Raw genomic sequence first — 288358 nt, 5'->3', positions numbered from 1 at the left:
AGTCGCACATAAAAATATTTCACAGGTCAAGAATTAGCGTTGCAAATCTGTAGAAACAAAATCCTATAAATATAAGTGTCCAAAAAAAATATTGGTCAGCATTGTGATACAGTCACACATTTCATAACTCTTAAAGTACGATTCTTGGTTTCCAACAACCTTTTCATAAATCAGAGTCCCTAACCCCTACTCCTTATTCCTTACCTTATTACACATATACATATTCATATTCATCAACACGTCTTCAATATTTCATCATAATAGCTACATAGCATAATCAGATTCCTCATATAGCATCAGCTTATTTATCATAAACATACCTCAACAGCATAGTACACATCGTCGTCGTAATAATAACATCATAACACTTCAGTCAAATCTTAAAATCGTCGTAACTTCCTCCAATAATTTCTAAGCCTAAAAAATTCTCTGCTCATGTCAATAGTGTCATCTGCCTGAAACGTACTTTAAAAATCATAATCCCTTTACCAAATACATCATTCAAAGCTCTCATAGTATCACAATGGTTCCAAAAAAATATGAAGAGTTCACACAGTACAGACAAAATACAATTTCGTAAGTGTGAAGTTATCCAACGGTGTAATTACGTAAACATGTGTCACTGATGTAGTAAAAATAAATGTTTGTCTCTCTCAGTTAAATGATCAGATAGCTGTGTAAATTGTGTGTTAGAGAAATATGGTACCGATGTGTAAAGTTGTATAAGCACATACCATATTAGCTAGGGTTCCTTGTGGTTGCCACACACATGGTACACAAAGTAGGCGTATACCCCCCTGAGGATAAACGTAATTATACCCTCAGGTGTTACAAATTACAGCAATGGAATGAAATGTATCACGGAAAACTTTCTTTGTAATTAAAAAATCTTTGAAAATAAGTGTTTTAAGTATAAGATTAATCACTCAAATGCGTGTCCTGTAGCGCTAAATGCGCGTCTTGCTGTAAGATAATTCTGTGGAACTGTCGTAGTTATCGTCCTCTGTAAGCAAAGTTCTGCTAAAGTCAATGTACTTACCTCATGATACACAAAAGTGAAATGCTTTACGTATAGATATCTTAGTTATTACGCTTATTGCCGTGATGAGGAAAGTACTGTACAGTAACGTATTGTTATGCCACGAAAAAGGCTGTCTCATTGTTGCTATACCACAAAAGTTACTACTAAAACATGTTTTTCTTCCTAGAAGAATTCAGAAAACTGTGCAGATATAAAACAGATACACTGCAAAAGCAACATTGTAAATTGTCACTCATTAGTAGCGTCGTGATAAAAATCGTGTAGCTGTCACATAAACTAACCTCTGTGTCATCTGGTATCTCTCAGAAAGTACTTTAAATCCGGAATGTATTTTCAAGTAAACCAAAATGTTGCATTAAAATCTCATTAGCAGTACTGGTAAATGTTCTAATCGTACAACTAACAAGCAAGAATGTACACACACAATTACACTGTGTCGTCTGTTCGCAATAACAATGCATTCGTAATTTCTGTTTAAATAATTTCTCTTGGTTCTTGGCTGGATATTGAACTTCAAACATTGTTGCATGGTAACAGTTTCTAAAGCATACTAGTAACGTGAAGTGAAACGTTTTATGGCAAAGACAAAGTTAAAAAGCAGATTATCTTTCAATAAACGGTTTTACATGTGAAATATGGTGTAAACCTTTACTCTTCCTAGTACGCAGAATTTCAACTTGAATGCAATTATCATGCGGTATTCGCCCGTAAAGAATACTCGAATCTTGCTCAAGGTTAGCGTCAATGTTATTTTTCTCTGAGCCAGCCGGCGCACGCGGCTGCCTGCGGTGTGAGTCATTGTCTGTTTCTTTGTTGGCGCGCGTCGTTATTGGGATTAGGAGACCTAACTTCTACAAATTCGCCTTGCCGAGAGGGCCCTGCTCTGTTTGAATCCCGCCAGTTCTGATGCAATTGACGTCTGTCGTTATGATCATATCGTCTGTCGTCATTTCGGTAGAATCCGTAGTTTCTTCCTTGTCGGTCACGTGGTGGAGAATTTCTCCCTGAATCGTAACTGCGCGCTGAACTGTTGCGTCTGAAATTATTCTGTCTCCCTTGATAGTATTTATTTTGGTTCCCATATTGTCTGTTTCTCTGATTGTCTCTGTGATAGTCATTACCACGGAGAGGTGATCTTTCCCTGTAGTTATTACTACTCTGCCAACGGTTGTCATACGGGTGGTGTCTATTTTGGTCACGATTTGTGTTGTGAGAATAGCCTTGTCGTGTCCAGTTATTACTTCTTTCATCGCGGATTTGCGACGGATGTGACCTGTAATTGTTGTGTTCCTGGTTTCGCGTTCCGCGATTGTCAGTGTCAATTTCTAATTCTTGTAACAGTCCCTGAAAAGCGTCAATGTCGTCTTTGCAACGTCCTGCTAAAATAATATGTCGTAAATGTTCAGGTAATTTGATTAAGCAAATGCGGATGAGTTCTGAAGGGCTGTATGGGTTTGACAGGTACTGATTCTTGTGCAACATGTCTTCAAAATATTTCACAAGACTGGAGAATTCAGATTGTTCGAAATGTTTCATCATTATGATACCATGTTTTACCCGGTCTTGTGTGGCTTGAGACCAATATGCTGAGAGGAAGGCATGGTAAAATTCTCCTTCACTGTGGCAATCGTGAATGACCGATCGCATTCTTACAGCTGGTTCATTCTCTAAGTAGCCACACATAAATTCTAACCTGTGCTCCAATGCCCAGTTGGGAGGGAAACAATGAGAGAATTGATGGAGCCACGCTTGTGGATGAATGTCGTTGGCAGAATTCTTAAACGTTTTGAATTTACGTGTAGTAATGAACAGCTTATAGTCAAAATCATCATGTCGGCGAGTCGCATATCGGTCATTGTTAGGTCGTGTCGGCCGTTCCATCTCAAAATTCGGTGCACATTGCCCATTTCTTTCATAACTTCCGAAATGCCCTGTGTTATTATTTTGCGGCTTTTCCGTGTTTCTAAGTCCCTCTTCCCAAGTTGGGGCACGAGTATCCTCTGAAATGCGTAATTCTTGTATTAACTGTGTCAGCTGATCTTGTACTTCCCGGATTTCTCTTTGGTGTTGCGTATTAATCTGATTCTGATTTTGTTTGAATTTCCTAATTTGTTCGCACTCTTCAGTGTCAGTGAAGGCTACAGGTCTTGTGTCATTCAGATCATCATCTACCTTTGTAGATAAGTTAGTGACCTGATCCGAAAGTTCGGCTACTTTCTCCGATAGTGAACACATTTCCTCAGTGTGTTTTTCTGAACCAAGTTTCAGAGTATCTACTGTGTCCTTTAAGTTTTCCTGAGTTTTTGCAAGTTGCGTAACCGAATCGGTAGATGCAACTGAGTCAATTTTAGCCCACAAGGTCTCATGATTTTCATGAACAATGGCTTGCAGTTCTTTTATGGCTGCTTCGTGATTCTGTAATGCATTTTCATGCCGCGAAAAAATAGGTTGAAAATGCTCACAAATTTGTGTTTTTACGTCATTACAGACTTTTTGACATTTCGATTCAATGTTATGTAACTCAGTGGTTAAATCTTCACGTGTTTGTTCAAGTGTAGTGTCTAACTTTTGAAGATTTTGTTCCATTGTGTCTAACTTTTGAAGCTTTTGCTGTGTTTGTCTCTGATTTTGTTCCATTGTGTCTAACTTTTTGAGATTTTGTTCCACTGTGTCTAACTTTTTAAGATTTTGTCCCATTTGTCTCTGATTTTGTTCCATTTGTTGCATTAATTGCAATAATAATGTATTAGTGTCTGGAATCTGTTTCTCTACGCTTTTCGGCAGTGCATTTGCACCGGCAACATTCACATTTTGACAAGCAGAAAATGCGTCTTGACTTATTTGAGAAAACGGTGATAACCCAAAACCTGAATCTACAGTATTTGCGAAATTGTGTCCTGTCATTTCGGATTCCTGAGGCGAGCTGTTGCCGACCGATCGATCGATAATGCTTCCCTCTTCACTAATTGTTTCACTGTCCGTGCCATTGTTTGCCGCCTGCTCCATTTCCCTATGAACAGTTACCAAATTACTACTTTGAATGTCTGTTAATTCATTACTCTGCGGCGCTAACACACTGCCTTCGTCTTCACTGTCATTTCTCAGTTTACTTTGGAGCCTAGTGTTACGTTTTTCACACGCCATAATTGTCACAATATTTCACACGATAACACAGAAAAACACAATTTGAAGAGCAAAAATAAGAGAACACATTAACATAACACTGAAAATAATATCTAGTTAATTACAGCTGCGAAATACTTGGTGCAAATCTACATGCATGCCACAACTGTTTTACTGTACAACAATGAAAGGCTACAACTACAAAGGAGATTCTCTCTACAATTACGCGCTAGCAATAAACAAAATCTACACTAATTACACAAACTACAAGAAAAAATCAGAAGATTCCAGTGAGGTATCCTAGGCTAAGGGTCGACATATGAAACGTCCCCTTTGAACAATTATGCACGGGACTGTGCTTAAACTGACACACAATATGTTGTTAGTGCAACGCAATCTGACTTTCAATAATTCGTACAAAAGAATGGGCCCTGACAAACATTAAACTATGCCTTTCACAAATCACTTACCTCACAAAAATCTTCGCTGCTCAAGCTACTGCAATACAGCGAGCGCCACTACTGCCAGCTAAATAAAAGATTCAAACTACTGAAGGCACTAACTACTGATAGAGATAGTTAGCAAATGAAAGATATTAATAGAGAACAAACAATGTATTTACCTTGATATCATCATATATAAATATATCAGTTCATGAAAAATTACAAAACTCCGCCATCTCTCTCCCCACATCCACCACTGCTGGCGGCTCACCTCCAACTGCGCAACGCTACGCGTTGTTCACCGCCAGCTGCCTAACACTACAATGGCGAGTATTACAACAATGCAAAGCAGACACAGACTGCCCACAGCACAGCCAGTGATTGTCATACAGAGGTGGCGTTACCAATAAAAAACCTAAACAGCCTACTTACATAGAGAAAACCTAAACAGCCTACTTACATAGAGAAAACATAAACAGCCTACTTACATAGAGAAAACATAAACAGCCTACTTACACAGTCTGACATTGCACATGCAGTTTATTGATTACATGCATGTAGGAAACTTGTTCTGAGTTAAAGCTGTCAAACAATGTTTGAAGAAGAATAAAATGCCACTACCACACGACAGCTAATGTAGAAAATACTTTTCTGACTTAGTTGCTCACAATGCACTCTCCCCATTCATAACACAAAAACTTCAAGATGCACCTGCTGCCTGGCTGTCTATTAAACCTGAAAAGAACAAAATGTCACAGAAGTTAGCCCTTTTTCCACATGTGACTATTTTGGGTTGAGAAGTGAAGGGAATTATGTTCAAAGTTCCATTATATTGGTAACTTCAGCAGACAGCAGAATTGCGTTTTAAAAAAATTTAGCAGTAAATGTATTGGAATTCGCGATATCTTATCTATGTTGCCGACACTTACCATTACGCTACTAGCTGACACACAGCTACAACAGTTCCCGAGCTGAACAACAATTCCTCCAGAATTTCTGCATACCGCGGCGCTGCGAGATAATGCAAATGGCTGCGTCTAGACTGTTGAGAGAAACAGTTACAGCTTTTCTGTTGCGCTGCATGACGATTTTTACAAACAGATAGCGCAATAGAGTAGCTGAAGTGGAAAGGAACACTTCCTATTTAAATTTCTGCATCCTACACTGTTGGAAGTTCTGTGTGGGTGGCAGTTGCGTGATTTTATTTCAGTGATTACAAAATAGAGTCGAATGTATGCACTGGGTATCCGATGCAGCTAGTTCATGGTGATTCGGTCAACCAAGTAAATGAATTTACTGAACATGCTGCAATGTACTACAGGGAGCCTGTGTGTCAGAATTCTCATCCAGTGTGGCGCAACGGCGTTATGATAGAAAAATGAGTTACTGAAAAGAGGGTTTGGTGGTCTATTGGACTGATGGTAATTTCTTATACCTTTGGTCTAGGTTCGATTTCCACTTCTGTCAATGATTTTAGAGAGGGAGAGAAAGATTCGATTCTCTTCTGACTACACCAAGTCAAGAAGATATAATGGCAATGTGGTCTGAAATTCACATTAAAGATGATATTCCTTCTCTGCCAAGTAGACGTTAGGTTGAACCACAATAAAGTCTGGAGTGGCGACATGTAGAAACTCTCCAGTAACCTTTCTTATTCTAGTTATTTATTTCTAGTGACGAAACAAAAGCTATGTAGAGTCACAGGACACTTATTCCATCTTTTATCTGAGCTTCTGTATGTCAATAAAATTGGTTCTGAACTGAGAATGCAACTCAGACCGCCCTTAACGCGGAATTTGATCCCTTCGTGACAATACAGCTCGTCTACAATTTGTTGTTTGTTCAAAACTGCAGATTCCTCAACATCTCCACATATCATGCTTGAATGGGATCGAATCCTGGCCGGGCACTAAAGATTTCATTATGTATTATCAAGCTCTAGCATGAGAACACCTATCTGCTGGTGGATAATAATTTTGATTTTTAATGTTTTTTCATTCGTTCTCAACACTAACGATATCTGACGTTTTTGACTCCCAGTGGGACACAGAACTATTTGCGACATCACTGTAAGTTCAAGATGTTATTCCGAGCTGCTGGTGGAGAAAAATTCGGTAGCTGACGTCTCTTTGGGTGTAGTCAACAACGATATGTGCGGGGCTCTATTCCCAATGAGCACTGAGCTCTTCGACATATTATTTCTAGTTCAAACATGCTCACATGTCGCTGCTTGTGCAACAAACCCATATTTAACGTTCGTCTTCTCTAGAATATAACAGCGAAAGATGTTGGGTTGGAGTCCTGGGAAGGAAAAAATTAATGTTTCGTCTCGTCATTTCAGTTAAAACATATAGCTACTGCCGAGAAAATCCGATATGTCACGGTTGGTTGTGTTTCGATATCAATCTGATTAGGTTCTGGGTTCGAATCCCTGTCCAATACAAAGCTTTACCTCACGGCCTATCATGTAAGTTACTTGTGAAGAAACTTTATTTAACATCGCTCGTAGTTCGTTAGCAGGGACAATAGATGCTGGGTAGGAATTCGCTTCCGTTAAAAATGTTTACGTTATGTAATTTAAAGTTGATATTTTGTAACTGATACTGTCTAAAATCGAGGTATATCTCTCTGTATGCCTAATGAGGAATGACTGTTAGTTTGCATCAGTCACGAAACCATTCCTTAGTCTGCCTGACCTGGGTTTGAATCCATATGCAGAACGAGACGGTTCGTCGTGTCATTTGGTGTTCATACATATTCTCAACTTACTGCTCGTGAATAATTTAAATTTTTAATGTCATTTTGTGTTAAATAATAAGTACTGTATGTTACTTTGAAGAGGAAATCATGAATACGACGAACTTACTACGTGCATTACCTACCTGACGTAATAATGAGAGTGGTAACATTTCAGGTATGTCATTTATTGTAATAAATGTGAGCTTACAAGCCGTAAGGACAGTCTTATCTGTGATAAGGTGTTCCCTGATATTTGTAGAATCGTGGTATTACTTTATATCTTGAGTTACTGCGATACAGAGCAGTGTTTTCTAGTGGTGACATGTTGGGACCATTTTCAATAGTCAAACGACTGTACCAAGGAGCGATTAGAGGACCTGCAAGACAGCCGCGTTATGCCGGTTGCATGCGAATCAGGCGAAATGCAGTTCAGGTCGTTCGGATACTTTTGAGCACGACTGTACCTCGCCATGGACGTCGGGAGTGAAGTTGCGCATCATTCAGCCTATTGAGCACAGCTTGAGTCGTGACACGACGTCCTGTGGCTGCACGGAAAGCATTATTCAAGATGGTGGCGTTGCTGTCTGGTTTCCTCCGTGCTATAATCCTTAGGTAGCGGTCGTCCACTGCAGTAGTAGCCTTTGGGCGGCTTGAGCGAGGCATGTCATCGACAGTTCCTGTCTCTCTCCATCTCTTCCATGTCCGAACAACATCGATTTGGTTCACTCTGAGACGCCTGGACACTTCCCTTGTTGAGAGACCATCCTGGCACAAAGTAACAATGCCGAATCGTGGTATTGAACATCTAGGCATGGTTGAACTACAGACAACCATAGCCATGTATCTCCTTCATGGTGGAATGAGTGGAACTGATCAACTGTCGGACCCCCTCTGTCTAATAGGCGCTGCTCATGCATGGTTATTTACATCTTTGGGCGGGTTTAGTCACATCTCTGAACAGTCAAAGGGACTGTGTCTGTGATAAAATTTCCACAGTGAACGTCTATCTTCAGGAGGAGTTCTGGGAACCAGGCGGATTCAAAACTTTTTTTGATGTGTGTGTGTGTGCTTATCGCTATCCCATGACTTTTTCATCTCATTGAATAGATTTGAACCTTTGGCCGAGAGAAACTGCTATGAACTGTAGCAGTACAACAAATGTTACGGGGCTATTCACAAAGACGTTTAACACGTAAATCTCTCCGATAACTCCACAGTGGATCACGTTGGCGACTATTACTATGAGCATAAAGGAGAGCACTGTGGCCAGAGGCAGTATTAACTTGTGGCCACCACTATGTTCGAATATAATGAATTTCCTTGAGACGGAGAAGTTGCTGTCCATGCATCAGCACGGCTTTAGAAAGCATCGCTCCTGCGAAACGCAACTCGCCCTTTTTTCACATAATATCTTGCGAACCATGGATGAAGGGTATCAGACGGATGCCATATTCCTTGACTTCCGGAAAGCGTTTGACTCGGTGCCCCACTGCAGACTCCTAAGGTACAAGCATATGGGATTGGTTCCCAAATATGTGAGTGGCTTGAAGACTTCTTAAGTAATAGAACCCAGTACGTTGTCCTCGATGGTGAGTGTTCATAAGAGGTGAGGGTAGCATCTGGAGTGCCCCAGGGAAGTGTGGTAGGTCCACTGATGTTTTCTGTCTACATAAATGATCTTTTGGATAGGTTGGATAGCAATGTGCGGCTGGTTGCTGATGATGCTGTGGTATACGGGAAGGTGTCGTCGTTCAGTGACAGTAGGAGGATACAAGATGACTTGGACAGGGTTTGTGATTGGTGTAAAGAATGTCAGCTAACTCTAAATGCAGATAAATGTAAATTAATATAGATGAATAGGAAAAAGAATCCCGTAATGTTTGAATACTCCACTAGTAGTGTAGCGCTTGACACAGTCACGTCGACTAAATATTTGGGCGTAACACTGCAGAGCGATATGAAGTGGGACAAGCATGTAATGGCAGTTGTGGGGAAGGCGGACAGTGGTCTTCGGTTCATTGGTAGAGTTTTGGGAAGATGTGGTTCATTTGAAAAGGAGAATGCTTATAAAACACTAATACGACCTATTCTTGAGTACTGCTCGAACGTTTGGGATCCCTATCAGGTCGGATTGAGGAAGGACATAGAAGCAATTCAGAGACGGTCTGCTAGATTTGTTGCTGGTAGGTTTGATCATCACGCGAGTGTTACGGAAATGCTTCAGGAACTCGGGTGGGAGTCTCTGGAGGAAAGGAGGTGTTCTTTTCGTGAACCGCTACTGAGGAAAATTAAAGAACCGGTATTTGAGGCTGACTGCAGTACAATTGTACTGCCGCCAACTTATATTTCGCGGAAAGACCACAAAGATAAGATAAGAGAGATTAGGGCTCGTACAGAGGCATTGTTGTTGTTGTTGTGGTCTTCAGTCCAGAGACTGGTTTGATGCAGCTCTGCATGCTACCCTATCCTGTGCAAGTTTCTTCAACTCCCAGTACCTACTGCAACCTACATACTGATGAATCTGCTTAGTGTATTCATCTCTTGGTCTCCCTCTATGATTTTTACCCTCCACGCTGCCCTCCAATACTAAATTTGTGATCCCTTGATGCCTCAAAACATGTCCTACCAACCGGTCCCTTCTTCTCGTCAAATTGTGCCACAAATTCCTCTTCTCCCCAATTCTATTCAATACCTCCTCATTAGTTATGTGATCTACCCATCTAATCTTCACCATTCTTCTGCAGCACCACATTTCGAAAGCTTCTATTCTCTTCTTGTCCAAACTATTTATCGTCCATGTTTCACTTCCATACATGGCTACACTCCATACAAATACTTTCAGAAACGACTACATAACACTTAAATCTATACTCGATGTTAACAAATTTCTCTTCTTCAGAAACAGTTTCCTTGCCATTGCCAGTCTACATTTTATATCCTCTCTACTTCGGCCATCATCAGTTATTTTGCTCCCCAAATAGCAAAACTCCTTTACTACTTTAAGTGTCTCATTTCCCAATCTAATTTCCTCAGCATCACCCGATTTAATTCGACTACATTCCATTATCCTCGTTTTGCTTTTGTTGATGTTCATCTTATATCCTCCTCTCAAGACACTGTCCATTCCATTCACCTGCCCTTCCAAGTCCTTTGCTGTCTCTGACAGAATTACAATGTCATGGGCGAACCTCAAAGTTTTTATTCCTTCTCCATGGATTTTAATACCTACTCCGAATTTTTCTTTTGTTTCCTTTACTGCTTGCTCAATATACAGATTGAATAACATCGGGGAGAGGCTACAACCCTGTCTCACTCCCTTCCCAACCACTGCTTCCCTTTCATGCCCCTCGACTCTTATAACTGCCATCTGGTTTCTGTACAAATTGTAGTAGTCTTTCGCTCCCTGTATTTTACCCCTGACACCTTTAGAATCTGGAAGAGAGTATTCCAGTCAACATTGTCAAAAGCTTTCTCTAAGTCTACAAATGCTAGAAACGTAGGTTTGCCTTTCCTTAATCATTCTTCTAAGATAAGTCGTAAGGTCAGTATTGCCTCACGTGTTCCAAACTGATCTTCCCCGATGTCGGCTTCTACCAGTTTTTCCATTCGTCTGTAAAGAATTCGTGTTAGTATTTTGCAGCTGGCATATAGGCAGTCATTTTTCCCTCGTTTGTTTGGGAGCGGAACAGGGAGAGAAGAGGCTAGTTGTGGTACGAGGTACCCTCCGCCACGCACTGATGGTGGATTGCGGAGTATGTATGTAGATGTAGATGTAGACGTTCGGAATATCCCACCGCTACGTCTGATACTTCTGCGTGATCAATGAGGTCCACCACTACGATGACCCAAAAACAGTGAAATGGCACCGCTCTAGTAATGCTCTTCACTGTGAAAACAATTAAATCCGACCAGGAGCTGCGGTTGAAAATGGAGTCATTCATTGTGAGTGGCGTTCCTGCACAGCATTGTAGCCCTGGTAGAGAATCGTCGACAGCGGGACCAGACTGGACGCGGCAGCGAAGGACCCGAAGAGCTGCAGAAACCACCAGGAGCGGCCGCATCGTACCAGCGAGGCGTATGCAGGTCGCAGACGGGTGCTGCAGTGCAGAACGACGAGGTCGTTGTTCTTACTGACACGAAGCTCAACTCTTTCGCTGATTACAGCAAGACAAGCCTCTAGTGCAGTAATTTGATAGAAATTACATTAATTGAGTTACGTACTCTGTCCTTCGCGAGAATTGTTGACTACCTATCACTAACTCATGCCACCATATTTATTTTGTTTTATCTTAATTAAATCGATCGTGGAAATTATTGCTATAGTAACGGCAATACATCGTTTCATTCTTCCGCTATGAGCAGTTTCGGGATGGCACTCTTCTGCGTCATGAATAATCAATGATTACAACCGATACATTTCGTGCTGAATGTAGTGAACACATGTTTCGTGTAAGTGGAGTCACACAGTTCGTAGATATTTAAAGAAAATAATATTTATGTACTACCAAGTGTACCTGATGCTAAAAATTTCGATCGAAACGGTCACCATCAGGAGACATAAAATTATTAAAGCATTTTATAGGGCAGCATATTTCCTGTGGTGTTAATGAAAATAAAGTTATGCAGAGTGTGTAACTGGGTATTTTACAATTATGTAATAATATAACTGCGTTTTCCTCTTGATTACAGTGACACAGCATGTTTTTTTTAATAAAATTACTTCTATTCGCATTGAGTAAGAGTGATGCCAGATAGCCTGCTGTAATTAATTTGTGTTGGCTGATGTTGATGTTCTCTGTAGAAACTGGTAGCGAATAAAGCTTTATTTTATCAGCAGCTATTGACAGACCGTAAATGTCATTTTCTTTAAACAGCAAATATACGTCTTAGACCAGAGTACTCTGCAGCGGAGTGTGCTGTGCTCTGAAACTTCCTGCCTGCTTAAAAGTATATGCCCTGCCTGTACTCGATCCCAGAACCTTGCCTTATGTGGACAGAGCTGGTACCGATCTGGCCAACAAGGGAGAAATACTCGTTCCAGAAACAAAATCCCTAGGTTCTAGCTAAGTCGTGTCTCCCATATATTCTTTCTTCCAGAAGTGCTAGTCTCTCAAAGAATATAGGGAGGCTGTCAGGTTTGAAAATTAGGAAAGTGGCGGTGCCAGATGTGAAGCTGTGATGGTTGGTCATGCATCGCGACTGTATAGTTCAGACGATTGTCCACAAAAGGCAAGGTTATGGGTAGGAAATGCCATGTAGTAACAAAAAAGTGATACATTTGATATGGAGACACGTTTCCATTGACCAACAGCCCAATCTCTGTGACTACATTTCCAATGCAGTCGTCATTCACGATGTAATTGGAACATGTTGCAGTCCTCAGCTGCGGAGCCCCTTGTTCAGCAATGTGAGATGAACAAGGTTTATCAAAACACTTGTGCCCGCAACACCGCTAGATGGTATTAAGTCTCGCAGTGGGCAGTAATCATAACGTTTTTGCTCATTATATACACCGCCTACCCAAAACGTTCTGAGACTAATTTTATTCCTAGGCAGTGCAGTAACTACACTGGCAGATCTAACTAACAACTATAAACAATACACGTGAACTCTGATATAATTAAATTCTCCTTGAGGCAATGGAGCCTCTACGATAACGATAGAAGCTGAAGAAGTGAATTAAAATTGATGTCATGGTTGGGGCCTGACCCCACGTCTCCTTGCTTACTAGGCGGGTGTACTAGGGATGGCATTGGAATAGGGTAGTCTGTGCAGACTTGTTACCTCTACTGCTGTGGTGGTGTAGTGGATACCACTTCTACCTACTAAATAAGGAGACCTGGGTTCAAGTTCTGGCCATGGCACAAATTTTAATTCACTTCTTCAGCTTCTGTCATTATCGTACATGTGCATCTGATCATTCAGTTGTGAATAGTCAGGACTGAGTAGCGCATGTTCAGCCATAGCATGTCAACATCATTGGGACACACATCAGAATGGAGTAACATCTCTAAGTACACTGTTCACTAATGCCTTTATCCTGCATTGTGTGCAGGGTCGGCAGGGCTAAGTACGGATTTGGCATGGTTAATTTTTAAGGGGTGGCCGGATGCCCTTCCTGCCGCCGCTCCATACCCCCCAAGATGAAAGTAGTGTAACCCAGCTGTCTGCGTCTAGTGTAAATCGTGAAATAGTGTGAATGTGTTTCAAATGCCTGTGAGTCGTGTAACTGAGGTGGGACGTGGGGACCAGCCCGGTATTCACCTAGGAGGATGTGGAAAACCGCCTAAAAACAACATCCAGGCTGGCCGGCGCACCGGCCGTCGTCGTTAATCCGCCAGGTGGATTCGACCTGGGGCCGGCGCGCCTACCCGAGTCCAGGAAGCAGCACGTTAGCGCTCTCGGCTATCCTGGCGGGTAAGATCTCTAAGTACACTGGCATCCAAAATTAAAGCAAGAAACCACTATTTCCCCATCGTGTGTCTAATTGACGATATAATTATACAAACTGTCAACAAATGTCCATATGATCGTGTTCTGAAAAGAAGACGACATTCCGGTCCAAGGGCAACTATGCCACAGCTGACGACAGGGCACCTATCAAATGAGGTAGTGTTTGTTGGCTACTCTCATATCCACAATCACTGTGTACACACTCACAGACGGTGCAATCTCTGCAGTGGAGGGCCATGGGAAGAATGGAAGCAGGACATTGGAAACTGATGTGGCCTGATGGCTTAATGTGAATCGTTCTGTTGTTTCTCCGATGTGGCGACAGTTTACAGAGACCGAAACTATATCCTGAAGAGTACTGCACGGCAAATGGCATCTGAGCTCGCAGCATCCACTGGACATATTGCATCAAGGCAAAGGGTGTACAGAAGGCATCGGCAGACAGGCCCTGATTGTCAGAGATATGCTGTATACGTACGTCTGACATGTCTTCGCAGAAGGGAACGTCGTCAATATGCCAACTGGACTGTCGAACAGTGGGCCAATTTTCTTTTCACAGATGAGTCCTGATCTGGTCTGGAGATTGATTCTCGACGGATTCGCATCTGGAAGGAACACGGAATACGATTTTGAGACCCAAACATCTGGCAGGAACATAGAACACGATTTTGGGATCCGAACATTGCGGAAAGGGGCCGACATCGTGGAGGTCCCTAATGGTGCGGGCAGAGAATATGTTGCCCACTCTAATACCTCTTCGTGAAATTGTCCAGATTAATGGTCAAAGTTTAACAGTTGTCAGGTATCGTGAAGAGATCTCGGGACCTCACGTGCGATTGCTGCGAGGTGCTGTGGACCCAGACTTCTTACAGATGGACGATAATGCTCGATCTCATAGAGCAGGGTTGGCTCATGTTTTCTTGGAAACGGGAGATATTGCACACATAGCGTAACCTGCTCGCTCTTCCGATCTGAATACCACCGAGCATGTCTGGGCTCACTAAGGAGACGGGTTCCATCACATCAGCATCCACCAGTCACTCTCTAAGACTTGCGAGCAGCTCTGCAAGAAGAACAGGTGGTGACACACTGAGCACATTAACCAGTTGTCAGAATGAGCGTGCAAAGCCGTTAAGTTGGAAAAAACTAAGAACATTTTTGTCTACCGTTATGAATCTTGCAGTTATTTACGTTCTGTGTTCTTTACATTGTTTCTATTGTATTATCATCCGTGTAAACTGTTTTGTGGAAAAATAAACGCAACCTTGCAAAATTTCCGTTTGTTGCTTTAATTCAAACAGAATGTTTTCAAGCAATCTTACTATAATAACTCACTTAGCAGCTATAACTAACAGAGCTCAAACTCCTTTTTCTTGTTGATTTCCTGGATAATTAAGGATATTAGTTGCCAGTAGGCACTGATTTATAACATAGGGGTAATATGAAAATTTATGCCGGCCGGGGTGGCCGAGCGGTTCTAGGCGCTACATTCTGGAACCGCGCGACCTCTACGGTCCCAGGTTTGAACCCTGCGTCGGGCATGGATGTATGTGATGTCCTTAGGTTAGTTAGGTTTAAGTAGTTCTAAGTTCTAGGGGACTGATGACCTCAGAAGTTAAGTCCCATAGCGCTCAGAGCCATTTGAACCATTTTGAAAATTTATACCAAACCAGGATTCGGACCTGGGTCTCCTGCTTGCTAGGCAGATATGCTGACCACTACACCAGCCAGACACAGTGGTCAACACAAGTGCGTGGAGAATAGTAGCATGCCTCCTGTCAGACCCAGATTCCAACTTATGCGCACACTAAAGATGTAGTGCCTTTTGCTCATTTGCCTCATTACTCGTGTCATTTCGCGAATTCCCGTAGTAATTCGAGCTTGGTGTGTATCTACACTGAATAGATCATTGGCTGTCCTCTCCTTAATGTCATGTCTGTTCTTTTGGACATGTCCGAAAGAACAGACATCGCATGTATAAAATGTTTTCAAGAAGAAAAAAGTGAGGACAAAGTTTTCCAACACACCTTCACTCCTGAATGAAAACATCGATCTGTGAACACCTGGTACAACTTGATTGAGACGTAAAATGCGGACGATTCTTTTCTGGAAAAAGTCATCACAGGTGACGCGACGATGTCTTATAAATATGAACATAGCACAAAACGACAGAGTGTGGATGGTCATTTGAAGGGTCACTGCTTTAACAACATAACCGACATTAAAGCCAATGTGAAACGCGAGTTTAAGAACATTTCAAAGAAGGTTTTTCATGACAGTTTCACTTTGGTGTATGAAAGTTGCGTACATTGCACTCACATTCATGAAAACGAACGGGTCGAAAGTTATAAGCGGAAACCGTTCTGATACCTCTGCCAGTGGAATAAATGTACTGATACTGTTGTTGCTGGGACTGCAGGGTAGGTAGCTTCCAGATGTTGTAGTGTGGATCAAAACAATAAAAAAATATCCAGTAAACATTGAAAGGTGGCGACACTGAGCCACAGCGCCAGAGATTGCGCCAAAGAGTTTTATTCCGCCGCCTCCACTGGCAGTTCTTGTCGAGAAGTCGTGGTGGAGAGTGCTTGTCGAGATGTGGCAGTAGTCAGTGCTTGTTGAGAAGTAGTAGGAGTCAAGTCGTTGTTGAGATGTCGTCGTAGTAAGTGGTTGTGCAGATCTTGCTGAGAGGATATTGATAGCTGTACTATTTGAGGCCATGTTTTATGCAGTTGTTTGATGGGCTAGACAGCAGATGTTGTTCGAATGGAGATATTGTAATGATCAGAGTGCTTTTCGTCAATATATGTTGTTGTTGTTGTGGTCTTCAGTCCTGAGACTGGTTTGATGCAGCTCTCCATGCTACTCTATCCTGTGCAAGCTTTTTCATCTCCCAGTACCTACTGCAACCTACATCCTTCTGAATCTTCTTAGTGTATTCATCTCTTGGTCTCCCTCTACGATTTTTACCCTCCACGCTGCCCTCCAGTACTAAATTGGTGATCCCTTGATGCCTCAGAACATGTCCTACCAACCGATCCCTTCTTCTGGTCAAGTTGTGCCACAAACTTCTCTTCTCCCCAATCCTATTCAATACTTCCTCATTAGTTATGTGATCTACCCATCTAATCTTCAGCATTCTTCTGTAGCACCACATTTCGAAAGCTTCTATTCTCTTCTTGTCCAAACTATTTATCGTCCATGTTTCACTTCCATACATGGCTACACTCCATACGAATACTTTCAGAAATGACTTCCTGACACTTAAATCTATACTGGATGTTAACAAATTTCTCTTCTTCAGAAACGCTTTCCTTGCCATTGCCAGCCTACATTTTATATCCTCTCTACTTCGACCATCATCAGTTATTTTGCTCCCCAAATAGCAAAACTCCTTTACTACTTTAAGTGCCTCATTTCCTAATCTAATTCCCTCAGCATCACCCGAATTAATTAGACTACATTCCATTATCCTTGTTTTGCTTTTGTTGATGTTCATCTTATATCCTCCTTTCAAGACACTGTCCATTCCATTCAACTGCTCTTCCAAGTCCTTTGCTGTCTCTGACAGAATTACAATGTCATCGGCGAACCTCAAAGTTTTTATTTCTTCTCCATGAATTTTAATACCTACTCCGAATTTTTCTTTTGTTTCCTTTACTGCTTGCTCAATATACAGATTGAACAACATCGGGGAGAGGCTACAACCCTGTCTTACTCCCTTCCCAACCACTGCTTCCCTTTCATGTCCCTCGACTCTTATAACTGCCATCTGGTTTCTGTACAAATTGTAAATAGCCTTTCGCTCCCTGTATTTTACCCGTGCCACCTTTAGAATTTGAAAGAGAGTATTCCAGTCAACATTGTCAAAAGCTTTCTCTAAGTCTACAAATGCTAGAAACGTAGGTTTGCCTTTCCTTAATCTTTCTTCTAAGATAAGTCGTAAGGTCAGTATTGCCTCACGTGTTCCAGTGTTTCTACGGAATCCAAACTGATCTTCCCCGAGGTTGGCTTCTACTAGTTTTTCCATTCGTCTGTAAAGAATTCGTGTTAGTATTTTGCAGCTGTGACTTATTAAGGTGATAGTTCGGTAATTTTCACATCTGTCAACACCTGATATCTTTGGGATTGGAATTATTATATTCTTCTTGAAGTCTGAGGGTATTTCGCCTGTTTCATACATCTTGCTCACCAGATGGTAGAGTTTTGTCAGGACTGGCTCTCCCACGGCCGTCAGAAGTTCCAATGGAATATTGTCTACTCCGGGGGCCTTGTTTCGACTCAGGTCTTTCAGTGCTCTGTCAAACTCTTCACGCAGTATCATATCTCCCATTTCATCTTCATCTACATCCTCTTCCATTTCCATAATATTGTCCTCAAGTACATCGCCCTTGTATAGACCCTCTATATACTCCTTCCACCTTTCTGCTTTCCCTTCTTTGCTTAGAACTGGGTTTCCATCTGAGCTCTTGATATTCATACAAGTCGTTCTTATCTCCAAAGGCCTCTTTAATTTTCCTGTAGGCGGTATCTATCTTACCCCTAGTGAGATAGGCCTCTACATCCTTACATTTGTCCTCTAGCCATCCCTGCTTAGCCATTTTACACTTCCTGTCGATCTCATTTTTGAGACGTTTGTATTCCTTTTTGCCTGTTTCACTTACTGCATTTTTATATTTTCTCCTTTCATCAATTAAATTCAATATTTCTTCTGTTACCCAAGGATTTCTACTAGCCCTCGTCTTTTTACCTACTTTATCGTCTGCTGCCTTCACTACTTCATCCCTCAAAGCTACCCATTCTTCTTCTACTGTATTTATTTCCCCCATTCCTGTCAATTGCTCCCTTATGCTCTCCCTGAATCTCTGTACAACCTCTGGTTCTTTTAGTTTATCCAGGTCCCATCTCCTTAAATTCCCACCTTTTTGCAGTTTCTTCAGTTTTAATCTACAGGTCATAACCAATAGATTGTGGTCAGAGTCCACATCTGCCCCTGGAAATGTCTTACAATTTAAAACCTGGTTCCTAAATCTCTGTCTTACCATTATATAATCTATCTGATACCTTTTAGTATCTCCAGGGTTCTTCCATGTATACAACCTTCTTTCATGATTCTTAAACCAAGTGTTAGTTATGATTATGTTGTGCTCTGTGCAAAATTCGACCAGGCGGCTTCCTCTTTCATTTCTGTCCCCCAATCCATATTCACCTACTATGTTTCCTTCTCTCCCTTTTCCTACACTCGAATTCCAGTCACCCATGACTATTAAATTTTCGTCTCCCTTCACAATCTGACGTCAATATATATGAAGGTAAAAAAATTCCCTTTTTTTTCATTATCTCAATGTCTTAAATAATGCGTCATTACAGGTTCAGTCAACAAAGCATCTGGCTTGTGTTCTTGTATTAGAGTGTAATTCTGGTTTCCTTACGCAATTATAGTATTTCTATTTTTTTAATTACTTCAGTATAAATGGTATTTAAAATTTCTTGTCTTATTGAAGAAGAACCGTGCCAGATGTGTACGTTGAATCACACTTCCACACACAGAACAGTTAAACTTGTGCTTTGGTTTCGTACGTTTTATAGTTGCTGGGGACTTAATTAATTAATTGTGTTAACGGAAATTTTCTTTCATTCTTTGTTGTTATTCTATGCAGTCAGATTGCGTACTAAAACTAGTCAGGGCCAACCGTTTACGAGACTTCGTAATCGGACAGACAGCTACTAAAATTTAAAAGTATTTGCATTTCATATTTTAATAATTAAGCCCCCATGCACGTGGCGACCGCTGCTTCGGATCGTCCCTTGGAATTCTTCTGATTGTAAAAATAGTAGACAGTAGTATTGTTGTAGTAATTTGTAGTTTAGTAATTGTAGTCTATATTGCATGTGTAGATTTGGTAATTGTCATTCTTCTAATGGTATTTTTTGCAGAATTTAATTTTTGTTGTCTTGTATACGGGTTTGACAATTTTGTTCAGTTAGGAAGATTTCAATTGTTCGTTAATCGTGTTTGAGGGAAGCATTTCGTGTGAATGATATTGTTGGTGATAAAGTGTCATTGTGTGTAATTTTCATATAGTGACGAGTTTTGTAAATGATTACACGATCGATGAACAAGGCAAAAATGATGAATAGTGAGAATGACGAAATTGTTAACATGGCGAACTCGCCAACACAGGAGAAAAGGATGATGAATAATGGAGTTGAAAACAATTTAATAAGTCGGGAAAATAGTCCGGAACCAATTCAAATTTTTTCACAATCAAAAAATTTTCAGAATACGAGATTAACGACAGAAGATTCTGGAATAGTATCGAACACAGATAGCTTTACTGCTATGACGAAGGAAGTTAGTTTTACGGGAAATGTTAGGGGCGAAAAGAATTTCGAACAAGTTAATATGGAGCAGTTGATGGGTGCTATATTAAATTTGGGATCACAAATAGGAACAATTAAAACAGATATAGGAACAATTAAAACAGATATAGGAACAATTAAAACCGAGATGGAAGCAATGGCAACACGTTTAAGCTCACGAATAGGGACATGTTTCAAAAACATGAAAGAAGAATCAAAGAAAGAAATTAGAGAAGAAGTACAACCGATTTTGAATGCTCACAATAATAGTTGAATTTCAATAGAAATTAGACAAGAGGAACAGGACAGAGAACAGGAAGAAAGAGATCGCGCGATAGTACAAAAATTTTCAGAGTTAAATTTACAATGCGCACACGATAAGGAAGAAATATTTGAAAGAATCGAGGAATCCGTACCAAATGACAGAATAAATAACTTAACACAACAGTATGAACAATTAACTGCTAAATGTGTCAATACTGAAACCCGAGTCGTGACACTTACAGAAGACGTAAATAAACGGAAAGAACAAATAGGTGATTTATCGGAAAGAGTGGAGGAGATTTCAGATAAATTGACAAATCTTAGTTTACATGGGGACAGCGATTCAGATGATACAGCTCCATTACCATTTGCAGAAACCGAAGAGTACCAGAACATAAATAAGCATGTTGAAAATCAGGGAAAATTTAATGAACGCGTTAAAAGGGAATTTGAGGCATTACAAAAGCAAGTCAAACAAATTGAAGGCGAAATCGTAGGAAAAGACAGCAAAAGAAATTTAGAATCACAGATAGCAGAAGGGTTTGAAGAAAGTAATTTGTTTCATTTACGGGATGCAACAAGAGAGCGCCAGGCAAGCAAACTTGACAATAATCGTCATTGGGACTGGGACAGACGCGGTAGGTCTTTGACGCCACGAGGAGAAAACTTTGACTATAAACACTTTTTAACTGTTCGGAAATTTAAGATCTTTCGCAATTCTAAGAATGACATACATCCATGTTCATGGTTAGATCAATTTATGTACGCACTTCCACCAAATTTGCCACTAAGTCACAAACTGGAATTTATGTTCGGCTATTAAAGTCGTCAGGGGATTCACTACTCTAAGTGAACATGTGCCGTAGAGTGCATAGGGCCCCGAGCTGTAGTGGTGCTATTTCCCTTTTAGTTTTCTGCACCGCTGCCTACTCTTTTACTATTCTTTGCATCTGTCAAAACAACTCTTCAACTATCAATCTATCTAGAGAGTAAGTAAACAATAACCGGATATGACTATTTTACCCAAAAGTGATTTCGGAAATTACCGTTTGGACTTTCTGTATCTTCAGTAGCATTCATCCGTAGTTTAAACGAAAATTTACCTGTTTATCTTCGTGACAATATTACTTCATATGTTGACGATATTCTTATTGCTAAACGTTCTTGGAGTGAGCATAACAAAATTTTGGATTCATTATTACGTATTTTTGCAAGAGTTGGCATTACAGTGAACTTGGAAAAATCTGAATTTGGTCGTTCTCAGGTGAAATTTCTCGGTCACATTATTTCTACAGAAGGTATTCTCCATGATCCAGAGAAACTAGATGCTATTCGTAATTATGCTGTTCCTACCACAAAACGTGATGTTTGTAGTTTCCTTGGTGTCTGTAATTTTCTTAGACGCTTTGTTAGATTGGACGATTTGGCCACACCTCGTTTATTGCATTTGGAAGTCGTGTTCTCTCTAAATCCGAAAAGAATTATTCGATTACGGAACTTGAAGCTTTGGCTATTGTTTGGGCTTTCACAAAATTTCGGACATTTTTGTTTGGCAGACATACTAAGATTTACACCGATCATCTAGCTCTGGAATTTCTTATGTCAACAAAATTAACATATGGAAGATTGTCACGATGGGCGTTGTATCTACAGGAATTTGATTTTAGTATTGTTTACATACAGGGTTCTTCAAATATTATTGCTGATGCTTTATCACGTGCACCTATGGGTTTGAAACAAAGTGCTGAAGAGGACTGCAAAGAAAACCATTAATGCTTGATGTATATTCAAGGTGTTGCGTTTGAAAATTTTATTTCGTCTTTGCTCCAGGACATCGCTAAGGAGCAAAATAAGGATCCAATCTGGAAGGACGTTAAGGAGAAGTGGAGGAGAAAGGAAATCGTAGTGATTAGACAGTACTATTTAGTTCGCAATGATATTCTTTTTAAACGAAAATCGGTCGACAACTCAGTTTGGTTAGTTTGTATTCCTGATGAGTGGGTCAATAAATTGATTTGGTACACACATTTCAGTTATGCACACTTTGGTCCCAGAAAATGCTTTCATAAATTACGAGAAAATTGTTACTTCAGTAATATGGAAAAACGTATTCGATCTGTTCTTGCCAAATGCAAATTATGTCAAAAGGCTAAGCCGCCAACTATTTCTCACAGAGCACCGTTGTTTCCTATCATTCCAGCGAAATTAAAGGACATGGCTGCAGTCGATTTGTTCGGTCCAGTGGTTCGTTCTACTAATGGTTTTGCGTACATTTTAGTAGCAGTGGAATTGACATCAAAATATGTGTGTTTTACACCTTTACGCAAAGCAACAGCTCGTTCAGTATCTAACGCTTTCATCAAACATTTTCTTAAAGAAGTGGGTCATGTTGATAAGGTTATATCAGATAATGGATCACAGTTTCGCTCTCAAATTTGGCTTCGTACTCTACGGAGTCGTAAGATTAAACCAATTTTCATTTCACTTTTTCACCCTCAATCTAACGCTTCAGAGAGATTGATGATGGAAATCAATAAATTGTGTCGACTTTATTGTCATCAGAATCACAGAACTTGGGATCAGTATCTTCACATTTTTCTAAACATTCTGAATGAACTCTCTAATGATTCAACTTCTTTACCGCCTATATTGATATTAAAAAACAAAGCACCGACAAATCGCATTTCTGAAATCGTTCCTTTTCCGCCTTCACGGAAACTGCGGCATTCTGAAGTTGTCAACCTGGCTCTGCAAAATGTTGCATCTGCGGCTGCTAGAAGAGAGAAATCAGCTAAACATCCTGGTCGTTTAAAAATCTTGTCAGTTGGTCAGAAGGTGTTAATTAAGTCTCATCGTTTGTCTCGCAAAGGAAAAGGCTTGTGTCGCAAATTTTTTCTGCTTTATAACGATCCATATAGAATTCGCAAAATTATTCATGATAACACTGTCGAAGTAGAAACTCTTAAATCTCGGCGCTCTAAGGGAATACATCATATATCCCACGTTAAAATTTTTGTGGAATGACATACTTTTGAGAAACTAACAGCTAGATGTAAACATGCAGAGAATACAAGGATACCGCGCTGTGTTTTGGCGGCGGCACATACTTAAAGCAACAGTCAAGTCTGCGCGCCGCACAAGGCTGTCGTTGACCACAAACGATCACTTCCCACGTCATGCGCCTACAGCTGATCGAGCTCTCAGTGCGAATGCACTGACAGCCGTAAACAAAATACACAGTTTAATTTCTCTGATTAAATTCAGTATAAAGCTATAGTGACTTGATAAATTATGTTATTAACGTTCAGTATTTTTCAGGATACAGTTGTATAAAATATTTAAGAACTTCAGGTAAATTCTGTGTGTGTCCGATGTTAAGAGGACTTGCTATCGAGAAAATTTCAGGAAGAATGTAATTTCCAAGAAGAAACTAATAAACTAAAAGGGTAACTGTTAATTGAGTTTATTTTTCAGGTAACATATTTCCACTTAGGTACGTACTTTAGACGTAATTTGCTGCTCGCGATTACGTGGTTCAGACTTCGTGCTAAATTTTATGTTGTATGAATTTACTTGTGAAGCGACGTGCTTGCGTACATTAACTGATTTTGACAATGATTGATTAATGAACAGGGTTGTTACTTGTGTATATTATGCATCGCTTGGCTGCACTGCTTTTTCACTGATGTTATATTTTTTTATTATGTGCCAGCTGTGCTTATTTATTTAAATTATAATTGTCGCCTGATTAATTGTGCTGACTGTGGTTATGTATGTAAGTTATATTTTGTGATTTATCTGCTTGCGCCTTCATGTTTACTTATTAAGATTACATGTGAACATTTATTTGCTTATGCTGATATGATGCTAATGACCTGTTTATTATGTAAGATATATATTTGCTGCTTTGCGTATGGATTGCATATTTATACATTTCTGTTTGTTGTCATAACTACTCTTTAATTTGGTATATAGAAATGCTGATAAACTGTGTACAAACATGGAGTTTAGGTCACACTATGGTATTAATTATAGATTGTTTGCTTGGCAGAGCCTCGTTGTAGGAGTTGTGCTGCATCCACTTGTTGACATTATGTTCTCTACTGGTATATTTACCCACTATTGCATGTTTTGCTTACGCTCAGTGCCTTATATTTTTAAGATAAGAAAATGAACTGCTATAATTCGACGAACGACATTAGTACAAGAAACTTCATAGAAGTCACATGAGCTGGAGGTTTTATGGAAGCTGTATAAATTTATGTTAATAGGAAGGAAGCTAACGACATGACATACCAACACTAGGGTTAGACCATTGACAGTTATTACACTGCATTCTTCGTGAGCAATTGAAATAGCAAGTGACACTTGACACAAAAAATACTCCACATGTTTGCTTCTGCCATGATTCTTGAAGTGGTGTACACACTGTGAAATATTATGATCATTCACACTCCATAATCGTACTTAATTACTGAGAGTTATTCGAATTAAAGTCTGTTAGAGGTCATGTATGCATTTCTCTTATTTAATGATGGACAAGGTAACCAAAATGTATTTTATAATTCATAATGAAGATTTGGATCAGATGGATTACACAGAGGTTGTGTGTGGACATTATGTCTTCGGATTGTATGGGATGATGAATTGAAGTTTGCACTAGGATTTTATCTGTACTTGTTCGAGGAGACTGACTAGAGGAAGGAGTTGTTATGGAAGTGAAATGATATTGGCGATAAGGTTTATATGTATCGATGTATTGAAGAGGTATTATTGAGGTATTGAGATTGTGTGAAGTTGATGATTATTGGAGTTTTGGTGGACAAGAGGTAAGGTATATGATATTGATGATAAGGTTTATATGTATCGACGTAAGAGGTATTATTGAAGTATTAAGATTATGTGATACTGATGATTATTGGAGTTTTGGTGGACAAGAGGTAAGGTAAATGATATTGATGATAAGATTTATATGTATCGATGTAAGAGGTACTATTGAAGTATTGAGATTATGTGGAATTTTGGTGGATAAGAGGTGAAGTAAGTGAGGAGATTTTTTTTTTTTTTTTTGGTCTATATGGAACAAGGAGGATGAAGATAGCAGACTAGAACACTCAAGTAGAAGGAAGATTGTCTACGCACATACTTTGTTAAATCACTAAGCAGTATATACTTTTTTTTTGAGAGAGGAAGCATTTGCATATCTTGGCTCACTGACAGTTGTTCAGCAACCGTACATTTGATTTGGCTTGGCAAACATTGGTCTTGACATGATGACTATGACGTTGACTAACTATTATTGACTGTTATACATTGCTGCCACTACTTGATACACATGATGAACATCAAATTTTGACAGAATTGCATCTACACAGTTAACACTATTCAATTACACAGTAGCACTTAATGTGGATGAAAGATGAGTGAGTGTGTTTTGTGTGTTTTCCTTTCCTAATCCCAGATAATTAGTACCGACCTATCTCCTAAATATTATTTTACTTGTTTGTTGTGGCTTGCACTGACACCCACAAATATTATAGGTTTACTGTTAGTTGTGTATTGTAATAGTTAATATGAGAATTATCTGATATCATTTGTGTGTTTATTATAATTTGTATGTTTAGTGTAAGAGCATTGATAATAATTTTGTAAAAGCAATTGTGTGTGCATTCAAACTGTTGTTCACACCTGCACCTGTTCAACATTGATGTGTGACACTTAGAAATGTTTAATTTCTGCTGATGAACTGTGTGATCAGTGATAGTGAATATTATGGACCGTTACTTGCACTTTTTCTACATGATTGGTGCCACTAGGACATGTTTAATTTCTGCTGATAAACTCTGATGAACAGTGTGATTAGTGATAGTGAATATTATGGACTGCTGTCTGCACCTGCTCAACATTGCTGGGTGCCACTGATGAAACTGTTTCTACTGACATAATGTCACTTGTTGCTGTCTGCACCTGCTCAACATTGCTGGGTGCCACAGATGGAACTGCTTCTACTGAAATGATGTCACTTGTTGGTGTCTGCACCTGCTCAACATTGCTGGGTGCCACTGATGAAACTGTTTCTACTGACATAATGTCACTTGTTGGTGTATGCACCTGTTCAACATTGCTGGGTGCCACTGTTGGAACTGCCTCTACTGAAATGATGTCACTTGTTGCTGTTTGCACCTGTTCAACATTGCTGGGTGCCACTAATGGAACTGCTTCTACTGAAATAATGTCACTTGTTGGTGTCTGCACCTGTTCAACAGTGCTGGGTGCCACTAATGGAACTGCTTCTGCTGGTGTCTGCACCTGTTCAACATTGCTGGGTGTCACTAATGGAACTGCTTCTACTGACATAATGTCACTTGTTGGTGTCTGCACCTGTTCAACATTGCTGGGTGCAACTGATGGAACTGCTTCTATTGAAATGATGTCACATGTCGGTGTCTGCACCTACTCAACATTGCTGGGTGCCACTGTTGGAACTGTTTCTACTGAAATGATGTTACTTCTTGCTGTTTGCACCTGTTGACCATTGCTGGGTGCTACTGCTGGAACTATCAACTACTTGTTTTTGAATCATTGAAAGCATTTTATGTGAACATTTGTATAAACTGATTTTTTGTGTATTGTGTAAACTATTATGTAAAGTCACATGTATGAAAGAATTTGTATTGCTTATTGTATTTTATATATTAGGTTATTGAAAGGTCAGTGCAAAGCCAAAATTTTATCTAATTATGTGATATTTACATATTAATATTATCTTTTATTTTTGTCTGTATTTTTGTGGACGAATTTGGTGGTATTTTCACCACCAATGCTGGCACAAATACCATCAAATTCTGGCCCATGGAGGAAGGGCATATGAAAGGTGGCTACACTGAGCCGCAGCGCCAGAGATTGCGCCAAAGAGTTTTATTCCGTCGCCTCCACTGGCAGTTCTTGTCGAGAAGTCGTGGTGGAGAGTGCTTGTCGAGATGTGGCAGTAGTCAGTGCTTGTTGAGAAGTAGTAGGAGTCAAGTCGTTGTTGAGATGTCGTCGTATTGAGTGGTTGTGCAGATCTTGCTGAGGGGATATTGATAGCTGTACTATTTGAGGCCATGTTTTATGGAGTTGTTTGATGGGCTAGACCGCAGATGTTGTTCGAATGGAGATATTGTAATGATCAGAGTGCTTTTCGTCAATATATATGAAGGTAAAAAAATTCCCTTTTTTTTTCATTATCTCAGTGTCTTAAATAATGCGTCATTACAAGTTCAGTCAACAAAGCATCTGGCTTGTGTTCTTGTATTAGAGTGTAATTCTGGTTTCCTTACGCAATTATAGTATTTCTATTTTTTTTATTACTTCAGTATAAATGGTATTTAAAATTTCTTGTCTTATTGAAGAAGAACCGTGCCAGATGTGTACGTTGAATCACACTGCCACACACAGAACAGTTACACTTGTGCTTTGGTTTCGTACGTTTTATAGTTGCTGGGGACTTAATTAATTAATTGTGTTAACGGAAATTTTCTTTCATTCTTTGTTGTTATTCTATGCAGTCAGATTGCGTACTAAAACTAGTCAGGGCCAACCGTTTACGAGACTTCGTAATCAGACAGACAGCTACTAAAATTTAAAAGTATTTGCATTTCTTATTTAAATAATTAAGCCCCTATGCAACATGCGCTCTAAAATGCATACCTAAAAAGCTTGAGCACTTGTTCAATAGAGGAGACGTGTTTCGCAGTAGCGAAGATGAAAGAGTGCTCATAGTTCGTCAGGTATGCATTTTAGACTGCATATTTACTGCGTATGTTTTCTTTTTTGGTCCATACTGCCGCCTCTGAAAGTTGTCTACCCTACAATTTAGCAACAACAGAACCAGTTCATGCATTCCACTGTCGGAGGTATGAGAAGTATTTTCAGTTATAACTTTCTACCCGTTTGTTTCCGGTACCTCAAATTGATAAATTTATCCTTCTCCGTCATCGTACAAAAATCTGTACATCATCACGGAATCGCCGAGTACACACATACATTTAGAGGTTCCGGCGCCTCTAACTTCGACGCTCTGTAGCGTCGTTGGATAACATTTCCAGACATGGGCTCCTATGTAGAGCTTGATCTACTGAGTCCTCTCTACAACGTCTAGACGTGTGTGACATGTATTGTTAAAGGCCCTGTATAACGAAATATTAAAGCTGTACTAGAAGTATTTGAGGAAACACAGTTTATACAATTCTGTACAGTAAATTGCATGACACCACTGATAAGTATAGACCAGGAACAGAAGTCTATTGCCAAGGCAGAATATGCAAAATTTCTGTTTGTGTGGGTTGATGAGAAATTTGAATTGAAAGAAACACATCGATGATCTGCTGAAACGGCTAGGTTCAGCTACTCATGCTATTAAGATTATGGCAAATTTTTGTGATAAACATATCAGTATATTAGCCTACTATGCCTATTTTCATTCATTGCTTTCACATGGCATCATATTTTGGGGCAATTCGTCACTAAGAGAGAAAGTATTCATTGCACAAAAGCGTGTAATCAGAATAATAGTTGGAGCCCACCCAAGATCACCATGCAGACATTTATTTAAGGAACTCGGGATATTCACAGTACCTCGGCACTACATATATTCCTTTATGAAATTTGTCATTAATAATCCAACCCAATTCAAAAATAACAGTGAAGTGCATAGCTACAACACTAGAAGAAAGGATGATCTTCACTATTCTGGATTAAGTCCCACTTTGCACAAGTGTAACTGTTCTGTGTGTGGAAGTGTGATTCAACGTACACATCTGGTACGGTTCTTCTTTAATAAGACAAGAAATTTTAAATACCATTTATACTGAAGTAATAAAAAAAATAGAAATACTATAATTGCGTAAGGAAACCAGAAAGGGGTGTATTATGCTGCCACAAAAATCTTTGGTCATTTGCCAAATTGCATTAAAAGCATGAAAGATAACCAACTAACATTTAAAAGCAGACTAAAAGAATTTCTGAATGACAACTCCTTCTACTCAACAGATGAATTTTTAGATACGAAGTATGAAATGAAACAGCCATTTTTTTGTTTTACATTTCTGCTTTGAAAGTTCTGTGATTCCAATGGTGTCTAATAAGTGATTTCGTGTAATATATTAAATCTCATAAAATTTATGATTCAATTTGTGTACTGGTAGGTCAAGCTTGTCCAATATATGTTCGCAATATTTTGCATTTACAAATGAAGCCACAATTAAGAAAATTTAAGTTAGCATTGTTATCTTTCAGTATTTTACATAATATGATATATGTCCTATGTAAAAGTGTTTTTTTATTGTATACGCCAGTGTCAGCATAAAATAAGCAAGGTTTTGTGGATAGTTACTCATAAAATTGTTAAACTTTTAATTATTAATTTAATAAATTTGCACTGTAGCTTTGTTGACTTGATTGTTAAGAAACATATAAATAGTAGGAGCACAAGGCTCAAGGGAGTCAGTCGGACACAGTTTTGAGACGCAACCACTGTATTGTACGTCTGTGCAATAATCTAATTGTTGTAATACGGTATTGTGACTATGTAGCCTGTTATGTGGAGTAGGCTCCCACTAAGAAGAAGTGGTGCAGTTTATCACAAATAAACCAATTTAAAGCGATTTGGTACCTGTATTATTTCATGGAATTCACACAACTTGATCCATTTAGCAGATGAAATGGACCGCAGCAACAACAGCCGCGGCGGCAGGAAGCAGATTACTCCGAGTTACACCGAACTAATATACGTATAAGAAATCAACTGAACTATATATGTGTCACTGCAGAACTAATTACTGAACTGTAATATTTTGGAAACTGTTCTAGCAGTAAACATTTACATTTGTCTCAAAGTAAGTCTGAGTGGTGGAGGCCAATGTGATCAGTAAGAAACACCCCCATGGTCACACGTTTCTTGAATGTCTATGGCACACAAGAACAATTTTTGAGGTTTTTGTGGTTAAATCAAATAATCTCTTTTCGATGTTAAATTTTCTCCCCAGCAAAATTTCACTGCCTCTCCACGCAACGTAACAAAAGAAAATGGTTCAAATGGCTCTGAGCGCTATGGGACTTAACTTCTAAGGTCATCAGTCCCCTAGAACTTAGAACAACTTAAACCTAACTAACCTAAGGACATCACACACATCCATGCCCGAGGCAGGATCCGAACCTGCGACCGTAGCGGTCGCGCGGTTCCAGACTGTAGTGCCTAGAACCGCTTGGCCATCCCGGCCGGCCGTAACAAAAGAAATTTCGTTCAAATAGTAACTGTAAAAATTAATTAATTAATTATTTTCTGTAAAGGAAACTTATGTTAAAGTGGCACGTTCCACATCATTACGAAATGTCGGATTCATGACCTATGGAACAAGGATAATGCAGGTAATGTATGCATGTATATATATGTAAAACCTTATGTAACAATTCGAGTTGTTAAAAGTCGATCACCACAGCAGCTTGAATGTGAACACTGAACGGGCTTATTACCCGTGATTGCGACCATAGCCTCCGCGACTGTAGCAGAGCAACAATTTGTATGTTAATACAGTCAACAAAAAAAGGAAGCTTAGGCTTAAACGTCTCCTCAATTAACGCCATTATAAATGCAGCAGAATATCGGATTGAGGAAGGATATGGAAAGATATCGATCGTGTCCTGTTCAAAGGAACCAATCTCCCGTTTTTCTTAAGCGATTTGGCGATAACTCTGAACGGCTAACCCGACGGGGAATTAAGTAAATATGATTTATAGTGGCAGAAATAGCAGGCACGTGTCTTTGAATACATTTTTGATGCCTCATTAATAGCTTTACCGGCCCGAAACAGGTCGCACGTAGAAAAAAAAAACAAAACAAAAGAAAGGTGTGATAAATATTGTACTAAAAACTTAAGTAGTTGCGGAGAACATGTGTAGCCTAAGGCATCAAAAACAGTTGGTAAACTGCGATAGTAGGCAATCAACTGATACTCCATTAACGTAATTTTCGTTCACCCGCCTGTCGATAGTAACATCCAGTACATTTTAGAACCACATCGCCTCATTAGCTAATGTGTTTGATGTCCAAGTTGATTACGAAACTGAAGCAGCAAAGGTCACGGTGTGTCAGTCTGCATTCGAACAAGGAGAGCGATGGCGCCTTTTACTCGCCCCCTGAGCCGTGCAGGCGTTGCTAAGGGTCTGCAGCCGGTGCTGCTGCTTTCCGCCGTGTCTGGGGTGACACCCTGTCGCCCACGCTGTTATCTGCTCGCTGTCTGCTCCCGTCTCTACAGGTTCTCTGTCCTAGCAGTAATCCTCTATCTCGGCTATTGTGCGATGGAAGAAGTATATTTCTTAAGAAACAATGAAATGTGGCACCGTTGGTCCTTGCCTGGTTCAGTGGCCTGCTTGTTCATAACCATTACGACACCTGCTGTCATGCTTCACTGCTGGAATAATAGCAAGAAAACATTTGAGGAAATGATTGAACATATTCACGTACCAGACGCACTGTTTGCACGTGATATGAGCCCAGGTGTCGAGAAACTAAGGATCTTCCTGGTTATTGTGTCGTGTTTAATTTTCTTTGTCGCTGTTGTTAGCATCGGCTACTTTTTCACTATTGAACACCCCTTTCTTTTAGCTATCTTGGTTGACAGTTTTGTAACATTTCTGACCGTACTCCAGTTTATGGCGCTTTGTGTGGCAATTTGCCGAAGCTTCAGATCACTCAACTCCGCACTAGCGGCAGACTTCCGTTGCAAATATCTGCCGCATGGGCGGCTGGACGTATCAAGTATTTTGAGACCTGCAGGTCATTCCGTTTCCACAGTGAACCAATTCGATCTGACACAGAGACTCTTACTAGTAACACGTAAACGGCTGCTGGAGATGCAACTTTTCCACATGAAACTAAGCTGTGTGACCTCCTCTTTGAATGACGCCTACACAGTGCTAATCGCTGTGTTTGTAATGCAGGATCTTATAACGACCATAATGTTTATGTACTATTTAATTACGCTGTTTTTGCACAAAGGTGATATCTTGCAGCTTGAAATGATATTTACTATATGCAGCATAGTAACATTAATTCTACAAATAACTTCCTTAGTTGTTACCTGTCAGTTGACGACTTCAGAAGCAAATAAGACAGCCGTATTCGCCGAAGCATTACTAACGTGGAACGTGACAGGTTTGTAGACGTTCACTTTACTATTGTAGCTGCACTGTTGTAAATGTTCTTAATAGTATGGAGATAGAATACAGAAAAGTCTTGATGTTAACATGTTCAGTAGAAAAAGCAGTGGTTGCAAAACTTACTGTTGAATTTAGTCTTTGATTAGTATAAATACTGCTCTCAAAGTGTGACTTTATATCCAAACGAGTAGTATGGCTGTAGTGACTCCAGCGAACATTTTTTGTATTTGTGACATCACATGAACAGATCAGTGCCCTACCATACGTCACAACACACGTCTACTTATCTATGATGTCATCACCTTTATGAATAACGTCATTCCCCTTATCAACGGCGTAATCATACTTCTCAACGACCTCACCATCGTTACGTGACAATCCACGGCCTCCCATCCTCTTATCTTTCTCATCACTCTCCAGCCAATTACATCACAGTATTTTAGTGGGTGTTAAAATGAAGCCGTCAGTCACAATGTAGCTCTCACATTACGTAAGCTTCACTTGAACTATGTGAAAATGGCGCCATGTCCAAAGATGTACAGTATTTCCAAGTAAAAAAATTTCTAGTCTTCACTTGTATTGCATAAAATGGCATCATGTGCAAAGAATTTATGTCAACTCCATTTGAATTGGTGACATGTTCAGAAATTTACATACGCATCTTCACTTGAATTGTGTAAATTTGTGCTATTCATCACAAACACACACACACACACACACACACACACACACACAAACAGATTTCAGTGGAGTTACTGGCAGGATGTCTGAGAGAAATAAACCTTAGGCTAGTGCGAGGGAGAAAGTGAGAACTCCTCACATCAGTGGTGTGGTGTTTGATAACATGCTCCAGCAGTTGCTAACAGGTGATGCATGTTAACTCCATCACAGCTGTGTCGATTTCACCCCGAATCTCTCTCTCTCTGTCTCTTTCTTTCTCTCTCTCTCTCTTTATTGATTACTTGCATGAAGCACAAACAATATATTACAGAGGGAATGGGAAGGAAAACTCGCGAGCACAAATACTGTAGATATAAAAGCATTATAAAAAATGAGTAAATTCCAAAGAAACATTAGAGGCACACTTCCCCGACTGCATACATTTGCATACTCAATTCATCATAGCCTATTACATACACTCTAGCTGTGATAAGGGATATTCAGAGTTTAAACTGTACAATGTTTCTACAAATCACATTCAGCGTTTATGCTTTTTTCGTACATACTCTACATTCAGTTACAATTCATATTTAATATTTTTATATTTCACGAACTGAGCAATTACTATGGCAATGAACTGAGCAATTGGTTCAAATGGCTCTGAGCACTATGCGACTTAACTTCTAAGGTCATCAGTCGCCTAGAACTTAGAACTACTTAAACCTAACTAACCTAAGGACATCACACACATCCACGCCCGAGGCAGGATTCGAACCTGCGACCGGAGCGGTCGCTCTGCTCCAGGCTGTTCAATAATGTTCAATAATGCACCAAGAGAGTAAATTCAATATAAATTTCTGATTTATCGAATTATTAAATTTTTCGCGTCTTTTCTCGAAATCTGTACATCATACAGGAATTCAGATGAACTTAAGATAATGAGAACGTATTTTCCTGATTATTAATCTAGTAAATCATCCACTTGTGTATGTGAATTCACATCAGTTACATATCACATTCACGCTTTGAGGTTTTGGTTATCACTAGCTACAATTACAAATACAATTTTCACTTACAGATTAAAGTTATATTTTTCACACTCACAAAAATTTTACATTTTTTTCATACATACATATTTTTACTTTTGAGGGTATTTACATTATTCACAATAAAATCAGACATTCTGTACTGGTAAACCTAGCCTGTGCCGTTTAGCACTAGAAACTACATGGCACTTTAACTGAATTTCATATCGCACGGTTGTTTTAACTTCAGAATCCAACACACAATGCCTGTAATCATCGATGGTCTACTCCTATCCGCCGGCCGGGGTGGCCGAGCGGTTCTAGGAGCTACAGTCTGGGACTGCGCGACCGCTACGGTCGCAGGTTCGAATCCTGCCCCGGGCATGGATGTGTGTGATGTCACTAGGTTAGTTAGGTTTAAATAGTTCTAAGTTCTAGGGGACTGATGACCTCAGATGTTAAGTCTCATAGTGCTCAGAGCCATTTGAACCATTTTTTCAACTCCTACGGGAACTCTCTTTTACATCCTTTGTACTGTGGATTTTATGCCTCCTGACATGATGTTGAGTGCTTGCAATTTTGCTCATAGACTGACAAATTCAGCGACTGGTTCACCATTCAATTCGTCTTTCATTAAGCCAACTTTTTTTTTATTTACCCGATGGGTATTATATCTATTACTAATACGGAAACACCATTCCTCACATCACAGTAAATGTCTGAAGTTTTACTGTGATAAATTAAGCTATCGATGTCTGTGTAGCACAGTTTTACATACACTCCTGGAAATAGAAAAAAGAACACATTGACACCGGTGTGTCAGACCCACCATACTTGCTCCGGACACTGCGAGAGGGCTGTACAAGCAATGATCACACGCACGGCACAGCGGACACACCAGGAACCGCGGTGTTGGCCGTCGAATGGCGCTAGCTGCGCAGCATTTGTGCACCGCCGCCGTCAGTGTCAGCCAGTTTGCCGTGGCATACGGAGCTCCATCGCAGTCTTTAACACTGGTAGCATGCCGCGACAGCGTGGACGTGAACCGTATGTGCAGTTGACGGACTTTGAGCGAGGGCGTATAGTGGGCATGCGGGAGGCCGGGTGGACGTACCGCCGAATTGCTCAACACGTGGGGCGTGAGGTCTCTACAGTACATCGATGTTGTCGCCAGTGGTCGACGGAAGGTGCACGTGCCCGTCGACCAGGGACCGGACCGCAGCGACGCACGGATGCACGCCAAGACCGTAGGATCCTACGCAGTGCCGTAGGGGACCGCACCGCCACTTCCCAGCAAATTAGGGACACTGTTGCTCCTGGGGTATCGGCGAGGACCATTCGCAACCGTCTCCATGAAGCTGGGCTACGGTCCCGCACACCGTTAGGCCGTCTTCCGCTCACGCCCCAACATCGTGCAGCCCGCCTCCAGTGGTGTCGCGACAGGCGTGAATGGAGGGACGAATGGAGACGTGTCGTCTTCAGCGATGAGAGTCGCTTCTGCCTTGGTGCCAATGATGGTCGTATGCGTGTTTGGCGCCGTGCAGGTGAGCGCCACAATCAGGACTGCATACGACCGAGGCACAAAGGGCCAACACCTGGCATCATGGTGTGGGGAACGATCTCCTACACTGGCCGTACACCACTGGTGATCGTCGAGGGGACACTGAATAGTGCACGGTACATCCAAACCGTCATCGAACCCATCGTTCTACCATTCCTAGACCGGCAAGGGAACTTGCTGTTCCAACAGGACAATGCACGTCCGCATGTATCCCGTGCCACCCAACGTGCTCTAGAAGGTGTAAGTCAACTACCCTGGCCAGCAAGATCTCCGGATCTGTCCCCCATTGAGCATGTTTGGGACTGGATGAAGCGTCGTCTCACGCGGTCTGCACGTCCAGCACGAACGCTGGTCCAACTGAGGCGCCAGGTGGAAATGGCATGGCAAGCCGTTCCACAGGACTACATCCAGCATCTCTACGATCGTCTCCATGGGAGAATAGCAGCCTGCATTGCTGCGAAAGGTGGATATACACTGTACTAGTGCCGACATTGTGCATGCTCTGTTGCCTGTGTCTATGTGCCTGTGGTTCTGTCAGTGTGATCATGTGATGTATCTGACCCCAGGAATGTGTCAATAAAGTTTCTCCTTCCTGGGACAATGAATTCACGGTGTTCTTATTTCAATTTCCAGGAGTGTAATTTCCCAAAATATCTATAAGACACCTTTTTGAAATATCTAAAATAGCCTTTCTACTACAGTAGGTTTATTGAAGACTACATTAAGCCTCTTCAGTTCAGTCCCAACTAAACTTCGTTTAAAAAATACCACCGCTCTGAAAATTTGCTTTAGCAATTCATGCAACTGTTCCAAATCTGCCTTCCCAGGATGCAGGAAGTTTTATGTCCCTCATCTTTCACTCATTTTACACGGTTTTTCTAAGCACATTATTATTCATGAGTTCGCACAAAATTTTCTCGAAATTGTTACTTGCACTTATACAAATGGTTCAAATGGCTCTGAGCACTATGGGACTCAACTGCTGAGGTCATTAGTCCCCTAGAACTTAGAACTAGTTAAACCTAACTAACCTAAGGACATCACAAACACCCATGCCCGAGGCAGGATTCGAACCTGCGACCGTAGCGGTCTTGCGGTTCCAGACTGCAGCGCCTTTAACCGCACGGCCACTTCGGCCGGCTGCACTTATACATTTTTGTTCATTAGTCTCATTGTACGGTTTCATCCAGGGAGCTGTCTCAATGATAAAATTCTTTGATTTTTCTTTAAAACCAGCTGGTATGTTGCAAACATTGTTGCAAATTCATGTAGTGAATAACATAGTTTTTGTCATCATGTAGGACCGAAATTGCTTACTTTGGGGTTTTACTACTTGGTAGTGGTGACATTTTTTCGGGACATAGGAGCAAACATGAATGAAAACCTTAAATACTCTCAGGATGTTTGAGATTACCTTCTAAAATGTATTCACGATGGTATCGTTTGGTGCATTTTCCACATCAAAAGTTTCAACACTCTCTGGAGAAATCCATACAAAACTAAACACTGAAAGATACTGTAACGTTGCTCAGATGTAGAGGCTATTCACGTCAAGATTAGTAAAGTATGATGTTAACGCATTATTCAGTAAATTGGAGTTATTTAATATCGGTAATAACCTGGAGTTCTGCTCTAGAAATTTTCAGCAGAGCATCCAATGCCAAGCAAGATAAAGAAATGAAATGTACAGAATCCAATTCATATATTTTTAAAACACAGAACACAGAAGTTTTTGAACATGTCAGCCAGGACTAGCACATCAGTTTTTAAATATAAATCGGAATAATCTCTAAGTGTTTTACACTTGAATACATTCCATACACTATGGTGCTGTGGTACTCATCTTCCACTATCATTTGACCTGCTAATAAACTTTAATAGTTTTAAATAGGGGATAAAAGATCTTCCAGCAAAAACGATTCATTGCTCACACATTCACATGGAAATGCTCCTTTCTGTTTAACCAAATTAAACTCGCAATCAGCAGGAAAATATGTCATCATTATCTTGAGTTCCATCTGACTTCAAGTGTGGTGCACACTTATCAAGGGAGAATGTCAAAAAATTTAGCACATCGATAATTCGGAAATTTATATTAAATTTCCTCTATTATTCTGACCCTGTAATACTCTTCATAAATAATTTATATTCATCCACACTAGATGGCAGCAGAAAAAAACGACTTGAATTTAGTTTAATTTCTTTGTCACCATCTGTCATCGTTTGTTTGCTTATGTTTATGATCAAGAAATGGCAATTGCAATTGCTCAAATTGTGGAATATGACTGGCACTACATAGTGAGGCAGTGGAGAGATACATTGCACAACTGGGCTAATTCTGCTGTCTTGTATTTTTAAACTTCTGAACACCATCATCTTGCATTTTGTCTGTAAATCTTGCTTCACTGGCATCTTGCATCTTTTAAATTTATTTCCACTGCCGTCTTGGGCTTTTCAGTTTTCCACTATCGCCATCTTGGATTTCTGGTGACTGCAGCGACGACTAGTGGCAGACGCTTGAACTCTGGCCCAAAGAATTGGTAGCTATACGACTCATGTAAATTTATAAAAGATTCCTTAAGAAGCAAAGCTAAGGTCTACCACTAAAATGTATGTAATTGTAGGGAAACACAGGGTTGCTGTCATAGGTCGAAGGTGAATGTTTTGTAGTTGGGATTACCTTTTAAGACGTGCAGGAGATCCACCTTTTAAGACGTGCAGGAGATCCGTTAGTTGCTTTATGTTACTTACTTGTTAGATTATTTTTAAGATTTCAGTCGTATTGACATATCAACTTACAGGATACATATGCATAATATTGCCACTAGCTCTTGTGTGTATAGTGTGGTGAGTGGTTAGCGTCCGGCTTGTGTGCTGCAAACCACCAGTTCAAATCTGACCAACAGAAATTATTTGTCATTTAATATTTATCATTTCTTGAAGGTTCATTAACTATCATACGTTTGTAAAGTTATATTCTGGAACATTTGATGTTTGTATAAATACTAGCGTTCTGGAAAATTCAGTGTTTCTATAAATAGCTACACTAACCATAAAGGTGTACAGTTATGTTCTGGCTGTGCACTGGTGTCAGTAACAAGCGACTTTTCAGATCTACGTATTGAAGGCTACTTCATTGACGATCCTGCCTTTGGATTGTGGTTTGAACGTGACATTGTTTGGTGGAGGCCCCGCATACTCCAAGACATCTACACCACCATGACTCTAATTACGCAATGTAAAAGCCATCGCCTACACAGACAGATACAAGCACAACATCGTTCCTAAGATCCATATATTCGAGTAACAGGTGGATTCTAAAACAGTAACTAGTCAGCTGCACATCAGACATCCATCATTGTTTTCCAGCGACACTGCTCAGGACCGAACGAAATGGGTGAAAGGATTAGACCGAGTCGCCAAGTACAACTGGAGCAATTATCATTGACGTGTTAGACAAACGTATGCTTTTACTTGGATGGCACAACTCATCAATGGTTCGAGAACAACGAAGAGTACCTGAATAGCTGGAACAAATTCCAGGGCGAACTGAACAAAAAATGTTGTGACAATCATCAGGTGACACGACACAGTCATCGACAGGGAATGTTTCGGCCCTTTCCAACATTTTGAATCTGAATATGGCAGAAGCCGACAAAAATCTTTCATTTTACGGAAGCAGCCGCAGAAGTCATGAACGGTAAAGACAACACAAACACACACACACACACACACACACACACACACACACATGCCCGAGGGAGGACTCGAATCTCCACGGAACAGGCACTGCGAGCACCTACACAGTACTAGTGTAGTGGCGGACTCTACGGGCGAGCCGATCGTACTGTCGGATGGCAACGTAAAAGCGGAGAAACGGCGTCCGGGCGCGTCGGCTGTTCCCCCGTCGCAACTCAGAGCTGTTACGTTCTCGGCTGCCATCTGTGCTCTTACGTGACGTGGTCGAGTCAACTTGAGCCAGACGGAAGACCAGAGGTCGGAGGTCCTGAAGAAGGCAACGTGCTCACTCTTCTAGTAAAATATTTCCCAACAACAGAAGAGTTCAAGTGGTGCCAGCGCATCGAGGAATTGCAACAGAAAAAGAGTTGGACGAAGGAGGTACGAACGTCTCCCGACTGCGGTTGCTACGGCAGAACTGGAAGACCACCATGACATCACTTCTCTCATACGCCAGGTTGTAAGGAAAGAGGCACAGCATTTTATGTAGGACTGAGTATACAAGAAATAACAGCCTTGACCATCGACTCCATACGTCAGGAGGTAATAGAGAATCTTGAAGAAAATGTGTATCTACAGCATCGTCTCTTTCACCAGTCGACAACGCAGTGAAGAATAGATTCGGCTAACTGGGACTTACACAGCCTCCGTCAGACGAAAACTTAGCATCCGACCAGCGCAGGTAGAATTTCCTCCTCCACTACGTAAAACATCCTGGAGAAGGACAAGCTCATGGAGATCGGAGGACAAAACTCCGGTCTGTTTTCGCCGTGGGAGCTCTGGACACCTTCTGCGCCACAGCAGAGAGAGAAGGCGAGTTTTTGACGACTATTATGCAGCAAGACGTTTACCGTCACAACAGTCCTAGTTACGCCAGTCAACTGCTGATGGCTATAGCTAAGCTCACCGCCATACCCTAGACGAGGTCGGTGCCCCAGCACCCCGTAGCCGTTTCCCGTCGCTGTACGGAGGTACCGGCCGTTCGCCTAGCGGCCGAGTCTAGGAAAACTAAACGAGGCGATGGTCTATGGAGGTAAAGCCACCATAAATGAAAATCTTCCGTGGAGGACACTTAGCGAGATGACAAGAAAGTTTATCGACGGCCAATCATCGGAGCACTAGCGGACTCAGTGGCTTCTTTTTCTTTGATGTCAAATGCTTAACGTCGCCAGTTAAAGATGTGTATGTTCCATCATATGAAAGCGATTGTGCTGTAGATTGTAAATAGAAAATACTTCGAGCCAACAGAAAAACGTATTGTAAAAATAACTACCTACGAACGAACACCGCCCTTCAGATGTGTCGTTAGTAGTCATTATTTTATTCTCGGGTGGGACGTCTTGCAGGTATGAGAAGAGATAAGAGTTCGTGATTGACGAAGCTATTTAAACAGGCACACATAACAGCTCTGGGCGGTTGTTTGGCGTTAAAGATATTGTTATCCCACAATCAATAACGAGACCAGTAGCAGTCGTCGATCGAGGTGTTCAGTTAAACTATGACGCTTTTGTCGATTACGAATAGCGCTCACGTTCAAAAAAGAAATATACGTGCCAGTGACGATTATAAGCATTGGAGGTGGCAAAGGAGATCTGTGGTTTACTAGCCTTCACGAGCAACCACAACCTACCGCTATACGTATGTGCGTAGAGACAGCAGAACATATCCAGGAGTGGCAAATTAGTGCCATTGACGAAGAATTGTGCTCCACCGCCGCTACAAACAATGCATATGGGGAAACTGTTATCGAACAACCAACAGCATCTGACCTGACAGGGGAAAACGTCAGGGAGTGATAGCTATTCTGCGTCAATTGTCGGATGCTTTCACATCCAGGGCGGAGAAAAGACAGACCAGGTAGCCCATGGTGAAACACCGTATTAACACTGGGGCTCATCCTCCATCTAGCCAGCGCTCATATGCACTGAAGAGCCAAAGAAACTGATACATCTGCCTTGGAGCTAGAGAGCGGCAACACGACATGGTATGGACTCGACTAATGTCTGAGGTAGTGCCGGAGGGAATTGACACCATGTATCCTGCAAGGCTGTCCATAAATCCGTAAGAGGGTGGATAGGGAAGGGTGGATTCAGGACAGGTAGATAAAAGGACAAACTTCATGGTCCAAAAGAGGGAGATAATAGAAATGTCTATGGGAGAAGACATGGAGGGTACACACGAGAAGGATAGATGGGAAGTGTGGATAGAGGTGTGGCAGAACACTAGAATTCGAAAGGAAAGGGGTCACTACAGAATAACTGGAGTCAAGTTTACGGATGGTGTAGGTTATTTGGAAGTATTCAATGTGAGTGAGGAGAAGTGAGAATTTTATGAGTTGCTAAAGGATCCTTGTGGGGGAAGGTAAACAAGATGGAGAGCATGGTGTTTGATTATTTAGAGGGACTTATAGATCTGAAGAGGGGCAGATATCCATATAACATTTGTGTAATAAAAGATGGAGGTGGACCAGGAATTTGTCTGTGTGAAGGACAGTGGAGGAGTGTTAGGGCTGGTCAGTCTGTTGTGGGCTTCCTGCTGGATGATTAGTAGGTGAGCTTTCCATGTTAGTTACATGTTGAGGGTTAGTCCAAGTTATTTTTGTGTGTTAGCTGAATGGGATGGTTGTAAATGGTGACACAGAAGTCATAGAGATGTAAGGGGTAGGTGGAGTGTCCTATAATCTTTGCCTAGTTTTTGGACCATTTAATATTAAGCAGACATTAGTTACACCAGGAGGTAAACTGATTGAGGTAGATTTGGATGGATCATTGGGTTTTCTGAAGCTTAGCATGAAGGGTGAGGAAAATGGTATCATCAGCATCCTGAAGTAGGTGGATAGGAGGAGTGGCTTGGGCATATTGGCAGTGTATAAGAGGTAAAGGAGAGAGGATAGAATGGAACCTTGGTGGACTCCTGCAGTGGCATAAAAGGTACGGGAGTTGGTATTGTTAACAATGTCATAGGATGGGCGATTGGAGAGGAAGAATGCAATCAGGGAGACTTAGTTGACTGAAAGTGCATAAGACTGGATTGTGGAAAGCAGACTGGAACGTCTTTTGCTGTCATACGCTTTTTCTGTGTCAAAAGAGACAAAGATGGCGGATTTACCGTTGTTGAGCTGTTGGGACAGGAGATGGGTGAGGTTCAAGAGTTGATCATCATCAGAGAAGGAGGGATGGAAGCTACACTGGGTAAGAGGAAGCAGGTGGTCTTGATGTCGGTGGCTGTGAATGTGTTGGGAGAGGAAGGATTCCAAGATCTTGCTAAAAATTAATGTGAGGCAGATGGAGCAGTATGAAGAGGTATCAGTGGGTGGGTTTGTTTGAGGAAAAATGGGATTTTCAAGGTTTTTCTCAGGTCAGGACAGTAGCCTGTGGAGAGGATACTGATATAAAGGGTTGCAAGAATGATTGGGGAGGAGATAGGGCATTCTTTGAGGTGGCAAAAAATAATACTATCATGACCAGGGGATGTGATACGTTTTCTGTGAAGTTCTTGTTTTATGTCCTGTACTGTGACAGGGGTGTTTAATTCTGTTTCTGGTATGTTGTTCAAGCTGGAAGCCAGAGATGGGACTGTGGTATCTGGGCGTTCATGGACAGTAGGGAGTTGAGAGCATTCAAAGTAAGGGTTGTCTCACATGAAGAAGGTGTCAGAAAGATAGGATGCAAAGTGTTGGCTTTGCTCGCATCTTCAGGTAAGGGAAGGTTGTTGTGAAGGGTCGTGTAGTGTGAGATGGGATGGGTGCCAGTAAGTTGGTGTAATACTTTCTAGTACTTGGAAGAGTTAACTGGGAGTGTAACATTGAGTCTGTTGCATGTCTGGCGCCACTCCCAGCATTTTCTGGCACTGAGTAAATTTCTAATGTGTCACGGTATTTTCCAGTGGTATGTGGGTGCATCCTGGTCATGAGTCTGGAGGAAGCATCTATAGAAGCAATGGGATTCACGGAAAGGGAGTATGGCTTATGGTGTGAGAGTGGGGCAGTGATGACATATGGGCAAAGATAGCATCTGACAATATCTGTTGCAGGATGGCTGTGGCATGAGATATATAAATGTGTTGCTGCAAGTTTAAGTTTAAGCAATGGCTTCCAATCTGGGTATCTGTGTTTTCCCAGTAGGTATTCCAGTTGGTGTGGGAGTAGTCATGAAGACTTGTGGACAAAAAGTGGGATAGGGTGCATAGGTAGTGTGTAGGATATGATGAGGAGGGTAGCTAAGTGGTCACTTCCAGTTGGATTGGCGACTTCTGCAGGGATATGCCCAAAGAGGTTGGGAGATGCTAGAACAACATTGGGCATTGTGTTGGTTTCACAGTGGGTATGTTGTGGGATGGGGACAATGTCACCTTGGAGGGATCTGGTAAACTGATGCCACTGACAGAGTTCTACAGGAGATTTACTATGGATGTTGAGGTCAGTGGCAATAACATAGGTGGATAAGGTACAGTCACTATGGATGAGGAAATCGTAGGGGATGGGATTGTTAGGTCAGATGTAGATGGTAGTACAGGTAACAATGAGGGTTTTGAAGAAGAGGATAAAGATAAGGTATTCAGTGGGTTTGTTGAGCAAGGATTTTGGCTCAGTTGGGATTTTCCTCTGATGGACAGTTGCCACTGCACCTCGGCCCATGGGAAGAGGGTAGTCAGTGTGGCAGAGGATATAGGGAGAGGTACAGGTGGTTTGGTGTGTTGGAGGCACATTTAATTGAGAATGAAGATATCAATGTAGTGTTAATGGGTACAGAGCAGATGTTGCTATACAGGATGCCACAGTGCTCTCACATCATGATGAGAGATTAAGAAGCAGGCTGGGAGGGGGGGGGGGGGTTAGGGATGGAGAGATTTATATGAGAGTGTGAAGATGACTGAAAATAAAGTGGACCTATTCTTGGGAGTATGTGGCTTGATGTTCAGGTGAAATACTGTGTGGACAGCAGGTGAGATTTGCTGAAGGGTGTGCTGTCACTGGAAGGGGTGGATATTTTGAAGGATGATGTAAGGAAACAGGTGATGTCCTCAGCAGTGGGAGGTGGGTGAAGTTGTTAGTATAGATGAGATGGTCAATAGGTTTGACAGGTGGTCATTTGGCCTTGGGGAGATCTAAGTTTGGACATTGCTTAAGGAAATAGGACTGCTTACATTGGGGGCAGGTGGGAGGATTCTTACAATTATCACTAAGATGGTAGTTATAAAGGAGCCATTTTGTGCAATTGTAGGATTGGGGGGAGGATTCTAGGGTTCAGTCTTGTGACAGTGGTTGCAAATGACAGCTCACTCCATGAAGAGGTGACTGATGGTTGGAGCATACTCTATGAACACTTCCAAGAGGAAGGTGGGATCAATTGTAGATATGGTGGGTGGTGCAGATTTGCATGGATGAATTGTAATTGAGTTCAGCGACCACCTCCTCTGCCCTGATCTCAGGGCCAAGCTACATTGAAGGTGGTTGGACGATGAGGAGGCTGGGATTGTTTTGTTGCGGTGGGGGGGAGGTGGGGGGGGGTGAAAGGATTGAGAGTGGCATGAGGACCAAATGTAACATGGGGGAGTTTGAGGAGAAGGTCTGCGTGGAAGTTGAGATTGGTGCATTTGATGAGGAACACGCCTTTGAAGGGTAATTTGGGTGATAAGAATGTAGGAGACATACTTCCTGAGTTACAGGGTGAGGGATTTTATGTTCATGAATTAAGGGTGAGGAGGGAACAGGAGGAAGGTGTGGACAGTACAGGGAGAGGATGCAGGGGACGGAGCAGTGTCCATGTGTTCAGTGGGGCCTGGGATGGTTTGAGGTTCTTTGGTGGTGTTGCTGGCTGTGGTGGCTGTGTTGGGTTGCTTCTGAGGTTTTGGTGACTGTGGGATGGGGTGAGGATTGAGGAACTGGAGAGGTGGAAGATGGCGCTCGGCAGGTCTTTCCAACGGAGTCAGTGCATCTGCTGGAGGATGGTGTTGCAGTGTATAGTGTGGCGACAGTGGCCGGCGAGATGTTGGAGAGGCAGTGGTGAGTGTTGGGAAGGTTGGGAGTGGAGGATAGGCCAATGAAGAAGAGTTGGGTAGGTGAGGTGTTGTGGCGATGGGAGGGTAGGCAGCTAATGTGACTGCATATTGGGAGGGGTGGGGTGTACACATGGTGATGGTCCAGACGAGGTGCTCCATGTAGTGATGATGGTAGCAGGGGGGGGGGGGGGGCTGTTGTAAATGATGGTGGTGGTTGGAATGTCTACTGAGGGTCAAAGGAAGCAGGTGACTGAAGGACGATGATAATTAGCGGCGGCAGAGCGCCGCCAAGGTGGGTGGAGGGGGCGGATTACGGCTTTGACGTCTGGTGTGATGACAACAGACGAGGACGGCGGCGGCGGCGGCAGTGGCGATGAGGGCGAAAGCGACGGTGACGAAAGAGGCAGAGAGTTGACTGCTGCGGCGGCGGCAGCTGCGACGATGCGAAGACAGCTGAATACGACTGCGGTGGCCACAAGAAAACGACGACACACAAAGAGATGATGTAAAATCACAGAAGACAGTCTCTACGGCACAAACAAACTAAGTAAACAAGCAGAGACGGACGCAACGTTTAGGGGAGTGGCCCTTGCCAGCCTATGCACTAAGAGTAGCAACAAATTAGAGGCAGAAGCATCTAGTCGGTTAATGCTGATGGATCGTTAAAATATTTCTCTTCGATTATCTAAACCTGATGTTTCGTAAGTAAAAAGGAGATCATTTTTGTGATATATTAACTGGGGACGACTTGCATGGCTTACTAACAGAATAAGGCTGTGAAATAAAACGGATGACAAAACCACAGCTATACATTTGGTTCACTGTGTCTAAGCAGCGATCGTCACTATCACCACAGAGGCATCACAGTCTGCAGCACGTAATTTGTGGTACAGGGTGGGGAAAACGAAAGTGGCCCAGACGAATGGATATATGTTAAACTATTTGTGGTAGCATTAACGGAGGAGGAAAAGACCTACAGTTACTTGCAACGTGATGGAGCAACTACCCATACAGCGGGCCGAGCCTTGAAACACATTTACACAATTTTCATGCCTGGCAGAGCTGTTAGCAGAGGTCAGTTGGGTCGGGCCCCAGCTGGGCACCCAGGTCACCTGATCTGTCAGTGTGCGACTACTTTGTGTGGGCAGCCCTCAAGTCTAAGTTGTATCGCAGCAAACATCACAGTCTTAAGGAACTGCTGCAGAGATTGCAGTAATTCCAGTAGTCCAATAGTCGATATGCCTTCAGCAACTTGCCGACCAGGGCCCAAAAGTGCCAAGAGATGAATGATGGTCAGTTTCAACATCTGCAAAAGCCAGGTTATTACTGTATTTCATTTCTCCTGCTGTGTTTGTTTGTACCCTGAATCTCTGTTCTACGGACCACTTTGATTTGCCCCACTCTGTACGTCAAGGAACCAGGCAATGGAACTGTTTATTTAACAACCTGGTTAAATTGTCTTTGCAATAGGTACAAGATCACTTAACCTGTTCGTAATTCATGCAAGTCGCCAGCCACTTAATATACCACAAAAGAGTTCTCACTTTTACTTAGGAATAATCAAGTTTATATAACAGAAGATATATATTGTAACAATGTCTTCCACACAAGTCGGATGATTTTTGACTTGTAAGTAAGAAAACAAATCATATAATCTATACATTAATTATATATTACCGAGCGTGGTGGCTAGCAAACTGGACTGCATTTGAATGGACGACGGCCCAAATCCGCGACCGGGCATTTAGATTTGGTTTTCCGTGCTTTCCCTAACTCGCTTTCGCTAACTCGCTAATGACCTCGGTGTCGACGGGACGTTAAGGCCAATCTTCTTTGCTTCCTTTTTATTATTAATTATACTTTTTGAACTACTTTGTTGTATTTGTATTTTCATTGTGTCTTCATTTATTTCAATCGCAACACTTGAAAATGGCCCAAGGCTGAAAACTAGATCGTGTAATAAAGCATATCATACAGTCACATGACGGCTATACTGTATCTTTCAGTAAATACTATACAAATTATTGATACGCTACACATACTCCTAGTTTATCTTCAAAAATTCGCACACTGGATGGAAAAAGGATAGAGGAAAAGTTATATTGTGTCGTAGCCAGACACAGAGCTCTCATGTCACTGCCGCGAACCTCTAAGCGACTGAAAACCAACATCGAGGCTACGCGGATGGCTGAAAGTGCCTAGGCACCAGAAATTGTGACTGCCAGTAGCGGAACTCAAACCGGTACCGACCAAGGGGGCACATATCCGCGACAAGGGAAGGGGAGGGGGATGGGGGAAGGCTGCGGCTCCCCTCTACTCTTCAAGGAAAGGAAACATAATGTTCGAAATGGTTCAAATGGCTCTGAGCACTATGGGACTTAACATCGGAGGTCATCAGTCCCCTAGAACTTAGAACTACTGAAACCTAACTAACCTAAGGACATCACACACATCCATGCCCGAGGCAGGATTCGAATCTGTGACCGTAGCGGTTGCGCGGTTCCAGACTGAAGCGCCTAGAACCGTTCGGCCACACCGGCCGGCAAAACATACAGTGTAATAAGATGTTTTTCTTTCAAGAAAATGATGGAAAAGTCGGTATTACGCAGTTTTTTTTAACAAGGTCGGAACTGATCTTTTTAATGACTATTTAAAGGACGTCATTCGTTTTCCAAAACATTGAAAACCCAACTATCGTATGGGTGCCCTTCATACTAATGTCCGAAACTACAATGAAGCGCCAGAGAAACTGGTATAGGCGTGTGTATTCAAATACAGAGATATGTAAACAGCCAGACTATAGCACTGTGGACGGCAACGCCTATATGAGACAACAAGTCTGACGCAGTTGTCAGATTGGTTACTGCTGTGACAATGGCAGGCTATCGAGATTTAAGTGAGTCTGAACGTGGCATTATAGTCGGAACACGAGCGATGGGACACAGCATCTCAAATGCTGCGATGAAGTGGGGATTTTCCCGTATGACCATTTCACGAGTGAACCTTGAATATCAGGAATCCGGTAAGACAGAAAATCTTCAACATCACTGCGGCCGTAAAAAGACCCTGCTAGAATGGGAGTAAAGACGACTGAAGAGAATCGTTCAACGTGACAGAAGCACAACCCTTCCGCAGATTAGTGCAGATTTCAATGCTGGGCGATCAAGAAGTGTAGCCGGCCAGAGTGGCCGTGCGGTTCTGGGCGCTACAGTCTGGAACCGAGCGACCGCTACGGCCGCAGGTTCGAATCCTGCCTCGGGCATGGATGTGTGTGATGTCCTTAGGTTAGTTAGGTTTAATTAGTTCTAAGTTCTAGGCGACTGATGACCTCAGAAGTTAAGTCGCATAGTGCTCAGAGCCATTCGAACCATTTGATCAAGAAGTGTCAGCGTGCGAATCAGTCAACGAAACATCATCGATATAGGCTTTCGGAGCCGAAGGCCCACTCGTGTATCCTTGATGACTGAACGACACGCCTCGCACGGGCCCGTCAACACCGGCATTGGACTGTTGATGACTGGAAACATGTTGCCTGATCGGACGAGTCTCGTTTCAAATTGTATCGAGTGGATGGACGTGTGCGGCTATGGAGACAATCTCATGAATCAATGGACCCTGCATGTGAGAGGGGACTGTTCAAGCTGATGTAGGTTCTGCAACGATGTGGGAGGTGTGCAGTTGGAGTGATATGGAACCCCTGATACGTCTAGAGACAACTCTAACAGGTGACACGTACGTAAGCATTCTGTCTGATGACCTGCATCCATTCACATCCATTGTGCATTCCGACGGACTTGGGCAATTCCAGCAGGACAATGCTACACCCCATACGTCCAAAACTGCTACAGAGTGGCTCCAGGAGCACTCTTCTGAGTTTAAACACTTCCACTGGCCATCAAACTACAAAGACATGAACATTACTGAGCATATCTGGGATACCTTGCAGTGTACTGTTCAGAAGAGATCTCCACCCCCTCGTACTCCTACGGATTTATAGACAGCCTTGCAGGATTCATGGTGTCAATTCCCTCCAGCACTAATTCAGACATTAGTCGAGTCCATGCCACGTCGTGTTGCTACACTTCTGCTTGCTCGTGGGGCCCTGCACGATATTAGGCACTTGTACCAATTTTATAGGCTTTTGAGTCTATAGCAACAGTAAGCTAAAAAAAAAAGTTGAAAACTAGAGACCAAGTCCAGAAAGTGGGCGACGTTTGGATAATTAAGGCTCCAGTGACGAGATACGAACTACCGATTGAGCCGTTGGGCCAGTATTTATCCCCTGACGTGAAGTGTCTCACACAACCTCTGAAGGCGTGGTTTCCGAAGTTGCCACAATGTGCCGTACTAACTAATAACGTCACCAATTTCGGGCTCCGTTTCCATGCCGCTGGAGAGCAGGGGCTTAAGAATTTCAGTCCAAATCTTACATTTTGTTTGGTACCTGTCAGACATTTAATTCCAATCGGTACAATCGGTATATGAGTTTACGTTTTGGGGCTTCATATTGAATCAGTCTCAATCCACAGACACCCTTGCGCTGACGTTGAAATAAGCATTCTGCTAACGTCGAATATTTTATCTTTGTCCGTACCAATGAATAAACATGGTTTTCATAATTACACTTTCTGAAAACAGTTTTTGTGTATTTTAGAAGGCAGGGATATACAAACTATATTTGATCGTAGGCATTTACGGTGGCAAGCAACCAGTCATTTCTTCTTCTAGTATTTAGCTACTAACACTGTTATTAACTTTTAATAGTAATCTATTGTTTGTCACTAATTTTCTAAGCGAATTCATATACGAGGGCAGTTCAATAAGTAATGCAACACATTTTTTTTCTGAAACAGGGGTTGTTTTATTCAGCATTGAAATACACCAGGTTATTCCGCAATCTTTTAGCTACACAACACTATTTTTCAAAGTAATCTCCATTCAATGCTACGGCCTTACGCCACCTTGAAATGAGGGCCGGTATGCCTGCGCGGTACCATTCCACTGGTCGATGTCGGAGGCAACGTCGTACTGCATCAATAACTTCTTCATCATCCGCGTAGTGCGTCCTACGGATTGCGTCCTTCATTGGGCCAAACATATGGAAATCCGACGGTGCGAGATCGGGGCTGTAGGGTGCATGAGGAAGAACAGTCCACTGAAGTTTTGTGAGCTCCTCTCGGGTGCGAAGACTTGTGTGAGGTCTTGCGTTGTCATGAAGAAGGAGAAGTTCGTTCTGATTTTTGTGCCTACGAACACGCTGAAGTCGTTTCTTCAATTTCTGAAGAGTAGCAAAATACACTTCAGAGTTGATCGTTTGACCATGGGGAAGGACATCGAACAGAATAACCCCTTCAGCGTCCCAGAAGACTGTAACCATGACTTTACCGGCTGAGGGTATGGCTTTAAACTTTTTCTTGGTAGGGGAATGGGTGTGGCGCCACTCCATTGATTGCCGTTTTGCTTCAGGTTCGAAGTGATGAACCCATGTTTCATCGCCTGTAACAATCTTTGACAAGAAATTGTCACCTTCAGCCACATGACGAGCAAGCAATTCCGCACAGATGGTTCTCCTTTGCTCTTTATGGTGTTCGGTTAGACAACGAGGGACCCAGCGGGAACAAACCTATGAATATCCCAACTGGTGAACAATTGTGACAGCACTACCAACAGAGATGTCAAGTTGAGCACTGAGTTGTTTGATGGTGATCCGTCGATCATCTCGAACGAGTGTGTTCGCACGCTCCGCCATTGCAGGAGTCACAGCTGTGCACGGCCGGCCCGCACGTGGGAGATCAGACAGTCTTGCTTGACCTTGCGGCGATGATGACACACGCTTTGCCCAACGACTCACCGTGCTTTTGTCCACTGCCAGATCACCGTAGACATTCTGCAAGCGCCTATGAATATCTGAGATGCCCTGGTTTTGCGCCAAAAGAAACTCGATCACTGCCCGTTGTTTGCAACGCACATCCGTTACAGACGCCATTTTAACAGCTCCGTACAGCGGTGCCACCTGTCGGAAGTCAATGAAACTATACGAGACGAAGTGGGAATGTTTGAAAATATTTCACAAGAAATTTCCGGTTTTTTCAACCAAAATTGGCCGAGAAAAAAAATGTGTTGCATTACTTATTGAACTGCCCTCGTATTTTGAAGATGAATTTAAAATGCATAATCCGGGGAAGAACCTTATAAAATGTGACTGTGGCTGAATACCACATATTACTGTTATTGAACCCTTTTGCACTAAAATACTTACCTGCTACAGTCTCTCCTCAAGTTATTTTAAAGCACTTCCTGTTGGTCGGGATTAGGGATGGTGGTTGTCGCTGAAGGTGCTTTTCTCGAAAATTGATAAGGGACTGAAAGATACAAAAAAACCAGTATTCTCCTATTGAATCCAACATTTTTTAAAACTCGGCTCAAAAATAATGTTCCAATCGAGGATCATACCACTATTTGGGCACTACGAACAGTTATTGCTAAACGGCGAAAACTTAGGTAGAAGAATTCTATTTTTCGTGTTAAGTTGTCTGTTACCAAGGCTACAAGCAGATAAAGGAGTGTTTCGTAGATACAGGCAGTAGATAATCTACTTCATTTTTATTATAATTTATGAATGAACTATTAAGTTTTAATTTTCTCCTTATGCGATGCCGTGACGAGAGCGAAAAATTACCGAATAGATTAGGTGGGGCCATCTTGCACACTGAACGTCATATACAGCTACACTGACGGAAAAAAAAATCGCAACAGCAAGAAGAAGTTGTACGACATAACGAAAATTGGTAGGCGTGTTTCTACATCTGAAAAATGATGTCAATTCAAATTTATCACCAATAGTATAGGAATGGCGCTAGTAACACCACTATGAGGATACAAATCGCGTTTGCATTACATAGACGCCGTAAGAACGATAGTTACCTTCGAGTTTGGACGTGGTGAATTGATGTTAGTCAAGAATACTTTTAATGCGACAAAGACGCCATTATCAACACCTCACTGAATTTGTACGAAGACGTGTAATAGGGCTACGAGAAGCTGGATGTTTCTTCTGTGATATTGCAGAAAGACTGGGCAGGAATATAGCCACTGTACGCGATTGCTGTCAGCGGTGGTCTCGAGAATGTACAGTCGCAAGAAGACAGGACTCTGGCACTACCGAGAGGGAAGACCATCGTGTTCGGCGTATGGCTCTGACACATTGTACTGAGTCTGCAGCATCAATTTGAGCAGCAATTGGCACACTTAGTTCAAAGATAGCTCCGAGCCACATGCCCTGTAGCGTGCATTCCACTGACCCCAAACCACTGCAATTCGCGGCTTCAGTGGTGTCAAGCGAGAATTCATTGGAGGGCAGATTGGAGGTCTGTTTGTTTTCTGACGTAAGCTGGTTCCGCCTCGAAGCCAGATATGGCCGTATGTTGGTTAGGAGCCCAGTTGAGCGCTTTCAACCACCCTGCCTGTATGCTACCACCATGGACCTACAACTAGGGTTATGGTCTAAGGTGTGATTTCTTACGAGGACTCTAGAGGTGATCCTACACACCCTGACTGCAAATTTGCACATCAGTCTGGTAATTCGAGCAGTTGTGCTGCCATTCCTGAACAGCATTCCCAGGGTGTGTTTTCCAACAGGATAACGTTCGTCCACATACCGCTGTTGTAACCTAACATGCTGTACATAACGCTTACATGTTGCCTTGGCCTGCACGATCCCTAGATCTGTCTCCAACTGAGCACATATGGGATATCATCGGACGACAACTCCAGCGTCCACAAACAGTGTCGACCGTTCCTCTATTGACCAACCAAGTGCAACAGGCATGGAACTGCATCGCACAAATTGACATCCGGCACCTGTACAACACAGGGCATGCATGTTTGCATAGTTGCATTCAACATTCTGGTATTTACAACATTGTTAATGTACCAGCATTTCACATTTTAATTGGCTCATCTCGCGCTTACATTAACCTGTGGTCTTGGAATGTCAGTCACTTAAATGCAGTACGTTACCCAGAAAAATGTATTCCCGAAATTTGATTACACTATATTAATTAATTTTTGCTGTTGAGATTTTTTCCGCCAGTGTATTTAAACGCGAACAGTTATAAGGTGTTTTAGTTCAAATTTGGTTTTCGTCACGATAACGCTCTTCTTGCCGAGGTGACACATAGATGACGTCAGTCAATGGCGGCAGGCTAAGTGATACTAGCCACCTACACAGTTTTGTTGCATGACAACGTTCGGTGTTCGATCAGCCATACTTTTGCATGACTGTGAGATGTATTCCTTGTACCTTTCCAGAACCAGTATAGTTACTCTTACGAAAATGTTCTGTGTCCCACATTTGTTTTTAAATAGATGTGAAGAATTTGTGTGTGGCGTACAATTTAGTTTTGCATCAGTTTATTTATTTCTTGATGTGCTGTATGTTCTCGAAAAAAATATTTCGATGGTTTGTAGAATAGTACTCTTTTGAATACTTGTACCATATCTACCATTTTTATTAGTTGTGTTCATTTCCGCTTGTAGTATTTGAGTAGTGATGGTACAAAGTGTTGGGGCCGAGGTGTTTTATTGGAGAACGATTCGGCAATTCTAACTTGTCTCATAATTATCTTGATACATTACTCTGAAATACTGGTAGCTGTTACATCTGTTCCTTAGATTTTACAATACATTAGCTACCTATGTTTCTGAATCCAGGTATCCCTCGATTTATTTGTGTCTATGTTCCCTTGAATATTTCTGGTATCTCAACTGCAGATTTTTTAGCGTTCATTTAACTTTAGGACTCTGTATCTCAGAATGAACAAAAGTGGACTTGTACCACTATTGAAATAAGCCCTTCAAATATAGCTACCTATAGCAACAGTTCTGCGAGCGCCAGCAAAATAATGTACCTGCTAGTGTCGGATGAAGACAGAGTTAACAAACTACACTCATGAGCAGTAGATCTAGAGGTAGGTGAGTTACCGAACATTCTGGAGTACAGCGTAGGTCTCAACATTTCATGATTAAATCTTGATCACAGTTGAGGTAGCATGTGTCATCCATGACGGTTAAGTAAAAATAGCCACAGATACGTTTGTCCTGTATGAATAGATTTTCAGGCAACAAGAAAAGGTTTCCCTTCACTTTTGTGCACTAAGAATATAAAACTAAATGCAATATGCATTACTAAACGTCAAACTACAGATCTAATCTCGATTGAAATCCTGTTATAATGATACAAGAAACAAACTACATTTCTCGGTAATGGCTTTTATCACAAACACAAATTCCTCGTAAAAAGGGTAGCATCATCTGTACATTTGCGAAAGCGTGCGGTCTTAGATTCGTGTGGTGCAGAAATTGAAAGAATTAGTCTTATTGTAAAATGAAGTAATTTCACTGTAAAATAAAAAGAAAGCAACGGTCAAAATAAAAGCCGTCTTTTTGCTATCAGACCTGTGTGACAACAAAATCTGTTACTGGGTAGCATTCCATACCATGATGCTCCATCCCGTGCATTGCACCATGCCTGTATTCTCCTTGGCACATGGTGGTTGACGTTGTTGTTCAAGCGTGTCCCATTCTTCGAAGTGGGCCTCCCGGAGGTATGTATCTGAATTGGACCTAAAACTAAACATTGCAGTCTTCAACTGCTCCCACGCATTTTCAGTCGTGTTCATGTCAGCAGATATTGCAGACCAATCCACTCGATCGATTTAGGTCTCCGAAAGACAGGTGTTCTCAAGGTGGCGCAGTGCGATCTTGGATTGTCTTCTTCAAAACTAACCCAAATACAGGACTGGACAATAGATAGGCCATACTCCATAACCATCAAATTACCCCCAATACCAATTAGAGATATCCGGCATCTGCACATTATTCCCGCGCAAAGCATGAGTAACCCAACCCACTGTCGGATCGCAGAGGTACTTGGTTGACTGTACGCTATCCTCTTCCGTAGGAGCGATCGCTAATGCACTCTTGTACAATGGTGCTCGACTTTTTGGTAGCTGGTTCGAATCCTTCTGACGGAAAAGAATCCTGGAGATGGAAGAGATTTTCTACACTAGTATCTGACCAGGAGAGGACTGTGGTTCCTAATCATCACACTTATTGCGAATTTTTTGGACTAAACTCAGACCTCTCTGCAATATCTTACGTAGTGAGGACATGTGACACTGTTGATGGTGACCATTAGTCGCCTAGAGTCGTCAAGCCTGGCGATCACATTGGTGGTATCCCAGAGGTGGGGGCTGTGTACCAGCACTTGCTTCTATCCTCCCTCTCATCGTAACTCAAGACAAACGTGATACGACTGGTCACACACTCCCATTAACAGTCACCTATTCTCAGCAGATATACTTACGAAACCTATACATCACAATGAAAGGAGCCATTTTGAGTGGATGAAGAAAATCTTTTCCATCTAGGTGACAGAGGTCTCACAGTCAACAGTACCTCTTTCTTTGTCAGATAACCCAGCCTCAGTCATCCAGATTCCATTCCAGGTGTTTGCTTGCCCTGCTTCTCGCACACCACAGTGCTTGAGGCTGTAGCAACCCTCTGGCCCCTGCTTGCCAACCCTATAACTAACTAGAGATGTCATTATAAAATCCACTAACACACTGCTCTTGACAAAAAGGACCGTATTCATGTTCAATAAATGATTTCTCTATTTCAGTATTCCAAATCACGAATTCATGTACGAATTGGTGTGCGTTACTATTTGCGTTTGGTCTACTATACATGGAGTTCGGAAATACTTCTTGCATACTTCTAGGACTTGTAGCGGGGAGCGAGTACATAATATTTCGAATAGAAACCCATGTCCGGAAACGGTATTGCTAGGTAGGTATGCAACAAGGTAGTCATGGTGACGGGTGGTTACGTGGGATCGGCTGCTATCGTTTGACGTGTGTCCGGTTCGAGTCTCATCCACGTGTCTGTGAGTGTTAGAGCAACATGGTTGACTACACCTTTGTAGAATACACCGACATGACCTTTCTGAATGGCGGAGGTCACGGTAATGGAAAAGCTGCTCTTCCCCTTCATCAAGATCGTTCTGCACAACGCCAGAATCCATCGCATACCCTTTCTACCACAATTACGAACGGCTTCATGAACGGGTTCCTCCAGAGTCAACAGTCGTGACTGTGATACTCCAAGGAGACGCCGCACTCACAAGCTGGAAGAGGCCATACTGCATCTTGTTGAAGAAAACTCATCAGCGGATACATGAGCAATTGATTTTAGCTACTAATGAATGGAACTGTAAGACAAGTGATGTACTTGATCACGCCTAATCAGTTACTTGTAAATATGGTCGAGTCATCAACATGTCTTGAAAGGATTGTAGCACGGAAATGGTACGTTCCCGGACATGGGTTCCAATTCAAAATGTTATGTACTCATTTCCCTTTGCAAGTCCTAGAAGTTTGTAACGGAAATTTCCGAACACCCAGTATAAGCAGTTTTTGGCGATTTCTACTGTATTATAAATCTTCAAACGATCGTGTGTATTCTCACCATTTTAAAATGGTATTCGAGTCGTCAGTTATCATTACTACTTTTTCTTGGGATAAAATATTTAATTCCGCTAAGTAAAATATTTAGAAGTTCAGGTAAATCTCCCGCTTTTGCTGACACACGGCAATAGGACAAAGACTTAACTTCTTCCAAGTGATAATTTCGTATAATTATTTGTCTCCCTTTCCTCAAGGTTTCCGTTTAAAAGTTTTATGGCTTTTGTACTTTTTGTTTGAAAAAGAATTCCTGTTATTTATGATTACTATGCCTCTGATCCCTCTTTGTTTTCTTTTCTTTACTTTTCTTTCACATTAACTCGTCTTTCCTTTTGAAGATAAGACAAAACTGTTACCAAATGAAGTGGATCTTATTTAAATATTATTTTCATTAGACTCAACATCTAAAAAAATAATAACTAGTCTCTTTCTTTTCTTATAGCAATACACTCTATGAAATTTGTTAGCCTTTTTGTCATTGTATATGCTGATTTCCAGTTTACTATACTCTTAGCATACCACAACAAGGTCTACCCTAAAAAAAAAAAAAAAAGAAAAAAAAAGCAAGTTAGATATTCATCACCACTTTAACTCTGCCCATTATTAAAATCTTAGAAAATGTCAACTTCCTCAGGAGTTGTCTCCTTTCTATTCTACTGTCCCCAGTGATTTAGTACACGGTTACACGATAAATCAGTCTAATCTAAAAGCCGTAAATTCAACTAAATATCTAGGTATTACAATTACGACCAACTTAAATTGGAAGGAACACATAGAAAATGTTGTGGGGACGCTAACCAAAGACTGCGTTTTATTGGCAGGACACTTAGAAAATGTAACAGACCTACTAAGGAGACTGCCTACACTACGCTTGTCCGTCATTTTTTAGAATACTGCTGCGCGGTGTGGGATCCTTATCAGATAGGAGTGACGGAGTACATCGAAAAAGTTCAAAGAAGGGCAGCACGTTTTGTATTATCGCGAAATATGGGAGAGAGTGTCACAGAAATGCTACAGGATTTGGGCTAGGCATCATTAAAAGAAAGGCGTTTTTCGTTGCGACGGAATCTTCTCACGAAATTCCAGTCACCAACTTTCTCCTCCGAATGCGAAAATATTTTATTGAGACCGACCTACATAGGGAGGAACGATCACCACGATAAAATAAGGGAAATCAGAGCTCGTACGGAAAGGTATAGGTGTTCATTCTTTCCGCGCGCTATACGAGATTGGAATAATAGAGAATTGTGAAGGTGGTTCGATGAACCCTCTGCCAGGCACTTAAATGTGATTTGCAGAGTATCCATGTAGGTGTAGATGTAGATGAATACAACAGATTGTGGTAACTCGATCGAGCTTCCTTATAAAGCAACTAAAAACGATTTTTTCCAGTAGACGATGGTTTCTTAAATTCACAGACAGGATCACAAAATCACCTGTAAGGTTTCATATAACCCTCAGAATTTGACTCCCACTTTAGGTCTTCGTGGCATATATCAGATACGATTCAGTTTATCGATTTAGCTATGATCAAATGATCAACTTCATTGCTGGGAGTCTCATGATATAACGTTCTGTCACCATTTTCCATCGACGAAATAAAGGTGTTTTTAATATTTGTAACAGTGGTTTAGTTTTTTTATGTGTCTATCACTGTATTTCAGGGTACCCCTGCTCTTCATGATTTTTTTACTCAGATGTTGCTCATCGGTTCCTGCCTTCCAGCCTATTTCTCCTTTTGTTAAGACAACAGCAACACATTTTCTTTACAAGATTTAGGTATGAAAAAAGCAAAATAGATAAACAAATAATCACGCCGGCAAAAAATATCAATCAGTTCCTATGAGTCTGTAATTGAGGAAGTGCGGCGATCTCTCTCGTGATTAACGCTTACGCTGCTGGGCCTGTCACAAGGTTTTGTACTGTTGATGGTAACGCGCCACCAGAGGCTATTGATCGTGTGAAGACGATTAGACAGCATTTGGGTCGATACAGGCCTCGAAGCTGCCTCCTGAAAACGCGACGTTCTGCTACACTTTCCCAGTGTTAACCAAAAAAATGGCTCTGAGCACTACGGGTCTTAACATCTGTGGTCATCAGTCGCCTAGAACTTAGAACTACTTAAACCTAACTAACCTAAGGACATCACACACATCCATGCCCGAGGCAGGATTCGAACCTGCGACCGTAGCAGTCGCGCGGTTCCGCCTAGAACCGCTAGACCACCGCGGCCGGCTGTTAACCAAAAGCCCTAATTTGTAAGTAGTGGTAATTTGCTGACTGACCAGTACGAAGCCAATTTCAGCAATTTGTGTCTGACAATAGCAACTGAAAATCCCAAGCGTGTCACTCTGGAGTCCATCAGTTCGCTGGGCCACTTCAGATGCTCACAACTCTTCACACCGCGAAGTCATAATGTATGCACACTCTACTCTAAATCTGAAAAGACCTTTCAAAGCGCATTGGAAGAAAGAACAATGTGCCCAAGCCACATTCAACAGTTCAGAATTGGAGACTGTGCGCTGTAGTGAACTATGCAGATAATGTGAGTTTAATTTTATCTTCATTGATTACCAGTAATCGAAGTCGTGTTGAGTGAGAGGTGTCCAGTTTTAAAAGAAATATGAAAGACGTGACACAAGCTGCCAGCTGTGATTTTAGTGTTTGGTAGCGTGCAGTAATATATATTTCTGGCTGAAAATAGGCAGAACTGTGACAGTAATCCCTTAATCACTGATTCATAAAGTTATTTTAAAACACCCGCCGATGATGATGTCATATCCTATATGTAGAATGGTCACATTGTATTTAATTAAAGTAGGAGGGATGCCCTGAAAACATGTAAAACAATTTATTGAATGGAACGCAACGGAAAACAAGCACCATAGTATGGACTTACGGAGACAAACACAATGTGTAGCTGTATCTAATATATTTCTAACTCTATTGCCTGGTAAGTCTGACTATGATCTGGAGCCCTCGAGGCTTAAGGCTGAATTCTAATCTGTGGATGTACTAACAGGCACATTTATATGGAGTAAATTTGAATTGCGTAAAAGGCAGTTTTCTTAAGTGCAACTATTCCTTATGAAATGATGACTTCACAGTAACTTAGAGGGCGAAATGATCAGCATGGAGTGTGCCTCTGTGCGCAAAAGGGAAAGGATTTTATAAGCTTTTATGTGATCCAACACGCTGCAGTAAAGATAAGCACTGATGAGGGCAAAGAGCAAAAGACAAAGTTGCTATTACTAATTCACAGAGATTCGCGGGACTGATACACTTACTATTTAGTTAACCATTTTTGCAAGGGGCAAAAACAGAGCGAAAGGATAGAAATGACGGAGAGGCTTCATCCCGCAGTAGCCCTCAGTGGTTCACAGCCCCACAACAGGCCATAGCAGTCCACCCACCTCATTGCCACCACACACTGAACCCAAGGTTATTGTGCGGTCACCCCCCAGTGGACCTCCCCAGGAACGTCACATATCAAAATGGTTCAAATGGCTCTGAGCACTATGGGATTTAACATCTGAGGTCATCAGTCCCCTAGAACTTAGAACTACTTAAACCTAACTAACCTAAGGACATGACACACATCCATGCCCGAGCCAGGATTCGAACCTGCGACCGTAGTGGTCGCACGGTTCCAGACTGAAGAGCCTAGAATCGCTCGGCCACACCAGCCGGCGAACGTCTCATATCAGACAAGTGTAACCCCAAATGTTTGTGTGGTAGAATGGTTATGGTGTACGCGTACATAGAAAAGGTGTTTACACAGTAATCGCCCACACAGTGTAGCTGAGACAGAATAAGGGGAACTAGCCCGCATTCGCCGGGGTAGATGGAAAACCGCCTGAAAAACCATCCACAGGCTGCCCGGCACACCGGACCGCGAATCTAATCTGCTGGACAGATTCGTGCCGGGGACCGGCACGCCTTCCTGCTCGGGAAGCAGCGCGTCAGATAGCGCGGCTAGCCAGGCAGGCAAATTGATTATGACTTACAGTCATTAACACAAGAGAACGAACATACTGGTCAATCTAAAACAGGGCGGTCTAATGAATTTAGTTTATCACACACATGGCAAAGATTCCAGCAATTTTGGTATAAAGAACTGTGACTATGAACAAGCTCTGGTCGTGACCTAACTAGCAGTATGGCTGAAAGCAATTACATTGCATGTCACCGTCATTGCCTCGTGGTGCAACTGCACAGCGCGTCCCCACGAACCAACAGCGTCTCCAACACGTCCAGACTGCAGCTCGCCCCGTCTTCAGCTGCCCACCATTCGTTCCTCAACACCCCCAAGTGGAATACACTTTAAGGCACTCATTCCGACCAATGACAGGCATAGCTTGCAAGAGCAACACAACAGCCCAGTCGGCACGTATTAAAAAACACACCCTACGGATCCCCTGATAGTTTTAAATGACGTATTTTCTAGAAAGAACTAGAAGCTTCTACTGCGAATTTACAGCAACCAATAGAAACTTTCGCCCACGTATTCGGCGGGAAAGATCGTTCCACATACGTGCTCCTAGTCGCATACGCAAAGACAGAGAGGGCTGAGGTCCTCTGCCACCATTTCTCACCCTCTCCTATTGTCCTCCACATTCCAACGGTTCAGCCTTCCGTTTCTAAAACCTAGTTTACACGACGACATTGGGTTACGCCACTCGTTGCGTGGAATGAGTTGCACGCAAGTGGTTTCATATATGACTGTAGACATGGCGACACCAGTATACACTTCAGTTTCGTCGTTTTGTGGGTCCCTGAGTCGTGTCTGAAATGAGACTTTTGGCAGCTGCACGTCGCACGAATTGTGATGGAGTTAAAGCTTGTTGTGTGGAATCGCTGCATAAGAAAAAAACCAGAAACGTGTTTCTATTCGTGACTCGATCGAGAAAAGACGTGAACTCGGTTGCTCAGCATCCTTGCTGAAATAACTTATAACGGAAGATCCAAGAAGTTCTTTTAATTATCTTAGAATGTCACCAGAACTGTTCACGTTTCTTCTAAATAGAGTTAACAATGCGATAAGGAATAAAGGTACTGTAATACATGAAGCACTGTAACCAGAACTGAAATTACATGTCATATTGCGTGCATTACAATCGGGAACACTTGGCATGCTATAAGATACGGTTTTAGTTGGTGATGACGCTATTTCATTAACACCAATAATTATTAACATTAACAGTAACAATTATTAACATTAGCAACAACAATTACTCGAAGCAGACCGCATTAAGAAGAGAATGGTTTGCAAACTACTCTCTTGAAGATAGATCCTTACAGTGGCAATATTTCAAAATTTAACATATGTGAATGGGGAGCACTGCATTGACGTTTTAAATAGATGAATATTGAATGAAGAATGCAGCTTCTTGAATTTGTATAGCCTTCCCTAATGTCAACAATACTCCTCGTCTTGTAGATGAGAACACTGCCAAAGCTAGAATTACACTTGCTTGTATTTTTCTTAATTCAGTTGTATATGTGCTTCTAACTCAATAAATTTTGCCCTGCAGCTCAGATATTGTCAAACCATCTATGTTATGATCGCACATGACGGTCTCGGCGACAGCAATATGTTGCTTATTTTTATAATATGCATCACTGAAATCCCCAAATACCTATGTAAAGCATAGATATCCAAAAAGCGAACATTGTTCTCCGTTCCCCACTTCATATTTCAGTTTGTCTACACTCTATGAACACACATAACCTCAAAACTCATGCAACTAGTGTCGCCAAAGTTGGAACACGTCAAAAGTGTTTAGTTTCACCAACGAGTTGCGCAAACGCGCGGAGCACATGCGCAGTGGCCGGTAGCGCAGTTGTTTGCAACCTAGTGTCGTCGTGTAAACTAGGCATAAGCTCGGAGAGAGCAGAAAATTGGCTTTAACGCACAGCCAAACTAACAGAATAGATTTCTTGCAAGACATGGAGTGTTCATGAAATAGAGGCAGCTGATCATAAAGGGAGAGTTAGGATCAAATGAAACACATACCCACAGACAGTGGCGAAGCGTCCATGAAGGCTCTAAGGCGGGGCCTACCCAAAAAATTCCAAAATAATTCGTCCAAACTGAATTTAATCCGATCTGACCACGTACTCCCGTAAACGTTTTCAAATGGTTTACTTTTGAACTTCGCATATGCACCCGCCTGTATATCGCATCACTCCTCTAGCTTTGTAACCAATGGCAGCTTGGAATTCCGTGCTTGTTACGAGCATTCGCAGTAAGTACGTTTCTTCCACATGGCGGACTGGCGTTTCTACAATGTGGATACTTTTTTTAAAGATTGCGTTTGATTTGCTTCTACTTCTCGCCAGTAGATGGATACATGCCTAAGTTTAATGACAAGTCCTTCAGCAATTGCTTAACAAATAGCTCAAATGGCTCTGAGCACTATGGGACTTAACATCCTAGTCATCAGTCCCCTAGAACTTAGAACTAAATAAACCTAACTAACCTAAGGACATGACACACATCCACGCCCGAGGCAGGATTCGAACCTGCGACCGTAGTAGTCTTGCGGTTCCAGACTGAAGCGCCTAGAACCGCTCGGCCGCAGCGGCCGGCAATTGCTTAACAGATAGATAGCACTACTGCGCATCGTCTGGCACAGTAGCAGCAAGCCGGGCAGAAGAAGGAACCATTAACTCTTAATTTAAGTATTTATTTAAAACGCAAAGAACAAGAAGACATTCATAATTCATAGAAAATAAATGTGAATGCATCATTGAATATTGTTGCACGATGACAGGAAAGAGCCTATGTATTTTCATTGTTCCTCAGATTAAAATTTAGTAGCATTACTTATTTCAAAACTTAGTTCTGTAGCGTGCTTGTACGATTTCATATCAACAGTACTAGACGTGCTTATGGTGCTACCTCGAACATGAATTTTGTAGTTAAAATGTATGGTGCAACCTCGAACTTGAATTTTGTAGTTAAAATGAGGTAGGCAGTGGTAGTGATTAAGTGATTAATGAAGTATATTTCAGTGTTCCCTGTCTCATGTGAGGTTTCATCGTCAATCTGTCTTATCATTGTGTTGTCGAAACAAACACTGTAAGTTGTCTAACATTTAAATCTTTATGTTGTGAAGTGTGGAACTGTTGACTAGCTCGAAGTCCCATGGAAGCGTTTATTTCATCACAAGACGCACTAAATCTTTTAATTGAAAACCCTGCACTCTTCTCTCGTCTTTCTTTGGAAGATAGACTGCTAGTGGAAGAACGAAAGCCGTGGAAGAACGAAAGCCGACGCCAAGTACGTCTATTAAAAAATCTTATGGAAAATTTGTAAGATGTTTTCAAACACAGTAGTGCAATTCAAAACCATGGTTAACTTGCAGCGTTGTAAGGGACAAACTTTTTTTGTTTGTTTGTATATGTATTATTTGGAATGGGCAATGACGGTTTTGAATGGCATACGTGGGGAGTAGGCGAAGACAGTCTTCAAAATTTTCTTTGAAAGTTAAAAAGCGTGAATGTTCCGTTTTACCTCGTATCACAGCAGGTGTTAAATACAGTCAGTTATGCACAATAAAAACTGATCATGCTCTTTCGGAAGCAACACGCATGGAAGCTTTGAAACGCAATGAGAAGGTTGATCGAAACAGAAGTATAATGAAGAGATTTCGACAAACTGCTTTTTAGCACTGCAAGAGTTAGTTCTTCGAGATCATGACGAATCCCAGGTTCAGTAAACGAAGGAAATTATTTAGAACTTTTGGATTTCTTGGCAGAAGAAGAACCATACATGAATGGTCATTTAGCATCCGACGGAGTATTTAAAGCCACTTCCTGTGACACACAGAATGATTTAATAGCATGTATTACGGATGTTGTTACAGAAAAAAATACAAATGAAGTTAAAAATAGTCCTTTTATATCAGTACAAGCTGACGAAACAAAGGATGACTCAACTAGAAGTCAAATGAGTATAATTTTTCGTTTTGTAAATAACGCATCACGATAAATACAACAGAGATTCGTAGGGTTATATGACGTATCCATAGACCGGAGTACATAAGGCATAGCCACTGTTTTGTTGCAAACGCTAAGGAGTTGGAATGTTGCTAAAAACAAATTAGTATCGCAAAAATACGATGGAAAAATTACGGTGTCCATTCAATTGTGAAACAATGCCTGTGCCAGGCACTTAAATGTGATTTTCAGAGTATCCACGTAGCTGTAGATGTATCCTCATGCTCTCTTTATCCACTGCTGTGCACTTAATTTGAACCTAGTCCTTGTCTATGCTTGTAAAAAAAAAAAAAAAAAAAAAAAATACGCCGTTAAAAATTTTTGTGGCAAATCTATCAGGATTTCACGCGTTTTTTAACCGTTCCTGTTAAAGAAGTGAACTTCTGAGGGAAAGCGAATATAAACTACCAGGTCCTTTTGAAACAAGGTGGAATTTTCATTCAAGGACAGTAAAAACCATTATTTTTCACTATATAGGACCGAGAGCAGCGCCTCGTGAGATGATAAACAATGAAGGGTGGTTCAAAATGGTTCAAATGTCTCTGAGCACTAAGGGACTTAACATCTGTGGTCATCAGGGCCCTATAACTTAGAACTACTTAAACCTAACTAACCTAAGGACATCACACACATCCATGCCCGTGGCAGGATTCGAACCTGCGACCGTAGCAGTCGCGCAGTTCCGGACTGAGCGCCTAGAACCGCGAGACCACCGCGGCCGGCAATGAAGGGTGGGATGATAATTCTATAAAACAGGCAATTGGGCTAAGTAGTATCCTGGATGACCAGACCTTTCTCTTTCCACTGCAGCTGTAAATTGGATTTTCCAGCATATACACGTCAGACGCTGTAAGCTTGAACCTGAAAACTGCGTTAAGGCTGTTGAAATAAGATGTAAGGAAATTATTATGAAATGCATAGTGGAAGCTAGGAACCTTATAAATTCAGCAGGAGTATCTGAAATTTAACGAAACATAGGTAAGTGTTCAGAAATTGAGAAGGCTAGTACTCGAAATAACTGATACAGTAGTGGTAAACATCGAAACCAGATTCCAGGACTCCCATAAAACAGATTTTACACAACTTGCAAATGAGAAAAAGTTTTCAGATTACAGTACGAGTAGGCCAAACAGTTTCCTTATACGTGAAGTTGAAAAACTACTTAAAATATATCCTTTACCGACAATGAAAAATTGAAAAGAGAGCTTACGTTTATTTACAGCAGTGAGGATAAATGTTCAAAGCTTCAGAACCTCCTTAAATCCATTATAAGCAATGGATAAAGAGACATGCTTTCTCTATGTGTGAAATTACTGTCGTCGGTTCTTGCAACTCCAACCACCACTGCGACTTGCAAAAGAAGCATGAGTACATCAGAACGCGTTAAAGCGTACCTTCGCAACACAATGACAAATGACAGACTGTCTAACTTGACGATTTTGAAATCTTCAACCAAGCGGCAGGATTTCATGTCTCGTGTCTTTGATGTTTACGTTCACAAAACGACAGCAGGCTAGAATAAATTTATAAGAAGATGTAACGGTGCATTACTACGTTACATTTCTTACTGTTTGATATGGTTATGCATTTATTTATCAGTGTCTGTAGAACTTTCAGTCTTCGTAGAAATATGTAACTAATTTACTTTTGCAGTGTTTCTGTTATAAAAGATTTGTTTTAAGATTTTTTTCGAAATTCGTGATTCTTAGCGTAACCTATAAAAATGCCATGCTTTGCCACTGCCCACAGACTACTTCCTATAAGAATTAGCCCGAGTAAAATATGATAAAGATGGCATATAAAAATGATAAAAGATTCTACCTAGTTGATAACATCAACTCTAGTGAAAGATTCACTAAAATACACTAAAGAGCCAAAGCAACTGGTACACCTGCCTAATATCGTGTAGGGCCCCCACGAGCAAGCAGAAGTGCAGCAGCACGACGTGCCATGGACTCAACTAATGTCTGAAGTAGGGCTGGAGGGAATTGACACCATGAATCCTGCAAGGGTGTCCATAAATCCGTAAGAGGACGAGGGGGTGGAAATCTCTTCTGAACAGCACTTTGCAAGGCATCCCAGAAATGCCCAGTAATGTTCATGTCTGAGGAGTTTGGTGGCCAGCGGAAGTGTTTAAACTCAGAAATGTGTTCCTGGAGCCACTCTGTAGCAATTCTGGACGTGTGGGGTGTCTCATTGTTCTGCTGGAACTGCCCAAGTCCGTCGGAATGCACAGTGGACATGAACAGATGCAGGTGATCAGACAGGATGTTTACGTACGTGTCACCAATCAGAGGCTTATCTATGCGTACCAGTGGTCCTGTATTACTCCAACTGCACACGCTCCACACCATTACAGAGCCTCCACCAGCTTGAACAGGTTCTCTGCTGACATGCAGGGCCCATTGACTTACGAGGTTGTCTCCATACTTGTACACGTCCATCTGCTCGATACAATTTGTAAAGAGACTCGTCCGACCAGGGAACATGTTTCCAGTCATCAACAGTCCAGTCCAAAGGAGAACTTTGGTGTACTAACCTTCACGAGCAACCACAACCTACCAGTTTACGCATGTGCGGAGAGAAAGCAGAACAAATCCAGGAGTGGCAGATTAGTACCATTGACAAAGAATCATGCTCCACTACCGCTACAAACAATGCATGTGGGGAAACTGTTAGCGAACAACCAACAGCATCTGACCTGACTGAGGAAAAGCGTCAGGGAGTGATAGTTATTCTGCGTCAATTGTCAGATGCTTTCACATCCAGAGCGGAGAAAAGACAGACCAAGCGACCCATGGTGAAACACTGTATTAACACTGGGGATCATCCTCCATCTAGCCAGCGCTCATATACACTGAAGAGCCAAAGAAACCGATACACCTGCCTTGGAGCTAGCAGTGCAGCAACACGACGTGGTATGGAGTCGACTAATGTCTGAGGTAGTGCCGGAGGGAATTGACACCATGATCCTGCAAGACTGTCCATAAATCCGTAAGAGTTCAGGTGGCGGAGATCTCTTCTGAACAGCACGTTGCAAGGCACCCCAGAAATGCTCAATAATGTTCATGTCTTGGGTATTTGGAGGCCAGCAGAAGTGTTTAAACTCAGAAGAGTGTTCCTGGAGACACTGTGTAGCAGTTCTGGATATGTGAGGTGTCGGATTGTCCTGCTGAAATTACCGAAGTCCGTCGGAATGCACAATGGACATGAATCGATGTAGGTGATGAGGAAGGATGCTTACCTACGTGTCACCTATCAGAGTCGTATGTAGACGTATCAGGGGTCCCATATCACTCCAACTGCACACGCCCCAAATCGTTGCAGAATCTACACTAGCTTGAACAGTCCCCTGTCACATGCAGGGTCCACGGATTCATGAGGCTGTCTCCATACCTGTACACGTCCACCACTCGATACAATTTGAAACGAGATTCGTCCGACCAGGCAACATGTTTCCAGTCATCAATAGTCCAATGTCGGTGTTGACGGCCCCAGGCGAGGCATAAAGCTTTGTGTCGTGCAGCCATCAAGGGTACAATAGTGGGCCTCCGGCTCCGAAAGCCCATATCGATTATGTTTCGTTGAATGGTTCGCATGCTGATACTTGCTGATGGCGTAGTACAGAAATCTGCAGCAATTTGCGGAAGGGTTGCACTTTTGTCACGTTGAACGTTTTTCTTCACTCGTCATTGCTCCCATTCTTGCAGGATCTTTTTCCAGCTGCAATGATGTCGGAGATTTCATGTTTTACCGTATTCCTGGTATTCACAGTACACTCGTGAAATGGTCGTATGGAAATTCCTAGCTTCGTTGCTACCTTGGAGATGCGGTGTCCCACCGCACCTGCGCCTACTGTAGCACCAAGATCAAACTCACTTAAATCTTGATAACCTGCCATTGTAGCAGCAGTAAACGATCTAACAACTGCACCAGACACTTGTTGTCTTATATAGGTGTTGCCGACCGCAGCACTATATTCTGCCCAGTTACTTATCTCTGTATTTGTATACGCACGCCTATGCCAGTTTGTTTGGGGCTTCAGTGTAGATGTGCGTCTTTCAGCGAGAGTAGTATGAAAGTTGTTTCGAGTAGTATACAATCTACTCGCCACTATGTGTGACACATTTTTTACAGGTGGCGGCCGCGAAGAAATCTCTCAGCAGCTACGCCGTCTGTCGCAGCAGGTGCGTCACAGCCCCGTCACGTTCAGCGCGTGTTCCCTGTTCAGCGTGGACGGCCGGCTGCTGACGGGATACGTGGCCGCAGTCGTCACATACGCCATCATACTCATGCAGTTCGCCATAGGCAGCTGATAACACTGTCCTCATTCAAGGCCACGGTGTTTGTATAACAGAAACTCATGTGGATGTAAAACGCATGGATTTTGTGAAACCAGAACGCCAAGTAGATAGATTGCTAGTATACATTCCAACTCAAAGCTAGTTGTACCTATTAAGAAAATGGCTATAAGTTAGTGTAGTATCATCAGCTAGTTCAATAACTTAGCCTAATCATACGACTTAAACATCGAACTTTTATTCTGGACATTTAAATTCTTTGAGATTTCTGTTATTAGGCTCAGGGACAGTCTGCTATGGTTCCTTAACCGGGCTATGACCATTGCTTCCTCCAAATATTTCCAACGAAATTAGTTTTAAGTTCCTAATGACATGAATGCCTGCATATCATTAAGCTCTTCTGTCCAAAATAACAATATGATTTATTAAGACTAAACACAAAATAATAAACAAAAACACATGAAACATTTATAATACATCAAATTGGCTCAAATTGGATACTCAAACAAACGCTGTGAAGGTGAAGTTGTCCCTAAACTAGATTGTGAGGCTTATGACGAAGTGGTATGTGGAGCCAATTCCTTGCCACTCAAATCTTAAGAGAGACACACAGCAAACCCAACATTAATTGCTGCTACTCAAGACAGAACAAAGTTAGAAAAAGACGAACAGGCACGCTCTGCTGAGCTCTGATTATCACCTAGGAAAATCCCTATCTGCCGGTGCTACGGACATACATTACCAAACTGTCTTCTTAACTGCCAGAACACGATCTGGCGTACCGGAGGCGATGGCTGGTTGCTTCAACGTCCTCGACCGAAAGGCGAGAGCCGACTACCTAGAGCACCCGTACAGGCCGAACACACCACATTCCCGCCCCCACGACAGTGGCCGTGGTTAAACGTTCCAATCAGCAACTCGAAAACCGGCGGAAAATTCCACTCCATTGCCGGAGCACTACCATTCCACCAATGGAGATTCTTGGCGCCAATTTCTGCGCTGATTTTGCTACGTCACGGAGCTATGCCCTGAGTAAGCCAATCACAGTTACTATTTTGCAGAAAGCGCGGGAATTTTCCCGCCACAACTGCCTGGTTACACAAGTCATTCTCACACCTCGCTGGTAGCCCGCCAGAAACTGTTTTCGCAAAGATTCTGCGAAGTAACGGAACCTCTAGCCCAGCCGCTACTTCAGACCCCTCCGGGCATGTCTTTTGACAATGTCGGCGTCTGCAAAGCATTCACTCGTCTTCCTCACACGCGTTGGCTTATCTTTTTCCAGATCAACTGAGCCCGCCTGTCACCGGACCACCCGGGTGACGAGAGACGCTGTGTGGGAAGTCCGCGTGTGAAGGAATAGCGACTTTTCACTGCATGCAATTAGAGAGGAGAATCGTAAGATAGAAATATGAAAGGGGGCTCATGCCACCTCTCATTGCCCCTACACCATTTTAGATTGTAATTGGTGAGCGGTTGGCTCACTTAGGAGCAAGGTAGTGAGTCAATCGCCCAAGAACAATCTTGCAAACTGACTCCACATGCCGCACTCTATAAAGAAAATCACTACAACTGAAAAATGCAGCCCATAGAGGGAGGATTATTTATGGTGTAGCCAACCTCACCTTCTTAATATGGAACTCTAACACTCACATCACACGTCTATACCCAGGGAGCCCCTTCCAAACACCGATTCACACAGACTTTCACGCTCTAAATATGGCCCGGGCATGTGAGCCAAATATGGAGCAGTTTATTCTTTACAATCAGAGTTGGAGTGCTCTGCAATTAAATGCCCAAGATGTTACAACAATTTGTATCATTAAACTAACCTGAACTCACTCACACATGATGCTATTTAAGTTAACAATCTCTTTGTGAGCTTTCAGAATCTAATTACAACCTCCGATTCATTCTGTCTCCCTGCAGCAAGAATAACCTTTACAAAATGTTCCCTGAACTGATGGTCCATTCACAATGACAGTGGTGGTACCTGCTTCAGTTTATGGGGACTTCAGGCACACTGTTTGCATACACACAACAATAAATACAAAAATACCAAAAAAAACATGGTGTGGAGAACAATACAGTAATTTGTAATTTGTGCGCCCTACTCTATCACTTACATAAGAATTACAGTGTAAAACACAAACACATATAAGGTATAACATACATTACAAAAACAACACTAGAGAAAGAAATTTAAGAAAAAAACAAGGTTCATGGGGCATCAAGTTGTGCATGCACATTGCACAGTGTTCACGACTGTGCTGAGAATGAGGCACTAAATCACATTGTTAGAAATATTCGAAGCACTTCACAAATTCCACAGTACTGACATCACATAGGGCTAAACGCCGGGTGTTGTTGCTACATTGTTGCAACAGCAATAGGGTGTGCTGGAGCATCTGCAGTACTCTGTTGAGATTGCAGCAAGACCCACGGATACGATCACGGCAGTACGGTAGGAAGACACAGTAATAGGCTCTCCTCACGTTGATTAATTGTCTCTGAGGTCTACTTGTTGGGATACATCACTAGTCTAGGTCTCTTCTCTCGCTGGACAGTACTTTACGTTTCCCAATATTGCAGTTCGACAAGGGATGATGGCATGTGGAGTGACTCCACAAGTGTGTGAGGTCATCCATACAGGATCGAACTAGTAGCGACGAGTGCTATAACTGCTCTCTAATAGAGAGGAGAAGTTAGAAATGAGACAATTCATTTGTTAGAGTTTGTGGCACGATACTGCTTTGTGTATGCAGATCGGCCAATGCTAGTGAGTTGTATAAACCCAAACAGGTGAGTATATAGCGTCCCTTTCTGTCCTGAGGCACATGAGACGCCGGTTATGACACCATATGTTATCTTCTTCGTGTACTCACGACAACGTGGTCTGCCGCAGGGAATCCCTCCAAACGGCTGCCGCGTCCGGAGAGCTAGCTGGCTGTCGTGTGTGGGTCGCATGTCAGTGTCAACGGCCAGCCTCACTTTCGCTTGTGGCCCGGCGAGGGCTGTCTGCCACCTAATCCCTCAGGTATACGGCCCGGTGACTGTCAGCTTGTAGGACCGGATGCTCTCGCGCCCTTCACGTCAGGTGGCGCGCTGACGCTCTCCTTGCAGGTAGCCGATGACCTCTTGTTTTTGCTCTGGCTGGCCTCTGCATTGCCACGATTCCCGTCATATAATTCCTGTTACGTTGAGATGTCTCGCTGTTCGCCGCTATTGACGACATTGATGTGCGCGCCGTACGACATGACCTCCGAGTTTTCATTACACCTCACTGAAACTCCAGAGACTGGGTTAGCCATGGCTATACACGACAATAAATTTATAGTTGCAACTTCCTTCTCTATGTGATGCGGTATTCGCGATCAAAGCACACCTTTCCAGAGGCAATGTAATATGACCAAGCCATGACTGGTTCCTGTTCAGGATTCAGCCGCCCAACACACGCCAGCTACACAGTATGTCACGAATATCCAAGTATAAGTCCCTGGTTATTCATCTGTGACAGTCACGAGCAGCACACTAAATCCCCAACCAGCACATTGGCATGGTAGGCTTTATGCCCGCATTTCTCTCGTCTAGGGCACCATTGGAGTCAAACGCTCACAGGTTCACCCCGACTTGCAAGACAACGATGCTGGCGCAGCTCTGCAAAAAACTATACTGCCCATATTCATCCTCGAAATCACGCAATATACCACAATCTTGCAGTGCACTGACGCGTGCCTGCAAGCATTGGTATGAACGTCTCACGAACTGGTTGTGGCCGCTATGGAGCGTATCACGACTTCTCAGAACGTTTCTAAGAGCACATTCTTGTATGCGCCCGTTTGTGCGACATCTCGTCACTCATCTTTATCCCTTAACATGGACACCAGATAGGAAAGGACAACAACATTGCTCATGGAAAGGTAGTGCCTCTTATCGCAACGACAGAGGAGATCCCGAACATAGACAAAAAAAGTTAACAGCAGTAAATTCTTATGCGAGAAAACGCAGCGTGTTAATACTTTAACAATCTTAATCTATTAATGCAACGATTATTGTTCCCCGAAGAAAGGTTCATATATTTGCCTATTCTACTATGTACACCACTTAAACTACTATAATTCCACGAACTTCTTTGTGTGAGAGATGGTGGAGTCCTATGGACTAGCGCCAATCCCTTGTCAGACTCCCCCTCCTCTGACGTGCATTAGGATTTGCAGGTCTAATTTCAATCCCCTGGTTCTCCTGTTGTCCTTGGTTTCGCTCTCTCCAATTACGGTCGCTTTGCCGTTCGTTATTCCTCCTCTCCCAGATTCCTTGTCTAGCATGACCTTGTTCCCTGACGTTCTGGTTTCCGTGTCTCTGGTTTCCATAACCTTGAATAGCGTAACCTTGATTTCCGTAACCCTGGTTTCCTAACTGACGAGCGTGATTATGCGATCTGTTGTCGTCTGCCCTTGCTGGCCCGTGGTATTTGTTATTTTGCGCCTTCTTCCTGTCCTTTGCGTCTTGTTTATCGAAGACTACTTCGAGTTCGCGCAATAGACTCTTGAATGCTTTTATGTCAGATCCACACTTGCCGACAAGTGTCTGTTGATACCTAACAGGCAATTTGGAAAAACAAAATTTGATGATTTCTCCCTTGCTATATGGACTATCTAAAAATTGATTCTTCTTGAGTAAATCATCAAAAAAATTGGTTGCGCTCCTTTGCCCGGACACTTCCAGTTTGGGACAAAATATTATTTCCTCTTTAATCCTGTCTTGCGTTTCCTTTGACCAGTAGATCCCCAGGAACGCATCAACAAATTCCTGATAAGTCTGACACGTCGCTGCCACACCCCGCATCTTTTCCGCGGCTTGGCCTTCGATGTGTCCACACATGAATTCTAATTTTGCCAGGGTTGGTCATGATGACGGTAATGAATTTGTAAACTGCATCACCCAGCTCTTGGGATGCATCGACCCTCCATTATCTCTGAACTTTTGGAATTTTAGTATCGACAGGAAGTGATTGTGATCAAGATCCTGTCCGATGCTCGCACTGGTGCTGTCACTCGTTTCTGATACTTGCACGTCTGCTGAGTGTCCTGATCTATATTGCTGATAATTGTGATGTGCTACATCTGTATCACAGTGGAAGTGGCACTTCGAATTCACTCTCCTAAGTGGGCTACAATTATTGGAGCTATTACTAGGTGTTTCTGCGTGTGCCTTGTTAGTTCTGCACTCTGTCACTGGGCTAGAGCACGGCGGTCTTTTCCTCGGAGACACAATTCTGTGTACTCCATCATTGGTATCCGAACGCGCAGTGCTCATGTGCTCGTTTCGCTCTAGTTTTGCTATCCGACTCTCTACTTCTTTCATTCGTTTCGTGATGTTCGTAACCGCAATATTACCTTGAGTTTCTAAGAAAGCTAGGGATTTTGCGTGGGCTTGTGTCGCACGTCGCAAGCTACCTGCAAGTTGAGAAGTTACTTTTGCGATTTTCATTGCCCCTGTTGCTGCCGTTTTGGCTAGGCCTGCTACTTTTTGTGCTACCATTGACATTTGTTTTGCTTCTCCACATTCTTTCTTTATTGTTAGTGATTCCCCACGAATTTCCCCTATATGCGAAATTATTTCCTCTGTGTCCTTCTTACGCTGTTTCTCATCTTCTTCCTTCTCCTTCTTACGTTGTTTCTCATCTTCTTCCTTCTCCTTCTTACGTTGTTTTTCATCTTCTTCCTTCTCCTTCTTACGCTGTTCGTCAGCTTCTTCCTTCTCCTTCTTACGCTGTTTCTCATCTTCTTCCTTCTCGTTCTTGCGTTGTTTCTCATCTTCTTCCTTCTCCTTCTTACGCTGTTTCTCATCTTCTTCCTTCTCCTTCTTGCGTTGTTTCTCATCTTCTTCCTTCTCCTTCTTACGCTGTTCGTCAGCTTCTTCTTTCATTGATCGTAGGAAGCTCAGTATTGGGTTAATGTCATCATTTTGATCCTCGTCACACATGGGTGATGTAACTCTGGACACCTGGGCGCTAGAGCTCTGACGTGACCGAGCTGGCCCCTGTCTGCTCTCGTTCGTTTGATTGTAAACTTCTGCTACCGTCTCGACCTGTGTGCCTGTCTCTGTTCCATCCTCCACTTCACTATCATAATCACGGTCGCCACGTTGCTCTAAGATCGCGTCCAAATCACCTTCCTCATCAATGACCCTGTCGTCCTGTGCTGCTAAAAATGTGCCCATCTCATCTCCGAACCTATCCTCGTCAGTAACCTGCCTCTTACCCATTATGCTATCCTCTTTTGTTTTAGTTTCGCTCGATAATAGTCGTGCCTTACTTCTCGTGATCATTCATGAAAAAAAAACAAATTTATCTAAAATTCACAATAAAAATCATCTACTCCCAATATTTTTCCACATAGACATAAAATTTCAACAACGCCGTTCCAACACTGTAACTACAAGCACGATTTGTTGTGGTACAGAAACTGCACACAAACCCGACAAAGTGTGATGAGGTACGGACACCACATCAAAGAAACACAAGAAAACAATCACTGAAAACAAAAACTGTAATCATGCGCCGCTACTTAAAACTAAACGCACAACTACCAGGAAAAAAACTTGGGTATTAATCAATAAAAAATTAAGAAAAAAAAAATTCTGAGTGTCCCTACTACTAATAATACTTGCTTATCAGCGATTCACAGGAAAGATCCGAGGCTAAGGGTCGCCATTTTATGCGAGGTGCCGGGGCTAGCAGTGTATTTAACACTAAATTCTAGAATCTACATATGTAAATGATGCTCTAAGCCCCCCCTATTCTAACTCCGACTTTTGCTGTTGCACAAGGATTAAAAAATATAGGCGAACTGACTGTAATCAACCCTGCAAGTGGAGTAGAAAAGAGTTTGGCACCTGCAATAATTTAATTTGATAAATAAGTTAAATAAAGGAAGGTTTCATTAACGTAGTGAGAAATGATGGGTTGCTCTACCGATTAACAGAATGAAAGTTCTGTCCAAAATAACAATATGATTTATTAAGACTAAACACAAAATAATAAACAAAGGAAAATCCCTATCTGCCGGTGCTACGGACATACATTACCAAACTGTCTTCTTAACTGCCAGAACACGATCTGGCGTACCGGAGGCGATGGCTGGTTGCTTCAACGTCCTCGACCGAAAGGCGAGAGCCGACTACCTAGAGCACCCGTACAGGCCGAACACACCACATTCCAGCCCCCATGACAGTGGCCGTGGTTAAACGTTCCAATCAGCAACTCGAAAACCGGCGGAAAATTCCACTCCATTGCCGGAGCACTACCATTCCACCAATGGAGATTCTTGGCGCCAATTTCTGCGCTGATTTTGCTACGTCACGGAGCTATGCACTGAGCAAGCCAATCACAGTTACTATTTCGCAGAAAGCGCGGGAATTTTCCCGCCACAACTGCCTGGTTACACAAGTCATTCCCACGCCTCGCTGGTAGCCCGCCAGAAAGTGTTTTCGCTAAGATTCTGCGAAGTAACGGAACCTCTAGCCCAGCCGCTACTTCAGACACCTCCGGGCGTGTCTTTTGACAATGTCGGTGTCTGCAAAGCATTCACTCGACTTCCTCACACCCGTTGGCTTAACCTTTTCCAGATCAACAGAGCCCGCCTGTCACCGGACCAACCGGGTGACGAGAGACGCTGCGTGGGAAGTCCGCGTGTGAAGGAATAGCGACTTTTCACTGCATGCAATTAGAGAGGAGAATCGTAAGATAGAAATATGAGAGGGGGCTCATGCCACCTCTCATTATATTCTGGTTTCAGTCCCTATAGCCGTATGAATTTTTTTTATTTATTTATTTATTACTATTATTTCTTTGTTAAGCGGGAAGCCAGTGCATCGCAGGTATTCGTAGGCGCTTCCGGAATGTCAACAAAAACTTGGCAGTGAAGACAATCATTGTGAATCGTCGTCATCGGAACGACGTTGCACAAACCTGTCCGATACTCCACGTGTCGGCTGGTCAGAAACAGCTGTGCTGGAACGTGCGTACACTCTCATCCCAAGTGATCAATGGATCGCAATCAAACACCGCACTGCTCAACTGGACGTCTCTGTTGGTAGTGCTGACACACTCGTCCACCAGTTGGGGTACTCAGAGGTGTGTGTCTCACTGCCACACAGAAGACCATAAAGAGCAATGAAGGACTATCTGTGAAGAATTGATTGCGTATTACAATTTTTTGTCGCACATCCTCACTGGCGATGGTACATGGATTCACCACTTCTAACTGGAAACAAAAACGGCAATCCATGGAGTTGCACCACGCCACTCTGCACCTTCCGACTTCCATCTCTTTGGCCCATTGAAAGAGGCACTTCGCAGGAAGCAGTAAATGGATGATAGAGTGGTTATTGATGCAACAAGACGTTGCCTCACGTCGACCAGTGGAGTGGTACAATATGGGGATACAGGCCCTTCAAGTAAGATGGCATAAGACCGTCTTCTTGGACGGATATTATGTTGAAAAATAGGGTTTGTAGCCAAAAGAATGGGGAATAATAAATTATGATGTAACGGAATCCTGAATAAAACGAATCTGCTTTCAGAAAATAATTTGTTGCATTATTTATCGAACGTCCCTCGTAATCCGTGGTCTCGTTATGTTTTTTGTGCATAACATGGCACATGGAAGACCAAGCTAGAGATTTCGTTCTCTTCTCGTGGTGGAGAATTTTGTAGTGCTGTTACTTGTAGGTGTTTGAAAGTGTATGCTGAAATGAAAATTGTGGAAGCAAACATAAAGATAACTTCAGCGAAAGGATTTTGTTATGGCTGAATGTCAAATGCGTAAAAGCAACAGCATTACGAATATGCTCAATGTGTTAGTTTTGTTGGTCGATTTTGAAATAACTGTGCTGCGAGGCAGCCCAACAGCTAACACAAAGAGTATGAAATTTACATATGAGAGATAATTACTAATTGCAGTACTAGTATGAATTCTTGTTGAAACTAAATTTGGTGTCATGAATGGTCTTCCTCGCAACGTAAGGAAAACACAATGTTACTTATCAATACTGAAGTCACACAAACCATATTTTGCAGCAGACTAGGTGCTTAACAAAATCCAGTTGTTCCATTATTACACACACACACACACACACACACACACACACACACACACACACACACACACACACAAAACACACACACACACACTATATATATATATATATATATATATATATATATATATATATATATATATATATATATATATATATAAGTCATTATTAAGTTAGACCGATATTGTTTTACCTATAATTTTTCTGTGATTGCTGATGATACAGTCCGTCCACTAAATCTTGATGATTAGCGTATATACAGGGTGATTCATGAAGATATGCAAGTATTTTAGTATGTTGTTCTACAAGTAAAACTAAAGAAAAAAGTTCATATAAACATAGGTCCGCAAATGTTTAGTTACGAAGTTATGGCAAATAAAGGTTTTGCCCGAAATTTAGCAACCATGAAGCCATCGCAAAACTGTACGAGGTTAAAGTAAATCACAATTTTCATTTATTTTGTTGTTATTGGTCTGGTGAATCTATTAAAACATCTCACAGCCGTGAATCTGCAGTAATTTTCCAGAAATTGAGAACAACCCTGTGAAACTGAAACAAGCAACAAAATCCGTTCATACACTTGCTGCTAAATGCATTGAACTCGGTGGAGACATTTTTGAACATTTATTGTGAATGTATTGTGATATTGTATGTACACGAACAACTTCCTTAACATTGAGCTTTGTTTTTCCGGTTTAACATGACTTCACATGTGCTATGGAATTAATAAAAGCCCATTAACTGACACATTCATACAGTTTCAGTTAACGTTATTACCATGATTTTTCCAAAATTAAATTTTCTACAACTTCTGTTGAAAACTTTGTGCAATTGTCTGGAATTTAAAAAACAAATTGGGCCACGTAGTTTATAAATTAAAAATTTTACGAAATTATTTCTTTGCTTCTCTGGATCTTCTGGAAAACTACTGCACACGCGCGTTTGGGATATATTTCATTAGATTCACCAGATCAATAACAACGACTTAAATGGAAATCGTACTTTACTTTAATCTCGTACAGTTTTGCTATGGCTTCATACTAGTAAAGTTGCTGAATGTTGGGCAAAATCTTTTATCAGCCGTAACTCCGTAACTAAACATTTGCGGACGTATGTTTATATGAACTTTTTTCTTTAGTTTTACTTGTAGAACAATATAGTAAAATATTTGCGTATCTTAGTGAATTATCCTGTTTATATTTTAAGAGGTCTTGCAGGATGGAAGAAATTACTGCCTCTTCTTATGATTGCAGGTGAAAGTCATTCTTATAGGTAAGAAATATTTTTGCGTCTATGATCACTCTTAATATGTATATATTTTTGCATATTTTGTCATACATGGCAGTCACTACACTCATTGTCGACGCAGCCGTAAAAACTACACGTCCTTCTTGCGTGAGACCTAAAACGTACGTACTCTCAAGCGAAATTGAAAACAAAAGTTGTTAAAAAATTGACTATTCTCCTGACGTTGCTCTTTTGATACAAAGATAATTTTAAAAGTCTATCTGCCGTCTTGTGCTGCGATGTACCAATTTCTTGTTTCTAATGAGGAAAAGAAAACATTTATACAAATTGATAATGGGAGAAAAAATAAAAGGATATTACACATCAATAGCCTTCAGCGACAGATGATACAAGAGAGGTGTTGTAAATTGTGGAGAAGCTTACATATTAAATTCTGTGATTGTACATTAAAAGAAAAGTCGAGAAGGATATTACTTCCTCTCACAAAGATCTTAACAAACGATCGTGGCAGAAAATGAAGCAAAAAAAAGGAATATCTGAGACTTGTATTTTGATGGAATGAATAACACTGAGAGAACTATGAAGAAACGAGGACATTTTCAACTTTGTATGAGGTGTGAGTCTCCACACAGTTACAGCTGGAAAAAAATAATTGCAGTAAATAATTGACAATGGATACGTCACTGTGATCACTATGACCAGCACTCAACAATTATTTTATTACTGGTTATTTCCTGGGTCTAGCGATAAAGCGAGTGACTTGCACCAAGAGGTCGTGGGCTCGAACCCTGGCCAGACCTCGGAAATATTCAGGCTGCCTTTAATCTAATCTTCATTTCTCAACGACGTGACGAGCCACCAGGCTCAACACATTGCTCAGATTCCACATTGAACTGTAGATCCCCTGTCCTCAGTTGGATTATTGGAAGCAGAAGTCGCCTAAGTGACGTATAATCGAAAGACTTGTACCCAGCCGTGGAGTCTCACTGATAGTGTTAATCGAAAAAGCGAACCGAATACCTGGCGGGGGTGACAGCACCGTCGTGTTTACTCCCGAGAATCCGGGAGAGGTGGCAGTAGCAGAGTACACTCTGGAATCCTTACAAATGGAGTACTGCCACACATAGCACGTCTGTACGCCAGCCCCTGTGTTACGCATCAAATAAACCTTGAACGGCACTGTTATCTGATAATACTACTCACACATTATCACTCTAATAGCAATTATTGATAATGTAATGAGTTTTGCCCACTTTAATTCTAATGCTTAACCATCATCACAGTAGTAATTACAGTTTTATGCACAAAGTCTGAGCAGTAAAAGAAAATGCAAATGGAAGTAGTGGATTTCCATGCAGTGTTGAAGAAGTAGTGTTGTCCTTCCAACGGAAAGACAGTTCTGACTCTTGACATGCAGACAGGTAATAGGCCACAACAGAGCAAACCCACAGCAGAATCAGTCGAAGTTTTGAAGAATATCGGTAGATAGGTCATCACAGAGCAGACCCACAGTATTTCTTGTAGAGATAGTGGCATTGGTGGGCCACCAAAGGTGCAGACCCACTGTAGTCCTTGTAGAGATGGCCAACAGCCATCCGTTGTGACTGTGTGGTTGCACAACCACCATCGAAGAGCCTTGATACTATAGCAAGTCCATGAAACACCACTTGTGCACCCAAAAAAAAAATAAATTGAAATGTCCTTAGAACCAGCAGTGCTGTTAACAAGTCCCTTGCTGAATTATCAACACACATGCGAGCACTAACAGTCCTTTTTTTAACTTTTCACATATTGTGAATATACTATGGCCAATAGAAATGTGTGCAGTGAAATGAAACCCTACTACATACTTAATTCGGAGAACTGGTGTCTAATTTTATGACATTGGAATACAATTACAAAGGTACAAAAAACATCGTTAAAAATATAATGTAACCTTAGTAGTAATCCAGGTGTTACAAAAGAGTAGAAATAAACATATACATGAGTATATGGGAACTGTGACGTAAGTAAATAAACAAAAAATGAGAATATTAACTAGCACATCAAATTGATACGTGGGCATAAAAAGGAACATAACAGAATAAGCAATATCTAAACATGTTTGTTTTTCAAACCAAAGAACAGGTTGTATCTGAGGATAACAGTACCCCTCATCATAGTAAATGCATCTTAGTATTAGAAAAATTCTACAACATAACTGTTCTCAGATAAACACATAAAAATAGGAAGAACAAAGACACACAAGGGAACACGTAAACACACAGTGGAATAACACAAAAGGGAAGGACAGGGTTTGTTACAGCATAACATTTGTATTTATCGTATTTCATTTGCAAACAAAACTTTCTTTACTTCTCGGAGATCTCCCTTAGTTCATCAATATTCCAAAAAAGTCCTACCTATGCGTGCTTTCTGTATGAGTATTTTCACATATTCTTTACTACCTTATTTGTTTTCAAGAAAATCCTACCTAATTCTGTTGTCCCTAAGCCCTACTTGTGTATTCATATCCTCTTTCAAAATAGTTATTTCTCATTATACACTACTCATTTTGGCCCAAATCTTTTTCATATAACTTCTCAATGCATTCTAACCCTATTCTTCATACTGAGTTTCGTATATAGTATCCCCCCTCTTAAGCTAACTTAAATCTACTAGCAGATGCATAAACTAAGGGACAAGGCAATGCAGCAGCATTAACATTAACACAAACAAGAACGAGAAAAAAATGCAAAGTGGCAAAGCAAGCAGCAATAAATGTAAATTAGCAAAGCAAATGCAACATCACAACTAAAATGAGCTAATGTGCAGCAATAACAAAAATAAATCAGTAGTAAAACTGGCTTAACAGAGTACTACAAAGCGAAATTCAGTAGGACAATGCCTGACAAACAGCAGCAGCAAAAGCAAGAAACTATAACTAAACATGACAAAGCTCAAGTTGGAAAAATATTACCGTAAAGAAATGTCTAATACCTATGTCACATCTTAACACTAGCGTGATGCATCACAATAACTTACTCTAACAAACAAGTTACCCAGTCCTTAAAAAAAATTATGTATGCAGTTCCTGAGAATCGAAATGTCTATTTACATCCTGATGTCTGTATCAGTTCTCCTTCCCGCACTTCTTTCGTTTCCTAGTGCTCCCCCCTTTTTTTAAAGAAAGTAGATCATAAAATTATTATTTAATAGATCTATAGAAAGAAAATATTTACATTAATACATGTAATAAATTTTATTTTAACCAATGCTGCAGCTAGAAACTAGGTATCAAATAAAATAAGCAAGTATACAGGGTGGTCCATTGATCATGACCGGGCCAAATATCTCACGAAATAACTACCAAACGAAAAAACTATAAAGACGAAACTTGTCTAGCTTGAAGGGGAAAATCAGATGCCGCTATGGTTGGTCCGCTAGATGGCGCTGCCATAGTTCAAATGGATATCAGCTGCGTTTTTTAAAATAGGAACCCCCATTTTTATTACATATTCGTGTAGTACGTAAAGAAATATGAATGTTTTAGTTGGACCACTTTTTTCGCTTTGTCATAGATAGCGCTGTAATAGTCACAAACATATGGCTCACCATTTTACAGGAACAGGTGGTAACAGGTAATTTTTTAAATTAAAATACAGAACATAGGTACGTTTGAACATTTCATTTCGGTTGTTCCAATGTGATACATGTACCTTTGTGAACTTATCATTTCTGAGAACGCTTGCTGTTACAGTGTGATTACCCGCAAATACCACAATAATGCAATAAATGCTCAAAATGATGTCCATCAACCTCAATGCATTTGACAATACGTGTAATGACATTCCTCTCAACAGTGAGTAGTTCGCCTTCTGTAATGTTCGCACATGCATTGACAATGCTGTGAGGCGTGTGTTGATGCGTTGTCGGTGGATCACAATAGCAAATATCCTTCAACTTTCCCTACAGAAAGAAATACGGGGGCGTCAGATCCAGTGAACTTGCGAGCCATGGTATGGTGCTTTGACGGCCAGTCCACCTGTCTTGAAATATGCTATTCAATACCACTTCAACCGCACGCGAGCTATGTGTCGGACATCCATCATGTTGGAACTACATCGCCATTCCGTCATGCAGTGAAACATCTTGTAGTAACATCGGTAGAACATCACGTAGGAAATCAGCGTACATTGCACCATTTAGATTGCCATTGATAAAGTGGGGGCCAATTATCCTTCTTTCCGTAGTTCCGCACCATACATTAACCAGCCAAGCTCGCTGATGTTCCACTTGTCGCAGCCATCATGGATTTTCCGCTGCCCAATAGTGCATATTATGCCGATTTACGTTACCGCTGTTGGTGAATGACGCTTTGTCGCTAAATAGTATGGGTGCAAAAAATCTGTCACTGTCCCATAATTTTTCTTGTGCCCAGTGGCAGAACTGTACATGACATTCAAAGCCGTCGCCATGCAATTCCTGGTGCATAGAAATATGGTACGGGTGCCATCAATGTTGATGTAGCCTTCTCAACACTGACGTTTTTGAGATTCTCGATTCTCGCGCAATTTGTCTGCTACTGATGTGCGGATTAGCCGTGACAACAGCTAAAACACCTACTTGGGCATCAGCATTTATTGCAGGTTGTGGTTGACGTTTCACGTGTGTTTGCTTAAATAAGTAACTATCCAGCAAATGGATGATGTCGTCTAGGATGCCGAGCAGCGTACGCCCGTTGCGCATTTCGATCACAATAGCCATACATCAACAAGATATCGACCTTTTCTGCAATTGGTAAATGGTCCATTTTAACATGGGTAATGTATCACGAAGCAAATACTGTCCACACTGGCGGAATATTACGTGATACCACGTACTTATACGTTTGTGGCTATTACAGCATCATCTATCACAAAGCGAAAAAAGTGGTCCAACTAAAAATTCATATTTCTTTATGTACTACACAAATATGTAATAAAAAATGGGGGTTCCTATTTTAAAAAACGCAGTTGATAGCCGTTTGACCTATGGCAGCGCCATCTAGCGAGCCAAACATAGCGCAATCTGGTTTCCCCCTTCAAGCTAGACGAGTTTCGTTCTTTGTAGTTTTTTCGTTTGATGCTTATTTCGTGAGATATTTGGCCCGGTCACTATCAATGGACCACCCTGTATACAAGGCAAAGCATAAAGATGTCATTCACTAGCCATATGGCATTTCATAAGGCAGTAAAAAAAATCTCTCAACTAGAAAGACTGTATTCATAATCAGGTGTATAGACGTAAAATATTTCTCATCATTTTATAGGCATTTCGGTAAATATCAGAAAGTACGAGCTCCACACTGTAATCATATGTTTTCAAATATGATCGTGTCATTTTTGTGATGCTTTCAACAAAGAATTGTCAATAGCAAGGTTAATTGCCTCTTTTTCTACATCTGTGCCTCCAAATGGCACACACTAATGGTTTTTTTCCAGGCGACTGTCGCACAGCTGGGCGCCCACAATGCATTATGTCAAGGTCACTTACCTTCTTTACCAAAATATTTACAACAGCCGTTTCCACTACAGTGACAGTCTCATATAAATAAAAAAAATTGCAGGTTGAAAATTTATGTTAGAAATGTGTAGAAACAAAATCTCATATATGACTGTCTCCAAAAATTTTCCGGCGGCATTGTGAAACTCACAGTCAGGCATGTACATACATTTCATAACTCTTAAAGTCCAGTTCTTGTTTTCCAACATCCTTTTCACAAACCAGAGTCCCTAACCACTACTCATTATTCCTTACCTTATTACACATATACATATTCGTCGACAATTCTTCAATATTTCATCATAATTAATATGTAGCATAATCAAATTCCTCATATAGCATCACCTCATTGATCATAAACATACCTCAACAGCATAATACAAATCTTCATCGTAATAACATCATCATAACAGATCAATCACATCTTAAAACCGTCATAACTTCTTTCAAAAAATATGAACAGTTCACAAAGTAGAGACAAAATACAATTTCATAAGTCTCAAGTTATCCAGCTGTGTAACTGGGTAAACATGTGTCACTGACCTAGCAAAAATTGTTTTTCTCACTGTTAAATAATCAGATATCTGTGTAATTCTGTGTTAGAGAAGAACTATAGTGATGTGTAAAGCTGAATAAGCAAATACCATGTTAATTAGAGGTCCTTGCGCTTGCCACACGCTTAGTACACAAAGTAAACATGTACCCCCTAAGGGTTAATGTAATTATACCCTCAGATGTTACAGATTACAGCAATGGAATGAAATGTATCACCAAAAACCTTTTTTGTATCTTTGTAATTCAAAAATCTTTCAGCAAAAATGTTTTAAGTACAAAAATTAATCACTCAAATGCATGTCCTGTAGCGCTTAACTGTGCTTCTTGCTGTGAGATAATTTCTGTCATTACTTAATGATTAAAAGGTGCCAAGTGTCGTAGTTATCATCGTCTGTAAGCAAAGATCTATAGAAGCCAATGTACTTACCTTGTCATAAACAAAAGTGTAATGTCATGCGTTTAGATGTCGTAGTTATTACGTACATTACCGTGACCAAAAAAGTACTGTACTGTAACGTATTGTTGTGTTGCAAAAAAGCTGTCTCATTGTAGCTATGCCACAAAGATTACTACTAAAACATATTTTACTTTCCAGAAGAATGTAGAAAAACTGTCAGATATATAACAGATACAGCGCAAAAACAATAATGTAAATTGTGTTACTCATTAATAGCGATGTGATATAATCGTATAGCTGTCAAATAAACTAACCACTGTGTCATCTGTTATCTCTCAGAAAGTATTTTAAATCCAGAATGTCTTTTCAAGTAAACCAAAATGTTGCATTAAAATCTCATTAGCAATATATATTCTAAGTATGTAGGCCTTATAGTCGTTACGTAATCGTGCAACGAACAAGCAAAAATGTACACACGATAACACTGTGTCGTCTGTTCACTACAAAAATGCATTCGTAATTACTGTCTAAATAAGTTCCCTACGTTCTGGACTGTATAGTTAACTTCAAAACATTGTTACACGTTAACAGTTTCTAAGTGTGACAAATCGTACTAGTAACATGAAGTGAAAAATTTTATGGCAAAGACGAATTTAAAAAGCAGATTCTCTCTCAATAAACGTTTTACATGTGAAACATGGTGTAATTCTTTACCTTTAATAGTCTGCAGAGTTTCAACTTGAATGCAATTATCATGCGGTGTACATCGGTAAAGAATACTGAAATTTTTCTCAAGGTTATCTTACGCTATTTTTCTGAAACCCAGCCGGCGCACGTGGCCGCCTGCAGTGCAAGTCATTGTCTGTTACCTCTTTGTTGTCGCGAGTCGTTATTGGGATTTGGGGTCTAACCTCTACAATTTCACCTTGTCGAGAGGCCCCTGCCCTGTTTGAATCACGCCAATTTTGGTTAAAGTCTGGTCTGTCGTCATGATTATATCGTCTGTCGTCATGTCTGTAGTTTCTCTCTTGCTGGTTAAGTGGTGGAGAATTTCTCCCCGAATCGTAACAGCATGGTGAACCATTGCGTCTGAAGTTATTCTGTCTCCCTTGATAATAGTTATTCTGGTTCCCATATTGTCTGTTTCTATAATTATCTCTGTCATAATCATTACCACAGAGAGGTGATCTTTCCCTGTAGCTAATGTTACTCTGCCAACAGTTGTCATACGGGTGGTGTCTGTTTTGGCCACGATTTGCGTTATGAAAGTACTCTTGTCGTGTCCAGTTATTATTTCTGTCATCATGAAATTGTGACGAATATGACCTGTAATTGTTGTGTTCCTGTTTTTGCATTCCGCGACTGTCAGTGTCTATTTCCAATACTGGAAACAGTCTCTGAAAAGCTTCGATGTCGTCTTTGCAATGTCCTGCCAAAATAATATGTCGTAAATGTTCAGGCAATTTAATTAAGCAAGTCGGGATGAGTTCCGAGGGACTGTACGGATTTGTCAAATATTGATTTTTGTGCAACATGTCTTCAAAATATTTTACCAGACTGGAAAATTCAGACTGTTCAAAATGCTTCATCATGATGATGCTAGGTTTTACTTGATCTTGAGAAGCTTGAGACCAATATGCTGAGAAGAAGGCATGATAATATTCTCCTTCACTGTGACAATCGCGAATGACCGAACGCATTCTTCCAGCTGGTTCATTCTGTAAGTAGCCACACACAAATTCTAATCTGTGCTCTGATGACCAGTTGGGAGGAAAATAATGAGAGAATTGATGAAGCCATGCTTGTGGATGAATGTCGTTGCCAGAATTCTTAAATGTTTTGAATTTACGTGTAGTAATGAGCAGCTTATAGTCAAAGTCATCATGAAGGCGAGTCGCATATCGATCATTGTTACATCGTGTCGATGGTTTCATCTAAATATTTGGTGCACCTTGCCAATTTCTTTCAAATTTTCCAAAATACCCTGTGTTGTTACTTTGTGACTTTTCCTTATTTCTGAATCCCTCTTCCCGTGTCGGGAAGTACGTTTGTCAACTGATCTTGTACTTCCCGCATTTCTCTTTTGTGCTGTGTATTGATTTGATTCTGATTTTGTTTAAATTTCTTAATTTGTTCATACTCTTCTGCGTCAGTAAAGGCAACCGGTCTTGTGTCATTCAGATCATCATCTACCTTTGTAGATAAGTTAGTGAACTGATCCGAAAGTTCGGCTACTTTCTCCGATAATGAACTGATTTCCTCCGTGTGTTTTTCTGAACCATGTTTCAGAGTGTTCGTTTGTGTCGAAAGAGTTATCTACTGTGTCCTTTAAATTTTCCTGAGTTTTTGCAAGTTGCATAAACGAATCGGTAGATGCAACTAGGCCTGAGTCAGTTTTAGCCTGCAAGGTGTCGTGATTTTCATGAACAATAGTTTGCAGTTCTTTTATGCCTGCTTCGTGATTCTGTAATGCATTTCATGACGCAAAAAAATAGGTTGAAAATGGTCACAAATTTATGTTTTTTCGTTTTTACAAACTCTTTGACATTTAGCTTCGATGTTTTGTAACTCAGTAGTTAACTCTTCACGTATTTGTTGAAGCGTTTGTTCCTTTGTGTCTAACTTTTACAGCTGTTGCATAATTTGCAATAACAGTGTATTAGTGTCTGGAACTTGTTCCTTTGTGCTTATCGGCAGTGCATTTTCACCGGCAACATTCGCATTTTGAAAAGCAGAAAATAATGTCTTGAGTCGATTGAGAAAAGGATAATGACACAAAACCTGAATCTACAGTATATGCAAGATTTTGTCCTGTCATTTCGGACTCCTGATGCGAGCTATAGCAGGCCGATCGATCGACAATACTAACCTGTTCACTAGCTGTTTTACTGTCTACACCGTTATTTATTGCGTGGTCCATTTCCCTATGCACAATTACCAAATTACTATTTTGAATATCTGTTAATTCATTACACGGTGGTAATGATAAGCTACGCTCGTCGTCACTACCATTTCTCAATTTACTTTGTAACCTAGTGTTACGTTTTTCACACGCCATAATTGTCACATATATCACACGATAACACAGGAAAGCACAATTTGAAGAGCAAAATCAGAAAACACATTAAAATAGCACTGAACATAATATCTTATTAACTGCAAGCGCGGCTGCGAAATACTTGGTGCGGCTCTACCTGTGCATGCCACACCTATTTTACTGTACAACAATGAAAAACTACAACTACAAAGGAAATTCTGTCTACAATTACGCACTAGCAACAACAATAACTACACGAATTACTCAAACTACAAGAAAAAATCAGAAGATTCCAGTGAGATATCCTCGGCTATGGGTAACTTCCCCTTTGAGTGTAAAGAAAGACTGTGCTGGTAGACTTATACGTTATTTGATACAGAAACAGATGAGTAAAACTGAACACCTTGGACAGTTTTCTCTTTACTTACTCTGATCATTTCTAAACTGGCACACGATATTTTAGCGCAACGCAATCTGACTTTTAATAATCTCTACAAAAGAATAGCCCTGACTAACAATAACCTATACCGTTCATGAATCACTTACCTCACAATAATCTTCGTTACTCAAACTACTGCAATACAACAAGCGCCAATAATGCCAGCTAAATAAAAGATTCTAACTATTGAAGGCACTAACTACTGATAGGCATATAGTTAGCAAATGAAAGATTTTGACAGAGAACAAACAATGTATTTATCTTAATAGTGTTCAAAAGTCATAAATTATTGACATCTATTTTGACAAATTTCCTTTTCCTGACGGACACAAGTCCAGATCGTCCGCTCATATTAAGATCTCAAAACTCTGGCATCTCTCTCCCCACATCCACCACTGCTGGCGGATCACCTCAAACCGCCCAACGCTACACGCTGTTCACATCCAACTGACCAACACTACACTATCGAATAATCCAACAATGAGTCAAACCAGCCACAGACTGCACGCAGCGCAGTCAGCGATTTTAATACAGAACGCCACGTGGCGTCACCAACATAAAAACCAAACAGCCTACTTACACATGGCGTAGTGTTTACATCAGGTTTATTCTTAAGATGAACAGAGTATAGGATGCTTGGACTGCTGACGAATGGCGTCACATTGTGTTCAGTGTTGAATCACGGTTCAGCACTACGCTGGTTGACCACCATCAGCACGTATGACTGCGACCTGGGGAGAGGTCTCATTCTTCCAATGTTTTGGAGGAGCGCAGCGGTGTTACTCCTGGGATCATAGTCTGGAAACCCATCAGGTATGACTTGAGGTCACAGCTAATAGTGAGTGAGGGAAATCTGATGGCAAACAGGTACATTACCGATTCCTATATCCTTGTGTTACATCTCAGGCGACTGGATTGTCGTGCCACTATTCAACAGGACAATGCTGTGCGGATTGAAGCCTAGCTGCAGGAAAATACTACCCCCCAGGATACAAGAAGCCTATTTGCTACTACCTTCCAATCACCAACGAGAGATTGCCTACCAATCACTTAACAGAGTGGCACAAGTAGCAGCTGCGATACGTTATTCTCTACCAATCACCTATCAGAGTGGCCTTCCAATCAGCCACCAGGGTAGCACAAGAATAGCGTACCGTACAGCCATCTTCTCAACAACAACCTCTTCAAATTGTCCAGTGACATCTCAGATATGTGACGTGGGTAGACGCCAGATAACCGAAAACGACAGTACATAAAGAAAGACATTGACTAGTACACAGCAGTGAAACGCCCTGGGGAGGACCGCAGCAAGTCGGTCGGAACGTCGACAATTTAGTTGTTTACAGCGACGATACCCAAAATTATTTTGCCCTAAATAATAATTTTGGCTGTTGGAACACATCACTGTAAACAACTAAATTGCCGGCGGTGGAAGCCAACAAACTTATGTTTGTCATCCGTTGAGTTTTGTACGACTCACAAAAGAGTTTTGTAACGCGATCACAGAAGCTGTGGTACCCAAACTGTAAGGTCATGATCTCTGCAACACACGCCGAGATGAAATTTCCTGGCAGATTAAAACTGTGTGCCAGACTCGAACTCGGGACCTTTGCCTTTCGCGATCAAGTGCTCTACCATCTGAGCTATCCAAGCACGACTCACGCCTCCTCCTCACAGCTTTACTTCTGCGAGTACCTCGTCTCCTACCTTCCAAACTTTACAGAGGCTCTCCGGCACACAGTTTTAATCTGCCAGGGAGTTACATATCAGCGCACACTGCGCTGCAGAGTGAAAATCTCATTCTAGAAACATCCCCTAGGCTGTGGCTAAGCCATGTCTCCACTATACCCTTTCTTTCAGGAGTGCCAGATTTGCAGGTTCGCAGGAGAGCTTCTGTAAAGTTTGGAAGGTAGGAGACGACGTACTGGCAGAAGTAAAGCTGTGAGTACCGGGCGTGAGTCGTGCTTGGGTAGCTCAGATGGTGCCGGCACAGTAGCTCAGCGTGTTCGGTCAGAGGGTTAGCTGCCCTCTGTAATAGAAAAAACTGAGTTAATGGGTCAACGACGAACTTAAACGGATGTCTTACAACGTCCGCGCTGAACATCAGCAATGAACGAAAACGAACAAAATGAGAAAAAAAATTAAAAAAAAGAAGGTAGAGCACTTGCCCGCCAAAGGCAAAGGTCTCGAGTTCGAGTCTCGGTCCGGCACACAGTTTTAATCTGAAAGGGAGTTTCATATCAGCGCTCACTCCGCTGCAGAGTGTAAATCTCATTCTGGTCACTCCGAGATAACTGCAGAAAGGCGACCGACACTTGAGGTATCGTGTAACACCGGTTCTCACTCATTTTTGTGTCAGCTCTCTACACCAATTCGTTTCTCACTGCACACTGAAGGCCACTTATCTTATCTACAATTGTAACATCCCTCTCCCCCCGCCACCCCCACCCCCCTCGGGGCACTACACGAGCGCGCGCGCACACACACACACACACACACACACACACACACACACACACACATTCGGCCATTACCAAACTGACAATTCCTTCTTCCCATAACATGTGTCCTGTCAACCAATCCCTACTTTTAGTCAAGTCGTGCCATAAATCTTTGGTCTCCCAGTTCGCTTCAGCATCTCTTTATTAGTTATCCAAACTACCCATTTTGTCTTCAGCATTCTTGTATAGTGCCACATTCCAAAAACTTCTATAACCTTCTTGGCTGAACTGTTTAACGTCCACATTTCTTTCTAGACTACGATCCAAGCTACAGTCCAGACAAAAACCTTCAAAGAAAACTTGCTAACATTTAACATTACATTAGATGTCAACAAATTTCTCTTTTTCAGTAATGCTTTGCTTGCCATTGCCAGTCTGCATTCTACATTCCCTCTGTTTCCAGTATCGTCAGTTATTTCCTGTTCAAAGAGGGAAATTCATCTACTATTTTTGGTATTTCATTTGCTTATGTAATTCCCTCAGCATCGCCTGATTTGATTCGTCTACACTCAAATACAGTTGTCGTAATTTTGTTGATATGCATCTTACGATCTCTTTTCAAGATATACAGCACGAACTTTGCGATTATATGGTTTATATGGCTCTAAGCACTATGGTACGTAACATCTGAGGTCATCAGTCCCCTAGACTTAGAACTACTTAAACCTAACTAACCTAAGGACATCACACAGATCCATGCCCGTGGCAGGATTCGAACCTGCTACCGTAGCAGCAGCGCGGGTCCGGACTGTAGCGCCTAGAACCGCTCAGCCACAACGGCCGGCTGAACTTTGCCACTAAAAACCATATTACAGAATGAATTTCATATTTGGCGGAATTTTTAATTGCGTCACTTATCCACTTCGTCTTGAATGTTAATAAAGGGCTGTCGCATCTGTAAGCACAATGACCTACAGCCCAAGTCAGAGGATCGACTGTTCAGTTCCCTCTATCAGTCCTCACCTTTCATGAAAACGGAGATTACTTTCCGGGCAGCACTCCTACTTTGCACATAGGAGTGGTTGACGTAAATGATAAACGAATAACACAGTAAATACAAACTTCGGGAAACTGAAAAAGTATGCACACATAAGCGCAATTATACTGTTGGCTATTAAAATCGATATGAGGCGTACTACATGCTCGAATATGCAAATGAGTGGCGTTCCAGTGCAAGCGCACGAAGTGGATAAGAGTACCAGCGTCAACATTCTGTATATAAAAAACATCACGCAGCGTTTTCGTCTCTCAGAAATCCCATTTGAATGTCGTTTCCGTGTGAGACGCTCCTGTTATGCCTCGGATAAGAATCAGGAACATCTACCAGTATGTGTCGGAATTCTGCGGCGGCAGGACCGTGGCCTATCGAGAATTAAGTTTACCGCTCTGCGATATTGCTGCTCGCATTATTGGGGTACTATGATTGTCATGTGAAATTGCAATTGATGGGTTCAGGAGGACCATCGGAAACTCCATGTAGCGTCTGTACGACCACACACGACCAGAGCGTAAGTTAGGGATGGCGGTTATAGCTGAAACAACCGGCCTTCGGTCATATCGGTTTTTTTTCACGCCATTGTAACCTGACTTAAAACCGCTCAAAAGAACTAGTTTCTGAAATAACAGATTATCCGTTTTTTATTCAAAGTTAATATAACGCATAACAACAGTAATAATAATATCGGGAGCTAAATTAACGACTCATAAACGATGTAGCCCATACAGTAGCGATTTGGTTAGAATAACGTTTATTCAGAAAGCAAACTAATAGCGAAGGAAAATAAAAGAAAACTTAACCAGTCCACCGTCACTGCTTTTCTCGAGAACTGATAAGTAGTTGAATACCGCAAAAAGTCACCAGGTTTCTCCTATTCATTCCAATTTTTTGAAACTCTGGTCAAAAATCAAAGTTGTAAATGGGGATCATACCACTGTTTGGGCATTACAGTCTGTGAGTTAACGAGCATTTCGCTGTCATTTAAGTATATGACCGAAAGAGTGAGCGTTCTGGAATTGAGAAACGAACCCTGTCATCCAGGACCATATGTCACAAAGACCGCAGATTCGCCACGAGATGGGAAAATTCGCAGTCGTCTATTGTGCTGTATAAGGCCTAGGCGCTGTAGTGTGCGAGTGAGACAGACGAGAACCTACGTCATAGGGAAACTCCGTAGAAGCCGTTTGTGGCCAGGAAGACATAGCAGTGTTAAATATGGTGGACCTAAGATCGGCCGTAAAGGGAAACATTTATGAAAACTATTTAATTATGCAGTAATTCAGGGAATGAAGCCACAGTAATTTTAATCTACCATATATCATAAAATTTCATGGCGATCCCAATAAAACTTGAATAGTGAACACATCTATAATAGTTCAGGATTTACTGTTAAAGTGAAATTAACATGTTTTGTAGCAAAGACCTGAATGATAAAATCTGAACGCTTTGGTCGATTTTAACAATCGACATTTCATATAGAAGCACATCATTAAAATGCCAAATGTTGTAAATATCAACTCTGTAACTTTATTTGTTTAAAAGATATAGTAAATTTCCTCCACACAAAACACATTGAACGTTGACAGCATGACACTTTATTGAATCATTAGGTAATAGAATATTTGTTGTAAAGTTTATTGCATAACAGTAGCTTTTGTTCTTTATTTATTTATCAGAAAGCACATTGGGGCAAGGCTACTGGGCATGACATTCGAAGTTAAGAAGGAAATTGTATTGGTTTAATGTAGAAGAATTTGTGTTCTTGTTGTTGTTGTTGTGGTCTTCAGTCCTGAGACTGGTTTGATGCAGCTCTCCATGCTACTCTACCTGTGCAAGCTTCTTCGTCTCCCAGTACCTACAGCAGCCTACATCCTTCTGAATCTGCTTAGTGTATTCATCTCTAGGTCTCCCTCTACGATTTTTACCCTCCACGCTGCCCTCCAATACTAAATTGGTGATCCTTCGATGTCTCAGAACATGTCCTACCAACCGATCCCTTCTTCTAGTCAAGTTGTGCCACAAACTCCTCTTCTCCCCAGTTCTATTCAATACCTCCTCATTAGTTATGTGATCTTCCCATCTAATCTTCAGTATTCTCCTGTAGCACCACATTACGAAAGCTTCTATTCCCTTCTTGTCTAAGCTATTTATCGTCCACGTTTCACTTCCATACATGGCTACACTCCATACGAATACTTTCAGAAATGACTTCCTGACATTTAAATCTATACTCAATGTTAACAAATTTCTCTTCTTCAGAAACGCTTTCCTTGCCATTTCCAGTCTTCCTTTTTATATCCTCTCTACTTCGACCATAATCAGTTATTTTGCTCCCCAAATAGCAAAACTCCTTTACTAGACTACATTCCATTATCCTCGTTTTGCTTTTGTTGATGTTCATCTTATACCCTCCTTTCAGGACACTGTCCATTCCGTTCAACTGTTCTTCCAAGTCCTTTGCTGTCTCTGACAGAATTACAATGTCATCGGCGAACCTCAAAGTTTTTATTTCTTCTCCATGAATTTTAATACCTACTCCGAACTTTTCTTTTGTTCCCTTTATTGCTTGCTCAATATACAGATTGAATAACATTGGGGATATGCTACAACCCTGTCTCACTCCCTTCCCAACCACTGCTTCCCTTTCATACCCCTCGACTATTATAACTGCCATCTGGTTTCTGTACAAATTGAATAGCCTTTCGCTCTCAGTTTTTTACCCCTGCCACCTTCAGAATTTGAAAGAGAGTATTCCAATCAACATTGTCAAAAGGTTTCTCTAAGTCTACAAATGCTAGAGTCGTAGGTTTGCCTTTCCTTAATCTTTCTTCTAAGATAAGTCGTAGGGTCAGTATTGCCTCACGTGTTCCAACATTGTATTCCTTTTTGCCTGCTTCATTTACAGCCTTTCCTTAATCTTTCTTCTAAGATAAGTCGTATGGTCAGTATTGCCTCACGTGTTCCAACATTGTATTCCTTTTTGCCTGCTTCATTTACTGCATTTTTATATTTTCACCTTTCATCAATTAAATCCAATATTTCTTCTGTTACCCAAGGATTTCTACTAACCCTCATCTTTTTACCTATTTGATCCTCTGCTGCCTTCACTATTTCATCCCTCAAAGCCACCCATTCTTCTTCTACTGTATTTCTTTCCCCGATTCCTGTCAATTGTTCCCTTATGCTCTCCCTGAAACTCTGTACAACTCCTGGTTCTTTCAGTTTATCCAGGTCCATCTCCTTAAATTCTCACCTTTTTGCAGATTCTTCAGTTTTAATCTACAGTTCATAACCAATAGATTGTGGTCAGAGTCCACATCTGCCCCTGGAAATGTCTTACAATTTAAAACCTGGTTCCTAAATCTCTGTCTTACCATTATATAATCTATCTGATACCTTTTAGTATCTCCAGGGTTCTTCCATGTATACAACCTTCTTTCATGATTCTTAAACCAAGTGTTAGCTATGATTGAGTTATTCTGTGCTCTAAATTCTACCAGGCTGCTTCCTCTTTCATTTCTTAGCCCCAATCGATATTCACCTTCTATGTTTCCTTCTATTCCTTTTCTTACTCTTGAATTCCAGTCACGCATGACTATTAAATTTTCGTCTCCCTTCACTACCTGAATAATTTCTTTTATCTCATCATACATTTCATCAATTTCTTCGTCATCTGCAGAGCTAGTTGGCATATAAACTTGTACTAGTGTAGTAGGCGTGGGCTTCGTGTCTATCTTGGCCACAATAATGCGTTCACTATGCTGTTTGTAGTAGCTTACCTGTACACCTATTTTTTTATTCATTATTAAACCTACTCCTGCATTACCCCTATTTGATTTTGTATTTATAACTCTGTATTCATCTGACCAAAAGTCTTGTTCCTCCTGCCACCGACCTTCACTAACTCCCACTATATCTAATTTTAACCTATCCATTCCCCATTTTAAATTTTCTAACCTACCTGCCCGATTAAGGGATCTGACATTCCACGCCCCAATCCATAAAACATCAGTTTTCTTTCTCCTGATAACAACGTCCTCTTGAGTAGTCCCCGCCCGGAGATCTGAATGGGGGACTATTTTACCTTCGGAATATTTTACCGAAGAGGACGCCATCATCATTTAATCATACAGTAAAGCTGCATGCCCTTGGGAAAAATTACGGCTGTAGTTTCCCCTTGCTTTCAGCCATTTGCAGTACCAGAACAGCAAGGCCATTTTGGTTAGTGTTACAAGGCCACATCAGTCAGTCATCCAGACTGTTGGCCCTGCAACTACTGAAAAGGCTGCTGCCCCTCTTCAGGAACCACAAGTTTGTCTGGTCTCTCAACAGATAGTCCTCCGTTGTGGTTGCACCTACGGTACAGCTATCTGTATCGTTGCGACACGCAAGCCTCCCCACCAATGGCAAGCTCCATGGTTCATTTAACGTTTATTATTTAATGGAGATTATTGTTAGTTTATTTGGAACATGAAAGTGGCCAAGCTTTGATTATTTAAATATGTTAAAATGTAAAATAATATAGAATACAGCAAATCAGATGGACAGCTTCAGGAAAGGAGACTGTCTTACTGTCCAGTTGAGCGTGCGGGAAACGTGGCCGGGGACGGGCAGAGGGACAGTGCCGGTGCAGATGCGAAAGCGCACAGTTCTGGTCCAGACACCAAAGGGGACAGTTCGGATTGAGATGCGAAAGCGGACAGTCGGTGTGTAGATAGGTATAAAGTGAAACGACTTAGAAAATTTTGCGTTGTGTGGTGTCGCGGGGCTGAAGTCTCCGACCGGTGAGCAGCCACGTGCCTTGTGTGAACTCCAACTTTTCGTGTAAATAACGAGGTGGAGTAATGGACTTGTGTTTCGTGATGAGATTGTGGATGATCGAACTGTGTCAAATGGATATGTGCTCGAGTGTAACAGTAACTCTAAAAAAGACCACTTTCGCTATTAGTTTCTTTCAGAATAAACGTTATTCTAACCAAATCGCAACTGTGTGCCCTACATCGTTTATGGGTCGTTAATTTAGCTCCCGATATTATTATTACTGTCGTTATATGTTATATTAACTTTTGAATGGTTCATACAATTTCGCAAACTTGCCATCAACCAGACAATTTAACCAAAGGGCCACAAGTGTCTAATTTAGGGCGTGTAATGCGACGCGTGCGGTTCAACCCCTAGACGAGTTTGAGCCAAGACATTTCGACGAAGAGGAACCGCACGTGAGCCTGAACATCTTTAGAATGTTAGCTCGCAAGATAGTCAGTGCTAAACTGTGAAATGTGAGGTTGTAGAGCTCTGTTTTTCGCGTTAATATGTCCGTTTCGGGGAAGGATAGAAGCAGATAAATGTATATTATTTAGACACAGTCAGCAGATCGGCTACTTTTTATTCTTTTGTATAACATGAATGAACTGTTGTTACGTTTTGAATTTGTACTGTTGTACTATTAATTTCCTTCGAGGCTGACAGCTCTGCGCCAGGTGTGACACACCGTATTTTTGCACTCACGTAACGACAAGTTTTTTTAGATTGAAATAACAGTTAATTTAGCTGACAGCAGCTTAGTACGCTGCTCTACAGCCTACAGACTTTTTTAAAAACGGAAGAAGAAAGAAACAAGAAAAACAGGCGATAAAACGGTGACTTAAAGTGTAAAATGGCGGAAAAATGCCTAAAGTTAAAATAGAAAGCAAAAGGGGTTGGCAATGTTAATAAAATAAACAGGAATCAGACAAGTAACATAGTAGACACACAATTAAAAAACATGGCGACAGTCTGGTTTCTGTTCGCAAGAGATAAAAAATCACACCCAGCGACAGTATGATGGCCGTTCGCTACACTTCCCAAAAGACACAGCACGGAACACTCACTGTAAAACACTGCACAAAAATGGCGGCACAAAGATAACACTCCCGAGCCACAGGCAGTTGGGGGGGGGGGGGCTGGAGGAGGGGGAAAATCAAGGTGGGAGGAGAGGAAAAAACGAAAAAGGGGGGGGGGAACCAATGAGGGAGAGGACTCATAAGGGGGGAGAGGGGCAGGGCAGACGCGAGAGGGAATGAGAAGAGGCAGAGGAGGGAAATGCAAAATGACTCGGGGGATGCTAAGTTTTTGTTACAAGCGGAAACAAATAACTTTTAATGTTGCATCATACACCTTAAGCGCTAACCTGTAGGCCTAATTTTTGCTGCTCAAAAGTAACGAAAATTCGTGTAGTGTAAAATGTGTTAACTGATTTAATTATGTTTTTAAGCGTGTTATGTGCGTTGCAATGCGTGATAAGTGTGAATGTCGCAGGAATGTGTTTTCATTTGTATGCACTTTACGAGAGATACTGTGGCTGTGCTCCATTCAAAGATATGCTTTGGCTTTCTCTAAGGCATCGATAGATGCCTCTGACAGCTGCAGCAACTTCAGCATACGAATTGAAAAGCGTAAGCAGTTTACATGTTCAGCTGATTAGTATTTGGAAACTATTGGTGTCTTTTTTTTCTTTGAAAGTGAGAAGCTGCCCACTTCATACTATTTATTTATGCAGTGATATGTAGTATGATATGTACTTAAACAGCTCCCCCAATGCTAAATAAATGTGCTGGTTGTGTGCAATATGTTCTAATTTGTGCTCCAAATTACAACAATTGCTGCATTTTCTTTCTTTGAAAGTGTGAACCTGTCAACTACATACTAGTTATTTACATAGTAGTATGTATCACAAAACGTACTTAAAAAGAAGCGCAGAACATCTAAATAAATGAGCTGGTTGTGCGAAGTTTGCTCTAATTTGTGCGAAAGACTACTGCAATGAAAGTAAATTCTTCCTTTGCTCCAGAAAGTAAATGAAACAACGAGAAAAAATAGCAGCAGGAATATGCCGACACGTGTATGAGAAAGTATTTCGTCTGGATATTTGCTTTATTTGAAGACGTTCTTGCTGGGAAGAGATCTCCTCAAATAGCTAGCTTATGAATTTTGTTTTATTCTTTATAGGCGGCTGACAGTAAAACTACGTCACCTTTTAATTTTTTCTCACATGTGTCCGTCCCTTTTTTTTTTTGTTCTGACAATGAGTGGTAGACTGTTTTTATCAATTAATCAACGTGTTTTGAACATTCGCTCGCACCTCTGTGTTTCATGCTTAATTTGTAAATTACTGACAATTACAAGTGCAAGAACATCTCGGAAATGTGAAGATAAGTAATAAAATTTCTGCCGATGGCAGGACTCGAACCAAAATTATACTCATAGCCATTCCATTTCTTCATTTTCCACTCTCATGACATGACCCATTTTTTTTATCCCCACACTCCTGATAGCGTCTAAAGCTACAAAAAAAAAAAAAAAAAAAAAGAAGGAAACCTAGTACCACCGCAACTTTTGCCCTAAATGTTTAAGAATAAATCAGAAAGGAAAAGCTCCACCACTTCAGGCTTTGGCCCTATCACGAAAGACCTCAATATCCTCCACCAAAAAAACAAAAAAACAGGAAAGGAGGATACAAGGAAGGTACTTTTTTAACGTTTTTTATTTTTATTTTCTTCATTTTTTTATCATGAACGAATCTATCTTCGTCGCACAAGCACGTCCTCGCAAAGACTGGCGATCGCCTTCGACATCAGAGCGTAAGATAATCCCGTGTGGTGGCGACACAGCAACAGATCATCGATGCACGTCTGCTTGGAATTGAGTGTGATTAACTGTTGAGGGGATCGAATCTACAAATGGAAGAAGGGACTTACGTCAGCTGCTTGCATGGATGATCTAGCTGCGAGGGGTAGTTGTGGAAAACGCTCCGGAGGATGTTCGAGAAATATTGTTGGTTTTTTTGGGTTCTTGACAATTGCACAATGTCGGTCGTTACTGTATTGCCAGAAATCGAGGGCTGATTTGGCACCATCAACACCAAATAGGTAGTGGACTGTGTGCCCGCTAATCCAAGTCACCAAGTAGGTCTTTGCATGCGGAAAGTAGTTCATTCCCGGGAAGAGAATCATTTGTTGGGTGATGCTGTCAGGAGTCGTGCGTCTGTCCAGCATCTGGCGGACCAGGACCAAACATTACTCGATCGCCGCACGCAAGTCGATGGTTATCGTCGTGCACGCCACACGTGGTACATAATGGTGATGGCGGCAGGTGGAAACGGTGGAGACGCGATTGGCTTCCCATTAACCGTCATATACCAGGTGGACTGGATGGCAGACGCAAGAGTGGCAGCGTGCACTGCCCGCCACAAGGCATTCCACCGGACGAGGGGAAGTTTTTCTTCCATCACATTCGGCGGAAGCCGCGATTGCAGCGAGGCATAGACTATCTTGGCCGTCATGCAGGGAGAAACACTGTCTTGATGTAGCTCTATTCAAGGAAGAAATAGCTCAAGTAGACAAAGGGCGCTGGGGCATCTGTCAGCGGCACTGGCGCAATGAGTGCGCTCCGGGTAAGGGCCTTCATCAGTAAGCTGGTGAGGCATGTTGGAGTGCGTCCCCACATCTTGATATACTTGCTTACAAAGAGGGCTGCTGCTCGATGGTGGATATGACAGAGATTGAGGCCTCCTTTGTCCTTCGGGAGGGTGAAGGTCTCATAGCTGACTTTAAATAGCAAGCCTTGACTCACTAAGAGACCAACACAGCCAACATGCACCTGACCGTGATGACGGGATGGGAAAAGTCTGGGCCACGTGCGGGATTCGCGACGCGGCATAAACATTAGCAAAGCGGGTTCTCTGCAGCATGTCCAGGGTTCGAAGTCGATGGTCACAGAGCTCTGCTCGAATCCGGCGTAATAAGCGCCTACTGTTCAGGGCCACTCATCGCAGCAGGTCGGTTGTATAATCAATACCCAGACATCGTATCAAGTCGCAGATCCGCAGGGGAGAGACGCATTCACCGTGAGGCCCACGGTCTATAGGCAACGTGCGAGATTTGCGAACATTAGGGACGCTACCCGAAGCAGCGCTGTAGAACTCCACCCACTCTTGCGCTGCCTAACATCGTTGTTGTTGTGCAGGAAGAGTACCAGGTCGTCCGCGTAGGCCGTGCAACAAAGCGTGTGTCCGCCAGGAGCCATCCCGGTGTGGCGTTGGTACAGGCCGCAAAGTAACGGCTACATGCCGACAGTGTACAGGGTCGCAGGAAGATGGCATCCTTGCCGCACCGATCGTTGTACCAGGATGCGCGGCGTAAGACGACCACGGCACAGGATCCTAGAAGTGGCGCCCCACACTAGATCCTTTATGACCTCCACAAAGTTGTCTGGGAATCCCATATTCCACATCACCGCTGTTAGGTAAGAGTTACCAACGCTATCGAAGGCGTGACTGAAATCAAGGGAGGCCAGGACCTCTGTGATGTGCTGCGCCCGTGCAAGCGGTATCATGTCACTGTATTGACATAAGACAGTCCGCCTCCTAAAAAGGCCTGATCGTGGGACACCACACATCGAGCGACTCTCTTAAGACGTGCTGCCTAAAGTCGGGTAAGGATTTCATGTCACAATTTAGGAGCGTTGGGGGGCGATCGTGTCTGATGGAGGTTCCACCATTTGCTTTATGGACAGGAACGAGCAATTCTTCCAGGAAGATACGCCACAGTGATGTCGAACAGAATGTAACTTTATCCCGTGTCATATGCCTTCTGAAACTTTCACACGCCGATAACTCATTATCTGACATTTAAAACCAATCAACTTCGAGATATCCACAGTGTGCTAGTCTATTGGAATAGCATTTATTTATAGGAGTAAGTTATGATGTGCTTATAATATAAAACACACCAAATACGAGCTTGATGAAATCCAGTATGGCCTCTGCCAGGTACTTCAACCAAAGTATGTCTTTAAAGGGAACGCAGCCACAGTAGCTCTCGTAACGTATGTGCAAATAAAGGCGCGTGCCGTAAGATAGTAAAGAGTGAGTGGTACTTGTCGACTGGGTTGGAATTTCACTGGAGCGACTGTAGTGGGGAAATAAATGGGTGACTCAACGAGGCTCTCCCATGGAACTGTAAGCTTTGCAAAAAATACAAGAGAACCACTGAGCAAGAGGCAAAGATTTGTGTCCTTCAGGCTGAAATAGATGAGGCGAAATTTGAACCAGGTAGGTTGAAAGGGGAAAAAGATATAGGAAACTGGGTAAAGGTAGCAAGCAATCAGCGAAAGGGGAACAGTTTTTAAATTTTCTTTTTATTATTAATTCTGATGGGCTAGTGCATGGATAATTGCTTGGGAGTAAGTCATACTTATTAAAATAATTGAGTAATTTCTTAAGTGAATAATATTTGTAAATACATCACCTTTGTTAGGCGCACTTGACAATGACTTTCTGTATAATGTCTGTTCTGATTCTTTTACTCGACCATGGATATCTCTTGAAATGAAAACTTCTTTCATCGGACTTCCAAAACTTATTCTGTGTCTATTTGTGAGCCAGTGCTCAGCAACTGCTGATTTCTCAAATTCTCGATTGTATGAGTTGACTGATTTCAATTGTGAATCGTTGATGCTGTAGTCGTAAGATACTATTATTCTGCGTCGTATGAAATGTCAGCTTTTCATTTCTGAACATCTGAAAAAAGTCGCCAATATTTGCACCGATTTGGTGTCTTATCATGGCGTGCCTGAATACTTGTAAACTTTTCTTCAGATAGTACTTCGTTATAGATACCTGCATCATACAGAAAGTCGGCAGTTACCAATAACATCAACAAAAAGGTCCTAACACACTTCCCTAGGGCATACTTGAAGTTACTTTTACAGATGTTGATAACTTCTAATCCATTGTAAAATGAAGCCAGCAACTGGAATGGTTAGTGTCTCTCAGATGGCGATTCTAGCAACTGCAGCACGTGTTGTGGATGGTGCCGTAATCCAGATGCCTTGGTCGATTTTGTTGCGTAGTCTGGCCACAGAAAAGAATTTCAGTCTGTGGCAGAGCGTCCTGATTCCCACTGTCGATATAGCAATGAAATTTTGGTAAATGGGACGCCTTCTGTGAAGCGATCCCCTTGTTCTCGTAAATTTAATTCCTCGTTAAATTTAACTCCTCCTGTAGGGGCAGAGGCAATATTAGAGAGCGTAAAGGAAGACAAACTACATGTGGTCGATACTAGTGGCTCTTCACAACTAAATATAAGTACCATCAGACCGGTGGTAAATACTACATACAGAGATACGAATGACGTTCAACCATTCTCTCTGTCGTTTCAGCGGCGAAGGAATAGTCTCCTACACAGAAATTAAGTATATCCCCCAATCTTGTTTCTAGGAAACCATTTTAAATTAAAATCAAAACTTAAAGACTGAAAGAAAAAAATGATTCAAATGGCTCTGAGCACTATGGGACTTAACTACTGAGGTCATCAGTCCCCTAGAACTTAGAACTACTTAAACCTAACTAACCTAAGGACATCACACACATCCATGCCCAAGGCAGGATTCGAACCTGCGACCGTAGCGGTCGTGCGGTTCCAGACTGTAGCGCCTAGAACTGCTCGGCCACCTCGGCCGGCAGACCGAAAGAAATTCCTCATGACACTGGCACAATGGTTAGCTGTGCAGACCAAAATCTTCACGCTGATGTTCTCCATGCAGTGGCCAGTAATGAGGCTGTCCTCCAGAGCTACAGATTTGTTGGGTTCTTATTGACATGTTGTGACCTTTATATTGAATATAATGATTGTCGACGGTGCTGGTGTACTGGCCAATACAGAGCCTGACAATAAAAGTGATGTATCCAGAAGGGAGTAGGAAACGAAAAGAAACTACATAGGTTGAGAGGGTATGTGTGTTATTTCAGTGATGATATAACAGAGTCAGATTTATAAGATAAGCCCACTGATGAGAATGACTTTGTCCGCTCCCACTCCTCTAGCATGGTTGCACACACTGATTCGGTTGGGAAGCGTGCCGTAAAGCCATTGTATCCTCTACTGAGGCAAGCTGCCCCACAGCTTTTGTAACTAGCTCTTGATATCTTGGCTTGGATAGTGGCACTGGTAGAGTGTTGACGTCAGAGTTGGTCCCACACGAGTTCTATCAGGGTCTGATCTTTGAATCTTGCTGACTACCACAGTATCTCAACATCATGCGGGCAGTTCATGGAGACACATGCTATTTGAGGAACATTTTCCTGTTGAAAATGGCACTGCAGTATAGTCGCATGAGACATAATACACGAGGAACCAGATTGTCCGTGACGTACCATTATGTCGTCAGAGTTCCTTCAGTCACTACCAGCTGTGACCGGTTGATCCACACACTGTGGTACCAAGAGTATCAGCACTGTGCCATTTCAAAATATGGAGGCATCTCCTAAGGCTACCAGAAGGCTAATTCACTGCTGAATACAATGTGACACCACTCATTAGAAGTCCACGATTCCCAGTCACAGTACGACACCAAGTACAGCCGGCTGTACTGAAGTATTACGGCAGCCTTTGCATAGGACTGTAAACCCCTAGCCCAGTTGCTACTAGTTATAGGATAAACTGTGTGTGTTGTCATAGAATGTTGCAGCGCGTTCATTACTTGTTTTCGGATGGCAGATGCAGATATTAAGGTGTTATGATGTGCTTGGAGCACAATACGGTGATCCTTGCATCTGGCAATCACACGTGGTTAACAGAAAACATGACGAAGTGTGTCCCTGTTTTTTTTTTTAAATTTTATTTGATTAGGGCCTACACGTCAAGTTCCGTAGGACAAGATTGAGGAGCAAATCTTCAACGTCATGGAAAGTGTCAGTACATGGAATTACAACATAAAAGTAATAACAGATAAAAATAAAATATTTATGAACCCGAAAAAAGTAAATCCATAAGTTAAAGTAAACGCAATCAACAATACAACAACAATCAGTTTAATTTTTCAAGCAACTCCTTGACAGAATAGAAGGAGTGATCCATGAGGAAACTCTTCAGTTTCGATTTGAAAGTGCGTATATTACTGCTAAGATTTTTGAATTCGAGTGGTAGCTTATTGAAAATGAATGCAAGAGTATACTTCACACCTTTCTGCACAAGAGTCAAGAAGTCCGATCCAAATGCAGGTTTAACAGCCCGTTTCTGAGTCAAAAATATTCTTGTAGAATGAGAAGAGTTACCCCAAAATAAAATACCATACGACATAAGCGAATGAAAATATGCAAAATAGACTAATTTTCGTATCGAACGATCACTCACTTCAGATACCTTTCGAATAGTAAAAATGGCAGCATTAAGTTAAAAGAGGTCGGGAATATCAGGACCTCCCCTTTCATCACATAACGTAGATTTTGCTCATAGCTGCCATATCAGTGTGACTTTCCCTTATCTAGAAGGGAGAACTGGGGTTGAATTTCATACAGATAAACACACAAAAGAGTCGCCGGGTCATCAGAAAGGATTAGGGCCTGGCGAGAGAGAGAGAGAGAGAGAGAGAGAAAACACGATGAAACAAAAACTACTCATTGAATTTACAATTAATTTTACCTTCTCGAAAGGAGCATTTTCAACGGGGGGCTTTGCAATGCTAGTATTTCATTGACATCTCTATAAATGGGGTTAAGAATTTTCATTGAAAGTCGGATTAGAAGCACAACAATTTATCATAAATCGAAATTACACTTTTACAAGCGAAATACAATTATTGAGTATACATATTTTGTTATACACTCCTGGAAATTGAAATAAGAACACCGTGAATTCATTGTCCCAGGAAGGGGAAACTTTATTTACACATTCCTGGGGTCAGATACATCACATGATCACACTGACAGAACCACAGGCACATAGACACAGGCAACAGAGCATGCACAATGTCGGCACTAGTACAGTGTATATCCACCTTTCGCAGCAATGCAGGCTGCTATTCTCCCATGGAGACGATCGTAGAGATGCTGGATGTAGTCCTGTGGAACGGCTTGCCATGCCATTTCCACCTGGCGTCTCAGTTGGACCAGCGTTCGTGCTGGACGTGCAGACCGCGTGAGACGACGCTTCATCCAGTCCCAAACATGCTCAATGGGGGACAGATCCGGAGATCTTGCTGGCCAGGGTAGTTGACTTACACCTTCTAGAGCACGTTGGGTGGCACAGGATACATGCGGACGTGCAGTGTCCTGTTGGAACAGCAAGTTCCCTTGCCGGTCTAGGAATGGTAGAACGATGGGTTCGATGACGGTTTGGATGTACCGTGCAGTATTCAGTGTCCCCTCGACGATCACCAGTGGTGTACGGCCAGTGTAGGAGATCGCTCCCCACACCATGATGCCGGGTGTTGGCCCTGTGTGCCTCGGTCGTATGCAGTCCTGATTGTGGCGCTCACCTGCACGGCGCCAAACACGCATACGACCATCATTGGCACCAAGGCAGAAGCGACTCTCATCGCTGAACACGACACGTCTCCATTTGTCCCTCTATTCACGCCTGTCGCGACACCACTGGAGGCGGGCTGCACGATGTTGGGGCGTGAGCGGAAGACGGCCTAACGGTGTGCGGGACCGTAGCCCAGCTTCATGGAGACGGTTGCGAATGGTCCTCGCTGATACCCCAGGAGCAACAGTGTCCCTAATTTGCTGGGAAGTGGCGGTGCGGTCCCCTACGGCACTGCGTAGGATCCTACGGTCTTGGCGTGCATCCGTGCGTCGCTGCGGTCCGGTCCCAGGTCGACGGGCACGTGCACCTTCCACCGACCACTGGCGACAACATCGATGTACTGTGGAGACCTCACGCCCCACGTGTTGAGCAATTCGGCGGTACGTCCACCCGGCCTCCCGCATGCCCACTATACGCCCTCGCTCAAAGTCCGTCAACTGCACATACGGTTCACGTCCACACTGTCGCGGCATGCTACCAGTGTTAAAGACTGCGATGGAGCTCCGTATGCCACGGCAAACTGGCTGACACTGACGGCGGCGGTGCACAAATGCTGCGCAGCTAGCGCCATTCGACGGCCAACACCGCGGTTCCTGGTGTGTCCGCTGTGCCGTGCGTGTGATCATTGCTTGTACAGCCCTCTCGCAGTGTCCGGAGCAAGTATGGTGGGTCTGACACACCGGTGTCAATGTGTTCTTTTTTCCATTTCCAGGAGTGTATATGGATGTTAATACAAGATTGGGGGCCATGGATATGGCCTAAATTCAGCAGTCACCCACAATAATAGCGTTCGAAATGGACAAGGAAAGGTGGGAGCTGACCATCCAGAAAACAATTTACTCTAATAATTAGTGAAAGGTAAGAGATGGGATACAATAGCTAATACGTAAATATATTGAAAAGGCAAACTATGAACTACTTGTGGGTGCACGTTATTAAAGCGGCCTCGGTTCGTAAACTAATAAAATTCATGAAGCTCATTCTGCAACACCCTGATTTACGAATACGAATAGCAAGAAACGCGGGCCATGCTACTTCTGGTTCAATTTAGATATCGTGTAAGTGGCAGCGCGCAAACCATTCAACGAAACATCATCACTATGGGCTTTCGGAGCTGAAGGCCCACTCGTGTATTCTTGATGACTGCACGACACAAAGCTTTACGCCTCACCTGGGCCCGTCAACACCGACACTAGGTCTGTTGATGACTGGAAACATATTGTCTGGTCGGACGAGTCTCAAAAATCGTTCAAATGGCTCTAAGCATTATGGGACTTAACATCTGAGGTCATCAGTCCCCTAGACTTAGAACTACTTAAACCTAACTAACCTAAGGACATCACACACATCCATGCCCGAGACGGGATTCGAATCTGCGACCGTAGCAGCAGCGCGGTTCTGGACTGACGCGCCTAGAACCGCTCGGCCACAGCGGCCGTCGGACGAGTCTCGTTTTAAATTGCATGCAGCGGATGGACGTTTACGGGTATGGAGACAACCTCATGAATCCATGGACCCTGCATCTTAGTAGGGGACTGTTCAAGCTGATGGAGGCTCTGTAATGGTGTGCGGCGTATGCAGATGGAGTGATATGGGACCCCCGATAAGTCTAGATACGACTCTGACAGGTGACACGTACGGAAGCATCCTGTCTGATCACCTGCATCCATTCATGTCCATTGTGCATCCCGACGGAGTTGGGCAACTCCGGCAGGACAATGCGACACCCCACACGTCCAGCATTGCTACAGAGTGGCTCCAGGAACACTCTTCTGGCTTTAAACCCTTCCACTGACCACCAAACTCTCAGACATGAACATTATTGAGCATATCTGGGATGCCCTGCAACCTGTTGTTCAGAAGAGATCTCCATCCCCTCGTACTCTTACGGATTTATGGACAGTCCTGCAGGATTCATGGTGTCGGTTCCCTCCAGTACTACTTCAGACGTTAGTCGAGTCAATGCCACGTCGTGTTACGGCACTTCTGCGTGCTCGCAGGAGCCCTACACGATAGCAGGCAGTGTACCAGTTTCTTTGATTCTTCAGTGTATATTGATATCTAACACCTCAAAAGCTTATAAAAACAGAAGAATGCATACAAACCAATACTGTTGGAATTAAATTAGAACCAGCAAATGGTTACCAGTTAGGCAATGCAGTTTAATTTACTGCAGATCGAAAGTGGAAGATATTTAAACTTAGAACACTCAAAAAACCGGAGGAGTCACATATATATCTAGAGACACTATCATAATTTACATATATTTCTAAAGAACACATTACAAAATTTTAATGATTGTTTAGTTCTTTGCCCCAAATTAACTTGTCATCAATTTTCTTCCTCGATAAAATCGACAAATTTTTTGGCATAGACTGTCACTACCAAGAAATATCTCGTCTATTCCATCCTCTAATAGCACGTGTGAAAAATGAACTATGCGCTATTCAAGGATGGAAGGGTCGAAAATAATTTGAAAGTGGTGCTGTGAACTGATTGCCCAACACTGATGTGTGCATTTCAGAGTAATTATGTTGATATACGAGGGTCTGCCAAAAAGAAACCGAACTGGTTTTTTATGGGCAGAGCTTTTGTAGTACCGCGTTTTCCTGCTAGTACCACATAGAACGAACATTCCAGAGTCAGCAAGCCGAGTGCCGTAGCTGAAGAAGGTCAGGACTAGTTTCGTCAGTGTTTATAGTGACATGTTTTGTGTGATTGTCGTTGTCGTCATGGCTGATTTTCGTGAACGCCGAGCGGCGGTGAAATTCTGCTTTTTGCTCGGAAAAAGTGGAACAGAAACTCTTGAAATTTTAAAAACGGCGTACAAGGACAATGCTACGTGGAAAACTCAAGTGTGAGTGGATTTCCCGTTTCAAAAATAATGAAATATCAATTGATGACACACCTCGTTCTGGTTATCCTTCCACGGACCAAACACATTAAAATGTTGAAAACATTCTTGCAGTCATCAACGGAGATCGGCGGCGGACCATTGAAGAATTTGTGAAGCTCTCGGAAATGACTTGGAGTTTAGTGCTGTGAATTGTTACAGAAGATTTGGAAATGAAAAGGGTGGCTGCCAATTTCGGGCCACGACTGCTGACTTTCGAACAAAAACAAGGTCGCGTGTAAACATGCTGTGCCTTGGAGGAAGAGTCCCAAAATGATCCATACTTTTTTTCGAAAATTACCACAGGCGACGAATCTTGGTGCTCTGCTTACGATCCTGAATCAAAGGAACAATCAAGTCATCGGAAAACTTCAAATTTGCATCGCCCCAAAAATGGTTCAAATGGCTCTGAGCACTATATGACTAAACATCTGAGGTCATCAGTCCCCTAGAACTTAGAACTACTTAAACCTAACTAACCTAAGGACATCACACACATCCATGCCCGAGGCAGGATTCGAACCTGCGACCGTAGCAGTTGCGCAGTTCCGGACTGAAGCGCCTAGAACCGCTCGGCCACCGCGGCCGGCTGCCTCGCCGCAAGAGAGCTTGTCAGATGAAATCGAACATTAAGACTGTCGATTTTTTTTATGTGAATGGATTCGTCCATTTAGAATTTGTTCTGCAGGGTCAGACAATCACCCACGCTTTCTACTTGGAAGTTTTGAAAAGACTGCGCAATAGTGTGAGGCGGAAGTTGCCTGATTTGTGACAGTAGGGTGACTGATTTCTCCATCGTGACAATGCCCCTGCTCACACAGCCCTGTCTATACGACAGTTCTTGACCATAAATGGTACCCCTTTTCCTAAACCACGTACTCACACGACCTTGCACCGTGCGACATTTTTGTTTTATTTTGTTTTCTAGAATGAAAAGAGACACGGAAGGAAAGCGTTTTGCCGATGTTGCTGAGGAAAGACGACTAAGGCGCTGTCATGCATCACGAAAGATGAATTTAAACAATGTTTTAAAAATGGAATTAAAGGAATTGCTGATTTCTGGCTTACACTGGCCTTCGATTAGGTCGTCTGTGGATAGATTGGTGTCCCCACAAGCATAAGCCAGATTCACTGTGAATACCACAGAATTGCACTCAGTGTCTCGGTTAACTCTGGCTGCACATCATGCAGGTGAATGTTGTCTGTGGTGCGGTGTCTGCTGTAAACGACGCATGGAAAATCGAAATCACAACTCAATTTCCGGTAATTAAATGATGCACGGAAGTTCGAGATCACAGTTCAGCTTCATGTAATCTGTTTCCGACCATTCGTAGTGTTACTCTGTCTGTAACCTTTGCCTGGATTTCAGCTGTTATTTGTCAGAGCAAGATGAAAAATCCTACTACTTTCTCGTGGTGTAGTATTTCACTCTTCTTTCCACATTGTTGTACTGAGCCCATCTAGCCACCAATCATTGCACCACAACCAATTGTCTGTGCGACCTGTCGTATAATACCTCAGTGTTCCTTATGCTAATGATTCAACCTTTCCCCAAGTTTGAAAGATGGTGATATGCTGGACGTGCACATCCTCTCAGTATGCTGTGTTGCTGTCTCCATTTGAAGAGTTCCAGTAACGTTAGAAACGCCTAGCAACCAACATGTACTCATACTGTTCTCAAACTATAGGAATGGCTTTTTTGTACAATGATAATCTCTAATAAGGATGAAATTTTAATCAGCATATCCTACAGGCCTAGAAATATTGGAGCATCAGTTTGGCAGTGTGCGGAAAAGGTGCTCATGGTGTAACACAGGGGTCTCCAAACTACGGCCCGCGGGCCAATACCGGCCCGCGAACACCATCAATCCGGCCCGCGGTAATGGACCAGACATGCGTGGTACCCGGCCCGTCGTATTTTATTTTTTTATTACCTTCGAACGTTGCTTATCGAGCACATCCCATAACGAGTGATTAGCGCAACGAGCAGAAAAACGTAAGAAACTAACCTGCTTAACGAACGTTATTTCGCGTAAAAAATCTGTTTAGTGCTATTTTTTCAGTCTTGAATAATCATTTCAAAAACAATTTCCTGGCATATGCGTGTTGGAACATTACTTAGGAACAAGTGCAAATAAGACAGGTTAGTGAAACATGTCATGTACATAAAAGCATTTAAGTAAATAAAAGAATCAAAAAATTTCAAGTTAAACAGCACATTTAAATTTAACATAAAATAAAAAGTGTGGATATCATAGTATTTGTTAATGGTTGATGAGATACAATTACAGACGTGAGTACACCGTGGTATTGATACATATGGCTGTAATCTTGGTGCTATAAATCTTATTTACATGTTATAGTAGAGACATCGTATTTATATGACGTAAAAATGACATAGTAATGTTAACAACTGGATCAGCTACCACATATGAAAGCCATCTTAGGCAGTTTGTAACACTTGTAAGTAAACATTACAAATATGGATTGTTATACGATTATATCACTTGTTATGTATTTCACTGTTATTGTCAAACCTGCTTTCAGAAAACACTTGATAATGGCACTTTGAATCCGAAATCATGATTGTGTAAGTGTAAATGTAACACTGTAAATAAACAACAGTCTAATGGCGGTACTGACTTTAAAGAAATATATTGTGATGTGGCCCCGCATTATGAAAAAATTATATAGTATTTCTTTGTACCAATGTAACTGAACTGAAATTAAGTACACAGCTAAAGGTCAAACAAAAAACAGTTCACTGCTTAATGCCTACTGCAGTGCCAGTCAGTAAAGAATGGCAACAGCGGTAAGCACCACAAAAACTTCTGAACTGTACCGAGAAGTTCCCAGCGGTACTGAGGTATCAGGCCACAAGAAAGCTTTGACAAACTGCAGGTAGGTCGCGGGCCTTGGTGCTCGGTGGAAAACCGAGTGCGGCCCTTAGGCTAAAATGTTTGGAGACCCCTGGTGTAACATTTTCTATTACAGTCAGTGCCTGCGGCAAGCGATTTAGCGCAGGCGTTAAGTCCCTGGGTACATATTCGCATGGAATAGGCTTCAGTCCCCCCCCCCCCCCCCCCCCCAAGGCCATCCTGAATTTTTTAGGCTTTCCGTTGCTTCCCTCAAATGCATGAGGCTAACACTGGAATAACACTGGAATAGTTGCTTCTTTATCATCCACCAACTCGAAGATGCTTTCTACCTCCAATGACACCATCTTTCATGGGACATGAAACACTTATTTCCTTTCTTCTTTTGACTTTTGTTAATTTGAGATAATTTTGTTAACACAAGAAAATAGGTTATCATGTTACAATGAAATGAATTCACCGTTCAGAGTGTCATGTGTGTTAAAGTGCCACTTCTGGTACGGGGCGGCCCCAGATCGGATCCACCCAATGGATTAAGGAGGGGGGTCGGTGGGCCGACCAGCCTGGATTTGGTTCTCAGGCGGTGTCCCACATCCCACTAGGTGAATACTGGGCTGGCACTCAAGTCCTGCCTCATTTGCATGATTCACAAACATTTAGAAAACTTTCACTCACTTTCACATGAATAACAGTACTCACAGACATATGGGCTATACACATTTCGTCCAGGAGGCAGGGAGGGTAACGATGTGGCGACAGGAAAGGCACCTGGCCACCACACAAATTAACCATGTCACCTCCATTAATAACAATACCGACCCTGCGCCGTTGCAGGACAATGGCACAAGTAAAAAAAGGTGTTACAATAAAAAGAAGAGTTAAGTGAGTGAAAGTTCTAACGATGACATCCTTGTATAAAATATTCTCTGTTTTCTTGCCTCATAAATCCCAAGTAAAATTTCGAGCTTACAACAAAATCATCTATCGCCTGGGTCCGGAGCAACTGGCTGTCACGGCTGTTGTGATAATCCTTTATAACCCGTAGGTGACCTGTTATGGACCTGGCTGGCGCCGGTTTAAATGAAACTGATGTGGAATGATGACTGCGAATCGGAAGCGTAATTAATTAAATTGTTTGCTGTTGATTCCCAGTTAGCTGGATTAATTAGTCTCTCCTGCCAATCTTATTCTCACCCTCCATAGTGGCACAGGAATCTATCTCGTGTACCATGGGTTTCTACGAGCAAAATAAAAATTTAGACATGAGGCCATAGAAGAATGGTGTAGACCAGAAGACTGATAGATCTGGTAAAAATTCAGATGTATTGACCATAAAACATATGAAAAGGGTGGTAGTTTTTTATATTCTATTTAGACCTAATCCATACATAATTTAAGCAACAACGTGGCACAGAACGTCTTGCTGCAGTTAAAGACAAAATAATGGGAATCACTGAACTCATGAAACAGAGTATAAATAACTCTTCCCGTCACATTTTAGTGTGTGTGCGTGTGCGTGTGTGTGTGTGTGTGTGTGTGTGTGTGTGTGCGCGCGCGCGTGAGAGAGAGAGAGAGATTGGTTCAAATGGTTCTAAGCACTATGGGACTTAACATTTCAGGTCATCAGACCCCTAGACTTAGAAACTACTTACACCTAACTAACCTAAGGGCTTCACACACATCCATGCCCGAGGCAGGATTCGAACCTGCAACCGTAGCAGCAGCACGGTTCCGGACTGAAGCGCCTACAACCTCTCGGCCACAACGGCAGGCGCAGAGAGAGAGAGAGAGAGAGAGAGAGAGAGAGAGAGAGAGTACAAAGTGATAACCACGTTGGAAATAAGTAATAGCCAAGAGATCTGCAATGATTGATGTGCAGGCAGGTACGCACAAACTAACCTATCCCAGATGTATGGATAACTTCGTCGTGCCTACCGATCGGGATAATGGTGGAAGCATCACCAGTAAAGGATGACCGAAACAGCTGCGAACGTTTTACCGAGCGACGATAGTACAAACACGAGCTGTTCGGTCCATGGATGCTGCCAAGTATAGGAAGCATGCACAGTTATCATCGTGCTGTGTTTCTACTCCACAAATCGGAAGTGCTGCGCTGTGGTGAACCTGCTGTTCGATGTTGATTCTGCTGCGCTCTAGACTTAGAATCCGAATGTTATGCTAGAACTTGGACTTCAGTGTTCACTAGGCTTAGTATGTCAACGGTATTCTTCGTAGAACAGTGATATATTTATTGCGTTATTCCTAGGTACACTACTGGCAATTAAAATTTCTACACCACGAAGATGACGTGCTACAGACGCGAAATTTAACCGACAGGAAGAAGATGCTGTGATATGCAAACGATTAGCTTTTCAGAGCATTCACACAAGGTTGGCGCCGGTGGCGACACCTACAACGTGCTGACATGAGGAAAGTTTCCAACCGATTTCTCATACACAAACAGCAGTTGACCGGCGTTGCCTAGTGAAACGTTGTTGTGATGCCTCGTGTAAGGAGGAGAAATGCGTACCATCACGTTTCCGACTTATATAAAGGTCGGATTGTAGCCTATCGCGATTGCGGTTTATCGTATCGGGACATTGCTGCTCACTCTGGTCGAGGTCCAATGGGTGTTAGCAGAATATGGAATCGGTGGGTTCAGGAGGGTAATGCGGAACGCCGTGCTGGATCCCAACGGCCTCGTATCACTAGCAGTCGAGATGACAGGCATCTTATCCACATGGCTGTAACGGATCGTGCAGCCACGTCTCGATGCCTGAGTCAACAGATGGGGACGTTTGCAAGACAACAACCATCTGCACGAACAGTTCGACGACGTTTGCAGCAGCATGGACTATCAGCTCGGAGACCGTGGCTGCGGTTCCCTTGACGCTGCATCACAGACAGGAGCGCCTGCGATGGTGTACTCAATGACGAACCTGGGTGCACGAATGGCAAAACGTCATTTTTTCGGATGAATCCAGGTTCTGTTTACAGTATCATGATGGTCGCATCCGTGTTTGGCGACATCGCAGTGAACGCACATTGTAAGCGTGTATTCGTCATCGCCATACTGGCGTATCACCCGGCGTGATGGTATGGGGTGCCATTGGTTACAGGTCTCGGTCACCTCTTGTTCGCATTGACGGCACTTTGAACAATGGACGTTACATTTCAGATGTTTTACGACCCGTGGCTCTACCCTTCATTCGATCCCTGCGAAACCCTACATTTCAGCAAGATAATGCATGACCGCATGTTGCAGGTCCTGCACGGGCCTTTCTGGATACAGCAAATGTTCGACTGCTGCCCTGGCCAGCACATTCTCCAGATCTCTCACCAATTGAAAACTTCTGGTCAATGGCGGGCGAGCAACTGGCTCGTCACAATACGCCAGTCATTACTCTTGATGATCTGTGGTATCGTGTTGAAGCAGCATGGACAGCTGTACCTGTACACGCCATCCAAGCTCTGTTTAACTCAATGCTCAGGCGTATCAAGGCCGTTATTACGGCCAGAGGTGGTTGTTCTGGGTACTGATTTCTCAGGATCTATGCACCCAAATTGCGTGAAAATGTAATCACATATCGGTTCTAGTATAATATATTTGGCCATTGAATACCCGTTTATCATCTGCATTTCTTCTTGGTGTAGCAATTTTAATGGCCAGTAGTGTATAACAGAGACGTAGTAACATTCAAAATGAACTAGATTAGTGTGACAAGCGTATCATTCATGACATAATAAGAGACTTTTATGCGATGCAGAAAGTTGTTCACAGCGTAACGAAACTGCTGCCAGTTTTGAGATCAAAGGTATCAAAGCCGTTAGGGAGGCAGAATCCGAAATATTCTATCTAGACGAATCTTGGCTCGATAACAATCTTACTTGCGGCAAATGATGTCAGAGCGGAGATATAGTTAGTGTGACAGCTTGGGAAAGAGCCTCCAAAAGATTAGTAGTAGCAACTGTTGGTTCCAAGAACAGTTTTGTGAGGGCAGCTGAGCTCAAGTTCTTTGCCAGATCGAGCCAAGGAGATTACCATGGCCAGATGAACTCTTATAACTTTGAAAGGTGGTCTGAAGAAATGGCATTAACAAATCTTCCCCCTAACTCAGTTATTGTGTTGGACAGTGCGCCCTATCACAGTAGGCAGCTGGACAAACCTCCCACACATTACGATTTAAAGACGGAAATGCTCGAAAACATCGAGTGCGACGAGACCATGAGAAAGGAAGCTCTTTGATCGTTAATTCGGCTATATAAGCCTGCCGAAAAGTGCTATGCTGTCGACATGTTGGCCATAAGCAAAGGTCACAGATTAATACGCTTGCTGCCCTACAACTGACCCTAGATGCAGTCGAGCTTTCGTGGTTGAAAGTAAAATGTCACTGGAGACATGTCTGCGGAAAATCTTCGTGAACTTGTGGACGATTTCCTTATGTCAGTCACTCGAGGTGACTGGGCAGGTTACTGTCGTAAGGTGGAATGATTGGGGAAGGAGTACTAGACGAAAGATGGTATAATGGAAGTTGTTGTTGATAACATCAATTTTATTTTTGGCACAGGTGACTCCAATGATTCGTCAGAATCCAGTTCATATAAAGCTGACGATGTTATTGGAGTGTCTGAACTTGAATGTCTTTATACAGAGTTCATTTTTTATTTCATTTGCACGTTGTATTCTTCTTTCGCTTACGTCATAGTCCCGCAGCGATCGCAGGGTCGGCGTGGTGAGAACGGATTTGGCAAGGTTAATTGTAGGGGTGGCCATATGCCCTTCCTGCCGCCACCCTGTACCCCCTGGAGTGGAATCAGTCCACCCCAGCAATCTGCATATAGTGTAAATCGTGAAATAGTGCGGACATGTTTCAAATGTCTGCGACACGTGTCTCTGAGGCGGAACGTGGGGACCAGCCCGGTATTCACCTAGCGGGATGCGGAAAACCACCTAAAAACCACATCCAGGCTGGCCGGCACACCGGCTCTAGTCGTTAATCCTCCAGGCGGATTCGATCCGCGGCGCGCCTAGCCGAGTCTAGGAAGCAGCGCGTTAGCGCTCTTGGCTACCCTGGCGGGTCTCATTTTCACGTTGTATATTGTGTATATATGAAGAATATAAGTAAAAAATTACTAGTAAACTTTTATTTCAGGTATCACATCCGCCTAAATACCTTTTATATTGAGATTTCATAGCTATTACACTACGTAATTTGTAGCAATGCGATTTGTCAGTAAGTTAGACTTCTTCAGTCCTAATTATTACACATAACACCGGAATTATATCTATAATGCTTTCTGCTGCGAGCTCAGAATAGGTTGGCAGCGAGGGAAAGCTGTCACTGACGATCAAATGCATTCGATTTGTATCGAATCAACCATCTCACAAGTCAGCTCACCGAGTGTCAACCTTGCCGGATAAAGGGGGGGGGGGGGGGGGGGAAGGGGAATGTTACAGACGTCATTTTGAAAACTACGTTTAGCACAGCCATCTATCGGAACTTCATGAAACTACAGGCGCTGAAACGGGAATATTCCTCAATATCCCACAGGAAATTCCACATTTTTTCAGCCGAAATTAGCCAAGAAAAAAATGTGTTGCATTACTTCTTGAACGCCACTCGTACCAACATCCTGAGAAGGGAATGACGTTCATTTAATATCTCCGTCGTTTCACCAGTGAGAAAACGGTATCTTACACAGAACTTACCTAAACTCCTTTAGTCCTGTTTGTAGCGAGTTGGTGCAGTCGTTAGCACACTGGACTCGCACTCGGGAGGACGACGGTTCAATCCCGCGTCTGGCCATCCTGGTTCAAATGGCTCTGAGCACTATGGGACTTAACTTCTGAGGTCATCAGTCCCCTAGAACTTAGAACTACTTAAACCTAACTAACCTAAGGACATCACACACATCCATGCCCGAGGCAGGATTCGTACCTGCGACCGTAGCGGTCGCGCGGTTCCAGACTGTAGCGCCCTGAACAGCTTGGCCACCCCTGCCTGCCGGCCATCCTGACTTACGTTTACCACGATTTCCCTAAATCACTCCAGGCAGATGCCGGGATGGTTCCTTCCATCCCCGTCCCTCCCTAATCCGATGAGACCGATGACCTCGCTGTTTGTTCTCTTCCCCCAAACAACCCAACTCCTGTTTGTAAGAAGGAACACTAAATTAAAATCAGAATTAATGTACCGAAGGGAATTCCTTGGAACACGTTGATGTTCTCCATGCAATGATGGTCTAAATCTTCCCGCGGGAGCTCTGAGTTCCGTTATTTTATCACGCTGATTGTTTCTTCCTTTATAGTTAGGAGTCGACGAAACATTTTGGCATTTGGGGGAGACAGTTATGGACTGTGCGGCTGATCCCGGCGGAGGTTCGAGTCCTCCCTCGGGCATGGGTGTGTGTGTTTGTCCTTAGGATAATTTAGGTTAAGTAGTGTGTAAGCTTAGGGGCTAATGACCTTAGCAGTTAAGTCCCATAAGATTTCACACACATTTGAACTTTTTTGGAGACAGTTGATGATTGTTAATCTGTGAAAAGATGTTATCACAACGGAAAACTTTTTTCTTAATGATTGCTACACCAACTCACTTATCACGTCACTCTCATTGTCTCCACTATTTCGTCATATTAAAAATGGAATTGCCCTTCTCCAAACTTTTTGATGTCCTTCGTGAATTCCAACTTTGTTTCTTTTCAACTTCTCCGTCTCGACAAGCTTGTAACTATCGCTTTTGAATAAGACGTATTTCTAGACCCCACATTGCGGGCTCGTCATTTACGCCACTGGATACGGTAAATTACCACCATGTACTTTCTCTCCGTGCCTCACAGCTTCAGACAGCTGTATCCAGTAAATTAGTGATCATAGAGCATTTATTTATATGAAGCGTTCCTCTTTCGTTCCAAAACACGTCGCACAATTTGAGACATGTAGGAGAACGATGTGTATTGATTCACAGAGAACTTGCAGCTAATGCTCACTGTAGATTGTGTGCGCATTGCGCACCAATCAGCGAACATTTAACATGTGCGTAGAAATGTAGCTTATTAAAATACACATCGGTAATCTTGCGTGCTGTTTTGTATCCATCAACACTGTCCCTTAAATTGCTATAAAGTTGGAACTTAATCTGCTCTGACAAATGTACTACCGCACTGTCGTTTGGGTTTTTTTTAATAAATGAAAACACGAATTTACGAAAAATGTTTACTTTCTTATTGGCTCCTCTTTTCTAGCAAAGCTGAGAGTCCTTTAGGCAGCAATATTTCGATCGTGAATTACGAAGTAGGTCGGATGTCACACAGCAGATAATTGTCATCAGCTTTTTTTAAACTGTAGGCTGCAATGCATGTTCGATACTCATCGTTGAGAGAGACGCTAAAGGTGCGTATTATGAGTAAATTGTGTGTATTATGTGCATTCGTTCACTGCATTGGAGACTGCTAGTTTATGTACTTACTGGTCTATGGCCTGTCTTGCACAGAAATGAAAACTGCGAAGTGGTTACATGCACTATGGCACGCGTTTGGACTCGCATCCGCAGAAGAAAATAACGGTCCAAAAATGTCAAGTTTGCAACGCAAAAGGCACCCATGGAAGAACGTATTTAGCACTGCTGGCTTTTGGTTTGTGTTGTTTTCCGTTGTTCTAATCCTGAAATTGTTCATTTATCCTCGTTCTTTTCCTCACAACTCTACATTTGGATTCCTGGCTCATGCTCTTGCTTTTACGACTATAAGAATAAAAATAGTATTTACGCTTGCAGAAAGAACTTTGTTTGAACGTGAGTTCTCTACATTATTTTTTCTAGCTCTGAAAAAATTTGATGTTATTCTACAAAGAAAACCAGTTGAAAACGTTGGGATAGCAAGAATAATCATAGCTGTCATAACTGTCTTTGTACTTGCTACCGGACTTTTGGTTTCTCATATTCGCTTTCAAAATGAGTCTGTTTACAACTACATCTTTGGGTTTAGTACGTACTTTTACATTCTTTTTATGGATTTCATGATAACGATGAAGTACATCATCTGTGTACTGCAACTGAAGGCCAGGCTTAAGAAACTGAACCAAGTTCTTTTTGAAGTAGCTATGCCAGCGAATCACCTTGCTGCAATAATGGGGTACGGGCATCAGCCACACCCTTACACAAGAAGAAATATTCATCGCATGCAAAAGGCACATCTCTTCTTGCATGAGGCGGCGGAATTATTGGATAAAGAATTTGGGCTCATAATATTCTTCGATATTGCGTTGTCCATTAGTGGCACTATATACGTTTCAGCTGGCATATTCACACTCATTATTTGTGACAGTGGAGAAGAGCATTTCTTGTTTACGTGGCCCATGTGTGTCTCCCTCTTCTGGCTGCTGTACCATACCGGGAAGCTAATAGTGCTGGTGCTGAGCTGTTCAGTGACATCACACGAGGCAGAAGTCCCTTGCGTCATCCTGATCAGAGCCGCAGCACTCCGAGGTTGGCAATCCGCTCTGCTGGAAACGTTCCTGGAGCAGGTCGCTTTCACGCCGAGCTTACAGTTCACTGCTGGTGGGTTCCTTACAGTCGACCGGCAACTTCTCGTCTCTGCACTCACTGCAACTGCCACCTACCTTGTTATTCTCACACAGTTCAATATCAGTGCATAAACATACAAAGAAGTGGTCTAATACACTGGGATGTGGCATGTTCCCAAATTTAACAACAAATTTACATCTGTAGAGCATTGCACAGACTATTACAAAACTGCTTGTTCAGGTACCAGGACGAACATATTTAGGACTGGAAAAGGTGGTCGCTGATGTCAGCTGTTGGAGGTGACACGCTTGTTGCACTTTGCTGTTTTGTTGGGGAGACTTCTAAACAAGAGATATGTTACCTGTTCTGCACATCCGAAGTTTCTTATGAGCCCGTGCTAATTTTCAATATGACTTGCAAGGGATATATATCAAACGTGTGAGACCTCCTCCATGTCAAGACATTGATTCCTTGATAAGATTAATTTGCCAGAAACAGGGATCTTTTGCTAATACAGGAAAGACTTGAAAACTCTGATTACTATCGCCTTTGGAGAAGAGATCCTGTGAAGAAGAGATTCTGCAAAGAAGAGATTCTGGGAAGAAGAGATTCTGTGAAGAAGAAATTTTGCGACAGAGTGAAGACAACCCGTCCTGGAGTAGATGATGTATCCATGTATATTCAGTGTTGAGTGCTGGAGACTACTGCATGAGCAGCAGTTTCATCTTTTCCTTGTATCACTCGTTGCAACATTGTGAATTGGTGATCATAACCCACTCCTGGAGCTCGTGCATTGCTTCCTTCACCAGAATTTTCTGAAGTCCTATCCAGTCTGCATTTTCTTTTTACATAGGTTAGTGTTGCTTCTGTCGAGGAGGCTTCACTACATTCAAAGTGCAATTTTGGGCAGTACCTAATGCATGTGGTACAAGATACCATGTGCATCAATACCGATCCGAGGTCAAAGTCATTGTTCCAGGATGATTCAAGTCATGCTCACCAATTACAGAACTGTAATTAACCCAAATGATTGTTGCATAGAAATTTACCTTGAGGTTAACGTAACTGTTCCAAGCGCTAGTTCAGCAAAATGTTCAAACAGATGGTCTCCAAAATCTTCAGAATTCTGAGTAAGTATCATGAGAGATTCTGTTTCTCACACTGAATTAAGCCTCACCTCCTGAATACACACGGAGATTGACTTCATTTAACTGATGCAATCCATATAAATGGTGATTGCATTTCACGCAACAAACATCCGACAGTAGGAAATACATAGAAGAGGTCTCACTAGTTAAAAATAAATAAAATGTTATTTAGGAGCTTTATATCAACAGCACTAAAGAATATGCTGAAGGTCATTTTTGACGAAACCCGCTTGCATTTATTTTGTTTATTCAAACTTAAATTAATACAGGCAGCTTTTGTGCACTTATGTGTCAAAAGTGGTCAACATATACGTTGAAGTTGTACAGCACAGCACCTATGACCGAAAGTTTTTTTCAGTTAAATAATAATTTGATCCACTATTAGTCATAACATAAGAATTTTCCTAAATATTAAAATAGTTCAAATAAAAAAGATCAAAGAAACTACTCATTTGTATTTTTGTATCTGTTTGGAATATTTCCTCTCTCTCTCTCTCTGTCTCTCTCCCCACCCACCTCTTTCCATCACCATTGTATCAGTGGTAATAGGCACCCTGTTGAGTAGAGATAACCAGAAGAGGAAGCGTAATGACAAAAACCAAGAAGATTGTGACCACACAATTTTGAGTAAAAAAGTTGTATTTTTACTAGTTGTTTCATTTTGTTTTGTTTTGTAACATACCTGTGACACTGTTTTAATATATCATTGCTTATACTTATGTAACACTGTGTTTTAATGCTGAAAGCTAGTATTTACCTGTGTAAAAGTAGTTCTTTCAAATCGTTAGAAGTTCGTTTATTTTGTGTTCCTATATTGGGGTTATCTGTAGAATTATTAACATATTTTGATTAAATCTGAATAATCATACTATGTCTAACATCAATGTATGGATCCATGTAATACACAATAAAAAAATAAATAAAATCTGAAAACTGTGTACATCATTCAGTGAAACAAACAACTAAAGATTGATTGACTGAAATGATTATACCATTTGAATACAATCAATGTCAGTGCTCTGACAGCATTATCAGATATTTGTCAGAGGCTACAGATGATTTTGGCCACATTGCATACACAGAGGTCATCAGCACATTTATTGTTAATGTTAAAATCTGTGCTGTTTTTCCTTCTTATCTTTGAGTAGGCTTACCATAAGGCAAGAAAATCTTCAGAAACCATAACCATAGTTTACTTGAATGTTAGACATGAGCTATTCATCTGCCTGATAAGCATTACTTGCAAGCTAGGTTTGATGGCAGTAGGACACTTGTAAGTGTAAGAATCTAATAAAATCAAACAATGAAAACTCCAGGTTGGAATCTGAACAATATAGGAAAAAATAGATTGCTATGTGCTGAATACATGGCATGTCAAGTTGGGGACCGGTACAATTAGAAGACACTTACACAGAGGCTTTCAGACACAGCCTTTGTCAGAACAAAAAAGAGAAACACATACCATTAATTCAAAGAAACAAGCACACTCATACGTACCTGAGTTGTGCTCATTTAATGGTGTGTGTTTTCTTCCCTGTCCTGATGAAGACTGTGGCTGAAAGCTTATTTGTAAGTGTCTTTTAACTGTGCCTGTTTGCCACTTAACTTGTCATCTTTATGATAAGTAGCAAGACCCTAAACTTACACACTACTTAATCTAACTTTAACTTACGCTAAAGACAACACACACACCCATGCCTGAGGGAGGATTCAATCCTCCAACGGAGGAGCAGTTTGGACCGTGACAAGACACCTCAGACTGGCCGGCTACCCCGCGTGGCGATATGTAGCAATCTACATTTTGCTACATTGTTAGAATCTGATAAAAATTCTTTATCAACACAGTTTCCTAAAGAGATTATAAATGTCATTTGTTTTTTCCATGACAGCTGTAGGTATAAGCTGCTCTGGGTTTCATATTGCATCTATAGTGTTGTAAAATAAGATTCTGATGAGATAAACAGGGATATCATTGGCAACCACATTGGTTATATAACTGAAACCACTGTCTCCTAGGCTTTATAATTTAAACTAAAACCTACAAAAATTGCTAGTATGCATTACTATACTATCAAAGTAGGATTTAATGCACTAAAATAAACGTTCCTCACATTTTAAATTGTGCTACTAAAATATAAGCTAGTCTGCTACCTGTTACTAGAAAGGGGAAGTACGTTACTACTGATGTCCTTGAAATTGTTAATCAAGTGCAACTGCAAAAACAAGAACATAGTACCTCCAGTATTGAGAGATTCAAGTAAATCTTTTGATTAGAACTCTTGTTATATACAACTTGAAATGTTACATACAACTTGAAATGTTACTGACTGTTTGATGCCTTATAAGTCTTGTAGACATTCTTCTTCAGTCTTCCTCCCTTGATTATTTGTTGTGGTGAACAGTCAATGAATAAATGTGCACAATGCTAAACTTTACATTTTCTCTCTCTTCCAATTTATTGTCACTAAATTCAGTTTCAAAGATCAGCTAGCTTGAATGTATTAACATCAATTTTGTAACATTGATAAGCTACACCAACTGTGAGAGGCTTTACAGAGTTAACAAGTGGCAATGACTGACAGGAATTACATTATGCTTGCTGAATACAGACTGCCTCTGGTTTTGAGTGCCATTCCTATATAAGGATGTATGTAGTATGGGTATTAAAAAACAATAAAGTACTAACCTATTACATTTTAGATCTTAATATAATAAACAGTAAAAGTAAAACATACCAAACTGCTTTAGGTAGTGAATTTATCTCGTTTGACTATTAGCTGTAGAATCAGAAATTGGCAAAATTGTAGGTAGTGTTTTATCATGGGTAACACTAGGATTTTCAAAGCTTGCCAAGAAGTTCCTAGAAAGTTTGTGTACATAAGGTGTATATTTCATAAGCCAACCTATTTTTTAGTGAAAGTACCAATTTTTTGAAACAGAAAAATTGGTGCTACGAAACTGTAACACTTGATTTTGGAAACAGTTATATTTCAAGGCCTAAACGTTCCAGAAAAATTATGAAAATGAGTAACTTCTTAAATATTAAGTTTTCAGGAAAAGTAAAACGTTTGCTTGAAAAATGGAAATGAGAGCTTTCAAATAAGTCAGGTCAATCATAAAACAAACAGTCATTAGTTGGCTTGAATTACAAAGTGTGTGTGATTTACAGGTTTTGTAAATTTATAATATGCCATCAAAGAAAATATATCTACATAAACTATTTAAACTATTGTCATCGACAGACTGCTTATTATACTGTGACTAATAAGGTGTAGTAGAATAAAGTGTAGATAAGAATTAGGCAATTTTGTGTACACATTATGCATTACATCTAGGGCAGAGTGTTGTGCAATAGAACACGTCAGACTTTCACTTTCATCTACCTCTGTAATAGAAATATTATACAGTTTATGATACTATTTTTAAACGATAACATTCGCTTTATGTGCGCTGCAGTCTTTTACAGAAATTACAAAAATTACTCCATAAAAGTAAAGTTTTTCCTAATATTATGAATACTGTACTTAAGATTCTTTCTGTTACATTACTACTCTACTAAGTAACAGTAGTAATACATGAAATCAAATTAACTAGAAGTATTATCAAAACTCAGGTACGAGTTCAATGCATTTTGAAATAGCAGCTATTGGAAACTAACACACATTTCAGTTCTATATGCAGAATTTTTCTCACCATAAAATTCTGTAACTGACAAACTAACAATATATTCCAAATACCTTTGGTCTGTTACACAAACTTGAATGAATAGAATTCAAACTATTTACAAATGCTGCACAAAAGGCAATTTCATCTCTCACAACAACAAAAACAGAAGAAAACATCATAAACTGCTTATGGCAGTCTTTGGTGCACATTCTGTCATCTGTTTTGAAAATTGCTCACTAGATTAAAACACTGGCCAGGAATCAGCATGTGTTCCTAGGTACACTATCCTCAAGGTATAACACTATCCCCTATAATAAAAACAAAACAAAAATATTTGTATAAGTATTATGTAACAGACCAGGATGGGACCATCCTACTTGTTCTTATACCACTCCTGACATTAATATTATTTGCTTTTTCCTTTTATATCTCATTTTGTTAATAATAAATTACAATAGTTACTCAGAGTATCTAGTTTCTTATTCAAACAGAAATGCATAAACATTTATTATTCATAGTTTAATTACCCAATTACAATGCTTTATTTCAAGAAATATTTGTGATTTATTATAGACCTATATACAAACTATGGGAAGGTCAAATTTTTGATGAGCTAGAAGTAATTTGTTTCTAGAGTTTTACAATGCATTTGAAATACAACATTCTTCTCTTTTCTACAAATGTTCCACTTTTTCCAGAAACTTCATAGTTTAAAAACGATCATTTAAAAAATTTTTCTCTTTCAGAATGTTTCAAGCTTAAAATGTAATTACTTTAAAATCAGTGCCATAGTTTTGTAGTCTGGATTTTTTTATTTCCAAAAGGGGAAATTTTCACAAAAATAACTTGTTATTCTGTTATTTTTTCAAATTATAAATTTTTGTTTTCTTAAGAATTTTTAACAAACTTCGGGTATCTTCTTCCACAGTTAATGCTTTCCTGTAAACTAGTGTTGATAACTTTGCCATTTTCTAATAATACAGCTAGTGCTTAAACAAACTCACCTAATTGGCTATTGTAGTGTGCCTCTTTTAATTTTTCTTGTTTTTTATATTAATATCTAAGATTTAATAAGCTTGTATTTTACATTTTTGATCCCTGTAATATGCCTATCTACAAACAGGCAATGTGAACAGTGCCTAAGTGAGAAGCTAGCAGTCACTACCCAAACAATATACGCTTCATCATGTAATTTTTAGTTCAGGTAACATTATTTAATCCAACCATAAACATCATGTTTTTAAGCAGTTTGTGTAACAATCTATGTGTATCATATGAGGGTGAACAGTACAAGTGTACAGTTACTGTGTGTCAGTCAGTTAATGCCACAATGGAAAAATGTGAAGCTACTATATCATTCAGAGTCATGCAAAGTAATATATTAGTTTACCACCAGTGAACTTTGTGAAGTATGGTTAACTGTGTAGCTTACACATCTGTATTAAATACTGAGGCAGCCACATTTTACAAAGCTGATTTTAAAAAAGAAAACATAGTGGCAATAAATATAAAGGGATCAAAATTCAGATTCTGCAGTGTTGTGTGCTTTATTTAACAAATGTTCGTCAGATTCAGTAATAACAAGCGAATGATGAAATAAAATATGAGACTTCAGAGAAATAATTTCAAATCAATAAAGCCACAAGTAGAATTGTAGCAAGTAGAGCTAATCTGCCTTGCTGCATCACAAGCTTGCAGAGCTTGAATACCATGAAGTAATTAACTCACTATTATCTTGATTCATATTTGAGCGACAGCAGACAATTTGATTCAGTTAAAACAGACACTCCCCTGTGAAGAAAGTAAGGAATGCGCCACACAGGTAGTACTGGTACCACTATTTCTAGAATTGTATGAGAATCCTGTGAAGAATAAAATCTATATACTCCAAATTTGGAAAGGAGAGGGCAAATGTCCCTTTGCAGGTACCCATATATCTGTTATTCAGATTTTACAACATTGGTTAATATGCATCATGGTGGTATAGTATTTCATCACACTATGTAATGAACCCTAGGCTCGACACTGAATTGGCCGCATATTCAAAGCTAATTCTAATTACTACATTCACTTTGGACAGTTTATGTGCAAAAGGGACACTAAAACTATTTAGTCTAGATGCTCTAATGATCTACCTCAATATCTACACATGCTTGGGCTAGGGGAGAAATAGTTTGAATTTGAAATGTAACAAAGTGGAGTTAATCCACCTCCTATTATTTTACTCCCCTGAAGTAACTTTTTTTCTTATCTTTTTTTCAAATTAGTTATACACACTAGTGTCTAGTCAATGTGTAGACATTGTTAATCTATAAATGCCAAAAAAACTGTCAATACAGTGTTTCACATAATTGTATTATCCCTAATTTACTGTTGGTTGGTTACAGTAGTGTATTTTGTTTTGTTTGGAACCATATTAAGAGAAATTGGTAACTGAAATTGTTATTTCAGTATGTAATGGTAAAATTTGTGTGAGATAATCAATAATACCCTGCAATATCTTTGAGAGGATAAACACCACTCACGAGAAAGTCATGATTTTATTTCTTCTAGTAATATGTTTCAGCTTTCCAAAAACTAATCAACTTGAAAGGTATTAGTAATTAAAGGTCTGTCACACTCACAATCACTTTTGACATTTAAGCCATTATGCTTCTTAGATTCCAGGATTTGACATTATACTTTTACTAGCGAACATGGCAATGCTTCGCAATTACTCAGTATGTTAGTGAATTTGATACATATCCTATACATTTCTCCCTCCCGCCCACTGCCTTTGTAAATCTATGGTTTCTCCCCCTCTCTGTGTCTATTTCCATCTACCCTTGACCTCTCACCCCTCTATCGGACTGTGAGGCTTGTTTACTGTTATTGTAAACTGAAACTTGATTGGAAATGAAGTCACTTAAACTGTATGGGTAAATTGGTTGGGATCATTGGTATACAAGGTATTGTTGTATCTGTAAAGACAATAGCTTCAGTGGCAGAATTTCATATAGTTTTAATCTGTGAATGGGTAGGATTACAAAGTATTTGGCGATTCAGATTCCATAGTAGTATTCTAATCATCAACCAATAAGCCATAAATACTCATTTCCTGTTCTTTGTAAAACTGGTGGTATGGAAGAAAGCAAATCAACACATTGTTTTGCATATAATATTTGTTGGTAAATATACATAAGAAGCAAAAATGTATATGAGAGAAACAGTTTACCTGTTTCAAAAATTTGAAGTAAATTGATCAAGAACTTCCTGAAATTTGTGATAACAGTGTTTTTCCTTTATATATTATATACATAAAATAAGAAAAGTGACAGAGTATCATGTAAAACTTCTAAGTAAATCGGCCAAGAACATTTCAAAATTTTTGGTAATGCAGCCAACTATTTTTTGGGATTTTGGCAACAATGTTAAATAATGACTTATCCTTATGTTATAGCTGTATAATTGTCCTCATTTTTTTGAATCAGATAACACCCTTCATTCTGCAGTTAGGCCTTTAATTAAGAATTTACTGAAATTAGCAAAAATTCAAACATGCCAATTTTACAAGTAAGTTGGTAATCTACCACATAGGTGTAAAGTTTGCTAATTAAACAGTACTGTGAACTTTTACAGTTTTCTGCCTAGCTACCATTTAGTTAAACCAAATTATTGTTGAAACTTATGTGTCATTACTATAATAAATTTTCATCCTGTAATTTTAGAAGTTATAATGTAATTAGTGAAATTGCAAAATATCATTACACCAGTCTTTTTACACCATCTGACCCCAAAAACCTACAGTCTGCATACCACAAACACTGTTCTAATACCTCCATGTCACTCACTTATCTAAGAAAGTACCTTGCACACTTGGTAACTATAAATATACATTTGCATTTTAAAACTTGTGGGCAGTTTTGAACATGTGAACGTCTCCATGTAAAGAGTTTGCAATTATCTGTTGGAATACACTTTTATATTGTGAATAACAGGACATGTATGCACCTGAAACTGTGATCTGTTGGGTCAGCAATGCTGAACAATGTTTTGTATGATAATTGTGCTAACTGTCATTAAGTATGTTAATTCAATTAGTGGACCATTGCTTAGACTATGTTGAAAGTGAGTTCAGTGAATTATAAAGTAATGTTATGTATATATAAATCTAATAAAAACAACAGTAATGAACCATTTACATGAGCTACACAGAATGTGACTTTTGTTTTAGACATTACTATATGTGAAATGATAAGGAAAGTATTGTTAATTGATAAGTAGTGCTCATCAGTCAATAGTGCGTTCAGGAAAATAAATGCACCTACCACTGAATCTAAAAATCCATGGTGTTGTTTTTGTTATTGTTGACTGTAGTTAGAATAACCATACAGTTTTTCAGTTTGAGGCTATGAACTTCTCGTGCTACCAAGAAAAGAAGAACCAGGTAAGTTCACTTATAAGGTCTAGTTATCCAGAAGCATTCTATTAAGCAGTGTTGGTTACGTTTCTGATGATCAATTTGTTTCATATTGGTTCCTTTGGCACAGAGATACCACTGGTGTAGATGGATAGGAGGTTCATGTGCTTCAACATTAATCCATTTCCAGGGATGGATATGAATGGTCCAAAACAAGGTCTCAGCACTTTTCATTGGCTTTAATTAATTCTATTGAGGCTTACTTGAGTTTTGCTCAGTCACATATATCCTATTTATCTGTTGTTAAGGTGTCACTGTTGCAAAGCTGGTCCCAAGAAACATCCCTCCCCCCTTTCTCAATTAAAATTATAATCATCTGAATTTATACTGCACTGCTTTGTGTTAAGAGAGTAACCTGAACCATTTTGACAACAGAGAGCATATCAATCCACCATAGTACCAGATGCAAAGTAAGCACTGAAGGTCCGAAAGTGTCACAACTTTCTGTGTAATTACGACCATTCTGGCCTAACAATCCAGTGCTGTGCTTTTCATAGGTGGCAGGTAGTTTTCATTACAAAGGAATAAACACAGGTTCTACAAATAAGTGCTCTAGTAGACAATCACACTGACAACCACTCTGCAGCTGAAGTTGAAGACATAATCACAGTACCTCCTGCAGAAGATTCATATGATAAACTGAAAGCAGAGTAGATCAGTTGAGTCTTCATCACAAGAGAAGCACATGCATCAAATGTTAACACCAGAAGACTGAAGAAAGGAAGTCATTGCTGTACCTCATGTGCCCGTACAGTAAAATCTATGAGAACTGTATCCAACACATTACTTCATACTCTCTAGAGTAGCTGTCTTCTGGCTAAGGTTACAGCCAGACAGAAAAGTAGCAACTCAGGCAGAAATGCTCTTTGACTCATCACAGATATGACTAACATGATTCAGGATGCAATAATACTGCCATCAACTGTACTCTAGAGGCACTGTGTAACAGTACCTCACCATAGACAGATGGTGATTGGCTGCAGACAAGGGGGACACTCTGCTAGTCAAATTAGTGAATTGCTGGCTTGACACAGTTACAACAGGGATAGAGATTGTTTACCGCAGAACGTCACACAGACATTCTGAAACAAAACTTGGGAGTTCTAAGTGGCGCAGAAAAGTCACCTGCGGTGTTTTGGTATCGTGAAATTTGGGGATCAGGTGTGCAAGTGCACCTAACCTTGCACCTACCCAAATGACAGTGGCAGTCAGACATGGGTGCAAGTGATTATGGGACAGTCTCTTAGGATCTCTATATTAGTGGTCAGAAGACCAGATGGAAATTCCTTTTGGATACAGCCTTGGATTTGTGCATTTTCCCCACAGATTTTTCTGTATAACTGCTGCCTACCAACTTTGCTCGTCTTCCTGCTGCTAACAACTGAAATGGCTACCTACATTAATATGTTGAGCTGGGCTTGGGGCTGTGTCATGCCTTCATCTGAGATTTTGCTGTTGCAGATGTCATGGAGCCTATAATCAGGACTGACTTCATGATATATTACTGTCTGCTACCTGATGTAGAAAATGTATGGCACACTGATGGTATCACCAGCCTTCCTACTGCTGTATTCTGTCATAGTACAGTAATTCACAATGCCAAGCTAGTACAGGCAGATTCGTTGAGTTGCATGACCAGTTTCCAGCCGTAACCCAACCACCCATCTTGCTGAGGGAATACATTACAACACTATGCGTTCTACCAAAACTATCAAATGGTTCAAATGGCTCTGAGCACTATGGGACTTAACAGCTGTGGTCATCAGTCCCCTAGAACTTAGAACTACTTAAACCTATCTAACCTAAGGACATCACACACATCCATGCCCGAGGCAGGATTCGAACCTGCGACTGTAGTGGTCACACGGTTCCAGACTGAAGTGCCTAGAACCGCACGGCCACACCAGCCGGCAAAACTATCAATGGCCCACCAGTTTCACGTTGTCACAGATATTTAGCTCCCAATTGTCTTGCGATTGCAAAGTCAGAGGTTAACCTAACACTCTGGTAAGTTATTATTCATTCTTCTTGTAGTCCTTGGTCTTCAGTCTTCCATTTGGAACCCAAAAAGGACGCCATGTGGCACCTGTGTGGTGAGTATCATGTGCTGAATACAAGAAGAGTTCTGGACAGAGATCCATTGGCATCGTCAAGGGACTACAATTATGCTCTCAGTGGTGCAACTATGTTTAATGTACTGGAAAATGCAAAGGCTTTATCACAAATTCCTGTGGTGAATGAAGACATTCCAAAGACTTCTATAATTATTCCATTTCGCTTATTTGGCCATCTTTATACGACGTTTGCTTTGCACACCACTTCTATTAACAGTTGATGCTAATCAGGCAGCTAATGGTGCAATGTGGTAGCAGCGACTCAGTGGTAGTTAGCAATCACTTGACTTTTTCTCAAATAAGCATTCCACTTCTCAACGGAAATTCAGCGCTCAGGATCATGAGCTTCTGTGTGTGTACAAAGTAATCATGAACTTTTGACCACAATCGAAGGCCAGTGAATTTACAATAGTTCCCAGTCTTAAGCCACTTATCTATGCCTTCAGACAGAACGTTGTTGCAACACAGTCACCTAGAATTTATAGTACAATTCAACACTGATATCAGCCACATTTACATTATAAATGATGTGGTCACTGCCTGTCTGTCGCTGTTAACAGTGTAACAAATTTTATTGCTTTTGTTCAGCTCACAAAGGCACATGAATCTAATAACTAACTCTAGAAGTAACTGTGTGACGTGTCACCCAACCTTCAATTACAACTTGCTGATGTTCCTCTTTCTGACATCAAACTACATTTTGATATCTCAAGTGAACGGTTTTGCTCATTTCTGCCACCTGCTTTCTGTAGATGTGCTTTTTACAGCTGCCATCCTGGTGTTAGAGCATCGACCCACCTGGAATCAAAACACTTTATCTGGCCTGGACTGTAAAATTGTTATGAATGGGCTTGTGCATGTACAGTAAAATAACGTGTCATATGCACGTACCCAATGAAGAATTTCCAGAGGGAACAATGCACTTTGTAAATGTGTATGTTGATGTTGTGGGTCCACTGCCTCCTACCAATGGCCAACATTATCTATTGTCTGCCACTGGTCATTTTACCAGTTGGCTGGAAGCTATACCAGCGGACAATGTATAGGTTGAGACTATTGCCTTTGCCTTAATTTCAAACTGGGTTCCTTGCTTCGTTTGTCCACTGGTTACTACGGATAGTGGATGTTAATCTGAGTCGTAGCTATCTAACCAACTCAGCAAAGTCTGTAGCTCTTCCCATCAGCAGACAACCAGTTACTACCCAGTAAGCAATGGCATGGTTGAATGATGGTATTTATTCCAACTCCAAGCACATTAGGAAATGCAGTTATAAGAAACCAACAAAATTTATTTCAATCATGGTGTGAGAGCATAACAAAGACAGAACATAATTGTTTAGTAACTTGTACAAGAGAGACTGGCTGGACCCAGTGCACCATCATTCATGGTTGGCAGCCTGTGGTGGCAATGCCCGGAGCCGGAGCTGCTGAATGGTGTGCTACATGAATGAGATGTGCGCCGTGGCTGTAGTGGGAGAGGTGCAATAACGAGTGGCTTACAGTACCGTTCTCTAAAGAAAGCAATAATGTGCTTTTTATTTTTATTTATTATTTATTTAGTCCTTCAAATCCTATATGTATAAAATATATACAAGGATATTGGACATGGTTAGGTATTTACAAGATAAAATACAGTTTGTATTGCAATCCTAAGGACTAGATATTGAAGTAATTTAGCACAGATTCATAAATACAACAAACATTACAGGCAACATACAAAGTAGAATATTAATAATGCATCTTTATTTTTGTTGTTTGGGTTTTATATATTCTGTCAGACCGTAAAAGCAATGATCGATTAAATATGCCTTTACTTCAGCCTTAAAACTACAGAGTTTACCTATTGATTTAATATGTTTAGGTAGATTATTGAAAATCTTTATCCCAGTATGTAGTGTGCCTTTTTGGCACAATGATGTTCTCACCTGTTTCATATGAAGGTCAGATTTTTGCCTTGTATTGTGTGCATGTATATCTTCATTTTTTAATAAGATATCTGGGTGTCTATCGATATATTGTTTGCTGAAAACTGCTGTTTCGTAGATAAAAATGCAAGGAAGAGGAAGAACTGACAGTTTTTTTGAATATGGGTCTGCACGATTTCGTATTGTTTACCCCTTCAATAATTCTTAGTATTCTCTTTTGCATCCTGAAAAGTTTAATATTTGTTGTTGTATTGTCCCAGAAGATCATGCCATATTTAATTACAGAATGCACATAGGAGTAGTATACATTTAACAGGCTGGCTTTGCTGCAACAAGTTTTTAAGATCCGTATCATATAACAGGTTTTGCTTAGTTTCCTTTGCAAATATTCAATGTGTACCTCCCATTTTGCGTTGTTCTGGAGCCAGACTCCCAGAAATTTAGTGCTGTCAACACTTTCAAGAACTCTGTCCCTAAGTTCTATTTCTATGTTTGGGTGGTGTCTTCCTTTTACATTATAGAAGTTCAGTGCTACTGTCTTTTCTTTGTTTATAATTAGCTTGTTGTAGCTGAACCACTGTTATGCAGTGTTCTTTGTTTGGATAGCAGAGTCTTTTAGTTTTTCTTCTGTTTTGCCACTAATAAGGGAGCTTGTATCGTCTGCAAATTGGAGGGTAGTTTGGCAATACTTGTTGTACTAAGATCATTAACATAGAGAAGACACAGAATGGGTCCTAATACTGATCCTTGAGGGACACCATATTTCACATTTTCATATCCTGAATACAAGTAGCTGATTTTGTCATGGTCAGTATATGTGCCATCTCACCAGCAGGACAACTGCATTACCTATGGTCTTACTTGCCCTTCACACTGCTTTACCAACCAGACTTAAATTGTTGGAGCTCATATCTGCTGAAACACTTTCACTGCATGGCGAATTCATCGATCTGAGGTCTGTACCGCTGCTGGATCATGACCCATCACATTTCATTTGTTGCCTTAAGAACAGCATTGCATGCATTCACCCATACAAATCCCTTTGACATGGAATGGCACCTACCTACATAGATCATGTCCTGCAAACATGCAGGTATATTACGTAACATACAGACAGTGTCATACCATCTCTACATACTCTGTGCACATTCCCAAAGGGTGATCAAAAGAGAGGCATGAACATCAATGAATATTTTATTAAATGTTGAAACTACTATTATCTCAATTGACACAGTAAAACTGACATATTTATTTCCAGAAATTCCACCTACACTTGTACATCAAAATTGGCCTCAGCCTGAAACGCAAGTACTACGATCCAGAACAGACTCATGGTCTAGTGAAGCAGGGGATACAACCCGTCGGCTTTGACCAATGATGTCAGCGTTGGCCAGAGAGCACTTATTACACAGATGAAAGAGTTGACAAGAATGTTCAGAAACAAAGGAATATGAGAGGCGAAAAATATAGTTGACACATATAAATGCCAGTAGTATTTTCACGTTAAGGATATCGCGTGTTTGTATCGTATTATTTCTCTGGTAAATGAAAGGGAAAAATGGATGGAAAATATTCGTAGCATAGAATACATCACGTCACATACACTACTGGCCATTAAAATTGCTACACCAAGAAAAAATGCAGATGATAAAAGGGTATTCATTGGACAAATATACTATACTAGAACTGTGATTAGATTTTCACGCAGTTTGGGTGCATAGATCCTGAGAAATCAGTACCCAGAACAACCACCTCTGGCCGTAATAACGGCCTTGGTATGCCTGGGCATTGAGTCAAACAGAGCTTGGATGGCGTGTACAGGTACAGCTGCCCATGCAGCTTCAACACGATACCACAGTTCATCAAGAGTAGTGACAGGCATATTGTGACGAGCCAGTTGCTCAGTCACCATTGACCAGAAGTTTTCAATTGGTGAGAGATCTGGAGAATGTGCTGGCCAGGGCAGCAGTCGAACATTTGCTGTATCCAGAAAGGCCCGTGCAGGATCTGCAACATGCGGTCGTGCATTATCCTGCTAAAATGTAGGGTTTCGCGGGGATCGAATGGAGGGTAGAGCCATGGGACGTAACACATCTGAAATGTAACGTCCACTGTTCAAAGTGCCGTCAATGTGAACAAGAGGTGACCGAGACGTGTAACGAATGGAACCCCATACCATCACGCCGGCTTATACGCCAGTATGGCGATGATGAATACACGCTCCCAGTGTGCGTTCACCGCGATGTTGCCAAATACGGATGCAACCATCATGATGCTGTAAACAGAACATGGATTCATCCGAAAAAATGACGTTTTGCCATTCGTGCACCCAGGTTCGTCATTGAGTACACCATCGCAGGCGCTCCTGTCTGTGATGCAGCGTCAAGGGTAACCGCAGCCACGGTCTCCGAGCTGATAGTCCATGCTGCTGCAAACGTCGTCGAACTGTTCGTGCAGATGGTTGTTGTCTTGCAAACGTCCCCATCTGTTGACTCAGGCATCGAGACGTGGCTGCATGATCCGTTACAGCCATGTGGATAAGATGCCTGTCATCTCGACTGCTAGTGATACGAGGCCGTTGGGATCCAGCACGGCGTTCCGCATTACCCTCCTGAACCCACCGATTCCATATTCTGCTAACACCCATTGGACCTCGACCAGAGCGAGCAGCAATGTCCCGATACGATAAACCGCAATCGCGATGGGCTACAATCCGACCTTTATGTAAGTCGGAAACGTGATGGTACGCATTTCTCCTCCTTACACGAGGCATCACAACAACGTTTCACCAGGCAACGCCAGTCAACTGCTGTTTGTGTATGAGAAATCGGTTGGAAGCTTTCCTCATGTCAGCACGTTGTAGGTGTCGCCACCGGCGCCAACCTTGTGTGAATGCTCTGAAAAGCTAATAATTTGCATATCACAGCATCTTCTTCATGTCGGTTAAATTTCGCGTCTGTAGCACGTCATTTTCGTGATGTAGCAATTTTAATGGCCAGTAGTGTATATACGAGTTGTATCTCGAACCTCATTCGAACTGTATTGCTTAAGTGCAGCACGGGATACAAGTTTGGCGGACGTCGATTTCTTCGTTTCCAATGGCATTAGTGTTCTGTTGTTCAGCTGAACTATGTATCCCCTGCTTCACTAAACCCTAAATGAAGCACGGGATACAAATTTTACAGCTGCTGTTTATTTCGCTTCTGCTGCCTCTAACAGTCTGTTCTTAACGTAGATGTTAGTACGCCCACTACCGATGGCAGGAGGAGCTACGTACATAATATTTGCATCCCATACTTCCGCTGACCTCTATATATGTACACTGCTAACGAAAACGTGGAAATGGACGTACGTTACATTTGTAACCTGTACCTCAGTTGAACTGCATGACGAGGCAACAAGACGACATATATAGAATTTGTATCCCATACTTCACTATGGGGTACAGTTCTTTTCTTTTTTTTCGCCTTCTACACTGATAGTATCCCATTCTTTACTTGAGCTATATAGCTATACACAACATTTGTATCCTCCTCTCTAGTTGACATATATTGGTAAATCTCATCAATGTTACATATGTCGTTCTTTTCGAATACATAGTGTCAGTTTAAAGGTCAACTGAAGGACGGGGTACAAATTTCAATTGTGTCGGCAGTTTCGCCTTCAATATTGTTAATACAGATTCGAAAAAAACCCTACTGATACTAGTGCTGAGAAACGAAAGAAGAACGACAGCTGCGAAATTTCTGTTACGTACTGGACTACACGAAAACATACGTATTGGTGTGATACAACAATGAAATACGTCAAAATAGTCAAATGCAGTAAAAGAAGAAAATGGAAAAGTGAACTTGCCGGACAGGAACTTCCTAAAAAAACTGAAGCTCACCTATAAAGACATCAACAAAAATCACATACCCACATACACAACATTACGAAACACACACACACACACACATACACGCACAGACACACACTTCACCCCCCCCCCCCAATCCTAATGTGAAATTAGGTAACATATTTCGGACTGGACATTTGCCCAACAAGTTTAATAAAACATTTAAACGGGCAATATGTTTAGGAAATACTATGTCTCCATGAATATTCGTCTAGCAGACTTTGAAGTGTGGAAATCTGGCGTTTCCATATCCCTACAAGAGTTTTCACAGCTGACCAATAACCCTCTATACATTTGTGCTAGCCCATGTGGATATTGTGAGACCTGAGTTTCTCCTGGCGTATACAACTTTCAAATAACTTCCGGGAATTCAGCCAGGTAACACTTTCAGCGACCGCCGATATTTCGGCGGGAGAACACCCCGCCATTTTCAAGGCAAACTGCAACGGACAGGCGGCGTACATGCAAATTTAATACCTCGGTCCTCGGACCCAAGCAGGAAAGATAACACACACACACTGAACACTAGTGCCACCAAAGATGGCCAAAGTCAGAGCTATCGATAGTGAGACTATGAATTCGCCGGTGAGGTAGCATTGAGTCTGTCCCTCTGTTTCTTGACAAGGGAGAGAGCCGGATTCCAAACAGAGTTTAAACAGAAACCTCCATCCCTGTTAACAAGGTTGCTCGCTAATTTAATCTCAACTGCCTCCCGAATCACACTGTCCCAATAGCTGGACGTGCATGCCAATATCTCGGTGTTATTATATAACATGGGGTGACCAGTATCCAAGCAATGTTCGGCAATAGCAGATCTATTTGGCTGCTGTAATCGTGTGTGCTGTTTATGCTCAGTACATCTGTCCTCCACGGTCCTGATAGTTTGACCAATATATGCCATGCCGCAGCTACAAGGAATACGATATACACCCGCCTTACGCAGTCCAAGATCATCCTTAACGGAACTCAAAAGTGCTCTAATTTTAGATGGAGGTCGGAAAACACATTTCACATCGTATTTCCGTAAAATACGACCAATCTTATTGGATGTGTTTCCTACGTAAGGCAAAAAGGCAGTAGACTTAGGTGTTGACTCAGAATTATCATCAATCACCCGATGTACAGTTGGTCGATAGCGCAACGCACGTTCAATCTGTCTATCTCTATAACCATTTTGACGAAATGTAACTTCAAGATGGGACAGCTCAGCTGGCAAAGTCTCAGCGTCAGAAACGACATGTGCCCTGTTTTACGGAAATACGATGTGAAATGTGTTTTCCGACCTCCATCTAAAATTAGAGCACTTTTGAGTTCCGTTAAGGATGATCTTGGACTGCGTAAGGCGGGTGTATATCGTATTCCTTGTAGCTGCGGCATGGCATATATTGGTCAAAATATCAGGACCGTGGAGGACAGATGTACTGAGCACAAACGGCACACACGATTACAGCAGCCAAATAGATCTGCTATTGCCGAACATTGCTTGGATACTGGTCACCCCATGTTATATAATAACACCGAGATATTGGCATGCACGTCCAGCTGTTGGGACAGTGTCATTAGGGAGGCAGTTGAGATTAAATTAGCGAGCAACCTCGTTAACAGGGATGGAGGTTTCTGTTTAAACTCTGTTTGGAATCCGGCTCTCTCCCTTGTCAAAAAACAGAGGAACAGAGTCAATGCTGCCTCACCTGCGAATTCATAGTCTCACTATCGATAGCTCTGACTTTGGTCATCTTTGGTGGCACTAGTGTCCAGTGTGTGTGTGTGTGTGTGTGTTATCTTTCCTGCTTCTGTCCGAGAACCGAGGTATTAAATTTGCATGTGCGCCACCTGTCCGTTGCAGTTTGCCTTGAAAATGGTGGGGTGTTCTCCCGCCGAAATATCGGCGGTCGCTGAAAGTGTTACCTGGCTGAATTCCCGGAAGTTATTTGAAACATGTGGATATTGATCTGAACTCAATATTGTGATTTACTATGAGATGCAGACAACCCCTTTTCCTTAAATCCCTGTATGAAGAAAACCCATCTGAAATTACAGTGGAACCATCTGCAACGTGATCTTCAATTAAGCTGACCGAAACTTCTTTCCTTCGACTGGGTACTACTTTGAACACTACATCGTCACCCTCCTGACCTGAAACTACAGCTCCCCCCCCCCCCCCCTACCCCTGTTGTACTTCCTTTTGTCAAAATGTGATTCGTCAATTTTCACCATAAGAGTCGCCCCCGCCCCCCCCCCCCTCAATGGCCCCCTATATTTCATGTATTCCACGCAAACTTCCCCACAAAATGAGTACCAATCCACAACTGGACGCTTACTCACACGACATTCATGGGCACACAGTCACACAGGATATCTCAAACACCAACAGTAAGTGATTTTCATAATGTCTCTCAAGGCGAGCTTAGATTTTTCGAACCACGTCCCTCTACTAATGGATCGCCACAACCTATCTCTGCTGCAGCGCCATAAGAATAAGTCGTGAGTATGGCGACGAGATACACTTGTGAGGCGCACATGTTCGCCGCATTCACGACATCGAACATACTCAACAATGAGACCAGACATTTGCAAAAAACAAATCGTGGCCAACACGTCCTCGCCCATAGCCTCTCGTAAATCATCAGATAAATCCATGCCTACAAACGAAAATGAGATACTAAAAATTGTTCTAAAATAAGAAACTAATAGTCCAAATTACCTCAATATCACTAAGAATGAAATTAAGTACCGAATGAATTAGAAACAAACAATTTATTTAATAAATGCACACGAAGAATATTTTCAGCAATATGTAGCGATCTTTTTTAAAATCAGATTCAGTTATTTCAGTGTACAATGATACCGCTTATCCGGAACACAGAACTGTTTTATTATCTATGGCTCGAAGTGAAGACATTACTATCTATGTGTAATGTATGACGTCATTGGTCAACGGGTTGTATCCCCTGCTTCACTAGACCCAAGACCCATAACCCAACTGATGAACCTGCTCTGGATGTCAAGTTCGTTTTCCAGAAAGATCTTTGGAAGTCACTCAGTTTCTCCCTAAGGGGCTGATATAATGAATAAAACCTTCACCTGCTGCGTTTCACAGTTGTCAGTGAGTTCACAGGCCAGCCACCAGAAGTGCTCTTAACTTGGCGTAGGCAGTAGTTTTGTTTCACCATGATGCAAGAAAGTACACAATGAGTACTTCTTTGTTTATTAGAGACACATTGTGCTTAGCATTAATTTACTTCAATTTGTAAGCTTCAAAGTCTTGTTTATTTGCAACATATATGTGTTAAAATATTCATTGTTCAGATTTATGAGTGCCAATAAACTGTATCCTGAACACATATATAAGTAGAATACGATATTGCAGAGTATGTGTTATTCTGATAACGATGCAAAGCTCCTTTGTAACCACCCTGTTAAATTGTTAAAAACTTGATGAGCCAGTGTCGTAATTTTGAAATGAGAGTTAGTATGATGTCGCGTAATAAATATCTGCGACAGAGGCAATGGTCAAGTGCGGAAGCTAAGCCACTGAATATTAAAAGCAACGTTATTAAGGAATGCACCCTACTGACTACACAAAATAAGAGAGACCATATATTCGTGAGTGAGTGGTTCAAAATAAAATACTGTAATGGAAATGGGTCATATGTATAGTTACGTCGGTAAACACACAGTTATATGCGAACTTACGATCGGGATAAAGGCACGTACGTTCTATCATTTCCTGTGGCCTGAGTAAAAAGAATTGTGGCAAAAATGCATTTATTCGTCAAAGAAATAAAAACAATCGGACTTCTTAATTAAATGAAAAGAGAGGTTGCAGGTTCTGAATGTAGCGGCAAAAACGATCTAAATAAGGAAATTGGGATTGGCGGCCACGAAGGGAAAGAGATGAACACAAATGGTTCAAATGGCTCTGAGCACTATGGGACTTATCATCTGAGGTCATCAGTCCCCTAGAACTTAGAACTACTTAAACGTAACTAACCTAGGACATCACACACATCCATGCCCGAGGCAGGATTCGAACCTGCGACCGAAGCGGCCGCGCGGGTCCAGACATGATACGCCTAGAGCCGCTCGGTCACTCCGGCCGGCTGATGAACACATTCACGTACCTCTATTGTTGAGCAGTGCCGGCGTGAACAACGTCGCCTCTATGTAAATTCTCAATACAAAACTGAAAGAATAATAATCTTCCAGATTTATACCATGTTATCTAAAGAGAAAATAGTATTGTTTCAGAATTTGCTGTCATTATTTAGCACAATTTCACTTGAAATTACAGAGCATTCGTTTATACGTCTTATCACCAGGACATGAGAACAACGAAATGTAAATATTACTAAAACAAATGAATCTTTGGCATGAGCGTCCAATAATTATCTATACATTTATCAATAAGAAATAATTATTGTTTCTTTACACTGCCCCCTTTGGCGAATTGTCCGAAGAACTGTCAAATTACGGGCAATGAGCCAATCCACTTTACACACTGGTAGTTCTTTCACTCCTTTACACACGTATTTGAATTGCAATGTTCGTGTCTTTTAAGGGATTTCTCATCACCAATTTGCTTACATAGTTCTGGTGCGGGACCTGGCACTTAGTTAATCACTTGTTGTAGCATTTGTTTCACTCGTATACTGCACATTTATAGTTCTTTTAGCAATGAAAACATATACGCTAGGATACACAAAAAATACATTAACTTACATACTACATACAAAAATTACTGCATCGTCCTTTACATAAAATACACGAATATTACATTAAGTTTTATACATATCCATAGTTTAGATCTTTATGATTTGTTTGTAGCGTCATTGTTCCTGCGTACAAATAACATTTTCAGTAGCACGCTGACAACAAAATTACATTTCACAAGTCTTTTCTGTTATTCTACAATTACATTTTTTCGTAAAAACGAAAATAAAAAAAAATTCCAAAGAACGTAGTATATTTTGGTGTGCTGATCCAAGCTGTAGGGTTAGCAAGGGTGTTTGGAGTGATAAATTGATAAATTCTTCATTATAGTTGCTTACGCTCTCCACTGCCTCCCTGTTTTATACCAGGATCTATTTGATAATGTCCCAGTATATCTCCTTTTTTTTTTTTATATGTGTCTCATCACGGGCAAGATAAACATGTAACAAACAAAATTCACAGACATTAGAACTTAGTCTAACTTAACTCTAACATATACATAAATATAGGTGCTGATCAATGAATATAGGTGTTGTTTTTCTTTCGTAACGTGGGACGCAAATCATGAGCTGTACTGGTAAGACTTTATTTAGTGGGTCAGGAAATCGTGTCTCTACATCTCTGTGCATTATGGTGGGCGTCCATTTGACGGCAGATTTTGCTTTCCATTCAAATTGTCCTCCTGCATCACGCCGTCGGTCAATAATGCGTCGGTTACAAGTAATCACACACGCAACAATTAGTCTGGGAGCAATTGTCTCCAAATGACGCAAAATCTGTGCCGTAAATACCTGCGAGTTACTGTGGGGGGAAGAATCTCACGTGTACGTCACCCAAACCTACGTAGCAACACATGATACAAGCACCACATGATACACAAATAGAACAAATCTCAATACCTGACATCACATATAAATACAAAACAGACAAGAATAACCCGACAAGTAATACGAATAACATTTGTAATAATGAAGCTTGGTCACTGTGCATTAGACTGTTTGTGAGTGCGTGTCAGTTACCGTACATGTCTCGTGTTTGCTTCTTGCTTCACTCGTATGTGCATGTATTAATAAGCATCGTGACCTCTGTCACCTCTCAACTCTCATCACACATAAAATATCTCCCACCTATGTTGATTTAAATATAATAAATATGAGAAAATTTCAAAGAATGTACATATTTTTTCAGTAGTATTCATATCATGTTTTGATGACGTAAAACTCATGTTTCCCCTGGCGTCACTGAGCGGTATGTTGTGTGCAGCCAGTGCTCGTGATAAACTTTACAGCATTGCCTGAAATAATTGTGACGTCTGTACAACTTTACTGCTTTTTATCGCCGAATGAAGTCTTGTAGAATTTCGATGGGTGCCACCCGTAAATAATTGTGTATGACTCGGTGTTAGCTAGTATCTCCCCCCCCCCCCCCCCCCGCAAAAAAATAAATAAATTGTAAATTATCTTGTACTTACTTGTAGACGGTGTCGTATTTACCTTATTTCACGTTAACAGATCGTACATAATTAGCGTACTTATCCCATCACATATACAGATAAAGATAAATGTATCATTGCCAGTTCACACTAATTCTCTATCATAAGTATTATCTCTTGATGCACATAACTTAGGCTAGGTTGCAGAGCAAATAGTAGATTATACGAGAGACTTTCTTCAGCAGCACGAAATCAATTCATCCTCATAAAATGTACTGTAATCAATTCTGTTCTAATCGAAGTTGCGTCGAAATTGCGTTGTGGAGTGGATACGTCGTTAAAGTTACTACGATATGCACAATGACCTGTGTAACCATATACTAATACCGTGCCTTAGGGAGTCCGAATTTTTTGCATAACTTACCCAGATCATTATTATCCTGATACAGAAATGACGAAAAAAACTTACAACTACTTTATTTTAATACCAGGCTTATTCTTCACTCCAGGTACCTGTATTCATTAACTTAAAACTAAAACCACCATTATAAAAATATTATTCAATCAAAAACGTACAAGTACATTCTGTGCTTATTTCACTAGTCACTAATTTCTGTCTGTGTGTCCTAGTGTAATTACGTATCATGTCCACATTCACTTGCGGTGAAAACAAAATAGCATTACTCTGACAGTTCGCTTTGGTGCATGGTATAAACATAAATTACCTTGGCCAGATTTTCTTTCTGTTATTGTTGTTGTTGTTGTTGTGGTCTTCAGCCCTGAGACTGGTTTGATGCAGCTCTCCATGCTACTCTATCCTGTGCAAGCTTCTTCATCTCCCAGTACCTACTGCAACCTACATCCTTCTGAATCTGCTTAGTGTATTCATCTCTTGGTCTCCCTCTACGATTTTTACCCACCACGCTGCCCTCCAATGCTAAATTTGTGATCCCTTGATGCCTCAAAACATGTCCTACCAACCGATCCCTTCTTCTAGTCAAGTTGTGCCACAAACTTCTCTTCTCCCCAATCTTATTCAATACCTCCTCATTAGTTACGTGATCTACCTACCTTATCTCTTATTATAAAGTACATAGTGTATGTATGTGCATAAACAAGAGTAACGTGTGATTCTAAACATGGTAAAAGTTCTTTAAGTCTCGGTGTGCGTAAAGTCCTTTGACTTTGCCGTTGTGAGGGTATGCGATTAGGTAATATCCGTCGTGTGAGGAATATGTACAATGGCGTAAGGGCCAGCATATTTAATTTGCCACTTAGCGTTTCTTTTTGGTAATAAAGATGATTTAACGTGAGTTTTAAGCAAGATCTTTTCTCTAATAACAAATCTGGTTACAGCATGTAATTTCCTGTCTAAATTTTTCTTTCCATGATTGGCATTCTCTGTAATAGAAACTAGCGATTGTCTCACCAATCATCTAAATTTACTTTTTCTCTTGGAACAGACAGGGTCGGATTTACCCACTCATAGTCCTCCTTCTTCTTATGAATTAGATCCGACGGTGTATCTGTTGTGTCGTAAATCGGTAGATTGTTTACCACCTGTTCAAAGACAGTTAAGTTCTCAATCCATTTTGATTGCTTACCGGCTACATACGTTCTCATGACTCTATTTAGCTCACGTAACATTCTTCCGATGGGGTTCGATTGAGGGCTATACTTGGATATCAAAATTTGCTGGAGCTGCGCTCCATTAAAAATTGTTTCCAAGCCTGGAAGGTAAAATTAGTTGCATTGTCAGATAAAATCACTTGAGGTTCCCCAGCAGAGGGGAAGTAGTCGTTTAGCATGCGTTTGACGATAGGATTAGCTACTTTAGATTTTGTGTTGGAAAATACATGATGTATGCCTATTACGAACTTACCACCACTTCGAGCAAAGCGCAGGGGTACTGTAGCATCAATACTAGTTCTAGTATATTCTTTGTCAGTATAGGATGTAATAATATTTCACAGTTCTGGGTTCTAAAACTTGCTGGTGTGTCTATTAGGAAAATAGCAGTAAGCATTTAACCTCTTACACCACTTGCGGGCACCTTGGCGTCCCAAGCGAAATAAGTGTGCCAAATTAAATTCTCTTCACACACTTTGGGAATACAAACACACCACATATCGCTGTCTGGGTTTCACCTATAAAGTAACACATCGTGATACAGTTGGTAATGCTGCTGCACATGTTCCTGTGGATTATTGCTTAACTGAAACCTTACTTTTTTCCACCACCGATACTCCTCTTGCAGATTAGCCATGTTATTACACATATCCAAGGGCGTACCGATGATCTGAACTAGGCGGGGGCAGGTCATACTAGTCTCGGGAAGTAAGGACTCGGCACAACATACAGCACTTCTTATTAAATAAAACAGTAAACCAGTGAAAAACTGCTTTTAATTAACATTTTAAATACAAGATGCACTTGTACAATCCGAGAAAACATGCAGCATTTCTTATTAAATAAAACAGTAAACTAGTGAAAAACTGCGAATATCTTCTTGGGGGGGGGGGGGGGGGGCAGCTGCCCCCCACCCCTGCCCCTCGCTGGGTACACCCACGCACATATTCAAAAATTATTTTCTAAACTCAGTGTCCTGTATAAGCATAATCCTAAACTCAGTATCCTGTTCGGACCAATTCCTCGAATTCAGGTAAACCTTGAGGCAATCGTGATAAGACGTCAGCACTTATAATTTCAAAATCGTAGGCTTGTAAGAACAGTGTCCACTTTGCAAGTTGATTGTTTAACAATCTACAAGTGAGTAGAAACTTAGTGCTTGATGATCTCTGTATACTCGCACATGCTTACCAGACAGATAAAAATGGAATTTCTTAAATGCCCACACAATAGAGAGAGCCTCCAACTCTCTTGGTGAGTACCTGCGTTCACATTCAGTAAGTGTCCTGCAAGCGAAACTGATCTCTTTCAAATCTTCGGTGATCCCACCTTCGGTCGTCTAAAAGAGGCAGGCGCCTAAACCTAGTTTACCAGAGCATGGCCGGCCGGTGTGACCGAGCGGTTCTAGGCCCTACAGTCTGGAACCGCGCGACCGCTACGGTAGCAGGTTCGAATCCTGCCTCGGGCATGGATGTGTGTGACGTGCTTAGGTTAGTTAGGTTTAAGTAGTTCTAAGTTCTAGGGGACTGATGACCTCAGCAGTTAAGTCCCATAGTGCTCAGAGCCATTTGAACCATTTGAACCAGAGCATGTTTTATTTCCTCAAAGTCGGCTTGGCACTGTTGTGTCCAAATCCACTGCCTGCCTATTTAGCAGTTGATTAGGTACAAAACGGCGGAAGAAGAACACAAACCCATGAACGCTTTTAGCTGCCGTTTTGTGCAAGGTACAGGGAAATTCTTAATCGCCAGTAATATTTTAGGGTCAGGCTTTATTCCAGCGGGTGAAATTATGTGACCTAAAAATTTAATGTTTTTCCTAACAAACTTTGGTTTCCTAAGATTCGCCGATATTCCGGTTGTCGAAAATCTCTGTAACATTCTCTGTAATAGTTCTAAAAACGCTCATCCCAGGTAGATGTTGAGCTTAATATATCATCAATGTACACAGTGAGCTTGTCTAGATCAGGCCCTAATACAGTATCAAGTGCAGTTACAAAGATTTGATTTGATTTGATTTATTGGGCACCTGTTTTATCATGTACAATGATACGTGATTTGTCAAGTGTTACATACAGAAAAAATATGAATAACAACATATTATGTAAAAAATATCACTGAAAAAATCTGAAATAAATATATAGGCAAAAATAATTATAGCTTACATAACATAAATTTGTAACAATATAGGACACAAATAAGTTACATATATTCTGTGTATAATGGACAGCAACAAGAAACAATTATTATAACACTCTATATTGACAAATTAATTAATTTTTGTGTGTACATAAAAGAGTCTACCCCATGACACAAGTTTGTATATGAATGAATTATAAGATATGTGAAGGCATGCTATCTTTCTGAAGAATTCATGTATTCACTAACACTGTAAAAACTATTTCTAATTAAGATTGTTTTGAGTTCACTTTTAAAACTGCTCAGCTTCTGAATCCTTTTAATTTTTAAGGGAAGAGCACTATAGAGAATTTTCGGGTGGCATATTGCACTCTTGTTGTACTGGGCTTTCTTATGCACTTCTCTGTGAAAGTCATTACTCTGTCCTGTTGTATAATCATGGAACTCGCTGTTTAAAGAAGAAAACTGGGGGTGAGACTTCAGAAAGCATATACTTTCATAATGTAAATGGATAGAAGAGTCATGATTTTATATTCCTTGAAAAATTCCCAACATGGATCTCTAGGTGCAGCTCCTTTTATGATCGTTATCGCTCGATTTTGAATAATGAAAGAGCGTTTTGCCTGACTTGAATTACCCCAAAATATGACACCATATCGCAAAAGACTATGCATAAATGCATAATATGTACACAATACTGTTTGATCACTGCAGCAATTTTTGAGCATTCTAAATACATAGCAACATTTACTTAATTTTTTATTGAGCACATCTATATGCTTGTCCCACTTTAAATGCTCATCTAACCAAATTCCTAAGAATTTTGTATTTGGCGTTTGTGGTATATTCTGTTGGCCTAGCTTCACAGTTATATTGGGCTTGACATTATTTGAGACATGTCTGTAATTCATCCACAATGTTTTTCTCTCATTCACAAATAAACTGTTGCCCCTGAACCATTTACTTGCTTCAACTATTGTTGTTTCAGTTTTACTGTTAAGGTCAGTCTCATTCTGAGCTTTAATAAAGAGACTTTTATCATCAGCAAAAAGTACACAATCAGCTTGTGTCAAATAATTTGGCAAGTCATTTATAAAGATGAAGAACAACAGGGGTCCCAACACCGAACCTTGTGGCACCCCATAACTAACTTCCTTATAACCAGAAAAGTATGACTTTCCATCATGAACTATTTCTACTTTCTGGCATCTGCCAGATAAGTATGACTTAAACCATGCATGAGCAGTACCAAGGACTCCATAGCAACTAAGTTTTTCGAGCAGTAGTTTATGATCAATAACGTCAAAGGCCTTTGATAAATCTAAAAAGACCCCACAATTTACTTCATTATTATCAATGGAATTTAGGACAAGTTTTAGAAAGTTGTATATAGCTGTTTCAGTTGATCTATTCTTTCGACAGCCATTTTCTTCATTGACCAATATTCCACTTTTTTTTAGGAAAGTAGAGAGTCTTCCATACATTACTGTTTCTATAATTTATATATAATATAAAATTACAGCACTAACGTTCAACCCAAAGGGTAAAACGCATTACTGGTAGGATCTGCCTGCAAAAATAAAGACTGTATACTTTCTGCCTTCAGATAACAGTGGGGTCTGCCAGTAAGAGCTCCGGAGATCAACACTGGACAGATACTGCACACCATGAAAACGTTGTTAAGTGTTCCTCTAAATTTTCAACCAGGTGGTTACTGGGACAATAATTTTGTTAATTTCCTGGGCGAGCCTCACTGTGTTATCTGCCATTTTTACACCGAATAGCGGGCTGCAGCATGGTGATAATGATGTCTCAATAATATTCCAAAACAACATTCTTTTTATCTCATGAGCTACCGCCTCTCCTTGCGACCTTAGCATGGAATACGTGTTCTTGAAAAACGTGTCATGGGGCCGAATATCCATGTGGTACTGATACGTTCTAATAACTCCGGGTCTTTTATGGAACACACATGCATAATTAAACAATAAACTTTTAAGTTCTTCTTTTTGTTGCGGATAAATCTCTAAGCTCTCTTCTACCTTATTTTCGGTTTCATCAAGCTCCACTTGTTGTCACCACTGTTCTGGGAGTCGTGGTAGTGAAACACGTTGACCTTCAAGATTTGAATGTGTATGTTTGTACAAGGCTTACCAATCCTACCTTTAACCCTTATTAAATTTATTACACAGTTCTGACCATTGATAAACAGATGACATTCCACAGTTTCTAAATGAATTTTAGCACACTTTTCCCTCAGGAAATTCAGTACGAAAATACATCGTGCTGTCAACCCTTCGATCATCAGGAAAATCGACTGGAATACGATCTACTCACTCTACACTTCGATCATGGTTTGTACTTTCATCAGCTTGGATTTACCGCATATGGCACCTAGTATCCTTCAGTTTAGTGCAGGGTAGGTTGGTAGGGCCTTGTGGCTGTCAATCTCTTTGGCTCTGAGCACTATGGGACTTAACTTCTGAGGTCATCAGTTCCCTAGAACTTAAAACTACTTAAACCTAACTAACCTAAGGACATCACGCACATCAATGCCCGGCAGGATTCGAACATGCGATCGTAGCGGTCGCGCGGTTCCAGACTGTAGTGCCTAGAACCGCTCGGCCACCCCGGTCGGCAACTGTTGGTTGGTTTGAGCATACTGCCATTGCATAATTCTGGGATTGACTAAGTTTTTATTGCTATTTTGCTGTGGTTGACACTGGTTATAAGCGTTTCCCCACTGATTTCTTCTACCATCCTGCAGAATAATTCCTATCACCATTCTTCCTCTTTCTTTTAAAGCATTGGTTGTAATTAGAATTGTAATTGGAATTAAAATTGGCTCCCGAATTCGGGTTTTGCATTTGCGCTGCAGAGGCTGGATCGACAAAAGCCGGTCGTGGCTCAGTCGCGCGCTCAACATTGTTGACTCACAAGAGGAGGCCGCCAATTGTGAAATTCAGATTCGATTCATACTGCGCATAACTAAAGCTCATGGCCAGAGGTGTAATGTGGCAAAGCACCAAGATGCACTTCTCAGCCGTTGTCGAGAAAATCGACAGTTAAAAGAAACCGTTGCGTTGAAATACTCTCTACGATTAGTAATTTTCTACAGCGTGGTGGTGCAACGGTAAGCGCTCGGGTTCGTAATCCGAAGGTCACCGGATCGAATCTCGCTCCATGCAACTTTTTTTTTTGGTATTTGTATTTTGTATTCATATATATATATATATATATATATATATATATATATATATATATATATATATATATATATACATCTTTGCGCAAACAAAGTTGTATTTCACACATGTTATTAATTGTCTTCATAATGTTAACCACGTATAGTTAACGGAAGACGTAGAAACGAATACGTATAGTGTAAGTCAAACGTTCAAATTAGAATAGAGACCCCACGAACACAAACTTGCTGTGGCAGGTATGAAATATAAACTCCGTTACTCGCTCGTTACAGTTGAAGGACAGATGTTGAATGGGCCGAAACGAGCCGCCCCATAACAGCGTAGTTGCCTGCTAACTTCGAAAGAAGGTAGATGCGGTCCCTAGCGCAACTTATAACATCGTCGAAAATCAGTGCGGACGGGACAGCTTTGGTACACCCTGTTAAACAAACGGAAAAATGGAGGCGGTGCAATTGGAGAGCGATCCTCCTTCACCAACATGCATAAGCAATTCATTAATAGTATATATATATATATATATATATATATATATATATATATATATATATTTGAATTGCAAAGAACTAAAAATAAAAAAATATTGCATGGCGCGAGATTCGATCCGGCGACATTCAGATTACTAACCCCAGCGCTTACCGCTGCGCTATGACGCTGTAGAAGATCATTAATAGTAGAGAGTATTTCACGGCAACGGTTTCTTTTAACTGTCGATTTTCTCGACAACGGCTGAGAAGTGCATCTTGGTGCTTTGCCACATTACACCTCTGGCCATGAACTTTTATTATGAGCAGTATGAATCGAATCTGAATTTCACAATTGGCGGCCTCCCCTTGTCAGTATTCCCTTGGTGCGTCAGAGACTGATTTCCGCTACCGTTATGATAACTACACTCCTGGAAATGGAAAAAAGAACACATTGACACCGGTGTGTCAGACCCACCATACTTGCTCCGGACACTGCGAGAGGGCTGTACAAGCAATGATCACACGCACGGCACAGCGGACACACCAGGAACCGCGGTGTTGGCCGTCGAATGGCGCTAGCTGAGCAGCATTTGTGCACCGCCGCCGTCAGTGTCAGCCAGTTTGCCGTGGCATACGGAGCTCCATCGCAGTCTTTAACACTGGTAGCATGCCGCGACAGCGTGGACGTGAACCATATGTGCAGTTGACGGACTTTGAGCGAGGGCGTATAGTGGGCATGCGGGAGGCCGGGTGGACGTACCGCCGAATTGCTCAACACGTGGGGCGTGAGGTCTCCACAGTACATCGATGTTGTCGCCAGTGGTCGGCGGAAGGTGCACGTGCCTGTCGACCTGGGACCGGACCGCAGCGACGCACGGATGCACGCCAAGACCGTAGGATCCTACGCAGTGCCGTAGGGGACCGCACCGCCACTTCCCAGCAAATTAGGGACACTGTTGCTCCTGGGGTATCGGCGAGGACCATTCGCAACCGTCTCCATGAAGCTGGGCTACGGTCCCGCACACCGTTAGGCCGTCTTCCGCTCACGCCCCAACATCGTGCAGCCCGCCTCCAGTGGTGTCGCGACAGGCGTGAATGGAGGGACGAATGGAGACGTGTAGTCTTCAGCGATGAGAGTCGCTTCTGCCTTGGTGCCAATGATGGTCGTATGCGTGTTTGGCGCCGTGCAGGTGAGCGCCACAATCAGGACTGCATACGACCGAGGCACACAGGGCCAACACCCGGCATCATGGCGTGGGGAGCGATCTCCTACACTGGCCGTACACCACTGGTGATCGTCGAGGGGACACTGAATAGTGCACGGTACATCCAAACCGTCAACCGTCATCGAACCCATCGTTCTACCATTCCTAGACCGGCAAGGGAACTTGCTGTTCCAACAGGACAATGCACGTCCGCATGTATCCCGTGCCACCCAACGTGCTCTAGAAGGTGTAAGTCAACTACCCTGGCCAGCAAGATCTCCGGATCTGTCCCCCATTGAGCATGTTTGGGACTGGATGAAGCGTCGTCTCACGCGGTCTGCACGTCCAGCACGAACGCTGGTCCAACTGAGGCGCCAGGTGGAAATGGCATGGCAAGCCGTTCCACAGGACTACATCCAGCATCTCTACGATCGTCTCCATGGGAGAATAGCAGCCTGCATTGCTGCGAAAGGTGGATATACACTGTACTAGTGCCGACATTGTGCATGCTCTGTTACCTGTGTCTATGTGCCTGTGGTTCTGTCAGTGTGATCATGTGATGTATCTGACCCCAGGAATGTGTCAATAAAGTTTCCCCTTCCTGGGACAATGAATTCACGGTGTTCTTATTTCAATTTCCAGGAGTGTATTTTGGCTGTTAGGTCTACCGCTGTGCCTCGCGTCTTTATAAATAAAATCTATGGAATCTTAGATCGATAAGAAATACTTCAAATTGCTCTTAGGCACCTGTACAACTTCTACATCGATGTTAATGGGCAATTTGGCTTTCAAAATCTGTATAACATCAGTATGTGAAACTGGTTCATTCCAGAAACACGATTTGTTTAGATACTTTTCGAAGTAGTTTCGTAAAGATCCAAACTTTATTGTATTGTTCCGGAGCGAACAGCGATTTCCTCAATCGTTCCTGCATACAATGTGACCATTACTTAGAAAGAAGAGGATTTTCAAATTGCTCTAATGCTTGGCAAGTTTCAGACATTTCGGTCGCCAACAGCGCACCATTGCCTGCGATGTATCCGGTAACATACTGAATCTTTTGCTGTTCGGACCATGGCATGGGCAACACATTCCTGAATGAGTTGATAAAAATAACAGGATGTACTCATTTGCGTTCAGAGATAAACATCTGAAATTACCGATGTTTTATAGGAGTCACTTCAAGCCATACAATCGACAAAGTTGGTTGTACTGTTTTATGTTTCCCGTTCACATTCTGGTGTCGTTGACTGCCATACCCCTCGTAGTTAGGCGAGTACATATTAACTTTGGTACTGAGATAGTCACTACGTGCGCTGCCGTCCTTACCTGTATGCATCTTTTCACGTTCTTCCTCTTCTGCGTCTCTATGTTGCGCCTTAATGTCATGAGCTTGCCTGTTAATTTGCTCTTTGTCCGTCTGTTATTTTGTAACAGATGTGTTCCGTTTGGTGTAAATTGTTCCGTTGTGTTATTTATAGCTTTCTGTAATTCTTTTTCTAAAGTGCGGTTGATATGAATATCTTTCTCTTGCAAAAATTTATCAAACTGCCCCTTCTGTTTTTTAGTTACCTCTTTAACTTGCGTGAAAGCTTGCTCCATTCTTGTGTTAAGTGTTGTTTGTTGTAAGTGCATAGCATTAAAGTCTTCAGTTAGTTTTCTTATTTGGTCAGGTATATGTTTTACTGTTGATTTTCATTTGTCTACATCCTGATTCATATTATTTAAATCTTCCCACATTACTTCAATCACCTGATCTGCCACTTCGGGTGTTAACTGTGTTATCTGTTTTGTCAGGTTGTTTTGAATTTCTGTTAGATACTTTACATCAGTTTCTAAATTGCTCATCTGTGTAGTCATTTGTGTGGTTACCTGATTTCTAAACTGTGTCAACAGATCAGTTTGCATAGCTTCGAACAATTTTAATAAGTTTGGCTCTGCTGGAACCTGCGTTAAGTGCAGAGCCTAGTATGGTTTCTAGTGTAGGCATGTAATCGCCTGCCACTTGCAAAACAGTACCACTAGCCGCTGCGACCGTGGTATCACTATCGTGTACATTTTCTACCTCAGGATTTATTAAAGCTGAGCAACAGATTCGTTGTCCGATGAGCTAACCATCGTGTTAGTTCGAGACCTAAGTTCCACAGTCGTTATTTGTACACGTTAGTCAATGTACAACCAAGCTTCACTATTGCAGTAATTCGAATCACACATATACAAATCACAGATGACGTAGTGATGTCTGTTTAAATTAATGCAGTAAAATATCTCTCTGCTCAAACAACAGACTGACGATCCAGAATCCCGCACGCAACTAATAAAAATTTTCCGCCATCTTGTGATACATTCACGTATAATACATTAACAAAAACCTACAAAAATATCTAAAAAAGAAATTAAAAAAAAATGCATGCTATGCTGTGGGTCTCGCAATAAGGCAATTCTATCCCACGTTTACGATCAATCAAAAGCATAGTAGTGCTGTTGCTCTTACCGTACGTGTATTCTTTTGGCGGTCGGGTTTCTTGGTAGTAGGTTTAATGTTTCAAAACTTCCTTCTTTTCCAAATTTTTGGGATAAATAATTGTCATTTTTTTGAGCTCATTTCGGTAATAAATTTTTTGTCTCGTACGCAGTTGGCGTAAAATGTAACAAACAATTGATTATAGTCACAAGCTGGAAAAAATTACTTAAATATTTCAACTTAAAATTTGTACTAATTTTTTCTGAAACAAAAGTATGGCACTCAGTCGCCATTGTAACCGCCTCGTTAAATTGTTGAAAACTTGGTCATCCACCGTCATAATTTTGAAATGAGAGATAGTATGAATGTCGCGAAATAAATGTTTCGCGTGAAGCGCCGTTACGACAGAGGCAAAGGTCAATTGTGGAAACTAAGCCACTGAATGTTAAAAGTAACGTTATTAAGGAATGCACCCAACTGACTACACAAAATAAGAGCGACCGTACATTTGCGAGTGAGTGGTTAAAAATAAGAATTAATACCATACTGTCAGGGAAATGGGCACAAGTATAGTTACATTGGTAAATGCTCAGTTGTTTGCAAACTTACGTTTGGGATAGAGGCATGTACGTTCAAAGTACTGTCATTCCCCATGGCCTGGGTAAAAATAATTATGGTTAAAATGCATTTATTCATCTGAGAAAGAAAATAGTCGGACTTCGTAATTAAGTGAAATGAAAGATTGCAGGTTCTGAATGTCGCTGCAAGTATGACCTAAATATTTAAACTGACTGGCGACCATGAAGGGAAAGAGATGAACAGATTCACGTACCTCTGTTCTGGAGCAGCGCCGTCGTGAAGATCGTTGCCTCCATCTAAATTCTCAATACAAAATTAAAATCATAATAATCTTCCAGAGTTACAGGAGCTCGGATCCCTGGTATCGTAAATGAGAAAATCATATTGTTTCAGAAGTTGCCGTCATTATTCAGCACAATTTCTCTTGAAATTACAGAGCACTTCGTTTATACGTCTTATCACCTGGACAAGAGAACAACGAAAGGTAACTATTACTATAACTAATAAACGAAGAGCGTAAATCTTCTTTTGCCCATCAGTGTTAAATACTTTTCAGCTGCATCTTTGGTATGAGAGTCGATTAATTATCTACACATGTATCAATAAGAAAAGATTATTAAATTTCTTTACACTTTGGACATGTATGCATGTGCAAAAAGCACTGCGGCAACGACAGCCCTTACGTAACACATCAAATGAATTCGCAATTATGAATAAGGACTACCATCAGCTGTAGAGTGGGATGACGACAATGAAATTTGTGCTGGACAGGGACCCAAAGCCAAATATCCCGCTTTGCTATCGGTTGCCTCACAATTTGGCTATCCGTGCACGACTCACAGCCAGACCCATGCTTGACAATATATGGAAGGTTGGGCGTGGCTGTGAGTCATGCACAGTTAACCAAATGGTAAGATGACTGCTTGTGAAAAGTGCGAAATCTGGGTTCGAGTCCCACAAGAAAAAAAGTTTCATCGTCGTTATTCCGTTCTACAGCTGATGGTAGTCCTTATTCACAATTGTGAATTCATTTGACATGAATACATAGTTCAGATGAATATTGCCAAAGCCGCTACAACAGCACTTTTAAAGCTATGGACCATTGCTGGTAACTGAAACAACAATTCTATGAATTCCATGCTACGAGCAATATTGACCTTTTGCTTAAAAATACTTTGTAAAAGTTGCCTATATATATATATATATATATATATATATATATATATATATATATATTGTATGAATCCTGTCGGGGAGAAGAAAAAGCTTGTTTAATGCCAGAGAGTCTATTCCACTCTGTGTATTCAATGGCAAATCAAGTTCAACATAAATATGGTGCATACTTTTGGTGGACAGAGGCCTGGAAGAGTCTGTATATATGTGTGTGTGGGGAGGGGGGGGGTTGTGTGGGTGAAGCAATTTAGTTGTCAGTTTCTTCATTTCTTCAGTCTCATCCTGATATTTTAATTTGTGTTCAAAGGTAGTTTCATAAAATACTCATATTGTTATAATGGTTCAAAGCTTTAATCATTTACTTCTATCATCACTTGCCACAAGAACAATGTATTTTCTGTTCAGCAGATGATCCCTTCAGAGTACTGCAATTTTTTGCCTAGCAACATGACATCATACGAAAAAATGCTTCATTTAGAGAACATATTTTCATCCTAAATTTGTAACATAGTGGAGCATCTTAAATATCTCAGAGTTTAGAGTAATATTTATAGCATTTAAAAAACAGAATTCAAGAATTTTTAAATTTATTGTATACAATAATTTCTGAAATAATAGAGTTGCAAGTAATGGTAGTTTTTTTTGAGAATGAAATAAAGTAACTACAGAAAATATCATGCCATGCCTATGTAATATACTTCTAGGAGAGACAAACAAAGCAACAATGCCAGTAAACTTCCATAGGATCTTGATCCAGCAGCTTCTTCATGGTAAGTCCACTTCCAGTTTCCACACTGAGGAAAATCTGATGGAATTGATACCATCTCATCATGCCCACCAACTTTCAGTACTACACCCATACCAAGTTCTGCATGATTTGATATATGACAGTGAAAGAACCAGTATCCTGAAAACAAAAATAAGGAAAGATAAAGTTTCTGTGCTACAACATTTGAATATCCAAAAATCACGCCAGTTCGGAAGTTCATCCCTCTTTCTGCAGAATAGTGTACTAAATATTAATCGCAGAGTATTTCCTCTCGCTTACAGCATGCATTTACTTGCTGTGCTTCACTGTAAACACTCTGTATGACACAACACTTTGTGACTAATATTATATTCTGAAGGTGGCTTACAACATAACAATCATCAGAGTAACATACAAAGAAGCAGCTGTACAATCAAAAGAGCATCGGGTATGACCATCACTGTAACTGGAACTTTGTTTTGGGTCATCAGTCTTCTGGATGCTTTGATACGGCCTGCCACGAATTCCTCTCCTGTGCCAACCTCTTCATCTCAGAGTAACACTCACAACCTACATTCTCAATCATTTGCTGAATGTATTCCAATCTCTGTCTTCCTCTACAGTTTTTGCACCCTTCAGCTGCCTCTAGCATGATGGAAATCATTCCCTGATGTCTTAACAGATCATCCTGTCCCTTCTCCTTGTCAGTGTTTTCCAAACATTCCTTTTCTCTCTGATTCTGCGCAAAATTTCCTCATTCCTTACCTTATCAGTCCACTTAATTTTCAACATTCGTCTGTAGCACCACATCTCAAATGCTTCAATCCTCTTCTGTTCCGGTTTTCCCACAGTCCATGTTTCACTACCATACAATGCTGTTTATTTATTTATTTATTTCTGTGCTCTAGACGTGCATTCCTAGAAATTTCTTCCTCGAGCTAAGGCCTATGTTTGATATTAGTAGACTTCTCTTGGCCAGGAATGCGCTTTTTGCCATTGCTAGTGTGCTTTTAATGTCCTCCTTGCTCTGTGCATCATTGGTTATTTTACTGCTGAAGTAGCGGAATTTCGTTACTTCATCTACTTTATTACCATCAATCTTTGTGTTATGTTTCTCGCTGTTCTCATTTCTGGTACTTCTCGTTACTTTTGTCTTTATTTGATTTACTCTCAACCCATATCCTGTACTCATTAGATTGATCAGTTGATTCAGCATATCATGTAATTCTTCTTCAATTTCACTAAGGATAGCAATGTCATCAGCAAATCGTATCATTGGTATCCTTTCACCTTAAATTTTAATTCCACTACCGAACCTTTTTTTTATTTTGTCCATCATTGCTTCTTTGATGTACATATTGAACAGTAGAGGTGAAAGACTACATCCCTGTCTTACATCCTTTTTAATCCAAGCACTTCATTCTCGATCGTCCACTCTTATTATTCCCTCTTGGCTCTTGTACATATTTTTATTACCCATCTCTCCTTATAGCTTACCCCTGTTTTTCTCAGAATTTCGAACATCTTGCACCATTTTAGATTGTCAAATGCTTTTTCCAGGATGACTAATCCTATGAACATGTCTGGATTTTTCTTTAGTCTTGCTTCCATTATCAACTGCAATGTCAGAATTGCCTCTCTGCTGCCTTTACCTGTTCTAAAGCCACCATCTAGCACATCCTCAGTTTTCTTTTCCATTCTTCTGTATATTATTCTTGTCAGCAACTTGGATGCTTGAGCTGTTAAGCTAATAGTGCGATAATTCTGCACTTGCCACCTCTTGCAGTCTTCAGAATTGTGTGGACAATATTTTTCCAAAAGTCAGATGGTATGTTGCCAGACATACATTCTACACACCAATGCAAATAGTCGTTTTGTTGACCCCCCCCCCCCCCCCCCAATAATTTTAGAAATTCTGATGGAATGTTATCTATCCCTTTTGCCTTATTTGATGTTAAGTCCTCCAAAACTCTTTTGAATTCTAATACTGCATCCCTTATCTCTTCTAAATCGATTTCTATTTCTTCTTCCATCACATCAGACAAATCTTCCCCCTTATAGACACTTTCAATGTATTCTTTCCACCTATCTGCTCTCTCCACTGCATTTAGCAGTGGAATTCCTGTTGCACTCATAATGTTACCAACCTTTGTTTTAATGTCACCAAAGGCTGTTTTTACGTTGCTGTATGCTCAGTCTGTCCTTCTGATCATCATTTCTTACTTGATTTCTTCACATTTTTCATGCAGCCATTTCATCATAGGTTCCCTGCACTCCCTATTTATCCATTCCTCAGCGACTTGTATTTCTGTATTCCCGAGTTTGCCAGAACATTTTTGTACTTCCTCCTTCCATTGATCAGCTGAAATATTTCTTCTGTTACCCATGGTTTCTTCGCAGTTATCTTCTTTGTACCTATGTTTTTCTTTCCAACTTCTGTGATGGCCCTTTTTAGAGATCATTCCTCTTCAACTGTACTGCCTACTGAGCTATTCCTTACTGCTGTATCTAAAGCATTAGAGAACTTCAAGCATATCTTGTCATTCCTTAGTACTTTCATATCCCACTTCTTTGCATATTGATTCTTCCTGACTAATGTCTTAAACTTCAGACTACTCTTCTTCACTACTATATTGTGATCTGAGTACGCCTTAAAATCCAGTATCTGATTTCGAAATTTCGTCTGACCATGATGTAATCTAACTGAAATTTTTCTTTGTCACGTGGCCTTTCCCAAGTATACTTCCTCCTCTTGTGATTCTTGAAGAGAGTATTCACTATTACTAATTGAAATTTGTTACAGAACTCAATTAGCCTTTCTCCTCTCTCATTCCTTGTCCCAAGCCCATATTCTCCTGTAACATTTTCTTCTAATCCTTCCCCTACAACTGCATTCCAGTCCCCCATGACTATTAGATTTTCATCTCCCTTTACATACTGTATTAAAATTTCAACATTCTCCTCATATACTTTCTCTATCTCTTCATCTTCAGCTTGCAATGTCGACATGTATAACTGAAATATCATTGTCGGCATTGGTTTGCTGTCGATTCTGATAAGAACAACCCTGATGCCTTTATGATGTCATAAACCTACTCTCAGAGCAACACTAGTAATCCTAAAAGAAATATTTATTTATTTCATGTTCCGTAGATCTCGTATTGTGAGCACGTCACATGAGATGTGGATCGAGTCAAACATACAAAACAACAAACATACAAAAAGTTACAAAACAGTCTTCATTAAATTTATAAAAACTGTTCTACACAACTGCATATAGTTAACGCAAAGTTTAGAGGAAAAACAGATATTGTACATATAACAGCATATTTCTTTGAGTGTAAATACAAAATTTCATGTTTTAATTTGGAGAAAAATTGCAAGCACATTTCTTTGTTAACAAGATGGAGAATTCTATCTCAATGCTATTTCCCTTTTTGCATCATAAAACTCTTCTAATGTATAAACAGACATATTTAACAAATATTCCTTTAGTTTTGCTTTTAAAAAGAGATTCATTTTCTCTTAAACAGGTCAGGGAGAACAACTGTCAGGTTCTTAAGTTCACAATGAGGACTTTCTTTCCCTCTTGTATTATATTTGTGATAGTTCCTATTTGATGGAAATTGTGCAGGGTTCTTAATTACAAACACATCAGCGAATACATGTACTGGGATACAGTGGTCATTATTTGCAGCTTTTTCAAAAGGTTACGGCATGATGTCCTAGAGGGTACTCTGCACATAATTCTAATAGCCCTTTTATGGGCCACAAAAATTTTCTTTGCCAAAGCTAAATTTCCCCAGAAGATAATTCCGTAACACACAATGGAGTGAAAATACTCATAGTATGTGGACTTAATAGTCGTTAAATCTCCAATGGAAGACATCATTCTGATAGCATACATAGCCGAGCTAAATTTTTTTAGGGTCTGTTGTATATGGAAGGACCATTTCATTTTGCTATCAATATGTACTCCAAGAAATTTAAACACACCCATTCTTTCTATTGGTTGATTTCCACATGTTACATTTATTTCTCTCACTTTTTTTGTTTTTGTATGGAACTGGATAAAATTTGTCTTACTTGAGTTTAGAGAGAGACCATTAACACTGAACCAGTTAATCACTTCAGAGAGTATGTTTTTAACTCATCATCATCATCATCATTTAAGACTGATTATGCCTTTCAGCGTTCAGTCTAGAGCATAGCCCCCCTTATACAGTTCCTCCATCATCCCCTATTCAGTGCTAACATTGGTGCCTCTTCTAATGTTAAACCTATTACTTCAAAATCATTCTTAACCGAATCCAGGTACCTTCTCCTCGGTCTGCCCCGACTCCTCCTACCCTCTACTGCTGAATCCATGAGTCTCTTGGGTAACCTTGCTTCCCCCATGCATGTAACATGACCCCACCATCTAAGCCTGTTCGCCCTGACTGCTACATCTATAGAGTTCATTCCCAGTTTTTCTTTGATTTCCTCATTGTGGACACCCTCCTGCCATTGTTCCCATCTACTAGTACCTGCAATCATCCTAGCTACTTTCATATCCGTAACCTCAACCTTGTTGATAAGGTAACCTGAATCCACCCAGCTTTCGCTCCCGTACAACAAAGTTGGTTGAAAGATTGAACGGTGCACAGATAACTTGGTCTTGGTACTGACTTCCTTGTTGTAGAAGAGAGTAGATCGTAGCTGAGCGCTCACTGCATTAGCTTTGCTACACCTCGCTTCCAGTTCTTTCACTATGTTGCCATCCTGTGAGAATATGCATCCTAAGTACTTGAAACCATCCACCTGTTCTAACTTTGTTCCTCCTATTTGGCACTCAATCCGTTTATATTTCTTTCCCACTGACATTACTTTCGTTTTGGAGATGCTAATTTTCATACCATAGTCCTTACATTTCTGATCTAGCTCCTCTGAAATATTATTTTACAAACTTTCAATCGAATCTGCCATCACAACTAAGTCATCCGCATATGCAAGACTGCTTATTTTGTGTTCACATATCTTAATCTCACCCAGACAGTCTATTGTTTTCAACATATGATCCATAAATAATATGAACAACAGTGGAGACAGGTTGCAGCCTTGTCTTACCCCTGAAACTACTCTGAACCATGGTCTCAATTTACTGTCAACTCTAACTGCTGCCTGACTATCCATGTAAAGACCTTTAATTGCTTGCAAAAGTTTGCCTCCTATTCCATAATCTTGTAGAACAGACAATAACTTCCTCCTAGGAACCTGGTCATATGCCTTTTCTAGATCTATAAAGCATAGATACAATTCCCTGTTCCACTCATAACACTTCTCCATTATTTGCCATAAGCTAAAGATCTGGTCCTGACAACCTCTAAGAGGCCTAAACCCACACTGATTTTCATCCAATTGGTCCTCAACTAATACTCGCACTTTCCTTTCAACAATACCTGAGAAGATTTTACCCACAACGCTGATTAAAGAGATACCTCTATAGTTGTTACAATCTTTTCTGTTTCCATGTTTTAAGATTGGTGTGATTACTGCTTTTGTCCAGTCTGATGGAACCTGTCCCGACTCCCAGGCCATTTCAATTATCCTGTGTAGCCATTTAAGACCTCACATTCCACTGTATTTCATGAGTTCCGACTTAATTTCATCCACCCCAGCCGCTTTATTGCACTGCAATCTATTGACCATTTTTTCCACTTCCTCAAATGTGATCCTATTTCCATCATCATTCCTATCCCATTCTACCTCGAAATCTGAAACATTACTGATCGCATTTTCACCTACATTGAGCAACTCTTCAAAATATTCCCTCAATCTGCCCAAGGCATCCACAGGATTCACCAGCAGTTTTCCTGACCTGTCCAAAATACTTGTCATTTCCTTCTTACCTCCCTTTCGAAGACTGATAATTACACTCCAGAATGGTTTTCCAGCAGCTTGACCCATAGTCTCCAACCTGTTTCCAAAGTCTTCCCACGATTTCTTCTTGGATGCTGCAATTATCTGTTTGGCTTTGTTTCTTTCTTCAACATAACTTTCTCTGTCTACCTGGGTTCTGGTTTGTAGCCATTTTTGATATGTCTTCTTTTTCCTTTTACAGGCTGCCTTGACTGTATCATTCCACCAAGCTGTTTGCTTCACCCTACTTTTACACACTACTGTTCCAAGACATTCTGTAGCCACTTCTAGTACTGTGTCCCTGTACCTTGTCCATTCCTTTTCCAATGACTGTAATTGACTACATTCAACTAACTGGTACCTTTCTGAGATCGCTGTTATGTAATTGTGCCTGATTTCCTTATCCTGAAGTTTCTCCACTCTTATCCTCCTGACTTTAACTGACTCCTCGAAATTAAAATCTGATTTTCCACTCATGAAGATGGTGGTATCGTCAGCAAAAAGAGTAAATTTGCAAGGCAGGCTTGCACACAATGGTAAATCATTTATAAACATCAGAAACAACAGTGGCCCCAGAATTGAGCCTTGAGGCACACCACAACTAATAGAAGTCCATTCAGACTGAGCGGAGGTATCCGTTGACTCATCTGAGCTGTTTAAAATTACTTTCTGTTTTCTTTCCTGAAGATAAGATTGCAGCCAGTTGCCTGAGACACCCCTTATTTCAAGTAGTTTGGCTTTCTGCCTGAGAATGTGGTGATCTACACAATCAAATGCCTTTGATAAGTCACAGAAAACACCAATTCCTATCATTTTTTTCATTTAGACATTCAAGTACTTCATTTGTAAGTGCATACACTGCATCCTCAGTTGAACAGCCCCTCTGAAAGCCAAACTGGCTCTTGTTGATAAGTCTGTTCATTATGAGGTGTTCAGTAATTTTATTGTGCATTAATTTTTCTAGAATATTAGAGAAGGCTGTTAACAGTGAAATAGGGTGGTAGTTAGTGAGCTCATATCACCCTTCTTGTGTAGGGGCTTCACAATGGCACACTTGAGTCTTTCAGGAAAAATGCCTTGTTGAAATGATGCATCAAAAATATGGCACAGAATATCACTAATCCATATACATGAAAATTTCAGTAAACTATTGGATATATTATCTACTCCTGCAGAGTTCTTACACTTTAAAGACCAGATGACTGTTTGAATTTCCTCTACAGTGATAGGATTAATGTACATTTCTGGTATTATGTTGGAGTATGCATCCTGACATAAAGTCATAGCTTCCTCAACAGACGGCCTACAGCCAATTTGTTGGGTTACTAACAGGAAATGTTTGGTAAAAATTTCAGCCACACTTTTTTGATTTTCTATTAAGTTAGCCCCATGCTTGATTTTTAGGTCATCTGTGTCACTTGTTTTTGTCTTTGTCTCACTTTTTATAATGTTTCAAATTGTTTTCATTTTATTATTAGTCTCTGTACCATAGCTTACACAAATCTTTTCTAGTGGCAATTTCAACACAGCCCTCCTGCTCTCAAGTGGAGTCCCCAGAATGTGTAGGTATTTGAAATACTCTCATTGCCCTGCCCTGGCGGGATTTGCTGGAGTCCCCGGTGTCTTGTCTGGAGTGGCATTAGCTGTGTTTCCCCTGCTTGCTTATCTTCTGCGCCCTGTACTGATGCTCCCTGTACTGATGTAGCAGGTGCCGGTTCTGTCTGATCCTGTGTCCATCCCATCGTCTGATGTGAGGATATAAGCCAGTTTCCCTCATTTGAATGACACTGCCTCTACTTACCATCACATTTCATGCACAATGTAGGCTCATCTCATTGTGACACTTTGTGTGGCCCAGTGCGTGTTGGTTGCGAAGGGGGCGTACACACCTGCCCACAGAATTACATGTGAGCATGTTTGCAATTCTTTGTGGGTGAAAATATCATTATCTCCATGCCATGATGCTGGAAGGGTTGTAACTTTGCAATTCGGGTCTACACTTGTCGAAGCAAATATGGTAAATTTGTAGCTTCCAGTCCAGGCCATGAAAAAAAAACTACTCTGTTGGTAAATGTAAAGCCTCTCCCTACAACATCTCCACTGTGGAGCATCTCCACATGCAGTTCATAGGCTCCACAAAATCATAGGCAGTGTGGAGGTCCATCTGTTTTTATGGTACATGAGTGCAGCCTTTAATGTTCTGCACCACCATTTCACAATCCCATTACTCAAATACATGGTAACTGGTGGTTCAATGATACCAAAATCCGCACAGATTGTATAACTCATGGAACAGGCTGAGTCAAATTGCAGTCCATGGTCCATGGTGACATGTGACAGGTACCCGAACCACGGTATTTGTGCAGATGAAAAGCCTTTGTCTACCATTTCTGCAGTTATGTCTGCAACTGGTGCTGCTTCATCTCACTGAGCATACCTTTCAATGTCAGTCAGTAAGCAGTGATATCTTTCAGAGAGGGGCAGTGGTCATGTGATATCTAGATGTATGTGTGAGAATCGGTCTGGTGTGTTCGGAAACTGTCTGACCTACTTCTGCACATGGGTACCCGTGTCCCATTGCTGGCACAATATGTTCTCCCTTGCCCATTTGTGGCAATCCTTTTTTAATGCTGGGCCAAATGAATTTATCAATTTTACGCTCATATACATGGGGCAGGGTGGGTCAATTTATGCACACTATTAGACAACATCTTGTGAAGGCCGTCAGGTGTAAAAGGGGTTGGTCTGGCTTGACACACATCACAGCAAATCAGAACTTTTGCCCCTGCTGACCATATGTGCTAAATTTGCAGTCCTGTAGAGCTGTTTTGCAAATAGTCCTGCAATCGGCTGTGGGTAGCGTGTGCTTTGGTGAGTTGCTCATAATCCACAGTATGTTTGATGGCTCCAATGCCAAAAAAATAAATAAGTAAATATTGGCTGCTATGTTCATAGCTCCTCTAATGTACCTCAAACCTGTTGTGAATTGTCTGATGAGCTCCAGCTGTTGGGACTGAATTGCTGTCTTTGTATGTACTAAAAGCAAAAGTTATTGGTTTATGATCTGTATGTATAGAGTATGGTTTTGCTTTCACATACAAATATGTTAATATTATTGCAGCTGCAGATACACTAAAATTAAACTTCTGTAGCTATTAAATTGTAAACTATTAATGTAGCTAATTAAAACAACACTTAAATAATAATGACCTTTACATATTACTTTTTACCTACTTTTGTTTTTGTCTACTACATTATTTCCTTGGATGGAATTTTATTTTTTGCTTCTAAAAATTTTTCCCAAATAAGCGCTTTTCTTCTAAATTTTTTATCATTGAATGTTAAGTTCTGACACAATGTTTCTGTTTTTATCCTCTTGTTTTCCTTTTGATATAATTTTTATTGTGTCTCTTTTTTCATATGGTATCTATTCTAATAGTAACCCACTGTTGTTTATATTACATACTATGATTCCCTGTTTCCCCTCTTCTGTTACTACCTCATACACCGTCCAAAATGTGGTAGCATTTCACTAATGTAAGAAGCCCTTGAATTTCATATGTTGTACTCTTTTATTAGCTAACACACTACCTGTATGTGACCACTTTGATTAGTTTTTTATTTTTTTAAAAGGGAAAAGGTGGTATCCTTCCACTTTTTGTCCTTTTTTTCTTTGCATCCAGAAGATAAATTTCACTCTAAAGACTCGTGAGAAAGTTTTCTGACTTTCTTATTAATTAATATTCATTCATCTGTAGTCAGTGTTAAGCTCCATTTTAGTGCCTCTTTCATTGGATGAGTAATGGCAATGCAAGAACTGCGACAGCAAATATTTGATTTAATGTTTGCAGCTAAATAAATATTCAGTAACCTGTCTCAGTATTAAATCCTATGGTCTCAGAAGCCTATCTGCCCTTTATTTGCTCTTTACTATGACATGTAGGTTTATAGGTGACACACCTCTTCCTTTGATAGATGTCCATTATAACACATTTCGTTATCCTTCCAAAAATTTATGCTTGTCGGCATTAATAGTTCGGTCTCGATTATTAGAAACCCAAGATTTCATCAAATTCCACATGATTTGATGCTTATTTATGGCTGCCCTGTCAACAAGAATATTGTTTTCACTTTGACAACTTATGTTGCATTCCACAAGACATCTCTGTGTAACTTGTACAAACAGGAATGTTTAATAACTGGAACACTGGAAGAGCATTATTTATAAATAATTGAAATAGGAACAACTATAGAATGCTAGTGGGCAGACATGGTTAAAAATTTTAGAAAACTTCAAATTCAGGAATTTTTGTAAAAAAAACTGTCACCTCAAAAGACAGACAGGAAAGAGGAACAAGATAAATTATGGTACACATTTAAGAATGAAGAGGAAAATAAATTCTTTATGACTGAACTCTCTCCCTTTTTCTTATGTGTCAATCCTAGGTGAAAAAGCTATTAAATGTATAAAATGCAGATTATGAATAATTAGTATTTTTTATTTATTTATTTATCTCTTGTTCTGGTGATCCATGTGTGACACTATCACAGGATATGGAACGTGTCAATTTGACAAGCTTATGGCCAGAATTTATGGTAATACAAAAAACAAAATAAACACAGTAAACAGTAACTTAGGTCCCACTACAAAAAAATACATTTTAGAGATAGATAGAGATTACAAAACAAAAAACAGTAAACAGTAACTTAGGTCCCACTATAAACATACATTTTAGAGATAGATAAAGATTACAAAATAATAAGTGTTACAGAGAAATAAATATTGCAAAATATATGTTTACAATAAAAATATTCAGTATTACAAATACAAATTTGGGCATACAATTGCAATTTACAATACAAGAAATTTTAAACACTGTAGTTCAGGAACTCTTCTAATGTATAAAATGATCCTTGCAATAGGAACTGCCTTAAGGTTTTTTTAAACAGGAGATCATCATCTACCAAACACTTAATTCTTGAAAGAAGGGCATTAAAAATCTTACAGCCACTGAAATGGACTCCATTCTGCACCATACTTAGATTTGGCTGTTCATAGTGGATATCATGTTTCCTTCTAGTATTGTGACTGTGATATGCACTATTTAGCTTAAAGATGGATTTTTCTTTCCTTATGAAGCACATCAACGAGAATAATTGTGCAGTGGACGTAAGTATTTCAAGCTTCTTAAAAAGATTCCTGCATGTGGCTCTAGGATGGACTCCACACATGATCCTTATGGCTCTTTTTTGTACACACAGTACTTTTTTAGCCAGTGGCTGATTTCCCCAAAATATAATTCCAAATGCATGAAAGTAACCATAATACGCTGACTTCATGGTTTCCATGTTTCTATAAGAAGAAACAATGCGCAACGCGTATGTTGCTGAATTTAATAGAGACAGAAGATGGGGTTCATCATACATGATGTGACTGATGTGAAGGCTGTACTTTTCACTCAGTTGCATCACATGTAATACAGCATGTCTCTGAATATCTGTCTTTAGAGGTTACATGTATGTCTTTTTGCCAATAGCATTCACAGGGACCAGAGCACAGTGTGTTTTATCTCTGAGATTTCAAGAGTCCATTGTAACTCTTCTCATGTAAATGTTTCTGGAATACAGAGCCATAATATAATCATAGTTAAGTACTAGCAAAGAGAAATACAACTTGGGCATGAAAATCGTGATATTTTTTCACAAAACATGAGAAGAACCTTTAAATCAGAATCAAGAATCTTTACTGCTAGTACACAAAGCTGATTGACCAAAAGGTATATGTTATGTATTATGTTAATGAGAACATCATCTGGAGTTTACAGAAGTTATCCTCGAGGTTACAGACTTGTGTAATATTATTATAGAGCTAGTAAAAGGTAATACAAGCTGATGCCAATCAGCTATACTCACAAGAAGCAAAGTCATGTTTAAGATGACAGATGTTAATGTTTACTGCATTCAACAGCTCTTTCAGTCCTGTGGCACATTAGAGCACACGGGAACACAATACATTGTAGGATTAATTGTATAAAAACTGTCATCAGTGGATTATTTTAACACAGTAGAAACAGATTACGACAGTGTTAAAATAAGTGGCTAGAGGACAAATGTAAGTCTATAAAAGTATGTATAACTATGGAAAAATAGATACCACCTATAGGAACATTAAAGAGGGCTTTGGAAAAAAAGAGAAGCAGCTATATGAATATCAAGAACTCATGAAAAAGTGCAAGTGATGTGTTATAATAAATGTGGGTGAAAAAACATTGGAAATCAGCCAGCTGGAGCATGAGGACTGAATGAACACATCTCTAGTACCACACATATGGACTAACAACACTGCAAATCATAAGTAACACCAAACAATAATTTTAACATCACTATATTTGTGCTACAAAAGTTTCTAATCTAAAAAACATGAGAAGAACATGACAGAATGTAGCATAGTAACATACTGTAACTACCACATAATACATTTATCATATATCTAAAAAGAAATATGTATTACAGGCTACTGAAGATGCTTTACAAGTAAAAGAAGCAAAACACGTATGGCAAAATGCAAACTGCCTTTCATTTAGTGGCATAGACAGAACACATCTCCATAAATTCTGCAGCAACTAAGTAATGATGGAAAACAAAAAAATGATGATTAAAAACTTAGAAAAACCAGTACTAAGCAAATAAGGGAAAGCTGAAAGACAGAATGAGTGTATAGAGGAGCTATAAAAGGGAAAAGAACTTGAAGGCAATATTACAGAAATGGAAGAGGAAGTAGTTGAAGATGAGATGGGAGACATGATACTGTGGGAAGAATTTGACAGAGCAGTGAAAGACCTAAACTGCAGCAAATCCCTCAAGTTGACAGTGTTCCCTTACTGCTGGTATCTTGGCGAGAGCCAGCCATAGCAGAACTATTTCACCCAGTCTGCAAGATATATGTGACAAGGGAAAGACAAAGAATTAATAATTCCAATTCCAAAGAAAGCAGGTGCTGACAGGTGTTAATAATACAGAACTATCAGTTTAATAGGTCAGGTTGCAAAATACTGACATGAATTATTTACATAAGTACAGAAAAACTCTTGGAAGTCAACCTTAGGGAACATTAGTTTTAGTTTTGGAGAAATGTTGGAACACATGAGGCAGTACTGGTACTATGACAGATCTCAGATTATACAGTAAGGAAAGAGAAATCTACACTTGTAGCATTTGTAAATTGCAAAAAGCTTTTGACAATGTTGGCTGGAATACACTCTTCAAATTTCTGAAGCCAGCAGGTTTAAAATACAGGGAGAAAAGGCTATTTACAAGCAGATGGCAGTTATGAGAGTCAAAGGATGTGAAAGGGAAGCAGTGGTTGAGGAGGGAGTGACACAGTGTTGTAGCCTGTCCCCAATGTTATTCAGTCTGTACATTGAGCAAGCTATGAAGGGAAGCAAGGAGAAATTTGGAAAGTAAATTAAAGTTCAGGGAGAAGAAATTAAAACTTTGCATTTGTTGATGACATGGTTATTCTGTCAGAGACAGCAAAGGACTTAGAAGTGCATTTGAATGGACTGGACAGTGTCTTGAATGGAGGCTGTAAGATGAACATTAACAAAAGCAAAACAAGGCTAATGGAATCTAGTCTAAGTAAATAATGTGATGCTGAGGGAATTAGATTAGAAAGTGAGAACTAAAAGAAGTAGATGAGAACTGGTGTATGGGCAGTAAAATAACCGATGATGGCCAAAGTAGAGAGAATATAAAATGTAGACAGACAATGGCAAAAAAAGCATTTCTGAAGTACAGAAACTTGTTACCATTGAGTGTAAATTTAAATGTTAGGAAATCTTTTCTGGAGGTATTTGCCTGAAATCTAGCCTTGTACAGAAGTGAAATATGGATGATAAGCAGTTCAGACAAGAAGAAAATATATGCTTCAGAAATGTGTTGCTACAGAAGAAGGCTGGAAATGAAGTGGGCAGATCATGCATGTTTGAGGTACTGAGCAGAATTGGGGAGAAAAAATAATCTGCAGCATATTTGCCAGAGGAATGACACTTAAAGAACTTTTAATTCATAGAGACTGGTCATCATTTGAATGAAAATGTCTAATATGAATAAATGTGAAATTGTTTAAAATTTAACACAAGGGAATTGAATTCATCATTAGACTGAATAACTGCCAATAAAAGTAATTTCAGATTATGAAACTGCCATTCTGTGTGTGCTCCTGAGGAACTTCAAACAACTAAGTAACTCAATGATACAAGGGATGTGAGCAATGTGGCAAGGGGCTGGAAGTGGGAGTGGCTTAGGTATGACCTGAAATACTTTGTAGGCTGGATGGGTGGCAGAATACCACTTCATGAGGTGTAGGAAGGATTATGGACAGGATATCCACTATTTTCAGGACAGTCTAACCCCAAGCAATAGACATCAGTCAGTTGCCCCAGTCTGGAATGACACTGGGTCACTTTTATTTTTGGGGGGGGGGGGGGGGGGGAGGGGGTGATCCTTCTCAGCTGCTTCTTGAGATTGATGGCAGGATTTGGGATGTGTGAGGATATGGCAGGGTAAATCTGTCAGCGGACTGTATTTGGGAGATAATACCTGTCTGTGAAGGCATTCAGCATACTGGGCAGGGCAATAATCATCACTGCAGTTGCATGCTCAACGGGTAACCAGCCCATATGGTGAGATTTGTTTATATATCTTCCCCTCAAAGGAAAAGTAATTTTGTGTGAGTATGTTATTAGTTAGATATATAAGGAATGAGACAGTGGTCTTGGAGTTGGAAGGACATCAAGACAATAGTGTTCAATAGCAGCAAGGTCATGGGCATTGGGGGTGTTGATGTATATGGAGGTGATGTCAATAGTGATGACCAGTGATCTAAGTGGTAATGGGTGAGGATGGATGAGAACTAGTGAAATAAGTGGCTCTTATCTTTGATATGATAGGCTATGCTACAAACAGTTTTAAAATGTTTTACCATCCTTCAATGTACTGTCCACATCATTGTCATTGTGTGTTGCACGAAATCACTGGCTGCAGTTCCCTCATGTCGCATTCCTATCCTAACCACCTGCTGCTTCTCTCTCCCACATTCCTATCTTGTACACTAGTAGCCTCCCTCCAACCTGTGAGACACACTTTTCCAAACCCCCTTTCACTTCCTGCCTCCTTTCTCCCCTTGCCCACTCCACCCAGCACAACCCCTCATCACAATCAACCTGCCGTAATGCAGTCCTGGCATTATATATTCAGCCAGCACAATGTAGTTCTGTGTGTGTGTGTGTGTGTGTGTGTGTGTGTGTGTGTGTGTGTGTGTGTGAGGGGGAGAGAGAGAGAGAGAGAGAGAGAGAGAGAGAGAGAGAGAGAGAGAGAGAGAGTGAGAGAGTGAGAGAGAGAGAGAGAGAGAGAGAGAGGGAGACAGAGAGAGAGAGAGAGAGAGAGAGAGGGGGGGGGGGGGTGCACATGATTTGAAAGCCAGTGAAGTCTTCATTCTTTTCTGTGAGGCTGTCAATGAATTATTGCATTTACTCCTAACTATTCACTCTAGGAATGGGCTTTTCAGCCAAGATAAAGTTCCCTTATTGTGTAGTGTCACATAAAGAACTTGTCATTCAAAATTATGTAGAATAATAATATTCATTAAGAACATTATGTGTTACTCAAAAGAAATGGGATGAATTTTATTGGATAATCTTACTGTTAACAGCCTATGTGTCACAAGACTTATATAATATATGCATACTGTTTTAGGGAAAAAAAGGAAAAAAGTGGTCTTACCTGGATTGTCTGCTATGAATCTAATGACTGTATAACCTCTCATTGGAACAGATATAGTATCTTTAAGAGGTGCTGTTTCAAGATTCTTGTGTATTGCGCCATTGTCATTCATTTCTTTTACTCGACCAACTGTCACAGGTCCTTCTTCTTCTTCTTCTAGAGGTTCCATAGCAACCACATGGAAATGATAACCGTGCATGTGAAATGGATGGTCTTGATCTCTGATGACGCCTTTAAAAAGAGGAAAGGAAATGGTAACAATCCAGCCAGTTCCAAAAAAGATCTGCCTGACAGCAAAAGTAACTCTAATAATGAAATATCAGGCAGATTAATTAATACAATAACTTTGATAGGGAATACATTATTTAAGCCCAAATTTAGAGGATGCTAAACTTTAATAATAAATTTTGCCGACATAGTCTATGGAGGACACTGACCTGTTGTTATATTTATATTAAAATGAACAGTCAAGATCACAATAATATTTCTTTATTGACCGGTTTTGGCTTACACAAGCCATCTTCAGATATTTGTGTGTGTGTGTGTGTGTGTGTGTGTGTGTGCATGCATACGAGCAAGCGCTGACTGCCCTCGGATGACGTACAGTCATGGTACCAGAGATCCAAGGAGCTGTCAGCACCTGCCATAACTGAAGATGACTTGTATATAAGCTGAAACCGCTCAATAAAGAAATATTATTGTCATCTCAAATGTTCATTTTATCATAAACTTGAATAATATCAATAACATTTTCAAGCAAGTGATGCAACAAAGGTACCAAAATCATAGAGTATGACAGCATCTAATTCAATATTGTACTTTTAAGGAAGATACATGAGTGGTGAATACAATCAAACTGCCGAAGCAGTTTCCAAAAACGAGTGACTATTAGAAGTGATGGGAAGGTATCCATTACCAGTACAAACTTGGTATTGTCACAATTATCAATAGAGTTGCAAATCAGTTTCTTGGCTGCATACATTTGTATATTTTTTTCCCTTAACTGTCATTGTCTCTTAGGAGAATGAATTCAGAGAAATATAGTCTCCCATAAATGTAATTCCATAGTCTACCTGCTTGCAGCTGCAACTGATGAAAATGCATTTAAGGAGAGCCAGAGGTGCCTATGCTGCCCACGTTAAAATCACTAAGTTTGAGGAACATTTATGAATAAAGTACCAAATAGAAAAATTTGAATTTTTTTTTTTACGTATAGAGTGGTTTAGTACTGCAGTTATGACAGAGGGATTTTGGAGTATCTTTTCTAGTTTCCTTCCAATTATTTTTTTTTTATTAATGACCCAATTTTTTTTTACAAATAATTGCTTTATAATTAAACTGAAACGAAAATACTGAACATATTGCCAAATGGCTGTGTTACAATGTAAGGTTGATCACTAGGAGTGCTGCGTAAAAATTTCATCTCTCTAGCTTGAGTGGATTTTGAGAAAATGTTCCTTATATTCGAAAAATTCTAATTTATGGGAAATGGCTATCAAAGTTTCTCAATACATTCCTGCACTATAGGATGGATTATCAGGGTCTTCTTCTTCATCCTCCAAACGCTTCCTCTTCTGTCTTCTTTTCTGTCCTGTTGTTCCATCATACTTCATATGCCTTTCTCTTCTTTCTGCTCCTCTTATCCTTTCTCTGTCAATATTTCTTAGTGCTCGTACAGTGTTCACCCCAGCTGTAAATCCTAGTGCCTTCAGAACTTCACACTTCACACTGTTCCCTTGGTTGTAGGTTGCTATTGCATCATAAATGCCAAAGTGCAGTGTTTTTATGCTTACAAACACCCTTTTAGCAATCACTTTCCAAATCAAATTGTTTATGCTCTCATTAGGATTCTGCGTCTTTCTGTGTAGACATTTGTGTAACAATTCTGGCTGCGCTAAGTCATGAAAAATTGGTTTTATTGCATTTATCACAGCTGCTGGCAAACCATGTTTGTGATCATAGTCCTTTTTTGCATTATATTTGCACCAGGAATCTTTTGGGCACAGGCTGTGTAGAGGGTATTCATTGGAAGAGGCAGTATGAAGGAACAATGCCCACACTGCTTTTCGCATGTCACTAACATTACTAGTATTTTGCCATATAGCATACCCATAGTATCTCTGTAGACGTTCAATCACCTCATCAGTAAGCCTGCCTCTCCCTCCTATTGTCTTTCCATCACTGAACTTACTTGAACCCAAAGTTTGTTTGAGCCTTCGAAGCCGTGCACCCATACGCTTTTGCACATGCCCAATGCATTCCAACTTTTCAACTACAAATTCATTTCCATATGGTTTCAGTTCCTCTGTAGTCTTGAAACCTTTGAAGTCACCATCCCCAAGGTAGTATTTGTACCTAACGTTGTATCTGGGAACTGAACGTACAAAAATTTGTTTCACTCCATCCACTTCCATTGCTCCACTTGATCCACTAAAATATGTCTCACAGGTTCCACTGTGCTCTCCTTTGATTTTATTTTTGCACCTACAATGTTTTGATAATATTGCAACATCTATCACGTTTGCACTATCACCACAAGTAGCAGTTACAACCCCATTCAGAGATTTATGACCCCTCTTTTGCCAGGAACCATCTAATGCCACTACCAAATCCCGAGAACCACCGTTCATTTCTACAGATTCCTCCACTGCTTCCTTCATGGTTTTCGAAGCCACATCTTCAACAGAGGATCCCACCAGTTCACAGTAGTACCCAAATTTGCTTGGAGGCAATTGCAAGTTCATAATACCACAAAACAGTTTACCAGCAGCAGACCCTTTTCCAATGGATCGAAGGCCATACACAAGTCAAACATTCACATCAAACACTCTAGATCGTCCATTTTCACCAAAGAGACTGGCATGTGAATTGTAGAAAGTCACTTGATACTTGCAACATGCACAGATTATCTTCATCTCACAAGCTAAACCATAGTGCTTTGTTATCCCTAGTCCCACTCCTACACTTGAACACATTTTGCACAGAATACTTTCTTTCAGCACAGAAGATAATAATCCAATATTCAGTACCTCGTTAATATCTTCCCACCCTTCTCGAATCTGATGGGACCAATGACCTCGCTGTTTGGTCCCCTCCCCCATATCAACAACGAACCAAGAATTCATCCATATGTCACGCGTAGAGTTTGCTTTACAAGCTTTAGTCTTCTTTCAGCAACATTTTTGTGTAGGCTGCATAGATCACTTCATCTCACACTTTCATCAGTTTAAATGCTGTCACAATAACTGATTTTCAAAGTTTGCTTCAAGAATTGTTGGTGAAAAACAATGAGCTTGTGTGCTGATTTTAGTGACATTTTCTAGGTCTCATAAGCATACACTATCAGATTACAGGTATTTGGACACCTACTAGTGGACGTTAATGTAGGATATGTCCACCCTTTGCCTTTATAATGGCCTGAACTCTTTTGGGGAAACTTTCAGTGACATGTCTGAATCTGAGGAGGAGTGGCAGCCCATTCTGCCTCAAGAGCTGGATCCAGAGAAGGTAGTGATGCTGGGTGGTGGAGAGAATTTGACAGTCTAACTCATCTGAAAGGTGTTTCATTGGGGTCATGTTTGGCCTCTGGGCAAGCCAGTCCATTACATGAATGTTATTGTCCACAAACCATTGCCCCACAGATGCTGCTCTATGACGTGTTGCAATCTCATGCTGATACAGTCACCATCCCCAAACTGTTTCTCTACTACATAAAGTATTCAGTGCTGTAAAATGTCTTCATATCCTTCTGCATTTAGTGTTTTCTTAAGTGCAATAACGAGACCACACTCTAACCACGAAAAATACCCCATACTGTAAGACCCCTCTTCCACACCTCACTATTGGCACTACACATGATGGTAGGTAAAGTTCTTCAGGCATTCACCAAATCCAAACCCTTCCACCAGATTGATACAAGGCATAGTGTGATTCATTACCCCAGGTAATTCATTCCAGTCATTCACTGTCCACAGATAACACTCTTTACACTATGTCAAGCAATGCTTAGCATTGGCTGCAGCAATGTTTGGTGTTTAGGGATCTGCTTGATCATTGTACCCAATTCTTTTAAGTCTCCTCACACAGTTATTGTGGTAGTTACACTGCTAGTAGCACTCTGAAACTCAAAAGTGAATCCTTCTTCCGATTTCACGAGATTTTCTACAATCACTCATGATCCTTGACAGTCCCTGTCCATCAGCACATGAGGTCTGCCTGGTCTTGGTTTAGCTATGGTTGCTCCTTTGCTTTTCCACATCACATCATATCATGAACAGTCAACATTGGCTGTCCTGGATGGATTTGTTGCTCAGGTAACATTCAAACACTAGTACACATTTGAGTTAGTGAGCTCTTCTGACCAATCCATTCTGCTGTTATTGTTTCTCTACTGCTGGGTCTGTGTCTTGTAGCACCAAGTGGTCAATTCTGCATTACATAGGAGTGACTGGATACCTTTGATCAGATAGTGTATATGGCCATCAGTAAGTTGGAGTACAGTCAAAGCTTTATGGATATACTTGGAGAGTAATTCCCATAAAAACATCTTTTCCATTTCGCTGGCTGACTGGCACAGAATCTGTTACAAGCTACTTCTAAAACAAAACATTCTTGACAGGAAAATAATGATTATTTAATAATGTGTTTCACTCTCTTGGAGTATCAGTAGATTATCTGCAATGAATGGTAAAAAGGAAGATATTAATAATGAATGGAGCATCATCCTATCATGCACCTCTACTATCTATCTACCTAATTATCGCTTGAGCCTTGTCCCATGGTTATGCAGGCTCGGCCATGGTTAATTGGATTTAGCATGTTAATGTTAAGGGGTGGCCGGATGCCCTTCCTGCCACCACCGCGTACTCCCTGGTACGGAAGTATTGTACCCCAACTGTCTGCGTCTAGTGTAATTCGTGGAATAGTGCGAATGTGTTCAGATGTCAGCGAGCCATGTAACTGAGGCAGAATGTGGGGACCAGCCTGGTATTCACCTAGTAGGTTGTGGAAAACTGCCTAAAAACCACATTGAGGCTAGCCGGCACACCGGCCCTTATCGTCCACCGGGCAGATTTGATCTGGGGCCAGTGCACCTACCCGAGTCCAGGAAGCACTGCAGGTATCATGCACCTCTGCAAGGAGGAAATAAGTAATTGAAATAAATGTTGTAAAGGAAAATTTAGGTAGTATTCTGCAAATAAGCATCCATGCAAGATAGGGCATGGACCTGTGGGATGAATGTAGTAGTAAGAAAGTGTGAAAGTAATAGGTAAAATGGGCAAAGAGCACAAAGAGGCCAGAGCACCAACTGTAAACTTTACTTTAAATACACCAGTAGCCACAGATGTAGAACTGCAGAAATAGGACCATGCTTACGTATCTGTACAAATGTGGCATCATCTGTATACAGATTAGTAGTTTCATCTAAGCAGACATGTAAACATATCCACTGAACTGGAGGAGAGACTGTACACCATGTGAAGTTTAGTAAGGGAAAACTTCACTTAGGTGGCACAGATATATGTAACATAGAAATTACAGCTTTTAAGATACAATCAACCGTTATAATAAGGAACAACAATGAAAATCATAAATTTTTAAAAGAATTTTCTAACAATTTAAAGGAATTACAAATATACTGAAGGGCAATTTGGATACATAGAAAGAGTGTTGATGTAGGATTAGTAATGGACAGTGCATGTACTGACATGAACCATCAGATAAGATAGGTATAATTATCTGGTAGGAAAATAATTGTAATTAGGATTACAGTAAATAAAAAAAAGTGCAAAATTCAGAATTAAAATACAAAGCCCACAACATGGGTGGACAAGTAAGCAAGAAAACAGCACTCAGCCAAGTTGCTAATAATATAAATCCGTACCACTTCAGGCAGGGGAGTTACCTTCATAGTCTTGGATGTCATTGAATTTATAGCATATGTTTAGCATAAGTTAAAATTCAGTAATAAGTAAGAAACACTTATTGTTTTGTTTTATCAAAAAAAAAAAAAAAAAAAAAAAAAATTGTCCCGAGGCATAGGCCTCCAAATATGACATTGTGAATGCCATTTTGATGATGCAAATTTTGGAAAATTTTTAAAAATGATGTATCTCTGGAACAGTTCTAGGTATTTTGTTGGTTTTTTTTATCTGAAAGATAGTTGCTTTATGATTACAAAGAAATCCTCCATTTGAACTTATCCATTAAAGTCCTTTTACCATAGCAATCTGAACTTTTTTTTATAATTTATGGAATTTTCTTTTCTTTTTTTTAAAAAAATACCTATCCATAAAATTTGGATTTTTTTTCTGTTGATTAATACCATATAGTTCCACATTCCCTGAAAAGGAGAGCTTCCACTTTTAAGTTGGACTGGTTTTATTTTAAAAGTAATTTTTTTAACTCTCAAGGGTAATGTATGTCTTCACTGAAGTTGTTTCGTACTAATTTCTTTGTTATAATGTGTATCCTATTGTCTTTGTTGCAGTTGTTTTTTTTTTCACTTTCATTGTTGTAGATATTTCGTACACTTTGATGTAGTTTCTTGGTAGTTTCTTTGTCGTGGTTGTTCATTGCAGGTTTCTGTATTGTAGTTGTTCAGTGCTAATTTGTTTACTGAAGAGGCTTCTAAGAAATCTGAGACCATCCAGGGAGTTCTGTGTTTTCATGAGAAATTTGCCAGTTGACACAGGTGTAGTGTGTTTTGCAAGAAGATCTATTTGAAATGTCTTCTGACTGGGGCCACAGGAGAGTGAAACATGCTGACTATTTGCATATCCAAAAAAGAGTGATATATAAGACAAACAAAAAAACAGACTTCGTACATGTTGGGAGTAAGTGTTCCCATTTGAAGACTCTGTTTGAAAGTGAAGATGTTTCCAATGACGACTTTTTGTGTTTTGATACAATAACAACAATGATAGTATCTGAACAAGGTGAGGCCTCCCATGGTGCAGATAATGCAGATTTTGCATCAATAGAGGAAAAATTAAATACCCTGAATCAGCCAACTACTGGGGTAGGCGTTGGTCCTGTTAAGAAACCATGGTCAGTGAAGTCGAGTCATAAGCTCTATGCATCAAGAAAGCACAGAGAAATTGCTAAAGCTATGGATGAATACACTACAGAAAAACTGATCACACTATTCAAAGTAGAAATTCCATCTTCAGAAGAAAATGTACCAAAGCACTCTTGCACCTCTTGCCAGGAATTTTTCACAGATATCAATTCAGATGTTTAATATTGTACATCCTACAGCGAAAATGTGCAAGTTTTAACTACTATTCAAGAGACATTTTCAAAGAAAACAATTTTGAACCATTTTCCATCAGTGTCAAAGTACATGGTAGACAAATCAAGAAATGTGAGGTCTGTAAAAGGACTCTTTAGAAGACCAGATCCCTATTATGGCCATGATGTAGAAGCAGCTCAAGTTCAAATTGTGCAGTCATTTTATCTAGAAGATAAATGGGACTGTTCTTGCCAGAGTGCCAGCAAAAAAGACACTATAACTGTAATAGTTGAATGTCAAAAGTTGTGAAAGTGAAGAGGTACACGAATCGCAGTATCAATGAAATTTTTGCAATTTATAAGAGCAACTATACAACTTCACATATTGGAAAATCAAAATTTTATGCACTACGAACTAAGTGGGTAGCTTCACACCCACCTAGAGATGTCTGTTTATGTGTGTACTGTGCGAATTTTGAACATTGTGTGGTAACTCTGAAGAACTTATTGGAGCACGTGACATATGACACCTTGGTTGGGCATCTGAAGTCGTTAGTAGTCTGTGACATAAAGCAAGAGACTTGTTTGTCTCAAGAATGTGGTGACTGCCCAGGAAAGGGAGGACTGTCTTTACAGACACTTGGCCTGGAAGACATAGCAGATAACTCTGCAGAAATTACATATGTGACATGGAAGGAAAATAAACTAATTAAGAAAATTGTTGTCATTGACAGCTTCCTTAATGAACTTGGTAAATGGTCGGTGAAAGCAGTAACACACCAGCATCTGAAGAAATTGCAACAGCAACACATTGCAGAAGTGAAATGTTGTGTACAGGCTGAAGAACTATGTTTAGTGTTTCACTGTGATTTTGCTGAGAACTGCTCTGTAATTCTCCCACAAGAAGGAGAAGGGCATCATTGGAGTAATGACCAGGCTTCAATTTTTACAGGTGTGGCATATTTTCAAATCAAGACCATAAGTGCTGCAGTTATAAGTGATTACACAGGGCATGACCCAGCACATGCTTTGCTAGCAATGCGCAAAATTCTTCAACTGCAAACAAGGACAGAGAAGGTCATCATTATTTCTGATAGTGCTCCTAGTCATTTTAAAAATCGTTACCAGCTGTTTGAATTGAGTAAGTTGCTTGTGCCAACTGACTGGGCATACAGCGTTACTGATCACGGGAAGCGACCTTGTGATGATGTAGGTGGGCTGCTGAAGCACCATGCTATAAAACATAATCTTTCCAGACCAAAAACAGCTGCAATTCAGAATGCTGAGGATTTTATGAGAGTTGTGAAATCTTACACATCCACAGCCCTCATTCTTTTGTCCAAAGAGGAAATCGAAGAATTCCATGAGCAAGAAAAAGAAGAATGGTCCAAACAAACTACTCCTGTTAATGGATTTCAGAAGACACATTTTTTGACTCAGAGTGATGGGTGATCTCATATTGCATGCACTTTAAAGAGCAAGAAAGAAGAAATTTCATTTGTTCGGCCAACACCTCAGAAACAACAGGATAATATTCAGATTCACAGCCTGAGAAGGGGGATGTTTGTGGTTTGTGTGTATGACTGTGACTGGTGGATTGCTGAGGTTATAACACCAGTTATGAGTTAAACGAAATATTAGTGAACTTTATGCTACCACATGGACCAGCTGCTGGATATAAATTTCTGGCTGAAGGACAGAAACAACATCATCAGTGCTCACTTCCTGTTCATAATGTTTTGAAGATTGTGCTCCAGTTCCTATTGGTTCAACAGGAAGGCATCACTCTATATCAAAGGAAGATAATGAAGCAGTGGAACAAATTTTTAGTTCACTAACTGGCTAATTTCAGTACAAAACAGAGTGCACAGAAGTTTTATAAATGGAAAACTTTAAGTCTTTGGACCTTTCATATACATTTTGGAACCATTTAAAATGCTTGAAAAATGAGTTTCTTACTCATCTTGCAAAACTAAAATTATGTTAAGTAAGTCTAAGTTTTGATTTTCGTTAGGCTGTTATGTGATAATGTGGTAATAAAACAGTTTTTATGTATGGCAAAAATTTCAATTGTTTATAAAACCTGTTTAACCTAAAAGTGGAAGCCCTCCTTTCCAGGTAATGTAGAACTATAGGTTGCCAATCAGTAGAAAAAAAAAATCAAAATTTTATGGATTGGCATTTTTGCAAAAAAAATTTTTTCCATACATTATAAAAAAATTCTGAACGCTATAGTAAAAGAACTTCGACAGGCAAGTCCAAATGTAGGATTTCTTTGTAATCATAAAGCAACTATCTTTCAAATAAAAATACCCCAAAAAATCTAGAACTGTTCCAGAGATACAGCATTTTAAAATTTTTTTCAAAATTCGCATCTTCAAAATGTTATGGGCAGTCATCTTTGGAGGGCTATATCTCAGAACAGAAATTATTTTAGAGAAAACAAAAAGATACGTGTTCCTTACTTAGTCCTTGATTTTAACATATGCTAAATTCAATAACATCCGAGACTATGAAGGTACGATTTTTTTCCTAGCCTGCCTGAATAGATGAGTACTATGCCTATACTAAACGAAAAATTTAAGAAAAACAACAGTAAAAAACAGAAGTTCATTGTGGCAATCAAAGAGTAGTCAAAAGCCATAAAATAAAAGGAAGGCAAATGTAGCTAAGTGAACATTTTAAAAACTGACAATATTGAGTGATGGTGGGATTCACTTTTCCTGATCAACTGATTGTTGAAAAGCAGTTCTTTTATGGTATGTGAATGTTTAACTACTTTAATTTCTTCAAGGAAACTTAGTTTTTTGTCTTTATGAGTGTAGTGTAAGATCCACAGATTGTCAAGTGTAATAGGTTAATGCCCATCAATCTTGAGGTGCTCAGCAAAAGCAAACTGCCATTGGACCTGAGCTATCCTTGTTAGTAAATGTTCATAAAACCTAGTTCTGAATATTCTACTGGTTTGTTCATATGAGTCATTTGACCATCATTACATCCTAATTTATAGACACCAGGACACACATGTTCCCGTGTCTGAGAAAGACATTCCCAAGATGGCAATAATTACACCTTTTGGCAATAATTACACCTTTTGGTTTATGTGAGAGACCTTTGATCTCAGGAATTCTGCACAAACCTGGCAGAGATTCACTGATGCTGTACTATGAGGATTGCCACATTGCTTCACTTACCTTGATGGTATCCTCATCTTCTCAGAAATGCCAGTATTACACCAGTAGCACCTTACTCAGGTTTTTGAACATCTTGCTACTTATGGCATCATCCTAAACATGTCAAAGGACATGTCTGGACAACTGGAGGTGACTTTCTTGTAAGACATCACATTTCATTAGAAGGCTCTTGCCCACTACTGAAGAAAGCTGAGGCCATGTTAAACATCTCATGATCAGCTACAGCAAAAGAGTTCTGCAGATTCCTTCACATGCTCAATTTTTATTGATGCCATCCACAACATGCCGCTGAAGTTCAGGAACAACTTACAGCTGTGCTGTCAGGTCCCAAGCTGAAGGGCAAAGCATTACTGCAAAGGACCCCAACAATGAGAAACACATCTGAGGAAGCCAAGAAGACTCTTGCCGATGCTGCACTCCTCACACACACTACCACATATGTGCCCCTGGCATTAGTTGTAGACGCCAGTCAAACAGAAATAGGAGCAGCACTTCAGCAAGATGCCAGTGACAAATGGCAACCTCTTGCCTTCTTTATGCATAAACTGGCACCAGCACAGCGAAGATAGAGTGTATATAATTGTGAGCTGTTAACCGTGTATGCAACAGTAAGGGACTTCCACACTCAATTGGAAGCAAGAACCTTCACCATGTACAGGGTGTTACAAAAAGGTATGGCCAAACTTTCCGGAAACATTCCTCACACACAAAGAAAGAAAATATGTTATGTGGACATGTGTCCGGAAACGCTTACTTTCCATGTTAGAGCTCCTTTTATTACTTCTCTTCAAATCACATTAATCATGGAATGGAAACACACAGCAACAGAATGTACCAGCGTGACTTCAAACACTTTGTTAAAGGAAATGTTCAAAATGTCCTCCGTTAGCGAGGATACATGCATCCACCCTCCGTCGCATGGAATCCCTGATGCGCTGATGCAGCCCTGGAGAATGGCGTACTGTGTCGCAGCCATCCACAATACGAGTACAAAGAGTCTCTACATTTGGTACCGGGGTTGCGTAGACAAGAGCTTTCAAATGCCCCCATAAATGAAAGTCAAGAGGGTTGAGGTCAGGAGAGCGTGGAGGTCATGGAATTGGTCCGCCTCTACCAATCCATCGGCCACCGAATCTGTTGTTGAGAAGCGTACGAACACTTTGACTGAAATGTGCAGGAACTCCATTGCGCATGAACCACATGTTGTGTTGTACTTGTAAAGGCACATGTTCCAGCAGCACAGGTAGAGTATCCCGTATCAAATCATGGCAGTGAATCGAGGAAGTACAGTACATATTGACGAAACTAAAATGAGCTCTAACATGGAAATTAAGCGTTTCCAGACACATGTCCATGCAACATCTTTTCTTTATTTGTGTGTGAGGAATGTTTCCTGAAAGTTTGGCCGTACCTTTTTGTAACACCCTGTATACTAATCAGAAGCTGCTCACATATGCCTTCTGGCAACACAATGACAAGTGTTCACCAAGGCAATTTAGCCAGCTGGAATACGTAACACAATTCTTGACCAACATGCAATATGTCACAGGCCTCAATAATGTGGTGACTGACTCCTTGAACAGGTTAATGCAGTCACAGAGACTGTTGATCTTTCACACCTATGCGACATTCAACATACCGATCAGGAGCTCTGTAAGCTTCTGCATGTTTCATAGACTGGCCTGGAGCTCAAACTTGTCACTGTACCTGAAGCAAACAAGAGACTATTGTGAGACTTCTGTGGGAAGGAACCACCCATATGTGCCAGCGGGACAACACAAATTGATTCTCCATGGCCTACACGGCCTCTGCCACCCAGGCATCAGAGCATCGATGAAACTCATTGCCTCCTGTTAAGTTTGGCCAGGTATCCAAATGGACTGACAGCAGTGGGCCTGCTCTCGCATGGCATGCCAATGAAGCAAGGTTGTTACACGTCACATGCATGTGCCCTTTGGCAACTTTGTGTAGGTCACTGAGAGATTTGCGCACATTCAGTTGGACGTTGTGGGACCCCTGCCACCATAAGGAGGACAGTGATACCTATTAACAATTACTGATAAACTTGCGCATGGGCCTGAAGCAATCTTGGTTAATAGTACCTCTGCTGAGACACTGGCAGCAGCATTTATGGCACAATGAGTTGCACAATTTGATTGTCCACTACACATAATAAGTGATAGAGGGCAATAGTTTGAATCTGAACTTTTTGAGCAGGTAGGCAAATTATGTGATGCAAGACAGCATCTGACTACAAGCTAGCACCCAATGAGCAATGGGATGGTGGAGCACTGGCACTGCTCCTTCAAAGCAGCACTCATGTGCTAGGATATGAATTGGACCACAACCTTACCCTTTGTACTTCTCGGCCTACGAACAATACACAAGCCAGAACTGGATGCATCACTGGTGGAGCTTGGTTATGGAGAGACATTGTGTCTATCAGGGGAAATTGTTGAGCCAAGAGCATCGTCAGGAGACCTTTTCCATCAACCAGAATTAATAACTCGACTCAGAGAATGCGACCTCAACCAGCATCACACCATGAGTCACGTCCTCTATTTGTGCATGAAGAATTAACAGACAGCACTCACGTCATACTTCGACAAGATGGAGTTGAAGCACATCTCGCACTGCCATATACCAGACCTCATCATGTACCTCCCTCTACAGCTAAAACAATGGACATCCTTCTAAAGAACAAATGTAGTGCCATCTCCATTGATAGTGTCAAGCCCGTATTCGTGTTTGATGACTCTTTTGACACAGCTGTGCCTTCTACAACCAGCCAACCACCTTCCTTGTCTTCTACGATCAAACCACAATCTGTTGAACCACCAGTGCCTCAGCTGTCTCGCCACATGTGGTCGGGCCAGCACATCAATTTTTCATCGAGATTTCTTGACAGTATCGGGGCTGATGGAGGCAGACTATGCCCTGCTTCTGTGAAGGGGGCTGATGTGGTGATGATGGAGATCACATGTTCTGCAGTGCGATCAGCTGATCACCAAATTACGTCAAAGAAGTTGCCATGCTCACTGCCTGGGGTACTGATGTGTGTGCTTATTCCATGCCCAAGAAGAGAGACTATTGAACTTTTTTATACTATTATTCCATTGTTATCTGTGTTAGTGACAAGGTTACTTATCCTTTCCTTATCAGTTCCAATAACTGTTCCTGTTCTCAACGTAGCGACTTTCTTTTACGTAGTTGAGAGTGGAGAGTTTTTTAAACATGGAAGAAAGAATAACGTGCCCATTTGCTGTGTGCTATACCATGGCATCTTGTAGCCCTACAAGATAAGCTTCAGGTATTATTCCATTGATATTTAAGCAGTATAATGCTCCTCCTTTTATGCTCCAGTTGTTTACAGTGATGGAGAATTGCAGAGCAAACCCGTTCATTGCTCAAATTAGGTTTGTGTCTTCATTTTTACTAAGAAATGAGTTGTAGTAGCAGTGAAGCAGGAAGCATTGGAAGCGTACAGATCAATCCTATGTGTTGTTCTGTCCCATTTCACAGAACAAATATTTGTTCAATGCAGGATTTTCCATTTTGGAAGCCAGCCTGTTCTTCTCATAGCCAACAGTCTGCTGCTTCTTATATCCTTTTAAGAATAACAAGGCAAAATACCTTGTCTGACACTGAGAGAAGCATGATACCTCTCCAGTTTGTACATTTGGTTATATTTCCTTTCCTTGGTAGTTTAACAATGATACCATGTCTCCAGTCTTCTGAAACTTCCCTTGTTCGCCAACACATATTGCTCAGCTTAGTAAAAAGGTGATGAATTAAGTCCGGATCTCAATGTTTCAGAATTTTGGTTGAGATTTCATCCAAACCAGGCTACTTAATTATTTTAAGTGTTATGATTGCTGTGCCCGTTGCTGCTTTTGCGATATGACCTGTTTTTATGATAGCTTTTGTGTTTTTGGCTCTCTTGTTGTAAGCATTGTGTGGGTTGAGCAGGTTTAAGGTTTCTTTAAAGTACATCAGGTAACTTGTTCATCTCTTTTTGTGAGCAAAAGTGTACCATTTTTATCCTTCATGAGGCCTTAAGAAAAACTAGTTCTCAAACAACATGGTATAATTTCATAGTGTTATTTTGAGAGACAGCATTGTGCAGCTCTCTGGTAGAACTGTTGTACTCTGTATTTCAAGTGAGTAGGTTCCAAAATGTGCTTCACTCATCATTTAAATGTAAAAATCAGCATAAATGTGCACTTTTACTGTATATGTGGATTTTAGCTACTGATAAGCATCAAAGGAGTGCTACATATGTAGACATCTAAAATACCACAAAGTGCAGCTTAGATGTGCACATTTTTACTTGGAACAAACCTGTTTGTAATTTTATTTTTGGCAAACCTGTGTGGAATGCACATCATACTCTCCACTAAGATGTTAACATGGGATAAGTAATAAATACACAATGGAACTTGATATACAACCAAAAAAGTTTTCAAAGATTTGAAGAAGATAGTCTTATCTGTTGAAATCAGTCAATAAAAACAATTTTGGACACAATCTTGGATATAAAAATTTCTTTAGAGAAAATAGATAAAAGCTGATTGAAATAAATTTTTTTTCATAAAAGATGAGTAGAAATGGAGTGCTACATTCTTTAACCAACAATTTGTAGTGTTTATCATTGACATCTAAAAAGCATTAGCATAATCATACCTTCTTTCATAAGGAAAAAAATGGATACTGTACTCACTTGTGTCTACAAGCACAATTTCCACAAGGTCACCCAAATCAAATTCGATAACATATGGGCAGTTACAGAATTCATCATAACAGTCACTACTCTCAGCTTGTATATTTGGGCAGAACATTTCAGAAGATATCAAGTTTCTCTGGGTCAGCAAAGGCACTGATGGATATTTGAATGTAACGTTGTTTACTTGAGGATATGGGCCTGGTATCTCCAGTGAATCTGTAAAATTAAGTAATATAAATAATGGCAATTCCATGGCACAAAATATACATTTACATAATACATCCACAGTTTAATGAGGTGGATTTAAGTTGCTCAACAGTCAACAGAAGCATAATACCTTATGCCCACAAGTGTAAAGTAGGCAACAGTGAGTAAGTTTCATAATGGATTTGAAGTTTTAGGCAACCAAAGCACAAAAAGTAGAATTATTATTACCTCAAAATTAAATAATAAGTATAATGTTACATTATTTATATTTTGATTAATAACAATATAATAATTTCAGTACTAAATATGAAAACATGTATATTCCAGTTGGTTGATCCAGCTTCCCCAGTCAGTGACATAAGGCAAAATAATTTCTTAATATGTGATCCACTGTTCAGTTTCCCTCAGATATTTTGTAAATCCTGTCTCTGTTTATCAGACTAGTACTCTGTCATTCATTGATTATTGGCATGGTGCTCCTGTGAGAGAGATACCAGAGCATGTTTTTAATACTTATAAATTAAAAGATCAATGTAGAACAATAATGGGAATTCCTGGAAATATTCGAAAGAGGGTGTTGCCGCAAGTGCAGGGAGTAGCACAGCACTACGTAGTGTGGTGGGAATATTAAGGAATAAGGAATGGACAATGGGTTCTAGATAAGTAAAAAGAGACCAAAAGTAAAAGGGTATGGGAGACCCAAAATATTGAAAAAGGAGGTGTCGCTGCAAGAGCAGGAAAATGTAGCGCAGCCCTGTTTAGTGTGTTGGACCATTACAACAGCTGATATTCAAATTGCACAAGGATCAATATAGATTGTAATGATCCTGATCCATTTGAGAAGTGAAGAATATTTTTCTTAATTTTGTATGTATGATGAACGATTGCACCATATGGTGATACTAAGGCTAATCTTTGTTGTGACAGTGGAAAGCCAAAGAGGGAAAACATTTTGAGGAAGCCCAATGATTGGTGCAAGTGGTGAATAGGGGAACTCAAGCTTTAGAAGTCAAGTTCACAGAAATTACAAAAAGGGTATGAAAGAATCAAACCAAAAAGACATTTAGAAAGATATAGTAAAATTAGCCCAAATAAGTGTTTGTAAAGAGATTTCAACAGTACAGAACAAAATCTATAGAAGGAAAGCTACAGAATAGAGACAGGGCCACAGAATTCAACAGCCAAAAGACAGATGCCATGTGATGTCGTTAATGCAAGCAGTTACATGCTCAACAGAGAGATGAGGATGGCACACAGTGAGGGTCAGACTTGCATAAATTGGCGCTGGTGTTTAGACTTTGGTAAATTCTATCGAATACCAAAGAACAAAGTGATACATCTGCAATAATTCTTGGAAATGTTGGCAACAATCTTTCTTAAACCTGTGACAAATTGCTATGCCGTGAAGCATGAATGACAAGCAACGAGTTGGGGCTGTGTATGCTGATGCAGAGTGGCAAAAGCGAAAATGATGACTATCTTGATCAAGAACAAATTTGAGTGATTTCAACATTGACTGTGGTTAGTACTCCAACTGTGATTAATAGCAAATATTCATGAAAACACATGCACTGGAAACAATACGGAGCTTGCAACATTATGTCTGTCATTCAACAGAGATTGGTTCTGTATTGATGGTAAACAGTGCCAAGCCAGCTTGCTCCATCATGTAATTTGATCTCTGTTCTGTATTGATGGTAAACTGTACCAAGAAATCAGTATAATTGATTCAAGATGTTTAAACTGTGTCTTTGTTGCCATAAACGTTAGTCCAGTGTTGTTCAAGAATATTCAAAGGTTTTTCAATCCCCAAAACTGCTAAGAACCCTTTCTAATACACAGATCAGCAATGAAAGCTACAAATTCTGAGTGATGCCAACTGCTGTCACTGTCAACACAGTGTGATGCTGACTGTGATATCTTAAAGCTGCGATTACCTACTAAATGAATGTCCAGTGCCAGTGAGACTATACTGAGAACATTAGCTTCTGGAGGAGGAATAGTAAAAACTAATTAACTTAACATTCACAACTGCAGGTAGTTTAACAAACCAGTAGTCACTGAACTTCATACAGTGTCTAATATAAAAGCCATCTCTAATTCTGCTACTTTTGAAAGCCCCTGACCACTGTGACATCCTGCAGTTTGTTTTAACATAAACATTGTAATATAGTTGTGCACCTATGGGCCCAAACTCTCTGAGCTTGGGAATTGAAATTTTGGCATTGGGAATGCTAAGGTGAATGCAGACACAAAGTAGAGCATGGTGACAGTGCTGTTTGACTACTGGAGTTACTAACTTTTTGATGGTCAAAATATCCCAGAGAGTTCGCTGGACTCACACGTGATGTGTGTATTGGAGTTAGGTAAGGGCTCATGGAGAAGGAAAATTAAATTGGAGCCATAAACACTCAGGCAAGAGATATACCCACAACAGGGGCTGGCCTGGGCAAGGGTGACCACACTGATGGAACAAACACAGAGTCATATGTTCATGCAAAAAGAATCAACACAAGTGACAACATATCAATTACTTGATTGATTCATTTCGTAGCATTTTCTAGTTAGTTCAGAATGTGGTGCATTGCAGATTATGTGATCTGACAGGACAAAATGTTTGTCTCTTGCTCATCTTGGTTTTCACTGAATGAAGTATGATACACAAGGAATAATTAGTGTACAGCCACAGGAGGTGTTACAAGTAACGACTTATGCAGCACGAGGGTCTAGTAGTTATGCGGCTTATGTGCATCAACATTTTCAGATTAAAACATATCTATAGATAGGAGGCCAATGTAAATACTAAACAGCAGAAATCTATTGATCATAGGGCTGTAAGTGAAGAACAAGGGGCAGATGATTCAGTACAAACAAAAGACGAATCTACAGGGTGGAGAAAAGTCGTGTCACAAAATTTTAACCCTGGATAGCTGATGCCATTAGGAACCAAAATTACCAATGTTTTGTAGGTTGACAAAGCACCATTTTTTAACTATGGAAACTTTGCACCACACGCTCCAGTTGCCTGTGGGATTGCCCTGTTGCCATTTGGTGGCTGACGGGCAGCGCTATGGTTGGCGGTTCACACATACAAATGTCCCTCACCCCACCACAGCCCCAATGTGATACGAACACATGTCGAATAGGTTTTGCTGTTAGTCACCAGCTCACATAATAGGTATTCACATGTAAGCTTTGCTTAGGAGCACACACACATCACCTGCAATTTAGTTATACAGTAAGCATGGCTGTGCAGTATTCATTTGAAGAACAATGAGATATGGTTTTTGTTTATGGACTAGCCAACGGTAATGCTCATGAAGCTTGAGGGTTGTAAGAGGAATGGTACCCAACAAGATACCACCCACACCCATAAACATTTACAGTAACTGAACCCAAAACTTGGTGAAACAGTCTTGTTAGTGGGTTATCATGGGGATGCTGGAAGACCTCGAGCATGACGGGATGCTGCATATGAAGAGGGTGTTCTTGAGCGCTTGAAGGAAGCACCTACGGCAAGTACTTGAGCGATTGGACATGACATGTGGGTCACTCATCAGTTAGTCTGGGAGGCTTTGGGGAATGAAGGCCAGCATCCACTTAGTTTCCACCCTGTCCGAGACCTAAATCCTGTGGCGGATATGAGTACAGGCTAGGGTTTTGCCTGTGGTTTTTATGACATGTTGCATGAAATCCTGACTTCTCTGCCTTTGCATTGTTTACTGACAAGTGCACCTTCCACCAGGATGACCTTTACAATGCTCGAAATGTTCATTACTGGACAAGGGGAAATCCTCACATTACTCTACCCGGCTTGCTGTAAGATGTTCCCCTGGACATATGGCTATGCATGTGGTTGCAGCATGATGGGGCACCTGCACATAGCAGTCATGCTGCATGCGGATATTTAAATGAACTCTTCGACAGCTGGGTAATTGGCAGAGGTGCTCATAGGACATGGCCCCCGTGATCACCAGACCTCATGCTGCCGGACTTTTTCCTGTGCGGACTCTTTAAGGTTCTAGTTCACCTACCTGCATGCAAACCACCCATAAATGAAGATGAACTAATGGATCACATTCAGCATGCCACCAGTCACATCAGGGCAATGCCAGGAATCTTTCAAAGAGTTCTGCAAAACACTGTTTGACATCACAAAGCTTGTGTCGTGTCAGAGGGTTGCCAGTTCAAGCACCTGCTTTAAGTAAAAATGTGCTAGTTATAAAAAAAGGCCCTTTTCAGGGCTGACACAATCTGTAAAAGACTAACAGCTGTTGATGGGTTTGTTCCCGGTACATCTTATCATGAAACTACAATGGATGTGTCGGGACCCCAGCGGATTCGCCTCCAGACCCCCAGAGTGGAAGACTGGCGTGCTACCAGTGAGTGTGCTGGCCGCCAAGGATACATCATGATCCCTGGCAGGCAAAGCATTCACAGTCATGCATTATCCAGAGCATCCAGCAACAGGGCAATCCCGCAGCCAATCAGAGCACATGGTGCAGCCAATCAGAGCACATGGTGCCAAGTTTCAGTCTCAAGCAACTGAAACAAGTAGCAGTGGCAGTGTGGTTTCAGTTGCCTGAGCCTGCAGTCATGTGTGAGTTGCGTTTGCATAAGTGTGTCTTTGTGTTTGTGTGGCTATTGTTGACAAAGGCCATTGGCCGAAATCTTTAAGTGCGAAAATCCTTTTGTTGTGTCTATCTGCGACTCAGCATCTTTGCTATATGGTGAGTAGAAACTTTCCTTCTCATGATATTGTTACATTACATCCTGGATTTTCCATTGTTCAATGTTAATAATTTTGATTCCTACTAGCATCAGCTATCCAGGGTTAAAATTTCATGACTCAATTTTTCTCCACTCTGTGTACTAGGATACAAAGACAATTCATTTTTTAACATTGTTACCAAAAACCTCAAAAAGTTCTTGACTGAGTTACATCAGTTTTTTTCATGGTATGGTCATAAATGTTTGGATGGACATAGTCTCCACATTTCCTTAATGTATACAGTATATAAATATAAATAAACTATGTGGAGGGGAAAGACTGTTAGCAAAAAATATCAGAAAGTTCTTGGCCAATTTACTTCAGATGTGTACACGATACTCTAATAAATTCTCAGACAGACATATGCTAAACACTTCCTTAATGTATATGGTGTATAAATATGTATGTACTATATAAAGAGGAAATGTTGTTAGCAAAAATCTCAGAAAGTTCTAGGCTGAGCTACAACAAATTTTTAGACAATACTCCAATAAACATTTGGACAGTCATAGACTATATATTTCTTTAACATATGTGATGCATAAATACACTCCTGGAAATTGAAATAAGAACACCGTGAATTCATTGTCCCAGGAAGGGGAAACTTTATTGACACATTCCTGGGGTCAGATACATCACATGATCACACTGACAGAACCACAGGCACATAGACACAGGTAACAGAGCATGCACAATGTCGGCACTAGTACAGTGTATATCCACCTTTCGCAGCAATGCAGGCTGCTATTCTCCCATGGAGACGATCGTAGAGATGCTGGATGTAGTCCTGTGGAACGGCTTGCCATGCCATTTCCACCTGGCGCCTCAGTTGGACCAGCGTTCGTGCTGGACGTGCAGACCGCGTGAGACGACGCTTCATCCAGTCCCAAACATGCTCAATGGGGGACAGATCCGGAGATCTTGCTGGCCAGGGTAGTTGACTTACACCTTCTAGAGCACGTTGGGTGGCACGGGATACATGCGGACGTGCATTGTCCTGTTGGAACAGCAAGTTCCCTTGCCGGTCTAGGAATGGTAGAACGATGGGTTCGATGACGGTTGACGGTTTGGATGTACCGTGCACTATTCAGTGTCCCCTCGACGATCACCAGTGGTGTACGGCCAGTGTAGGAGATCGCTCCCCACGCCATGATGCCGGGTGTTGGCCCTGTGTGCCTCGGTCGTATGCAGTCCTGATTGTGGCGCTCACCTGCACGGCGCCAAACACGCATACGACCATCATTGGCACCAAGGCAGAAGCGACTCTCATCGCTGAAGACTACACGTCTCCATTCATCCCTCCATTCACGCCTGTCGCGACACCACTGGAGGCGGGCTGCACGATGTTGGGGCGTGAGCGGAAGACGGCCTAACGGTGTGCGGGACCGTAGCCCAGCTTCATGGAGACGGTTGCGAATGGTCCTCGCCGATACCCCAGGAGCAACAGTGTCCCTAATTTGCTGGGAAGTGGCGGTGCGGTCCCCTACGGCACTGCGTAGGATCCTACGGTCTTGGCGTGCATCCGTGCGTCGCTGCGGTCCGGTCCCAGGTCGACAGGCACGTGCACCTTCCGCCGACCACTGGCGACAACATCGATGTACTGTGGAGACCTCACGCCCCACGTGTTGAGCAATTCGGCGGTACGTCCACCGGCCTCCCGCATGCCCACTATACGCCCTCGCTCAAAGTCCGTCAACTGCACATATGGTTCACGTCCACGCTGTCGCGGCATGCTACCAGTGTTAAAGACTGCGATGGAGCTCCGTATGCCACGGCAAACTGGCTGACACTGACGGCGGCGGTGCACAAATGCTGCTCAGCTAGCGCCATTCGACGGCCAACACCGCGGTTCCTGGTGTGTCCGCTGTGCCGTGCGTGTGATCATTGCTTGTACAGCCCTCTCGCAGTGTCCGGAGCAAGTATGGTGGGTCTGACACACCGGTGTCAATGTGTTCTTTTTTCCATTTCCAGGAGTGTATGTATACATCATATAAAAGGAAAATGTTGTTAGTAAAAATCTCATAAAGTTCTTGAGTGATTTACTTCAAATATTCACATGATACTCCAACAAAAATTCAGACATACAAGGGCTATGAACGCCTTTAGAACACCTTCATATGGTATATAAATATGTATCTACCATGTACAGTGGCTATGCTTCTCCAAAAATTTCAAAAGTTCTTGACACATTTACATTAAATTTTTACATGACACTCTAATAAAATTTCAGATAAGCACAGGCTACAATTTTTGCTGTGCACAGTTTTTTATTTTGCTGTGCTGTAAAAATGCATGGTTTCATCTTTTTTCCCACAGTCAATTTTAACTACAAAAGCAGCATCATTGAACATTAGACATATTTTTGTCCAGTACATATTTTTATTTTTATATACAATTTTAAACATAAATTGTACACACAATGTGCTGTTTTGTTGTCTTCTTTTCATAATCTGCTTCAATAGGAGAGAGAAAAGTTGTATTTATGGCTTATTGGTTTACATCTAGAATACTGAATCTAAATCATCAGAAAATTTGTAATCCTACCAATTCACATGTTACAACTATGCGATATAATATCATTGAAACTACTATCCCCACAGATGAAGAAGCAAGGGAGGTCTTTTATATCCCATATACAATTTACCCATTGATTTTAAGTGACTTGAATTCCAAATCAAGTGCATCCTTGCTATAACAATAAACAAAGCTCACAGTCAGAGAGAGAGGAGAAGATGAAATGGACAGAGAGAGAGGGAAAAGGAGATAAGGATATACAGGGTGAGTCACCTAACATTACTGCAGGATGTATTTCGTAAACCACATCAAATACTGACGAATCGATTCCACAGACCGAACGTGAGGAGAGGGGCTAGTGTAATTGGTTAATACAAACCATAAAAAAATGCACAGAAGTATGTTTTTTAACACAAACCTACATTTTTTAAAATGGAACCCTGTTAGTTTTGTTAGCACATCTGAACATATAAACAAATACGTAATCAGTGCCGTTTTTTGCATTGTAAAATGTTAATTACATCCGGAGATATTGTAACCTAAAGTTGACGCTTGAGTACCACTCCTCCGCTGTTCGATCATGTGAATTGGAGAGCACTGAATTACGTAGGGATCCAAAGGGAACGGTGATGGACCTTAGGTACAGAAGAGACTGGAACAGCACATTACGTCCACATGCTAACACCTTTGTATTGGTCTTTTTCACTGACGCACATGTACATTACCATGAGGGGTATTTCATAGGACGTGGAGGATGCATAAATTGGCCAGCCCATTCTCCTGATCTTACACCTCTGGACTTCTTTCTGTGGGGTACGTTAAAGGAGAATGTGTACCGTGATGTGCCTACAACCCCAGAGGATATGAAACAACGTATTGTGGCAGCCTGCGGCGACATTACACCAGATGTACTGCGGCGTGTACGACATTCATTACGCCAGAGATTGCAATTGTGTGCAGTAAATGATGGCCACCACATTGAACATCTATTGGCCTGACATGTCGGGACACACTCTATTCCACTCCGTAACTGAAAATGGAAACCACGTGTGTACGTGTACCTCACCCCTCATGGTAATGTACATGTGCGTCAGTGAAAAAGACCAATAAAAAGGTGTTAGCATGTGGACGTAATGTGCTGTTCCAGTCTCTTCTGTAGCTAAGGTCCATCACCGTTCCCTTTGAATCCCTACGTAATTCGGTGCTCTCCGATACATACGATCAAACAGCGGAGGAGTGGTACTCAAGCGTCAACTTTAGGTTACAATATCTCCGGATGTAATTAACATTTTACAATGCAACAAACGGCACTGATTACGTATTTGTTTATATGTTCAGGTGTGCTAACAAAACTAACGGGGTCCCATTTAAAAAAAACGTAGGTTTGTGTTAAAAAACATACTTCTGTGCATTTTTTTATGGTTTGTATTAACCAATTGCACTAGCCCCTCTCCTCACGTTCCGTCTGAGGAATCGATTCGCCAGTATTTGATGTGGTTTACGAAATATATCCATCGGTAACGTTAGGTGACTCACCCATTATATACAATTCCCAATTCTCACACATATTTATCAGATGTGAAACATTGATGGATTTGCTAGTAGGATTATATGGATGAAAGCCAGGGGGAAATAGCAGGAGAATCTGGCAAAACAGAAAAGAAACTAGATGAGGGAAGAGAATTTTAGTATGCTAACCCAAGAAGGAAGGTAAGTAGAAAAACAGGCATGTTGACGTTATTTCAATGCTTTACACAGCTGAAATCAGAAATAAGTCCATAGACATGATACTCAGATTCTCTGAGATCACAAATGATAATCATCTCAGAATCTCTTAAATCAGAAATAGGTTTGTTGCAAGCAAGCTGAGAATCCTTGGGCATCAAAACTGCAAATAAAGACAGAATCTTTGAAATTAGAAATGATGTTCTAAATACTGGCTTATATTCCCTGAAGAAGGACCCATGAGCCAAGCAAACAGATTTGGATTCTGAAATAATGTTAATTGTGAAGGAAATTAATCCTAATGTGGGGGAGACGGATTAATGTATCAGTTCATTAGTAACTGAAACAAACAAAGTTAGAAAATGACTATCAAGAGCAAGTGGTAGAAAAGGAACATGAATACTATGCCATAATAGTACAGGAAACTGGCAAGAACAGAATGAGATAGACAGTGATTATGACACTCGAAATGAGTCAGATGAGATAGACTCAGATGAGAATTCTAATGATGATTATGGGAAGAGTATAGTATTGTTGGGAATGCAGCAAATGAAGAAGTACCAATATTAAACAGCAAAATGGGAAAGAAAAAAAAAAAAAAAAGAAAGAAAGTGCAATAACAGAGATCATTAGTTCAAATGAGGAAGATAAGATTAATATCCTTTATAAAAGGTAGGATATAGTGGTGTATAGCAAGACTTCAATAACAATATGGGGATAAAGAGTCTTTGAGAATATTATCAAGAACAGAAACGTGCTAAATTAATTGTTATGAAGGGAAGGATGCCACAAAGTAAAGAGTTAACAATGATGTTAGTGGTTGATCCCAATAAGCATAAAGGACGATGATGATGATGATGATATGATGAAGTTTGGTTTGTGGGGCACTCAATTGCGCAGTCATCAGCACCTGCACAAAGTCCCATGTTTTACACAATCCAATCTAGCCACTCTCAGAAATGGTGATGACGATGATGGTGATGATAAAATGATGAGGACAACACAAACACCCAGTCCCCAGGCAGAGAAAATCCCCAACTCAGCCGGGAATCAAACCCGGGACACAATAATCCAGAGGCAGCAATGTTAGTCACTAGACCAAGAGCTGCGGACGAGTATAAAGGAAAACAGCCCTGTGAGTTCACTGCTTAAGTGAACATGTATGTGGTATACACGGCTTCCCAAGGAGATTGCAGTTTTATTTCATCTTGGTTATCTGAACAGCAAGCTCTTTTCTTTCACTGTAGAATCTATCTCTAAAAATGACATATGAGCAACCGAGAGGAGAGTAACAGCAATCAAGAAAATCTAATGGGTCTTAACAGAGGGAGGAGAAGACAAAAAAGGTGGTTTGGTTAAAGAGCTAAAGTTTGCAACATCTGGAATAGAAGAGGAAGAAGTTGAGACAGAAAGGGTAAGGTTTAATAGTTATGTTAGAAAATTGCTGCATAAACAAAGAAAGCTTCATCACAGTCAAGGGAAGTCATAACCTAGCAGACAAGCAAAAGATAAACAAAACAAAAGTGAATGCAAGAAGAGCAATGATAGAAATAGAAGAGTACAGTTACCTTCAAAGTAAATTTTGTCAACTAATCTAACTAAAAACCCTAAGAGGTTTTTGTTTTATGTAAAATCAGTAGGTGTTCAAAATCATCTATTCATTCACTCAGTGAGCATACAGGTACCCAAATCGAAGATAACAGAGATATGGCAAAAATACAGTATTCAGTCCTTTGCATATGTTTCCTTGTGAAACTCAGCTCACTTTGTTCCCCCATGAGATCCATAGCACTGTAGACAACAGTGCCCAGTTTGATGCCATGCTCCTTGACTTCAGGAAGGCATCTGAAAGCACCCTGCACTGTCTTTTAGTGAAAAAATATGAGCTTACTGAGTATTGTATCTGATTTGTGGCTAGATTCAAGACATCCTTGCAGATATAACTCAACACGTCACTCTAAATGGAATAAAACTGACAGTTGTAAAGGTAATTTCTTGAGTACCAAAGGAAGTGTGATAGTACTGTTACTGTTTACAATGTATATAATGATCTAATAGAAAGCACTGGAAGCTCTTTAAGACTGTTTGCAGATGATGTAGTTGCCTCTAAGAAAGTAGCAATTCCAGAAGATAGTATGATTTGCAGAATGACCTACAGAGGAGTGACAAGTGGTGCAAGCTCTGTCAGTTAACCCTGAATGTAAACATATGTAACATACTGCACATACATAGAAAATAATCTACTACCGCAAAGTATACTGTTGATGACAAATTACTGGAAACAGTATCTACCACAAAATATCTAGAAGTAACTATCCAGAGTGACCTTCAGTGGAATGACCTTGTAAAACAAATAATAGGGAAAGCAGATACCAGACTGAGAGCCATAGGAAGAATCTTAAGAAAATGTAACTCATCCATGAAAGAAATGGCCTATAATCCATACCAATTCTTGAGTATTGTTCAGCAATTTATGACCTTGCACAGGTAGAACTGATAGAAGGGATAGAGAAGATCCAACGAAGTGCCATGCATTTCACCATGGGATCTAGTCAGCACAAGAGTGTTACAGATGCTCAATCAACTCCACTGGCAGACACAAAAACAGAGGCAGTGTCTTTCACGGAGAGATTTACTTTTGAAATTTTAAGCTGGTACCTTCAGGAAGGCCAGACAACATGTAACTTCCTCTCACATACATTTCTTGAATGAACACAATGAGAACATTTGAGAAATTAGAGCTGATACAGAGGCTTGCTGACAGTCATTCTTCCCAAGCACTGTTTGCATGTGGATCAGAAAAGATGGGATCAGTTAGTGGTATCAGAGGTACCCTCTGCCACACACCATGAGGTGTTCTGGAGTACTGATGTAGAAGTAGATGTGGAAAATGATCACATAATGACTAGGTGGTTTCAAGTGAGAAAAGAAATAATTAAACATCAATAAAAAGGAGAGAAGATTAGAATTTAACATCCTATCGACAGCCTGGACACTAGAGGTTGAGCATGAAAGGATAGAGAAGGAAATCAGCCATAACCTTTTTAAAGAGACCATTCCAGCATTTGCTTGGAGAAATTTAGGGAAATCATGAGAAACCTAAAACTGGATGGCTGGCCTGGAATTTGAAGCATTATCCTCCTGAACGAAAGTCCAGAGTGCTAATCATTGCACCACCTCACTCAGTGACATCAGTAAGAAAAGGAAATGGTATTTTTATGTTATGAAAGGATAAAAGAGAAACCTTATTAATAAATGAGATCTCAAAGAATATTAGAAATGAAATATGTGGATTAATGTCAATATTAAGATGGAGAAAAAAAAAATGCACTGGGAAAAGACAGAGGAACTTAAGAAATAAAGATATAATAATGAAGTGTAAAAGGAAGCTATAGAGGAGAATAATGTAGCAAAATGATGAAACAAAGGAACAGATGAAGTCTGAAGAATAAAGAAGAGTTAAAAGAGTAAGTTCACAGCTAAAAAAGGAATAGGGAATTGTGTAGTAATGACGATGGCATCCATGAAGATGTCAGAAAATAATCACAGAAAAGAACTAACATGCATAGAAAAAAGAGGGAAGGAATAATAGAGGTTCAACAAATGAAAAGAAGGGAGAGTTGTAAGGAGAACCTTTCGGGATGTGGGTACAAAGGGAAGTACAAAATGGGAACCATGGAGGGGATCATTATGGAGAGCAGCCGTTGGGTACAGCATAATAAGGATAACAGGTAGAAATAGAAAGTTAACTGAAATACAGAAAACCAAAGTAACAGAAAGTAAAGAATGAAGGCTAACCCATAGTGCAGACTGACAGCATGACCAGGTTAAATTACATTAAATGACAGTTAATATCCAAAAGTAAGTGAGCCCCTATCAACCGAAAGTAGCATAACATTCAAAGAATATGAACAGGATCAGTAGAGTAAGTATAATTGCATAGTGGAGGGCTAAAAATAGCAGTTTAGTGGGAGAATATATGTTGTAAGTAACTGTGGTGAAAATTCCATTCTGTTAACGGCAGGATTATTGGTCATTACATGAAATGATGACTTTAGGCAAGAGAAGTACAACTTCAATGAACTCATTTGCTTCTTCTGTTCAAGAATGTGTGTTTTGGGTTTAATTAGTACATTGTTACTGTTTATCTGGGTCTAATTAATATCTATCCTTTTCTATTTTTTCTTGTTGTTGTTGTGGTCTTCAGTCCTGAGACTGGTTTGATGCAGCTCTCCATGCTACTCTATCCTGCGCAAGCTTCTTCATCTTCCAGTACATACTGCAACCCACATCCTTCTGAATCTGCTTGGTGTATTCATTTCTTTTTCTCCCTTTACGATTTTTACCCTCCACGCTGCCCTCCAATACTAAATTGGTGATCCCTTGATGCCTCAGAACATGTCCTACTAATCGATCTCTTCTTCTAGTCAAGTTGTGCCACAAACTCCTCTTCTCCCCAATCCTATACAATACCTTGTCATTAGTTATGTGCTCTACCCACCTAATCTTCAGCATTCTTCTGTAGCACCACATTTCGAAAACTTCTATTCTCTTCTTGTCTAAACTATTTATCGTCCATGTTTCACTTCCATACATGGCTGCACTCCATACAAATACTTTCAGAAACGACTTCCTGACACTTAAATCTATACTTGATGTTAACAAATTTCTCTTCATCAGAAACGCTTTCCTTGCCATTGCCAGTCCACATTTTATATCCTCTCTACTTTGACCATCATCAGTTATTTTGCTCCCCAAATAGCAAAACTCCTTTACTACTTTAAGTGTCTCATTTCCTAATCTAATTCCCTCAGCAACGCCCAAGTTAATTCGACTACATTCCATTATCCTCGTTTTGCTTTTGTTGATGTTCATCTTATATGCTCCCTTCAAGACACTGTCCATTCCGTTCAACTGCTCTTCCAAGTCCTTTGCTGTCTCTGACAGGATTACAATGTCATCGGCGAACCTCAAAGTTTTTATTTCTTCTCCATGGATTTTAATACCTACTACGAATTTTTCTTTTGTTTCCTTTGCTACTTGCTCAATATACAGATTGAATAACATCGGGGAGAGGCTACAACCCTGCCTCACTCCCTTCCCAACCACTGCTTCCCTTTCATGTCCCTCGACTCTTATAACTGCCATCTGGTTTCTATACAAATTGTAAATAGCCTTTCGCTCCCTGTATTTTACCCCTGCCACCTTCAGAATTTGAAAGAGATTATTCCAGTCAACATTGTCAATAGCTTTCTCCAAGTCTACAAATGCTAGAAATGTAGGTTTGCCTTTTATTAATGTAGCTTCTAAGATAAGTCGTAGGGTCAGTATTGCCTCGTGTGTTCCCTTATTTCTACGGAATCCAAACTGATCTTCCCCGATGTCGGCTTCTACCAGTTTTTCCATTTGTCTGTACAGAATTTGCGTTAGTATTTTGCAGCCGTGACTTATTAAACTGACAGTTTGGTAATTTTCACATCTGTCAACGCCTGCTTTCTTTGGGATTGGAATTATTATATTCTTCTTGAAGTCTGAGGGTATTTCGCCTGTCTCATACATTTTGCTCAGCAGATGGTAGAGTTTTGTCAGGACTGGCTCTCCCAAGGCTGTCAGTAGTTCTAATGGAATGTTGTCTACTCCTGGGGCCTTGTTTCAACTTAGGTCTTTCAGTGCTCTATCAAATTCTTCATGCAGTATCATATCTCCCATTTCATCTTCATCTACATCCTCTTCCATTTCCATAATATTGTCCTCAAGAACATTGCCCTTGTATAGTCCCTCTATATACTCCTTCCACCTTTCTGCTTTCCCTCCTTTGCTTAGAACTGGGTTTTTCATCTGAGCCCTTGATATTCATACAGGTGGTTCTCTTCTCTCCAAAGGTCTCTTTAATTTTCCTGTAGGCAGTATCTATCTTACCCCTAGTGAGGTAAGCATCTACATCCTTACATTTGTTCTCTAGTCATCTCTGTTTAGCCATTTTGCTCTTCCTGTCGATCTCATTTTTGAGACGTTTGTATTCCTTTTTGCCTGCTTCATTTACTGCATTTTTATATTTTCTCCTTTCATCAGTTAAATTCAATATTTCTTCTGTCACCTAAGGATTTCTACTAGCCCTCGTATTTTTACCTACTTGATCCTCTGCTGCCTTCACCACTTCATCCCTCAAAGCTATCCATTCTTCTTCTGCTGTATTTCTTTCCCCCATTCTTGTCAATTGTTCCTTTATGCTCTTCCTGAAACTCTCTACAATCTCTGGTTCTTTTGGTTTATCCAGGTCCCATCTCCTCAAATTCCCACCTTTTTGCAGTTTCTTCAGTTTTAATCTACATTTCATAACCAATAGTTTGTGGTCAGAGTCCACATCTGCCCCTGGAAATGTCTTACAATTTAAAACCTGGTTCCTAAATCTCTGTCTTACCATTATATAATCTATCTGATATCTTCTAGTATCTCCATGGTTCTTCCATGTATACAATCTTATTTCATGATTCTTGAACCAAGTGTTAGCTATGATTAAGTTATGCCCCGCGCAAAATTCTAACAGGCAGCTTCCTCTTTCATTTCTTACCCCCAATCCACATTCACCTACTATGTTTCCTTCTCTCCCTTTTCCTACTACCTAATTCCAATCACCCATGACTATTAAATTTTCATCTCCCTTCACCACCTGAATAATTTCTTTTATCTCATCATACATTTCATCAATTTCTTTGTCATCTGCAGAGCTAGTTGGCATATAGACTTGTATTAGTGTTGTAGGCATGGGCTTCATGTCTATCTTGGCCACAATAATGCATTCACTATGTTGTTTGTAGTAGCTTACCCGAACTCCTATTTTTTTATTCATTATTAAACCTACTCCTGCATTACCCCTATTTTATTTTGTATTTATAACCCTGTATTCACCTGACCAAATGTCTTGTTCCTCCTGCCACCAAACTTCGCTAATTCCCACTATATCTAACTTTAACCTATACATTTCTCTTTTTAAATTTCCTAATCTACCTGCCCGATTAAGGGATCTGACATTCCACGCTCCGATCCATAGAACGCCAGTTTTGTTTGTCCTGATAACGACGTCCCCCTGAGTAGTCCCCGCCCGGAGATCCGAATGTGGGACTATTTTACCTCTGGAATATTTTACCCAAGAGGGCACCATCATCATTTATCCATACAGTAAAGCTGCATGCCCTCGGGAAAAATTACGGCTGTAGTTTCCCCTTGCTTTCAGCCGTTCTCAGTACCAGCACAGCAAGGCCGTTTTGGATAATGTTACAATGCCAGATCAGTCAATCATCCAGACTGTTGCCCCTGCAACTACTGAAAAGGCTGCTGCCCCTCTTCAGGAATCATACGTTTGTCTGGCCTCTCAACAGATACCCCTCCGTTGCGGTAGCACCTACGGTACGGTTATCTGTGTCGCTGAGGCACGCAAGCCTCCCCTCCAATGGCAAGGTCTATGGTTCATGGGGGGAATTTTCCTGTAGGCAGTATCTATCTTACCGCTAGTGAGGTAAGCCTCTACATCCTTACATTTGTTCTCTAGCCATCTCTGCTTAGCAATTTTGCACTTCCTGTCAATCTCATTTTTGAGACGTTTGTATTCCTTTCTGCCTGCTTCATTTACTGCATTTTTATATTTTCTCCTTTCATCAATTAAATTCAGTATTTCTTCTGTTACCCAAGGATTTCTACTAGCCCTCATCTTTTTACCTACTTGATCCTCTGCTGCCTTCACTACTTCATCCCTCAAAGCTACCCATTCTTCTTCTACTGTATTTCTTTCCCCCATTCCTGTCAATTGTTCCTTTATGCTCTCCCTCAAACTCTGTACAACCTCTGGTTTAGTCAGTTTTCCAGGTCCCATCTCCTTAAATTCCCACCTTTTTGCAGTTTATTCAGTTTTAATCTACAGTTCGTAACCAATAGATTGTGGTCAGAGTCCACATCTGCCCTTGGAAATGTCTTACAATTTAAAATCTGGTTCCTAAATCTCTGTCTTACCATTATATAATCTATCTGAAACCTGTCAGTATCTCCAGGCTTCTTTTATGATTCTTGAACCAAGTGTTAGCTATGATTAAGTTGTGCTCTGTGCAAAATTCTACCAGGCGGCTTCCTCTTTCATTTCTTACCCCCAATCCATATTCACCTACTACATTTCCTTCTCTCCCTTTTCCTACTACCTAATTCCAGTCACCCATGACTATTAAATTTTCGTCTCCCTTCACTATCTGAATAATTTCTTTTATTTCATCATACATTTTTTCAATTTCTTCATCACCTGCTGAGCTAGTTGGCCTGTAAACTTGTACGACTGTAGCAGGAGTGGGCTTCGTGTCTATCTTGGCCACAATAATGCGTTCACCATGCAGTTTGTAGTAGCTTACCTGCATTCCTATTTTTTTATTCATTATTAAACCTACTCCTGCATTACCCCTATTTGACTTTGTATTTATAACCCTGTATTCGCCTGACCAAAAGTGTTGTTCCTCCTGCCACCGAACTTCACTAATTCCCACTATATCTAACTTTGACCTATCCATTTCCCTTTTTAAATTTTCTAACCTACCTGCCCGATTAAGGGATCTGACATTCCACGCTCTGATCCATAGAATGCCAGTTTTCTTTCTCCTGATAACAACATCCTCCTGAGTAGTCCCCGCCCGCCCTGAGATCCGAATGGGGGACTTTTTTACCCTCGGAATATTTTACTCAAGAGGACACGATCATCATTAACCATACAGTAAAGCTGCATGCCCTCGGGAAAAATTATGGCTGTAGTTTCCCCTTGCTTTCAACCGTTTCTATTTTTTATCAGATGTAATTAATACCTAGGTTTTGTCAGTGCTTTTGTGTTTATAGTAAAAGCAGACCGTCAATAGCTTGTGGGTTTCATTAACACCCATCTTGATAGTTTTTCTTGAATCTAATCAATACCTGTTGTATTTTATGTCTACATTGTATTGAGTCTAATTAACACCCAGCTTTAGAATTTTTGGGCAATGGCCTTGCCACAGTGGATACACCGGTTCCCATCAGATTACCGAAGTTAAGCGCTGTCGGGTGTGGCTGACACTTAGATGGGTGACCATCTGGACTGCCCAGCGCTGTTGCCGTTTTCTGGGTGCACTCATACTCGTGATACCAATTGAGGAGCTACTTGACCGAATAGTAGTGGCTCTGGTCACAGAAAACCATTGTATCGACTGGGAGAGTGGTGTGCTGACCACACACCCCTCCTACCTGCATCATTAGCTGAGGATGACATAGCGTTCAGATGGTTCCGATGGGCCACTTGTGGCCTGAAGATGGAGTGCTTTTAGACATTTTTGGGTTTAATTAATACCTGATTTTTTTTCAAATAACTTGTATCGGAAGTTTAAGTAATAATCAGAAATTAATAGTGTGATTTTAGGTGATCTGTCGATTTGTTGTTTCCATTTTTTGCACAATATTTCAATGACCAACCCAGCTATCTTCTTCAGGTGCTGCAAGTTTCACTGTTATGTATACTCACAGCATCTGTAAAAGAAAGCTGGGTCAGTCAGTGAAGTATTGTACAGAAAATAGAAACAACTTGGCAGAACATCCAGAACCACACAATCAATCATGCCAAGTAAACTTGAGAGTTCAAGTAGTTAGAAAGTTCAAAATTTTGGAAGGACTTCTAAATCAAGAAGATTAGCCTAAATGTATTATACTGTTGGAAACTGAGTTTTCTGAATATTACTTTGAGAGAGTGTCTTAAGGCAGATAAGTAAGACAGTTTGATGGCTTAATGTTTATTGTTTTGTTGAAACCAGGAAGGACAGGCTGTATAAATTAACCTAAATACATTACCTCTTGTTATTATGAGAAATAATTAAATGAAGAAATGTGGGGCCATATGCAACAATGATGCTTCATTTGAGAGGTTACAAAAATTCTTAATTTTATGTGAATGAGGAATGATTGCTCCATACGATGGCATAGAGGCCAATCTTTGTTGTGGCTTCAGTGGAAAGCTCAAGTTGGACAACATTTTGAGGAATCCAACTGACTGGTAGAGATCAGTTCAAAATGTAAAAGTGAAGTTCACATAAATTATAAAAATGGCATAAGAAATCAAACCAAAATAGCAGTTATGAAGAGATGGTAAAATTAGATTACAAGTACAAAGTGCAAAGAAGGTTCTGGACAGTACAGATGAAAATCTATTGAAGAAAATGCGTAGAAACAAGTAACAGCCACAGAATTGAATAGTCAAAAGCCAGGTGCCATATGGTGTTGCAAACAGGAGTGGTGACATAGGTCTCAACACAGGCAATGACAGGACATTGTGAGTGTCAGACGTGTTGCCTCATGAGTGCAAAAACTAGTTCTGTAACATAATATTTAGTAAATTCTACTGAATACTGATGTATGAAGTAATACAAGTGCAGTAATAATTACAAGTGTACATAACAAACTTTCTTTAACTTGCAAAATCACTGTAAGCCGCAAAGTATGGATGACAAACAGTAAATCAGCAATGAACACATTTGACATGGAGCAGTAAAAATGAGAATAATTAATATCCTCACTGAGATCAATTTTGAGAGATTTCAACATTAACTGGGCTGGCATCGCAACTGTGGCCAATAGAAAACATTGACGTTGGGATGTATTGAGAACAATCTGCTCACATTGGTCAGGATCACATGACTGTCACACAAGTACAGAACTTATGAGTTCAGGAGTGCTATATTCAGTGGCTCACAGGACATCAGTGACCCCATGTACAAGCACTCAAAGAAACAGACGTATTGTTAACTTGACTACACAGACTCATACAGCTATATTACTTAGCTTAAATTAGGAAACAGGCTTCTTTGCCACAATACAGGTGTTTACATAGACAATGCAACAGGAACTGGACCGCCACTATCAACAGGACAACCATTTTTAAGACTCTCTTGGCATGGAGACAGAGAGAGAAGTGTTGAAAGTGGTATACGTAACAACAACATTAGACACAGGACTGGCACAATATCACTTTTTCCATATGATTCCACATTTTGCATACAGCATCAAGATGGAAACATATGTGTGTGGAGGCTCTGAGGAGAATGAATGTTGCCAAATTACATTCATCTGCATATAGGTTCAGCACATGGTTTGGTGGTGTGAGAAGCCACTGGTAACCCATCACAGTCACCTATGGTTTACATACCAAATAACTTGGAAAGCACCCATTTTTCATGAGTTAATGCACATGGTTGTGCCACATTTTCTAGATCCTCCTGATGCTATCTTTCAACAAGATAATGAAAGCCAACATGCTGGGCATGCTGTTCTGATCTACCAGAATACAGAGGGTGTTTGACTATTTGTGCTGACCAGTGTGTTCTCTAGATATCTTACCCACTAAAAATATCTGGTCATGGGTTCCTAAGAGACTAGCAATTTGCCACTTACCAAATACAGTGATCAAATTTGGAATACATTTGAACCAGCATGGAATGACATACATGTATGAGGGCTATTCAGAAAGTAGGGAACATTTTGGCATTAAAAAAAACTAAATACAAGGAATACATTTTATTATATACATCTGAAAGAGCAACTGACATACTACTTTTCTACATAGTCACCAAACACATTGAGGTGCTTATCATAGCGGTGGACAAGCTTTGAAAGACCTTTGTCGTAAAATTCTGCTGCCTGAGACTTCAGACAGTGAGTCACACCCACCTGGAGTTCTGCGTCATCATCAAAGTGCTGCATTGCAACCCAGTTCTTCATCTTGGGAAACAAGTGGAAGTTGCTTGCTGTAAGATCAGGGCTGTAGGGCGGATGAAGGAAAATTTCCCATCTGAATGAATTAAGGAGTTCTTCAGTGTGGTTTGCCATGTGAGGTCGAGCATTGTAGTGCAAAAACAAAATTTTGGATTTCAGCTTTCCTTGGTGTTTATTTTGAACTGCTCTTCTAAGGCTGTGTAAAGTCTGACAGTACTGGGGAGAATGTATGGTTGCTCCATATTTGAGAAAATTAATGAGAAGCATACCTTGCCTATCCAAAAACACTGTTGTCACCAGCTTCCTTGCTGACAAGGTTTGCAAACATTTTCTTGGTTTTTGGGGGGACCTTGTGTGCCTCCACTTCGTGGACTATAAGTTTTTCTTGCAATTAATGTGTTTCACCCAAGTCTCATCACCGGTTATGATTTGATCCAGTAATGAATCACCATGTTTGTGGTAGGTCTGCAGAAATGACAAAGTTGCCCCCATTCACTGTTCTTTATGGTGCTCTGTAAGCATTTTGGGCATCCATTGCGCACAAAATTTGTGGTAGCCTAGCTTTTGAGTGATGGTTGTGAAGGGACGGTTTTCAGGAATTGTTTCATCAACTTTAGCGACAAGATAATCAGTCACAAATCTTGAGGGTCCACTTTTCTCTTCATCATGAATGTTGGTTTGGCCATTTTAAAACCGAATGCACCATTTCTGGACAGAACATTCACTCAATACAGTGTTTCTGTACACTTCGCACAGTTCACAATTAATTTCTATAGGTTTTAGGTGTTTTGTCAAGAAATACCTCATCACAGACTGCACCTCACAACTGGTGGTATTCTAGATTGCAGCGCACATTTTGAATTTGAATATCGAAAAAACCAGATGCACAGAGACATTCCCGCTGTCACGGATGGATGCCGACTGAGCTGCTGAGCACGCACATACACCAAAATATACGCAATAGGTGTGCTCCTAGTAGTGTCAGATGGAAATGTTTCCTACTTTCTGAATAGCCCTTGTATCTGTCATCCAAGTGCAGTTTGACTAGATGCTCAGCTGGGCTAGAGCTGTTGTTGCTGCCAGCAGTATGGACTAAATTTCACATTCTGTAGACACCCAAATAACCTAAACATTTATTAATATATTTTCTGACTATACTGTAAATGCAAAATAAGTAAAATTTTGTTATTTGTTATCCTTTCCAGTGTTTCAGTTTTAGTAGACAGCAGTGTAAATGTTTTACTGAACAATTGAATGTGTATGGAATAGCTTGAGAGATTACATGATGGCGTCAGCAGGGTAAGCAAAGTTTTTTTGCTGTAAAACAACTGCCAAGATATTGTAATGGTTGGTTCAAAAGTGTGATGTTCAATTTTTGATTAACTGAAAGTAGTGCAGATTTATGTCTGTGTTATACATTACCAATGGTGACTGATTTGTTACTGGAAACAAGAAGAGCTTCATCAATGATTTTTCAAACCATGCTGCAGATGGAACTAAAACAGAGGTTCTCACATACCTTGTAAATATTGATAAAATATGATTAAAATGCTTGTTTTAGCAGTCACAATGCTTATGCAGAAGGTATTTTCCATCAATTTAATAAGGCAGAAGCAAATTCTGCCTAAACATCAATTAAGAAGCACGTGCAGGTGGAAAATTTAAGCTCACTATTGAGAAGCAGTGGGATGCTTGATGTGTTTGGCACTAGCACACATTCAAACATTGGTAAAAGTTACACACTGGACATCCCCTTGCATTTTTCAATATGATGTGGACATAAACATTAGGCTTCACTACTGGTAAATTTGTTACCACAACCAGATTTTCTGCTTTCAAATTCGTTTGCTTCACTAACAATCAAATTGTCATCTTCTAACCTAACCATGGCCTCAGACAGCGCTAAGATCAGTCTTTCACCACAACCAAGATTTCAGTGTGTGTCCATTATGTAACTTAGCCCAAACATCCATCTTTCTGTAAATTATGTTTAAGTAAAAACCAGAAGACACTCACTGGTTAATGGTTAAAAATATTTTTAAATATGTCAAATGGATGTTGTAACCTGGACTTAGGTAGAGAGCTGCTGAACTGTCAAGAGAGCTCAAAGTATTTATTAGTGCTAATTATGTCACTGAATCACCCACTTGCCATCCAGTCAGTGGAATTCTCTTCACAAACAGCTCTGGAACAGAAAGCTGGACCAGTAGGCAACAAGACTCTGTGTCCCAATTAAAATTGAAGCTGAGTTTCTTGCTTTCAGTGAAGCTGTAAAAGAAGTCATATGGCTAGATCATCTTCTCAGTGAATTTTCAAAATTGAAAACTGTGTCCATACTTTGAATGCACAAAGAAAGTGCAAGTCAGTTGGCCATAAATAGTAAGTTTCACAGATACTCAAAGCATATAGATGTATGTTTCCACTGTATATGAGATATATTTCAGAAAGGTAAATTGCACACTGAACCAAATGAACACTGAGCATCACACATTATTACAAATCCATTCAAGTGTGTGACTTATCAACATTTACAAAAAGGATCGTTGCTACTCACCATATAACGGAGATGCCGAGTCACAGGTAGGCAAAACAAAAAGACAGTCAAAAAGTGGTCTTTTGCCAACAAGGCTTTTGTCGAATAGAGACATCATACACAAACACTAATCCAAACGCAACTCACACACGCATGATACAGTCTCTGGCAGCTAAAGCCAGACTGCAAGCAGCAGCACCTGATGGCAGAGGTAACCAGGTGGGGGTAGGGAGGAGGCTGGGGCATGGAGGGGGGAGGGATAGCAGGGTGTGTGTGGGGGGGGGGGAGGGGGGGTTACAGTAAAGTGCTGCTAGCGGGAGTGTGCAGGGACAAGGTTGCGAGAGGGTAGGGCTGTTAGGTGCAGTTGGGAGATTAGGTGGAGGGCGCGGTTGGAGGGGGGGGGGGGGGGGGCAGAAAAGGAGAGAAGTAAAAGGAGTTGGTGTGTTGGTGGAACACAGGGCTGTGGAGTGCTGGAATGGGAACAATGAAAGGGACAGATGTGTAAAGGTTCAGACCAAGATGGTTATAGGAACGTAGGATATAGTGTAGGGAGTATTCCCACCTGCGCATTTCAGTAAAATGGTGTTGGTGGGAAGGATCCAGATGGCACAGGCTGTGAAGTAGTGATTGAAATGAAGAATGTCATGTTGGGCAGCATGCTCAGCTACAGGGTGGTCTATTTGTTTCTTGGATGGAGTTTGTCAGTGACCATTCAGATGGACAGACAGTTTGTTGGCTGTCACGCCCATGTAGAATGCAGCACAGTGGTTGCAGCTTAGCTTGTAAATCACATGGCTGGTTTCATAGGTAGCCCTGCCTTTGATTGTATAGGTGATGTTTGTAACCAGACTGAAGTAGGTGGTGTTGGAAAGATGTGTGGGACATGTCTTGCATCTAGGTCTATTACAGGTATATGAGCCATGAGGCAACGGGTTGGGATCAGGGGTTGTGTAGGGATGGACTTATCTAGGTTTGGTGGGCATTGGAATACCACTGTGGGAGGGTACCTCCCAACCTTCTCCAAAAACAGCTCCCACCAACTGGCCACAGAGGATCATTCCCCTCATGACTCAGTACCACCCAGGACTGGAGCAACTGAATTGCATTCTCCACCAGGGTTTCAACTATGACCTAAAATGAGAAATGCCCTGCCCACTCTCGTTCCCATCCCACAGTGGTATTCTGCCATCCACCAAACCTACACAATATCCTCATCCATCCCTATGTGATCCCTGCTCCAAACCCCTTGCCTCATGGCTCATATTCCTATATTAGAACCTTGGTGTAAAGGTAGCACCTTTGAGTAGTAATCAAAATGCCATCAGCTTAAATTTTGATTAATAATCAGCATTGGAGACTGAAGACTTCCCGCATAAGAAGCCACCCTTATTCTGGCAATGGCATTGTCAAAGAGGGTGGAGCAGCGGATAGAGGTTCAGGGCATTCTCTTGTCCTTGGCATGGGAAATTTCCCCTAAAGGTGGAAGAGTCCGTAACGATCAATGGTATGAGGATGCAGAAGACAACGGAAACCACTGCATTAAAGATACATAACACATATCCACAGGACATGTGGCCAGTAACTGAAGAAGTGTCATGATGATCTCTGCATTGCCAAAAGATACCAGAATAGTCCCCCATTCGGATGTCCGGGAGGGGACTGCCAATGGGGAGGTGATGATGAGTAAAAGATTGAATAACCAATGAAAGGATAATGTTCTACAAGTAGGGTCATGGAATCTCAGAAGCTTGAACATGTTAAGGAAGTTACGAGATCTGAAAAGGGAAATTCAAAGGCTCAAGCTAGATATAGTAGGGTTCAGTGAAGTGGAATGGAAAGAAGGAAAGGATTTCTAGTCTGACAAGTATAGGGTGATATCAACAGCAGCAGAAAATGGTATAATGGGAGTTGTTGTTGTTGTTGTGGTCTTCAGTCCTGAGACTGGTTTGATGCAGCTCTCCATGCTACTCTATCCTGTGCAAGCTTCTTCATCTCCCAGTACCTACTGCAGCCTACATCCTTCTGAATTTGCTTAGTGTATTCATCTCTTGGTCTCCCTCTACGATTTCTACCCTCCACGCTGCCCTCCAGTGCTAAATTTGTGATCCCTTGATGTCTCAAAACATGTCCTACCAACTGATCCCTTCTTCTAGTCAAGTTGTGCCACAAACTTCTCTTCTCCCCAATCCTATTCAATACTTCCTCATTAGTTATGTGATCTACCCACCTTATCTTCAGCATTCTTCTGTAGCACCACATTTCGAAAGCTTCTATTCTCTTCTTGTCCAAACTAGTTATCGTCGATGTTTCACTTCCATACATGGCTACACTCCATACAAATACTTTCAGAAACGACTTCCTGACACTTAAATCTATACTCGATGTTAACAAATTTCTCTTCTTCAGAAACGATTTCCTTGCCATTGCCAGTCTACATTTTATATCCTCTCTACTTCGACCATCATCAGTTATTTTACTCCCTAAATAGCAAAACTCCTTTGCTACTTTAAGTGTCTCATTTCCTAATCTAATCCCCTCAGCATCACCCGATTTAATTTGACTACATTCCATTATCCTTGTTTTGCTTTTGTTGATGTTCATCTTATATCCTCCTTTCAAGACACTGTCCATTCTGTTCAACTGCTCTTCCAAGTCCTTTGCTGTCTCTGACAGAATTACAATGTCATCGGCGAACCTCAAAGTTTTTATTTCTTCTCCATGGATTTTAATACCTACTCCGAATTTTTCTTTTGTTTCTTTTACTGCTTGCTCAATATACAGATTGAATAACATCGGGGAGAGGCTACAACCCTGTCTCACTCCTTTCCCAACCACTGCTTCCCTTTCATGCCCCTCGACTCTTATAACTGCAAGCTGGTTTCTGTACAAATTGTAAATAGCCTTTCGCTCCCTGTATTTTACCCCTGCCACCTTCAGAATTTGAAAGAGATTATTCCAGTCAACATTGTCAAAAGCTTTCTCCAAGTCTACAAATGCTAGAAATGTAGGTTTGCCTTTTATTAATGTAGCTTCTAAGATAAGTCGTAGGGTCAGTATTGCCTCGTGTGTTCCCTTATTTCTACGGAATCCAAACTGATCTTCCCCGAGGTCCGTTTCTACCAGTTTTTCCATTCGTCTGTAAAGAATTCGCGTTAGTATTTTGCAGCTGTGACTTATTAAACTGATAGTTCGGTAATTTTCACATCTGTCAACACCTGCTTTCTTTGGGATTGGAATTATTATAATAATGGGAGTAGGATTTATTATTAGCAGGAAGGTAAGGCATAGAGTGTGTTACTGTGAACAGTTCAATGATAAGGTCATTCTTATCAGAATCTACAGCAAATGAAAACTGACAATGATAGTTCAGGTATACATGCAGATGTTGCAAGATAAGGTTGAGGAGGTAGAGAAAGCATATAAGGATATTGAAAGGGTAGTACAGTATGTAATGGGAGATGAAAATCTAATAGTCAATGGGGGACTGGAATGCAGTTGTAGGGGAAGGAGTAGAAGAAAAGTTTACAGGAGAATATGGACTTGGGACAAGGAAGGAGAGAGGAGAAAGACTAATTGAGTTATGTAATAAATTTCATCAAGTAATAGTGAATACACTGTTCAAGAATCACAAGAGGAGGAGGTATACTTGGAAAAGGCCAGGTGCTACAGAAAGGTTTCAGTTAGATTACATCGTGGTCCGACAGAGATTCCAAAATAAGATGCTGGATTGTAAGGCTTACCTAGGAGCAGATATAGACTCAGATCACAATGTAGTAGTGATGAAGAGAGGGCTGAAGTTTAAGAGATTAGTCTGCGAGAACCAACATGCAAAGAAGTGGGATATGGAAGTACTAAGGAATGATGAGATATAGTTGAAGTTCTCTAAGACTGTAGATACAGCAATAAGAAATAGCACAGTACGCAATACAGTTGAAAAGGAATGGACATCTCTAAAAAGGGCAATCACAGAAGTTGGAAAGAAAAACGTAGGTACAAAGAAGGTAACTGCAAAGAAACCATGGGTAACAGAAGAAATACTTTAGTTGATCAATGAAAGAAGGAACTACAGAAATGTTCAGGGGAATTCAAGAATACAGAAATACAAGTTGACAAGGAATGAAATAAATAGGAAGTGGAAGGAAGACAAAATGTAATGGCTGCATTAAAAATGTGAGTAAATAATAAAAGAAATGGTTGTGGGAAGGACTGACTCAGCATATATGAAAGTCAAAACAACCTTTGATGAGATTAAAATGAAGTGTGGTAACATTAAGAGTGCAACGGGAATTCCACTGTTAAATGCAGAGCAGAGAGTGGATAGGTGGAAAGAGTACATTGAAGGCCTCTATGAGGGAGAAGATTTGTCTGATGTGGTAGAAGAAGAAACAGGAGTCGATTGAGAAGAGATGAGGGATCCAGTATTAGAATCAGAATATAAGAGAGCTTTGGAGGACTTAAGATCAAATAAGACAGAAGGGCCAGATAACATTCCATCAGAATTTCTAACATCTTTGGGGAAAGTGGCAAGAAACCAACTATTCAAGTGTAAAATGTATGAGTCTGGCAACATACCGTCTGGCTTTTGAAGAAATATCATCCCCACAATTCTGAAGATTGCAAGATCTGGCAAGTGTGAGAACTATCACACAATCAGCTTAACAGCCCATGTATTGAAGTTGCCGACAAGAATAATATACAGAGGAATGGAAAAGAAAATTGAGAATGTGTTACATGATGATCAATTTGGCCTTCGGAAAGATAAAGGTATGAGAGAGAATTCTGACTTTATGGTTGATAATGGAAGCAAGACTAAAGAAAATTCACAGGATTTGTTGATCTGGAAAAGGCATTTGACGATGTAAAATGGAGCAAGATGTTCGAAATTCTGAGAAAATAGGGGTAAGCTATAGGGAGAGATAGGTAATATGCAATATGTACAAGAGCCAAGAGGGAATAATAAGAGTGGATGACCAAGAATGAAGTGCTCAGATTACAAATGGTGTAAGACAGTGATGTAGTCTTTTGCCTCTACTGCTCAATCTGTACTCTGAAGAAGCAATGATGGCAATGAAAGGAAGGTTCATGAGTGGAAATAAATTAAAGGAGAAAGGATAGCAATGATACAATTCACTGATGACATTGCTATGCTGAGTGAAAGTGAAGAATTACATGATCTGCTGAATGGAATGAACAGTCCAATGAGTACAGAACGTGGATTGAGAGTAAATTGGAGAAAGATGAAAGTACTGAGAAGTAGCAGAAATGTGAGCAGCAAGAAATGTCACATCAGGATTGATGTTCATGAAGTAGATTAAGATAAAGAATTGTATCTAGGCAGCAAAATAATCAATGAGAGATGGAGCAAGGAGGACATTGAAAGCAAAATGGTTCAAATGGCTCTGAGCACTATGGGACTTAACATCTGTGGTCATCAGTCCATTGAAAGCAGACTAGCCGTGGCAACAAGGGCATTCCTGGTTGGGAAAAGTCTACTAGTATCAACATGGCCCTTGATTTCAGGAATAAATGCCTGAAAATGTACATTTGGAGCACAGCATTGTATGGCAGTGGCCGGCTGGAGTGGCCGAGCGGTTCTAGGCGCTACAGTCTGGAACCGCGAGACCGCTATGGTTGCAGTTTCGAACCCTGCCTCGGGTATGGATGCGTGTGATGTCCTTAGGTTAGTTAGGTTTAAGTAGTTCTAAGTTCTAGGGGGCTGATGACCTCAGAAGTTGAGTCCCATAGTGCTCAGAGCCATTTGAACCATTTGTATGGCAGTGAAACGTGGACTCTGGAAAACCAGAACAGAAGAGAATCGAAGCATTTGAGATGTGGTTCTACAGACAAATGTTGAAAATTAGGTGGGCTGATAAGGTAAGGAATGAGGAGGTTCTGCACAGAATGCGGGAAACACTGGCAAGGAGAAGGGACATGATGATAGGACATCTGTTAAGACATCAGGGAATGGCTTCCATGGTACTAGATGGAGCTGAAGAGTGCAAAAGCTCTAGAGGAAAACGGAGATTGGAATAAATTCAGGAAATAACTGAGGATGCAGGTCCAGTCTGGTCACAAACATCACCTATCCTACCAAAGCCAGGGCTACCTGTGAAACCAGTCATGTGATGTACAAGCTAAACTGCAACCACTGTGCTGCATTCTACGTGGGCATGACAACCAATAAGCTATCTGTCCCTATGAATGGCCACTGATGAACTGTGGCCAAGAAACAACTGGACCATTCTGTTGCTGAGCATGCTGCTCAACATGAGGTTCTTCTTTTCAATGACTGCTTCACAGCCTGTGCCATCTGGATCCTTCCCAACAAAATCAGTTTTTCTGAATTGCAAAGGTGGGAACTCTCCATGCAGTGTATTCTATGTTCCTGTAAACCTCCTGGCCTTGACCTCCATTAGCCATTGTCCTTACCCATCTAGCCCCTTCCCTATTCCCATTCCAGCATTTCGCAGCCCTCTATTCCATCATCACATCCAGTCTTCTTACTTCTGTCCTTCTCCTCTATTCCCTCTCCTCCACACTCTTGTCTAACCTCCCAACTGCACCTAGCTGCCTTACCCTCTCGCCACCTAATCTTACTGCCCCCTTCCCACCTGGCCTATCCTGCTACCCTTCCCTCTCCACACTCCATCCTCCTCCTTACCCACACCCGGTTGCCTCTCCCATCCTGCATTGCTGCTTGCAGTCTGGCTTCAGCTGGCAGAGACTGTGATCATGTTTGTGTGAGTTGCATTTTCATGTGTGTGTGTGTGTGTGTGTGTGTGTGTGTGTGTGTGTGTGTGTGTGTTGCCTATTTTCGACAACTGTCTTGTTGGCCTAAAGCTCATTTTCTGACAGTCTTTTGTTGTGTCCGTCTCTACTATATGCTGAGTAGCAGCTATCCTTTTCATAATATTGTTACATTCCATCCTGGATTTTCCATTGTTTGACTTATGAACATTTACATTATTTACTCAGCTTGGTATAGCATGGTATAGGGTCAAACATTTGTGGTACCAATAGTCAGAAGTTTTAGGCAAAGTGTTAAGAGTACCATTTGTATGCATCAAAAGGAAATTTATCTTGAGAAAACTGTAAAACTGTGAGACAGAATTACTGGTCAGTATTTACCTTCAAAACAAATGTCAGTAATGCTGATAGACACATGTAAAATTACATACATTGCCCTAGTTTCCTTCCTTGGGAAGAAGAGAGGGACAGGTTGGGGAAGGTTAATAAAGAAAGGCTGGTCACTCAGACCCTGCAATTAGAGGAAGCCACCTTCGTGGGACTCTCTCAATATGGGTCATGATTGGCCTGTATTTCCTTTCTAACCTTCTCCAATCCATCCTTGTTCTTCCCCTGGGAAAGGAACTACAGTACCTTATCAAAAATATCTTGACACATCTATATAATGTGGAATTGACCACTAGATGATATGAGAAGAGGATCCACTGGTACAAAAGTAGGTAGAAAGCAGGCAGAAAGTATTGTGTTGTCAGTAGTGATGCATCAACAGCAAGAATGGGTTGGTCAGGACAGCTCAGTGTCTTCGAACCTTGTCTAGTCACTGGATTCCATCTGAGTAATAAATTTATAAGTGACATTTCAGCTCTTCTAAAACTGCCCTATTTGAGTGCTGATGAAATGTAAATGTAAAGGGATGACCACACTACTCAAGACCAGGCAGATCTTATGTATTGATGGACAGGGACTGTGAAGCACTGTAGAGGGTGGGTGAAAACAGTCACATGAAATCAGTGGAAGGAATCACTCATGAGTTCGACAATGATAACAGCAATCCAGCTAGCACAATGACTGTGCGTAGGAAATTACAAAGAATGGGGTACAATGGGTGAGCAACTCCTCATAAGCCACATGTTTCTGTAGTCAGTACTAAAGCAACATTTGAGGTGGTGTAAAGTGCAATGCCACTGAATAGTGGATGACTGGAAACAAGTGATTTGGAGTAAAAAATCATGCTGTACCCTGTGACAGTCCAATGGAAGGGTTTTGATTTGGCAAATGCCTGGAGAACATTATGTGCTGTCATGTGTAGTGCTGACAGTGAAGTATCAGGGGGGAGGTGTTATGGTAAAGAGGTGTTATCATGATTAGGGTGTGGTACTTTTATTGCACTTAAGTAAACACTACATCTGGAAGGATGTAAACACATTTTACAGCACTGTCTACCGAATTACAGTAGAGGAACAGCTCGGGGTCAATGATTATCTCTATCAACATGATAGTACATCCTATCATAGAGTAACACCTGTGAGGCAATGGTTTGTGGACAGTAACATTCCTGGAATGGACTTGTGTGCCCAGAGTTCCAACCTGAATCCAGTGGACCACCTTGTGGTGAGTTACAATGTTGAATTCTCCAGACTCAAGCATCCAAAATCACGCCCATCTCTGGTTTTGGTTCTTGAGGAATAATGGGCTGTATCACAGATCGTTAACATAAATCAGTCTCCATATGCTGATTTTTTCCACTATATACTAGTAATCAGCTGAAGTCTGCCATCTGCTCTACCTATATCTGAACCTATGTGACTGTTCCATTTCATATCCCTGACAATTATTACACTCACACATTTGTACAACTTAATCATTTCCAGTCGTGACTCATTGATACCCAGTCATCGGATATTAAATCTTTTTGTTTTGTGAAGTGCAAAATTTTAAATCTTTTAACATTTAAAGCAAATTGCCAATTATTGTACCACTTTGAAATATTATCAAGACTTGACTGCACATTCATACACTTTTTTTTCAGATAGTACTTTATTTTAGGTAACTACATCATCTGTTAAGACTTTGAGATTACTATTAGTATTGTCAGCTGAGTCACTAATATACAGCATGAACAGAAATGGTCCAACACTCTTCACTGGAGAATGTGTGAAGTAACATCTATATCTACTGAGAAATCTCTGTCAAAGATAACATGCTGTGTCCTCCCTAACAAGAAATCCTCAACTCAGCCACATATTTTGTTTGATGTCCACATGGCACAGTTTCATTAATGCATAGTGGTGTGGTACTGAGTCAAATGCTTTTTGAAAATAAATAAATACTGCATCCACCTGGTTGCCTTCAGCCACAACTTTCAGCATTTCCTGTGAAGAAAATGTGGTTGTTGTTTTAATCAATGGGCGGAACACAGTAACACATAACAGAAAACAGCATTCACGCTAGCTTTCAAGCACACCAGCTCTTTTCATATTTATAGTACACACATTCACAAGTTCAACCAGACAGCTGCACAAATGTTGACTCTTATGGCTACAGCAAGACTAATTACTGATACTCATCTGCTGAAATGGGAGGTGTGGAGAGGGTAGGAAAGGATACAAGAATGTGACAGTGGGAAAGGTCTTTGGACAGATGACTTCATGGCTGTACAACATGTCAAAAAGAACATGTGTAGGAAGAGGGAGAGGGGGAAAATTGAGGGGGGGGGGGAGGGAGGATAGAAAGTTGCAGATGAAGAGGGGGGAAAGGGAGGAGAGACAGAAGAGAGAGGGGTTGAAAAAGGGGAGAAGAGAGAGGGGGGAAGGAGATGGAGAATGTCTGCATGGAGGGAGGGGGGGGGGGGGTAAGAGTGGCAGGAGAAGGCAGAGCATTATCTGAATAGAGAAGGAGTGGTGTGGATAGAATAGAGAAGGGAAAAGGCAAGGTGAGGCAGTGGGAACAGGGTAGTGGAAATTTATGCTCAGGGCATTGCGAGAGCACAGGATGTATTGGACAGACAATTCCCATCTGCAAGGTTCAGAGAAATCTGTGTTTGAAGGGAGCATAAAAATGGCCCACATAGTGAGTGAATCAGCTGTTGATGTCACTTGTGTTGTGGCATGCAGCATGTTTTGCAACTGGATGGTCAAGTTTGTGATTGCCGCAGTTTGGTGGTGGCCATTCATGCAAGAAGACAGTTGGTTACTAGTCATGCCCATATAGAATGCTTTACAGTGATTGCACCATAGCTGATATATACCATGGCTGCTTTCATACATGGCCCTGCCTGTTATTTGGTAGGAAATGCTTGTGACTGGACAGTTGTGGAAGGTGGTGAATGGGTGTATGGGCAGGTCTTGCACCTCGGCCAATCACAAGGGAATGATCCATAACGTGCACGATTGGGAGTAACTGGAAAAGGAATGGATAAGAATATTCTGTAGGTAGGATGGGTGGGCTAGTGAGTAGGATTTTGGGTGGATATCCCTCATCCCAGGACATGCCAGAAAGTAGTTGAAGCCCTGATGGAGGATGCAATTGATCTTTTCAAGCCCCAGGTGATCAGAAGAGTGCTGATTAGTGGTTGGTTAACAGGTTTACTGTTGTCAGAGGAGCATATTGCGTGGGAGACTTGTTTATAGATGAGCTGGATAGGATACTGTCCATCAGTAAAGGCTCTGGTAAGATTATTGGTATATTTCAACATATCCTGCTTTTCACTGCAGATGTGGCATGCATGCATGACAAGGTTATAAGTAAAGACTTTTTGACATGGAATGGGTGACAGCTGTCAGAGTTTTGGTACTGTTGGTGGTTGATGTTCTTGATATGGACAGATGTATTTACGGAGCCATCTGAGAGGTGGAGATCAACATCCAGGGTGGTGGCTCAGTGAGTTGAGAAGGACCAGTTGAAACAGATTTGAGGATAGGTGATGAGGTTACAGAGGAAAGACCAAAGGTTGTCCTCATTTTTTTGAGCTCAGACCATGAAAATGTCATCAATGAATCTGAACCAGACAGAGGTTTGAGGTGTTAGCTGGACAAGAAGGATAATTTCATATGGCCCATAAATAAGTTAGCATAGAATGGTGCCATGTTAGCACCCATGGAAGTATCATAGATTTGTTGGTAGATCTGGCATTCAAAAGTGAAATTATTTTGAGTCAGGATGTGGTTGGCATGAGGATTTGAAAGAAATGGTGAGTCTGATAACAAGAGGATGTTAGGAAAGGTAGTGTTCCATGGCCACAAGGCCTTGGGCAAGGGGGATGATATCACATACACAGTGACGAAGTTGAATGTGACATCCTTGTACACCAACAGCCCCCGTGCCCCTGGTCTTACCGTCATGAGCCACTACGTTTCCCAACGTCCTCTTGATACCAAACTCAACACCAGTTTCAATTGATAAGCCATATGATCATACATTAATAAGCATTGGTATTTTACTGAGTCAAATGCTTTTCAGAAGTCAAGAAATAATGCTCCTACCTATTTACCTCACTCCATGGCTTTCAGGATGTTACGTGAGAAAAGTGCAAGTCGGGTTTCCCATAACCTATGTGTTTGGAATCCATAATGGTTGGCATGAAGGGAGTGATTCTGATCGAAATACCTCATTGCATTTGAGTTCAGAATATGTTTCAAGACTTCACAATGGGTGGATATCAAAGAGATGGTATTTGTCTTGCATCACTTGTGCTACCCTTCTTAACTACTAGATATAGTTTTTCTTTGTGTGTGTTATAGAAACCTATGATATAATATGGTTAAATGCGGAGCAAACTCAGCCACAAATTCTGTATAGAATGTGGTATGAATTATCAGGTCCTGGAGTTCTGTTCAATTTTAGCAATTTCAGCTGTTTCTCAATGCCATTCAGCTAATATTTACATCAGTCACCATTGTATAGTGGAAGATTTAAACTGAGGCACTACTCATGGACTATGCATCATAAGGACTCTCAATTTGGGGTATAAAGATTTTTAAATAATAACCTACATGAACAAATAAATATCATGAATTTTATTTCATATTTTACATTGTAATAACATAATAGCAGCAACAACAATAAAAATGGAAATCACAGTCACTTTAATAACATAATACAATGCTCAAGTGCCCATTATCTGCCACAATACACATTGCTGTCACTTGTACAAGGGCATATAGGCAGAAAACTGTGACAACAATGCAATCTTTTAATGGTTTGGAGTCTGCAGAAACTGTGCATAGAGTTTATCTTTGAAATTATTCCAGTGAAAAGAATTCCAATCAGGTTAACTTTGGCAAATATGTAACATACTTTACAATGTTACAGATGGTGGCCACAGTAAATGTTCACAATGTGCCATTGCAAAAAATTGTGTATTGGGCAGTGAAAAAGCATATGTGTACAAAGTGTAAAGATGAAATTATGAAGCTAAAAGAATGTTTTCAAGTATGTAATGTGTTATTGGTGAATGAAAAATGGGTATCTCAAAACTCCAGGAAGAAAAAATTTTGTTGCTATCAAAGCAAGACTCAGCAAATTTTCTGCAAAATAGTTCAAACAAGTGAGAATGGTGGACAAAAGTGTCGTATAAAAACAACAGGCACAAAGTAAAAACTGTTAAAGACAGTGTAGTACATAAAAATTTAGTGAATCCCAGTCACTTTCAAATAATTTCTAATATGGACTGCACAAAGCTGTGAATAGTCTGTCACCACTTGGCAAGATTGAAGATGGTGCAAAACAACATAAGATAGGAAAGCACTTTACTATGGAAAAATAACCAACGTAACATGAATGTGAACGGTATTCATTTACTGACTATTAGAAATTTTCCTCAGGTATCATCATCTCTTGTTGATGAAAATAATGACTTAGGAAATGTGGAACAATACACCACTGGTACCTGTAGTGATTACAGACCAAATAATAGAGAACTTCCTGTAACAAGTTAATATAAAATTAAAAGTTATGCTGATAGTCGAGGGTGAGTAATTGCTCTGAATTGCGAAGTATATGCAGACATGAGATCAACAGCATGATAAAACCAGGTCCAAATTTATGGCAGCAACTGCAGTCAGTCACGAAAAAATTTCAGGTCCAAACAGTTTTGATATTTCCATCTTTCTTGTTGGGGCAAACAATGCAGCAAAGAGGAATGCAAAATATTTCATGCTTTCCCTTAAACAGAGGTTTCACAAATTCCGAAATACGAATTTGATCATTTTCTCTGTACACCATCATCATGACCTACATAACTAGTCCTCTGTGAATAAAGAATTAGAAAAGAAGAGTAAGACTGTGCAAAATTTATGGAAGGAATTTAAAAATGAAACAAATGTTGATATAAGCACACTAGGGATATGATTTCATACAGCACAGGGTTTCCACATCAACAGACTGGGAAATGCTATTTGTTAGTTGCAATTCTCAGATAAAGTTTATATGAAATTAAACATGAAGTGGGGTGTTAAGCAAGTTATACCTTTGAAAGACAAAAGTGATGTGTGTCTAGAATTTAGCTTGCAATATGATGAAACAGTAGTGTTTTTTTTTTTTTTTTTAGCAGAAGCGAACATTCCAGTAGTTCCAGCTTAGACAATTACAGTGTGTGTAATTTTTATAAGACTATGCCACATGCAGATGAGTACTTGCTTGAGAAAAAAAAAACAGTGATAAAATATTTACATTGCTGCAAGTCAGTGCTGTTGTATAAGAAATAAACTATTAGAATTGGATTATTTTTGTAGAATTAAGTATTTAGATGTAATATGTGTGTTGAAATACTGGATAACAGAAAATCAAATTGATAGTTTTGTTCCTAAAGGATATGTTGTAGCTGACATAATATATAGGGACAAAAGAAAAAAATGTGGTGCTGGAATTTATGGCAAACACAGTCAAAAATTTTCAAAATTATGACTGCACCATATTGTTCAGAAATAAATGCTGAGTTCAGTTGTCAAAGATCGACTGAAGAAAATATAATAGGTCTCCAAATGGAGATATGAATGTATTTTTTGAACAGTTAGTGGTTATGAGATTTATTAAGTTTAAAACAAAAGTTGTTATCTATGGATATTTTAATATTGAAATGGGAACTTCAAAACAACAGGACTTCAGAACATTCTTTTAATATTTTAAGATCCTTAAACTTAAATTTCATGAATAAGTGTCCTAATAATAATGCATGTCTAGGCAATGTTATTGTTAATTTACACGAAGAGGAATCTATGGCTAACCTGGCTGACGAAGTTTTTTCAGGTTGTGTTCCATTGCTTTTAACACTTTATCATAAGCAACCAGTCTATCTCAATGAAATTAGTGTGGCATTGGTTAGAAGTCAGAGGTGAGCACATCATGTTATTTACTGAACGCAAATTGGGAGTCTGTACATGAGGTCCTTTTTTTAAAAAAAGTAAAAAGAAGAGCTGAAAGCAATTTTGGTGATTTTTTTTGAAATATGGAAGCTTATGGTATTCACATCCCTAATTAATATAAGTTAGCTCCTTCAGTAAATATAAAAATACAAAAAATTACTGGTATAGAAAAGAATTGAGAGAAATTAGAGAAAACATCCTCATACCATAGGGAACGTACGCACTGATGCAATGAAAGTCATGGGACAGTGATATGCATATATACAGTTGGTGGTAGTGTCACATACATGAGATATAAAAGGGCAATGCATTGGTGGAGCTGCATTTGTACTCGCGTGATTCATGTGAAAAAGTTTCTGACATGGTTATGGCCACACAAAGGGAATTAACAGACTTGGAATGTGGAGTCAGATATTCAATTATGAAAATCATAAAATCATTAGGGAATTCAATATTCCAAGATCCACATTGTCAAGAGTGTGCCAAGAATACCAGATTTCACACATTTCTTCTCACCATGGACAACGCAGTGGCCAATGGCCTCCACTTGACAACCAAGAGCAGCGGTGTTTGTGTAGGATTGACAGTGCTAACAGACAAGCAACAGTGTGTGAAATAGCAGCAGAATTCAATGTGGGATGTACAACGAACATATCCATTAGGACAGTGTAGTGAAATATGGTGTTAACGGGCTACGGCAGCAGACGACCAATGCGAGTGCATTTGCTAACAGCACAACATTACCTGCAGTGCCTCTCTGGGCTTGTGACCATATTGTTTGGACTATTTATGACTGGAAACCCATGGCCTGGCCAGATGAGTCCCAGAATTCAGTCTGTAAGAGCTACTTGTAGGTTTTGAGTGTGATGCAGATCTTAGGAAGCCATGGACCCAAACCGTCAACTAGGCACAGTGCAAACTGTGTGAGCAGTGTTCACATGGAATGGACTGGATCATCTGGTCCAAGTGAACTAATCATTGATGGAAATGATTATGTTTGGCTACTTGAAGACCATTTGCAGCCGTTCATGAACTTCTTGTCCCCAAACAATGATGGAATTTTTATGGATCACAATTCACCCTACCATGGGGCCAAAATTGTTCGCGATTAGTTTGAAAACCATTCAGGACAACTCAAGTGAATGATTTGGCTACCCATATTGTTCAACATGAATCCCATTGAACATTTATAGGACATAATCAAGAGGTCACTTCATGCACAAAATCATGCACCGGTAACACTTTTGCAGTTATAGACAACTGTAGAGGCAGTGTGGCTCAATATTCCTGCAAGGGCTTCCAATTACTTGTTGAGTCCATGCCACATCAAGTTTATTTGTAATAAATGTATAGAGCGTAGAGTTTCTCCAGATTTCCTCACAAGTTATCCCTGTATTCCAAAAAGATGATAAACAGCTCTCCCAGAACTACTACCATGTTTCTGTTGTGGCAATAGTAGCAAAAATATTTGAATAATTCATATACTTATAAATAAATAATTATTTTGAAAACCGTGACCTCCTTGGCAACAATCAGTATGGATTTTGGCCAGGTAAAAATATTGTTGCAGCTGTTCTGAAAATTGTTGATCAGACTTTAATAGCTTTCAAAAATAAGAAGATGTAATCACTTGGATTATGTGATTTAAGTAAAGCATTTGACTGCATCCCTTTTAACATATTACCAATAAAACTGGAATATTATGATGTACACAAATCTACATTGAAACTTCCTGGCAGATTAAAACTGTGTGCCGGACCGAGACTCAAACTTGGGATCTTTGCCTTTCGCGGGCAAGTGCTCTACCATCTGAGCTATCCTAGCATGACTCATGACCCATCCTCACAGCTTCAGTTCTGCCAGTGTCTTGTCTCCTACCTTCCAAACTTCACAGAAGCTCTTCTACAAATCTACATTATCAGTAATTGCTTCCTAGCTGAACAACAGAAGACAGTTTGTTTCAATTAGAAACAGACATTCCTCCTCAGTAGAAACTGGTAGATGTGTTCCACACGACTCTGCTCTTGGCTCTTCTTTTTTGTTGTGGCTATCAATGACCTGCCCCACTGTGTATCACAGTCTGTGATCTGCCATGCTGATGATACATGTTTAGTTACTTTGCAACACAGCATTCCAACTCTTGATAATTTTACCCAAGAAACTCTTGACCCTGTGTTAAATTAGTTTGCAGCCAATAAACTTGTTTGGAATTCAGACAAAACCCAAAATCTTACGTTAGTGTTGTTAAAGAGTGTAAAAAATAAACATGCCAAACTCCTAGGAATACATACTGATGCCAAACTCAGTTGGGAAGAGCATATCAGGCAAGTCTGTAAAGATATATCACCTGGAAACTGTGAGATATGGTCAGTAATAATTGTCCCAACATGGGATATTTCACACTCCTTCAATTGCATATTGTATGGCCTGCTCATATGGGGACATTCTTCTCAAATCAGTAACATATTTTGAGTACAAAAAAACACTATCTGTATAATATGAGAAGCTGGTCCTGTAGACTGTAACAAAGCTGGTGGATCCTTTCCAGGTGTGTGTGTGTTTGGGGGGGGGGGGGGTGGCGGCTGGGTGGGTGTGTGGCTGGGTGGGTGTGTGGGTGTTCATTTATATGACATGTATACAGCACCTAAAAATTTTGAATACTGACTTAGGGTTTGTCCAACTTACATTTATTACATATTACCTTTTGTTATCAGGAGATAATGAGCTAGCTAGTGTGTCTAGAAACTGTGGTAATTACAAAATATCATTGTTCAAATGCAAACATGTAGCTGATTTCCAAACTTTTGATAACATAGATGACAAAGCTATGTAAATAACTATATACAACCAATGATGAAAATATGATAGAAATGTTTGCACTCATTTAGTTTTAGAATAATTAAGACACTTAGTAGGAACATTGTTACTGAAATGGAATCCCATACTTAGACAAACTAGCCAGCATAATTCAACAGAAATTATTGTTTTATCTTATTGTCATTGTCAAAATTAATATTCCTCCAGTGTTTAGTAATTCAGAAACGTATAGTTTTAATTGAAATTTATGAAAATATAGTAAATACCAATAGCTAACTGCAGTTTTAATTGTTGCAAAATTATAGAAGAAAGTTGTTGTGGGCCATTTTAAGTCAGTCTTCATTGAGTTTATAAGGAGCAAGACCTATGCTCTTAAATGTGGGACAATGTACTGCAGAAAATGTAGAGTACATTACAAGTAAGAAAATGTACTTTATGTTATATCTAAAGTTTGTACCCATGAGTTTAATCCCTGATTCAGGACTGTTTTTAATGGTTGACTGTGAACTTGAAATTAGTTTCATCTACAGCATAAAACTTCAACAATAGTTAATGCAGATGGTAACATTAAGATAAAACTGTGAACTATGTTTTTTTTTATTTTTTTATTTTTATTTTTATTTTTTTTATTAAAATGATAATTCCTGTACACATTATCCCCATACTACTTGAATGTTGGTTCTAAAAGACAGTGATTTAATAATTTTAATTTGTGACTGTGAATTATTTCTTTGCCTCACACAAACTTTTGTGAATAATTACTTCAGTATTAGGTTACTGCACTCAAAAAACAGTAGTTTGTCCAATGTCTAAGTGCAAGTAAAGGATCTGAATTGCAAATTTTCTGTGTGGACTACATTACTAGTTGTATATTGTCCTCACCACCAGTGTTTCACAAAGTTTCAATGGATGTGTATCTAGTGAGGACATCCTTGTACAGGTAATGGATAGACTACAAGAGTACTCTCACCCTGTTTTTACTAAGCTTAGGATACTAACAATTGTGAATCTGTATATCTGTGAGTTTGTACTCTTTGTCAGGAAGCATTAAAGAATGTGTTAGCAGGGAAACAATTCACAAACATGATACTCAGATTAAGGTGCAAATTAACACGCCAAAGCACAGGCAAGCATTAACAGGAAATTTCCATAAAGTGAATGTCCACAAAATTTTTCATAAGGTTTCTCTTGTTGTTATTTAAAACATTCAAAATAAAACTATATGACCGGTTGACAAAAAAAACAATGTTAGAATATAAAAGAGTTCCAGGATATGGATGATACTGACATTAATATTTAAGATTATAGCTGTATACAAGAAATTTTAATTGTACATGTAACGTGAACATCAATTTTAATATCCAGATTACGACTTTAAGTTTCTATCACTGAGAAGGCCTATTCCACTGTATTTCATCAATGACAAACAAATAATCTGAATGCCTCCTTATCCTATCCAGAGAGTAGCACAGTGCTAGATGAGCAGTGAACTGGGCACCCAGTGTACTAGTATCACATACATCTTTATACACTGAAGTACCAAAGAAACTGGTATAGGCATGCATATTCAAATACAGAGATATGTAAACATTCAGAATACAGTGCTGTGGTTGGGAACACTATATAAGACAACAAGTTTTCTAGTGCAGTTGTTAGATCAGTTACTGCTGCTACAATGGCAGGTTATCAAGATTTAAGTGAGTTTGAACATAGTGTTATAGTTGGTGCATGAGCAATGGAACATAGCATCTTCGAGGTAGTGATGAAGTTGGGATTTTTGATATGACCACTTCACAAGTGTACAGTGAATATCAGGAATCCAATAAAACATCAAATCTTCAACATCACTGTTGCCAGAAAAAGATCCTACAAGAACAGGACCAATGACGACTGAAGAGAACCATTCAGCATGACAGAAGTGCAACCCTTCTGCAAATTGCTGCAGATTTCAATACTGGGCCATCAGCAAGTGTCAGCATGTGAACCATTCAACGAAATGTCATCGACATTGGCTTTTGGAGCTGAAGGCCCACACACGTATCCTTGATGACTGCATGACACAAAGCATTATGCCTTTCCTGGGCCCCTCAACACCGACATTGTGCTATTGATGACTGGAAACATGTTGCCTGGTCAGACGAGTCTCATTTCAAATTGTATTGAGCAGGTGGACATGTATGGGTATGGAGACAACTGTATAAATCCATGGACCCTGCATGTCAGTAGGGGACTATTCAAGCTGGTGGAGGATTTGTAATGATGTGTGGCATGTGCAGTGGGAGTGATATGGGACCCCTGATACATCTAGATGTGACTCTGAGAGGTAACACATATGTAAGCATCCTGTCTGATCAGCTGCATCCATTCATGTCCATTGTGCATTCTGATGGACTTGGGCAAGTCCAGCAGGACAATGCAACACCCCACTCGCCCAGAATTGTTACAAAATGCCTCCAGGAACACTCTTCTGAGTTTCTACACTTCCGATGGCCACCAAACTCTCCAGACATGAACATTATTGAGCTTATCTGGGATGCCTTGTAATGTGATGTTGAGATCTCCACCCCCTCATACTCTTACAGATTTGTGGACAGCCCTGCATGATTCATGGGGTCCATTCCCTCCAGCACTACTTCTGACATTAGTTGAGTCCATAGCATGTCATGTTGTGGCAGTGTTTGTGCTTGCAGGGGCCCTTCAAAATATCAGGAAGGTGTACCAGTTTCTTTGGCTCTTCTGTGTATTTCAAGTGGTACCATCTCTAGGGAAGTAAGTACTGTTCTGGTAAGAAATTGTGTACATCTGTTAATGCTGAGTTTGCCTCATTGAAGTGAAACCCAACTGCATAGTCTAATATTCCACTGAAAATGTTCACACTAAACAGCCTCTGATGTTTAACCTGACTCAGCCAGTGCAGTGACATATGATAAGGATGGAATTTGTTTGTCAACGAAATGTGGATGAGACTTATTTCAGAATATCTCACAACTTCTCTGGAACTAGTGCGTGGATTTAGAGAAAACACAGCTATAATATCTACTTGCTTTATTTTGCTCATTGCAGAATTCTTCTGACAAGTTGTTGTTTGTGACAATAATTCAGACTGCCATCCAGGTTCCTCTCACCAATACCAGTTTTTCTCAATTGCACAGGTAGGAACTCTCCCTGCAACACATCCTTCCATCCAGTAACCTTCCCCATGTCAACTTTCACTATTGGCTATTCACCACATTCCTCTTACCTTCACTGCTCCCACTCCAGCCCTGATAGTCATTTCCCCTTCTCTACTTTTGGCCCCTTCTCTCTGCACCTAGTGGCCTATTATCCCATCTGCACACACTCCCTCTTCCCTGCCCCACACCTCTTCTCTATCCCACTACACATTCCAGTTAAAATCACTGATCACCTCAGACACAGTTGCAGTCAGATGTTAGCACCTGAAGATGACTATGGCCATGTGTGTGTAAGTTGCAGTTGTGGTTGCACTTTGTTTTGCCTACATCTGATGAAGGACTTTGTCCAATAGCTAAATATTATCTAGAAATCTTTTTTCAGTGTGCCTGTCTGTCATTCAGTGCTTCCTGTATATGGTCAGTAGCCATCTGCCCTTTTACATTGTGATAAATATTCATCTAAAGCATTTCAGGAAATCAGATGTCAAAAGCTTTCACTAGCCTACATCAGAAATGAATCCAACACAGATTCCTTTAATTCATGACTGTGAAAGAGTCTAAATGAGAAGATATGATTAGAATTATTTTGGATTTCTGACAAAATATGGCACTCTTCATATCTACATTGCTGTAATAGAAATAGATAACTGAAACTCACCATAAGATTTGAAGTCAAAGCCCAAGTATACTGTTTTATCTGGATCTCCACTAACATTCATTGCAGAATCAGTATCAATGTTTGTAAGATCAGAAACTCTAATAATAGTTCTGTTTGCAAGGTAATCAGGCTTAGTTTCCTGAACTGGGTTGAAAAGCTGAAAAATTTAAAATAAATAAGTCTTGATCCTTAAGGAGTTACTTAAATATTATTCATAAGGATGCCATATGAAATTGTTTTTTAGTTCACTATGGAGATTTAGACTCAACCATATCTATTAAAATATGTTACTATAGACTGAAACATGGTAGTATATTGATTTAGACAAATAAAAGCCTAACATTTAACTGTGTAATTATGGATTTAAATGAGCTACATGTAAAATCAAATTTTGAGTCTTTAGCTGTACTGTAGTTGTGATTCTTCAAGTTTTTCTGGCTTAATAAGTATTGCATGAGGTTTAAGGACTGCAGCCAGATTATATTAACATCTTGCATAATGTAGGTGTCATCTGCCTGCAGTCCTAAACTCTTATGATGTACTGCATTTTCACTCATTATTGCCTTCTCAACAGTAATAAACATTTGTTCATTTAGGCCCTGACAAACGTGTAATGTTCTTTTCGTAGATAACAACACCTTGCTAATAATGTACGAGGGTCAGTCAAAAAGTAATGCCTCCTATTTTTTTTCTACGTTTAATTGTCAGGAAATTTAAATGCAATTACATAGGTTGAAAACCACAACATTGAGGATCATTTTGTCATTTTTCAATGTAATCTCCGCCCATCTCTACAGTTTTGGTCCATCTTTGAACAAGGGCATGTATCCCAGCACGGTAAAAATCACAGCTCTGCTTCCTAAGCCATTGACGCACGGATGTTTTGACGGCCTCCTCATCTTCAAAATGAATCCCACGATGAGCTTCTTTTAGTGGCCCGAACAGATGGAAGTCTGATGGTGCCAGGTCAGGGCTGTATGGGGGATGAGGCAAAACTTCCCATCCAATTTTGACAATCTCGTCAGAGGTGTGACGACTGGTGTGTGGTCATGCATTGTCATGCAAAAGAAGAACATCTGCCATTGATTTTGTTGGGCGAACTCGCTGAAGACGTGCTTTAAGTTTGTTGAGGGTTGTGACGTATTGAACAGAATTTATTGTGCATCCCTGCTCCAAAAAATCAACCAGAATCACACCCTCTGTATCCCAGAAAACTGTTGCCATAACTTTCCCTGCCGATCGCACAGTTTTGAATTTTTTCTTCCTCGGCGAGCTTGTGTGACGCCACTCCATTGACTGCCTCTTTGATTCGGGTTCAAAAAAATGCACCCATGTTTCGTCCCCGGTCACAATTTTTTTCAGAAACTCATCTCCCTCCAAACGGAAGCGCTGCAAGTGTTGGGAGGCTATTGTTTTCCTTGCCTCTTTATTCTGATCGGCTAACATTCTTGGAACCCACCGTGCACAAACTTTTGAGTACCCCAATTGTTTAATAATCGTGATCACACTGCCTTTACTAAGAGAAATAATGCAACACACTTCATCTGCAGTCACCCGACGGTCACCACAAATGATGTCATCAACTTGCTGAATGTTGTGTGGAGTCACTGCACTCACCGGCCTGCCGCTCCGTTTTTCGTCAGTCAACGGTGTTTGCCCTTCAGCTTCCTTACAACGACAAACCCATCGTCTAACAGTGCTGACATCCACTGTCACAACACCATACACCTTCTTCAGTCTTTCATGAATGCGTATGGGCATTTCACCTTCTGCATTCAAGAATTCAATCACACAACGCTGTCTCAAACGAACATCGATGTCGGCCATCTTACAAACTTCTGCTGTGCTGCCACCTGTTGACACAGAAAGTTACTACTGCAGTGGATTGCAGAAGAAGGTTTGAGGAATGGCGCCAAATTCAAATTTTTCACTTAACTTAATTTCTTTAAGTAGAAAAAAAATGGGAGGCATTACTTTTTGACCGACCCTCGTATGTTAATCTAATGTTCACTGCACAGCAGTATAATAGAAAATGAAACTTTTAGGTAAACATAAGACAATCTTACAGAGTTAAACTAGTATTTTTGATCACAAAGAGCTGTTTTTCAGGACACCTCTAAACAATAAGACAGAAACTGAGTAATTTAGCTGATCAGGGAAGAGTTACTTGGTTCACTAATGAACAAAAGCTAAACCAACTAAAATCCAGATTAAACTAATAGACTGAAATGAATCAGTCACACATGCTGTGACAGCTAATTAGTCAACCCATCAATTCTTAAATGTGCTAACTGAAATCTTTGGAAAAATATGTCATAAATGCTATAAGAAATACAGCAATCAGAACCCTTCTTCCACATCAGAAAGTCTAAAATTCACGCACTTGCTGCAGATAAAAATACACACATCAAAATAAGTTTTGCATCACCCTAGTTCCCAGAACTCCTGAAAACAGACATTGACTGTAGATATTGTATCACAGACGCAGTGCCTTTGACTGTTCAGCAATGTCACTAAACCCACCCAAAAGATGGATACAACTATGCATGAGCAGCACCTATTAGATGGAGGGGGGCCGACAGCCAATCAGTTCCAGTCATTCCACCAGGAAGGAGGTACATGCCTCATGTTGTCTGGTAGTACAACCATGCCTAGATGATCAATACCATGATTCGATAGCATCCACATTGTTACTTTCTGCCAGGAAGGGCTCTCAACAAGGGAAGTGAGATGTCTCAGAGCAAACCAAAGTGGTGTTTCCAGCATGAGATTTGGACTCTACAGCAGAGTGTGCACTGATGTGAAACTTCCTGGCAGATTAAAACTGTGTGCTGGACCGAGACTTGAACTCGGGACCTTTGCCTTTCACGGGCAAGTGCTCTACCAGTTTGAGTCTCGGTCCGACAAACAGTTTTAATCTGCCAGGAAGTTTCACACCAGCGCACACTCTGTTGCAGAATGAAAATCTCATTCTGGAAACATTCCCCAGGCTGTGGCTAAGCCATGTCTCCGCAATATTGTTTCTTTCAGGAGTGCTAATTCTGCAAGGTTCACAGGAGAGCTTCTGTAAAGTTTGGAAGGTAGGAGACAAGATACTGGCAGAAGTAAAGCTGTGAGGATGGGGCATGAGTTGTGCTTGGGTAGCTCAGATGGTAGAGCACTTGCCCATGAAAGGCAAAGATCCCGTGTTCGAGTCTCGGTCTGGCACACAGTTTTAATCTGCCAGGAAGTTTCAAAGTGATGTTGTTCAAACATGGAGGAGATACAGAGAGACTGGAACTGTCGATGACATGCCTCGCTCAGGGTGCCCAAGGGCTATTACTGCAGTGGATGACCACTACCTACGGAACCCCGACAGCAATGCCACCATGTTGAATAATGCTTTTCATGCAGCTACAGGACGTCGTGTTATGACTCAAACTGTGTGCAATAGGCTGCATGATAAGCATCTTCACTCCCGACGTCCATGGCAAGGTCCATCTGTGCAACCACGACACCATGCAGCACAACACCGATGGGCCCAACGACATGCCAAATGGTTCGCTCAGGATTCGCATCACATTCTCTTCACTGATGAGTGTCACATATGCCTTCAACCAGACAATCTTCAGAGATGTGTTTGGAGGCAACCCGGCCAGGCTAAACACTTTAGACACACTATCCAGCAAGTGCAGCAAGGTGGAGTTTCCCTGCTGTTTTGTGGTGGCATTATGTGGGGCCAATGTATACCGCTGGTGGTCATGGAAGGTGCCATAATGACTGTATGATATGTGAATGCCATCCTCTGACCGACAGTGCAACCATATTGGCAGCATATTGGCGAGGCATTTCTCTTCATGAATGACAATTCACACCCCCGTCATGCACATCTTCTAAATGACTTCCTTCGGAATAACTTCATCGCTTCACTAGAGTGCCAGCATGTTCTCCAGACATGAACCCTATCGAACATTCCTGGGATAGATTGAAAAGGGCTGTTTATGGATGACGTGACCCATCAACCACTCTGAGGGATCTACGCTAAATCGCCATTGAGGAGTAAGACAATCTGGACCAACAATGCCTTGATGAACTTGCGGATAATATGCCATGACAAATACAGGTATGCATCAATGCAAGAGGACATGCTACTGGGTATTATAGGTACCGGTGTGTACAGCAATCTGGACCACCACCTCTGGAGCTCTCTCTGTATGGCGGTACAACATGCAATGTGTGGTTTTCATGAGCAATAAAAAGGATGGAAATGGTGTTTATGTTGATCTCTATTCCAATTTTTTGTACAAGTTTTGGAACTTAGGTGATGCAAAACTTTTTTTGATGTGTGTAGTACAGGAATCTTAACCCTCATATAGTGTGATAGGCTACATCATGGTTAAGTGGATAAAGACATTCACATACTTTTTAAAAATAATTATAAATTTGCAATTAAGAAAGCTAAGTGCATATCTGATGTCGAATACATTCTTAATTTGTTAAATAAATATAAAACAGCATGGGAAATCATCAGAACAGAGATAAATTACTGGCATATTGTAAGGGAAATTCTGGGAGAAGGTAAATACACTCCTGGAAATTGAAATAAGAACACCGTGAATTCATTGTCCCAGGAAGGGGAAACTTTATTGACACATTCCTGGGGTCAGATACATCACATGATCACACTGACAGAACCACAGGCACATAGGCACAGGCAACAGAGCATGCACAATGTCGGCACTAGTACAGTGTATATCCACCTTTCGCAGCAATGCAGGCTGCTATTCTCCCATGGAGATGATCGTAGAGATGCTGGATCTAGTCCTGTGGAACGGCTTGCCATGCCATTTCCACCTGGCGCCTCAGTTGGACCAGCGTTCGTGCTGGACGTGCAGACCGCGTGAGACGACGCTTCATCCAGTCCCAAACATGCTCAATGGGGGACAGATCCGGAGATCTTGCTGGCCAGGGTAGTTGACTTACACCTTATAGAGCACGTTGGGTGGCACGGGATACATGCGGACGTGCATTGTCCTGTTGGAACAGCAAGTTCCCTTGCCGGTCTAGGAATGGTAGAACGATGGGTTCGATGACGGTTTGGATGTACCGTGCACTATTCAGTGTCCCCTCGACGATCACCAGTGGTGTACGGCCAGTGTAGGAGATCGCTCCCCACACCATGATGCCGGGTGTTGGCCCTGTGTGCCTCGGTCGTATGCAGTCCTGATTGTGGCGCTCACCTGCACGGCGCCAAACACGCATACGACCATCATTGGCACCAAGGCAGAAGCGACTCTCATCGCTGAAGACGACACGTCTTCATTCGTCCCTCGATTCACGCCTGTTGCGACACCACTGGAGGCGGGCTGCACGATGTTGGGGCGTGAGCGGAAGACGGCCTAACGGTGTGCGGGACCGTAGCCCAGCTTCATGGAGACGGTTGCGAATGGTCCTCGCCGATACCCCAGGAGCAACAGTGTCCCTAATTTGCTGGGAAGTGGCGGTGCGGTCCCCTACGGCACTGCGTAGGATCCTACGGTCTTGGCGTGCATCCGTGCTTCGCTGCGGTCCGGTCCCAGGTCGACGGGCACGTGCACCTTCCGCCGACCACTGGCGACAACATCGATGTACTGTGGAGACCTCACGCCCCACGTGTTGAGCAATTCGGCGGTACGTCCACCCGGCCTCCCGCATGCCCACTATACGCCCTCGCTCAAAGTCCGTCAACTGCACATACGGTTCACGTCCACGCTGTCGCGGCATGCTACCAGTGTTAAAGACTGCGATGGAGCTCCGTATGCCACGGCAAACTGGCTGACACTGACGGCGGCGGTGCACAAATGCTGCGCAGCTAGCGCCATTCGCCGGCCAACACCGCGGTTCCTGGTGTGTCCGCTGTGCCGTGCGTGTGATCATTGCTTGTACAGCCCTCTCGCAGTGTCCGGAGCAAGTATGGTGGGTCTGACACACCGGTGTCAATGTGTTCTTTTTTCCATTTCCAGGAGTGTAATTTAGGAGTAACGGAGACTGCTCATCGTGTAGCATAAACATTGAGTCATCAACACTTTTGCGCAAAAGAGAAAGAAGGCAGGAGGTTTTATGATAAGAAATGCAGGAAGAAGTAGTGGTAGGTGCACAGGCTAGGCACATGACATGTAGATAGTGGAGCTGGTGAGGAGCAGCACACAATCATGTTACTGTGGAGGCATGGATTGGGAGAGTGTGACAAGGCATAGGAAGGGGAAACTGATGCACAGAGGGTGTGGGGACAGTAGAGTAGTGGAGGCTGAGGCCAGGATGACTGGGGGAGCAAAGCACTAGTTCAAAGGATCCCTCTCATCTGTGTGCTTCAGAAAAGCTGGTGCCAAAGGGAAACACCAGATGGCATGGGTTGGGAAGCAGCCATTGAACTTGAGCATGTTCAGCTGAAGAACTCCTAAAGAAGAAGCTGATGGTAGTAGGAACAAATATCTACCACTACAAGAAAATTTTCCAATTCGAAAGCAGTCATAGAAAAAAATTCTTGCTGATGGCCAAACAAACATCAGCAACCAAAAATTACTAAAGAAGCAAAACATCTAATGGATAAATAGTAACCTCCCTCCAGCCATCATAAGAACATTATCGCCTAAACCTGGCAGACATACCCACTAACAACCATCTACTCCACTACCATCGTAGATTAGCAGTTGCTACAGCCACAAATACAAAACAAAAGATGATCGCATTCTGTGCAGTCGAAGCAACGTACATTTAACCACAAAGTGAATGTGGATGTATAAAAGGATGCATAAAAGAAAATATTGTATCTATTGTAGTGTAGTGTGTTAAAAATCAGGTGCCTATGTATAAGAGATCACATGAAATAATGTAGGAGGGGAGAGGAGAAAGGACTAGTTACTAAATAAGTAATTTTCAACATGAGAACTGTTAGTGATCTCATTAAACTGATTTGTAAATGAAATCTCAATTTTTACAGTGAATACTGATGGTCGCTCCCCTTTCCTATCCCAAACCTGTCCTCACCATTTCCTTTTCCTGTCATTCCCTGGTATATGTACAAAAGGGCAGAAAGACCTCTATAGGCATGGAGAAGCCAATCTTTCTACGGGAGAAAACCCTGAATGAAAAATCCTGGTCCTCCAGGTTGGGGGTTGGTGACGAGCTACCAACCCGTCCTGGAAAAAATAATCACCAGTACTAGCATCACAGAAGAGCCTCGGATAGGACTGATTTCTGTAAAACGACCAAAGCAAGAACAAGGACTATGGAAGGAAATACAACTAGGGACCTGGAATGTCAGAAGCCTATACCAACCTGGGTCAGCAAAATGTGTAGTAAGGGAGGCAGATAAGTATCAAATTGATCTATTGGCCCTGCAAGAAACAAGGTGGACAGAAACCGGAGCTACAGAAATGGAAAACTATGTCATATTCCATGGAGTCTCAGAAACAAACCACTCACTAGGGACTGGTTTTGCAGTGAAGAAATCACTCTGTACCACTCTCATAGATTTTAAATCAATCAACCCCAGAATCTCACTCCTAACCATAGACACGGGAAAACACAAACTCACATATATAAATTGTCATGCCCCAACCGAAGAAAGCAATGACATCAAAAAAGATATTTTCTACAAGGAATTAGAAACGGATTTAGACAATGTACCAAGTGAACATTACAAAATTATCCTTGGAGATTTTAATGCGAAAATAGGGAAAGAAGCAGCCTTCATGGGGACCATCAGAAAGCACAGTTTACATGATGTGAGCAGTGATAATGGCACTAGGCTGGTTAGCTGTGCGACTGCAAAAGGCTTGTTTCTAAGTAGTACTGATTTCGACAGGAAGAGAATATATAAAGGAACCTGGGTGTCTCCAGATGGGAAAACAGTGAACCAAATTGACCACCTAATTGTAGAGAAGAGAATAAAGAAGTGGATACAAAATGTTAGTACGGCAAGAGGTGCAGAATGTGGATCAGACCACTTCCTTGTCAGAGGAAGGATGAAAACAATATGGAGAGCCAGGAAGCACAAAAGAATGCAAAGAGTCACTCGATATGACCATGAGAGTCTGACTGAAGAGAATATAAGAAGAACTTTCAAGATAGCACTAACAAACCGTTTTGAGGCTTTGAATGAAGAGGAAGGAGATACTGTGGTAGATCAGAACTGGAAGGCGATTGCAGAGACCATTAAAGAAACAGCCCAAGAAGTAATCCCAAAGCGAACTAGGGGAAAAAGAGTGTGGTTCAATGAGGAGTGTGAGGGAGCTATCAGGGAGAGACAATGGGCCAAACTACTGTGGATACAAAGCAATATGCAAGAAGAAGAAAAATCGAAGTTTGAAGAAACACGACAGCAGACCCAAGCCACATTGAGGAAAGCAAAGAGAATATATGTTAAAAGTATCATGGAGGAAGCTGAACAAGACTTTCATGGAAATAGGTATAAAGAACTTTATAGAAAAGTGAAAAGTTTTAAAGGAGGGACATACCATCAACACAGATCCATAAAAGATGCCAATGGAAGAATGTTAACAGAAGATCAAAAAATTGGAAGAAGATGGATGGAATACTTCAGAGAATTACTAAACTCAGATGAACCAGCCGAACTACTTGAGTTTGATGAACCAGTAACAGTAGACCCAGAATATCCTCCACCCACCATTGAAGAGATAAGGAACCAGATTAAAAACCTTAAGAATGGTAAAAGTCCAGGTGAGGACAGTATTCCTGCTGAACTTCTCAAGGCTGGAGACGAAATCCTCTGTTTCAAAATCCACAAGCTAATCAAGCAAATTTGGGTAAAACATGAAATACCAGAGGAATGGAAGGTAGCTGTGATATGCCCCATATATAAAAAGAAAGACAAATCCGTATGTGACAACTACAGGGGCATAGCGCTACTCAACACCTGTTATAAGATCTTCTCCAACTGCCTATTAGAACGAAAAAAACCTATAGCAACAGACATAATTGGAGAATACCAAGGAGGTTTCCAGGCAAGGCGATCAACCACAGACCAGATTTTTGTCCTAAAACAGATCTGTGAAAAAATGTACGAATATGGACGAGAGATACATCTCCTGTTTGTAGACTTCAAGAAGGCTTACGACAGTATACATAGACCTAGCCTGATTAGAACTATGACAGAGTTTGGTATACCAAAGAAGTTGGTCAAACTGGTAGAGGTATGCCTAAATGACACAAAACTTAAGGTTAAGGTAGGCAATCAAATGACAGAAAGCTTCCAAGTTGTAACAGGATTATGCCAAGGAGATGGGCTATCACCTGTCCTCCTCAACCTGGCACTTGAGAAGGTAATGTGGGATTTCAACAAAGAAAACATCAAGGGCATTCAAATTGGTAATGAACACATTACATATCTGGCCTATGCAGATGACATTGCACTATTAGCATGCACACAAGAAGATCTGAAGAGAAGTATCCAGACCTTGGAGTTATTGGCAGCTAGGATTGGTCTACAAATTAGCTCTGAAAAGACAGAGTATGTGACCATAGGAAGAAAGATCCAGAACTCTCAAGATTTAATTGTGAACAACACCAGGTATAAACATGTGAAAGAGTTCAAATACCTTGGATCATTTTTTACAGAAGTAACATCAACTGAAGCAGAGATAAAAGCACGACTGCAGGCAGGAAACAGATGCTATCACTCTTTAGACCCTATATTAAAATGTAGAAGTGTCTCGCAACAACTAAAGCTACGGTTGTATAAGACATTAATAATGCCAGTAGTACTTTATGGTTCTCAAACCTGGAGCACTCGAAAACAAGACCTTAAGCGACTGCTAACATTTGAAAGGAAAGTCCTCAGGAAAATATTTGGACCAGTCAGAGATCAGACTACTGGAGAATGGAGAAGACGCCATAACACTGAATTATAAGAGCTGTACAAGGAGCCTAACATCTTGGGAGTGATGAGAAGCAAAAGACTGCGATGGGCTGGACATGTTGTTAGAATGGAGGCAACAAGATGGCCCAAAATCACAATGGACTGGATCCCATCAGGCAGCAGACCAGTGGGAAGACCTAGAAAGAGGTGGATCGATGGAGTGAGAGAAGACCTGTTGTAGCTGGGTGTCACGGAAAACTGGAGACAGATAGCAGAAGACAGAGACGGATGGAGAGCTCTAACTGTGGTGGCGCGCGATCCTCTGGGCCTGGTCGCGTGAAGAGAGAGAGAGAGAGAATACTGATGGTCATTTAAATAAAGCAATTCATTTATAGTACAAATAAGACTTTATATAACTGCTGTGACTGTGAAAGAGAGACTTCAAAAACAAAAAAGCAAGATGTATTCTCAGTCTTGTTTATGAGCTACTTGTTGGCTCAATGCTTTTATTATTCTGTGAGTAGTTATCTTTACTCCTGAAGCAATTGACACTCATATTCTTCCCATTTTATCATAATTTCACTTTTATTATTTTTCCTAAACAGCTGCCAGATGAGGAGCAACAGCACTGTGTTAGTGCTTTCCCAACTTCTAAAGACAAATATGCAGCTTTGTAACATATCAGATGTATACAGTTCTCATTGTCATTTGAAAGAATCCAAACAAAATGGAAATTAAGGCAGATATAGTCACGAGTGTGTTTTAAGAGCATATTTTTTAATGTAAGCATTAATTTTTTCTTGTTCAGCAAGAATAATGATGCTGATAATGCTAACGATGATGCTGTTGATAAAGGAAACTAACCACTCCAGAGGCATAGCCTTCTTCATAAGTAGGAATTCCATCAGGTAGTGTTGTGTTCACAGCTGCATCGTCATAATGTAGTACAGCCTCTGCATGAGCTTCTACCGCCTTGCCAGAAGATTCTTCAGTTTTATGGCAATCTCCCATTCCACGGAATCTCATCCAGTAGTTTCCTGGTGCCTGATTAGCCTCAATCACAAAATCATAACGCTCACCACCATTTATTATAAAAGAGTCCACTGCAACAAACAAAAGAATCATTAGTGACAGCAGTAATATAGTACATCATATTATGTTGCAGAAAGTACATACTGGAGTGTAAAAATCACTGTGTGTGTGTGTGCGTGTGTGTGTGTGTGTGTGTGTGTGTGTGTGTGTGTGTGTGTGTGTGTGTGTGTGTTGTGTTTAAAGTTCTTTTGAAGTTAATGTTAACAAGTTAACACTTGCCGTGACAGATACGTAACACATAACAGGATGTGAGGCCAAATTATATGTCAAGTGGAAAGAAAATCGCATCACAAGAAAGACAAAGCAATAAAAACAAAGAAAGTCAACAATTCACATATAGCTCAGTGATGTGTTACGCAAAACAACATGTAAAAGCACAGAGATGTTACTACCTTCTGAGTACACCTCTTTATCTTGTGTAAGTACATATTCACATACACACAACAAGACAGACACCAAAATGTATCCACCCAGCAATTCATATACAATCAGTGTTACTGTCATCATTGGTGGATACATTTAGGTATGTTTGAATATCTGTGTTATTGGGTGTGAGGGTGTGTACATACATTCACAAAAGCTAGTATGATCTTCATGCTGTTACATGTTATATGAACAACCCCTCAATCAGCTACAGGTGAATGGTTGCCTTCCTTCATTTTTGTTTGTTTCTATCTTAAAATTTCCTCTACGATAGCAGGACAAGGTGTACTTTTGTGTTAGTTTGCTGAGAAAATTAATCACATTCACTCTAAGCATATTACTACCATAAGATGTTGTAATGCTTGAAAAGTAGCTGCTCCTTAAAAGCTATACATTAATTACAAATGTTTATCAGTAATATCAGAGAACAGTTATTTTTTTCTGTCATAACACAATGAAATGATGTCTTCTAAGCATAATGATGTAGCACTTGTGTTATGGGGCATTATGTTATGCATGGACTATAAACAGTTTAAATATAGTGGGGTGGGGGTGCAGGAAGTGGAGCTGTAGGGTAGAATAACTGCACCTGCCATTAGTTGTTAGTCCACTCTTCAAATAATATTTTTCCTTTCTTTTTTCAGTTATAAACTTAATGCATACACGAGTACATGAACTTTGTGTGCTCAGTTTCACTAAACTTAATTATCCATTGCAGAGTTAAAAGATCACTGAGTATAAGAGTATAGTTAGCGTCAAGGAACTATTTTCTTTATAAATTATTTGAAATTCATGATTTGCTAAAATGATGAGCTATTCAGAATTCAAACCCACTAACAACAGATTGCTTCAAGACTGACTGTCTTACCTGAAAGCCCTCTTTCAACACTTGCCAATGATTATCTCACTTACAACAAAAACTGCTTATTTAAAAAGTTGTATTTATTCAAAATTGTTATAGTTCAGATGTTCAAATTTAAAAATGCAGTCTTGTTAGAATTCCACTGTTATAGTTTTGAAGCCCTGATTTTTCTGATTGAAAGAATATTTAGGTTGCCTAAATTAACATGAAGTTTGTAAAATATTTCAATTAGAAAATTGAAGTTTTCAGAAAATTCTTGGTGGGCTTTTGATATCCCAGTGCACATTAAAACCTCTGCTTCTTGTGCAGCAGCTTTTGTAATCATATTGAGCATATAATTTCATGGCTGACAATGAGCCTTGCTTTCCAAGAAGGAACCATAGTATCTACTATGGACCATCAGTTGCTTCCTTAGACATTCAAAGACAAACAACTAAAATGTATCACTTAAATGTTGAACATGGTATTCAAGAATGGCAAAGTCATAGTGTCTGGATCCAAAATCATTAGAGGGCTAAAGCCTCATGGTAAAGAATGGTTAAAAATTAGGGAGATGGATGTTCCTGAAATAGATTACAAACTGTGCAGAGCAAAAGCCATTAATTACTGTGTCTAGAGGATCACACTTTAGCAAAAAAGTGGCAATCTTTGGACATTAGCAAATACTTCACACGTAACTATGGAGAAGCCTAAAAAAAAAAAAAAAACCTTGCAAATCCACAATTTATATGCGTTAGTATAGACCATATAGTTTAGGTATTTCCATACACGTTTGTGTGTGGACAGGAACTGTAACAATATATATGTATATTGAGCACTGCTTATTAATTATTTGCATCCTTTAGAACTATTAGTATTGATATAATTCTAATAGTGTACAATGACCCACCAGGTTAGCCAAGAGCGCTAATGCGCTGCTTCCTTGACCCGGGTAGGCGCACTGTTCCCGGATCGAATCCGCACAGCAGATTACCAACGTCGGTTGGCGTGTCGGCTGGCCTGGATGTGGTTTTTAAGCGGTTTTCCACATCCCACTAGGTGAATACCGGGCTGGTCCCCATGTTCCGCCTCAGTTACACGACTCGCAGACACCTGAACACGTTCGCACTACTCCATGAATTACAATAGATGCAGACAGCAGGGGTACATTAATTCCATCCCAGGGGGGTACGGAGTGGTGGCCGGAGGGCATCCGGCCACCCCTTTCCACTAACCTAGCCACATCCGTTCCTAACAATGCCGACCCTGCATCAGCACGGGACATGGCACCAGTGAAAGAAAGAATCCTTATAGTGTACAATAGTTCTAGCAAGCTTTACTAATAGTTACTGTCACAATTCATTAGATTATCATTCTAGATGGCTTAAGATCCTCTTAAATATTCTTAAAATTCAAATTAGATTTTATTTCTAATAAAATATAAATAGGGACTGTGTAGGCTGTTTACAGAGACAGAGAGAATTAGCAATAGAGCACAAACAGGTAAAAGCTATGTTGGCTGGAGTTGCAATTTAAAACAAAAGATCAAAGTAAGCAAAAACAAAATTGTCCTCTTAATTTAAGGCTGCAGTAGGTATGCATTGTTTCTGTGATTAGTTGGCAATATGTTGGTTGCTATTGAAAAAAAGTATTAAGTCAGTAATTTCTTGTAGTCTTGTGATTTAATGTACTATTTTAAGTAAAAGAAAATTCCCAGATTTTATGAGTTATCTTGACTGTTTATGGGTGCAATAGAGCTGGGAATCTGGAGAAGTAAAAAAGTGGTAATTCGCGAGTGTGAAAAGACAGCCTTTCCTGTATTAGATATGTGTATCATATGTTTCAGTATGGCTTCATCAGCAGTACACCAGCTGCTGTGGCCGAGCAGTTCCAGGCACTTCAGTCTGGAACTGTGCAGCTGCTACAGTCGCAGGTTCGAATCCTGCCTCAGGCATGGATGTGTGTGATGTCCTTTGGTTAGTTAGGTTTAAGTAGTTCTGTCTAGGGGACTGATGACCTCAGAAGTTAAGTTCCATAGTGCTTGGAGCCATTTGAATTTGAATCAGCAGAACATGTAGCACTAAATGGTGTGCCAAAATTAGCAGATGCTGCAAGTTTTCCATTATGGGACTTGGAAATGAATGTGATATTCATGGCCAAGGACCTCAGTGGGTATTACTGGCAATAGATATCAAGAAACCTGAAAATGTAAAAAAATCAAAGTGAGGAAAAAAGACCTACCTTCACAACACTATATTTTGTGAACCATGGCAGTCAATATAAAAATTAATGAGGCCTGTAAAACATCTAAAGAAATGCAAAATACATTTGGAAATGCTTGTGACTCTACTAGCAAAGAGCAGAAAACTTTAGAAAACTTGAAATCACGACTTAAATCTGAAGATATAACATGAAGAAAAATATAGAAGAAATGTATGTTGTATTAAAAGCTACAGCCTACAAGAAAAAGGATCAGAATAAAAAAAATCGAGAAGTCAGTAAGGTGCTTTGGATGTGGAAGTTTGGGTCACTGTGTTATTGCATGAAAAAAGAAACTTTGTGATAACAATGAAGAAACACAGTGCTCTACAGGTGGTAAATATCATCTAGGAGAGTTTTGGGCAGTAAAGGTACTGCCTCCATTTAGGTACCGCAGAAACACAAATTACTGATCTGAGAAATGTTACTACAAAGAGGAGCATCAGAATACAAAAATAGTACCAAAGACAGTTTTTCTTTCAGAAGTGTTATTCACAGAAAAATAAGAAAAGAATATTGATAAAATAGATACCAAGTTTGTTGTAGACATTGGAAGTAATGAGCACGTCACATGAAAGCGAAATTGTGTCAAATGTGAAGAGCTGTGAAGGTACAAAAATTAAGATTGCTAATGGAAATTTTGTGTTTTCTATCTTGTTGGTGACATCAACTCACAAAAGATGTTATTGACAAATGTGTCACATGTCCTTGAACTATCAAGAAACTTATTGTCAGTAAATGTCATTAGCAAAAAAGGGAGAGCGGCCATACTTGACAAGAAAAATTTGAATGTTGTGAAAGATGGAGACATTAGTTTGGAAGGCAACCACCAGAAAATGGACTGTACATCATTGACATCAAAATGTTCTGTAAGAAAGAAAGCACTAATGACATATAAGAAGAAAACAATTCAATGATGAAACTAGGGCATCTAAGTTACAAGTATTTGAAGAAAATACCAGAACTCTATGATGGTGTGGACAAAATTGTGACAGAAGAGGACACGCCCTGTTGCAGAACAGATACTATGGTGAAGAAAATAAGAAAACCACTCAACACTGTGTGGCCTCAGAGCAATTAGACCTCTTGAGATTATTCACATTGGCGTATATGATAAAACATGCCCTCCAACTTATCTAAGTGAAGAACGTTCTTTGATGTGTCTTGATGATTATACATATTTCTTGAAAATCTATCTTTTGCACACATCAGATGAAACAGAAGACTGTACCAAGTAATAAGTAAGTGAAAAGCTCACTTTACTTTGAAGACAGAAAAAATAAGATGTGACAAAGGAGGCAAGTATAGAAGTCCTTTTTTTTTCAAGGAATTGTGTAAAAAGTAAAGTATAATGATTGACTACACAATTAAAGGATATTCTGAATGGTATGGTAAGAATAAATCCTACTATCATGAACACAGTAAGGGCCATGTTGTTTGATTCAGAAGTCAGAAACAAAATGTGGGGCTTCCTCATGACTACACTTACCTCATAAACAGAAGGAAGACTATTTAGTTGTTTGGTCCAAGAAATCATTTATAGTGCATTGTATGTATATATGATAAAGAGCATGGGCAAATATAATTAATTTATGATTACAGTAGTCATTGTGACAACGTGTTCAACACAACAAAGTATTTAATAATATAAATTGACGTACTACATTGCTTCTTTATATCACAGCAGTAGTTATGAAGTCAGACTTTATGATCAATGCAAGGTAAATTATAGTATGAAGTGACATAAAATTTAATTAACAATATCTACATCTACATCTACATATATACTCTGCTAGCCACCAAGAGGTGTGGGGCGGAGGGCACAATTCGTGCCAAAGTCATATTTCCCCCCCTCCGTTCCACTCGCGGATTTTGCGAGGGAAAAATGACTGTCTGAACTCCTCAGTACGAGCATTTATTTCCCTTATCTTTGAATGATGATCATTGCGCGATTGGAAAGTTGGTGGTAATAATATATGCTCTACATCCTCAGTGAAGATTGGATTTCGGAATTTAGTGAGCAGCCCCTTCTGTTTAGCGCATCGTCTTTCTGCAAGTCTGCCTCACTTCAAACTTTCTATGAGATTTGTAATACTCTCGTGATGGCTAAATGTACCAGTCATCAATCTTACCGCTCTTCTTTGGAGCTTCTTAATCTCTTGAATCAGACCCAACTGGTAAGGGTCCCATACAGACGAACAGTACTCTAAGACTGGACGATTTAACATATTGTAAGCTATTTCCTTTGTTGAAGGACTGCATCGCTTCAGGATTCCACCAATAAACCACAATCTAGAGTTCGCCTTACCCGTTACTTGTGTAATCTGATCATTCCATTTGAGATCATTTCAGATAGTCACAACCAGATACTTGACTAATGTTACCGCTTCAAAAGGCTGATCATTTATTTTGTACTCATATATTAATGGGGGTTTTCACCTTGTTATACGTAGTAGGTTAGACTTACTAATATTGAGGGATAACTGCCAGTCATTACAACACGCATTTATTTTCTGCAAATCCTCATTGATTTATTCACAACTTTCATGTGATACTACTTTCCTGTAGACTACAGCATCATCGGCAAACAGTCTAAGGCCACTGTCAATACCATCAACCAGACTGTTTATGTAAATCATAAAAGGCAGAGGACCTATTACGCTGCCCTGGAGCAGACCTGAAGTTACTCTTGTTTCTGTTGAAGTTACCCTGTTCAGGACAACATACTGCTCCCTGCCTGTTAGAAAACTTTCTATCCAAATGCGTATGTCATTGGATAGCCCGTAAGTGCACACTTTTTGTAGCGACAGTGTGGAACTGAGTCTAACGCCTTTCGAAAGTTGAGAAATATGGTATCAACATGGGAGCCTGTATCTAGAGCCTGTAGTATATCATGCACAAAGAGGGTCAGCTGTGTCTCGCATGACTGGTGTTTCCTAAAACCATAATGGTTTCTGCAGATGAGCTTCTCAGAGTCTAGAAAGGTCATTATGTCTGAACACAAAATATGTCTCGTAAATGAGGTTTACTTATTATGGTGCTCCAGAAATTTAGAGATAGAGTAGGAGTGGACAAGAAAGAATTGTCTCAGCTTTACCTCAGGTGCATTAAATGTTGGTATGCATTTTAAATAAGTTGCACAAGTTTGTACTTACTGTGTTTACATGTAAGTTCAGCTTCTGCTTGGTTTAATATGTGTGTCTATCATAGTTATTAATCTCAATATACAAACAAGGTAGAAGTCCTGTGGAGACATATTGATGACACAGATTGACGGTTGAGGAATCTATGCGAGTGCATGGAGTTTAGACATGATCTGCAAAACCTTGTATTTTCAATTGTTTTTAGTGTATCTAGTGACTCCAGATCATGAAGGTGTCATCAATAAATCTGTACCAAACTTTGGGTTGGCAGGCCTGGGTAACCAAGAGGGCTTCCTCTAAGCGACCCATGAATATGTTGGCGTACGAGGGGGCCATCCTGGTACCCATGGCTGTTCCCTTTAATTGTTGGTATGTCTGGACTTCAAAAGTGAAGAAGTTGTGGGTCAGGATGAAGCTGGCTAAGGTAATAAGGAAAGAGGATTTAGGTAGGGTGGCAGGTGATCGACGTGAAAGGAAGTGCTCCATCGCAGCGAGGCCCTGGATGTGCAGAATATTTGTTTATAAGGAAGTGGCATCAATGGTTACAAGGATGGTTTCCGGGGGTAACAGATTGGGTAAGGATTTGAGGCATTCAAGAAATTGGTTGGTGTCTTTGATGAAGGATGGGAGACTGCATGTAATGGATTGAAGGTGTTGATCTACGTAGGTAGAGATATGTTCTGTGGTGGCTTGGTAACCAGCTACAACGGGACGGCCGGGATGATTGGGTTTGTGAATTTTAGGAAGAAGGTAGAAGGTAGGGGTGCGTGGTGTCGGTGGGGTCAGGAGGTTGATGGAGCCAGGTGAAAGGTTTTGTAGGGGGCCTAAGGTTCTGAGGATTCCTTGAAGCTCTGCCTGGACATCAGGAATGGGATTACCTTGGCAAACTTTGTATGTGGTGTTGTCTGAAAGCTGACGCAGTCCCTCAGCCACATACTCCCGACGATCAAGTACCACGGTCATGGAACCCTTGTCTGCCGGAAGAATGGATCGGTCAGCCTTCAGATCACGGATAGCCTGGGCTTCAGCAGTGGTGATGTTCGGAGCAGGATTAAGGTTTTTTAAGAAGGATTGAGAGGCAAGGCTGGAAGTCAGAAATTCCTGGAAGGTTTGGAGAGGGTGATTTTGAGGAAGAGGAGGTGGGTCCCGCTGTGACGGAGGACGGAACTGTTCCAGGCAGGGTTCAATTTTAATAGTGTCTTGGGGATTTGGATCATTAGGAGTAGGATTAGGATTATTTTTCTTCGTGGCAAAGTGATATTTCCAGCAGAGAGTACTGTCCTACACTCGTACTCTCTGCTGGAAATATCACTTTGCCACGAAGAAAAATGATCCTAATCCTACTCCTAATGATCCAAATCCCCAAGACACTATCCAAATTGAACCCTGCCTGGAACAGTTCCATCCTTCGTCACAGCGGGACCCACCTCCTCTTCCTCAAAATCACCCTCTCCAAACCATCCAGGAATTTCTGACTTCCAGCCTTGCCTCTCAATCCTTCTTAAAAAACCTTAATCCTACTCCCAACATCACCACTGCTGAAGCCCAGGCTATCTGTGATCTGAAGGCTGACCGATCCATCCTCATTCTTCCAGCGGACAAGGGTTCCACGACCGTGGTACTTGATCGTCAGGAGTATGTGGCTGAGGGACTGCGTCAGCTTTCAGACAACACCACATACAAAGTTTGCCAAGGTAATCCCATTCCTGATGTCCAGGCAGAGCTTCAAGGAATCCTCAGAACCTTAGGCCCCCTACAAAACCTTTCACCTGGCTCCATCAACCTCCTGACCCCACCAACACCACGCACCCCTACCTTCTACCTTCTTCCTAAAATTCACAAACCCAATCATCCCGGCCACCCCATTGAAGCTGGTTACCAAGCCCCCACAGAACGTATCTCTGCCTATGTAGATCAACACGTTCAACCCATTACATGCAGTCTCCCATCCTTCATCAAAGACACCAACCACTTTCTCGAATGCCTGGAATCCTTACCCAATCTGTTACTCCCGGAAACCATCCTTATAACCATTGATGCCACTTCCTTATACACAAGTATTCCACACATCCAGGGTTTCACTGCGATGGAGCACTTCCTTTCACGTCGATTACCTGCCACCCTACCTAAATCCTCTTTCCTCATTACCTTAGCCAGCTTCATCCTGACCCACAACTTCTTCACTTTTGAAGGCCAGACATACCAACAATTAAAGGGAACAGCCATGGGTACCAGGATGGCCCCCACATACGCCAACATATTCATGGGTCGCTTAGAGGAAGCCCTCTTGATTACCCAGGCCTGCCAACCCAAAGTTTGGTACAGATTTATTGATGACATCTTCATGATCTGGACTCACAGTGAAGAAGAACTCCAGAATTTCCTCTCCAACCTCAACTCCTTTGGTTCCATCAGATTCACCTGGTCCTACTCCAAATCCCATACCACTTTCCTTGACGTTGACCTCCATCTGTCCAATGGCCAGCTTCACACATCCGTCCACATCAAACTCACCAACAAGCAACAGTACCTCCATTATGACAGCTGCCACCCATTCCACATCAAATGGTCCCTTCCCTACAGCCTAGGTCTTCGTGGCAAACGAATCTGCTACAGTCTGGAATCCCTGAACCATTACACCAACAATCTGAAAACAGCTTTCGCATCCTGCAACTACCCTCCCGACCTGGTACAGAAGCAAATAACCAGAGCCACTTCCTCATCCCCTCAAGCCCAGAACCTCCCACAGAAGAACCACAAAAGTGCCCCACTTGTGACAGGATACTTTCCAGGACTGGATCAGACTCTGAATGTGGCTCTCCAGCAGGGATACGACTTCCTCAAATCCTGCCCTGAAATGAGATCCATCCTTCATGAAATCCTCCCCACTCCACCAAGAGTGTCTTTCCGCCGTCCACCTAATCTTCGTAACCTCTTGGTTCACCCCTATGAAATCCTCAAACCACCTTCCCTACCCTGTGGCTCCTACCCTTGTAACCGCCCCCGGTGTAAAACCTGCCCCATGCACCCTCCCGCCACCACATACTCCAGTCCTGTAACACGGAAGGTGTACACGATCAAAGGCAGAGCCCCGTGTGAAAGCACCCATGTGATTTACCAACTGACCTGTCTACACTGTGAAGCTTTCTATGTTGGAATGACCAGCAACAAACTGTCCATTCGCATGAATGGACAGAGGCAGACAGTGTTTGTTGGTAATGAGGATCACCCTGTGGCTAAACATGCGTTGGTGCACGGCCAGCACATCTTGGCACAGTGTTACACTGTCCGGGTTATCTGGATACTTCCCACTAACACCAACCTATCAGAACTCCAGAGATGGGAACTTGCCCTTCAGTATATCCTCTCTTCCTATTACCCACCAGGCCTCAACCTCCACTAATTTCAAGTTGCCGCTGCTCATACCTCACCTGTCATTCAACAACTTCTTTGCCTCTGTGCTTCTGCCTCGACTGACATCTCTGCCCAAACTCTTTGCCTTTACATATGTCTGCTTGTGTCTGTATATGTGCAGATGGATATGTGTGTGTGTGTGAGTGTATACCTGTCCCTTTTTCCTCCTAAGGTAAGTCTTTCCGCTCCCGGGATTGGAATGACTCCTTACCCTCTCCCTTAAAACCCACATCCTTTCGTCTTTCCTTCTCCTTCCCTCTTTCCTGATGAAGTAACCGTTGGTTGCGAAAGCTTGAATTTTGTGTGTGTGTTTGTGTTTGTTTGTGTGTCTATCGACATACCAACGCTTTCGTTTGGTAAGTTACATCACAGGGAAACATTCCACGTGGGAAAAATATATCTAAAAACAAAGATGATGTAACTAACCAAACGAAAGTGTTGGTATGTTGATAGACACACAAACAAACACAAACACACACACAAAATTCAAGCTTTTGCAACCAACGGTTGCTTCATTAGGAAAGAGGGAAGGAGAGGGCAAGACGAAAGGATGTGGGATTTAAGGGAGAGGGTAAGGAGTCATTCCAATCCCAGGAGCGGAAAGACTTACCTAAGGGGAAAAAAGGACAGGTATACACTCACGCACACACATATCCGTCCGCACATATACAGACACAAGGCTTTGTCTTTGCCTTTACATATGTCTGCTTGTGTCTGTGTATGTGCGGATGGATATGTGTATACCTGTCCTTTTCTCCTCCTAAGGTCAGTATTTCCGCTCCCGGGATTGGAATGACTCCTTACCCTCTCCCTTAAAACCCACATCCTTTCATCTTTCCCTCTCCTTCCCTGTTTCCTGAGGAAGCAACCATTGGTTGCGAAAGCTTGAATTTTGTGTGTATGTTTCTGTTTGTTTGTGTGTCTATCGACCTGCCAGCGCTTTTGTTTGGTAAGACTCATCATCTTTGTTTTTAGATATATTTTTCCCACGTGGAATGTTTCCCTCTCTCTCTCTCTCTCTCTCTCTCTCTCTCTCTCTCTATAAAAGAACACAAGGGGCATATACAGTTGCTATTTCTACACCTCCAGCAGTAAGGTGTTCTCCTAAATGCAAACAAGTGCACATTACAGAAGCTGTCTATTAAATTTTTAGGGATTATGTGTCAGCACAGGCTGTCAAACCACTCCCAGACCACATTCAGGCAATTTTGAAGGTGCCTCAGTCAAAAACTTATAAAGAATTAAGACATTTTGTAGGCATAATAAACTTTAACTGATGGCATTTGCCAAATGTTGTACAAATCCAAGCCCCTCTCAACGCTGTTTTTAAAGGTAAATACACCACTGGCGAATGCTCAGTACCATGAAGACAAATGATGACAGAAGCCTTTAGCAGATTTAAGGACACATTCACAATAGCTACATTTCTCTTCCATTCAAGTCACTCTGCACAATTATCTTTAACATTAGATGCTAGCCAGATGGCCATTGGTGTAGAGTTAAAATGGATGTTGGGAACTTGGCAGCTATCAGAATTTTTTCCTCATAAACTTACACACACTCAAACCCTTTGGTCAGCAATAAACAGAGTTACTGGTAACATACAATGTTATAAAAAACTTCTACAGCAAAGTTGAAATGGGAACATTTACCATCTTCAGTGATCATTGACCTCTCCTTGTAACTTACCAGAGAATTACTCAGCAAAGCTTAGCTTGCCGCATAAGACATTTAGAGTACATAGGACAGCTTCCTATGGACATTCACGAAATACCCATGGTTATGGATTACCTCTCATGGGCATGCGATACTATCAGTGGAGCGTCATGGCCAGACATTGTTGATGTTCAGTGCACGGACCCGGAACTACAGATACTATTTACACAGTGGTAATACTGTTACACATTTAAGCAAATTTTTGTTCTAGCATTGCAAGTTGCCTTATTGTATGATACATCACAAAATCAATCATGCCCATACATTTTTGCGACACAGTGTGAGCAAATATTCCACACTGTTCATGATCTTTCTCACCCTGGTGTTCATGCTTCCACACGCAGCACAGTGAATCAACTTTTTGCATGACCAGGAGCTGATAAACAGTGCTGCCAGGTAGCATGAGCATTTTTACATTGCTAACAGAATAAAGTCAGTCACTATACGTTCACATCTGTTGGAGATACAGCTACCCCAGTTATAAGAGTTATGCATGTGCAGCTGGGCGTCATTGGGCCACATTCTTACTCCACTGGATGCAAGTTATTGTTGATGGTAACAGACTGCTCTACCTGTCGGCCAAAAGCTACACCAACTACCAATATTTCAACTGAGATGATGGCCAAGTTCCTAATCAGGGGCAAATTATTTAGGTTTAACCTGAGTGCCTCAGTAGTTAGGCTTTTGAATCTCTGTGTATTAATCTAATTTATTAGACATAGTTCCTCCATTTTTGTCAGGGTCTACAGTAGATTTCCGTAGCGCAAGTCAATAGTCATTTGTTTGTTTGTTTTGAGAGCTAGTGACCGCTTGTTGGCATTAGTCACCCAGCCAATCAGGCAGCAGTAGCCGGCTGGGATACAAGCAGCAACAGGGAAGTAAACAATATTGTGACTTTTATGAGTTCTTAACTAGGAGCGAATTTTATAATACCATCTGTGTGCTTTAATAGTTTAGTTTCTTGAGATTCTGTGTGTTAATTTAATACCTAATAGCCACTGTTCTTGCATTTTCATGTGCGTCAGAAAGTAAACTGATTTTGTGACATATTACAAGTTCCTAATCAGAGGCAAATTATTTAGTTTCACAGGAGTGCTTCGGTAGTTAGGTTTTTGAATCTTTGCATATTAATCTAATTTATTAGACACAGTTCCTGTGTTTTAGTTAGGGTCTACAGTAGAATTGTGCAGCATTTGCTGATAGTCGGTTTATTTGCATAGTTTAGTTTTCCATGGTCTTTTGTATGGACAGGGAGTACGATTGTTGTGTGCAGATGAGAGCCGAGGTGGTGACACTTCATTTGCAGCTTCAGGCTATGATGGCTTTGGCGACACAGCTGTAGGCTGCAGTGGATGGGCACCACTGTTGTGGGTTGGCCGTGGGAATCCAGTGAACGTCCAGCACATCTGTGTCCTCTGATCGGTCCTCGCTGGTGGCCAGCCCAGTTACTGCTTGCACTGAGATTGACCCCTCACCTGTGGTCGAGTGGAACATCGCCCTGGGGCATAGCAGGTGGCGTAAGACTTCCCAGGCTGCCGCATGTAAGGTCTCCCTGGTTTGTCTGACAAACAGGTCACTGAGCCAGATGCCGTCACCTGTCCTGTTTCAGAGGAAACCTCTCAGCCTGCAAGATCCGGTCAATCACAGAGGATGAGGTTATTGATAGTTGGGAGCTCCAACCTTAGCAGCATTATGGGGACCCTTACGGACATGACTGCCAAGAAGGGAAAGAAAATCAATGCGCATTCTGTGTGCATACTGGACGGAGTCATTCCAGATGTTGAACGGATCCTCCTGGATGCCATGAAGAGCACAGGGTGCAGCCAACAGCAGGTGGTTGCTCACATTAGTACCAACGACATGTGTCACTTTGGATCAGAAGAGATTCTCTTTGGTTTCGAGCGGCTAACTGAAGTGGTAAGGCTGCCGGTCACGCTTGCAAGATGAAAGCAGACCTGACCATTTGCAGCGTAGTCAACAGGACCGATTGCGGACCTCTGGTACAGAGCTGAGTGAAGGGTCTGACTCAGTCACTCAGATGGTTGTGTGACCATGTAGGCTGCAGATTCCTCGACTTGTGCCAGAGAGTGGTTGGGTTTCGGGTTCTGCTGAATAGGTCAGGTGTCCACTATACACAGGAAGTGGCTACACAGGTAGCAGGGGCTGTGTGGTGTGGACTGAGCAGTTTTTCAGGTTAGAGGGTCTTGGGAAAACGCAAGAAGAACTTCAGTCACAAAGAGTGCAGGCCGAACACAGGAATAACGTAGATACAGGAACCATTGGTATAACAGTTGTAAATTGTTGTAGCTGTGTTGGGAACCTACCAGAGCTCCAAGCGCTAATAAAAAGCACTGCTGCTCAAATTGTTATAGACACAGAAAGCTGGCTAAAGCTGGAGATAAGCTCAGCTGAAATTTTTGGGAAGAACTTAACAGTGTTCTGAAAGGATACGTTAAACAGGGTTGGCGGTGGTGTGTTTATTGCTGTTAGAAGTAGTTTATTTTGTCGCAAAATTCTAGTAGATAGTTCCTGTGAGTTAGTATGGGCAGAGGTCATTGTTGGCAACAGGAATAAAATAATAATTGGATCCTTTTATTGACCTCCCAATACAGATGATACAGTTGCTGAAAGGTTCAAAGAAAACTTGAGTTTGATTTCAAACATGCGCTCAACTCATATGATTATAGTTGGTGGTCACTTTAAATGACCCTCGATATGTCAGCAAAAAACACATTTAATTCCTGAGGTATGCATAAAACATCATCCGAAATTGTGCTAAACGCATTCTCTGAAAATTATTTTGAGCAGTTAGTTCCTGAGCCCATGCGAATAGTAAACAGTTGTGGAAACACACTTGACCTCTTAGCAGCAAATAATCCTGAGTTAATAATGAACATTAAAACAGGTACAGGGATTAGTGAACACAGGGTTGTCATAGCGAGATTGAATGTTGTAACCCCCCAAATTCTTCAAAAATAAACCCAAAATATACCTGAAACTTCCTGAGTGATTAAAACTGTGTGCCTTACCAAGACTCGAATTCGGAACCTTTGCCTTTGCGGGCAAGTGCTCTACCATCTGAGCTATCCAAGCATGACTCACGACCTGTCCTCACAGCCTCAATTCTGCCAGTACCTCGTCTTCTACCTTCCAAACTTCACAGAAGCTCTTCTGCAAACCTTGCAGAACTAGCACTCCTGGAAGAAAGGATATTGCAGAGACATGGCTTAGCCATAGCCTGGGGGATGTTTCCAGAATGAGATTTTCATTCTGCAGCAGAGTGTGCACTTATATGAAACTTTTCATCTGCCAGGAAGTTTCATATCAGCACACACTCCACTGCAGAGTGAAAGTCTCATTCTGGCAAAATTTACTTATTCAAAAAAGCAGATAAAAATTCACTGGATGCCTTTCTGAGAGATAATCTCCACTCCTTCTAAATTAATGGTATTAGTGTCGACCAGATGTGGCTAGAATTCAAAGAAATAGTATCGACAGCAATTGAGAGATTTATACCAAATAAATTAACAAACGACAGAGCTGATCCTCCTTGGTACACAAAACAGGTAAGAACACTGTTGCAGAAACAATGAAACAAACATGCCAAATTTAAACAGACGCAAAATCCCCAAGATTGGCGATCTTTTACAGAAGTTTGAAATTTAGCATGGACTTCAATGTGAGATGCTTATAACTGTTTCCACAATGAAACTTTGTCTCAAAACCTGGCAGAAAAACCAAAGAGATTCTGGTCTTATGTGATGTATGTTAGCGGCAAGAAACAATCAATGCCTTCTCTGCGTGGTAACAATGGAGACACCATTAAAGACAGTGCAGCCAAAGCAGAGTTACTAAACACAGCCTTCCAAAATGTCTTCACAAAAGAAGACAAAGTAAATATTCCAGAATTCGAATCAAGAACAGCAGCATAATAATGTAAGGATATTTCATCAAAATATTGGGAGTTTAAAGAATAAAGTAGATGAGCTTCTGGTTTGTTTAGAAGATTTAGAAGCTGAGAATGAAATAGATATACTATGCCTGTCTGAGCATCACATTGTTACTGATATGGATAAGGTAAATGTAAGTGGTTATAAGCTCTCTGCACATGTAATGAGAGAAAATATGGAGAAAGGAGGAGTTGCCATATATGTCAAAAGTTATCATTGTGCAAAAAGTATAGAAACAAAAAAGTTTTGTGTAGAGAAACATATAGAAGCATGTGCCTGTGAGCTTAAATTAAATAAAGGCACATTTATAATTGTAACTGTATATAGGTCCCCATCAGGAAATTTTCATCTATTTCTGAAAAATTTGGACTCCTTGTTGTGCTATCTGTCAGACAGGGGGAAGCAAATTATTATTTGTGGGGACTTCAATGTAGATTCTCTGAAAGAGGGTAATAGGAAAAATGACCTTGAAGTATTACTCGGTTCTTTCAATTTGACACCCGTTATTGATTTTCCTACTCGGGTGGTAAAGGATAGCAGCTCACTGATAGATAACTTCTTTATAGACCAAGATAAGTTTAACCAGATAAATGCTCAGCCTGTTGAGAATGGTCTTTCTGATCATGGTGCACAGCTAGTTACAATATATGACATAGCTCCATTCAGCAATACTAAACAGTCCTCCAAAGTAGTACGTTCAGTCAACGATTTAACAATTGCATATTTCAGGGAAAGCCTACAGCAGTTAGACTGGGATGAGGTGTACCGTGAACCTGATGCCAATTTAAAATATAATTTATTTCATGACATTTTTGTAAATGCATTTGAAAACTGCTTCCCCAAGAAAATAGTTAAATATACTCGTAAGAAACCTTGTAACAAACCATGGCTTACTAAGGGTATAAAAATATCTTGTAACCGGAAAAGGGAAATGTATCTGACAGCAAGAAAGAGTAGTGACCCAGAAACTATCAAAAATTATAAAAACTACTGTGTTATATTAAGAAAAGTTATTAAAAAATCCAGGAGTATGTGTATCATGTCTGAAATCAGCAACTCTGATAATAAAATTAAAACAATTTGGAATATTATTAAAAGAGAAACAGGTCAACCAAGAGCAGAGGAAGACAGTATTACTATCAAATTGAATGAAAACTTTACGAACAAAAAGTCAGAAGTTGAAAATATTTTTAATAATCATTTTCTAAATGTTGTGGATATAGTAGGATCCAGGTGTTCATTAGAAGATGCTAGGCTGTTAATGGAAGAGGCCATACCTATGCAATTTGATACAATTGAAATCTCACCCACTTCTCCCTCTGAAATTAGGAAAATAATAAACTTGCTTAAAAGCAAACACTCACATGGAATTGATGGCATTTCCAGCAAAATACTAAAAGCTTGTTCTCAACAGATAAGTAAGATTCTCAGCCACCTATGTAATAGCTCTCTGGAACAGGGCATTTTCCCTGATAGACTCAAATATGCTATTGTTATACCTTTGCATAAAAAGGGGGATAGATCTGATGTCAACAATTACCGTCCAATCTCCCTTCTAACAGCTTTCTCCAAAATTTTTGAGAAAGTAATGTATTCAAGAGTAGCTTCACATATCTGTAAAAATGAAGTACTAACAAAATGTCAGTTTGGTTTCCAGAAAGGTTTTTCAACAGAAAATGCCATATATGCTTTCACCAGTCAAATTTTGAATGATCTGAATAACCGAACACCTCCCATTGGGATTTTTTGTGATCTCTCAAAGGCTTTTGATTGTATAAATCATGAAATTCTGCTAGACAAGCTCAAGTATTGTGGCATGAGTGGGACAGTGCACAAATGGTTTAATTCGTACCTAACTAGAAGAGTGCAGAAAGTTGAAATAAGTAGTTCTCGTAACATGCAAAGATCAGCACATTCCTCAAGCTGGGGAACTATCAAGAATGGGGTTCCACAAGGGTCAGTCTTGGGTCCTTTGTTGTTCTTATTATATGTTAATGACTTGCCATTCTATATTCATGAAGAGGCAAAGTTAGTTCTCTTTGCTGATGATACAAGTATAGTAATCACACCTGAGAAACAAGAATTAACTGATGAAATTGTCAATACTGTCTTTCAGAAAATTACTAAGTGGTTCCTTGTAAACGGACTCTCACTGAATTTTGATAAGACACAGTACATACAGTTCCGTACAGTGAATGGTATGACGCCATTAATAAATATAGACCTTAATCAGAAGCATATAGCTAAGGTAGAATATTCCAAATTTTTAGGTATGTCCATTGATGAGAGATTAAATTGGAAGAAACACATTGATGATCTGCTGAAACGTTTGAGTTCAGCTACTTATGCAATAAGGGTCATTGCAAATTTTGGTGATAAAATTAGCTTACTACGCCTATTTTCACTCATTGCTTTCATATGGCATCATATTTTGGGGTAATTCATCACTGAGGAATAAAGTATTTATTGCACAGAAGCGTGTAATCAGAATAATAGCTGGAGTCCACCCAAGATCATCCTGCAGACATTTATTTAAGGATCTAGGGATATTCACAGTAGCTTCTCAGTATATATACTCTCTTATGAAATTTGTTATTAACAACCAAACCCAATTCAAAAGTAATAGCAGTGTGCATAACTACAATACTAGGAGAAAGGACGATCTTCACTATTCAAGATTAAATCTAACTTTGGCACAGAAAGGGGTGAATTATACTGGCACTAAAGTCTTTGGTCACTTACCAAATAGTATCAAAAGTCTGACAGATAACCAACAAGTATTTAAGAAGAAATTAAAAGAATTTCTAAATGACAACTCCTTCTACTCCATAGAGGAATTTTTAGATATAAATTAAGAGAAAAAAAAATATTAAAAAAATAAAAAAATAAAAATAAAAAAACACAAAAAAATAAAGTTGTTATATTAACTTAAGTATGTTGTTAAATTAACCTAATTATGTCATGTATTGAAAAATTCGACTCGTTCCACATCATTACGAAATATCGTATTCATGATCCATGGAACTAGTATTAATCTAATCTAATCTAATCTAATCTAATCAGCCAACATAATTATGCTGATGCATTAGCTGCATACTTAACAATTATATACAACCATCCCAGTGACTGGAAAGTTGCACAGGTCACACCAATATTCAAGAAAGGTAGTAGGAATATCCTCTTAATTATGGGCCCATATCATTAATGTTGATGTGCATCAGGATTCTGGAACATATATTGTCTTTGATCATTATGAATTACCTCGAAGAGAATGGTCTATTGACACACAGTCAACATGGGTTTAGAAATCGTCATTCATATGAAACACAACTAGCTCTTTACTCACATGAAGTGTTGAGTGCTATTGGCAATGGATTTCAGATCTATTTCGTATTTCTGGATTTCCAGAAGGCTTTTGATACTGTAGCACACAAACGGCTTGTAGTAAAATTGCATGCTTATGGAATATTGTCTCAGTTATGTGACTGGATTTGTGACTTCCTGTCAGAGAGGTCACAGTTCATAGTAATTCACAGAAAGTCATCGAGTAAAACTGAAGTAACTTCTGGTGTTCCCCAAGGTAGTGTTGTAGGCCCTTTGCTGTTCCTTATCTATATAAATGATTTGGGGAACAATTTGAGCACCCATCTTAGGTTGTTTGCAGATAACACTGTCGTTTATTGACTAATAAAGTCATCAGAAGATTAAAACAAATTCAAAACAATTTGGAAAAGGTCACCCACATGAGTGCTAAAAGGAATTCATTCAACTTTGGTTACACAATAAATCAGTCAGATCTAAAGAGCGTAAATTCAACTAAATACCTAGGTATTACAATTATGAACAACTTAAATTGGAAGGAACACATAGAAAATGTTGTGGGGAAGGCTAACCAAAGACTGCATTTTATTGGCAGGACACTTAGAAAATGTAACAGATCTACTAAGGAGACTGCCTGCAGTATGCTTGTCCATTCTCTTTTAGACTGCTGCGCAGTGTGGGATCCTTACCAGATAGGACTGACGGAGTACACTGAAAATGTTCAAAGAAGGGCAGCACATTTTGTATTATCATGAAATATGGGAGAGAGTGTCACTGAAGTGATACAGGATATGGGCTGGATATCATTAAAAGAAAGGTGTTTTTCGAGGCGACAGAATTTTCTCACAAAATTCCAATCACCAATTTTCTCTTCCAAATGTGAAAATGTTTTGTTGACGCCAACCTACATAAGGAGAAATGATCACCATGATAAAATAAGGGAAATAAGAGCTCTTATGGAAAGACATAGGTGTTTGTTCCTTCCGAGTGCTCTACGAGGTTGGAATAATAGAAAATTGTGAAGATTGTTCGATGAACCCTCTGCCAGGCACTTAAATGTGGTTTGCAGAGTATCCATGTAGATGTAAAGAATTTTTTTCACATGTGGATCACCAGATATGGAGTTCCAACAGCCATGGACCATGGCCATCAGTTTGATTGCTTGCATTTTACAAAACTCACAAAAATATATTGAATCTCCCAGCTCAAGACTACAAACTTCCATCCTGTGAGTAATGCAACAGTGGAGTGGGTGTGCGGAACACTCAAAGCAGCACTCATGTGCGACAACATTATCTGGACTGATGCATTACCTGTCATAGCAATCCACTTAACAGCAGCTATTAAAGCAGACTTCAATCTGAGTCCAAGTCACCTAGTTTACAGACAGCAAATTCATGTCCCAGCAGACCTCATAGAGTGCCAGGAGGTTACAACTCTCCCAGGGCACATACTGAAATAGTCCACACAGACACTGCAGCATACAATGTATTGACTCACTCCAGCAGCACCATCCATCGTGGGATCCAAGCAAATATCTTTTTACAAGGATCTCCAAAACTGTTCACACTTGTGGGTGTGAGTAGGTGTAGTCAAGCCACCACTGCATCTCCCATATATGGGGACATATCGAGTATTACAACATGGCGTGCACCCTGTTATAATACTGCAAGATGGCAAGCCACATCAGTGTCTGCTGAGAGGGTGGACTCTACTTATGTCAGTCTCCTGAGATGACACATGCGGCTTTTCCAAGGCAAGGCCCACCAAACAAATGACCATCAGAGAACACCACCACAGCTTCACCAAATCAGTCTGTCAACAATGCAATCCCATCAGCAACATCTTCAAGGTGCAATTCACCAACATTCAAAACCAGATATTATTACTCAAGGAGGTTGGAAAATTAAACATACCAACCAGTACATACCAGGCGCCCTGCTCTTTGGCCCAGCACGGATATATGTCTGACAGACACAAGCAGAAGAGCCTCTGCCAATATCATTTTCACCACCTTTGACAACCATCTCCACTTACAGCATCAAGACCTTTTACAGGTATGTTCACTCATGCAGGGTGGAAGATATGCCCCAAAACTCTATTCCCATTGCCCTCAGATTCTGCAAGCAGAAAGTGGGGTCAATGGTAGCCAGTTGTTACCTCATTTTAGCAGAGACTCAGGACTCAGCTGGTAATGACACTCCCATATGGAAATGGTACAACTGTGCTCTACCCTGAGCAATGTCACACAACCAGTTGCCCACCGTTCCATTCTCAAAAGAGGCAGGGGCTACTGTGGTGGCATATCGGAGACACAGATTGGCAGTTAAGGAATTGACATGAGTCCATGGAGTTGAGAGATGGCTTCATATTTTAGATTATTTTTAGTTTTCCTAGTAACTAATATTCATTACTGATCTCTTACATGAAAGGTAAAAATTATTTTTAGCTTTTCTAGTGAGTAATATTCATTACCGATTTCTTGTGCAAAGTTAAAAAAAAAGTATCTTGCATTGTTATCATTTATCATCACTCTTGACTTTAGGGTAAAATGAATAACTACAGTCCTGCAACAGTTGATGTGATACCAGCTCAAATTTGGCATGGAAGAAGAACCACATTTGTCAAGATTGGGTATTTTTGGATGTGTGGTGTTCATAGAATGACTTGTGTGTTTAAAACAACTGAGTGTATGAGGTGAATGACTGTCCATGTAGAATATATGGACAATGGCTGTGTCATATGGAATCCTAAGACTGGAAAATCTTCTGAAGCAAGATATGTTGAGACAAAAATGAGGAAACCAAAGAATAAGGTTTAAAATGGCTCTGAGCACTATGGGAATTAACTTCTAAGCTCATCAGTCCCCTAGAACTTAGAACTACTTAAACATAAGTAACCTAAGGACATCACAAACATCCATGCCCGAGGCAGGATTCGAACCTGCAACCGTACCGGTCGCGCGGTTCCAGACTGTAGCGCCTAGAACTGCTCGGCCACTCCAGCCGGCAAAGAATAAGGAGTAAATGCAACTGCAGAGAAACAAATTTTGGAAGAGCAGGAATAAAAAAAAGACTATGAAGAAGAAAAAGAGAAGATTTTGAAAAAGAAGAAGAAAGAATCGATTAACCAGAAGAGAAACTCCAGAAGAAGAATACAAGATGTCAAATAAATTTTCCAAAGAGATATGACATTATATCATGCTCAGTTCTATAAGTGAAGAGAAAGAATCATTGAAGAAAAATAAAACATGGACTCTGGTGCATAAAGACCCCCCACATGTAAAAAAATAATTACAGGAAAAATGGATTTTCAAGAAAAAGAATAATGGAAAGTACAAAGCTAGGCTAGTTGCACGAGAATGTCAGTAGAATCAAACAAATTGAATTTTAAAGATTTGTTTACTTTTGCTGTACAAACATATTCCCTAAATTCCTATTTGCACTTGCTGCACAAGAAAATTTGGTAATTATGCCGTCTGATGTCAAAACAGGCTTTTTTTAATGGTGATCTGAAAGGACAAGTTTTCATGGATATTCCACATAGATACAAAGCACCCACGAAATTTTGCCTGCTTAAAAGGGCAGTATATCGATTGAAACAAGCTCTTTTGCAATGTAATAAGAAAAAGAAACTAAGTGAGACTCTTAAGAATGAAAACTCATGCACCTGCAATATGACGAATGTATTTTCAAATCAGATACTGAGAAGAAACTGTGTCTTACTGTACATGTTGAAGACAGGATTCTATTTTGATACGACACCTGTCAAATGAAAAATCTCCTGCAAAAAACAAAAGAAAAATTTTGATATTACAACTGATGAAAAACCAGAAATATATCGTGGATGTGAAATCAAAAGAAGGTATTTATATTCCTCATGAAAAAGTGCTAAAGAAGTGCTGAAAAGGTACAGAACGGAAAAATCAAAAACTGAAACAACTCCAACTTCAATCAATGGAGCAAAGTCAGATGTTCCATACTGTGATGTGATATGTATTTTATTGTATTTAACATGGAAAACAAAACTGCACTTGGCATATGAAGTGAGGTATGAAAGCAGATCAATGACTAATCCAGATCCCACATACACTCAAAATCTGAGGAGAACTTTAAGATATCTGAATTCAGTGACAGGGAATAAAATATTCTACTCATCAGAAAAACAAGAACAAGAAAAGTGACTTACTATGATGCAGATTTTGCAGGTGACAAAAAAGATAGAAAAAACACTACAGGATATATGTTTTTGTACAATAATGATTCAATGCTGCAAGAAACAGTGTGCAGTTGCACTACCTATTATAGAGGCAGAATACATGTCTGCTACTCAGTGTTGTCAAGAGGTGGTGGTTTTGAATACTTTCATAGAAGAATTGTTAAATAAAAACAGCAAAACAACACTTTTTGTGGATAACCGAAGTGCAATAGAAATTATAAAATCAAATTAAATGTCAAGAAGAAGCAAGCACAGTGATGTGAAGCATCATTTCAGCAGTGATGAATTGAATCATGGCTAGTTCACCATAAAACAATGCCAGTTCAAGTACACCTTGCTGACATCCTAACTGAACCTCTCCAAAGTATTGCTTTTGAAAGACATTGAAAAGTTGATGTTTAATTGAAATGAAAATCTGCTGTTTGTTTAATAGACATATTTTCAGAGATGTGGTTACAAATGTTTTATGAGCTAATAACATATTGCTTTGTTTAAGTGAGTGTGTTGTGCTTTAAAACAATATGTGCCTGTTAATGAAGGCTACAGTCAGTAAACACTGTTTCTGTAATAAGCTGGCATTATGAGGAAGTTGTGATTTTTTAAACAAAAAAAATTAAGAAATGGTCAGTCATTCCATGTAGCCTTGTGCTTTAATGTACTATTTTACGTAAAAGACAGTTTCCATATTTTATGAGTTACCTTGACAGCTGGTTTATCCTAACCAGAGGGTAAATGGTAGACAATGGTGAGGATATGGACCTTTAGGTGAATGGAATATGTGGATACTGGACATACTGCTCATACTGCTGGCCTCGTACACTTTAGAAATAGATATGAAGTGTCACCCATTGTCAAAATGATGACTGAAGCAGTAAATGTTAGGACTGGAATTGACCATCTTGCAAGGTTCAAACTTACACAGAGGGAGGGATTGATTGTTATTGGTAGCTCCAATGTTAGGTAGATTACGGTGCCCCTCACGAAAATAGCAGATAGTTTTGGAAGGAAGTCCATTGTAGACTTGATCTGCTTGCTGGAAAATTCAGATGAGATGTGGAGAAGCCTCTATTGGCAGCTGCTGAATAGACTGAGAGCAACAATATGCTAGCTATTGCTCATGTTAAACACTCAATGCACACGTTGTTTGGCTTCTGTGGTTATTAAGGATTTTTATATTAGAAGGGCTTACTGAATATGAAAGCAATATCATACCCACCAAGTTCTCATAAAACCCTTGAAAGGTTTGATTCTACACAAAGTCAGTTAATGGAACAAAGTCATCTATCTTAATGCTTGTAGACCATGATGGTACAAAAATGATTATACAATAAAATTATGGTCAAATTACTAATTCTGTCTTTTGAAACAACTTCTCTGAAGAAGATTACAAAACAGTTACTATATTTGTGTGTAGCATGAACTGTAAAATGACAGACATGAAAATACGAGGGGTAGTTGCATTGTTTATGAAACTTTTTACCTTCGAGAACTGCTCATCCACATGATAATTATTGCTACAATCTGAAATGAAGTAAGTGTATGTTACTTCACTGTTTTCCTAGATTAAATCTGAATTTCATGTGCATAATTTTAGGCATGTCAAAAGTAACTACAGTTACTTTAATTTTTATCTAGAATGGAAAAAAATGGAAATGAAGTCCATGCTTCTTTACAGAGCATAGGGGAACAATGTGGGAGACCCTCACCGCCGTACTAGGCAAGGTCCTAATGGAGGTGGTTTGCCGTTGCCTTCCTCTGACCGTAATGGGGATGAATGATGATGATGAAGACGACACAACAACACCCAGTCATCTCGAGGCAGAATACTTTCCTACAAAAAGTAAATATTCTCTACACTTTTAGTTTGTGGAATAAATGTCAAAGATAAACAAAACCTACGACAGAGTTTAATAGTACACCTGAAGTATGGCTGGAATGGTTCCATGAATTGAAGGATGAAGATCCTGACAGTGTTACTGTTGACTGAGAGAATGAGGCTTGTGTACATGAAAGTGGTCATGATTCAGGAACAGAACAAGCAGTGTTAGAAGATGATGAATAGGAATCACAACAAGAAGTAATTCAAGAGGACATATTTCTTTTAGGGAAAGAGGGAATAGCTAAATGGAGGAAAGGTAAATATCCTATCAGTATTAGAACGAGATCCTGTAATATTATTACGCTTTTGCCTCAACTTAAAAATGAAGCTTGTATAACAAAGACAGAAATTATTGCTCGACAGGTACTTGTCGGTGCCGTTTGACCGCTGTGTCTACTTTCTTCCCATGACTGATTTTAACCTGCACACACAAACATGTGACACGTAGTAGGTAGGATTCTACCATCCCACACTCATATCTAGAATATTGTGTGTTTGAGATGGTGGATGGCTGAGTGGTTCTAGGATTTTCACAGAAATTCTCAGATCACTACAGCTGCTGTCCCTCTTGAGGAACCACACGTTTGTCTGGCCTCTCAACAGATACCCCTCCATTGTGGTTGCGCCTATGGTATGGCTATCTGTATTGCTGAGGAATGCAAGCCTCCCCACCAACAGCTAGGTCATGGTTCATGGGGGGGAATATATAATACCTTTAATTCATATGACAGAATTTTATGAGTTGCTTTTTCAGCATACTGCTGTGATTTTTCTCTTGAACTGTTTGTCCCTATATATTCTACTGCATTTAAGAAATGATTATTAAATATATTTGCTGCCTGTGATTCATAATTAATAGCCATTCCACTCAGATCAAAAGTGATGTTATCTTGTACTGTGGTTGGTTGTCCTGTCTCTCGTTTCACCACATTAAATATAGCCATAAGTCTACTGTTGGAATTACTGATTTATGACATTATGTGCATGTGCATTGTTTTTTAATAACCTTTCTAAGTAATTTTGAGTAGATTTTGTAGTGTGCAACAATTGCAGGACCTCTATTTTTTCTTGCCAACAGATACATTTCCCTTTTCCTTCCACAAGATACTTTAATCATTCTAGTGATTGATGGTTTTTTACATGGCTGTTTAATGTCCTTTCTGATTATCTTATGAACTACATTATTTTCCAATAACAAGGAGAATTTATCATGGAATATATTAAATTTTATGTTAAAAATTGTTACAGTATAAATCCCATGTGATTCTTGGAAACTGTTCTTAAAAACATTTGTCCTGGAGTTAATAATTATTCTAAAAAATTTCCAGTGAGGAGTATATTTACTTAAGGCACTATTTCATTCATCTTAACTAACTGTGCATCATAATCAGAGAGAACATTTGTTATTGGGAAAACCATTATTTTCTTGCTTTGAGCTTCACCAAAGGAAACATTATTAGTTAGTGTCCTACTCTCTTTATCCACCCATTTTGGAAAGTTAATTACTGAGATCCAATTGTAGGATCCAAATAAAGATTCTACATCATTTGTCCCATCAGAATCATTTAGAAAATCTGCACTAATGTCACTACAGACTATTAACTGCTTGCTGCTGTCTGACAGTTAGCATGGTAAGTAATTCAAATTCCTCACAAACATTTAAAAATTAGCCAGTGGTCAACTACATAAAGTTACAGTTAAAAGGGAACTATTTTTCAGCATTAATTCATAAGCACACATTTCTATATGCTGATTGCCAAATAATCTGCTTGTCTCAATGTTATTGAACTTGTATTTTGTCTTAATATATGTAACAACTTTGCCAATGGTTTCTTGTTTAATAACATTCCACACAGAATGATGGAAAATCCAGGATGGAATAATGACAATATTATGGAAAGAATAGTGTTACTCACCTTATAGTGGAGATGTTGAGTTGTAGACAGGCACAACAAAAAGAATACTGGCCTTGGCAGCAACAGACTGTGGTAATGTTCGTGTGAGCTGCATTTGTGTGAATATATGTGTGTGTGTGTGTGTGTGTGTGTGTGTGTGTGTGTGTGTGTGTGTGTGTGTGTGTGTGTGTTTATTTCACATCAAGGCCTTCTGGCGAGAAGCTTGTGTGTTTAGTAGTCTTTTTGTTGTGCCTGTCTGTGATTCAAAATCTCTGCTATATGGTGAGTAGCAATCTATCCTTTTCATATCATTGTCAATATTCCAAATAGCTTTTGTCTTAGTCTTAAGAGTACTAGATTTTTTGAATGTTGTACAGAGTGGATCATTCAAAAATACTGGTGGTAATGAAGTTTTAAATCTTGACTACTGCTCGTTTTCAGAAATTTGTAGGGTTCTCTCTTCCTAGCACAAGATATTTTATTCCCAGGACTTGTCAACTCCACACTTCCATCCAGTTTTGCCACTGTTTGGTTTAGGAGAAATCAAGACTCAATATACTGTAGGAATATGTTTAAGAAAGAGTTACATTTTCCATTAACACTGTTTACTTTATACATTTCTTTTCAGTGTTCTCACTGTAATTACTCACTAATCACTGAAATTGAGTCATTGTTTATGATTACCAATACAGTACTTTCCTGCAATGATCTGTATCTAAATGGTCACTAACTTTTATTGTTAAATGTCCACCATTACCTGATAAACCACTGAATATAGGTTTTGCAGCTAAATTACTGAATGTTGATAGGTCTAAAGACAAACTCTCAATAGCTGTGCACTGTCCTTTAGTCCTCATAGGAAATTTTACTATGGATAATAATCTAAAGTTGAGCTTTAGTGTTTCTTGTCCACTATACTGAGACTGTAGTCAAGAAGTTTTTCGACATGGTACTCATTAGCCCGAAGAACCTGTGACTTACCATCATTTTTGAAGATATACCCGTTTCACCTTTTTGATTTGTTTGTCTATTTGTATACCTCTTGCCACTCTATCTGCAGGTGTAGGTAACTATTTTCTTTGCAAAATAGCTATGTAATGAAGTAAATATTAAGCTATCAACATGAGATACACAAGGGCTATACACAAAGCAGGAATATGTTGTGATAGTGGGTGGACTTGGTAAAAATAGCATCTGCAATGAACCATACAAATGTTGGCTTGGTTCCTGCTTTCATGTGGTATGATTGAACCCAATTGAACAGCTCTGTCAGGAGGGTTAATATGGAGCTAGATCAGCTGCTTTGGGTGGCTACTTTGTCAGGCATAGGTTTGGTTCCTGTTGATGGTATTTCGTAGGTGGGACTTCACAAGACGAGGCTTGCATCTCAACAGGAAAGGGAAGGGTAAGCTGGCTGGGATGATAGCAAAATCTTTGGGGGGTGGGGGTACTGAATCTCATGAGAGTACTTTTTTAGGCTAAGATCAAAGTCCAATCATCCAACATTGATTGAAGTTAAGCTTAATGAGAAGTTCAGACAGGCAGGTACAAGAGATATTAAAATATCACAAGAGTCTCACAACAGCACAGTGAAAAATAATATTAGCATGTCACAAGATTCTCAAAAAACCACAGTGAAAAATATGTTAGTATATTGCATCAGAATATCAGGGGATTAAAAAACAAAGTAGATGAGCTTCTTGTTTGTTTGGAATATTTAGAAACTGAGGGTGGAATAGATGTACTACGCATGTCTGAACATTATATAGTCACAGGTATGGAAATGGTAAATGTAGGTGGATATAAGCTTTCAGAACATGTAAATAAAGACACTATGGGGAGAGGAGAAGTTGCCATATTTGCTAAAATCTGTTACAGTGTGAAAAATTTGGAAACTGAAAATTTTTGCATAGAGCAACATATAGAAGCATGTGCATGTTAGCTTAAACTAAATAATGGCACTTTTATAATCATATCCTTGTATAGGTCTCCATTGGGAAATTTTCAACTATTTTCGAAAAACTTGGATTCTTTGTTGTGCTATTTGTCAGAGAGAGAAAAGAAAATTATTGTTTGTGGGGATTTCAGTGTAGATTTTCTGAAAGAGTTCAATAGAAAGCTTGACCTTGAAGTATTACTTGGTTCTTTCAATTTAACATCAGTTATTGATTTTCCTAATCAGGTGGTACAGGAAAGCAGTGCACTGATAGATAATGTTTTCATAGACCAAGATAAATTTAATCAGATAAAAACTTTTCCTGTTAAGAATGGTCTGTCTGATCATGATGCACAGCTAGTTACAGTATATGATATAGCTCCATACAGTAATGCCAAACAGTCCTCCAAAATATTGCATTCAGTTAACGATTTAAAAATTCAAAATTTTAGGGAAAGCTTACAACAGTTAGACTACGATGAGGTGTACAGGGAACCTGATGCTAATTTAAAATTTAACCTATTTCATGACACCTTTGTGAGTATATTTGAAAACAATTTCCCTAAGAAAACAGTGAAATATAATTGTAAGAAACCATGCAAAAAGCCATGGCTTACTAAAGAGATAAAAATATCTTGTAAACAGAAAAAGGAAATGTATCTTATAGCTAGGAGGAGTAATGATCCCAAAACAGTGAAACATTATAAAAACTACTGCACCGTATTAAGAAAAGTTATTAAAAAGTCCAAAAGTGTGTGCATTGCGTTTGAGATTAGCTCATCTGACAATAAAATTAAAACAATTTGGAATATTGTTAAAAGGGAAACTGGACAACTGAGGGCACAGGAAACGGTATTCTTTCAATTTGACATCAGTTATTGATTTTCCTAATCAGATGGTACAGGAAAGCAGTGCACTGTTATCAAGAAGTCAGAAGTAGAAAACATTTTTAATTATCATTTTTTTATGTGTTGTAGAGAAAATAGGTTCCAGTTATTCATTAGAAAATGCAAGGCACTATAAGGAAGAGGCAATATCTATGCAACTTGATAAAATTGAAATTCAACCCACCTCTCCTATGAAATTAGGAAAATAATAAATTCACTCAAAAGTAAAAGCTCACATGGAATTGATGGCATTTCCAACAGAGTACTAAAAGCTTGTCCCAACAAATAAGTAGGATTCTCAGTCATATTTGTAGTAGCTCACTGAAACAAGGCATTTTTCCAGATAGTCCAAATCTCACTTCTGACAGCTTTATCTATAATTCTTGAAAAAGTAGTGTATTCAAGAGTAGCATCACATATTTGTAAAAATGAAGTACTAACAAAATGTCAGTTTGGTTTTCAGGAAGGATTTTCAATAGAAAATCCTATATATGCTTTCACTGATCAAATACTAGATGCACTGAATAACCAAATATCACCAATTGGGATATTTTGTGATCTCTCAAAGGCTTTTGATTGTGTGACTCATGAGATTCTTCTAGATAAGCTAAAGTACTGTGGTATGAGTGGGACAGTGCACAAGTGGTTTAATTCACATTTAACTGGAAGAATGAAGAACATTGAAATTAACAGTACAGATAGCCTGCAAAAATCAGCAGAGTCCTCTAACTGGGGAGGTATCAAGAATGATGTCCCACAGTGTTCAGTCTTGGATCCTTTTTGTTCTTAATATATACATTTATGACTTGCCACTCTATATGAAGATGTAAAGCTAGCTCTTTTTGCTGATGATACAAATATAATAAACACACCCAACAAGCAAGAATCAGCTGAGGAAATTGTAAATAATGTGTTCCAGAAAATTATTAAGTGGTTCTCTGCAAATGGACGCTCACTAAATTTTGAGAGAACACAATTTATACAATTCTGTACAATAAATGGCATAGCACCATTGATAAATATAGACTATGGATGGAAGTCTGTTGTGAAAGCAGAATATTCAAAATTTCTGGGTGTGTGTATTGATGAGAAATTGGACTGGAGTAAACACAACGATGATCTGATGAAACGGTTAGGTTCAGCTAATTATGCTATTAGGGTTCTTGCAAATTTTGGTGATAAACATATCAGTAAATTAGCCTACTATGGCTATTTTTATTCACTGCTTTCATGTGGCATTACATTTTGGGACAATTTGTCATTAAGGGAGAAAGTATCAGAATAATAGCTGGAGACCACTCAAGATCACCTTGCAGAGATTTATTTAAGGAACTTAGGATATTTACAGTACCTTCACAATACATAATTATGAAATTTGTCATTAATAACACATCCCAATTCAAAAATAACAGCAAAGTGCATAGCTACAACACTAGAAACAAGGGTGATCATTACTATTCTGGATTAAATCTCATCTTGGCACAGAAAGGGTTGAATTATGCTACCACAAAAATCTTTGTTCATTTGCAAAATAGCATTAAAAGTCTGACAGATAGCCAACCAACATTTGAAAAATTAATTAATTATTTTGTGTTAAGAACGGTAAGGTTAAAGTGACATGTTCCACATCATTACCAAATGTCATATTTATGATCTAAGGATCTATGAAACAAGGATTAATGTATGTATGTATGTGTGTTTGTATGTATGTACATAAGTATGTATGTTTGTATGTAACTGAGGAGCCAGCAGCTTTTTTTTAAAGTTCCAGATTTTTATCCAAATTGCATCACTAAATTTAGCTAGAATAAGCATGACTCACACCACTAAGTATAGTGGTAGTTTGTTGTTAATACAGTTTATCTCATGAAAAATACATGAGAGTTCTTTTATGTGTTGGAATCTACAGAACATGATGAATGAAAGAATAAATGAAACCAAAGAGCAATTTGAAAAGGAAATTAAAGGTCAGGGCAAAGAAATTTAAACATTGAGGGTCATTTTGGCAGAACATTTCAGCTCCATGGGAACTGCTCTTACATGTCATCAATGCCAGCAAAACATGAAACCTTATAAGAAGTTCATCATTTGCTGATAACACTATAACTCCTTCAGAGAACTTGGAAGATCATTTGAATGAAATGTACAGTGCTTGACAAAGATAATGCAATGTAGTCAGTTTAAATCTAGGGTTGCTTAGGAATTATATAAGGAAATGATGCACTAAAAGTAGTAAATGAGTTTCGCTATTTGGGCAGCAAAATAACAGATGACAGTCAAAATAGAGAGCATATAAAATGCAGACTGGTAATTGCAAGAAAAATATTTCAGGAAAAGAGAAATTTGTTAACGTCAAATATACATGTGAATTTAAATGTTTGGAAGCTATTTATGGAACTATTTGTACAGAAAGCAGCCTTGCATGAAACTGAAATATGGATGATAAACTGTTTAGATGAGAGCATAATTAAAGTTTTTGAATAGTGGTTTTACAGAAGAATGTTGAAGAATGGATGGGTAGATCTAATAACAAATGAAAAGGCACTGAACCAGATTGGGGTAAAATAAATTTAGGCCACAACTTAAATATAAAAGAAGGGATCCTTTGATAGGGCACACATTGGGGAATCGAGGTATAGTCAGTTTGGTGGAGGAGGAAACTGAGGGATAAAAATTATAGTGGGATTGATTTTTGTAAGCACATTCAAATAGATGTAGGTTGGCAGAGATGAAGAGGATAGACTAGTAGAGGGAGTTTTGTCAAACCAGTCTGACAGAAAACTTCAGTGACAACAAAGATGTTGGTAATGAAATAGAAATTGTATGGAATAGGCAGAACTGCATCAGTGACACTAATAGCTTTATGAAATTTATCAAGTTAAATTATGTATAGATATGCGGTAACTAACAATGCCAGATTAACAATAAATTAGATTTAGCAAGAATGTTGAAGACTTCACAGAAATATTCCCTGGAAAGAGTGCAGTATGTATACATTAAAATTTACACATACACTATAGATCATCCAGTTTCCAAATCATAACCCCTAAGCAAGATGCATGTGTCAAAGGAAAGTTACACCTCTGGCCGAATGTAGTGACAGATAGAAGTAAGTCTACTACCAAAATATATGTTGATGCAAGTTTGAATACAAAGGACACTAAAACACATCAGATATAATTTTTTAATGTACCCTGGGAGATGAGTAGATTATAGAGCTCCACTTCTTGTGGACAATTTCGGCAGTCTGAAGAATATATATTGGTTAAATATGAAATACGGGAACAAAAATAAAGATCATAACTTGCAAAACAAATGAGTTTATGCAACAACTGAACTTCTATTTGTTTCACCAATAGTAGATAGAATAACTAGCTGTACCCTTGGAAAAAGCTATATGTCATTTTTCAGTAAAAATCAATAAATTTATCAGTGATCTTCAATATTATTTTGACATTGAATTATAATTTAGGATACCGATGGTTATGAAGATCTGGGTCTTGTGAAATGTAACTACTGTTCAACAAATGTTTGAGTTAATCATTCCATTGAAAATCACTATTATCACATTTCAAAAAAGATTATATTGCAAGAATCTTCAGATTTCTATTGGTTTGTTTTTTCTTGCATGTTCTGTAGTTTAGAAAATTTCAGAAATTTCAACAGTTGCAAGATGATACACTTGCCACATGTACTTTCAACTATCTGTTCTTAAAAAACGTTAGTATTCCCTACAGTATTGTTCTCAGTGAACAACAGGATGGCAGTTAAAAGGTAAATGGCAATTGTTTCTTGACTCATTATACTGAAAGTCATTAGGAAAGCCTCACTACAATGCCACATCATTACTTCCAGTACTAATACCATAATCATTTAAATAATTTCATAATTTGTTGGGATTTGTGATTGTTCACATGTATTTTTCTTATCAGGTGTGCTACCATACCACCAATGTTCCCCGCATATTCCAACCGCCTATGGGTAAAAAAAGTTTCAGAAAAATATGATGTAAAACTATTTATCTCCAATAAAATATGTGACACATTAAATGAATAACTATATGACAAATTACAACACTTGTTCTGAGAATAAAAATAATGTGAACAATTTATATAGTAGACTTTGGCTGTCCAAAGGGTTGACTGAAAAAAATAACTTTGTTGTTAACATATAAAACGTTACAAAAAAGTAAAATATCACAAGTGAAACTAAAGAGGTAAGTGGAGGAACTGTAACTGTGTAAAGTAAGATATTTTAACAGGGTGACTGAGAAAACAGTAACTGAAATAAAGGAGAAATAGGGCATGTTAGTCGAAGTGGTAATTTAGAAAGTGGTCTGAATGGGATTATTTGCAGCATCTGCAGTTGTGCTGTAATCCTGATCAGTTATATATTCAAGTACTTAGAACAACTCATGCCACCTTTATGGCTCTGCTATTTTAATGTCAGGTGGTGTAAATATAATACTATAATTTGAGCTCCACCATATAAATTAACTTTAGAATAAAAAATTTTAAGCTTAAATGTAATGATACAGTACCTTCAATAGGTTCAAAATATGAGCTTTCACTGCCAATGACCAATAGTTTATGATTGTCAACTGATACTTCAACTGGGCAGTAGAGAGCTGCATTGAACATAAGCCGGAAGCGGTACCTGTAACCCTGAAAATGAGATGAAGACAACAGTTTTATCTGCTAAATACTTAAAAGAAATAAAAGTCATTGATTTTGATGGCTTAATAACTATAAATTTTCCAGGAAAGCAAGAAAACTTTAAAATACATTATTTTCATATAATCCCTCACTGCTCTGGATGCACATGTTTTTCATTACCTATAAAGATAACAACTCATTCATTTGACTGTTGAACTTAAGCAGAATTTAATAATGAAAATATATCCTCTTTTTCATAAAAGTACATAAATTAATTCAGCACAAAATACAATATGTGCAAATGCAAAAATATTATCCATAAAATGGAAGTTAAGACTATAATGGAAATAGATTGCAAACTATCATTTCATAGATATGACATCACTAAACAACACCTCAAAATAGAAATTAAATGTTCATTAATTTGAATGGATGCTAGTTTGATATTTAATGAAAATAATCTTCTTGTAATTCAAATAAAAATAGTAACAAAGGAGGTTCATCTTATTTATTTTTAGTCAGTGAAAAAAATCAGCAAGCATGGAATGAGGTAACAGGAAGGAGGAATAGCTAATGAAGACATGTAAACACATAGAGGGAATTTAAAAATGTGACTTTTGCAAATAAAGGTAGTTTACAGTAAGTATTTCATACAGCTCTTTATTTTCACCCTACCACTTTGGGTAAATTATTTGTTAATTGTAATACGATTAATGCTTCAGAAAAAGTATATAGGATATTGAAATTAAATGTGCTGTGTGATGTTAAGCACACAATTTCACCAAAAGATAACAGTGAAACGTCTTTTAAGTCAAGGTTCAGATTCAGATTCTTCATTAGCCATTGACCACATGTAGCAGAATGGGCTTCACATTATATACAAAAGCAATTGCTGCATTAATAACTGTTCACATTGCAAGTACAAATAATTTATCTTACATTAACCTGTTGTACAGAATCATAATCCTGATCCTAAAACTCAAATCCTACACTACTAGTGTCCAAGAATTCTTTTAAACTGCAGAATGGATTGTTTATTTACCATTTATACAACTTACTTCTAAAATTATTGAAAGGTGTATTCATTACTCAATGTGTCAATTAATGAAAAAAGTTTCAAAAAGTTCACTTTGTGTTAACTGCTCATTTTTGTCAGACTATGTCTAGGAATATCAATACTCATCTTATTTCTGGCATCACGACAATGTATGTTCTCTCTGGTATCAAACCCTGCTATATATATAAATGATACATAGTTACAAAGATTTATCACTGTCATCATTTTGGTCTTAGTGAAAAAAGGGCAGCAGTGTTCTCTTGTACCAGACTTACACATTATTCTCAGCAACTTTTATTGACTCAGTAATACAGTACATCACTGACATGGCAGGAGTAACCCCATAACAACAGCCCGTAGGATATATGAAACTGAAAAAGTTCGAAGTAAGCTATCATGAGATATTCATTTCTCACTAAATCAGCCAATTTCCATATGAGATAGGACACACTTGATATCTTTCTGCAGACATGATTAATATGGGGTTTCCAGTTTGGTTTGGAATCAATATGTATTCCAACCAGTTTTACAGATTTTGCTTCCATGTCTTTATTTAGTACAGCAGCAGGTGTTGAGTTTTCTCTGGATTGCACAGTAGTTTATTAGATGCGATCCAGTTTAGTATTAAGGAGAGTGTGTCCTGTGATTTCTGGCATAACCTTAACCTATCTTGATCTGTGGCAAGTAAAGTTGTGTCATCCACATGGCAGATAACACTGAAGCCGAACATAATGTGAAAGATTGTTAATTGCGGCAGTGAAGAAGAATAGCCCAAGAATAGAGCCTTGAGGCAGACAAGAAATGACTTTCTTCAGGGAAGTACGCTTATTTTCAATTGACACAAATTGGCTCCTTATATTTAGAAAAGACTTAATTATTTCTAATACTGTATTATATATGCCATTATACTGTCATTTGGCTAGTAAGATATCATAGGGAATGCAGACAAAAGTCTTACTCAAATTGCATAACTCAAGAGACGCTGTATTCTTATTTTCAAATGCAGATCATGTCTGAGTAACAAATTCAAAGACTGAATAAGTGGTATTTTTTCCTTTTTGAAAATCTTGCTGTCTACTACAAAGAAGCTTACGTTTTTCAAGTAGTTGCTGAGCTGTATGTGAAAAATTGCTTCAAATATTTTGGAGGAAATTGTAACAATATACACTGGCCTATAATTCTCAGAGAGATGCTTTTCCCCCTTTTTGTATGTAAGTATAACTTCTCAAATTTTGAGCTGGTTGGGGAGAACTCCAAACTCAAGGCATTTATTCATCATAAAAGCAGATGGTTTGCAAATAAGAGGTATTATCCTTTCTATTGTGTAGCAGTCCATGCTTTTTGACTTAGAAAATTTTGAAACAGCATTAACTGTATCTAAGGGTGTGACGAGATTCCAAAGGAATTCATGTCCTCTAGGAAGCTGACCAGAAAGTATATCAGTTGCAGATGTTTCTGACTGCTTAATTTTACATCTTAATTCATTTACTTCAGTAATAAAGTATTTATTGAGCATCTCCAATACATTCATCTGCTATGCTAACAATTTATAGGCCTCTTGAGAAACTAACTGTAATATTGTCCAAATGGGTATTCCTTAGCATTGTGCTATTGTTAGTACAATATAATAAATGTTTTTGAATTGGACTTATCTGAGCCAGACAACTCTATGTTGAAATCCCCATTTCTCTGCCTTGTGATGACTGGGTGTTGTGTGATGTCCTTAGGTTAGTTAGGTTTAAGTAGTTTTAAGTTTTAGGGGACTGATGACCATAGATGTTAAGTCCCATAGTGCTCAGAGCCATTTTTTTAGCCAAATCCCCATATACTGTAACATTAGTTTCAAGTTTTAAAATTTTTCTTATCAAGTGTAGAGTGTGCTGATATTACACAATTCATACCTCTAAAAATGAAATAACTGACCCAAAGTCATATAGAGTAGATGCTACACTTTTCAAGTTAATTATGCAATATCTATTTTTACGTGTATGTTTGATACATGGTATTTTTACTATGTGTATCTACATTTGTGATTATGTTTCTCACTGTCAAACTTAACTTTTTATCATTGTTCAATACTATTTAAAGTAATTTAATGACTGGCAGATGACAAAGTGCATCATTTCATTTCAAATGCTAAATTACAAACTTATGCACTTTGATATTCAGTGTAAACATATTTCAGACCAGCCAATTTAGTAATTTCAAATCCAGGAAGGCAGAAATTCAATTCTGTAATTTTTGCATACAAACACAAATTTACACCAAAGAAATCTCTTGAAAACAATGTTAATTAAAACAGTATTGTCAGTCATTAAAAACGTATATTTCAAACTTTCACAACCTTTGGCTTGATTTTAAAGACATCTTTATGCCTGACTTAATAACTATTTGCCTTCCTTCATAAAGGAAGGCAAATAGAATACTTACATAGTTTACTTATAATTTGTGAATTTTGAAAGCCAATTTTTTAAAACAATTTTACAAATTTTTGTAGGAAAAAATTAATATTCAACAATTCCAAATTCTTTTATGCAGAACTTACTGACACACTCAAAACTTCATGACAATGTAATTTTTCATTATAAACCTTTAAATGTGATAACAATAACAATGTATACAAAGTTTTTGAGTGTTATTCATGTCTATAAGAATCAGTGCCAGACCAGTTTATGATTTAGTTTTGTAACAGTTGGAATGAGTTTCTGAAAAATTTATAAGACAGTCCTGATACAGAATTTTATGAGTTTGAAGCGGTTTTGTGCCAGTTTTGAAGTAGTTGTCTCTGATGTTTTTTGATGAAAATATATATGTGACCCATAAAACAGTGTTTCATTCCATAGCTTGCATTTTGACCTGAACTTCTTGTTGGCCCAGGACAGTGTGCCAACTTCAGCAGTTAAATATTTAATGAATTGTATGCACTCCTCTTGTCACAAGCTTATCTTTCCTGAGTCTGGCTCCAGCTCTCGGCAGTTATATGAGTAGAACTGCACAGTGGAAAGTTAAATGTTTATCTTTTTCTGTGTTTTTTGTAGCATATTTTTTAAATTTCATACGTGTTTTTTCTGTTTGTGGTTTAATCTCACATTTCTGTAGGTGTAAATTCATTCAGCCTGTAGCACAGAAGTTACTGAACAGTTCTTTAATGCATCAGCGTCTATTGGTGACAAATCAGCAAGGTAGCAAGTTGCATGTCTAGAATTCTGTCTGCTGTTGTACTTTACTTCTTCTAGTCATGCTAGGATGCTGTGTGCAGATGCAGGAGGAGCTGGCTACAGTCTATGAACAGATGAATGTGTTTTTGGCTATGGTCAGTCACCTTCAGGCTGCTGCCTCAGGGTGTAGCAGTGGCGGAGAACCTGGCAAGTTGCATGGGACACTTCAGTTGTTGCTTGTTTTGCTTATGGGTTCTGCTTTTGAGGCACCTGCTATTGCACCTGATGTGGTGGATCTGGGGCCATCGCAGCAGGGTGAGTAACGCATTCATGTTGCTCGAGGCGGAGGGCCAATGTGGAGGCCAGTTGCCTGGCCTCACCCATTCACACTGTGAGTGGACAGGTGGCCGCTCCGTCAGCAGGGTTTGAGCAGGTACACAGAGGGAGAGGTTTACTAGTTATTGGGAGCTCCAATATTAGGTGCGCTATGGAGCCCCATAAGCAGATAGTGTTCAGGGCTGGAAAGAAAGCCAATGTGCACTTGGTATGTCTGCCAAGGGGTCCCATCTGAGATATGGAGACAGTCTTGCCTACAGCTATCAAGTGTGCAGGGTGTAGTCGTCTGCAAGTTGTGGCTCATGTTAGCACTAATGATGCTTGTCACATGGGTTCTGAGGTGAACCCCAGTTTGTACAGATGGCTGGTAGAGATGGTGAAGATTGTTGCCTTTGCATGGGTGGCACAAGCAATTTGCAGCATTGTTCCTAGAGTTGATTAGGGTCCTTTCCTTTAGAGCCGAATGGAGGATCACTCCCCTTGATAGGTCAGGGGTGCACTACACAAAGGAAGCAGCTACTCAGACAGTAGAATACTTGTGGAGTGCACATGAGGGTGTTTCAGGCTAGGCAGTAGTTTAAGGGGCTCTGATGAACACTCGCCAGTCGATATGCAACAAGAGAAGTCAAATGGCATTCAGAATAAAGACATTTTAACAGTCATAATTTTATCAGTAAACTGTCTAAGTATTCATAATAAAGTTCCTCAATTTACTCCCTATCAGGAAAGTTCTCACCCTGAAATTATTCTTGGGACTGAGAGCTGGCTGACACCTGAATTGGAAAGGTCACTGACTGAAACCTGAATTGGAAAGGTCTGAGATATTTTGTGAATCACGGAACGTATATCAGAAAGACAGAATGGTGGCCGTAGGAGGGGGATTATTCATTGCAGTTGACAAAAATACTGTCTCCAGTGAGGTCAAAGTTGAGTGTGACAGTGAAGTTATCTGGTCACATGTAACAGGTTTGGGTGAAACCATGTTAATTGTTGGATGTTTTAAATGACCACCCGATTCTGCTGTGACAGTTCTAGAGTCATCCAAAGAAAGCATATGGTCAATAACGTGTTAATACACAGATCATCCAGTACTAGCTTGATGTGACTTTAACCTACTGAATAAAGACTGGTATGTCTATGGATTCATTGTACAGACAGATGGTCATGCATCTACATCTACTCTTCATCCGTACTCAAGCTACCTGATGGTTTGTGGTGGAGGGTACCTTGAATACCTTTATTGGTTCTCCCTTCTATTCCAGTCTCATATTGTTGGTGGAAAGAAAGATTGTCAGTATGCCTCTGTGTTGGCTCTAATCTCTCTGATTTTATCCTCATGCAAGATATATGTAGGAGGGAGCAATATACTGCTTGACTCCTCGGTGCAGGTATGTTCTCGAAACTTCAACAAAAGCCTGTACCGAGCCACTGAGCGTCTCTCTTGCAGAGTCTTCCACTGGAGTTTATCCATCATCTCTGTAACACTTTTGTGATTACTAAATGATCCTGTAACGAAGCACACTGCAAAATGCTTTTGAACATGTTTTCTGAAAACTGTCTTGAGCAGCTAGCTCAGTAGCCCACACACAATGGAAAGATCTTGGACCTTGTAGCTACAAATAGACAGGATCCTATCAAAAATGTCAGTATGGGAACAGGGATTAGTGATCATGATGTCATTATAGCAACTATGATCACAAAAGTTAAGAAATCAGTCAAGAAGACTAGGTGAGTGTTTCTACTAGAAAGAACAGATAAGCAGTTATTAGCATCTCACTTAGACAGTGAACTGGCTTCACTTAGTTTCAGTAGAATGATTGTAGAGGAATTATGGGAAACGTTTGAGCAGATTGCAAATCATGGTCTGCAGAGTTATGCACCTAATAAATGCATAAAGAATGGAAATGGTCCGCCATGATTTAGCAATGAAATTTGGAGGATTCTGAGGACTCAGAGGCTGTTGCACTCTTGATTCAAAAGGGAACACACATGACTATGAGCGAAGATTAGTAGAGATTCATGCATCTGTGAAAATTTCTATGCATGAAGCATACTGCAACTACTACCATCACACCATAGCAAGAAATTTGGCAGGGAACACGAAGAAATACTGCTCTTATGTATAATCACTAAGCGGGTCTAATGCTTCCGTTCAGCCCCTTGTTGACCAGTCTGGTGTGGTAGTTGAAGATAGCAAAATAAAAGCTGAATCATACAAAAATACCATCAATTGACCATCAGACAGACTCCTGTATGGACAACATAGTAATAATCATCTCTGGTGTAGAGAAACACCTGAAAGATTTGAAAGCATATAAATCAGCAAGTCCGGATGGAATCCCAGTTTGATTTTACAAAGGGTATTCTACAGCACTGGCCCCATACCTAGCTTGCATTTATTGTGAATGTCTCACCCAACTCAAAGCCCCAAGCAACTGGAAAAGGCGTAGGTGACTTCAGTATATCAGAAGGGTAAAGGAACAGAAACGCGGAATTACAGACCAATATCCCTAGTTTCTGCCTGCTGCAGAATCCTTGAACATATTCTCAGTTTGAATATAATATACTTTCTTGAGGCCAAGAAGCTTATGTCCACAAATTTGCACCGTTATCAAAGGCATCACTTGTGTGAAACTCAGCTTGCCCTTTTTTCACATGATATACAGCATACTGTGGATGAAAGGTAATAGGTAGATTCCATATTTCTAGATTACTGGAAAACATTTAACATGGTACCTCATTACAGCCTGTTAACGAAGGTATGAGCATATAGAATAAGTTCAAATATATGTGAGGGGCTTGAAGACTTCTTAAGTAGCAGAAGCCAGTGTGTTGTCCTAAATGATGAGTGTTCATTGGAGACAAGGGTATCATCAACAGTGTCCCAGGGAAGTATGATAGGGACTGCTGATGTTCTCCATATACATAAATGATGCCCCCTTACAATCATCTATGATCGTGCCTCTCTTCTTCCCCTTAATCATTCCATAAAGAACCTTCTTACTGTTTCCACTGTCACATTCCATCATATTTGGCCACTCTTTGATTCAGTTCTTCTCCCTTGTTACCTTTCACTAGGCTATCTTCTTCTTCTCAGTGTATTCCGTACTTGCTTCCTCTGCTCTCCTGAAACCATATATGAAATTCTTTATCTTTGCATCTTCCTCCTTTACTCTACCATTCTACCAGGGTGTTTCTTTCAACCTTTTCTTATCACTGGTTCTTCTACACACATTTTCTGCTACTTCCATCATCACTGTTATGAACCTTCCCCATTCCTCCTCTACTGACTGCATTTCATCCCTTGGCACACTGCTCCTATTTTCTAAAATTCTTCCTTGCATTTCACTTCTTTCAGCTTTCACATCTTATCATTCTTTTGTATATTTCTGCCCCATTCTTCCTTCTTATCATTCTTTTCTGTCTTTCTGTCCCATTATTCCTCTTCAGTCTCTTTTACTGCCCCTACTAGAAGATGATGGCCACTATCTATGGAGCATTAGTGCCTGGCTGCTTTGTCCATTAAACCCTTGGAATTTCAATGATCAAAGTAGAATAGCTGTAAATTGATTTTTGGGAATTATGCAAATTATGTACGTTGCACAGATTTCCCAGTGACATGACTTTTCTCTGTGTTCATTACTATTACAAACTCTATGATGACTAAATTTGGTTTCACTCAAATGTTTTTGTACGAGTCGACAAGTACACTCTCCTATGACACAAGGCATTGGACTGATGAACATTCTGCAGTTGGTACTGGATTAGACAGTTATTGGACACAGTATGTTGCAAGATGACAGATAACAAAGCACAGAAATTATTTAGTTGACATCAAAACCTTCAAACAAAGTAAACAGATGATAACTTTAAAGTAATGCCTGATCAATGTTTAGCATGAACTGAATGCTAACCAAAAACCTTTTCAAAGTTACAGTATATGAAATGAGATGATGTTTATACCTTTGATGAATAGGTGTTACATGTGTGCTGCCATGTGCAGGGCCCTCATAATAAAATTACACCCAAATGTTACACGCTTTCTTCCCAAGTGCATACTGAGGATTATGGATGATGTCCAACTATTTAGAGAATGGTGTATGAATATATTATGATCTCAGAAACTATATATGCATATTAAAAATGACTAGGTTAGATTTTTCTACTTAGTACAGACTATAATTACGAACAGATACTTGGGTTTTGAAATATGTGATGTTTCAGGAAATTAGAAAAGCTTATGAAACCATTTTACACAAATGCATTGGGAAAATCTCAGTTATGGGTACAAGTGTCTTTCTGAAAACTATGCAAAAATCATAATGGCTTGTCAAATCAATTAGTGAAGTAGTCAGCTTATTTATAAAATGTGGGCCACTAAATCTGCAATAGAAAATGTAGCTAGTAACAA

General features: G+C 40.3%; 1 protein-coding gene across 1 annotated transcript; it reads right to left on the bottom strand.

The window, feature by feature from the left end:
• Positions 1-158570: 158570 nt before the first annotated feature.
• Positions 158571-280482, bottom strand: LOC124775917 (laccase-5-like). Its single transcript, XM_047250761.1, has 10 exons — positions 280455-280482; positions 280072-280262; positions 279526-279576; positions 279282-279405; positions 244632-244870; positions 233930-234086; positions 189658-189876; positions 174511-174741; positions 158780-158988; positions 158571-158687 (listed from the first exon to the last, which is right to left on the bottom strand). Exons 1-10 carry the CDS (start codon positions 280480-280482, stop codon positions 158571-158573), a joined length of 1566 nt encoding a protein of 521 aa, XP_047106717.1.
• Between the last annotated feature and the right edge of the window lie 7876 nt (positions 280483-288358).

The sequence above is a fragment of the Schistocerca piceifrons genome, chromosome 2 (genome assembly GCF_021461385.2).
Source record: "Schistocerca piceifrons isolate TAMUIC-IGC-003096 chromosome 2, iqSchPice1.1, whole genome shotgun sequence".
NCBI lineage: Eukaryota > Metazoa > Arthropoda > Insecta > Orthoptera > Acrididae > Schistocerca > Schistocerca piceifrons.
The sequence above is the reverse complement of the archived record's forward strand: the minus strand, read 5'-3'. Positions and strand labels throughout refer to the sequence as shown.

What these genes read in the sequence shown, in the direction of transcription:
- LOC124775917 (XM_047250761.1), bottom strand. Translation starts at nt 280,482, where the DNA reads ATGAATACACCTTTCAATAATTTTAGAA. An exon ending in CTTTGACTTCAAATCTTATG is followed by an intron (nt 189,877 to 233,929) that starts GTGAGTTTCAGT and finishes TTAATTTTACAG; the next exon opens with ATTCACTGGAGATACCAGGC. An exon ending in ATTCATAGCAGACAATCCAG is followed by an intron (nt 158,989 to 174,510) that starts GTAAGACCACTT and finishes TTTTGTTTTCAG; the next exon opens with GATACTGGTTCTTTCACTGT.